This window comes from Lepidochelys kempii, chromosome 3 (assembly GCF_965140265.1).
Source record: "Lepidochelys kempii isolate rLepKem1 chromosome 3, rLepKem1.hap2, whole genome shotgun sequence".
NCBI lineage: Eukaryota > Metazoa > Chordata > Testudines > Cheloniidae > Lepidochelys > Lepidochelys kempii.
Window position 1 is genome coordinate 178919757 of NC_133258.1, and position 225686 is coordinate 179145442.

Sequence of the window (225686 nt, forward strand, 5' to 3'; positions counted from 1 at the left end):
GTAGAGAATAGCTACCAAGAGGGATTTTCTAGCTACTGACTGTCTGGGTGTCCATAAAAGGGAGCTCCCCCCACCCACTTCATTTATCACGCATGCTATAAGGGCAATTGGCCTACATGCATCAATTCTTGATCACAGCTTGCTTGGTTTCCTTACTGGAACAATCTCCACATGCTTCCAGCCCATTGGCATCTCACCTTTTCCCCCTATATGCTATTGTACAATATTAGTACCACCCTCAGCCTCCCTTTGGCTAGGAGTTAAAGCATTTCAAAGCTTTACACCTCACTTGCCGGGAGCAGAATTTTTGCTCTTTGTTATAGCTTTGTGAAGGTCCCTCATACCACAGTTTTCATTTAAAATAGTTTCCCCATCTTCCTCCCACCTCTCCAATATCTCAGTTTTCCTCACTGGATTTTCTTTTCCTCTCACGGATCTCTATACTCCGATTCTCATCATTATTAATTCTCAGACATTTCTGCCAGAGTTTCCACTTCTTACATTGAAGCATCTTTCTCCATGGCCTTCCACGATAAAGCTCTTACGCCATATGTCATTCGTTTTCCTAGTCACCTATACACCTCCAATCTACATTAATTCTTCCACAGTATTTTCTCTAGCTTTTTCTTTTTACCCTGTTTATAGTTCTTTGACCAACTGCCTTACTACTTTTATATTCCACTAAGTCCTCATTATTCATCATATTTTTTGCTTGCTTATATGTCTTATTCCTTTCTTTAGTTGCTATTTTACACACATATTCCATCATGGTACACATCTCCTATCTTTAGGATAAGTCAGTATCCTAGATATAGCTAGGCTTGCCACGTTTATAATTCACTTTGTAATATTACTACAGAACTCCTCAGTGCCCTCATTTACATATTCCAAACTTTTTGTTTGTAAAGAGTTCCCAAACAGCTTTTTTAGATCCCAGGTAGGGAGACAGTGTCTTCAATATTACCCTTTGCTTGACATATAATGAGCATTGGGAAGTGTCCTTTCCCATTCCCTCCTCTTTAGAGATTTCCCAGCTACATTTGCTTGCTATTCCCAGGTCTAGACAGGAGAAACTTCCATCAGCTGCATTAAACCTGGTAGGTGCTCCATCATTCAGAATTACTAAGTTATTTTTATCAAGGAATTGTTCTGGACATTTTCCATTATTATTAATTTTCCTACCACCCCACAATCCGTTATGGCTGTTTAGATCTCCACATATTATATGCCGGCTTGTGATACCTGCAATTATCTCTTTCAGTTCCTTGGACACTAGTTTTCTGCATGGATTGTACATGTTATATATACTTAGTTACATAGAATTATTTTGTATTGGCATCTCAGTAGTATTATACTCAATATTAAACCTTTTCATCTCTACTTCAAAATAATTTAAATTCTCCTTAATGAAAATACACCCCTTCCTACTTCTCTATCCAGCCTATATCCACCAGGGACTCTATAGTCTAGATTTCCTATCCGCCATGTCTCTTGAATGCATATGTCAGGATTAGTTTTCATAAACAATATTTTAATTTGATTCCTGCCCATGAGCTATCAGGCTGTGCGCATTCCAACCAAAAATTGTCACCACTATTCAATTAACCATCTTTGTTTCAATTAACTTTCTTTGTTTAAGAAAGCATGGAATCATTCTACTGCTAGGCTGGTAACATGTAAGTACTTTTCAGCTGCTGTAATCGTAATTTTCTTTTTTCTGTCTGAGATGTGCATTTTATTGCTTCAATCATAAATGCTATTAACCTCTTTCTCCATAAATGGTATGTCATCTCTGTTATCACCCATATCACTCATAACATCCTTTCCATTTTTCTGTTATTTCTTTTTGCGCTTCCTTTCTTCCTCCTTTTTAATTTGAGGTCCCCTAACAGCATCTGCATATGTTATTAGTGATTTTAGGGGTTCTTTTGTATTTCCCTAGCCTGCTTTGCTAAGGTACATTCCCCCATATGCTCAACTATGTTTCCCTCCCCTGTTGCTACACTTTAATGTTGCCTCTTCCACACAGTTGTCATAGGAATGCTGTCTGCCACACTTCCTGCACCTCATTTTCCCCTTTATATCTGTAGCATCTCAAAGTGGGATGAAGATAAAGTTTATCCAGCAAATGTGGTACTTTATTGTCATGCTGATTGGCACACACTCTCCTTTACATGTGACTCCAACTGATGTTGAGGGCTTTCTTTCACCTCCTCTCCAGCTGGCTAGCCACTTAGCATAAGTCACCTTATCACTATTTCTTGTTTTATTTCACCTTAGTCATTTCAGGCAGGACACTATAATCTACTCCTCTTGTTTCTGTCAGAAATTTGGGCAGCTGAGAGCTTACCTTCAGTTTTCCTAGAACTTTAGGTCATAAGTAGTTTCCCCATTTGTTCTTGGTTTGTACATTCAACTAATAAATTGCCACCTTGTAATTTCCTAGCTCTTTCTACATCACTAGCACATTTTCTGACCCACTCTGCTACTCCCCAGGGATTAATATCCCCCATCTTCATATCTTTTGCCAGTGATTTCACAATTATAAAGTTTTCTCCACTGCTCATTCCTGTCCTCCTACTTGCTGCTCCTTCTTCTGAGTCAAGCAGATCCACCATTTTCTTTTTCCTAACCTGTAACCAGTCTTTCTGCTATCCCTATCAACATTTTCTAAACTAGCTTCAGTATCATCCATTAAATCTGCCATCACTATTTCTCTTCCCTCCTAGTTCTGTAGACCAGCAGCCTCCTTCTGCATCTTCAGCCAGGTGCCTTCTTGTTCCCTGAAGACTCCTTTTATACAGGGAACACCTGATTCCTCTCAGGTGGGGCTCATCTTGTAATCAGGGTTGGCTTAGCCCCCTGGCTCTGCAGCCGACAGGGCAAGCTACCCTGTTACAATCAACTCCCAAACTTCCTTGTTTCTCCAGGGGCCCTAGAACAACAGCCCTGGGAGTCCAAAGTAGACCCTCTGTGCCTATTGGCAGAGGACCTCTAGGTCCAGGCAAGATAGGATCTTCTCCCATTATTTTAACACTTTGTTCAAAAAACCTGTTTCCTTAATGGATCCTACTGCCAGCCTCGCTCTCCAGAACAGACAGCTCATGCACTCCCTCTGGGGTGAGGCGAAAAGGAAGTGCAATGACCCTTCCCTCTCCTTGTGGAGGGGCGGAGCGTATATAAACCCCAGCACAGGCATGTTTCCCATATCACTGTGCTTTCAAACACAGGTACAGATAGGAATAACAGCCATTCCCTGAACATTTGGGTGATATAATCCCACATATGCGAATGTCTGCAGAGTCAGAATAAAAAGGGGCACAAATGTGCTCAGATTCAAACAGCTGTTTGAACAAACACTCACATACCAAATGTGCTTTATATGGAGTATTTGACCAAGTGCGAGCATTTGGTTTTTTGCTAATAAACAAAATGGAAACTTCTTTTATAGAAGCTGCAAAAAACCACTGGACCGGTTTGTCTATTGTGATCAACAGTTCTCCATAATTCTTTAAAATTATTATACAGGGTGCTTCAAACATGTACCTTTTTCTTTACTTTGGTGAACAGTGCATGAGCCAGGGATGTTGAAAGGAAAATAAAAAGTGAAGCTGCTTTATGTTCTGTAATAGGATTTACAATGTCATTCAGACTTAATTAACTGACTCGTTATTTTTCTTCATTACCAAGAAAGCATAATAGTGATCCAAGGACATCTGCTAAAACTCCTCAGTGCAAAGGAGGAATACAGCAGTATGTGTGTATGAAGCAAAACTGGCATTTCATGGGGATTTTTCTACACTGTTAATCATAGCAAAGGCCTGATCAAAACAGTGATTTACATTATACAGTCTCCAAAGCAATTCCACAACTGGCCCAAGTCTCCCATTTCTACCAACATCTTGATTAGACACAGTGATCCTTGATTGACTGGAGCAGTATGAACACCCCTTCATTCTTGCTGCCGTCTTTGCAAATCTCATAATCTATAATTGCATATGCTCCAGACTCATTCACGTCACTCGTAGTGCTGCACACTGATTGACCAATTAGTGACATAAGCTCTTTCTGTAACCTAGGAGATCAGAAGGCAGCATTTTTAGAAGATTCAGAGACATTTATTAACCCATTGGCTCTATTTAACAACTCTAAAATATCAGCAGATTTGCAGCATAACCAGTGAAAGCTAGGTATGTATCTTGCACAATCTTTCTATGTACTACTAATGTTGCCCGTTACCATAGTATCTGAGTGCCTTACAACCATGGATAAATTTATCCTCACAACAACGTGTGAGCGAGGGAAGTGTTATCCCTGTTTTGCAGATGGTTTGCTGAGGCACAGATAAATTAAATGACTGGCCCAAGGTCACACAGGAAGGCTGCTGCTCAGGGCCAGGTGTTAAAACCAAATTTTTTGAGTCCCAGTTGAGTGCGTTACCCAGAAGGCTATCCTTCCTCTCTGCAAAAAGGATTGGTTCAACCAGACTTTAGGTTAAATCAAAATTTCCACAAACTATTCCTCTCCAATGGTCAGAGAGGTCAATGAACCCAGGGTAACTTATTGTGGCCATGTCAGGGCATCCTGACTTCACTACATTAATATGTAATACTAATAAATCATGTAAGAAAAGACTATTGACAATTTCAGTTGTGTAAATTTGTACGCATATAGTGTATAACTGTGTGAAGCACTCAGAGGTTTCCAAACAGTATTATATAAATCCATTATAACAGTGAATGATTTAATCAATTAATTATATTTAGTTAATTAAAATTCCTGTTTATTTCTGTAATTCTGTATGGCTGGAGCTATGCTGACAATGGGTTAAAAAAAGCAAACACTACATCTGTAGTAAAAATGGTGATACGCTTGTTTCCTAATTAAAAACTTCAGCTGAGCAAAATGTTATACCGCACAGGGCCATTACTTGGATATTACTGTCCATACTCTTCTGTTTTCCTAGTTCACCACAAGCCTTTCTTAGATAAACATAGTGCTAGATTCCACACCCTGCCCTAGCAGGGTCTGCTATGTGCAGGGAGGGGAAGGAGAGGTTCAGCCAAGGGGACGCAAAGGGTTGCTGGGCTTACGCTGAAGGAAGCAGGTTTTGCCCATGCTGAGATGTTTATAGATAACTTGCCAGTGGAGGCAACATGCTGTATCTGCACATCCTCTGGCTATGCTACCTACTGGTCATTTGTCAGGCTTTGCTGGGCCCCCTGAAAGCTCCTGGTGGAGACTGCCTTGCACCAACAGAAGCTTCCTCCAGTGGCTTCTGCTGGTGGAAAGCCCAAAGTGAAGCAAGGTTGAATGCAGACAAGGATTTGTGAACCAGAGGCCAGGGTGCTAAGGGCTCCTGTTATCCTGAGAAGACAACAATACTATGGTGCTACAAGGTAGAGTTGTTCTGTGCAAGAGAAAAGAGAAGCCTTACTTTCTTGGATCTTTTTCTTCATTGTATTTGAAAATAGCTATTAAAATATGATGCTATTTTGATTGCAGTGTTCTTAGAAAACAGGCAAACCACCCTGTCCCACAGATTGTTTAACTGTAATTACTGCGTAGTGACTTCAGTGGATGGGAACTGATTTAGTAATTTATTATTATTCCCCACTTGTGGCCACAATGTGCGTCCAACAGTAGTGAAGGCATAGTCCCTGCCTGTAAAAGCTTCCTGAACTGTGGACTGCAATCTCCAAGGCCATCAGTCTGACATTTCGAGAGAGTGCACCATACACAGCATATTTAAAACACCAATGACTGGATACTTCAGAAGCTCACGGACTTTTGCTTAGAGCCCAAGACTTCCTTTCCACCCACAGTGACCTATAGCATCTGCAGTGAGTCACTTTAATCCCACCTGCATATTTCACTGGGCATGGTCAGGGAGCCTAGTGATCTTCACTCCAGGGAGGAAGGTCTCTCTATGGCAGAGTGGCAGCAGATTATACCTGAAGAGAGCCTTGAAGGATAAGATATGAATTTATAAATCTTTGAAGATAAGACTAGGGGCTTAAGTCTAGCTTCTCATTGAAGTAACACTGTCCTAGATTTCTATAGGAGCAGAGTGATTGAGTCCTTATTGTTAATCACTGAGTGGGGAAGAAACTCCAGTGGTAAGAAATCCTCATTGCTAGGAAGATGCTGTTTTGGGGGGTTTTTTTAAAGTCCTCTTCCTGAAGAATGGGGCTGATGTTTTGGAGAATGTCCTGTTCGGATCCAGGCAGAAGTGGAAACAATCTAAAATGTGTATGTTTCATATCTGAAATTAAATCATCCCATAAAGTGCTTGCCAATGAACTGGCTAGTGTGTGTGTGTGTGTCCCACTGCCCTCGATTGGATGGAATTAGAATGGCTCAACTATGTGCCCTAGGCCCTGTGAAGGTTCTCCTTCAGTCAAGAGGTTCTCCTTTTGGAGCCAGAGGACCTGCATATTATGATCACCCCTGCTGCAGTGAAGATCAACATGACCATGATATACAGAATAAAAAAATACCATGAAGTCTTATGTGGCCACAGATTTGTTCCTGTAGCCAAATTCTTAATGGTATTTCAAAGGCCAGGGAGTTTCACTTGCATCTTTAGTGAAAGTGAAGTCAAAATCATAGGCAATGATTGATGTTGACCTCAACTGGGTCTCCTGTTAAGCATTTACTCTTATAGCTCCGTGGGGAACAGCATCCAAGTGCCTGGAATTGATCATAAATCATTTCCATTTGATTGCCATGCAAAACCCTTGGCTAAATACCAAAGTAGGCAGATTCAAGTCTTTGGTGGGCCCATGCTCCTTTATTCTGCCATTTTGGGCACTCTGGGGGACATCTCACTTCCTCCTCCACGGACACAGAGGGGAGCTGAGCTGCAGAACCAGTGTGGTCCCATTGTTCAAGGGAGGGACTGGATGTGGGGTAGAGGAAGGGGAGAGGATAGGGGAATGTGCTGGATAAGGATGAACCAGGGGAGGGAGATCCACTGCCAAGCATATCTTCATGTTCACTGGAGAAGCCTCCCTGAAACAGGAGGTTGGGGAGTTCCATCTCATCCAGCACATGGCCCAGCTACTCAGGCTGGATGCTGGGCTTTTGCTTTCAGCCTCAGTGTTTATTTAACAAAATAGGCATGCCCTGCTGTTTATAAAATTCAAGGTGATGAATCAATTCCTCATGAGAATGTATATATACTCCTCCTTATAATAAGCCACGTCACGAACTCATGCTCATATTTTACTCTGACATACATAGGAGCTCTAGCCAAATGCTCCTATATTATACCCCTGTGGGGAAGTGGACAAATTATTTGTGTTTTCAGCTCAAGCACACAGGAATAGAAACGTCTAGGAAGTGTTGGGTTTTTGTTGGGTTTTCTTTAAGTAACCTCAGGGAAAAGATTGCAAATTTGGACCTTTATTTTTAGAGATTAGATTTTGTTCCATAAGGTATAATTTATTTCAATAACGCTAACAAACCCAGACAACACATGAATAAACTTTTGAAGGTGACTTATCTGTCTGCACAATAAAACTCCTGAATAGGATACAAAACAGGATCAAACAGAGTGACTTCACTCATAACAGACATGGTTATGTCAGCCAGTTAGTTAGACAGGACTAAACCATGTGTCTCAGGCCAAATTTATTCACCTCAGCTTAATATTCATTGTTGATCATGGCGAGAAGCTATGATCCTGAGAGACACTTTCTGGGCATTTATGCGCATTACTAGTACTCTGCAGAGGGAGAAATTAAGTTCTGAGGAGTTTTTGGCAGAGAAGGAAATGAAAAGAATAATGAGACACTTTTCTTATCCAGCAGTTATTCAGAGGTTCACTCACCCATGGGATACATATTGTTTGAATTGCCTGTGTTGTACCTTGCTAGTTAACTAATATTTTTATTGACTCTTATAGCTCTTTTGTATTGAGCAATCCTTCTAATGATTTCTAGTATTATTTATGCTTTGTATGAGGACAGTACCTAGCAGCTCCAGCTGAGATCAGGGCTTCATTGTATTAGACAAACCCATAATAATCTCTCCCTGCTGCAGAGCTCTTACAGATGGCCCAGACAAAGGGTGGGAAGGAAAAAGGAAGCACAGAGAGGTGAAGGTGAAGGTGAAGGTCAAACAGCAAGTCAGTACCAGTGCTAGGCATAGAGCCTAGCGCACTTGAGCTCTGGTCCAGTTCCCTGAACTCTAGACTGAACTGCCTCAAAGATTCTGAGATTAAAGTATATTTGCTTTATTTTTTTAGTAAATCAATAAAGATTAAAAATAATATGGCTTCTGCTTGTACTAGCCCCAGTCTTCAACAATGATGCAACAGGTTTCTGATTGAGGGGAAAATATCCTGGTACATTCTGCATTAGGGTAAATAAATGTGCTTTAACAGAAGCCAAATGTATTAAGCAGGATTTGGAGAGGATTTGGACTAAATGAAACTATTTTCTTGGATGGGGGTAGCTCTAATACATTAATTAACCCATTTAAATATATTTCCAGTACTCTACATTAGAAGGTCCCAAACTTTTTCCACAGTCAAGACCACAGCTTAATAGAGAGGATGTCTCATGGATTTTCCCCCTCCTATTCATGACGACACAAACCTCTTCCCTTCCTGTTCACAACAGCAGCAATTACAGACATTGGAAAGATATATTAGGAATCTCCATGGATCATTGTTTCAGGACCATCACTCCGCACCAAAAAACCATCCCTACAGGGCTATATTCTTAATTCAAAGATTGGAGTTTTAGCCTGACTGCCCCCTTACTATAAATGGAAACTACATCTCTGCGTTGACCTCAGACAACATTCCTCAGGGTTTTCCCTATACTCTAACCATTCACTACACAATGAAGCTAACGTGAGATCAGATGAAAACCACAATCCTGAGGCGTGATCAGAACATGTGATACTGTTATAGGACCTGGGCCAAGCCCCACTAAAGTAAATGGGAGCCTCTCCATGGACTTTAATGGGAATTGGAGCTAGCTCATAATTAAAGATCTACTGAAAAAGATTCATTACAGAATATTTTTACTTCTACTCCAAAGTGTCTTCTGTTCATACTAGTAACTGAGGTTTTATTAAAATTTTTTACCATCCATCACCCAATGCACACCGACAACACCACTCCATATGTTACGAAATAAAAGGGTACTGCAGCTTAAGTGAGCAAGTAAAATGACTACCAGATGTAACTCTTGGATACTGACATCACGGGCTGCTTCATAGCTCTTCGTAAGTGACCATGCCTAGGGAGAGAGGTAAAGCATTACATGCTCCATATGAGTAACGGCTGGTCTTGCTTGGCCCAAAGCAGTAGTTTTGCAAAACAAAGCCTGGGGCAGGGTACCATTCACATAGCTGCTGATTAGCTTGATCAACTTATCATTCTTGGTAATAAGCCATGAGTTTATGGATTTCACCTGTTTTGGCATTTGTTTTAGGGAAGGAGAGACATCTGCCATCACCGTGAATGACTTCTCAGTTGAGTTCAGAAGAATAGACTTTAAGCTGTTCAGTGATATTCTGGTCTATTGAGATTTGTAGTTTTGATTAAAATGGGAAATCTCTGAGATATAGTAGTTTAAGAAAATATGTTTAATCTCATACACTCTGTTAAACATTAGCAAGGCACTGAGATGGTTTGATATTTTTTTTATCTGGTGCAGGGATGAGCTTACAGCCTGAGGTGGTATTTCAGTTTCCATAGCTCATCCATTCCTCCACCTCCCTGCTGAAAATGCCAACAAGAGCAATGCTCTTAATGTGTGGATGCTCGTCCATCAGGAACTAGATGGACCCATTTACGTTTCACAGAGATGTAAACAGCTTTCAGATGGCAATACTCCTCTAGCTATCATCCTAAGCCACATCTGAACCAGAGACGTACAAGTGAAAGGCTCTATATCCCTGTATCATCCAGTCCCCCTCAACACTCTTCTAGAAACTGAACATTAAAAAAGCGTTCAACCCCTTCCCCCGCAAAATTCAAAACCTGGTTGATAACTGCCTCCTTTTATCTTCTGGGGGTGGAGGAGGAGGAAAGAAAGCAAGTGAGCCTACAGAACCATCACTGAGTTTTCCAGTGAATGTCCATGGCAGCCAGACACTTAAAAAAGCCATAGCCAAGTCCCCATCTCCCCATTTTGTGGCTGGACCATACTTACTGCAAGCTAAATTCTCTGCAGATTCATGCAGTCTTCCACCAACCAAACCAAGGCACAGGGCTCCGGCTGCTAGAACTCCGCCCTGGGAGAGGTTGGTGTCAGTGCACTGTCCTTTTAGCTGGGTCCTGCAGGCTGTAAGTGCAAACCTAACAGTGAGTGATGATATCAGGGATGGAAGTCTGACCAGTGACTAGGGGCTGTACTCATACAGAGCAGCAACACTGTAGCTCCACTAACAGGGCCACTGGACACATCACTTGCCTTCCCCCTAAGGGTTAATCTCTCCAGAGAACAGCAGACCCACCTGGCACTGGGAAGTGGAATTTGCACCTTTCTGCACCAGGAAGAGTGAATCCACCTGCATCCCCAGCGGTCTATTGAAGAAGCTTCTGCTGGGACTCAGGCAGGGAGAAGTGTGGAGGCAGTAACTGGACCTCAAAATAGTCATTGATTCTCTTATATCCAATATTTTTTAAAAATCTCCAGAGAATCCTAGCAGGTAACAACATCACACTTTACCTGACACAAGGAGATTTATTTAATTGCATAAACGAGCAGCACCTCGTGAGGTAATATCTTTTATTGGACCAACTTCTGTTGGTGAAAGAGACAAGCTTGTCTCTCGAATATCCTGGGACCAACACAGCTACAAGAACTCTGCAAACAGACCCTTAAGGCAACAGCAGAGACTTGGAAAACACAAAATTACAGACTAGTACAGTTAAAGTCGGAGTCATGAGCTGACACTTGCTCATTTGTTTTTTGTTCTCTCTTGCTAAAGCAGCATGAGTCAAGGCCAGACTCAGTCTAATGCTGCCTTTCTGTTTGAGCCATAGAAAGGTGGGGATGTAAATGCTGCCTGATTCCTCCCATGAGTCAATCCTGTCCCCCATCCCAGATGCAGCCTTTCCTGCTAATGTAAGGGGTAATTTGCACCCTCCACTACACCAGCATGGGTGATTCAATTAATTCAAGCTTGAGCTGTTGACCTGTGAGAACATTGTGGCTCCTTTTGTCTTCTTACTGCTAACTGGAAGAATTTTTAGTTCACAGATCAGTGACCCAGATAGATTGTAACAAGAGCTTCTATGGTAATTCCTCATGGTAGAGCTCCTTACAATGCCTCCAAAAGTCACTGCACATATTGGAGACTCAAGTGCAGATTCTGGGCGGCAGCACTAGGAACTTCTGTGGTTTAGTATTCATTGTGCGTATCTCCCAACATGTCAGTATGTACTATAAAGGATTCTCTTCATATTTTGGAGTCTTTGGCTCCTCATGAAGCATCTGATTGTTTTAAAAAAAATCTAACATCAAACCTTGCTTTGCATAGGCATTTATTAACTACATAACATGGGGCCAAATCACTTCCATATACACCCCATGCTGAAACTCCTGGGAGAGTGCTAAGGGGGCAGAAAGCTCCATGGGGATCCCTTGGAAGAGTTCCTTGTTGTATCATTATGGCCTGGGATTTCCCCACTCACCCACCTTGAATGAGTCAGGAGGCCTAGTCTCAAAACAGGAGGAATGAACAGATCACTACAAAATTGCAGAGAGCCTGGGACACTGGAGCCATGGCTGGTGCAGTGCAGCTATCCTAATAGGGATCCCTCCTAGCTGTGGTTAACCTGGGTCCCGCACTGCAAAGGGGGCTCCATGGAATAGCTATAAGGCTGTATTACTTTTTCTCATGAAGCTGCACAGATGGGGGTGGAGGGTAGGTTGCTAGTATGTCAGCAATATGAGATCAGTGAAAAAAGTAGCAACCTCATTGGTAAGCACCTGTTCAGAGGGGATTGACATCACAGACATGTCATAATGGCATTATGGCTTCCATTTTTATTATTTCTCCTTCTTAGCAGCACAGCCATCTCAAGAACATCACCCACCTGCTTCACTCTTACACTTGTTCCTCATTCAGTGCAGAGCCTGTTTCAGTTGGGAGCAAAGGAGGAAAAGAAAACCTATTAGAGGTAATGCTAAAGAAGATGACAATCAATAACATAGGAAGTGTTTCATGTACCGCATGCTGGTTAATACTATCAAAGGACTCCATGGTTGTAAAATCAAAAGGTTTCTAAATTAAGAGAACTATTTACAAAGCTACTGCAGTGACATTCCAGCCATTTGCACACAGACTGACTGCAAACTCTTCCTTCCTACAACCTGTGCTCCTACCTCCAAGTTTCATACAGGTTGCTACAGTAAAAGAACCAAGAAATGACAGCGTCAAAGTGAGCATCTGACAGTGTCAAAAGCAGACAGATTAATGAGAAGTATGAAACAGAGAGCCTTAGAGTTATGAAGGAAGGCAGCATTAGTGAGTTTGTGAGCGCAGTTTCAGTGGCAGAGATATGGTGGAATCCAGAGTGGAGTGGATCTAGGAAGGAGTTGAAGGAGAGGAAATCGGAGCCCTGAGCATAGCCAGCCCATTCAAAGAACTTGGAGATAAAGGGGAAAAATGTCATGGGACAATAAAGAAGGGAGGCACGGGGTCAAGTGAGGATTTCTTCAGGATACAGAAAACAGCCTACTTGGATTCAGAAGGGTGGGAACCAGAGAGAGTGACTGAATGAGATGGGGAGGGTGGAAGGGAGACTAGGAGCTGGAAGAGGATGAGAGAGTTGACAAGGTGAGATGCTTGTTGTGGGTACAAACATGGAGACCTCAATGTAGAACACAGGTTTAGATGAGGGATCAATCCAGAGAGAGAGAGAAAGAACTGTAACAAAAGAATGGCTCCCATCAGCAAATCTTAGAACACCTGTGAGTGAGTCTGACTTGCTTTTATGCCATGGAGACAAGGAAAAAAAATTCGATAGTTCACAAATCTTAGCCCATACACCAAAACTTTTGTGTTGATTGTTATGCAATCTTGTCTTACATCGTCCAACTGCTGTATCTTAAGTCTGATTCCCACCTTGGGGAGACATACATACACTAGCTCCACTCAAGCTAATGTGCTAAAAATAGAAGTATGACTGTGGTGGCCAGGGCAGCAGTTGAGGCTAGCCCCCCGAGTACGTACCCAAGGGATCGGATGGGATTGTACTTGGGTGGCTAGTCCAAGCTACCACCTATCAGTCATGACCATGGTGCAATTTTTAGCATGCTTGGTCAAGCAGAGCTAGCATGTCTGTTTACCCAGGCTGGGAATCACACCTCCCAGCTGTGTTGTAGATGTACTCTTGGATACTAACTTCTTGGGGCAGGGACTGTCTTTTTGTTCTGTGTTTGTTCGGTGCCTACCATGTGACTTGGACTTCTAGGTGATACATTTTTCAGAGTAACAGCCGTGTTAGTCTGTATTCGCAAAAAGAAAAGGAGTACTTGTGGCACCTTAGAGACTAACCAATTTATTTGAGCATGAGCTTTCGTGAGCTACAGCTCACTTCATCGGATGCATGCCGTGGAAACTGCAGCAGACTTTATATATACACAGAGAATATGAAAAAATACCTCCTCCCACCCCACTGTCCTGCTGGTAATAGCTTATCTAAAGTGATCATCAGGTGGGCCATTTCCAGCACAAATCCAGGTTTTCTCACCCTCCACCCCCCCACACACAAATTCACTCTCCTGCTGGTGATAGCCCATCCAAAGTGACAACTCTTTACACAATGTGCATGATAATAAAGTTGGGCCATTTCCTGCACAAATCCAGGTTCTCTCACCCCCCTCCCAAAAACCACACACACAAACTCACTATCCTGCTGGTAATAGCTCATCCAAAGTGACCATTCTCCCTACAATGTGCATAATTAAGGTGGGCCATTTCCAGCACAAATCCAGGTTTTCTCACATCCCCCCCACCCCCATACACACACAAACTCACTCTCCTGCTGGTAATAGCTCATCCAAACTGACCACTCTCCAAGTTTAAATCCAAGTTAAACCAGAACATCTGGGGCGGGGGGGGGTAGGAAAAACCAAAAGGAAATAGGCTACCTTGCATAATGACTTAGCCACTCCCAGTCTCTATTTAAGCCTAAATTAATAGTATCCAATTTGCAAATGAATTCCAATTCAGCAGTTTCTCGCTGGAGTCTGGATTTGAAGTTTTTTTGTTTTAAGATAGCGACCTTCATGTCTGTGATTGCGTGACCAGAGAGATTGAAGTGTTCTCCGACTGGTTTATGAATGTTATAATTCTTGACATCTGATTTGTGTCCATTTATTCTTTTACGTAGACTGTCCAGTTTGACCAATGTACATGGCAGAGGGGCATTGCTGGCACATGATGGCATATATCACATTGGTGGATGTGCAGGTATACGAGCCTCCGATAGTGTGGCTGATGTTATTAGGCCCTGTGATGGTGTCCCCTGAATAGATATGTGGGCACAATTGGCAACGGGCTTTGTTGCAAGGATAAGTTCCTGGGTTAGTGGTTCTCTTGTGTGGTATGTGGTTGTTGGTGAGTATTTGCTTCAGGTTGCGGGGCTGTCTGTAGGCAAGGACTGGCCTGTCTCCCAAGATTTGTGAGAGTGTTGGGTCATCCTTTAGGATAGGTTGTAGATCCTTAATAATGCGTTGGAGGGGTTTTAGTTGGGGGCTGAAGGTGACGGCTAGTGGCGTTCTGTTATTTTCTTTGTTAGGCCTGTCCTGTAGTAGGTAACTTCTGGGAACTCTTCTGGCTCTATCAATCTGTTTCTTTACTTCTGCAGGTGGGTACTGTAGTTGTAAGAAAGCTTGACAGAGATCTTGTAGGTGTTTGTCTCTGTCTGAGGGGTTGGAGCAAATGCGGTTGTATCGCAGAGCTTGGCTGTAGACGATGGATCGTGTGGTGTGGTCAGGGTGAAAGCTGGAGGCATGCAGGTAGGAATAGCGGTCAGTAGGTTTCCGGAGAGATCCACTTCCTGGACACTACAGTGCTAATAAACAATGGTCACATAAACACCACCCTATACCGGAAACCTACTGACCGCTATTCCTACCTGCATGACCCAACACTCTCACAAATTAAATTTTTTTAAATGTATGAAGAGGTGAGCTCTCCATATTGGCCCTGCAAGAGCTGGGTTGGGCAGGTAGGCCCATTCAGCTAATTAGGCTACGAACAGGAGAGCTTTAGGCTGGAGGCAGCTGGTTGGAGAGAGGTTCACCTGCGCAGAAACAGGCAGGACCTAGAAAGCCAGGTAGTGAGTGGACCTGCAGACTAGGCAGCTGGGAAGGGTAACAGAAAGGCAGACAGCAGTCTCTCTCTGGGAAGAGGGAGAAGGGTTTTGGAGCTGGTACACTCAGAGATAGAGAAGGGGAACCTGCATGGTTGGAATCAATCATAGAATCATAGAATATCAGAGTTGGAAGGGACCTCAGAAGGTCATCTAGTCCAAATCCCTGCTCAAAGCAGGGCCAATCCCCAATTTTTGCCCCAGATCCCTACCCAGTTCCGTGTGTCCCTGCAGCTCCTAGGGGGAGGGGTGGCTGGGGGGGCTCCTTGTGCTGCTCCCACCACAAGCGCCAGCTCCGCAGCTCCCATTGGCTGGGAACCGCAGCCAATGGGAGCTGCAGGGGAGGCACTTGTTGGGTGCAGGCAGCACATGGAGCCACCTGGCCCCTCCGCCTAGCAGCTGCAGGGACATGCCAGTGGGAGTTAGGGAGCCCCCCACCATGAAGTAAGTGCCGTGCTGCACCCCAATGCCCTGCCCCTTGCCCTGAGCCCCCTCCCACACCCAAACTGCTGCTCCCGCCCCAGGGGCTGGCAAGACAGCACCGGCCGCTGCAGAAGTCACTGAGGTCATGGAAAGTCCGAATCTGTGACTTTCTGTGATCTCCATAACAGACATGCAGCTTTATTTATGCTTACTGTGAGGCCCAAATCCTCCCATCCAGCACAGAGATCAAATTCAAGCTATCAGTGGCAGGTGAAAGGGAAGGAATACTCCCCAAATAGAGTGGCTGCCACTGCAATAGTGGCTCCTGTGGCCTGGCTCTAATGCACCCTATCTCAAGTAGGCTCCTCCTACCCTGCTCCTTCCCAGTGTGCTGGTATTCAGGAAGCTTCCAAAGAGCAGAGCTGCACACCATGCCGAGGCCATACACCCCCTATAGAGCCTCCATTAAATCCTGTCCCCCCCTCCGCCCCCTGATGCAAATGAACCAGAGGGAGTAGGATTTGCTCCTGTATAAAATGTCTCATGATAGCTAAAATAGTGTTTGACCAAAAACCCCTGACATTGGTGACCCAGCTGTGGTGAGACCAGATCTGCAACTAGGAAATTAATTTATAGGAACAATCAGTTTGTTGAAATTATATAAGTTTGAAAGTAACTGTATTACAAGCTAGCGAGCATATGAAACTGGATACTAGCTGAAACCTCCCTGCCACAGGACAGAAAAAACAAAATGTTAATAAGCACCTGCGACAAATCTTCCTCCTCTTCCTGCCTGTCCTCTCGCTTCTCTAATGTAGTCTCTTCTGTACATCCGTGAGCAGAGCTACTGGAATGACAACTTAAATTAAACATTCCCCCAAATTATTATTTGTATTACTGTATCACCTAGAAGAAAAGGAGGACTTGTGGCACCTTAGAGACTAACCAATTTATCTGAGCATGAGCTTTCGTGAGCTACAGCTCACTTCATCGGATGCATACTGTGGAAACTGCAGCAGACTTTATATATACACAGAGAATATGAAAAAATACCTCCTCCCACCCCACTGTCCTGCTGGTAATAGCTTATCTAAAGTGATCATCAGGTGGGCCATTTCCAGCACAAATCCAGGTTTTCTCACCCTCCACCCCCCCACACAAATTCACTCTCCTGCTGGTGATAGCCCATCCAAAGTGACAACTCTTTACACAATGTGCATGATAATAAAGTTGGGCCATTTCCTGCACAAATCCAGGTTCTCTCACCCCCTCACCCCTCTCCCAAAAACCACACACACAAACTCACTATCCTGCTGGTAATAGCTCATCCAAAGTGACCATTCTCCCTACAATGTGCATAATTAAGGTGGGCCATTTCCAGCACAAATCCAGGTTTTCTCACATCCCCCCCACCCCCATACACACACAAACTCACTCTCCTGCTGGTAATAGCTCATCCAAACTGACCACTCTCCAAGTTTAAATCCAAGTTAAACCAGAACATCTGGGGGGGGGGGGGTAGGAAAAACCAAAAGGAAATAGGCTACCTTGCATAATGACTTAGCCACTCCCAGTCTCTATTTAAGCCTAAATTAATAGTATCCAATTTGCAAATGAATTCCAATTCAGCAGTTTCTCGCTGGAGTCTGGATTTGAAGTTTTTTTGTTTTAAGATAGCGACCTTCATGTCTGTGATTGCGTGACCAGAGAGATTGAAGTGTTCTCCGACTGGTTTATGAATGTTATAATTCTTGACATCTGATTTGTGTCCATTTATTCTTTTACGTAGAGACTGTCCAGTTTGACCAATGTACATGGCAGGGGGCATTGCTGGCACATGATGGCATATATCACATTGGTGGATGTGCAGGTATACAAGCCTCCGATAGTGTGGCTGATGTTATTAGGCCCTGTGATGGTGTCCCCTGAATAGATATGTGGGCACAATTGGCAACGGGCTTTGTTGCAAGGATAAGTTCCTGGGTTAGTGGTTCTCTTGTGTGGTATGTGGTTGTTGGTGAGTATTTGCTTCAGGTTGCGGGGCTGTCTGTAGGCAAGGACTGGCCTGTCTCCCAAGATTTGTGAGAGTGTTGGGTCATCCTTTAATTTGAGAGATTTAAAAGACTGGGGCTATTCACTTGGAAAAGAGATGACTAAGGAGAGATGTGATAAAGACCTATAAAATCCTCCTCCCGGTTTCACCTCACATCTTTATCTCCCTCTTGGACTTCTTGGCCATTTTTCTGGGCTCCTTATGGGCTCCGACCTCTTCTTTTCTCTTGGCTCGGACCCTTGTGCTTTTCCTGGCTCTCTTTCATCATGCCCCCTTCCATGGTACAGTCCATCAGTAGTCCTAATAGTCTTCCCATTCACTGCCTCTGTTCTATGCCACATGCTTGGTAGCTGGTAGGGGAACCCGGACCAATCCTCTTCTGTGGGTTCCAATTCAGGGAACCTCAGCTCAGCAGCACTGAGCTGCCTCTCTGCCCCCACTGCTCGTTCCCTGGACTGCTTCCTACCACGCTGGTTCCCCTTCTCTCTTTGGGTGTACCAGCTCCAAAACACTTCTCTCTCTTCCTAGCCCTGGTCTACACTATGAGTTTAGGTCGAATTTAGCAGCGTTAGATCGATTTAACCCTGCACCGTCCACACAATGAAGCCATTTTTGTCGACTTAATGGGCTCTTAAAATCGATTTCTGTACTCCTCCCCGACGAGGGGATTAGTGCTGAAATCGACATTGCCAGGTCGAATTTGGGTTAGTGTGGACGCAATTTGACGGTATTGGCCTCCGGAAGCTATCCCACAGTGCTCCATTGTGACCGCTCTGGACAGCACTCTGAACTTGGATGCACTGGCCAGGTAGACAGGAAAAGCCCTGGGAACTTTTGAATTTCATTTCCTGTTTGGCCAGTGTCGCAAGCTGATCAGCACATGTGACCATGCAGAGCTCATCAGAAGAGGTGACCATGGAGTCCCAGAAATGCAAAGGAGCTCCAGCATGGACCGAACGGGAGGTACTGGATCTGACTGCTGTATGGGGAGACGAATCCGTGCTATCGGAACTCTGTTCCAAAAGACGAAATGCCAAAATATTTGAAAACATCTCCAAGGGCATGAAGGACAGAGACTATCACAGGGACCCGCAGCAGTGCCATGTGAAACTTAAGGAGCTTAGGCAAGCCTACCAAATAACCCAAGAAGCAAATGCCCGCTTGGGGTCAGAGCCCCAGACATGCCGTTTCTATGATGAGCTGCATGCAATTCTAGCGGGTGCCCCTACCACTGCCCCACCCCTGTATATGGACTCCTGCAAGGGGGAGTCTCACGCAACAGGGATGAGGATGATGATGAGGGGGAGGTTGAAGATCGCGCACACCAGGCAAGTGGAGAAACCGTTCTCCCCGAAAGCCAGGAACTGTTTATCACCCTGGATCAAATAACCTCCCAACCCAGGCTTCTGGACCTTGAAGGCGGAGAAGGCAGTTCTGGTGAGTATACCTTTGTAAATATAATACACGGTTTAAAAGCAAGCATGGTTAATGATTACTTTGCCCTAAAGACTTGGGATGCATTAGCAGCCAGTACAGCTACCGGAAAAGTCTGTTAACGTGTCTGGGGATGGGGCGGAAATCCTCCAGGAACATCTCAATGAAGGTGTCCTGGAGGTACTCCCAAAGCCTTTGCAAAAGGTTTCTGGGGAGGGCAGCCTTATTGTGTCCTCCATGGTAGACACTTTACCACGGCAGGCCAGTAGCATGTAGTCTGGAATCATTGCATAAGAAAGCATGGCAGCATGGGTCCTGGTGTTTGCTGGCATTCAAGCAACATCCATTCTTTATCTCTCTGTGTTATCCTCAGGATAGTGATATCATTCATCGTCACCTGGTTAAAATAGGGCAATTTTATTCAGGGGACATTCAGAGGTGGCCGTTCCTGCTGGGCTGTTTGCCTGTGGCTGAAAAGAAACCATTCCCACTGTTAGCCACATAGTGGGGGTAGGGGTGAAGTGATCATCCCAGAGAATTGGGTGTGGGGGGAGGTTTAGTTAGGTTTGTGCTGTATGTTAACCTGAAAACATCAGCCCCTCCTTTTAAATGGCCAATGTGTCTTTTTCAGTTTTAATCTCCCTTTTTTTCCTCCCACAGCTGCAAATGTTTCAAGGCTGCGACTAGCATCTCTGTCCCAGAGGCTAGCACAGATAAGAAGGAAAAAAAATGCACTTGTGATTAAATGTTCTCTGAGCTCACGCAGTCCACCCAACTGAAAGAGCCCAGCAAAATGAGTGGAGGCAAACAATGGCAGAGTCCAGGAAAGCACAAAATGAATGTGAGGACCGGAGGGATGTGCGAGAGGATAGCTGGCTGGAGCAACAGGAGAGGTGGCAGCAGCATGATGAGAGGAGGCAGGATGCAATGCTGAGGCTACTGGAGGATCATACTGATATGCTGCGGCGTACGGTTGTGGTGCAGGAAAGGCACAGACCGCCACTGCAGCCCCTGTGTAACCAACCACCCTCGTCACCAAGTTCCATAGCCTCCTCACCCAAACGCCCAAGAACGCCATGGGAGGGGGGGTGGGGGGGCGCTCCGGGCACCCAACCAGTCCACCCCAGAAGACTGCCCAAGCAACAGAAGGCTGGCATTCAATAACGCTTGAAGTGCAGTGTGGCCTTGTCCTTCCCTCCTCCCCCACCCAGGCTATCTTGGCAGTTATCCCCCTATTTTTGTGATGAATTAATAAAGAATGCATGAATTTGAAACAACAATGACTTTATTGCCTCTGCAAGCAGTGATCAAAGGGGGAGGGGAGGGCAGGGCAGTTGGCTTACAGGGAAGTAGAGTGAACCAAGGGGGCGGGTTTTCATCAAGGAGAAACAAAACAGGACTGTCACACCGGTAGCCTGGTCAGCCATGAAACTGGTTTTCAAAGCTTCTCTGATGTGCAGCGCTGTGCTCTTCTAATCGCCCTGGTGTCTCGCTGCGCATAATCAACGGCCAGGTGATTTGGCTCAACTTTCCACCCCGCCATAAACGTCTCCCCCATACTCTCACAGAGATTGTGGAGCGCACAGCAAGCAGTAATAACAATGGGAATATTGGTTTCGCTGAGGTCTAACTGAGACAGTAAACTGCGCCACCATGCTTTTAAATGTCCAAATGCACATTCTACCAACATTCTGCACTTCCTCAGCCTGTAGTTGAGCTGCTCCTGACTACTGTCCAGGCTGCCTGTGTACGGCTTCATGAGCCAGGGCAATAAGGGGTAGGCTGGGTCCCCAAGGATAACTATAGGCATTTCAACATCCTCAATGGTTATTTTCTGGTCTGGAAAGTAAGTCCCTTGCTGCAGCTGTTCATACAAACCAGAGTTTCTGAAAATGTAAGCATCATGTACCTTTCCTGGCAATCTCATGTTGATGTTGGTGAAATGTCCCTTGTGATCCACCAGTGCTTGCAGCACCACTGAAAAGTACCCCTTTTGGTTTATGTACTGGCTGCCTTGGTGGTCCGGTCTGAAGATAGGGATATGCATTCCGTCTGTCGCCCCACCACAGTTAGGGAACCCCACTGCAGTAAAGCCATCCACTATGATTTGCACATTTCCCAGAGTCACTACCCTTGATAGCAGAACATCAGTGATTGCGTTGGCTACTTGGATCACAGCAGCCCCCACAGTAGATTTGCCCACTCCAAACTGATTCCCAAATAACCAGTAGCTGTCTAGCATTGCAAGCTTCCAGAGGGCTATTGCCACTAGCTTGTGAACTGTGAGGGCTGCTCTCATCTTGGTATCCTTGCACTTCAGGGCAGGGGAAAGCAAGTCACAAAATTCCATGAAAGTGCCCTTACACATGCGAAAGTTTTGCAGTCACTGGGAATCATCCCAGACCTTCAACACTGTGCGGTCCTGCCAGGCTATGCTTGTTTCATGGATCCAGAATTGGCATTCCACGGCATGAGCCTACCCCATTGCCACCAGGATGGCCAAACTGCCAGGGCCCATGCTTTGAGAGAAGTCTGTGTCCATGTCCTCATCAGTCTCGTCACCGCACTGCCATTGCCTCCTCGCCTGCTTTTGCAGGTTCTGGTTCTGCATATACTGCTGGATAACACGCATGGTGTTTACAATGTTCATAACTGCCGCAGTGATCTGAGCAGGCTCCATGCTTGCCATGGTATGGGGTCTGCAGGAGAGCAGAGTGGCAGCAGAAGCAGTTGTTCAATGACGATGGTATGCAGACCTACTACACCGTCTGCTGCCAGGACACAACAGCTGAGTGGGCTGCACACTTACCGTGTTATGGCGAGACAAGAGCAGCTGAGCAGAGTTGCAGCAGAAGCAGCCCTGCGAGACCACCAGGAGAGCAGAGTGACAGCAGAAGCAGTGGCTGACAACCTGCGAGGTGGATTCATAAGAGCAGAAGAGCAGAGTTGCAGCGGAAGCGGGAGCCCATGAGAGACAACATGGAGAAATTTGCTATCGAGACAAGAGCAGGAGAGCAGAGTGGCAGCAGAAGTGGTGGTTCGATGATGACAGAAGTCCTACTGCACTGTCTGCTGAAAGTAGTATGGCGCCCGCATGGAAAAAAAGGGCAAAACGATTGTCTGTCGTTGCTTTCCCGGAGGGAGGGGCAACTGACGACATGTACCCAAAACCACACGCGACAATGTTTTTGCCCCATCAGGCATTGGGAGCTTAACCCAGAATTCCAATGGGCGGCGGAGACTGTGGGAACTGTGGGATAGCTACCCACAGTGCAATGCTCCGAAAGTCAATGCTAGCCTCAGAACTGTGGACGCACTCCGCCGACTTAATGCACTTAGTGGGAACACACACAATCAACTGTGTAAAATCGCTTTCTAAAAATCAACTTCTATAAATTCAACCTCATTTCGTAGTGTAGACATACCCCTAGAGTGACTGTTGTCTGCCTTCCTGTTACCCTTCCCAGCCGCCTAGTCTGTTGGTCCACTATCTGACTTTCTAGGTCCCGCCTGTTCCTGCGCAAGTGAGCCTTGTTCCAACGAGCTGCCTCCTCCCTAAATCTCTCTTATTTGCAGCCTAATTAGCTGAATGGGCTCACCCTGCCAACCCAACTCTTACAGAGCTAGTGTGAGGAACTCACGCCATCCCAGCCGCTTTCTACATTTTATACTAGTGTTGATAGTTAAGATTTAGCTTCCTATAGCCCAATGTGGCACCTTTTGAAGTCAATGGAAGTTTTGCCATTGGCTCAAATGGGAACAAGCTCAGTGCATTAAGTAAAATTGTCCCATATATCAGCTCTGGTATATTTCAGTGGGTAATTTAGGAAATAGGTGGTTCCCATCTTTTTCAGACCAACCTATTGTCCTGATGCCATGGACCCAGTTATTGCTCTTTTAAATTGGTGTTTATCTATTATTCTATCGTATGAATGGCAATGGGTAACTTTGATAGAAAGAAGAGATATTTTCAAAGTATTTATAAAATAAATTTAAAGACAATTTCCAGTTAAACAAAACAATATTCTTTTCCGTATGTATAATAGCTAGTAAAATGCTTTCACTAATGCTTGAGACAAACAAAAAGTATCATTAACGGAAAAGAAATTTGTTAAAGCAACAAGTGTTCAATGCACAGGTAATGAAGTGTGGGCAGATGGTAGAAGTCCCAAATTGCACAGCGGAATGTACATGGTCAAAGGAGCAAGATGGCTAGAGCAAATCCACAAAAGAAACTTAGAACAAGTTTAATATATTCAAAAGGTAGCTTTCAGATGGAAGAATTCATCAGAAAGAATATAAAATACAGGTACTCAGGTGTTAGTGAACTATATAGATACAAAATTATGTATTTCTAGCTCCACTGTTGTGTGTAAATTGAGTAGAACTATTAACTACTTCAGTTAATGATGGTCTTTCCTTTAACTATATCCTTTACCATTTTAGTATTATATATTTGGATAATTTAATATATCTATAAGGAGTACTGGTGGCACCTTAGAGACTAATCAATTTATTTGAGCTCAAATAAATTGGCTAATCTCTAAGGTGCCACCAGTACTCTTTTTCTTTTTGCAAATACAGACTAACTCAGCTGCTACTCTGAAACCTGTTAATATATCTATATACACAAACACACTATTTGTTCTGTGTATCAAGTTTGATGGTTTGTTTTGACACAAACAGTCCTGTTTTAATATAATGGAAACTGTTTTATAATATGATGTAAGAATATCTTTGCCTCTAATGATTATTTACCTAATTAAGGGTATATGGAATTAATTTACTCAGACTGCAATTGATGCAGGTTACAGAAACTTTGATTGATAGAAATAGATGCAGCTAGACTTTGGTTTTAAAATATCATTGATGTTTTGGATAGTATGTGGTTGTACGGCCAGACATTTTACAGTTTTTTATGGATAAGGTATTCAAACTTTTAAGTAGAGGGGCTTGTGAAGTGGCAAAATTAAGTTGGTTTGTGTACTGATCACTAAGTTTTCTGTTTAATGGTGTATCTGGATACTCACATATGCATGTGCGATTTCGAGGTTAGGCTAGCGCCAGAATTTATGTAATCTTTGTATGTTTTTCCATTATTTTTAATGTTTGTGTTTTGTTTCTTAATGGCTGTGTTTAATGGGACCTCTCAAATGGCCCTTAGTAAATTTAGCTGTAAAGTTTTTGTTTTGAAAATTCCTTTGTTTTACGGAAATAGCTAATTTAATATGATGCCAGACTTCTGTTGTTTCATGTGAAAAACTGTCCAGAAGAAGCTTGAGCATTGGTTAGAGCTGTGTCAGGTATGCAAAGTTTTTCCCTCCAGAATAATAAATAATAATTAAAAAAATACCAACTTACATACTGCTTTTTGTCAGTAGATCTCAAAGCACTTTACAAAGTAGCTAGGATTGTTTAACCAGCTACCTGCTGGCTCTAATCTGCTTTGCCTACTAGTGGCTTGAAGAAGTTGAAATAGCAGCCAAAGGTAATGCAGTGTAGGGGTATTCTGGCCATGCTTTTTTCCCCTCTAGCCCCATTCCCTATGCCAGTAACAAGAAGGGCAATGATTTAAGGAGTTTCTATGATGGCTGCACTCTATTTGAACATATGTTTTGTACTTGGGTGATCCTTCTGGTGCTGGGCATGCTTCCTTTATAGCCAAAAACCACTGGCAGTGTAGCCCAGAGCGGCTGTACTGCAGTCCAGCAGCTGATGCTTCTGTATTAGCATTTTTAGAAAATGTTTGAGTTTTACCCCATTTGTTCATTTCTAACTAATTTCCTACACCCACACTTTGCTTATATGATGAACTGTTCATTTGTAGTGAACTGACAATCAAAAGATGTAATGACTAGAATTAAGACAAACAAAATTATAATATAATTATATTATGATAGATATTTACCTATTGGTCACAACTGTATGTCCACTAATGTCAATATGTTATTAATGTATTAATGATGGTGGGTTCTGAATTACATGTAACTACTACAGCTAGCATGTACATTAAAGAGCCAGACTCTGCTTCCCATATTGTATACAGCTGCCACCAACATCAGTGGAAGTTGTGTATGCATATCTGAAGGCCAAATTTGGTCCCTGAAGTCTCAGCTCAAGCAAAAACAAGTAATCAGCACTATATATATTAAGTTCATTTTAACTTTTAGCTATAATATATGGGACCTGCCCAATCCTTGGTAAATATTGTTTCAAAATAAGTTCCAAAGAATATTTTCCCAGGTTTTTGCTATTATTCTTTGTGAAGAGAACATATAGAACATGTAACATTGTTATAATATCTTCTCAGAACAGAAAGTTGGAAATCAAACTTTTATTGCTCTCACTGAAGTAAAATGCATACATTAACCTCCCCGGTATATAAGAGTAGCTGTTTAAGAGCTACAGGTAATAACTTGCTTCACTGTTTGATGAATAACTGTAGGTTATAACTGAAGCCTAAACTTTCTGTGTTTCCCTAAAAAAATTAGGGAAATAGTCCAATCAGTAAAAATGTACCCATCAGTCTCTGGATTAATGATTTTTCTCTAGTATTGGGGAAAAGCATACAGTAATTAAGATCTCTTCTGCATTTTTGATGTGAAACACATTCGAACAAGAACAGCAGCACAAGTCTGGAAGAAAATGCCTGTCCTCCTTGCTCCCAAAAAGAAAGAAAGGGTTTACTTCAAAGCTGTCCTTGTTAGCTGTTCAGAGTGGCAACACACATTATTTTTGCATTCCTGTGGGCTACAGCAAATTGTCTCTCTTGACTGCCATTGTTTCCTATGGAAGCATAATGGTTTCCATTTATCAAAAGCTGACACCATATGGTGTGTGAAATCATACTCCACACTGCAGCATCCAAGGAGATAATGCATGTCACAACTATATATGTTAAAAAAACAGCAATCAGCAATAAAACCAAACACTATAACTGGTGTTTCTATTACTGAAAAAAAAGTACATACTCAAGAATCATAATCACTTCCAGACCCGAAAGTGTTAATTAACTCAAAGTCAGACTTAGTACAGAATATATATGATCAAGATGATTGTGTTCAGCCTAACAAGGAAATCAATTCCACCTTAAAAAAAAAACAAACCCACCCCATAATTCTTATAGGCATATAGTTTTCGACAAACATCAAAGTACAGTGCAGCTGTTGTTTTGTCAAAGGAGTACTGTGTTCTCGCTGACACCAGTGAATTGTTAGCTTGTGTTTAGTATTATTGATATTAGACCAAGCAAATGCATTAGCTTGCACAGTGATTCCAGGCTCTCTTCATTTTAGTGACTGATGGTGATCTCAGTGATTCATATGTTTTTATGTGTGGGAGGTAACCTATTGAGAGATTTATCCAGAGGACCTTTCATTGCTGGACATAAAGACTCTTCCTCAGCAGGACGGATAACATCCACCTCAGTTGCCTGAGAAATGTCTGAACTCTTCTGTCCTCTTACAGGGATTCTGGGATATGCCTTGGCTGCTTCTCTGACGTCTGGTTTTGATAAGTGAGTTTCACAGCCTAATGTCTCCTGGGAATTGTGCAGGCAGAGAGTGGGTGAGGTCATTTGGCTTTCCACTGAGTTTCCTTTCTCTGTTTTTGCCTGTTCCAGTGAGCATGACCCTCTAGCACTCAGGAATACTTCTGTTCCCTGAGGAACTATTGGCCCACTCACTGGTTTTATCTCTGTCCACACAAAAGCTCCATGTCGCTGGAAAGGGAAACAAGGTTGACATTAACCAGGGGAGCATAAGCAGTTAGTAAATGCAGCTGTGATCTGAGTTCATTTATTAGCTCAAGTGCTGGCAAAACATCCACTTGTTTCTTGGTCTCTCTACTGGCCATCAGCCTAGGTCCCCTCCCAATAGCTACAGGCAATGGAATACTGTCTGGCCTGTTAGCCTTTTTTATTCATGAAATGGGGCACAACAGGAAAACTTGGAGAGAAACAACAAATAAAAGAAAAAATGCATCTTATTTTCTCTGGTTCACAACCATTCTGTCACTCTGAGTGTGTGACTTGCATATGGCTCTCCTGTGTAAGTCTAATCATATCAGATTTTATTTCTTGCTACATGGGTTGCTATGGATACAATTCTAAACTGCTGCTTTTGTAGGCCAGGAGATTTATGACTGCAACCCAAACAACTTTGTCCATTAGGGTCACACAGAAAGGTTCTCTTTTTTATAAACAGAAGTGGGAACAAACAATATGTTTCCAAGAATGGAATTCTGTATTTTGGGCCTGATTCAAAGCCTACCGGAGTCAATGGAAGTCTTTCCACTGACTTCAATTGCTTTTGGATCAGGCCCCTACACAGTTAATTATTGATTTGTAAGAAACACACACAAAAAACTTGTAGGCAACAAAGACTGACAAAACTTTTGGATATTTACTTATGGAATGGCTTCAAAATACACATTGGGCCTGGTTTCGATCCCACATTATTTTTACTCCACTGACCTCAGATGTAAGTGAGAGCAGACATAGACCTACTGGAAATCCAAACTGTGTCATATATCATTAGGGCATTTATCTATTATTATAGGTGCTGGAAACCACGGTGTTATGATGCACATAAACACAGAATGAAATGTTTAAGTTATATTAAAAAGTGTCATTAATATTAAGTCCTGGCAATTCTAAAGCGTGTAACAGTATTTCTTACTTTTAAAACAGTTAGTCGGAAGTTCGTGAATAAACTTACTCCTCCAGCTTCCTGCACGCTATTAATCATACAGGATGCACATTGTCTTACCTTTCCTCGGATGGGTTCATTAGGAGATTTTCTGGCATTGTACTGATGAATAAAGGAGGTCCGCTCCTGTAAAATTGTTGGAAGACTTGTTGATGTTCTAGGAATTGCAAGTGGAACTGGGGAAAAAAACCCAATATTGTTGTAAAGTCAGGGCAAAGATGTATTGTGTGGCCTCATGTTGTACAGCACAGAATCACTGTTTAACAGCACTCACAAGTGTACTAGATGTTGCACAGAAACACAAAAGAAAAAAAAGACAGATGCCTGTCCTGAATTGCTTAAAAAATAAGCGATGGGCTTGACAGACAAGTGAAGATGTAACATATACCAGGAAAGGGAGGGGCAAAGAGGGACATGGATCAGCTACATGACTGTATGGACACTCAGTTTTACATGCATACATACATCATGTTGATTCAAAGGCTTTTTGGAGTGGAAACGAACTCATTCTTCATAGGCAATTCTGCATAAGTATTTTGGTTTTTAAATGAGTGATTTGGATGAGGAGACAACGGAAGCCAGACAAATAGAAATTGGAAGGGCATTCTGAGTATAAGAATTATTAAAATGAGATATTGAAAACGCCTGTTAGATCATCTAGTACATACAGGACTATTCCTGACAATACAGTTCCGAGCACTTAACTTCACTTGGGACTTTTTAACATTATATCCTTCTGTATCACAAGAACAATCTTGGGCACATTGCAACTGGCTTGCCTGTGGGTGGGTGTCAGGAGTGAATGCAAAGAAGCCTTCCTCCCCTTGTGAGTCCCCATAAGGGGGTGAAAAAATGGACCTGCCCCTCTTCACGCTGAAACACAGAGTGGGCCTGGCACATCCAGGAAGCAGGCAGCACTTTCTAAAGAAATGGTGCATGGTGTAAACTCGTCCTATGCACCAGAGTAGCAAGACCAGATCTCACACAGATCTCAGGGTAGCTGTTTAGACACTTGCCCATAATTTGATATATTGCCATTTAATTTTACTCTTTATTTAAAATCTTTTAGCCAGTTTTCAATCCAGACGACAGTTTTCTGTCCAAGCTAATTGGAATAAATTTTGCAGTTACTACTTCATGACACAGACTAAAATGCTATACTGAAATATGCTGCATATGTACAGTATAAATACATAATTTTAAAGCATAATTCAATTAAACACACCCTACATTTTCAAATAGGACTACTGATTTTGAGTGCCCAACTTGATATACTTTAAAGGGGCCTGATTTTCTGGGAACAAATGCTTCATGCTTTCTGCAAATCAGGCTCCTTAAAGGTATCCCAAACTGGGCACCCAAAATCACTAGTCACCTTTGAAAAATGTAGGCCACATGTGCTTTCATTTGCACAGTGTTAACAGATCTAAATTGTTGCAGCAGTTAGGACACACATTTTGAAAATAAACACTGAATATGGGATCAGAACTGAAATCTTATGTTTACAATAAAGACCTTTATCATGTGACTTGAACCATATGGGCAGATATGAACTTCACTACAGTATCAAGGCCTAAATTTGGTGGAAATTCAATTATTCTTAAAGGGTATAAGTTAAAAATGATTTTATTCTTTGTGTTAAGAAAAATTTAAAGACAACTGGTTAATTGGCCCTACCTATCGATAACTTAGTTCTTCTACAGTACTTTTTGCTTCATGATCTCAAATAGCTTTGCAAAGGAAGGTGTGGATCATTATCAACATTTTACAGATGAGGAAACTGAGGCAGAGTGGTGAGCTGACTAAGATCTTTGTTGCACATCAAGTCAGTGGAGAGCTGGGAACAGAACCCAATATTTTCCCATTGTGCCAAGATGTTTAAAGTTGCTAATGTTCCACCTATTTCATCCAGTTTTTACTTGGATATACTCATAAGAGAGCACAGCACATATGGAGGATATTTTAAAAATATTTTAAATTCGTAACTGTATGAAAAAACAGAATGATACAGAAGTTTCACAACAATAAGGGGCCTGATCAACTCCTTCTAACACCAATCGGAAGACTCCCATGGACTTTGGAGGGAGCTGGATTGGGCCTTTAATCATTAAAAGGAAAACAGTAAAGAGGGCAGGCAAGGAATAAAGGGGGCAATGGGGGCTGAACGATCCTCTCCGCCCTAGAGATGGTCCCTTCTCATCATTGCCCAAGCACACTAGCAGGGAAGTGTGAACAAGTTTATGCTTATGTTGCCCATGCTGTGTCTGTTCTGGGGATAAACGGAGAAATTGAGTCTCCAATGCTGTCAGCAGGGCACTGGTCATGAGCACTAAAACTCACATAAATACACTGAGGAAATTGTACCAAAAAATGTCAGTACACCAATGAATACATCAATACATTCACCCTAACTCAGAGTACATGAGCACAGTGTACAAACAGTGTTCATGGGCACCATACAGAGACAAAGGGCAAATCAGGCACAAAGATGATAACTTACTGTCTTTTGGTAGAATCATATTTGAGGAAACAAGATAAATCACTGAGTAGACATGGAAACAGAAGTCAATAATGTGTTCTGCAAGATCAGCATAAGGTGGATTTTGAGTCTATGTTTAAGTGCTTTGATGCCAGATACATCAAGTTTAGATGAATATGCAGATCACTTTGTAAAATTAATCTTCCAGTCTTTTTGCAAGTTGCAAACTCTTTCAACTGGTTTTTAGTTACCGGAGGGTTAGGATCCAGCTAGCATTTAGCAGTACATTGTTCTGGCACAAGCTAACAGTATTACATTTTGCTGATATGTTAAAAGTGGCAAGTTAGCACTCAAAAGATTCTGAAGAGGCATCAATTGCACTATTTGAGGGAGCAGTTTCCAGTGATTAAAACTCAGGACTGGGAGTCTTGCTTGGTTGCTGCTTTGCTATGTGACTTTGCGTAGGATAGGTAACCTATTGTGCCTCAGTTTCCCTATCCACAAAGGGGGAGTAATGATACCTACCTTCCCTACAGAAATGTTGTAAAGCTTTGTGAATTGTCGTGGTTGTAAGGTGCATAGAAGGTTTTGGGTGAAAAGAGCTATAGAAATATTACCATTATTTTTCTGATACATTTCACTTAAGAAGCCTGGAAACGTTACCTTAGGAAAATTGCAAAAATATGCATTGAATTGTCCGTAATATATTTGTGGGGCATGTAGTGGTGTTGCAGTCGTCTCTCCCCTTCTGGGTCAGAGGGAGGCCACACTGCCTCACTATACCGTCATGATTGCTGCCTAGTATCAGTGGAAATTGGCAGACCAGGGGCTGAACCAATCTAGTGGGGCTGAACCCCAAATAGTCTATAGGCTCTGGGCCCTTAGGCAGGGGCAGAGCAAACACCAGTCTATGGGCTCCAGCCCTCAAGCAGGGTAGAGCTAGCAAGTAGCCTGTCATCCTAGTTCTGGCAGATGGTAGGCTAACACCAGCCACCTGGCCTACAGTGGGGAAGCTGCCACCCCAAGGGGTTCCTCTGCAAGCAGGGCATCTCTGGGCTCAGCAGCAAAGTCAGCAGCCTGAAGCAAGCAGGATGCATCTATCTCCCTCACTGTTCCAGACCCAACTGAGTTAGAGGCTCCGCCTTTTATACTTCCTGTCCCGCCTATCCACTCCCAGTGGGAGGGATGAGGCAGGTCTGGCTCCACCCACCTGGGCACAGAGGGTGGTTCCTCCCCTTCTGGGTCAGAGAGAGCCCACAATGCCTCACTACAGGCACCACAGATACATTTGTAGCTATCCTCAGATCCCATAATTTTAAAATTGACTGGGGCACATTACAAGCTGTTATGCTATTTTCTGTGCAGTGCACCAGCAATCTGTTCAGTAAAGAATATGGGTATGAACTGCATATCTAGCTTCCACTTTCAGTGCTTCGTAACTGGATCTGGGAATTCTATGAATGAAGATTTTATGGTAAGACTGAAAAATAAACTTATATAAAGAATTACATTAGTTCATGAGTTTTTTACTAGAATATAAAATAGCAGAAGCATATTCATACCAAATGTGCTAGAAGCCGTGAATAACAACAACATTTTTAATTCTGTAGATTGTGTTGTTGTTACAACTGAGGAAAGGTTATATTAGTTCCCTGTAGAATTTCTTGCAAAGAAAAAAAAATATTCTCTCAATGTTTAATTTCTGGTCAATTAAATATGGATGGAATATTTTTCTTGGAACCCTGAAGAGTGGCATTTTCTAGTGATAAGGTAGAATTTGAATTGGCCAAATAATTATAATGAATATCTCCACTGATTTTTTTATTCTTGTCAATCCTCAAATAAATTGGTGAACATTTTTCTCAGTATTTGACCGCCTCTATAAGTGATCAATAATGTTTGTCAAATATTCACAAATTATTTCTGTAAATTGATGAATTATTCACAAATAATTTGGTTCAGCATAAGAAGTAAATAAATTCAAGACAGTAATATTAGTTCATGTGTTTTTTCATGGAATATTAGATAACAGAAGAACACTCATAATAAATTATATAATATTCCAGTAGAAAACTCAATATAATAAAAACAACAAGGAGTCCGGTGGCACCTTAAAGACTAACAGATTTATTTGAGCATAAGCTTTCGTGGGTAAAAACCTCACTTCTTCAGATGCAACTCTTTTTTTGTGGATACAGACCAGCACGGCTACCCCCTGATACTTCAATATAATAATAATCCCAATTTTTGTCTTCATGTGACAGAAGAGAAGAGAACCAAACTTAAGACTCGCTTGTAATTTAGCAGCATGTGACCTGATCCCACAAACACAGATATGCTTAACTTTAAGCAGGTAAGTAGTTCTTTTGCATGTTTGTAAGTGGGATAAGGGCCATGATGATGACTATAGTATTTCTGTAAGGTGGTCAGATACTGCCCTGGTAAAATGCCTCGACAAAGTTTTAGAATACTAAACCACTTACTTTTCTGGGTTTGTGAGCTATCCTAATATAACATGCCTGACAGTCATTTGATGGAGTCTTTGAGCCAGATCCCCAGCAAGTGTAAATAGGTGTACACAAAACTCACGAATAGGACAAATTAGCTCCAAAGTTATAAATTACAGCCAAAATCACTGTCGTCAACTACCTTAGCTGCTGAAATGGCTGTAGGGGGCGGTGTAAGAGGGAGGATCCTTACAAGTCTTGACAGGCAACAGTCAGTGCAATTATGTAGCACATAGGAATACACTAGCTTTTTTATTATTATTCTTTTAGGTGGCAAAACTGAGATACACATAAAAATCCCCCACTATTTTTTATCTCTGTAAAGTCAAACAGAAAGGAACCGTACATTACTTCCCAGAGAATATCTCAGCATTTATAACCTTTTAAGGAATTGAGCCATTTAAGACACCAATTCCAAGGTATAATCTTCCATCACTTACAGAAGCCTGAATGCCAAAAGACAACTGGCTCAACCTCAAAACGGCAAACATGCCAAAGCATGGAAACCATCACTTTCCTTATTAATGGAATGGCAGGAAGTGAAATGAGATGATCTGGGTTTGTGAGCAATATCTCCACAATCAATCATCCAAAATAAACTGCTTCATTATTTGTATTTCAATATACCGGAGGAGTATGCTGAAGGCAGAACTCTAGATCCACCTATGGGGAGAAGCAGAGGTACTGACACTCCCCAGGAAGGAGAGAGTTTTCTGCCAGCACTGGCTCTTCAGGCCACATTAAATGCCCTACCTCACCTGACCCTCTCTCTAGCAGAAGATTGCATTCCATGCACCAGCTCCGATGGTGCTCTGCTGTTTAATACAACCACCTCAGTAGTGACAGGTTTCAGAGTAGCAGCCGTGTTAGTCTGTAGCCGCAAAAAGAAAAGGAGGACTTGTGGCACCTTAGAGACGAACAAATTTATTTGAGCATAAGCTTTCATAAGCTACAGCTCACTGTATTTTCTACTGCATGCATCTGATGAAGTGAGTTGTAGCTCACGAAAGCTTATGCTTAAATAAATTTGTTCATCTCTAAGGTGCCACAATTACTCCTTTTCTTTTTTCAGTAGTGACAGTGGCTGAAGTGTTGGCTTCCCACCCTGCTCTTTGAGGGTTACACAGTGAGGCTCTGCCAGCTGCTTTTCAAAGTTGGGACTAAAGGGAGCCCCTACACATCAAGCACCTTGACAAGTGAAGGGGGTAGGAGAGAAAGTTCAATAATAAATATTGGGGCCAAGCCTCCACTCTGTGACACTGGTGCGATGGCAGTGTTACTCCATTGGCTTTAATGAATTTACACTGATATAAAACCTGTGTAATGGACTAGAGAATCAGCAAACCTTCTATTGTTAAAGCATTGCTAATACAGACATCCTTGTGTTTAGTCTGTATATAAAAGGGAGCAGAAGCTGCTAATGCAAGGACAAATCCTTGTGATAAAAAGACAGGGAAATCTGACTTTTTAAAATTGTTTAACTCAAACATGATGCTCAGCACTATAGTACAAGAAACAAAGGCAGCCTTTACCCCAAAAAGTTTACAGTGTAAAAGAGAAGACTTGTAGTGCCTGGTTCTGAACCCATTCACACCAGTAGTAACTCTGTTGCATTCAGTGGAGTTATTCTTGATCGACGGTGTGAGCTCAGAACTGGGCCCATGCAAGATAAGGGATGAAAGCCTGACTCTACTGAGGTCAAGGAGTGTTTTTCCATTGATTTCAATAGGGCCTCAATTTGACTCAGGAAGTACTGTGAAATCCAATTGTGGGGATGGCTCAGTATTTTGTTTTGTTTCAAATTCTAAATTCACTTCTTGTGAGCCTCACAGAAGTGAGTTTTTCATTTGACTGAAGACAAGGTAGAAGCATAGCCCAGCAGTAATGGCAGACAGAGCAGTATGGCAGACAGCGCAACAAACAGTCATGCAATAAAGGATGACTTTCCATGGGACTTAAGCTACCGAATGCCTAAGCCACTTTTGAAAGTGGGACTTTTGCTCTTCAGTCACTTTTAGGTGCTTCTGAAAAAGTTAATGTTACCCAAAATCTACTACCTCAAGACTTTGTACTATATTCACTCACTAAGGCCTTGTCTACACTAAAGTTTAATCGACAAAAGCTGCCTTTTGTTGACAAAACAGTGAAGGTGTACACCCTCCAATGTGACTTTGGTCAGCAAAAATACCCTGTTTTGGTGACAAAATACAACCATCCCAACAAGAGACATAAGTCTTTTTCCTCTAAATTTTTGTCAACAAAGTGCCAGTGTAGACACCATGCTTGATTTCATCGCTTTAATTCGCTTTCAGGAGGTGTCCCACAATATCCATCGTGACTGCTCTGGTCAGCAATTTGAACTCCGCTGCCCTGCAGCCAAGTAAACGACCATCCACCCCTCCCCCTTAGAAGCCCTGGGGATTTTTGAAATTCTATTTCCTGTTGGCTCGGCATGGAGAGGTCTTCCCAGGTGACCACGACAGATTATAGCAGCAAACGCTCTCCTGCTTGGACCACTACAGAGCTGTTGGATCCACTCAGTATATGGAGAGGAGGCTGGTCAGTCACAGCTGCGCTTGAGCCATAGGATTTGGGATACCTACGGGCACATTTCCCAAGGCTTGTGCGAGGGCTATGATCGGGACACGCTGCAGTACACAGCGAAGATAAAGGAGCTCAGGCAGGCGTACCATAAGGTAAGGGAGGCAAACCGTCACTTTGGTGCTGCAGCTAAGATCGACCAGTTCTATAAGGAGAAATGGCGATGGAGGTGGGGTCGCCACCTTATCCTTTGTGGCAACCCCACCTCCATCGCCAAGAGCCCCATGGATACTTCGGAAGGCCCGAAAGTGGTGGAAAGAGGACCTAACCCAGGGACGAAGTAACTGATGAAGAAGTGGAGTTAGAGGACGATGTGCAGCTCCCAGCGGGGTCACCTGGTGGGGCAGGCAGCCAGGAACTGTTCTCCACTCCAGAGGTGTCTAGCCAGTCTCAGAAGTTGCTCTCCGATGAGCAAGAAGCAGAAGATGAGACTCCTGGTAAGTGGATGTGGCTTGTGTAGTGCGGAGGTGGGTTCAGGACATAGAAATATGGGATGCTGGCTGTGTTTCTGTGAGCTGGATATTTCCCTGCGTAGCTAATTGGTACGGCAGAACAGGGTGTTGATGCACGCCGAGATCTCACAGGAATCCTCCAGAGAGATCTCCAGGAAAGTTTCCTGGAGGTACTCGGTAATCCTCTGCCGCAGGTTCCATGGCAGAGCAGTTTGTTCCTTCCCCCATTGTAGGAAACTTTCCTGTGCCATTCAGCAATCACTTCTACAGGGACCAAAGAGGCATACAGGAGTGCAGCATAGGGAGCAGAGCAGAAGCCACAAGCATGGAGTAAATGTACTCTGTTTTCCCTGCTTACCCTTAGCAGTGAGATATCTGCTAGAATGACCCCCACCTGGGGAAAAGTGTGGGAGAACTTTAGAATTTTTTCCTTGATCAGCTGTACCACAATCCTTGCAGAGTGCATGTTCTTTTCCCCATGTGGAGCTCCCTCACTCACCTACCAACACTCACCATGCTTTGGGTGTTTGCAGAGATGTGTGCTTGCCAAAGGTCAGTGAGAAAGTGATTATTATGTTGCAAAAGGTGTATTTAACTGAAATGTTTCAAAGCTGTGCGTGAATTTAACAATCCTGCTTCTGTGCATTGTCCCTTGTGCTTTGGCAGATGTGGCCTTCAGGACACTCCCCACACATTAGCCACGCATTTCTGCCAGATAAAAAGGTGCCCACAACGCAGCAAAGATGACATGTTCCGGGAGGTACTGCTCTGCTCCAATGCAGAGAAAAGGGAACACAGGGAGTGCTGGGAAACTGAACGGCAGGACAGAAAAGAGAATCAGGAGTTTGTTAAGGATGCTACGGAGCGGATGATTAAAGTAACAGAGGAGTAAATGCAGATGCTGAAGTCCTCCCCTGCAGCACATTCAGAACTCTTTTCCATGCCACCCTGACCCCACAAACTCTGTCTGCAAATTCCTTTCTACTTTCTGGGACTTCTTGGTTTCCCCTTCACTCCACTCAGACAACTTTCACAATGATAGCTGGATCTACATACAGCTCTGAAAGTCTGCCCTTCCCTGGTTCCTTCTTTCCCACCAAGCATCTTTGTGTGTGTGTGTGTGTGTGTGCGCACGCGCAGTTTTTTGTGCAATAAAAGCAAAGTTTTTGAATGGTAACTCATCTTTATTTGTTTTGTACAAATTGAGATAGCAGGCACTATCAATATATACTCAGGCAGTTTATTCATGTGCTTGCTGGAATGTAAGGCCCAAATGTCACCATTACTTCCTAGGAAAACTACATGTAATGTAACATTGCAGCACCAATCAGAGAGGTATATATTACTGCTTCTCATTTTCAAAGTGTTGCCTCAAAGCCTCCCTGATTTGAATTGTCCCCCTCTGGGCTCCTCTAGCTATCTAGTATCTGGCTGTTCAAAATCAGCAGCCAAGCAGTCTGCCTCAACACTCCACCCCTGAGCAAACCTTTCACCCTTAGCTTCACAGAGATTATACAACATACCACAGGTGGCTATGACACTGGGAATATTATCCTCATTAAAGTCTAACCTGCCATAAAGGCATCGCCAGCGCGGCTTTAATCTGCCAAAGGAACATTCAGCTGTCATCAGGCACCTACTCAGTCTGTTGCTGAACCACTCCTTACTGCTGTCCAGATTTCCCGTGTAAGGTTTCATAAACCACGAATGTAAAGGGTATACCAGGTCTCCCAGGATTACTAGGTGCATTTCAACATCCCCCACTAATCTTATGGTTTGGAGAAAAAGTCCCCGCTTATAGCTTTCTATACAGGCCAGTGTTCCCAAAGATGCATGCATCATGCATCTTCCCGGACCACCCCATGCTGATGTCAGTGAAACACGCATAGTGATCCACAAGTGCCTGCAACTCCATGGAGATGTACCCCTTCCTATAGATGTATTCCAACGCAAGGTGATCTGGTGCCAAAATTGGAATGTGTTTGCCATCTATCACCCCTCCACAGTTAGGAAAATCCATTTCTGCAAACTCGTTCACTATTTCATGCACATTTCCCAGAGTCAAAGTCCTTCGTAGCAGGATGTAATTTATTGCCCTGCACACTTGCATTAACACAGCCTCAACGGTCAACTTCCCGACTCCAGATTGATTCTCCACTGATCAGTAGCCATCTGGAGTTGCCAGCTTCCACACAGCGATTGCCACACACTTCTCTACTGATAGGATGGAGCTCTCATTATAACTTCCTTGCGCCACAGTGCTGGGGCGAGCTCTGCACACTGATCCAGGAAGGTGGCTTTCTGCATCTGAAAGTTCTGTAGCCATTGCTCATCATCCCACACCTGCATGACAATACGATCCCATCATTCAGTGCTCGTTTCCTGAGCCCAAAAGCAAAGGTCTACCCTATCCAGCTGTTCTCTGAATACCAAAAGCAATCTAAAGTTCTTCCTATCCATATCACGCAGCATGTCAGGCGACTGGGAGTCTTTTTAAAGTTAGGAACTTTATGATTAACCATCCACAATGTCTTCATGACAGTTAACGGAGCACAGGAGAGCAGTGTGGGATCCATCCTCTCTCACAAAGATGCCGGGGTGCACAGCAAAGAAGGGCAGTTGAAAAATGCCACAAAATGCTGGAAGCCCATGGAGTGCTGGGACAGAAAGCAGTGCATCATGGAACATTGAGTCCTGTCCCAAGATGTGCTGTAGGAAGGCGGAGCGGATCGCAACACCTAGCGACAGAAGGTGTCAAGCTGGACTGTGGGATAGGTACCCACAGTGAATTGCACACACTGTCAATGATAGTGCTCCAACTGTGGATGCCCTCTGCCAACAGAAGGAGTGTGAACATGACATTTCGATTTTTGAGTGTCGACATAATCTTTGTTGACAAAACTTGGTAGTGTAGACAAGGTCTAACACACAACTATTGAATTCATTTTTGCTCTTTCTAAAATTTTGAAAAGTAGAACATAATGAGGGGAGGAGGAGGGGGAACACTTAGCACCAACTGAAACAATGGCAAGAACTCCAACAAGGGTGGACTGGGATTCAGGAGACCTTGGCTCCATTCCCAGCTCTGCCACAGACTTTCTGTGAGATCATGGGCAAGTCACTTAGGTGCCTAAATACTTTTGTAAATCTGGTCCTAATGAAACAGATATGCACCTAGTGGAATTTAAAAAAAGGGTATCTGAGCAGGTTAGGTCCTTCATCCTATGTCTTTCAATGGGAGTTAGGCCCTACCCTGCTTAGGTGCTTCTGTAAATCCCACTAGGCATCTATATGGATCTTTATGTGCCTAAATACCATTGTAAATCTGTCCCTTCATCTCTTGTTTCAGTTCCCTATGCGTAAAATAGGGAAAACAGTACTTCCTTGGTCTTATCTATTTAGACTGCAAACTCTTTTAAGGCAGGGGCGGTTTCTGACTATTTGTCTGTACAGCACTTAGCACAACAGAGCCCAAATGTTAGTTGGGGTCTGTAGGCGCTACTGTAATCAAACTACAGAATCAAATTCTGCCCACTGTCACACATCCAACACTTTCATACAAGTAAATGGGAGTTGTGAGAGCACATCTAAGTGCAGGATTAAGCCCCCAGAACAGTAATAGGAAAGAATGTGCTGCATGACCAAAATAGGCAGAGTGCCCTGTCATGTCTGACAAATGCTTTGAATCTATTTTTTGGTAACTCTGTTAACACAGAAAAGTTTTTAATATGTATACTGCCTAAGCTGATGTCCAGCCATGGATGACTGTTTTCACAGTGGCAAAAAGGGGTCTTTACCTCAGTGGGATCCATACAGCTAATCTGTCCTATACTTCTTGGAGAATTAACCCCCCTGTGTTTTCCTCTACAGAAGTCACTGCTTAAAATAAACTTGCCAATAAACATTTACAGGCTAGATTCTGCAAACCTTATTCACGTTGGCCAGCACTTACTCATAAGACTACTACCATTGAAGTGAGCAAGAAATTCCTACCCAATGAGAGTAGGGGTTGCAAAATCAGGCACTTTGTTGGTAAAAACAGAGCATGATTATCTCAGTGTATTCCTTGGTTTGGTTGTAGAGGGCCAGCTCCAGAGACGATGTAAATTACTGCAGATCAATTAAAACCAACGGAGCCAGGCCCATTTATACCACATGAGATGTGGTTTGCAGATTTGACTCATCACTACCTCCAACTTACTGTACTATTTCATTTATGCTATTAAAATACATCATTTTCAATCTTACAAATCTACCTCTTTTAATAGAGAGATTATATTACCAAACAATGAGGAGTCTGGTGGCACTGTAAAGACTAACAGATTTATTTGGGCATAAGCTTTAGTGGGTAAAAAACCGCACTTCTTCAGATGCATGGAAGAAGCTTATGCCCAAATAAATCTGTTAGTCTTTACGGTGCCACCAGACTCCTCGTTGTTGTTGTTTTTGTGGATATAGACTAACCCGGCTACCTCTCTGATGTATTACCAAACCACATTCTAGCAAATGTGATTTCTCTGTGTATATGACGTGTGTGTCATGAGTCAAATGAAACCTGAAAGAGAGCTGAGAAGCCAACTTGCATTTGATATATCAAATGCTGACTGCACAGGATGAAAAGAATATGGCCTTTAACTCATCTTGGTTTAAAAAAAACAGAAGTGAATAATTGTTTTCCAGTAGACACAGCTCTGTTTCATGAGAAATATTTGTTGATTTTACGGGGATAGCAGCCAGACAGTTGTTGGGTGGCGTACTACACAAAGAACACTTTCATTTTTGGCAAGGCATAGCATAGCTGAAATACCAGAGTCCATGGCTAATTAAGTGGGTTGATGAACGAATGATTAGATGAAAAGATTTAATTGGAATGAACATTCTTATAGACTAGTTATTGTATCAGTCTTTCAGGGCCAGACCTTCAGTTGCAGATGAGCAATACTCAGTGCAACTGAAGGGACAGAGGGGGCACAATGGTGCCCTTTACACTCCTTTGATCCTGGGACTGTTATGCACCAAACTGGGCCCTTGGCAAAGCTTATTGTAGACTGAGGCTACTCTAACTTGTGCCAGCTACCAATAGCCCCAAGGAGCTGTTACAGCATCTGGGGATCACCAGCACACAGGGGAACCGCAATCACATTCCTGGGCTCCAATTATGCCCCCTCCCCACACTGGCAGCTGGGGATGAGAGAGTTACACAGGAGCTGCTGTAGCAGCTCTGCCCCACCCAATGACCTCAGAGGGGAGATTTTCCAAGGACCAGACCCACCAAGCTTAGGGCCACTTTGGAGAGACAAAAAGCAGATGAAGCAGGACCCACAATCAAACATTTAATCTAAGCTCTGTTGCCTTTAGTTGTTTTTCTTACACTTAAGAGTTGAGTATCTTAATAATAAAAAAACCCTTCATTTTTCATTTAATATTTGCATTTGGACAATACCACTTGGAACTGAACAAAGTATAAGTTGTTTTAGTGTTTTGCTAATGCAATGGGGCAGATTCTCTGTCCTGATCCGGTGCCTTTGCCCCACCTGGGAGCGGAAAATTCCCACAAGTTCCTGGCCTTGGGCTGGGAAGCTCAAGCAGTCTCCAGCTAGTCATGGGGAATCATAGTTGGGTGGTGCAAATCTGAGCAGCTCCCCTGGCTGCTTCTAACTTGTGCTGGGGAGAGCTCTAAATGGCTCCCCGACAGTCCTCAGCTCTCAGAAGAAGCTGTATGCAGCAGAGACTCTGTTCTCAGATATTCCATCACACAAGCTAAACTATACACTGTAACCTTTATGTTCTAATAAATTTGTTAGTCTCTAAGGTGCCACAAGTCCTCCGTTCTTTTTATAGGGAACTGGGACACCTTCTTCCCTCAGGTGCTGTTGCTACTACATGGGCTGCCAAAAAGATTGGGAGCACCAGATTCTGCCCAGCCAACTACCAGCTTCTACTGCTCTGACTTCAGATTCTCCTGCTGACTGAGTCCCCCTCACCAACCAAAGAGGAGAGCGAGCCCCAAGTGAGCAACACTGCCTCAAGCTAAACCAAAGAGAGGGAATTTTTCCTCTGCTTTTGAGAGAGAAGGCAAGCTGTGCTTGCCCCTGTTCCCATTTTTAATCCCAGGTAGAGAAGTGATGCCTATGCATATAATATCTACAATGCTTTGGAGTTTTTCAGCACTACATAAACCTAAGATTCTCCGGCCTGTTCTACTCCCTTTGTGCTGCTCAGGCTGCATAGAGAACAGGAACCAGTTAAACTCTCCAACTGGGTAGTCCCCTTGCCACATGTTAAAAATTGTCCATGTCCAGGCTCGCTGTTGGCGTGTGGGAACTCAGTACAGCAGAGCATCTGGGCCATATATTTTTATTTCAGTGATATCATTTCACTAACTGTACCAATGTTGGTAGAAGAAAAATGCTGGGTTGTTAAACAGAAAATGCTTTGTTTCATTCTGTCAGGTTTTCTGACATTTAAATAGTCACTAAAGTGATCAATCATTTTTTGGTGGAGAACCATGCAACTCATCAGTAGTACACGGACACTACTATTCTTCATGACTGCTGCTAAGTTCTTCTCATTGCAGTATTCTTGGATACCATAAAGTGGTAAGCAGCAATCCCTTCGATCCTGGCATATCCAACAAGGGTGTTGGTCTGAGGACCAGTTGCCCCCTTAGAAGAAATTTGTATGGAATCAGAAAATGCAGCTGCTATTGCATGAATTATCACAGTAAAAATAAGTGACTTTAATCACAGTAGCATGAAGGCATCTCTGCTTGCTGGTACCCAGTTCTACAGAGCATGCAGAGAGATCCAGGCATGCGAGTATTACTAATGCAGATATCATGGCCAGTTAGCTCGCTCCAGGCCCCTACCACATATATGCGTACTGCTGGTTGCCTCATGCCTCTCTTTGATTTTATGGAGGGTAAGAATCCTGAAGTTCCAGTCACTATTATAACACTGCATGATGGAAGTTCAGCTCCCACTTGGGCCGTTTTAACAAATTTGGTGAAGGCTTCCTTTTATTACTTTGTTCTACAACACAGCTGGAGGAAAGGTAAGGGAGTTACTTTACACCTGTTTTGGGGCACAACTCAAACAATTTTCAATCTTATTCACTCTTGACTTGACTGAACCTTTTTAACAAAAGAATATTCAATGAGTAGAAAGACCACCACTTAGGTGACCAACCACAAAACAAAGGGAGAATAGTCAGAGCAAACAGCTTCTTTCTGATCAAAGTATTCATCCAAAATATCTGGAGAACAATTATGAATACCAAATACATTTGCAACTGATGGGAATAGTTCAAGGACTGTTTGCAATTCAGTTCCCAGCTATATTTAAAAATTAGACATTTCCATAATTTGTATAATCTGAAAGAATTTGTTTGCAAACTGAAGAAGAGGGGGAGCCAATAGCAAGTATTTGTATGCATTATATACAGTGGTTGTTATTAAATGGACATTTACCAAGTGTTCAGACATCATAATGATAAGTGCAAGAAATATGGATGGATAGTTAGATAGAGACTCAGCTCTTAGTTGCATCGCTGTAAATCCAGACTAACTCAACAGACTTTAATGGAGTTACTCCAAATATACACTGGTGCAACGGAGATCAAAACTTGATCCAAAGTCAGACAGCAAAAGATCCCATACAAAAATACCTGAACTACCTGTATTTGTTTATTCTGAATATAGAGAAAAACTACACCTGACTTGGCCCGGGGGGGGGGGGGGGAAGGGAGGGAGGGGGGAGCTTCCCTAGAGGTTCTTACCTATTCCACAGGAAGGCTGTAGTTTACTGCTGTATTTAGTTGGAGAAGACAATGTACAGGTTGGCTTCTGGAAATCATTTCTTTGAGTGCTTTGTCTGTCGTAAGGTGGACTATAATGATATACACATGGTTCCCCACTTGGCCACCAATGATGCTTTAAAGTCAAAGGGAAGAAAAATGTATGTCTATCCAAACACTTAGGTAATAAAGCAAGTACCGATAGAATGCTTCTCTAAACTTCTTTCAGTCCTCCACAAGTTTTCAACTCCCCCACCTACTTCCACTATTGCTTAGCACATTCTGACTCTTAAATAGGAGAAAATCAGCCGAGTCTGAAGTTTGATTGATATGACCCCATTGACATCCAGCATCTTTCTCCCCCTTCTTCTTCTGTCCTGCACTGAAATTCTTCTCTTTCACCCCCCACTGTGTCAAGGAAAGGCTCCTGCAAGTGGGAAGCAACAGAGAAAGGCTCCGAGCATGGAGTCTCCCCCCGCCCCTGCCCCACCTCCTCCCCTGAGCATACAGCTCCCCACTCCTCCCCCCTCCCTCCTGGAAAGCGCTAAGCACCACCAAACAGCTGTTTGGTGGCGGGAAGCTCCTGGAGGTAGGCAGAGGAGCTGGGATGCGGCACGCTGTGGGCGGGGGTGAGGGGATCTTGGCGGCCACAGGAAATAACTCCAGGGGGGTGGGGATGGGGAGCTTGGCGGGCTGCAGCAAATAACTCTGCAGGCCACATGTGGCCCATGGGCCGCGTGTTTGAGACCCCTGCTCTAAGCCATGTCTCACTGTCTATACTGCTATTTATACCTGCGCTAGCTGGGCATGCAGTGTCTGCACTCTGCATGCCGCCACAAGTGTAGATGTAGCCACAGAAATGTGATATACAAACACCCTTTCTAAGAATCACTGTTCTCTTTTCATACTAGTACACAAAAAGAATCAAATTATATTACAAACTACAGTGTGCTAAAGTAAATCCAAGAATATGACTTAAACTTACAAAGCAAGTACAATCAGAGTTTAGCTAACTTGCCTCTTTGGGCCTGGCTAATACAAATATCCTCACACAGTGGATGATTTTACATGGCATATATGCTGCAAAACCTAGGCACAAAAGAGTAAGTTAAGCAGAGATTTTAAGGCGTAATACTCTATTTCCTTACTAGTGAGGGGTTCATTCAGATCCTTAGCATTAGTTAATGGAGTTCTTTTATACAACATACATGTACATATTATTTAGAATATGACCTTAATTTGAAAGATAATGCAAAATGGTCCTACCTTTTTAGCCATTGTGCCTTCTGTTTCCATATAGTATATTGGTTCATTTAAGAACCTTACGTTGGTGTTAATTAATTTTGCATAACGTGGTTGGGGATTATTGCGCCACTCTGGTAAATATGAGTGCTGGAAAGACTGTTTATTCTTTTTAGGTAGATATTCACCATTGACCTTTTCTATTTTCATGTTTACTTCTGGTATATCAATATTAAATATTCTATAAGTATTTGGGCTGAAAGACATAACATGACAAAGAGATGATTATTTCCATACACATATACCAATATTTTTTGATAGTATAATAGTTATATCACATAGAAGAGGATAATAAAATACCTGCTAAGAACTTAGTTGGCCTGATTCTGATTTCACTCACTACTTTCCAAATCCAGAATAAAACTGATTTCAGTGGAGTTACTCTTCATTCACATGGTCATAAAGGACAGCAGAGTTTAACCCTACATCCTGATTAGAATCTCTCTCGCTACTTTTGCACTAACATATCTACTCTCTTCACTGGTGTTACTCATGATAAATACCTGTGTAGGTGAAATCAGGATGAGGCTGTACAAATAGCTTCTGCTGACTGGGCTGTTACAATCTGAGTTGGCATCCCAGGACTCTGATCCCCTTTAAATAAACTTATATCAGACTTATGGATGTATCTTCCTTGACAATGAGAGCTCAAGACCATTTCACAATTTAAATTCTTGGGCTGGGCTGCAGTGTCTCAAATTCTTCCTCACAATGCCCAGCATTCTATTCCTGATCCTTCAAAATCCAGTTTTTGCCCTGGACATTCTACCAACACAATCCTCCCTAGAATTATTAATGACTTACTTGTAGCTAATTCCCAATATCTCACTTTTCTTCTTATCTTCTTTGACTTATTAGCTCCTTTTGACACTGTGGATCCCTCACATCTCCATCACCTTGGCACATATGTTTTTTCTGACTGGATCTCCAATGCGTTTCTTCCAACTTATCTAATAAATCTTTCACATCATACTAGGATAATAACCTTTTTTTCCTACATCCTCTCTCAGCTGGTGTCCCCAAGGGATCTGTTCTTAGTCTCCTACTCCTGTCTTTATACTCTGCCTTCGGGGACGTTATCTCTGATCACAGCTGACAATATCATTTGCACATTAATGACACTCAATAAAATTTCTCCTGCAATCTCTCATTCAGGCTTGTCTCCATTTCATAAAATGGAATAAGTAGTTAAATATTCAAAATTACAAAGAAAACAGCACCCCAATTAAAAAAAAACAGACCATCTCAGAAGTATTTCTATGTGAATAATGAATAAAGTGAATAAATACTTTATTAGAAAAATAAATAAATAGAACTGATAATTAACATAAAAGGTATAGCTAGTGTTTCCACAAAAAGGGCCTTCCTCAGAACCAAACTTATCCATAGACCATAGGAAGAAATTTCTTATTTATGCAATAGCGTCAAGTCATTAACAGGAAATAATCCACCACATAATACTAACAATGGATATCAATCACTTATCTCATACTAATAATTGCTGGATTCAGAGCAATTAACAAGTAAGGAGTCATTGAGGAGCCTTGTCTCTGACAAGATAACTTTATTATTAATGTTTGAATACAAAAGTATTAGCATGATGGTAATGCCTAGAGGCCTGATCAGGATGAGGACCCTATTGTAGGGAAGCTGTACAAACACATAGTAGAAAGACACAAATGACAATTTTCCATTGACTTCAGCTCTCTGAAGAGTTTACAATCTCATTTTATGTTCAACGTCATTTCTGTTCACTAATACAATAGTCTTTATTTCAAGATATTTTGTTGGACTGGAAAAGTTACCAAAGAAAAAGTGACTTTTACCTGTAGCAGCACTTGGCAGGATATCCCAGGATATTAGAGAGACAAGGTAGGTGAGGTAATATCTTTTATTGGACCAACTTCTGTTGGTGAGAGAGAGAGAAGATTTTGAGCTATACAGAGCTCTTCTTCTGGTCTGGGAAAGGTGAGCATCATAGCTAATACAAGGTGAAACAGATTGTTTAGCATAGGTAGACAGCATGTATTCTAAGGGACCATTCAAAGTGGAGTGGCCGAATAACTTCATCTTGAATGGTCCCTTGGAATATGTACTAACTACCGATGCTAAACAATCTGTTCCACCTTGTATTTAGCTGTGATGCTCAGGGCAAGTCTACACTACAAAAATAAACCAACCTAATTTACGCCAGCATACAGTTATTGCAGTAATTACATTACTTGTGCATATCTACACTTTGCTTCTTGTGTTGGCAGTGCGCGTCCTCAGGCGGAGCACTTCCACCGACTGAACTGTCGGTGTAGGGCACTGTGGGACAGCTTCTGAAAGCCAGCAACAGTTGATGTCAGTCTAACTCAGGGGTGGGCAAACTTTTTGGCCTGAGGGCCACATCTGGGTATGGAAATTGTATGGCAGGGCATGAATGCTCACAAAATTAGGGGTTGCAGTGCGGGCTCTGAGGTGGGGCCAGAAATGAGGTGTTCAGGGGCTGGGGATTGGGGTGTGGGTGGGGGAGGAGTCCAGCTGGGAGTGCGGGCTCTGGGGTGGGGCTGGGGATAAGGCGTTGGGGGTGCAGGAGGTTGCTCCAGGCTGGGACACAGGGGTTCAGAGGGTGGGAGGGGGATCAGGGCTGGGGCAAGGGGTTGGGGTTTGGGAGAGCGTTTGGGGCACAGGCTCCAGGCAGCGCTTACCTCAAGCAGCAGCATGTCCCCCCTCAGGCTCCTAGGTGGAGGTGCAGCCAGGTGGCTCTGCACACTGCCCTGTCCGCAGGTGCCACCCCTGCAGCTCCCTGTGGTTCCTATGGCCAATAAGAGCTGTGGGGACAGCACTTGGGGCAGGGGCAGTGTGCAGAGCCCCCTGGGTGCCCCTATGTGTAGGAGCCGGAGCAGGATCATGCCGCTGTTTCCGGGAGCCACGCGGTGCAGGGCCAACCTCTGATCCCATTCCCCAGCTAGAACACTGGAGCAGGGCACGCCCTGGACCCCACTCCCCGACGGAAGCTTGAGGGCCAGATTAAAACGTCAGGGGGGCCGGATGCACCATAGTTTCCCACTCCTGGTCTAACTACTTCAAAATTGACTGTACACCTCTTGTGGCAGTGACGTTATTAAATCAGTGTAGTGGGCAAGTTACGTCGGTGGGAGTGAAATTTTAGTGAAGACACTACACAGCTAAGTCAATGCAAGGCAGTTTACGTCGACCTAAGGGCTTGTCTACACTGGCAATTTACAGCGCTGCAACTTTCTCGCTTAGGGGTGTGAAAAAACACTCCCCTGAACGCAGCAAGTTTCAGCGCTGTAAAGTGCCGGTGTAGACAGTGCACCAGCGCTGGGAGCTGTGCTCCCAGCGCTGGTAGCTAAGGCCCTCTTGGAGGTGGGTTTTGTAGAGCACTGGGAGAGAGCTGCACCACAACCACACAAGCCACGTTAAAGCGGTGCTGTGGCAGTGCTTTAGCATTGCCAGCGTACACTCGCCCTAATTCTGTAGTGTACACCAGGGCCCAGAATATCTTTTGCAGACCTGAAGAAGATCTCAGTGTAGCTTCAAAGCTTGTCTTGTTCACCAACAGAATTTGGTCCAATAAAAGACATTACCTCACTTACCTTGTCTCTCCAATATCCTGGAACCAACACAGATACAACACTGCATACAACAATGGAAATTAAAAGGAACAGTCAGAAGAGTGAAATGCCTGCAAGCTGCATGGAAACTATTTAAAAATACCATAATAGTGGCTCAAATGAAAGGTATACCCCCCCAAATTAAAAAAAAAAAAAAAACATAACACAAAAAAAAGCCACCATGGCTAAGCAGCAGAATAAAAGAGGCGTTTAGAGGCAAAAAGACATCCTTTTAAAATTGTAGTAAAATCCTACTGAGGAAAATAAAAAGAAACATAAACCTTCGGACCATAAGACCTAAGAAAGTGTAAAAGCATAATTAGGTAAGCCAAAAAAGGACGAAGAGCAACTAGCAAAAGATAAAAATGTTTTTGCTGTTAGTTTTTGTAAGGACATCAGAAACAGGCAGCCTGCCAACAATCAGTGGGGCTATGAGACAGTCAAAGAGATAAAGGAGCACTCAAGGAAGACAAGCTGTTGCAGAGAAGCTAAAGGAATTCTTTGCATTTGTCTTCACTGCAGAGGATGTGAAGGAGACTCCCACTCCTGAGCCATTGTTTTCAGGTGACAAATCTGAGGAACTGAACCAGACAGAGGCATCAGTAGAAGAGGTTTTGGATAAATTAAACAGCAATAAGTCACCAGTACTAGATAGCATCGACCCAAGAGTTCTGAAGAAATTGCAGAACTACTAACTGTGGTATGTAACCTACCGCTTAAATCAGTCTCTGTACCATATGACTAGAGGATAGCTAATGTAACACTGATTTTTAAATAAGGCTCCAGAGGCAATCTTGGCAATTACAGGCTGGTAAGCCTAACTTCAGTACCAGGCAAATTAGTTGAATCTATAGTAAAGAATAGAATTATCAGACATAGATAAACGCATTAAGTTTGGGAAGAGTCAACATGAATTTGGTAAAGAGACATCATGCCTCACCAATCTATTAGAATTCTCTGAGGGTTTCAACATAGTAGAAAGACACAAATGACAATTTGTTGACAAGGTGATCCAGTGGATAGAGTGTACTTGGACTTTCAGAAAGCCTTTGATAAGATCCCACACCAAAGGCTCTTAAGCAAAGTAAGCCGTCATGAGGTCAGAGGGAAGGTCCTTTCATGGATCAGTCATTGGTTAAAAGATAGGAAACGAAGGGCAAGAATAAATTATCAGTTTTCACAACGGAAAGAGGTAAATAGCAGGGACCTGGAAGGATCTGTAATGGGACCGGTCCTATTCAACACATTCATAAATGATCTGGAAAAGGGGATATAAACAATGAGGTGGTAATGTTTGCAGATGATACTAAAGTACTCAAAATTCTTACATCCTAAGCCAGAGGTGGGAAAACTACGGCCCGCGGGCCACATCCGGTCCGGCCCCTGAGCTCCTGCCTAGGAGACTAGCCCCCTGGCCCCTCCCCTGCTATTCCCCCTCCCCCGCAGCCTCAGCTCACTGCTCCGCCGGCACAATGCTCTGGGTGGCGGGGCTGCGAACTCCTGGGGCAGCGCAGCTGCAGAGCCTGGCCTGACCCGGTGCTCTGTGCTGCACGGAGCGGCTGCCTGTCCTGGTGCTGCCGTGCCATCAGCCACCTGTGCTCCAGGCAGCATGATAAGAGGGCAGGGAGGTTGGATAGAGGACAGGGGAGTTCGGTGGGTTGTCAGGGGCCGGGGGTGTGGATAGGGATCAGGTTGGTCAGAGGGCGGAGAACAGGGGGGTTGACTGGGGGCAGGGGTCCTGGGGGGGCAGTCAGGAAGGAGTGGGGGTTGGATAAGGCGGCAGGGGTCAATTAGGGGTGGGGGGGTCTGGGGGCGGTCAGGGGACAGAGAGCAGGGGGGTGGATGGGGCAGGGGTCCCCAGGGGGGCTGTCAGGGAACAGGGGGCATTGGATGGGGCAGGAGATCCGGGGGGACCGTCAGGGGGCAAGAAGCGGGGGGGTTGGATAGGGGGCAGGGGCTGGACCATGCCTGGCTGTTTGGGGAGGCATAGCCTCCCCTCACCGGCCCTCCATACAATTTCAGAAACCCGATGCAGCCCTCAGGCCAAAAAGTTTGCCCGCCCCTGTCCTAAGCTGACTGTGAAGAGTTCCAAACAGATTTCACAGAACTGGGAGACCTGGCAACAAAATGGCAGATGAAATTCAATGTTGATAAATGCAAAGTAATGCACACTAGAAAACATAATCCCAACTATGCATATAAAATAATGGGTCTAAATTAGTTGTTACTACTGAAGAAAGATCTTGGAGTATCGTGGATTGTTCTCTGAAAACATCCGCTCAATGTGCAGCAGCAGTCAAAAAAGTGAACAGAATGCTAGGGACCATTAGAAGGGGGATAGATAATAAGACAGAAAGTATTGTAATGCCACAATATAAAACTAAACACCTTGAAAACTGTGTGCAGTTCTGGTTGCACCATCTTAAAAAGGATGTATTAGAATTGGAAAAAGTATAGAGGGGGGCAACAACAATGATTAGAGTTATGCAACAGCTTCCACATAAGGAGAGATTAAAAAGCCTGGAAGTGTTTGCTTGGAAAATAAATGACTACGGAGAGATATGATAAACAGCTATAAAATCATGAAGGGTGTGGAGAAAGTGAATAGGGAAGTGTTGTTTACCCTTTCACATAACACAAGAACCAGAGGTCACCCAATGAAGTTTTAAAACAAACATAAGAAACTAGTTCTTCACACACAATTAACCAGTGAAATTCATCGCCAGGGATTGTTGTGAAGGCCAAAAGCATAACTAGGTTCAAAAAAGAACTGGGTAAGTTCCTGAAGGATAGATCTATCAATGGCTGTTAGCCAAGATGGTCAGGGACACAACCCCATGCTATGGGTGTCTCTAAACCTGACTGCCAGAAGCTGGGACTGGATGACACAGGATACATCATGATCTCTTCATTTCCCTAAAGGATCCCGGGCTAGATGGACCATTAATCTGATCCAGTGTGGCATTATGTGTCTACAGCCTCCCAAGGTGCACACAATTGTAGGTACATAGCATAGGGTGTAGTGAGATAGAAAGATCAAGCAGTTCAGCTGAAGACTTAGATCCCATTCCTGCAAGTATTTACTTATTTGAGGAATACTTGGCTCCCAATCAGAAGACTGCTGGAATGGTGGCTCCTCGGGTAAGCGAAGGCTGGCTGCCTCAGGCCCTGGGGACAGACGGTTGTTAAGGGCTCAGTCCCCAGGGCCCTGAGCAGAGGGTGCTGAGCCCATGGCAGAACAACACCCAATAGCACAGGACCAGGTGCTAACTCCTCCAGCACCCACTCAGGGCCAGGTTTCTGCAGGGACTGTCCCTCAGGGCTGGCCCCCTGAGGTTGCAAGGGTTAGAGCCTGGGCCTTGCACAGCCAGAGAGCCCGCAGCAAAGGCAGCACTTACAGCGGGTGCGGGGGCGCCTTCTTCCTGCAGTGCATGCTGTCCCCTGGCGTCCGGCGCTGGGTGCCGTGGGGAAGAGGGGGTGCGGATAGGGAGGGGGAGGGGGTGCGCATAGGGAGGGGGCGGGGGGGGGTAAAGGGGATGCACGTGGGGGCAGGAGCGCGGGGCAGAGAGCAGACAGAGGGGGGAGGGTGGACGCACTTGAGAGCGTGGGGCAGAGGGGAAGGGGCGGGAGCGGGCAGCGGGCAGCAAGAGGCGTTGGCGGGGCGCGGCGCAGCAGGCAGGCGCGGGGACTACGCGGGGGGGCGGAGGCGGCGCGCAGGGGCAGCGGGCGCGCGGGCGACACTCCGAAGGCGGCAGCGCCGCTGCCCCAGCCCGCCTGTTCTGTTGCCGCGTGGTTGCCAGGAGACGCGGGGGGAGGGCGGCTCTTGAGTCTCCCCCGGGGGAGCCCCCGCCCCGCTGGCTCCTCTGGCAGGGGCCGGCCGAGCCCGTCTCGCCCGGGGTTGCTGGCGGCGTTCGAATCGGGCCTGCCCGCCTCCCCCGCCGCCAGGTGCTGCAGCCGGGTTTGCGCGCGGAGTCCCCCCGGCTCCCCAGTGCGTCCGGGGGGGATTGTTTTGCAGATTTCTCCAGTGTAGGCAAAGCCCCGGTCAGATCAGACCTGCCAAAAACAGAAAGCGCTGGGCTGGCCAGAGCATAAGTCGGTCCAGAAACTGAGCAGGTTCCCTGAGCTGGTATTGAAAGCTGTTTAAAAAACAGTATAAACAAAACGTTTTCCCGTTCCATCCCCGATAATAATCCTCGGTCAGTTTTATAAAGCCCCGCAAGAGCTGCGGTTGAGAAGGGCTCTCTTATTTCAACAGCTGTTCAAGGGAGCCCAGAGCTGAAAAGCATTTTCCAAAGCCCTTCAATTGCCTGTTACTGGTGGGTGATAACAACACAACACCTACTTTTTGAATTATCTGCCTTTTTTTTAAAATGAGGACGTTCAAGTTTGTCTGCCTTCCTCTCCGAAAATTAAAAATGTCAATTCTGGAAATTGTAAATCTGCACATTGTATGAATTCAGGAACTTGACTAATGGAGAAGAGACATTTATTTCAATTGTGGTTTTTAACCAGGAGTTAAAATTAAATTAAGAACTTTTTATGGTTGTTTTATGAAAGGTTTTGGATATTCTGGTTAGGCTGATACAGAGATTACTTCCTAAGGAGAAAGGATGATAGTAATGAGGTGGGACACCTGGTTTTCCAATTGTTTCCTATAAATCCTTTCAAGAACAATTGGATTTTAGGAGTTATCTAGAGAAGGATTTTTCATTCTTTTAAATTGAGAGATCTCCCTGAAACTAAAATTAGGTAACAGGTAACACTGCATTTAGTTACCACAAAGTGGGTTAAGAAAGGGATAACATTGATTTAAATTTAATCCAAGAAAAGTAGACTACAGATCTCCTAAATCAACCTGCCTATGTCCTTAAACCAGTTTAAATTGATTGGTCAATTCAAAAGCTTCATTTTTCCTTTCCATGTGTGTATAGGATTTTTTAAAAAAATGTTTATGTTAAATGTTTGTTTGTAGTGAGAGGAACTATTTGATTGATTAAATCATTATCTTCCTCTAGAAAAAAATCAAACAAACTTTTACACAAAGACTTCCGTACAGAAGTGAACTAGCTCTAGTCAGTAAACATTAGCTTCACTAGTTTCGAATAGCTGGAAAGGTTGACTCTTCCTTGTGTGCCATTGCAAACGGTGCTCACTCAACTCATCACTTGCAGACTTATTACCCAAAACTACTCCTTATATTTACATAATTATAGTTGTGGCACATGTGCTGCTGTAGTGATGGCCATATCATCACTTTCCCTATAAACTTGGTGTTTACCGGATTTATAATTTGTCCCTTACAATTTTCCCCTGGATGAAACTTGCTCCACAAGGTCTCAGCCTGGGAGAAGGAGGATGTGCGCCGTGCCACTGAATGTGGGAAGGAGCAGCACTGGTACAACTAGGGCTGTTATATCCCAGCATTTTCCTGGAGCCACCAGCTAAAGCTACAAAGACCAGTGTGGAAATAAAGACTGTTTTAAATATTCCTATGCAGGAAAGGACTTTAAAGTGAAGGGAGAGCAACACTTTAAGATCAGTGAAGTTAACCCTATCTCCACCTCCAACTTGCATTTTACAACACTTTTCTGCATGCCTGGTTAAGAGAATCCCCTATGGCCTTACACTGTCAGAGAACATACTTCACCTCCACTCCGAATACCCTCTGGATCAGTGGCAGTGGCCCATTGGGGGGTCCTAAGCAAGAATATTTCTCCCCCCCCCAACACATAATAAGTGAATAGGGGCCCCCTTTGAGCTACTAGGGACCCTAAGCAATTGCTTAGTCTGCTTAAGCCCAGCACTGGCTTTGCACTAGATTGTAGCAATAAAAGCAGGAACTCCATAGAGAAGCCCTGACTACATTATAGTGAGATGCCAAAGCCACCTACTGTTGCTGCCAGCTACAGCTGAGCAGCTAGAAGAGAGGAAGGAAGGGAAAAAAGCCAAAACAAACAACCAAAAAATGCACACACACCCCTCCGAAGCTGTGCCTGGAGCAGCATTATAAAAGAAGCTGTATCCTGATCAGCTGTGATGCTTGAAATAAAATTCAGAGGCAAGTCCCAGAAGGAAAGGAGAGAGCTGCAAGGGCTTCTGGGAGTTTGCAGACTGTAACATTCTAGCTGACCTCAGACTCAAGGGACTTGAGAGAAAGTTGATGGGAAGAGAAGTGCCTTGGCACAGGCAGTTGGGTTGTTAAACTTTAAGTGGGGAGGGGGAAGAAGTGCCAAAGAGCTGAAAGAAGCCTGAGAGTGCTGAATGTTCTGTCTTTTGGAATGATATGTTGTAGTTATCCACATTTCCATCATGTGTAATAAGCTACCAGGTCTGAGAACTCCCATCTGATTTCAGGGCTTTCTAATCCCCCACACCCAAACTCTATCTGTCACGCTCTGTGGTGTGGCTTACAGCCATGAGTGCCAACCTCATGGTAGAAAGTCAAAAAGCAGGGCAGAAACTCCAAACTGGTTGTGTGGTCTACAATTAGATTTCACCAAGCCAGTAACAGGTGTAAACTCTGAAAACGCTCTAAAAGTTTTATCAGGGAGTCACAGTCAGTCCCCTTGATCACACCAGTCTATCTTGCCAACCAGGCAAGCTGGGCTATATGATAGATAGGTACTTTAAACCAAAAATCAGAGAACAATATTCAGGTTACTCCCAGTCCCAAAGGACCAGTCATTTTTTGGAATGTTGAGTCAGACATATGTAAATTATACCAGTAGAAAGAAAAGTGAGTGTTGCAGAAGTACAACCTACCCCTCTATATAAGATGTGGTGTGGCCAGGTAAAATCCTGTCTCTGAGTCTGAATCCAAATCAAGTTTCTGGGTGGCAAGCTGTCACTTGCCTCTCTGTATGGTTTAGGTATTACTGGTCTTGGGCTCTGGGAGGGAGTTTGGGTGGACGAGGGGGCTCAGGGCTGGGGCAGAGGGTTTGGGGTGTGGGAGGGGGCTCAAAGCTGGGGAAGGGGGTAGGATGTGGGGTTTGGCATGCAGTAGGGGGGTTTGGGGTGCTGGCTCCGGGAGGGGGGCTCAGGGCTGGGGGTTGGGGTGTGGGAGGCAGTTCAGGGTGCAGTAGGGGGTTTGGGGTGGTGGCTACGGGGGGGGCTCAGGGGTGGGGCCGGGGGTTGGGAGGGGGTGAGAGGTGTGGGCTTCAACCAGGTGGTGCTTACCTTGGGCGCCTCCCAGGTGGTAGCGCAGCAGGGCTAAGGCAGGCTCCCTGCCTGGCCTGGCCCCATGCCACTCCCAGAAGCAGCTGAAATGTCCCTGCGGCCACTGGGAGAGAGCTGGGGTCTCCATGCACTGCCTGCAGGCACCGCCCCCACAGCTCCCATTGGTCACAGTTCCTGGCCAGTGGGAGCTGCAGAGTCGGCACTCGGGACGGGGGCAGCATGCAGAGCCCCTCTTGCCCCCCCTCCCAGAGGCTGCAGGGATGTGCCGGCTGCCTCTGGAAGCGGTGCAGAGCCAGAGCAGGTAGGAAGCCTGCCTTGGCTCCTCTGTGTTGCCGGACTTCTAGTGGCCTAAAATCTCCCAAGTTTGGCTTCTGTAGCCTCTGGGAGATAGAGCCTAATTCTGGGAGACTCCTGGTGAAACTGGGAGGATTGGCAACCCTAACAACAGCCACTAGTTAAGGCCAACCAGAGACGGAGAGAAAGGGTGACTGGCTGACTTTCCTTTGATGTCTCAATCTCACTGAGGAGGATGGGGATCCCAGAAGGAGAGAGAAGAGAAAGGAGTGAGATGGAGGGGCATCTACCTCAGTTCTCACCAACACACTTTTCATTGAGTTGCAGCAGAGGAAGGAGAAAGGGGGAAACCTCAGCAATCATATCTGCCCATAGATAGACTACCAGCTGGGGGAAAGGGTGAGAAGAGGAGGTGTGTGTGAGGAGGTGGGCAGGTGTCCAGTGTAATATGGAAACATAGGGACTGCAGTTCACATTAGATTTGTTTACCTATTTTTTCACTAGGCAGCGGTAAGATTGTTTCTGTCTTTGTTAATATTTGTTTGAGTTCTTGTAATTGGTTACTTCAGGCTATTTATTAGCAGGACTTTATCCCAAGTAACTTATCAGATAGCTGTAGGCCCTGGATCTGTTGTTATTTTCTTTATGTTTGCTGCCTTAATTAAGTCTTATGCTTTTGGACTGTCACTTATGCATTCTTTTTTGCTGAAATTCTCTGAGGCTATTTGCCCTTATATCTATCTAGCTGGATGTATCAGAGCTTTCAGAGTCTAAATATGCATACAATTGATTTTTTTTTTTTTGCTGTTTCAGTAATTTACTCTCAATTTACTTCCTAGTTTCCTGAAGTTATTTTGTCCTGCATCACAATTTATCATTTATATCTCTTATCAGCTTCACTGCCAGATCTTGCAATTTTTTCTTATTGAATTGATCAGAAATCCAGCTTTCTAGTTCATGTTTTCATGAAATTTTGCATTTCGGTATTGTCTCCATTCAGGGATCTCAATGAAATTTACAAACAAATTACGCCTCGGAGTACATGTATGATGTAAATAAAAAGTATCAACCCCTTTGGGCAGATAGTGAAACTGAAGCACAGAGATTAAGAATGGGATTTTCAGAAGCACGTAAGTGATTTAGGTATACAAGTTCCATTGAGAGTTTGGGGGGTTAAATGAGCCTAAGAGAGTTAAGCACCCAAATGTCATTAAGTTTCAATGATATGTAGGCACCTAACTCCCTTAGGCTCATTTAAAATTCCTAGTTTGTGCTGCTAATTCACATTTGGAAAAGCCCACCCGATGTTACTTCCCCCCAAATTCCATGGGCCCTTTCATGATATTGTTCTACTGCTCACTTGGGACCAATTTATTGGAACTCTTTTCTTATTACTATGAGAAAAAAAAACATGCTATGTGCTTTAAATATCAATAAGACATGTCCTGTAGGACATCTGTACAACTGATTCTTCCAGTTCTTTTGAATCTAGGCTTAAAATTCTCTTTTAATTACATTTAGACAGCATTGTTTTGTCTGATGGTTATTTTTCTGCTATGCTACTAATTTCTTTTGATGGCATTTATTTGTTACTAGACCTGTTTTGTGTTCCATCCTGATTTGTTACTTTGATGCCTGTGCCAGAAAACAATTAAACCCCAAGCGCTTTTTTTGCTGTGCAAGCAAGTTTTCAGTCAGACTAAAAAGTATGTTGTTGGTTTGCTGATGCTGGTTTCTTCAGGGCAGCTCTGGCAAGCAGTGCGGGAGTTTACACTCTGCCACAGGTATGTCTGTACATACAGTGGTGCAGCTGTACTGATACAGCTGCATCGCTGCAGCACATCTGGTGAAGACGGCCAAAGGGGGAGAGCTTGCCTGTTAGCATAAAGAAAACACCTCCGAAAGTGGCATATGCTACATCGGCAGGAGACGCTCTCCCACCAACATAGAGGTGTGCACATGAACACTTATGTTGGTGTAACTTGTCTCACTCAGGGGGGTGGATTATTCACACCCCCTGAGTGACATCAGTTTTGCCAACATAGGCTGTAGTATAGACCTAGCTTTAGTCTGTCTAATTAAAGTTTTTGAGGGAGACTTGCTCCCTGAGAACCAGATGTTGGTGTTTTGGCTGAGATTGCCAAAAGAGGGGATTGCCTGCAGGCTGCATCTAACCATCTCTGTTCAAGGACTGGTGTATGTAATGTAAACCAAACAAGCTGTGCTAAGAATATATTAAAAATCCATGTAAAAGATTTCTCCTCCAAGGGGAAGCTGACCTGCAAGGCCCTGACCTCTGTTACTGCTCAGCAGAGAGGCTGCAATATAAATGCAGAAGAGTCCCTGCCCTGAAGGCAATTCCTATGTTCCATTGAATTTAATTGGAGTTTTGCCATTTACTTCAGAGGGCAAAAGCACGTTCAGGGGCAGGGACTGTTCTGCATTTGTATTGCCTCAAGAACTGAGATGACTCCACAAAGCCGCAGCAGCGTTTTAACGTGGCTTGTGTAGTCATGGCACAGCACTGGGAGGGAGCTCCACGAGGGACGTAGCTACCGGCGCTGGGAGCATGGCTTCCAGAGCTGGTGCACTGTATATACTGGCATGTTACAGCGCTGAAAGCTTGCAGCACTCAGGAGGGTGTTTTTTCACACCCCTGAGCGAGAAAGTTGCAGCACTGTAAAGTGCCAGTGTAGACAAGCCCTAACATTTGTCATAGCACCAAGTTAACCACCAAAGCCCACCTGGCCTATCGTGCAACCCGTTGTAAACAAACTGGTGGACAGGCGCTATCTTCTATCTTAAAGTGTGCTCATCAACAAGTAGGTGCAGGTTATGGGGTTGTTTAGTTAAGCAGTGGGAACAGAGATCTGGGATTGTGTACCTAGAAAGTAGGCACTCCTAGGAAGGGTTCAGGGGGAGGAGGCAAAACAAAATGTTAGGTGAGGCACAGGTGGGGTGTATAGAGCAATAAGACAGGTGGGGCAGGATTTTCAGAAGTACTGAACACCCACAATGCTACCTGACATCAATGGGAGCTGCAGGTGATCAACACCATTCAAAATTAGGCCCTGGGTTGAAAGGGTGAGCAGCAGGAACAAAATATGGTAAGAGGGCTAGCTTGAGAAGAGGGTCTTAGTAAGACTGTCTTCAAGGCATTCTTGAGCTGGAGAAGATATTCCCAGGAGCAAAGCCACTGGAGATGTGGTTGCAGTAGGCAGGGAGGGATCAATATAGCATATACAATTAAAGAAAGAGAAACTAATAAGAGATACAGTCCTCTCAGTGTTCTGGGCATATCACACTCAGTGAACACTTAGGTCTTATTATATGGTCCTTGTAATGTGCTATCATTTATCACTGGTATTTTGTAATGGTTTTTTCCTCCAATTCAGACACAACTAGAGTCATAACATTCCCAGGGTTAAAATGGTGCTTAACTGTATAACTTATGCATGAATGGACAGTTTAACTACGTCAGTTATTCAGGAGGAAAATACAATGTGTTGATTATATGGCACATCTCTAGATTAAGAAGGTATTATAACTATAGCATCTTGCTTTTACCTATCAGAAATATCTCCATGTGCATTAGCTAGGAAATACGCAGATGAAAAATTCTGCAGATGCAGTTAAAACCCAATGATGAGCCAAAACCTGTGCCGTTATCTAAGTTTGCTGACGCTTTGAAAACAAAATGATGACTAAATGGCAATGTGTACTCAAAACAATGAGTGACATAGAAGATGAATAGGACTTTAGGCACTATTTAACACAGTAAAGCCATAGCCTGAATACCATAATGCTGATTACTTAAATGCATTATGCAGGCAGTATAATCTAGCAGTCAGTAATATGTCTGTGAGGAGGAAGACATTTATTCTATCATTTTAAACTGAGTTTCAGGCAGAGTGATTTACAAGATCACACTTTTTCTAATTCCCCAGATAGAATACCTACATTTGTTTGTAATTATATATTATTCATCTTGACTGAGGTTCATTAAACTGATTTTATTTGCCACTTGGTTAAAATGACAAAAGGCTCACCTTTTGGCCCAATTTCAACCTCCCCTCCTTCAACAGAGTAATGGCAATGTCATGATGTTGAATGAAATTCTCATGACCCGGAAATAAGTGTAGATTTCAGATACACAGATATCCTTCTGAGCATCCACTGCTTTCAGTTACAAATGTCACACCAAATCTGCCTTTCCTAGTGCTATGATGCTAATAATTAAGTGCTTTACACTTACATAGTATCTTTCATCTTAGAATCACAAAGTGGTGTCTGAGGGTGGATAAGCATTGTTATCCCTACTTTATACATGTGGAAGCCCAGGCAGAGAGGTAAAATGCCTCACCCGCAGTCACAGACTAGCCCTGCAAAGGGATCTATAAAACCATGCTGAGTTCTGCTGAAGTAGATGGGACTGTGCTCAGGCATAAGTGTCTACATGGTGGCTCCCTCTGCAGAATGTGAGCATAAGTCAGAGAGAGGACTGGTACAGAACTCAGGTGTCCCCATTCTTGTCCCTTGATTGAACCACTGTAGGTTTGGAAATAGTAGAAACAAGAAAGTCACCATGGAAACGTAAGGCATGAATAAATATAAGTCCAGTCTCCACAGCCTAGGTATGTGCAAGGCACACACTGTTTGCTTCCTTTCTAGCAACCCCAGCCTGGTCCTGGAGAGAGCATTTTTCTGTGGAGGTAGTAATAGTGCCATTTCCATGGTATTTATAATGCTTAGGCCTAAGACTCTCTTCATGTACACATGATGATTTTATGTAGAAGACATTCGATAGATAACTTTAGCGTAAACTTGCATGGGATCATGACAGGGGAAGAGGGGACTGCACCAGCAAGCTCCTTTGCTCTTTTCTTTTTACAAATTACAGTTGTTTTAGGAAAATGATGATTTTAGGAAAAGGAAGTCAGCCAGGAAAGAAAATAATTTAAATAAAAGAAATCAGAGCTTGCAAGTTTCTTAGCTAAGAGAACAAAGACACCTTTAAAACACACATCTTCTGATTAAAGGCATGTAAAGGGGAAGCCAAAACAAAACAATGTCCCCTTTAAGCAGGTCTCAGAGAAGGAGCAATATTAGCATTCATAAGGCCCTGACCTCAGAGCCCTGGTTCATAGCTCCTAAACTGAGAGTCAGCAAGCAAAAATCTCTGGGCTCACTCAGGCTAGTCCCATTGGAGAACACAAGCAGACCAGGCAACCTACATAGCCATTAACACCCTCTCTTAATCCACTTCCTTTTCCTGTTTAGATAGACACAGCTTAGGGTGGGAGAGGGGCTTCCTTGATTACACCCAGGCTGTTTTGGTAGTAGGCTCCAGCATGTCTCTTAAAGGGGTACTACACTTCTTCACAAGGCCAACCTTAATTCTTTAAATAATTTCTTTGAAATAATTTCAAGAGATCCACAGGTATAGAGCAACTTGTAGCATTGGAGCCTGAAAAGGGTTTGCTCTGTGGTTCTTAACCTATTTAGCATTGTGGGCCTCATATGTAGCTCTCTGTGTGTTATGTGGGCTGCATCCACACAATATATATCATTAGGGTTGCCAACTTTCTAATTACACAAAACTGAGCACCCCTGCCAGACCCCTTCCCTGAGGCCCCTCTCCTGCCCTGCCCCTTCTCCAAGGCCCCACCCCTACTCACTCCATCCCCCCTCCCTCTGTTGCTTGCTCTCCCTCACCCTCACTCACTTTCATTGGGCTGGAGCAGGGGCTTGGGGTACGGTAGGAGGTGAGGACTCTGGCTGGGGGTGTGGACTCTGGGGTGGGGCCAGGGATGCGGGGTTTGGGGTGCAGGAAGGGGCTCTGGGCTGAGGCAGGGAGTTGGGGTGCAGGAGGAGGTGTGGTGTACAGGAGGGGGCTCAGGGCTGGGAGTTGTGGTGTGGGAGGGGATGGGGTGTAGGAGGGAGGGAGGGATGTGGGCTCTGGGAGGGAGTTAGGGTGTGGGAGGGTGTTCAGGGTGCAGGCTCCGGCCAGGTGGCATGTCCCTGAAGTCCCTAGGCACAGGGGTGGCCAGTGGGCTCTGCACGCTGCCCATGCCTGCAGCTCCTATTGGCCATGCTTCCTGGCCAATGGGAGCTGTGGAGCCGGCACTTGGGGTGGAGGCAGCATGCAGAGCCCCCATGGTCACCCTTGTGCCTCAGAGTCGGACATGCTGGCTGCTCCCAGGAACCGTGCAGAGTCAGGGCAGGCAGGGAGCCTGCCTTAGCCCCGCTGCACCGCTGACCGGACTTTTAGCAGCCCGATCAGCAGTGCTGACTAAAGCCACCAGGGTCCCTTTTCGACTCTGCATTCCAGTTGAAAACCGGACGCCTGGCAACCCTATACATACTATTTGTACATCTGCCAAAAAAAAAAAAAAAAAGGCTTTGTTATATGACAGCACTACCATTCAAATCGAGATAGTACCTTTCATTTCAACACTGGCAAATGTCTACCAAGAGCATTTTAAATTAGCAAAATAAGTCAAAACTTTAACTGTTAAAATGAATTATTTTACTGTAAGAATGGCATGGCATGGTGTATTCCCACCCTCACTTCCGTGCCGCTGTTAGCAGCATAGCTCGGCAGAGCGCCCGGAGAGCGCGGCTACAGAACCTGCCTGCAAAGACGGGGAGCCCTGCCTGGTGCAGGGTAAACCCCCAGCCAGGGACTGTCCCCAGTTACCCCATGCACCTAGGCCCCCAGCCAAGGGCTGCCCCCCATGCACCCAGCCCCTCCCCAGACTGCCCCTGGCCAGGGAATACCTCCATCACACAACCCCCCTGGGATTGTCTTCCCAGTATTCAGACTCCCCAACACTGGGCTGGCACATGTGTCTGCCCTACATAGACAGGATGCCCTCTCCAGGACAGAACAGCCCCTGCAAGGAACTGCCCTTTCCAGCACCCAGCCCCCTACCTAGGGACTGCCCACCAGTTCAGCACCCAACCCGCGTAAAGACTTCCCTCATCCAGGGATTGTGCCGCAGTATGGAGCCCCCCCTCATGCAGGGACTGCCTCCAGCCACCAGTACCCCACCTAGAGTCTGTCTCCCATGCACCAGCTGCATCCTCATCCCCATGCCCCAGCCCCCTGCACCCTCCTCCCAGTGCCTGCTGGTCTCCTACCTTGGCTGCAGGTACTCAGCCATGCACCCTGCCCTGCGATATCAATGCTGGGGAGCCTGCTTCAGCCAAGGTCACCGCAAACCTGTTGGGGGTGGGGCGCTGAGCACCCTGGGAGGCTGACACTGATGGGCCTGATCCTGCTGGGGGCTGATGCTGGGCTTGATCCTGCACCACCCCATTTCCCCTCCCCCCCCCCAGCTGTGTGCCTAGGACAGGTGCCCCTCCTGCCCTGCCCTATTTATGGCCCTGTGGATATTACATGGGCCACAGTTGTGTGCTGATGGAGCTGCAGGTTGAGAACACTGACTTGGATTCTGTATTCTTTGTTGAGGCAAAACTCCCAGTGATTTTGCTCAACTAAGGACTGCAGGACAAGTCTGGTTCTGCTTTCTAATACTCTACTAGATGAACTAGACCAGTAAAGCGTTTAGTTTCACTGTGCTTTCTTTTGGCCAAGAAACTTAAAGTCATCAGAGCTCTATGAAGGTGCAGGGACTGCTTGCAAGACTGGCCACCCTGTGTAAAGGGAGGCCAGGAGCTTTGAACCTTTCAGATTGTACTAAAATATGAACTATTTCCATGCTTGACATAAAGGCCAATTAATTCTTGTTTTATTACAGCTGCACAAACAGTATTAGGTTAAATACAGTGGGGAAAATTCTGCTGTCATTTATATCTGTGCAACCCCATTGCCCTCAGTGCAGTAGGGCAGAATGTTGTCTTCTGCCTTCAGTTTCTAGCCGGTGGTGTGCTCTATTCCCTAAACCATTTACTCCTGTTGATTAGTAACACACATTTTATCCTCTTCACCGGGGTAACTGGAAAGAAAAGTCAGAAAGGGCGAACAGAAAGGTTAGTCAAGCCCTGTAGTAAGTCTGCTGCTTCCAGCCTTTCTAGCAGCTCCACTGCTCCACAACTGTTATAGTCGTGCTCTTCACTTACTGGTTGCCTTTATGCTCTATTTATATGACATTTGTGCAGTTGGCAGGGCAGTCAGGTTAAGTGTGCACCACTTGTGTGCACAGCTGGTCAGTAAAGCAAAGGAAAACACACAGGAGAAAAGACAAATTTTAAATGCTTCATTGCCTTTTTTTAACCCTAGTGTTTCTATGTATTTATTTTCATTTTCAAAATACTGCCTTGAGCATGTGCAGAGACTAATAGGCATAGTAATTGGAAATCGCTCTGATAAGGAACATAGTTTAATGTTGCGTAATACAAATTTGCCCCATAACAAATATTGGAATAAATGTAACTCCCCCTTTCATCCCACAGGTAAAATTCAGAATAAAAAGCTGGGCTTTGCACCATGCCCTGAAGGGTAACACACTCCCGCTCTGTTGGAGCAAAGAAGGAGCAGAGTCTAGCATTTGAGAGCCTTCAACTGAAAATGGCCCTGAAGTACTGAATCTTAGCAATGTTAGTAAGAGCAAATCAGCCAATGTCAGTGCCACTGTCACAGCTGTAAAAGCAGTTTCTTAGGGAGCTAACGCTTAATTCTGCCAGCTTGAATTACACCTGAAAGCCAATAGGAAAGTCTACTGAGCATTGGTGTAACGTACTCTCAACTCTACTAAGCATTCAGGCCACTACAAGCCAAAGCAGCTATAGCTTCTGAGTACAGCAGGTTGGAACATTTTGACTAAATATATTTTTATCAAAATATGCTGTTCTGGCAAAGCTGAAACTTTTTTTGAGACTTACTGATTCCAGCAGAATCTTCAACGGGAAGGTTTCTGAGGTGTAGGGTGGCATAGCTGATCGCCTCTGACAAGAGACAGAGAGGAATAAAAAACCTGATAATTTCCATCCAAAAATGGACAAGTTGACACAATTCTATTTCATGAAAATGTTCAAAAAGTTTTTTTTTCATTCCAGTGTGGAACAAAAAACATATGTAAGAAAATAAAAAGTAGTCACACAATGAAATTGTTGTTCTCTGGCCAGTTCTACTTCTGAGCAAGTACAAGAATCCAATCAAGTGTCAAGGAGACATCAGTAATTGTGGCACGGTACACATCCAAGAGAAATGACTGAATTCTTCTCACCAAACACAGATGGAAATGTCAACAAGGTCTCCATCCTTCAGAGAAAAATGAATCACGTACCATACAGTTTACGCATGGGAGTCTTTCAATTGATACCTGATGGTTTGCATAGTCATGGAAGATCCCATTTTGCTTTTTAAAGAGCAGGTATTAGCCCCAGTGTCCTTAGACAACATTTCCTATTCCCCTTCATAAATGTTGTCTAGTGTGAGGAGAATGGGAAATTGTGGCCAAGGACATTGGGGCAAATACCCACTCTTTAAAAAAGCACCATGGGATTTTCCATGGCCGACATACCAGATGGCTGCTATGCTCCATTCCAGAGGTGGCTGCATTTCAAAGCTGGTTTGTAGTTTATTGATTTGGAATACAAGGCACTATATATATAAATATAAAATATTGGTAGTAGAAGCAGTCTCTCTAATTGTGGAATCAGACTGTTAACATGTTCTCAAGTACCCAGGAATTCATTCTGACCAGACATGGATATTTATATAATTTTAAAAACTAGCAAGATCACATGGTCCAGAAAACCAGCTACTGCATCATCCTTTGAGAACAGCTATTTTAGCCAAAATAGCATTCTTCTACCGTGACCTTGCATGGTAAACCTTATTCAGTTATGTTTGCATCTGTGCAATATATTCTAATTCTGAGGTAGGAATAATAGAACCACTTCTGACCCCTACAGTAAATGGTAGGGTTAGGGTGTGGTGAGGATTAATTAGTTAATAATGTTTGTGTAGTGCTTTGAATATGCCCAGTGCTAAAGAAATGCTAAGTACAGTATTGCTATTCTGTACAGCATGCAATAGTTTTTGAATTATGGCCCCTTTAGATCTGTTTCCGCTTTTCTTTCAGTACATGCCAACGTCCCTCTCAAATCAGTATCCACAGTACTTTTCAGCTTGTAGTGCTGTGCAGCTATGTATTAATCAGTAAGCTGTTTTGACTGATCTGGTTCTCTCTGTCTAGTAAGAAGATTCTACCAGCAAACACGCATACAGTATTCTAAGAATAAAGAATGCTGGGAAAGGCAGCTCCAAAGGACATCAGGAAAATAACAAGTGACAGATTGGTGTCACGTAAGAGAAAGTATGCCTGTGAATACTATCATGCTTTTCTGTGTCACATAGCTGAAGACTGATTAGGTGTAACATAATATTCATATTACCTCTGATAATAGTACACAGTAAGGACTGACAATAAGCAGCATAATAGAAGATTAATCCATCTTCCATCTGCTAAAATGCTTTCTCATTTTGAGTCCACAGCTTAATGGTGTTTGTTATTCCCTAATCCTGTATATCAATATTATCTCTGTATTGGAAGTTTTAATAGTGCCATATGCACAACGATGGCTAACATGGCTGGTCAGCATTTCCATTTGCACCCTCTCTTTTCAAGTGTTTATACTTTAGTAATGAGAATATTCCCTGAGCTAAATTGTGCATACAAAAATCTCTCTGCACATACATATGTTTGTGTGTGTGTGTTGGCTATTTAGCAGGATGCTCCCATTTTCATTAACACAGGGCTCATAATTTATTTTTTACTTTAGTCCTTAGAGTTTCATGGTGCATATATTAACCCATTGTGAAAGAACACACATAGAACTAGAGACAGAATTATGTGAAGAAAATTAACACTTTGAAGAGAACTTTGCTGTAACTTATAAGTAGGGAGAACAGACTTTAAAACAGTTCTAACACCATTTAAATAGTACCAGTTTTCAGGGTATGGAGATTTTTTTAAGTTATATGTACTCAGCCAATATCTACTTTTTGGATTTTCAGAGCTGCTGAGAACCCATGGCCCGGTGATGGAGTTTTTGGGTGCTCCGAAGCTCTAAAACTCAAGCCTTATAATTTTTTTATACGAGTGAATGGAATAGCGAGGAAAACTGGGGTAGGCTCCTGAACTCTATATATCCAATCTAACCTAATCTAATCTAAAAAGAAAAGGAGGACTTGTGGCACCTTAGAGACTAACAAATTTGTTTGAGCGTAAGCTTTCGTGAGCTACAGCTCACTTCATCGGATGCATTCAGTGGAAAATACAGTGGGGAGCTTTATATACACAGAGAACATGAAACAAAGGGTGTTACCATACACACTGTAAGAAGAATGATCAGGTAAGGTGAGCTATTACCAGTAGGAGAGTGGGGAGGGGGGGAAAACCTTTTGTAGTAACAATCAAGGTGGGCCATTTCCAGCAGTTGACAAGAACGTCTGAGGAACAGCGGGGGAGGGGGGGGAAATAAACATGGGGCAATACCGCTATGCCTACCTACATGCCTCCAGCTTTCATCCAGACCACACCACATGATCCATTGTCTACAGCCAAGCTCTACGATACAACCACATTTGCTCCAACTCCTCAGACAGAGACAAACACCTACAAGATCTCTATCAAGCAGTCTTACAACTACAATACCCACCGGCTGAAGTGAAGAAAGAGATTGACAGAGCCAGAAGAGTACCCAGAAGTCACCTACTACAGGACAGGCCCAACAAAGAAAATAACAGAACGCCACTAGCCATCACCTTCAGTCCCCAACTAAAACCTCTCCAACACATCATCAAGGATCTACAACCTATCCTGAAGGACGACCCATCGCTCTAACAGATCTTGGGAGACAGGCCAGTCCTTGCCTACAGACAGCCCCCCAACCTGAAGCAAATACTCACCAGCAACCACACACCACACAACAGAACCACTAACCCAGGAACCTATCCTTGCAACAAAGCCCGTTGCTAACTGTGTCCACATATCTATTCAGGGGACACCATTGTAGGACCTAATCACATCAGCCACACTATCAGAGGCTCATTCACCTGCACATCTACCAATGTCATATATGCCATCATGTGCCAGCAATGCCCCTCTGCCATGTACATTGGCCAAACTGAACAGTTTCTATGTAAAAGGATAAATGGACACAAATCAGACGTCAAGAATTATAAAATTCAAAAACCAGTCGGCGAACACTTCAATCTCTTTGGTCACTTGATTACAGACCTAAAAGTTGCAATTCTTCAACAAAAAAACTTCAAAAACAGACTCCAACGAGAGACCGCTGAATTGGAATTAATTTGCAAACTGGACACAATTAACTTAGGCTTGAGTAAAGAGTGGGAGTGTATGGGTCATTACACAAAGTAAAACTATTTCCCCATGTTTATTCCCGCCCCCCCCGTCCCGTCCCGTCCCCCGCTGTTCCTCAGATGTACTTGTGAACTGCTGGAAATGGCCCACCTTGATTATCACTACAAAAGGCTTTTTCCCTCCGCTCTCCTGCTGGTAATAGCTCACCTTAAGTGATTACTCTCATTACAGTATGTATGGTAACACCCATTGTTTCATGTTCTCTGTGTATATAAATCTCCCCACTGTATTTTCCACCGAATGCATCCGATGAAGTGAGCTGTAGCTCACGAAAGCTTACGCTCAAATTAATTTGTTAGTCTCTAAGGTGCCACAAGTCTTCAAATCTTCAAGTCACCAGGGCCTAATGAAATGCATTCTAGAATACTCAAGGAGCTGACTGAAGAGATATCTGAGCCATTAGCGATTATCTTTGAAAAGTCATGGAAGACAGGAGAGATTCCAGAAGACTGGAAAAGAGTGAATATAGTGCCAATCTATAAAAAGGGAAATAAGGACAACCCAGGGAAATACAGACCAGTCAGCCTAACTTCTGTACCCAGAAAGATGATGGAGCAAATAACCAAGCAATCAATCTGAAAACATGTAGAAGATAATAAAGTGATGAGTAATAGTCAGCATGGATTTTTCAAGAACAAATCATGTCAAACCAACCTGATAGCTTTCTTTGACAGGGTAACAAACCTTGTGGATGGGGGGAAGTGGTAGATGTGGTATATCTTGACTTTAGTAAAGCTTTTGATATTGTCTTACATGACCTTCTCATAAACAAACTAGGGAAATGCAGCCTACATGGAGCTACTATAAGGTGGGTGCAAAACTGGTTGGAAAACCATTCCCAGAGAGTCGTTACTAGTGGTTCACAATCATGCTGGAAGGGCATAATGAGCGGGGTCCTGCAGGGATCAGTTCTGGGTCTGGTTCTGTTCAATATCTTTATCAATGATTTAGATAATGGCATAGAGAATACACTTACAAAGTTTGCGGACAATACCAACCTGGGAGGGGTAGCAAGTGCTTTGGAGGATAGGATTAACATTCAAAATGATCTGGAAAAACTGCAGAATTGGTCTGAAGTAAATAGGATGAAATTCAATAAGAACAAATGCAAAACTCCATTTAAGAAGGAACAAGCCGTTGCATACGTACAAACTGGGACATGACTGCCTAGGAAGGAGTACTGCGGAAATGGATCTGGGGGTCCTGGTGGATCACAAGCTAAATGAGTCAACAGGGTAACACTGTTCAAAAAAAGTGAACATCATTCTGGGATGTATTAGCAGGAATGCTGGAAACAAGACACAAGAAGTAATTCTTCTGCTCTACTCCACAGTGATTAGGCCTCAACTGGAGTATTGTGTCCAGTTCTGGGGACCACATTTCAGGAAAGATGTGGACAAATTGGAGAAAGTCTAGAGAAAAGCAACAAAAATGATTAAAGGTCTAGAAAACATGACCTATGAGGGAAGATTGGGTTTGTTTAGTCTGGAGAAGAGAAGACTGAGGGAACATAACAGTTTTCAAGTACATAAAAGGTTGTTACAAGGAGGAGGAAGAAAAATTATTCTTCTTAATCTCTGAGGCTAGGGCAAGAAGCAATGGGCATATATAGCAGCAAGGGAGGCTTAGGTTGGACATTAGGGAAAACTTCCTGTCATGGTGGTTAAGCACTAGAATAAATTGCTTAGGGAGGTTGTGGAATCTCCATCATTGGAGATTTTTAAGAGCAGATTAGACAAACACCTGTCAGGGATGGTCTAGATAATACTTAGTCCTGCCATGAGCACAGAGGACTGGACTAGATGACCTCTCGAGGTCCCTTCCAGTCTCATGATTCTATGATTCTGGAGTTCTCTTTGTATTTTGCTCTGATTGTCTGGTTTTTCAGCAGTATTAAGTGCTGTTTTCTTTTGTTACATTATTATTATTGCCACCATCTTAGACCCACATCCTGCAATTGGATCTATGTCTGTGGGCAGACTACTGAGCCACATGAAGCCGCACTGATTTTGATGGACCTCTATATGGATGGACTCTTGCCGTGGCTCTTTATGAGCACAGAGGTCTGCCCACATGGATGCTGTGATAAATGAAAGGGGGAAAGTAGCTCCCTTTTATGGACCCAGCCAGTTAGCTATAAAATCCCTCTTAGTAGCTGTTCTCTACTTGCTTTACCTGTAAAGGGTTAAAAGTCACTGCAATACATAGGTAAAAGGAAGTGAGTGGGCATGTGGCCAAAAGAGCAAATGGGAAGGCTAGAACTTTTTGAAATTGAAACAAGACTCCCCTTTTGTCTGTCTGTTGTTCTCGGAGGAGGCAGACTGTAAGGAGGCAGGGCTGCAACTATGCTGTAAGAAGTTTGGGGCTAGGTATGAAAAATAATCGGTATCATACCTAGAAACTATTCATTTGAAACCCCAGATATGTAAGGTTTCAGAGTAGCAGCCGTGTTAGTCTGTATTCGCAAAAAGAAAAGGAGTACTTGTGGCAAGAATAGGTTCCTGGATTAGTGGTTCTGTTGTGTGGTGTGTGGTTGCTGGTGAGTAAAAGAAACTACGCCATTTGCTCAAGAAACTCCCTGAAAAAGCACAAGAATAAATCTGCACAGACACACCCCTGAAACCCCGACCTGGGGTATTCTATCTGCTACCCAAGATCCATAAACCTGGAAATCCTGGACACCCCATCATCTCAGGCATTGGCACCCTGACAGCAGGATTGTCTGGCTATGTAGACTCCCTCCTCAGGCCCAACGCTACCAGCACTCCCAGCTATCTTCGAGACACCACTGACTTCCTGAGGAAACTACAATCCATCGGTGATCTTCCTGAAAACACCATCCTGGCCACTATGGATATAGAAGCCCTCTACACCAACATTCCACACAAAGATGGACTACAAGCCGTCAGGAACAGTATCCCCGATAATGTCACGGCAAACCTGGTTGCTGAACTTGGTGACTTTGTCCTCACCCATAACTTTTTCACATTTGGAGACAATGTATACCTTTAAATCAGCAGCACTGCTATGGGTATCCGTATGGCCCCACAGTATGCCAACATTTTTATGGCTGACTTAGAACAATGCTTCCTCAGCTCTCGTCCCCTAATACCCTTACTCTACTTGCGCTACATTGAGGACATCTTCATCATCTGGACCCATGAAAAGGAAGCCCTTGAGGAATTCCACCCTGATTTCAACAATTTCCATCCCACCATCAACCTCAGCCTAGACCAGTCCACACAAGAGATCCACTTCCTGGACACTATGGTGCTAATAAGTGATGGTCACATAAACACCACCCTATACCGGAAACCTGCTGACCGCTATACCTACCTACGTGCCTCCATCTTTCATCCAGACCACACCACACGATCCACTGTCTACAGCCAAGCTCTACGATACAACCACATTTGCTCCAACCCCTCAGACAGAGACAAACACCTACAAGATCTCTATCAAGCAGTCTTACAACTACAATACCCACCGGCTGAAGTGACGAAACAGATTGACAGAGCCAGAAGAGTACCCAGAAGTCACCTACTACAGGACAGGCCCAACAAAGAAAATAACAGAAAGCCACTAGCCATCACCTTCAGTCCCCAACTAAAACCTCTCCAACGCATCATCAAGGATCTACAACCTATCCTGAAGGATGACCCATCGCTCTCACAGATCTTGGGAGACAGGCCAGTCCTTGCTTACAGACAGCCCCCTAACCTGAAGCAAATACTCACCAGCAACCACACAACAGAACCACTAACCCAGGAATCTATCCTTGCAACAAAGCCCATTGCCAACTGTGTCCACATATCTATTCGGGGAGACACCATCATAGGACCTAATCACATCAGCCACACTATCAGAGGCTCATTCACCTGCAGATCTACCAATGTGATATATGCCATAATGTGCCAGCAATGCCCCTCTGCCATGTACATTGGTCAAACTGGACAGTCTCTACGTAAAAGAATAAATGGACACAAATCAAAAATCAAGAATTATAACATTCAAAAACCAGTCAGAGAACACGTCAATCTCTTTGGTCACTCGATAAAGTATTTTTATACTTTAGTAAGACCTAAAAGTTGCAATTCTTCAAAAAAACACTTCAAAAACAGACTCCAACGAGAGACTGCTGAATTGGAATTAATTTGCAAACTGGATACAATTAACTTAGGCTTGAATAAAGACTGGGAGTGGATGGGTCATTACACAAAGTAAAACTATTTCCCCATGTTTATTCCCCCACCCCTCATTGTTCCTCAGATGTTCTTGTGAACTGCTGGAAATGGCCCACCTTGATTATCACTACAAAAGGTACCTCCCCGTCCCGTCCCCCCCCCGCTGGTAATAACTCACCTTAAGTGATCACTCTCATTACAGTGTATGATAACACCCATTGTTTCATGTTCTTTATGTATATAAATCTCCTCACTGTATTTTCCACTGAATGCATCCGATGAAGTGAGCTGTAGCTCACGAAAGCTTATGCTCAAATAAATTTGTTAGTCTCTAAGGTGCCACAAGTACTCCTTTTCTTTTTCCCAGATATGTAAGTAGATCAGGAAATGTCTAGGAAGGTGTGATCAGGTTTATCCCCTTTTATTTTTTTATGGCTTGTGCACTTCTGTGTGCTAACCCCAGGTTCTTTTGTTTTGCTTGTTACCTTTAATCTGGACCTCAAGAAACTATTCTTGATGCTTAATTCTTGTATTTGCTTTTTTAAAATCTAGCAATAGCCTAAGTTTCCCTATTTTCTTTCTTTTGCTTTTTTAATAAAATTTACCATTTTTTAAGAACAGAATTGGATTTTTGTGTCCTAAGAGGTTTATACACATGTTGTTTAATTAGCTGGTGGCAACAGCTTATTTCCTTTGTTTTTCTTCTCACTCTTCCCCAGAGGCAGGGGTGTGAAAGGTCTTGAAGGTACCCCACAGGAAGGAATTCCTAAGTGTGCCTTCCTGGACTGTCAAAGGGGTTTTGTACTCGGGTGGTGTCAGCATCTACCAAGCCAAGGTCAGAGAAAAGCTGTAACCTTGGAAGTTTAATACAAGCCTGGAGTGGCCAGAATTAATTTTTAGAGTCCTTGCGGCCCCCCAACTTCTGCACTTGAAGTGCCAGAGCGGGGAATCAGCCTTGACAGATGCAATTGCAGGATCAGGACCTTAATTTCAACTATAGCTCATTTCCATGTGTATCTACTGTGCTTTCTGCTCTCTGCCTTTCTCTCCATAACTTTACTTAACACAATAATAAAGCAATCCAGCTGAAAATGCTTTGGCCTGTGTGGTGTATCAGTGTAATAGGTATTGTCATAGAAGTTGTGAATCTTTTAGGCCTGGGAAATGCAAGATATACTCATCAGACAGAGGATGTTTCAGCTATTGAACTGATATTACACTTGGTCTTTGCCATTTACAGTTTGAATTGAACAAGGATTATTCATTATGACTTCAACAAAGAGTGCTTGTGGATAATTACAAAAGCCATGTGTAGTTTGAACAATAATAATCTATAAATAACTCTTGTAATACGAGAACAAAATCTTCAGAGACTTATGTACAAAAGACCCAGTGAAAATAAATCTGGTTGTCAGCAGAAATACAAAGTTCTATATACATCTTGTGGTTCACGTGATAGCCAATCTCAAATATGCTGTGTTATGAAATTTAAAAAATGAATTTAATGCTTGAGGATGGTGGTGTATCAATGCCATCAGGACTGACTCTATATATCTCTAGAACATGTATGGATCAGCCAGTGGAGATGGCAGTGTAAGTTTCCACACAAAGCCTGCCAGTATGCTTTACTCCTGATTTGGAAGGACCATATCTAGGATTGAGGAAGTTCAGCCTCTGTAATGATGTATTTCTTGGCCTCTTTGCCTTAAATACCAAAAAAGACTTATCCAAGTGCTTAACTTTAAGCATTCACTTCAGTGGGACTACCGGTGCTCAATATGATGTACTTGGTTAAGTCTGTGCAGGATCAGGTCTTAAGTGATAACCCTAGTTAGTGGTGATTTTTGTGATGCAAATCCCTGGCCATTAGCTATGAGACTAAAGCCATCAACTCATATCATATAGGTCACCATGAAAAAATCAGATGGAAGTAACTTAGTCAATATTGATCCTGGCTGGGATTGGACAAAAGATCTATGAAAGACTATATATCTCTAAATCCCTTATCTTGAGCTACCCAGACATCATTATGGAAAGTTTTTAATCAGACTTGGCTGGGTACATTTTATAAAGCAAAATACATTTATTTTAGAACACTTGCTACAGCATTAACTAATTATTACAAATAATACAAGAGAAGTTTACAATTCATAGCATATAGGATATACTACTGAATGTTGCTGTGATCCTGTTTAAAGATTACTTAAAGTAGTTAAACATTTTTAATTATGCCACAGTGAAATGTAAGTTGTTTTTTAATTGTTTGTTTTTAATCTATATAAATCAAATATTTTATTGGGCAAAGACTAGGTTCTTTATGATCATGTCTTACAAATTTCACTGTGCACTAGAATTTTCTGATTTTGTATATATTTATTGATTTTTTTATACTTCCTTCTAAGTAAATTATATACAGATTGGCAATGTTGGTAAAGATTCACATTGTGAAATTTCTGATACAGTAACTGACAGCCCTACATTATGTAAAAGGGGTATTTTTATACTTTACTAAGAAGCAGACATAAAAAAAGTGCTGTCATGCTATTGCACGGAGGCACAGAAATTACTATGCAGCTGAAGCATTATAATTTTGTGCTTAAAGATTTCTTCCTCCATTAGTATCTCGTGCTAAATCCTGAGAAATCAAGCCTGGAGATCTCCTTCTCATTAAAAAAGTTGGTTCGGTCTATGCGAGAACTGGGACTTCCAACTTTACTCAGCCAGGCCTTCCTGAAAAACAAAATAAAAATAAAAGTATGTTAGAATAAAATGAACTGCACGAGTGGCATTTGCTCTTCTGTTGTGCTTTCTATTTAAAGGGCTTATGAAGTTCAGCTTTTCAATGCGGAAATTAGTCCTGATAAATGGTTTCCAAATATGTTGTTATCTCCCTCAGCTGTTTTTCCCCTTTTCTCTTTACAAGTAAGATAAAACTATTTAAATAGTAAATAAAATTGTGAGTGTTTCAAAATACATTGTAGAATATTACATACAATTAAATCTAGACTCTGAACAAAATTTCAGCTGAAGTAGGCTCCTTAAGGGTGTATTATTAAAATGACAGGTTTCGGAGAGCAGCCGTGTTAGTTTGTATCCGCAAAAAGAAAACGAGGACTTGTGGCACCTTAGAGACGAACAAATTTATTTGAGCATAAGCTGAAGTGAGCTCACTTCAGCTTATGCTCAAATAAATTTGTTCGTCTCTAAGGTGCCACAAGTACTCCTTTTCTTATTAAAATGAGTACTCAGTTTTACCTATTTTAATTATGTCATTCATTATAAAAGTATGTGTTTACAAAGTTAATAAAGTACTCATTGCAAGCACCCGAGGACTATATATCATAAAAAAAACAGTAACAAGAAAGGATTATAATACCCTGGAATGTTTGAGTGGGTCAGAGAAACCTTAAATCAAACAGCATATAAACTACATTAAGAGAACATTATTGAGTTGCAAAGTCAAGTATTAAAAAGTTAGGAAATGCCAGAATTTAGGCTGTCTGTGCAACATTAATTCTGCCCTTGCATGCATGTGTGTAATGAACAGTCTTTAATTACATAAACACATTGTTTTTCCTTCAAATGACACTGAAATTAATAGGACTACTCCTGGAGTAAGGTACTACTCAGCATGAGTAAGAGTGGCAGAATCTGGCCTTTAGTTAATTCTTTGTTCCAGATAAGAATGAGCAAACCTTTCCAAATTTCTGTTTTCACAATACACTGTACAAATATGGTGCAGAAAAGTTTTTCTAAATTATCATCCTTCTCAGCATCACTCACAGTAAATGGATCTGAAATGATTTATCAACACTTAAACTTCCTAAGGGTTTAATTTATCTTATTTATTTGAGAGAATAAAATTTGTTAAAGTATTTTTATTTGTTTGTTTGGTTGGTTTTTTTTACCTTGCCATGAGGTACCTTTGACACTGCATGCCATATTCTTCATAATGATATTCTTATAATATGATTATAGCATAATTATGATGCACTTTATGCAAAACAGATCACATGAGATGTCATTGGAAAAGTTATTATTCACTGAATATTTTTATCCTATTTGTATGCATGTATCATTTTTCTATCTGAAGTTATGAATATTGACTATGTATCTGTATTTCAAATGTAGTTACAGTTGGGTAATGCTTACTAGGCAAGATGTTTTCAGTCTAGCTAGCTGGTTGGGAAAGGCCTATTCAGGGTAATGAGCCATTAGGGAAAATGACAGGCCTTAGGAGAAGCTTATGCCCCACCTGGTAAGCCTTCCTGAGAGTACTCCAGACAGCCTGTAAGTAATGGCTGCTATGACTCCACAAGGTCATGTGACCAGGCCACATGACTCTGGACATTTTGGGGTGTCAGTATTTTTCTACAAACTGAGTTTGGGACAAAGGGTTCCTGCCATATGCTAAAGCTATATGAGGCAGGGAGTGACATCATCTGTTGCTCTTCACTCCCCCACAAGAAGACTCCTGGAAATACCTGAGGAATAAAGACTGAACTGGGGAAGTGTTGGACCCAGGCTGAAGGGATCTCTAGCTTGCATATGAAAAGCCTGACGATTCCAAGCTGTAAAGCAAGTACAGCTTGTTCCTTAAGAATCTGCAAGCCTGCTTGTACCCCAGCAGTCAGGGTGAGAAACTGCTAATTCATATCCAATCTATCTAGTATGTTAAGTTTAGTCTGCATTTTTTGTTTATTTGGTAGGCAATCTGCTTTGATCTGTTTGATATCACTTATAATCAATTAAAATCTATCTTTTTGGAATTAATAAACTTATTTTATGCTTTAATCTAAACCAGTAAATTTGGAGAGAAGTGCTTGGGAGTCTTAGCTTAGGGGCCTGTTGCATTTCATCTCCACATTGAGGGAGGGATGAACTCGATGAGCTCATGCTGTGCAGTTCCCTGTGCAGTGCAAGATGGTATAATTTTGGGGTTTATACTCCAGTGGGGGGCTGCGTACCTGGGTTATCTTGGCTGTAGCCTCTCTACTGTTGGTTCATGCAGTGTCTGGTCAGAGACCCTGCATGTAACTGCTGCTGGGTGTGTCCCTGCCTGTGTGAATGCTGGTGGAAGTGTAGGACCGGGAGTGGGTCTGCAGTTTGTCACAGCAGCACAGTGTGAGAGGGAGTCCAGGCTGGTGGGTCACAGGGCTCAGTGGTACCCCAGTTCCAGGTGGCACCCATCCAGGGGGGAACCCGTCACAGTACCAGTTACAGCAAACTCTTGTAAAGTGTAAGCTGGCTTTAGCCAGAGCTTCAGGCTACACATTGTATAGTATTGTGATTTTTGTCTAAAAATGAATACCTCTGCTCCACAAAATACAGTACATCCTGTGTGTGCACTAACAGGATATAAAGATAGGTGATTGACTATTTTTTAGGAACTTACAGATATGAAAATAATGCAAATAACTGATGTGAGATTTAATAATCATGTTGGGTTTTACTACTAGAATGGCTCTACAAAGATCAAATAATTTCTCAAGATTCTAGAACATAATACAATCTACTAAAGCAAATGCAATAACAAAGTAGAATTCATTTTCTGTGTACTGCATCTAAAGAGGAATGCATTTTACATACATTTTTATTCATGACTAAGACTGTCTTAATTAAGTAATTGTTCACTTAACAAAGCAGTTAAAATATAAGATTTTATTCAATTCAATATGAATTTGAAGAGCTAAAGCAATTAAATTGTTGATTAGTTTTACTGAAAGTTACACTCAGCATTACACAAATAAAATATTCTTGCACTGAGACCAGCGCCAGCTCCAGCCTTTTTGCTACCCCAAGCAGCGAAGGAAAAAAAACAAAACAAAACAAAAAGATACATTGAGCTGCTGCCGAAGTGCCACCGAAGAGGAAGAGAGGGACTGCAGGGCCCACCGCCGAATTGCCACTGAAGACGCAGACGTGCCGCCCCGATGACGGACGGAGTGCCGCCCCTTTCTATGGGCCTCCCTAGGCACCTGCTTCCTTCACTGGTGCCTGGAGCCGGCCCTGACTGAGACTTATCTTGATATCTCCACCACGAGAACCACAAATCCATGGAGGCTTTAGACCTTGAACCAGCGTATGAAATACACCTGGGACATAGGCCACGTTTTATTATAGCCCTATCAAGAACCTGGGAAAAGTGTTGATAGGAGATCTTTTTATGTTGAATTTCTGACAATTCAATGTAATATCTGAAAGTGCCTCAGAGACCTTTGCTGGCTGTATGGAACAAGAAAGGAGTTTTTTATTACTTGTATTACAGCTGCAGAAACAATTCAGTGTTGCCACTAAAATGGTTAAATAATAGCTTGTATTAATGGCCTGGCCCTGGACAACTAAACGTTATCCTTGCGGGCTAGTGTACAGATTCCTGGTTAGTGAGGAATCTCTAGTTCTAAAGGTTAGTTATGAAAGCAAATATGTGCCTAGAGCTCAAGTGTTTTGAGATATAACTTTAGGAGCTGTAAGAATGCACTTGGTGGGTTAGTGAAGCATGTATCCAAGATAGAAACGCCCTTATAGGAAGGCTCAAGCGAGGCTAAGTGGAAAGGGAAAGGTCCCTTACAAAATACCACACAGATCTAGGGAGGAGTATGTGTGTTCAGAAGGAACTGTCTGTGAGGACACAAGCCTTGATTTGGTCTATAACTGTTTATTGTAGATCAAATTAATATCCAATCTCTACTAAATGTTTACACAGATTTAGACCCAAAAGAGATTGTTCCCAAGGAGCTATGTGGGTTGTTAGTTGTGTGACTCCAGTGTGGTCACAACTTCTTCACACTGCCACCCTGCATAAACCTTGAAAAATTTACTTTGAACCAGTGCTTATAATGCATAGGTTTTGGTGTCCAGAGAAGGACTCTGTAGGACCTTCCTATCTGCTATGCTTCATTTAAAAATCCAGTGGTATTGTTAGTTATTTTTTTGAAAATAACCATTTGTTCTTTCAGCTCTTTGCCATGCCACCTAGCTTTAATTAAAATTCACAAAAATCTAGGGAACAGACCCTGGGAATCCATACAATTGTCAGACATATGAAGTGTACAGAATCTTTGATTTTATTTTTTTAAGACCTTCTTCAAACCCTTTATATGTAACTATAATACATAGTATAATATCATGTATTCATTTGTAAAACAGTTTTGACTAGTATCAAAGTGCTTTGTAGAAAGACACACAGTAATGCAAATGTGTAGCAAGAATAATAGAATAAGGTGTGTGTGTGGGGTGGGGGGAGGGGAATATTTTCAAAGGGACTTTAAAAATGGAAAGAGAATTGATAACATGTATAGTTTGGTGAATTGCTGGAGCTCATGGCCAGTCTGATTGGGCAAGAAGCAGCGCACATGGGTCTGGTTATTAATGCAGATAAAACTAAGTCCCTGGTTATTACTATCACCGTCTCCAACTACAGATTACAACCAGCTCAGTATTAACCTATCCAGATGGAATAGTGAGCAGATGGCAACTGTCAAATACTAGGGCAGCATCAAAGATGAGTGCTGGAGGATACCTGAAAAACGTGGACACTTGTGTAGCAGCAGCTGCTGCCATGCTTTAGCCCTTTCAGTGGCCTCTGTGGCAATTATAACATCAAACTTGCTATGAAGCTGCAGATCTATAGAGCCATGGTTACACCACCGTTATTGTATGGCAGTGAAAAAGGAAGGCTGAGGAGTGGCCACTTGGTGTTTACAATTCTCATAGTCTTTATCAGCTGCTCCATATTAAGTGACAGGACAAGATTCACAATGAGGTTGTTCATAGCTAAACCCACCAACCATCTCCATCATCACTGCTTTGGTTTTAGCAACTTTCTTGATATGGACATGTCACATTTAGTAGGATGGAAGACCAATGAATTAAAATGTGTTTACCAAGGAATACTGCTACATAGCCAGCGATTACGTGGTCACCAAAAGCTTCAGTGGATTCCAGTAAGATCACGAATTATGAACATTATGACCCCAAAACCTCTTTATGACCATTGCCAAGGGGGTTACAGGAAAATCCAGATTGTGTTATGTACTCTCTGGTTCACCAAAGAACGTCATATGAGTCCTCAAATGAAAGCTAGTGTCACGCTGGTTATTAGTATCATTGTGAAATTTATGTACAAATACCATGTATTATGTCCCAAATTGATGGCAATAGAAGAGGTTTTAGAACAAATTGATAAACTGAGCCGTAATAAGTCACAAGGACCTGATGGTATTCACCCAAGAATTCTGAAGGAACTCAAATATAAAATTGCAGAATTACTATTGGTAATATGACAGGTTTCAGAGTAACAGCCGTGTTAGTCTGTATTCGCAAAAAGAAAAGGAGTACTTGTGGCACCTTAGAGACTAACCAATTTATTTGAGCATGATGAGCTTTCGTGAGCTACAGCTCACTTCATCGGATGCATGCCGTGCAAACTGCAGCAGACTTTATTTATACACAGAGAATATGAAAAAATACCTCCTCCCACCCCACTGTCCTGCTGGTAATAGCTTATCTAAAGTGATCATCAGGTGGGCCATTGAGCTATTACCAGCAGGATAGTGAGTTTGTGTGTGTGGTTTTTGGGAGGGGGGTGAGGGGGTGAGAGAACCTGGATTTGTGCAGGAAATGGCCCAACTTTATTATCATGCACATTGTGTAAAGAGTTGTCACTTTGGATGGGCTATCACCAGCAGGAGAGTGAATTTGTGTGGGGGGGTGGAGGGTGAGAAAACCTGGATTTGTGCTGGAAATGGCCCACCTGATGATCACTTTAGATAAGCTATTACCAGCAGGACAGTGGGGTGGGAGGAGGTATTGTTTCATATTCTCTGTGTATAAATAAAGTCTGCTGCAGTTTCCACAGCATGCATCCGATGAAGTGAGCTGTAGCTCACGAAAGCTCATGCTCAAATAAATTGGTTAGTCTCTAAGGTGCCACAAGTACTCCTTTTCTTATTGGTAATATGTTTCAGAGTGATAGCCGTGTTAGTCTGTATCAGCAAAAAGAACGAGGAGTACTTGTGGCATCTTAGAGACTAACAAATTTATTTGGGTATAATCTTTCGTGGGCTAAAACCCACTTCATCGGATGCATGCAGTGCAAAATACAGTAGGAAGATATATATACACACAGAGAGAACATGAAAAAATGGGTGTTGCCATACCAACTATAACGAGACTAATCAATTAAGGTGGTATGATAATAGCCCACCTTAATTGATTAGTCTCGTTATAATTGGTATGGCAACACCCATTTTTTCATGTTCTGTGTGTGTGTATATATATCTTCCTACTGTATTTTCCACTTCATGCATCCGATGAAGTGGGTTTTAGCCCACGAAAGCTTATGCCCAAATAAATTTGTTAGTCTCTAAGGTGCCACAAGTACTCCTCGTTCTTATTGGTAATATGTAATCTATCACTGAAATCAGCATCTGTACCAGATGACTTTGGAAGGTAGTTAATGTAATGCCAATTTTTCAAAATGGCTCCAGAAGAGATCCTGGCAGTTACAAGCCAGTGAGCCTAACTTCAGTACTGGAGACATTGGTTGAAATTATAGTAAAGAACAGAAATACAGATAATCATGATTTGATGGGGGAAGACGCAACACAGTTTTTATAATGAGAAGTCATACCTCATTAATTTATTCAAATTTTTTGAGGCAGTCAGCAAGCATGTGGATAAGGGTGATCACTGTATTGACTGGTACTTGGATTTTCAGAAAGCCTTTGCCATCATCACAGACTCTTAAAGAAACTAAGTAGCCATGGGATAACAGGGAAGGTCCTCTCATGGATCAGTAAGTGGTTGAAACATAGGAAACAAAGATTAGCAATAAATGATCAGCTATCACAATGGAGACAGGGGAACGCTGGGGTTCTGTACTGGGGCCTGTGCTATTCAACATATTCATTAATGAACTGGAAAAGAAGATGGCAGTTAAATCCTAGTGAGGAAAATAGAAAGGAGCATAAACTCTGGCAAGTGAAGAGCAAAAATATGAGGAAGGCCAAAAAAGAATTTGAAGAAGACCAAAAATAATAGCAAATTTCTGTTTAAATACACCAGAAGCAGGAAGCCTGCTAAACAACCAGTGGGGCCTCTGGCTAATTGAGATGCTAAAGGAGCACTTATGGGCGGTGCGTGAATTGCCAGCTGGGGGAGGCTAGCCCTCAGCCCCACCCCTTCTGCCCTAGACTCTGCCCCTTCTGCGCCCCTGCCGGGCACAGCCTTCCCCAGCGTCTGATACCCACCGTTCATGGGAACACTAAGGATAATAAGGTCATTGCGGAGAAACTAAATGAATTCTTTGTATCAGTCTTAATGGCTGAGGATGTGAGAGAGATTCCCAAACTGGAGCCATTCTTTTTAGGTGACAAATCTGAGGAATTGTCCCAGATTGAGGTGTCATTAGAGGAGATTTTGGAACAAATTGATAAACTAAACAGTAATAAGTCACCGGGACCCAGATGCTATTCATCAAGAGTTCTGAAGGAACTCAAATGTGAAATTGCAGAACTAATAACTGTAATTTGTAACCTATGATTTAAATCCGCTTCTGTAGCAAATGACTGGAGGATAGCTAATGTGATGCCTATTTTTAAAAAGGGCTCCAGAGGTGACCCTGGCAATTACAGGCCAGTAAGCCTGACTTCAATACCGGGCAAACAGGTTGAAACTATAGTAAAGAACAAAATTGTCAGACCCATAGATGAATGTAATTTGTTGAGGAAGAGTCAACATGATTTTTGTAAAGGGAAATCGTGCCTCACCAATCTACTAGAATTCTTTGAGGGCATCAACAAGCATGTGGACAAGGGGGATCCATTGGATATAGTGTATTTAAGATTTTCAGAAAGTCTTTGAAAGGTCCCTCACCAAAGGCTCTTAAGGAAAGTAAGCTGTCCTGGGATAAGAGGGAAGGTCCTCTCATGGATTGGTAACTGGCTAAAAGATAGGAAACAAATGGTAGGAATAAATGGTCAGTTTTCAGAATGGAGAGAGGTAAATAGTAGTGTTTCACAAGGGTCTGTTCTGGGACCAGTCCTATTCAACATATTCATAAATGATCTGGAAAAAGGGGTAAACGGTGAGGTGGCAAAATTAGCACATGATACAAAATTACTCAAGATAGTTAAGTCCATGGTAGACTGCGAAGAGCTACAAAGGGATCTCACAAAACTGGGTGACTAGGCAACAAAATAGCAGATGAAATTCAATGTTGATAAATGCAAAGTAATGCACATTGGAAAACATAATCCCAACTATACATATAAAATGGTGGTGGGTTTTTTTTTTCTAAATTAGCTGTTACCACTCAAGAAAGAGATCTTGGAGTCATTGTAGATAGTAATCTGAAAACATCCACTCAGTGTGCAGCGGCAGTCAAAAAGCTAACAATGTTGGGAATCATTAAGAAAGGGATAGATAATAAGGCAGAAAATATCATATTGCCTCTATATAAATCAGTGGTACACCCACATCTTGAATACTGCATGCAAATGTGGTCGCCTCTTCTCAAAAAAGATACATTGGAATTGGAAAAGGTTCAGAAAAGGGCAACACAAATTATTAGGGGTATGGAAGAGCTTTCGTACATTTTCATAGATACTAAGGTCAGAAGGAACCATTATGATCATCTAGTCCGACCTCCTGCACAACGCAGGCCACAGAATCTCACCCACCCACGCCTGCGAAAAACCTCTCACCTATGTCTGAGCTATTGAAGTCCTCAAATTGTAGTTTAAAGACTTCAAGGAGTACAAGGAGAGATTAATAAGATTGGGAATTTTCATCTTGGAAAAGAAATGACTAAGGGGGGATATGATGGAGGTCTATAAAATCATGACGGGTTTGGAGAAAATAAATAAGGAAGTGTTATTTACCCTTTCCCAGAACACAAGAACTAGGGCATCACCAAATGAAATGAATAGGCAGCAGGTTTAAAATAAACAAAAGGAAGTATCTCTTCACACAACGCACCGTCAACATGTGGAACTCTTTGTCAGAGGATGTTGTGAAGGCCAAGATTATAACGGGGTTCAAAAAAGAACTAGATAAATTCATGGAGGATAGGTCCATCAATGGCTATTAGCCAGGATGGACAGGGATAGTGCCCCTAATCTCTGTTTGCCAGAAGCTGGGAATGGGCAACAGGGGATGGATCACTTGATGATTACCTGTTCTGTTCATTCCCTCTGGGGCACCTGATATTGGCCACTGTTGGAAAACAGGATAGTGGGCTAGATGGACCTTTGGTTTGACACAGTATGGCTGTTCTTATAGTGATACGATGAACAGTGAAGGCGCAAAGTTTGCAGACAATAGACAAATTTTCAAGATAGCAGTGGAGTGAAACTTTAGACATCTGTCCCTGGCATGTGGTTAATGTACAAAATCATGATTTGCAATAAGATAATGGAATTGATGTATGTTATTAGTGTGTTGTTAGAACTCAGTTTGTACTAGAACACTGATCCAAAGGCAATATCTCCAAGGTATGGCAATGGGTTATGTAGCCTTTTACATCTAAGTCTCTGGTTCAAGTCCAGGCTAGATCAGTAAGGGCTCATGGCTGATCCGTGGCCCATGTGAGAGGAGTTGGTGGTGTCCACATAACAAAAAAGAACACTACTGGCGGACTCAGAGGCATACAGTATGGAGGTCGAACTTCCCTCTTATGCCTTTAGGTGGTCTTCTGGAAATGGTTTGAAACATGCTTATGGAGTGGTTGGAGTTGTGATATTGGGGACTGCCTGCAAGCATGCTGCCCAGACACAGAGTCTGGGCATCATGCTATGCATAGGCACTGACTCCGTGGGGACAAATTAGCGGGTGCTCTGCACCTACCAGTAGCCAAGCTCCTCTCTCCTCACCTCCTTCCCCCAACAGCGCGCCACGTCCCTGCTCCTCTCCCTTCCTCCCAGCGCTTCCTGCCCCCACACCACCTAACAGCTGTTTGGAGGAGCTTAGGACTTTCCAGGAGGGAGGGGGAGGAGTGGGAACACAGCACGCTCAGGGGAGGAGATGGAGAAGAGGCAGGGCAGGGGCAGGGACTTGGAGGAAAGGCGTTGGAATGGGGGCAGGAAGGGGGCAGGGCTGGGGTGAGAAAAGACAGGGTGGGGTGGGGACTTTGGGGAAGGGGTGGAATGGGGGTGGGGTGAGGACGGTGTCGGGGTGGGGCAGGAGGCCGGGTAGGGGCGGGACCAGGGGGTGGGGTCAAGCACTCACAGGGCAGAGGGGAAGTCAGCGCCCATGATGCTATGAACCTCTTAGTGTCATGCACAGCCAATTGGAACCAGACATAGAATAAAGCAAAGCTCCTGCAAGCACTTTAAACACTGAGTGATCAATGAACACTGCAGGAGGGGGGAACATTTACATTTCAGCTGCATGTTTTGTACTTGCTCCAGGGACAAAGGGCTTCTCCAGGGCTTGCAGCCTAGCATCTTTCAGGAATCCTATGGTCACTTACAATTAAAAAGAAAATGAATCTATCAAATGTGAGAGAGGTTGTGGGCAGGTAAAATTTCAGATATATACATAGTGCATCTGTCCCATGATGAAACAAGCATGAAGGCATTTCCATACCCAGACTGATTTTTACAGTATTTAACCATATTTGTCTCTCCCCCTCCCCCACCATCAGTACTGGCGGTTCCTGTTGCTGGCTGGATCACGGCTCGCCAGGCACCCACCCACCAGCGGTGCGTGGGGGTGGTCCAGTGGCCGATGATGGGGGTGGGTGTGCAAGGCTGATGGTGGGGTGAAGTTGCAGCACGCAGGGCCTGCTGCTCCCCCTGCTGGTCCATGAGTGCAGCCCCTGCTGCATGCCAGCTCTCGGCCACCAGGGCCCCACCCCCCATCCCATTTCCGGCTGGCACCAGCTGCACACTGCAAGCTGTGGTGGCTGATGAGTGCAGGCAGGCGCCAGGTGGCAGCTGGCTACATGTCATCTCTGCTGCCCTTTATGTGCTTCTCCACTCGCTGTCCTCTCCCTGCTTTGCCCCTTCACCCTCCAGCCCCGCTGCTCCTCCATATCCCCCCCCCCGCCGGCAGGACGCATCCCACTCCCAGCACTGTGCAGAGAACCAGCTCCTGATTGAAGCGCTGAGCTCACCAGCAGCCCGGCTGGCAGGCTCCTCCCTTCCCCCACTGCCTCAGGCTGGGCTGGTGCCTCAGAAAGCCCAAGACACTCTGGCTCGGAGCGCTGGCCAGGAGGAGCCGAGCCCTGCATATGCCAAAGCCCCCCACAGCGCTAGCACGGGGAAGCCTCTCCACCCCTCAGCTAAGCTCTGGAGTGGTGGTGGGGAAGCAATTTCCAGCCTGTTTGCGCCCTTCACAGCAGCCCCCGAGGGAGGGACTTAGCACCCTCTTCACCCCATGCCCAACCCTGGGTCCTGCACCCAGGAAGCGTGGGGTTGCTCTGTCCTGTCCTCTAGGCACCCTCCCCTGCTGAGTCACCTCTCTGGCTGGGTTCACTGAAGCCCCTGCAGTCAGGTTCCCTGGGCCCTGGTGCACAATGCATCCTTAGGGCTTAACCCCTTCCTGCCTGCACTGTAGTTGGGGGACAGGAGGCGGCTGGATTATGTTGGTGGCCAGCAGCAGCCTGGAGGTGTTAGCTGCCTTTCAACACTGTGCGGACAAGAAGGAAAAAGCTGCTTCCAGCCAATGGGGGGGGAGGAGAAGAGATGAGCTCTGCAAAGACACGGGCCAGGTCATTCCCCCGCCCCTTTGGCTGGAAGCAGCTCCCATCCCTTCCCTCCCACACAGTGCCGAAAGGCTGCTGCTGGCCACATTCTGGTGTGAACCCTGAAGGAAATCTGGGGAGGGAGGGCATGTGACCCTGCATGGCCCCCCCTCACCACGTGTTGCCTCGGGAAGACACGGTGCTAGGTACCAGGAGAGGCAAGTCTGGACCCGTGGCCCAGCCAGGCATGAAGGGCTGAGAGCACCCGGCAGGGAGGGTCGGGTCAGTCGATCACCACTCCCCGTGTGAGAGAGGTGTATGGGAGTGTGTGTGTGTGTCCTCTCTCCATGTGAACCTTAAAGATAAGAAGGTAAATAAAAAGAATCCAACTACTCAGTATTTCTTTCTCAGTCAACCTGATGTTAATTTGAACGTTTTTTGAACGTTTTTTGAATGTTAATTTGAACGTTTTTACTGCATAGTTCTGATGGATTGCCATTGAATTCACTTGAATATGAGTAATTTTACCAGGTGTCCCATATTCAGAATGAAAATATGGTCACCCCAGTTAAATGAAATGGAACCAGGTTTCGAAGGTGATCTAAGCACAAAGGGTTGGGGACTCCAGGCTTTAGAAAGGGCTACCTAGGTGTGATTGCCTCTTTCATGTTAACATGGGTGGCGGGTGAACCCCCACCTTGGGTAGGCTAGCCAGCTGACCACGTCCCTTTTGCCCAAGGCCCTGCCCCCCACATGCCAGAGCCCCAAACCGTGCCCCCCCATAACAGGAAGACCCCTAAAGGCCCTCTGGCGACTGGAGGAGCCCTGACCTCCCTACTCCAGCCACGACAGGTGCCCCTCCCCTTGCCCCCAAGCACCAGTCCAGTCCCAGCCACACCGAGCCAAGCCACCACCACCACCACCACCCTGAGTTGCCGGCTCCCCTGAGACTGGCCGAACCGAGCCACCTCACGCCCCTGCCAGACTCTCCCATCCACTGCTGGCTCGCCGCGTTCCCTCCTCACTTCCCCGCCCCCCGGGGAGGAGGGACCCAGCGAGCAATGGCGGGCAGGCAATAGCAGCAGCCAGTTGGGGCCTCGGGGAAGGGGCAGGGCCACAGTAGCCCAGGTGTCTGGCGGTGGGTCCACGGCTTAGCCTTCCCTGGTCTATTGTACCTGCTGCCCATGCATGTTAACTACAGTGTTGTTTACTAGCACAACAGTGTAACAAGAGGTAGATATGCACTTTACATAGAATGAGAAATAGAATCTGAAAAAGGGAACACTGAGCTGTTAAACTTTACTGTTTTCAATTAGCAAGGATAGAATATTTGAGATTGCATTTTGAAGATTGTATTTTTAAGTGAGTGAGTAAACCAACATTTCAAACATTTAAGTACTCCTATAGTGTTGTCTTAATAGAAAACACTATTGCCAACCTCAAGCCTTCAAAATTCATGACTCAGACCCCCACGTCATGAGATTGGTTTTAAATAATGAGACACTACAAATAATAAATGTGGGGTTCTTTTTCTTTGCTTTCTGGTTTCCGAGTCTTTAGGATGCACTTGCTTCATGGTTGCAGGCTTTTCTCCACACTTATGAGGGCTAGAAACTTACTTTTATTTTAAATGAGAGTGGACATTCTCCTTTCATCAATAGTCTCCAGGAACTTGGGTTTAAAAGAAAAAAATTTGGGGGACTCTCACAATAAAACAGGGACAGTTAGCAACACTCTGATAAGCTTGCTTTTTTTTTAATAGGAACATTATGTGTGCATGTGCGCGCACCCACACAGAGAATAAGGCAGGACCAGAAGATGTTATGAGACCATCACATAAATTGAGTATTAACATTTACAAAAATATCTGCATAACAGCTTTTGGTAAAGTTAACATGCTAGAGATGTTAACCCCATCTATAGTACAATTCAAACTAGGTCAGAGAGGACCAGGTTTTTAAACACAATTCTTGCCTGCAAGCATGGGCAGTGGGTATAATAGGCCAGGAGAGGTTCTGCCTCCCCTGGCCCTTGCCGCCGGACACCCGGTTGCAGGTTTGGTGGGGGACGTTTTTGTTTTACTATGCTTCATGCAGGTTCTGGGGCAGCTGAGGAGGCAGTATGTGCTATTCAGCTTCCTGAGTTCATCAGTAATCAACCAGGACTCCAGAGAGACGGCTGATGAACCCAGGAAGCTGAGTAACACATACTGCCTGCTCAGCTGCCCCAGAACCTGCATGGGGCGCATCAAAAGCTCAGGTTCTTCTTCAGAGAGAGAGGCTGTCATGCTGCAGCTTTTCCTGAGCGGCTTGGGTTCTATGGAGGGGTGGAGAAGGGAGGCACGGCGTGGCTGCGTCTGGCCAAGGGCTCCTTCAGTCAGGTGGAGGGGGCGGGGGCACTCGGGGCTCCTCTTGCTGAGGGGGGAGTGCTTGGGGCTCTGGCCCGGGGAGATGCAGGCAGAAGGGGCAGATCTGGGGGCTCCACCTGCCTGAAGGGGGACTCCACCTGCCGCCCATGCCTGTGTAACCCTTCTGCCCGTCAGAGTTGGCAGCAACAAGGGCCGGGTTCAATATCTAGGGGTTCCATTCCAATAACACAATGCAAACCGGCTCGAGCCCCCACCCAGTGACCTGGGACAATTATATACCACCCCCGCTGGGCACCTCCAAGAGGCAATACTTCCCCTCTCGCAAGCACAGAGTCTGAGTGTAGCAAAAGCCTTTTAATAACAGAGAGAAACAATGTGGCATTATGTTGGGGAAACACCACCAACAGGATTCATAACACAACCCATGAGCAAAAATTGGGGCATGCCCTTTCCCTTTGGTTCTTGAGTCCAGCAACCCCAAATCACCTAAAGTCCCAAAAGTCCAGTGGCCCAAAAGTCTCTGTCCCTGGTCAGGGCAGCCCCAGAGTTCGAAAGTTTATCTGCAGAGCTTTACCTCCCAACCTGGGTGGAGATGGGGGAGGGGGGGAGAGAGAGAGAGGAAGGGGCACGTTACATGATCTGAAGCTGACCGCCCCACAGCTCCATAGGCCTTCGCTTCGCTCCGCCCCACTCCACCCCGCCAGCCGCCCCACGAACTGCTTCGCTCAGCTCGGCGGCCCACAAGCAGTTCCCGCCGTCCCACGAACTGCTCCACCAGCCGGTCTACAAACTGCTCCGCTCCACGTCCCACCAGCAGCTCCCGCCGTCCTATGAACTGCTCCACCAGCCTGTCCACAAGGCACTCCAGCACTCCTTGCAAACTGCTCCACAATATAGCTTCAGGCTCCCCCAATACTTAACACAACGCTCAGTGATTTCAGCTCTTAGGTGAATTCAGCTTGTAGTAGGGGAGCCTCAGTGCTGGTGCACTATTAGCCCAAAGTGAGCTCAGCAGCCTGTAATTAGACTCCTAAATGGAATCAAAATTAGCTCTGATATTCCACAGTGGAGAGAGGAGGAAGTGCAATTACCATGTGAGGCCCATGCCATCAAGTATTAATACTTACCCCCAGCCTCTCTCTATTCACAGAATTTTGGAACCCATGGAACCCTTGCCTAGCAAGTGCTGCTTAGTTGATGGCGAGTCCCTCCATCAAAACAAAAGGCCCAGTACAGTTCCAAGCACAGTTCCCATAGTCAGGGTAATAACAATTTATTCTTTCTGCCCCAATAACAGAGACACTGGGAATCCCACAGCAGCCAAAGGGACCTTTTGAGCAGCTATGGGCTCATGCTAGGCAGGGTGGGTGTGCCTATGCAAATGAGATCAGCCCCTGAAGTTCTTTTCCACAACTTGCCACATCTCACCACCAGATGTCAGGGTGGAGCTCATCCTGACTCTGCTTACACCTGCAAGGCACTAATTTAGATTTCCTGGCCAGAAGGGCAGTGCTTCTCATGGGCCTAGACATCTTCACATTTGAGTCAACACCTACACTGAATGCAGCAAGACTGCTGGAGTCTGAGCTGTTACTAGACCAAAGACGCTGCTAAACCAGCTGCCATGTATTATTTCCTCTGCCTCCTCCACAGATTCTTTAGGTTTTATATAAAGTAGAGCAGGGGAGGCAGGCGCAGTGAAAATCACACATACCAGCTGGGTCAGCAGTAGTGGTGGGTTAAGGATGGGAAATAACTTATAGGCCACACATAAACTGCCCCAAAAGCTATGCTTCAGAGCAATCCTCCGTCTCTCCCTTCCCCTGGCTCAGAGGCTTAGGATATTGAGTCTGCTAACAAAAGGGGAATCTGGGGACAAAGCTGAGAGGATCCAGTGTTGGTTTGAAGAAAGTAGCGGGAGGGAGCAAAGCAGTCAGGGACATCTCATGGGAAGTAAACTGGGGAACACAGGCTCTCAAATGCAAAGCATTAGAGAAATCTGGAATGGTTGAGAGGTCCCAAGAGAGAAGCTTGGGGAGAATTATTAATTGCTTGGAGGAGAAGGAGAGCATGCAGAACAGCGTTCAAGGATCTCCAAAATACACTGAGCCTAGCAACTTTATAAAGTGATTTACAAAACTGTGCTCTAAACTGTGTGGACCTGAAGCCTATTGAAGGAGAATGCATCTGTCTACAGAGCCTTTGAAACTAAAGTTCCCTCTACTGCTGCTGCCATGGAAACTGATGCATCCGATCAGTGAAAGTGGGTCAGGGTAATTTTAAATTACCATGCCTACTGTACTGTATTAAAAAAAAATTGTTAGCAACAGAAAATGCTAGGTTGGGATCAAAGGGCATTATGTAAGTGTGTATGTGTATATGGCTATCCAAACATATAGCACATTATACTGTATATATGGAGAAGGGAAGGGGAAGTGGCAGAGAGAGAGAAAGTGCATTACTCCCTGGAGGTGAAATACAATTTTGACACATTTTATCAGGATGACCACACCACTACAAAGCAGAGTCACAAGTCTGGGACTAGGTCACCTTAGTGAGTGAAAGGAAAACAAAAAATACAATCACAACTTGGACCAATTGACAGTCCAAGGAGAGAGGCCAAGAACTGGGTGGGCATGGAAACTGAAGTATGCTCTCATCGGGAGATGGGGTAGGGGGTTCAGTCAGATCTTGCTGCAGTTATGGTTGGCACTTCTCTATAGACTATCCAGTGAGGAATTTTTTGAGGAACAATTTGAAAGTAATGTCAACAACAAGGGCAAATGAGCAGAGTCTTTGACATGGAAAGGATATAAATTAGGTGTGACGTCCTGAGAGTACTGAATAAACAGCAAGATTATACATACCTATTTAGATGTCACATATCTATTTATAATGTTATGAGAAATACGACTTCTATGTGCTCATCACATACTGTATATGTTACGAATACTGAACCAAATTTTCTACTGGTGTCAATTAGCATAGCTTCGTTGGTTTCAATGGAGCTGCATCCATTCACATCAGGAGAGAATGTAGTCCATTACATACACATTCCTTAGAAACCTGCTTCATTAGACACATTTGACCCATATTGAAAGACCATATCTATTAATTCACAATCAAAAGGGAGCAATTTCTCAGCTAGAAGGAACTTTAAACCTGAGAACAACTTGCTCTGTTCTGATACCCACTGCAGAGCCTAAATGTTCTTTTTGTAAAGTTTGAACAAAATTGGTTGACCTATTCTTGATATGTGAGCAGAAAAAAAGCATTTTCCCCATATGTTCTCGTCAGAGATTTTGTTCCGCTTTTAACAGCTTCAGCAACAAACTTCAAATTTGGCTTGTTTCACAGACCTCACTGAGATCTTAAAAAGCAAACTACGTCTGCAGAATTAGGTAGTGTTAAAGTGATGTTTTTACACAACGCATAGTCAATCTGTGAAATTCATTACCACAAGAGTTCACTGAGAATGGTAGTGTTTTACACGCACATTGCACTAGTCTAAATGACTATATGAGGCATCGGGCAACCGAGAATCAGGCCCTAGGAGTGCTTCATGCGCTCCTGCTGCAAAAGTACACTGTTGGGGCTATCAGGAGAAAGAAACTTCCTGTCAGGGTTGTCAACTTTCTAGTCACACAAAACCGAACACCCTAGCCCTACCCCTTCCCCGTGCCCTCCCCCACTCATTACATTCTTCCTCCTTCAGTGGCTCGCTCTCCCCCACCCTCACTCACTTTCACTGGACTGGGGCAGGGGGTTGGGGTACAGGAGGGGATGAGGGCTCCAGATGGGAGTGAGGGATTCGGAGTGCAGGAGGGGGCTGTGGGTTGAGGCAGGGGGTTGGGGTATGGGAGGGGTTGAGGGCTCTGGGCTGGGGGTACTGGCTCTGGGCTGTGGCCAGGGATGAGGGGTTTGGGATGCAGGAGTGGGCTCCAGGCTGAGGGGTGGGGACAAGGGATTTTGAGTGTGGGAGGGGACTGTGAGTTGAGGCAGGGGGTTGGGGTGCAGGAGGGGCTGAGGGCTTTGGGCTGGGGATGAGGGGTTCAGGATGCTGTAATATATATACCGCTTACTGTATTTTTCACTCCATGCATCTGATGAAGTGGGTTTTAGCCCATGAAAACTTATGCCCAAATAAATTTGTTAGTCTCTAAGGTACCACAAGGACTCCTCGTTGTTTCACCTTGAATGGTTCCTTGAAATATGTGTTAACTACTTATGCTAAACAATCTGTTCCACCTTGTATTTAGCTGTGACACTCTCGACTCCATTTCCTAGACCTGAAGAGCACTGTGTAAACTCAAAAGCTTGTCTCTCTCACACAAACAGAAGTTGGTCCAATAAAAGATATTACCTCACCCATCCTGTCTGTCTAATAATAAAAACAAGCATTTAACTCTAGTGATCCCACAGTTACATACTGACTGTGAGCAGAAGGGACCCAGATCTAGCAGATGTGGGTGCCAGCTCTGCAGCATGCTCTCCCTATTGTCTGAGCCTATGGAAGTACAGAAATTGGACTGAGCCTGCTGGCAGGGGAAAGAAATTTTCTGTGTAAGAGACAATCTAGGTCCATGTTCTTTTTACACCTTAAAGAGTTAATATTTTATATGTTCACCACAATTTAGTATTTATTTCATATGGATATTATTTATAGCTCCACGTATGTAAGAGTGAGCATTCTTAAAAGACCTAATATCAAGGCTGCTTAACTCTGATGGTCTTACAGCTTCCACAAGGATATCAGTTCAATTGTCACAAGCAATTTTTGAATCTGAGCAAGTAAGAGATCACACACTATCTAGATAGGTGCTTAGTATTTGTAATATTTAAAGGCATCTTTCAAGTCATGACTGCAAACTACTCTGCTGGAGGATGTCTTAGTCATTTCAACTGAGAGCTCTAATAAAGAGCCATAGAGGTTTAATTCAGAACTATTCAGGTTGCTCACTAGCTTCCCCACTGACACACATCACTGAAATCTGATTTTTATCATCTCAAATAGTCCTGTTTCTCTAATTTCTATTATTAGTAGACACACGGGTAAAATGAGGCATTTGTGTGAGAAGCAATATTGCTGTGAGTTTCCCTATGGCAAAGTCTGCCATTGTTGCCTGTGAACCATCATTATGAAAAGAATTAACTATAAGTTGAACTTCAAACCTACAAGCTGTTTAAAGAGGTTATCAGAGCATAACAATGTATTTTAAGAATAATTTTGGCTGATATATTCTGATTTAATAGCTGCTGTGTATTTTTAAAAAGAAAAGGAGTACTTGTGGCACCTTAGAGACTAACCAATTTATTTGAGCATGAGCTTTCGTGAGCTACAGCTCACTTCATCAGATGTTTACCGTGGAAACTGCAGCAGACTTTATATACACACAGAAATCATGAAACAATACCTCCTCCCACCCCACTGTCCTGCTGGTAATAGCTTATCTAAAGTGATCAACAGGTGGGCCATTTCCAGCACAAATCCAGGTTTTCTCACCCTCCACCCCCCCACACAAATTCACTCTCCTGCTGGTGCTAGCCCATCCAAAGTGACAACTCTTTACATAATCAAGTCGGGCTATTTCCTGCATAGATCAAGGTTTTCTCACATCCCCCCCACCCCCATACACACACAAACTCACTCTCCTGCTGGTAATAGCTCATCTAAACTGACCATTCTCCAGGTTTAAATCCAAGTTAAACCAGAACATCTGGGGGGGGGGGGGGTAGGAAAAAACAAGAGGACACAGGCTACCTTGCATAATGACTTAGCCACTCCCAGTCTCTATTTAAGCCTAAATTAATAGTATCCAATTTGCAAATGAATTCCAATTCAGCAGTTTCTCGCTGGAGTCTGGATTTGAAGTTTTTTTGTTTTAAGATAGCGACCTTCATGTCTGTGATTGCGTGACCAGAGAGATTGAAGTGTTCTCCGACTGGTTTATGAATGTTATAATTCTTGACATCTGATTTGTGTCCATTTATTCTTTTACGTAGAGACTGTCCAGTTTGACCAATGTACATGGCAGAGGGGCATTGCTGGCACATGATGGCATAGATCACATTGGTGGATGTGCAGGTGAACGAGCCTCTGATAGTGTGGCTGATGTTATTAGGCCCTGTGATGGTGTCCCCTGAATAGATATGTGGGCACAATTGGCAACGGGCTTTGTTGCAAGGATAAGTTCCTGGGTTAGTGGTTCTGTTGTGTGGTATGTGGTTGTTGGTGAGTATTTGCTTCAGGTTGCGGGGCTGTCTGTAGGCAAGGACTGGCCTGTCTCCCAAGACTTGTGAGAGTGTTGGGTCATCCTTTAGGATAGGTTGTAGATCCTTAATAATGCGTTGGAGGGGTTTTAGTTGGGGGCTGAAGGTGACGGCTAGTGGCGTTCTGTTATTTTCTTTGTTAGGCCTGTCCTGTAGTAGGTAACTTCTGGGAACTCTTCTGGCTCTATCAATCTGTTTCTTTACTTCTGCAGGTGGGTATTGTAGTTGTAAGAAAGCTTGACAGAGATCTTTCTTACAACTTTCTTACAACTACAATACCCACCTGCAGAAGTAAAGAAACAGATTGATAGAGCCAGAAGAGTTCCCAGAAGTTACCTACTACAGGACAGGCCTAACAAAGAAAATAACAGAACGCCACTAGCCGTCACCTTCAGCCCCCAACTAAAACCCCTCCAACGCATTATTAAGGATCTACAACCTATCCTAAAGGATGACCCAACACTCTCACAAGTCTTGGGAGACAGGCCAGTCCTTGCCTACAGACAGCCCCGCAACCTGAAGCAAATACTCACCAACAACCACATACCACACAACAGAACCACTAACCCAGGAACTTATCCTTGCAACAAAGCCCGTTGCCAATTGTGCCCACATATCTATTCAGGGGACACCATCACAGGGCCTAATAACATCAGCCACACTATCAGAGGCTCGTTCACCTGCACATCCACCAATGTGATCTATGCCATCATGTGCCAGCAATGCCCCTCTGCCATGTACATTGGTCAAACTGGACAGTCTCTACGTAAAAGAATAAATGGACACAAATCAGATGTCAAGAATTATAACATTCATAAACCAGTCGGAGAACACTTCAATCTCTCTGGTCACGCAATCACAGACATGAAGGTCGCTATCTTAAAACAAAAAAACTTCAAATCCAGACTCCAGCGAGAAACTGCTGAATTGGAATTCATTTGCAAATTGGATACTATTAATTTAGGCTTAAATAGAGACTGGGAGTGGCTAAGTCATTATGCAAGGTAGCCTGTGTCCTCTTGTTTTTTCCTACCCCCCCCCCCCCCCCCAGATGTTCTGGTTTAACTTGGATTTAAACCTGGAGAATGGTCAGTTTAGATGAGCTATTACCAGCAGGAGAGTGAGTTTGTGTGTGTATGGGGGTGGGGGGGATGTGAGAAAACCTTGATCTATGCAGGAAATAGCCCGACTTGATTATGTAAAGAGTTGTCACTTTGGATGGGCTAGCACCAGCAGGAGAGTGAATTTGTGTGGGGGGGTGGAGGGTGAGAAAACCTGGATTTGTGCTGGAAATGGCCCACCTGTTGATCACTTTAGATAAGCTATTACCAGCAGGACAGTGGGGTGGGAGGAGGTATTGTTTCATGATTTCTGTGTGTATATAAAGTCTGCTGCAGTTTCCACGGTAAACATCTGATGAAGTGAGCTGTAGCTCACGAAAGCTCATGCTCAAATAAATTGGTTAGTCTCTAAGGTGCCACAAGTACTCCTTTTCTTTTTGCGAATACAGACTAACACGGCTGTTCCTCTGAAACCTGTGTATTTTTAAGGCTCTTTATGTTTGTTGAAATAAAGTCCAATACATTTCACTTGAGAGTCAATCTCTGTTTCCTTCAATCTTTAAAAATGAAATGGCAAAGCATTAACAGCAGGTGGGTGCTGTAATATAAATGTTTTATTATTACTCTGAGTCTGTCTCCTGGACCACTTGTCTACAGAAGAAGCTTTCTTCTTAGTCTGCAGCTGTGATATAAAAGGAATCAAAACTGGAAAAGAGCCAAGACTGAAAAGCCTGAGCTATCCTGTACTCAGACATATATGGGATTGCTATATATTACCTGAAATTAATAGGTGCAAAAACACCGGTTTACTAACTTTTTATAAGAATTTTATTGCTACTACATTGTGCTCATATCCCACCCTAATTCCACCCCTGCTTTTGTGCAATTTCATAGCTTCTCATTAGCTTTTGTCCTTCAGCAGTATGTTCTGTACTGAGAGGGAAATACCCCTTAAATAGTCTCAAAAACTACAGTCAAAACCAATTTAACTCCAGGTCAGATCCTGCTTCCACTGAAGTCAATAGCAAAACCTCCACTGAGAACAATGAGAGAGGATTGGGTCCCTATTTCCAAGTTCAAAGAAGATATAAAACTATTTTAACAAGTTACTGTAAAATACGGAAAGAAACACACCACAATGAACAACATAAAGTAAGTCAACAGCTGCTAGAAAGTCCTCAGTGGCCCACTACTGTTTTTTACATGATTTATATCTCATACTTATAGTATCACATATTTGTATTATTGACTCTATCATGTCTTGTACCAGTAGCATTTTAATCTCTTGCCTTCACACTTCATCTGACATAGCTCATCAGTGAGCCATGGTGGTCTGTGAGGTGATGTGGAGGAAGGGTGTTTAGGAGCCAGTACATTAATGTTTGCAGACGACAAGTGGTTGTAGTATTGAACCAATCCAATAACATGCTGGTCCCAGAACTTGGCACCATTCTCCTCTAGGCTATTCTGCAGGAGGTTTAGGGATGGACTAAAATGGCTGGTCCACTTTCCAAACAGGAAGCAACAAAAGCTCTGATTTCTGCTTGATACAGGCAGGCTTTACAGGTATTTTGAGTTTGGGTTTTGCTCAGAGAATCTAGACTGTGTTTGTTGGGACTGATGGGGTTAATATCCAGAAGTCATTGCTATATGAAATAAACTCTTTAAGTCAATGGAGAGACATGTACTACTTTGTATATGAGCAAGTAGTGATTCCCAAGGCAAACTGAAAAAAAAGGCCCCAACCATTCTGTATTCTCCAACTCCAGAGCAGGAAATCTCCCCCTTAATTCCCAGAAATTATAAATTTTTCAAGTTATGATTTATTTCTACAGCAGCCTCTGGGACTTTCATGATGGTAACTGTTCTTTTAAGAGTAGGGAAAACGCCTACTCTTGTACTTATACCAATACCCACACATTTTACACAAATGTTGGCCTTTTCTATTCCTCTTCCCTGAAGCTTCACTTGGCTGCCAAAAATCTCATTTGTTTTTCATAACTTATGCCATTTGTTTCCTTTTCCAAATTTCACTCATCATGGTCAGTAAAATCAGTTTCTAACCAGCTTCACACTGCTGCCGTGATTAAGTAGTTAATATTTGTACTGACTTTGAACTGAAAATGTGAAGCACTATGTAAGTGCCACGGACTTACAAACAATGCTAGGAATCATTTCATTTTTTTAAAAGCTGTTTTCAATGATTTTTAAAAAAAAGTTATGAATAAACATTTGTAATAAAATGTTTTATAAAACCTACATTTTGGACCTAATCTAGCAGTGCCACATTAATAACTACAAACATGGACCAGTATTGTTGCTCACTGTGTTAGTTCATGAACTCCTGAGGATTACAAGTTGTGGAGCAGAGCTCTTGGTTGGCTTGGAATTTTGAGATAAATTGTGAATCCTTTCAGAAAACTTGAGTAAATGGACCTTCACAAAGGCGTAAGTCGGGGGGAGCTGGAATCATTCCCCATCTCCCCAGGACATGTTATGGAGCACCAACAGAACCACTCTGCTGCAAGAACTGGGTTTCCTTCATTCTGTTTGGGATTTTTTGGAGGGGGGGGGGAAGAGGGGGGTTGTTGGCTAGCAAATTTGCATAGCCACAGAGCAACTGGTCAGGTCCCCAGAGCTGCACTCCACTACTTTTGTGCTGACATGAAGTAACAGCTCTGGCCTGTGAATGCCCCTTGTGCTGCGTGCCCTTCCTGCAGAGCTGAATCACAACAGCTATGCTGTATTTAGAGCCTTCCATGCATGCAATGTTGTTTTTGTGGGGGGTTGGGGAAGGAGGAATGTGGCTGTGTGCAGGATTTGGCTCTTTGTGGCTCATGTTTGCTATAATATTCCTGATTTTCAACTCTGCTGGCATTTATCTTGAGATGAAATTTGAGACAAATCCACAAAGTTACCAGTTTCTCAAGGAAGTAAAGGAATAAAACTGTTTGGAATAGCTAATTTCAAAATAAGTTTTCAGTTACTTAGTGCTGCCATCACCAAGAGTTCCATTGTTATTATTCTAAAAACCATGTATTTAAGATTGACGGGATTTTATGAAATAAAGCCTCTCAGGAGATGCACTGTAATATACCCTGGTAGAAAGATTTTGCTTGGCTGTTTTCTAGAGCATAAATACACAGAGAATACAAAATGTTTTTTTCTTTTTTGCAAAAAATAAAAATCAGGAGAATAACATAAAACCAATAATTTTGGGGAAAAATTATGACATCTCATAACTATCAGAGGAAATTGTTTTGGATGACAACAGTTCTTGACCAACTTGAAACACTAAGGGGTTAAAGTTAGGTCGAATTTATAGAAGTCGATTTTTAGGAATCAATTTTATACAGTCGATTGTGTGTGTCCCCCCACTAAGCGCATTAAGTCGGCGGAGTGCGTCCACAGTACCATGGCTAGTGTCGACTTTCGGAGCGTTGCACTGTGGGTAGCTATCCCACAGTTCCCACAGTCTTCGCTGCCCATTGGAATTCTGGGTTAAGCTCCCAATGCCTGATGGGGCAAAAACATTGTTACGGGTGGTTTGGTGTACATGTCGTCTGTCGCCCCTCCCTCCGTGAAAGCAACGGCAGACAATCATTTCGCGCCTTGTTTCTGGGCAGACGCCATACTGCTGTCAGCAGACGGTGCAGTAGGACTGCTAACAGTCCTAGCAGTAGGACTGCTTCTGCTGAAACTCTGCTCTCCTGGTGCCATGAATCCACCTCACAGGTCTTCTCGTCATTCTGTATAAATATCTACTCTCGTGGCATCCATCATCATCCACCGCTTCCGCTGCAACTCTGCTCTCCTGCAGATGACATACCACGGCAAGCATGGAGCCTGCTCAGCTCACCGCTGCTGTTGTGAGCATTGTAAACACATTCTGCATTATCCTGCAGTATGCGCAGAACCTGCAAAAGCAGGTGAGGAGGCGATGACAATGCCATCACGCTAGTGATGAGAACATAGACACAGACTGCTCTCAAAATACGGACCCTGGCAATGTGGGCATCATCGTGCTAATGGGGCAGGTTCCTGCCATGGAACGCCAATTCTGGGCCTGGGAAACAAGCACAGACTGATGGGACCGCATAGTGTTGCAGGTCTGGGATGATTCCCAGTGGCTGCAAAACTTTCGCATGCGTAAGGGCACTTTCATGGAACTTTGTGACTTGCTTTCCCCTGTCCTGAAGTGCAGGAATACCAAGATGAGAGCAGCCCTCACAGTTGAGAAGCAAGTGGCGATAGCCCACTGGAAGCTTGCAACACCAGACAGCTACCGGTCAGTCAAGAATCAATTTGGAGTGGGCAAATTTACTGTGGAGGCTGCTGTGATGCAAGTAGCCAATGCAATCACTGAGCTGCTGCTATCAAGGGTAGTGACTCTGGGAAATGTGCAGATCATAGTGGATGGCTTTGCTGCAGTGGGGTTCCCTAACTGGTGAGGCGATAGATGGAACGCATATCCCTATCTTGGGACCGGACCACCTTGGCAGACAGTACGTAAACCACAAGGGGTACTTTTCAATGGTGCTGCAAGCACTGGTGGATCACAAAGGACATTTCATCGACATCAATGTGGATGGCCGGAAAAGGTGCATGATGCTCGCGTCTTCAGGAACTCTGCTCTGTTTGAACAGCTGCAGGAAAGAACTTACTTCCCAGACCAGAAAATTACCGTTGGAGAAGTTGAAATGCCTATAGTAATCGTTGGGGACCCAGCCTACCCCTTAATGCCATGGCTCATGGAGCCATACACAGGCACCCTGGACAGTAGTAAGGAGCTGTTCAACTATAGGCTGAGCAAGTGCAGAATGGTGGTAGAATGTGCCTTTGGATGTTTAAAAGCATGCTGGCACAATTTACCCACTCGGTTAGACCTCAGTGCAACCTATATTCCCATTGTTATTTCTGCTTGCTGTGTGCTCCACAATATCTGTGAGAGTAAGGGGGAGACGTTTATGGTGGGGTGGGAGGTTGAGGCAAATCACCTGGCAGACGATTACATGCAGCCAGACACCAGGGCGATTAGAAGAGCACAGCTGGGCGCCCTGCGCATCAGAGAGGCTTTGAAAACCAGTTTCATGACTGGCCAGGCTACGTTGTGACAGTTCTGTTTGTTTCTCCTTAATGAAAACCCACCCCCTGGGTTGACTCTACTTCCCTGTAAGCCAACTGACCTCCCCACTTCGATCACCACTTTCAGATGCAATAAGTCATTATTGTTTCAAAATCGTGTATTCTTTATTAATTCATCACACAAATGGGGGAAAAACTCACAAGGTAGCCTGGGAGGGTTGGGTGAGGAGGGAAGCACCGGGTGGGGTGGTGGATGAGGAGAGGCGGGAAGGACAAGGCCACACTACAGTTCAAAACTTATTGGATGTCAGCCTTCTGTTGCTTGGGCAATCCTCTGGGGTGGAGTGGCTGGGTGTCCGTAGCCTCCCTCCCCCCCCCACATTGTTGGGCATCTGTGTGAGGAGGATATGGAACTTGGGGAGGAGGGCAGGCGATTATACAGGGGCTGCAGCGGTGGTCTGTGCTTCTGCTACTTTTCCTGCAGCTCCACCAGATGCCCGAGCATGTCACTTTGCTCCCCCATTAGCCTCAGCATTGCATCCTCCTTCCTCTCATCGCGCTCCTCCCTCCTCTCATCGATTTAATGCTTTCCTGGACTCTGCCATTGTTTGCCTCCATGCATTCTGCTGAGCTCTTTCAGTGCGGGAGGACTGCATGAGCTCTGAGAACATTTAATCAAAAGTGCGGGTTTTTTTGCCTTCTAATCTGCGCTAGCCTCTGGGACGGAGATGATGGGGGAGCGTAGAAACATTTGCACCTGCAAGGGGATAAAAAGGGAGAGTAGTATTTAAAAAGATACATTTTAGAGAACAAAGGAAAGACTATTTAACACTGAATCAAGCGATTCACATTACATAGCACATGTGCTTTTGGTACAAGGTCGCATTTTGCCTCTTAAATTGAGTGCCTGCAGGTTTGGTGTGAGACATCACACACACTCGGCTGGGCAACAGAATTTGGCTTGCAGGCAGCCATGGTAAGGCAAAGGGTTTCAGCTTCTTCAACCTTCATAACATGTGGGCCATTTAAAAGGAGGGGCTTCGGTTTTAGGGTGAATGTGCAGCACAACCCAATCCCCCCGCCCAATTCTCTGAGATGATCGCTTCACCCCTCCCCCTCCACCATGTGATTAGTATCAGGGAAGATTCCAGTCAGCCAATGGCAAACAGCCCAGCAGGAACAGGCACCTTTGAATGTCCCCTTAAACAAATTTCCCATATTTCAACCAGGTGACCATGAATGATATCACTCCCCTGAGGCTAACACAGAGAGTACCTCCAGAAGAGCTTCATGGAGATGTCCCTGGAGGATTTCCGTTCCATACCCAGACACATTAACAGACTTTTCCAATAGCTATACGGGCTGCGAATGCATCCCAAGTCTTCAGGGCAAATGAATCATTAAACACACTTGACACTTGCTTTTAAACCCTGTATTATATTTACAAAGGTACACTCACCAGAGGTGCCTTCTCCAGCTTCATGGTCCGGGAGCCCGCCTTGGGAGGGTTGGGAGGATATTGGCTCCAGGGTGATGAACATTTCCTGGCTGCCAGGGAGAAGGAATTCTCCTCTTGCCTGCATGTGCTAATCTCAACCTCCTCCTCATCTTCCTCATCCACAAAATCCTCATCCCTGTTGCGTGAGACTCCCCCCTTGCAGGTGTCCACGGACAGTGGTGGGGAATTGGTAGGGGCTCCCCCTAGAATTGCATGCAGCTCATCATAGAAGCGGCATGTATGGGGCTCTGACCCGGAGTAATTGTTTGCATCCTTTGTTTTTTGGTAGGCTTGCCTCAGCTCCTTAACTTTCACATGGCACTGCTGTGTGTCCCTGTTGTAGCCTCTGTCCATCATGCCCTTGGAGATTTTGCAAATATATTGGCATTTCATCTTTTGGAACGAGTTCTGCCTGCACAGATTCTTCTCCCCAAACAGCGATCAGATCCAGTACCTCCCGTTCAGTCTATGCTGGAGTTCTTTTGTGATTCCGGGACTCCATTGTCACCTGTGCTGATCTGCTCGCCACGCTAGCCAAACAGGAAATGAAATTCAAAAGTTCCTGGGGCTTTTCCTGTCTACCTGGCCGTGCATCTGAATTGAGAGTGCTGTCCAGAGAGGTCACAATGGAGCACTCTGGGATAGCTCCCAGAGGCCAATAAAGTTGAATTGAGTCCACACTACCCCAAATTTGACCCAGGGAGGTCGATTTTAGCGCTGCTTCCCTCGCCAGGGAGGAGTACAGAAATAAATTTTAAGAGCCCTTTAAGTCAACAAAACAGACTTGGTCGTGTAGACGGGTGCAGGGTTAAATCAACCTAACATTGCTAAATTTGACCTAAACTCATAGTGTAGACCAGGGCTTAGTCAAAGCGATTCTGTGCTATCACACATTGTATATAACTTAAAGTATGCTACAGCCTACGCATTTTCAATAAGTAAAAAATAAAATGTATGTATCCAGAAACAACATTTACATCAGCTCTGTCACTTAAATGTGAATTTTAAATTACAACAGCTGCAATGAAATTCAGGATCATACAGTATAATTTACAGCAAATAAAGAGTGTTCACCTCTCAGAAAAAAAGAGGAGTTAGGAAAAAAAGCAAACAGTATCAGAGCTCCATTGTTTTCTGTGACACCATCATGACTTCTAAGTTTTTAAGCAAAATATGATTTTGACCTTTTACTCTAGAAGAAGTCAAAGTCATAGTCAAGAGATTACACTGAGAGGAATATGAAATAATGATAAACACAACTCTTGAGTTAAAACAGGTCAGGAGCCAAATCCTGTACTTTTTTTTAACAAACTGCACCCAGCATAATCCCTTCTGCTGGCTGAGAAACAGTTTAACATAGGCACCGTCTCAATTTATATGTTCACATTACACACAGAAAACTATGTTAAAAGAGCATTTTTAAGGTTGTAAAGTCAAGTGTTCAAAAGTTAGGAAATATAGGAATTAAGGTTGCCTAAACTTTGAATGCTTGACTTTTCAACACTAAGAATATTGTTTTAATATACTTTTTTGTGCATAATTTCCTAGGTTTTTAAAAAAGAAAACAAAATTCCATCATGTGTCATCATATTGACACCACATGGTTCATCAGCAGGTTTGGAACCTTTAGATGCATCTTATAGACCTCTGCCACTTGAGCTAATGGAGTAACAGATAGCAGTAGTCAGTTGTCATCCTCTTATATGGACCAGCACTAGAGGGGGATGACACACATACTTTGCTAGTGAGTTTGTGATAAATGAACGGGGGTGGGGGTAGCTCCCTTTTATGGACACCCAGCCAGCCAGTTAGCTGTAAAATCCTGTTAGTAGCTGTTCTCTACTTGATTTACTTGTAAAGGGTTAAAAAGTCCATAGGTAAAAGAAAGGGAGTGGGCACCTGACCAAAAGAGCCAATGGGAAGGCTAGAACTTTTTAAAATTGGGAAAAAAATTTCCCTTTGTCTGTCGGTGGTGTTCTCCCAGAAAGCAGGGACAGGGCTGGAACTATGCTGTAAAAGCTTGTGCCAGGTATGAAAATCATCAGATCATACCGAGAAACTACTCATTTGAAACCCCAGATATGTAAGTAGATCAGGAAATGTCTAGGAAGACGTGATTAGGGTTATTTCTTTTATTTCTTATTCGCTTGTGGACTCCTCTGTACTAACCCCAGGTGCTTTTGTTTTGCTTGTAACCTTTAAGCTGGACCCCAAGAAGCTATTCTTGATGCTCAATCCCTGTAATTGTTTTTTTCTAAACCTAGCAAAAAGCCTAAGTTCCAGATGTATTTTCTTTCTTTTTGTTTTTAATAAAATGTACCCTTTTTAAAGAACAGGATTGGATTTTTGTGTCCCTAAGAGGTTTGTGCATTTGTTGTTTAATTAGCTGGTGGCAACAGCTGATTTCCTTTGTTTTCTTTCTCAGCTCTTCTCTGGAGTGGGGGGTGAAAGAGCTTGAGGGTACCCCACAGGAAAGAATTCCCAAGTGCGCCTTCCTGGGTTCTAAAAGGGATTTTTTGCACTTGAGTGGAGGCAGCATCTACCCATCCAAGGTCAGAGAAAAACGGTAACCTTGGGAGTTTAATACAAGCCTGGAGTGGCCAGTATTAATTTTTAAAATCCTTGCTGGCCCCCACCTTCTGCACTCAAAGTGCCAGAGTGGGGAATCTGCCTTGACATGGTTTCAAAAATATTTGCTGATAGCAGTGGAACGGTGAGACTCAAGGATCTTAGGTTCCATTCCAGGCTTTGGAGGGACATGTATTCTAGTGGACACAGACTCCTGTGGTTTACCCCCAAATTGACCCCTTCTGCTCCATCCCCTCCAACTTGTCCAAGTCCCATTCTCATTCTCCTTGCCTATCCAATCCCAGCCTCCTAATCTCATCCTAATCCCAGACTCTTTGGCCAGCCAGTCCTAGTCTTGCCCTCTGGGCTCACTGTCCAAGTCCTAGTCTCTTCCCATCCCAATCTATCCCCCTCCCTACACCCAGTCCCTCTCTCCTTGCCTAGCCAGTTCCACTTTCCCCCTCCTAGCTACTAGTCCGATCTCTCTCTCCCCTCCCTGCCAGCAGCACCCAGTCTCCCTCTCTATAGTCTACAACCAGTCTCAGTCTCCCATCTCATAATCCCCCTCTCCCCCACCTCCTTGGGTCTTTGTCCCAGTCTCTTTGCCCAGCCAGTCCCAGTTCTCCACCCACACCCCAATTCATTGTCATATCTGTCTTATCTTCCCACCACCACTGTTATCTCCCCACTGGTTTCTAGTTCTAGTCTCCTAGTCCAGCTAGTCCCACACCCACCAACCTCTTCATCTGTTTTCAGTCCTACCCTCAGTCAACTGGCTCCTACTCCTTCTGCCCCTTCCCACTATCTCCCTTGTACTAGTTTACTCTCTCCCATCTCCCAGGCCCAGTCTTCTTACCTGACCAGTTTCAGCTGTCCCTCCCCACCCTCTCCTTGCCCAAACAGCATGCTCAGATATTCTGTGGGGTTGGCACATGTGCGGAGTAGTCAGCACTAGGAGCTAGGAGAGGCTCAGGGATGCTCAGTGAGGATGGAATCTTCAAAGATTTTAGCTGCTAAAATCAAAGAAGCCTCTCCTGAAATGCAAAATGTGTTGTTGTTTTTTCCAAAGGTTTATAATTTGGCCAAATTTCAACAGATTTTCACTGGAATAGCAAAAGGCAAATCCCTGACACAATACTCACCCTACTGCAAAATTTCAAATCCTTGCTTCAAAGAGTGGGGCACTGGAGCATTTTGAAAAAAGGTTACCAGATTTATTTTAACAGGGGCAAAACAATGAATTTTTCCCTAGCCTTGTTGAACCATTTTTGCTGAAATTTTCTAAAATAATTCAGCATGAGATAGGCAACTGACATGGAAAACTTCAACCCAAACCATTTACATTTGCAAAATTATAAGCAATTGAACACAAGGTTTTATAAAGGGAAGTGTTGGGCAACCTTGCTGTGCTACCATCCTTGCCTATAATAAGTTTTTTCTAATGCAGTTATGTACCAGGCCAACTGATTTTCTTATACGTAACCAGCAGAGCAGATGATATAATGAACCCTGAAGTAGAAACCAGACCCCTCAAGTGGGAGCACATCAGGTAGTTGAATAGATATTTCTGAATAACTTTATGGTTAGGCATAAATGGGTTAGATTTTTGTCAGTAAATGTCAGTAAACATCGGTTTGACCATACACAGACAAACTGATGAAAAAATATTTCCATCGATAATAATCAAAATTCACAGATAGACAAAGTAAGAAAAATGCTGCTTAAGAACTACAGTTTGATTGAAGGCTATTTACATTGTCTATTTTAAAACGTGATATTAACCATTTGTATTTTAAGTTTTAAAGCTTTAACTTTTTGAATCGCTACATCTACTGTCATTAAATAATTGTCTGACCCTCCCATGGTCTGCAACTGTGAAAATTTAAATAAATAAAAATAAAAAAAGTTTAAAACCCATTATTTTGCACAACTGTGAAAATTTAAATAGATTGAAATATCTTAAAAATAAACCAATATTATCCACAGAAGGCATACAAAAATTCTAATTCTGCCAAACCTATGTTAGGATAGATGATATCTGTTCACCACAGTCTTTAGAAAGGATGATTACAGTAGATTTTCTACCTGATAATTCAATCTCAGTGATGGAACCAATGGGGGGGGAAGTAGACTTCCCCCCCATCAGACTTTAGGTGTACACATGGGGCCTTTTCAAGCCAATAGATATAACTGATGGTGGCACCATCAATGACCCATCACCCCTCACCACCACTGCTCAAAACCTGCTCTGCTACGGCTTTCATCCACACAACCAGTGATGTAGTCCTGAATTTGCAGGTACTGGAACGGTGTGACCCTGCCCCTGCCAGTGTGACCTCATACCACATGGAGGATGCCATTTTGTAGAGCAAAATGGCATCCTTTGCACAGCATGACCTCGCAAAAGTGCAGAACAGTGTTCTGGCATGTTCTAGATCCACTACACCACTGCACACAACTGTATCTCTGTCTCTGAAATCTGTCTATATATGTTAGGACAAAGTTGGTTTCACTGAGGTGAGACAGTAGGTTTGTCTGTGCAGTTTGGCAAAATGTGTTAGAGGGGCGTGATCATGGGTGCAGCTAGAATTTTCCTATGGAGGAGGCCTAAGCTCCACACACACCTTTTGTAGTGACCTCTGTTACTTGGCAGGTAACTCAAGCCAGGTAGCAGAGGTCACTACAAAAGATGTAGGGGGAGGTGAGGAGCCCTGGGGCAGCTGAGTACCAGCAGGGTCAGGGGAAAGCGGGAGCTGGGGTGTAATGGGGAGATTTGGGAGAAGGGTGACAGCCCACAGAGCCTGTCCCATGCCCACCTCCTCTACCTGTTCTCACCAGGCAGGGGGTCCATAGTGTCCAGCTGGTCTCACCCAGCTTTTAATATCACCCATCTCTGGCTCTTTCCTGGGCTCCTGACAGCAATGGCCCCTGTGCTACCCTGTCTTGTCTTAGCTGCAGTGTCCCCAGCTCCCTCCAAACAGACCTGCCATCTAGAGCCCCCAGCACAGGCTCGACACCGACCAACTCAGAGGACGCTCTGCATCTGGGAGGGAAAGGGCCACCTGGCCTGAAACTGGCTCCCCCCACCAAGCATAGGCACCCTGCAGCTGGGGCCCGTGGACCAGAGACCTGTTGCTGGTAGGGCAGGTTACCCTGGCCCTATCCCTCTATGGTCTAGTTTGCCCCACTCTGGGCTCTTGCCCCAGAAGTTGGGGTCGGGGGAAGAGGATACAACCCCAGCTGCAGGGAGAAGGGCACACACTGCACAGGGATATGCAGCATCTCTAGCCCGCCATTGCAACCCTGGGTACGATTAGGGAGAAAGTTGGTTTCATTGAGGTGGGATTGTAATAAGTAAGACACCCATCTCCTTGTTACCAGATGTGCCCCTTACTTTGGGGTATGCTCATTTAGTAGGGTTACTCTTCTGGGTTCTGTAATTCTATTTATGTACTGTTTGTGTCACTTGTGGTCTCATACGGAGCTCTACTTCTCCCTGCTGCAAGTTCCCTCCCAGTGGAGCTCTCCTGCAGGACCTAGATTCCCCAGGGCTGGGTTCCTCCAGCCCCAGAATCAGACGAACACACACACAGAGACATTAACAGAGCATGTCTGAGAGGACCAGATTAATCAACACTCCCAAGCTGACACCTTATATGTCCCTGGAGTCAGTGGACAGGGTCGAGCAGCACCTCCAAGCTGTCACCCTCACATGCTATGGGCACTGGGCTGGGTTGAGCAGCACTTTCAATCTGCCACCCTTATATGCCCTTGGACTCGGCAGGCTGGGTCGAACGGCACTTCCAAGCTGCCATGCTCATATGCTGCAGGTTCAGCATGTCTCTAACCCCATGTTCACGTTACAATTGTTCTGGTAGTAACCCACTTGATGAGCAAACCCCACAGGATTTTTGGGCACTGCAGGGATCTTTAGCTTAGGTACGAGGAGCATTGCTGCAGAGCAAATGGGGAAGCCAAAAAACACCCGTGGTAGGGAGGAGAGAGAGAGAGAGAAGCAACCAGCTTAACCATGAAAGTTATTTATTGCCAGGTAATAACCATACAAGAGGAGCCAAACAAACCAGTTATAATATTAAATCAAACTTAAACTTGATTATAAAAGTCAGGTTTAGAAAACTATAACTGAGCACACAAGTCAGGATCAGAAGGCTATACCTAAGAGAGAGAGAGAGACCTGGGTTCTCACCACTCCAAGAAGCTTGAATCAATTGGGGTTCCCAGAGGGTCTGGAGTGCTGGAGACAGGCAGAGCCCCCAGCACAATCGGTCAGGAGAAGATGAAGTCCCACTGGAACTGGTGCAGAGTTCCGTGTGGTTCTTGCCTTGGAGTCTCTGTTCTCCATTCTCTATGCTAATGGAGACGACTCCCTGTCCCACCTTCGATGCAAATGAGGCTAGGGGAGTTTCTTTAATCCTTTTACCCTTGTCCAGAGGGGTTTAGGTGTGTCTTCCACTGCCTTTTCATTGCTTTTTATAAGTCTTTCTTCTGGTTGGCTTTGGTTGAAGCAGAGGCTGGGTGGGGGAGGTCTTTTGTGAGTCAGGCAGGCTGGGTACTGCGCCCTGGTTCCCCAAGAATGCAGAGCTGATAAGTAACACCTTTCTCTCACTAAGTTCACAGAAACTCTCTGTGGTGCATTTTACCAATCTGTACAGAGGACTATGCTCCCTGGAGGATATACGTAATTCAGTATATACGTATTTTGTGTGTCACAAAATATCCTGTCTCAGTTCCTCATTCATGACAGAAGCAATTTTGTATGTTGAACTGAAGAACTAAAGAATAGATTTTCTCTCACTAAGTTCACAGAAACTCTCTGTGGTGCATTTTACCAATCTGTACAGAGGACTATGCTCCCTGGAGGATATATGTAATTCAGTATATACGTATTTTGTGTGTCACAAAATATCCTGTCTCAGTTCCTCATTCATGACAGAAGCAATTTTGTATGTTGAACTGAAGAACTAAAGAATAGATTTTTAATGACAATGAACAAAAGAATAAAGATTTTGTTTGTCAAAGAATTTCAAGTCCTTGTGTCATTCTGGCGACTCTTGGCTGTACTTTTGCTTAAAAAAAGATACAATTGACATGGTAAATAACCAGAACTATGCATAGTATTTTAAATGTGGGATTAGTCCCCACTAGAGCACAAGGTTAAGTCCCTCTGATTTATAGTCTTCTGTATATTCCAGATTTTTGATTGCCTGTTTGAAACTGCCCTTAATTACCTTGTGTGTGTATATAAGCAACTTTCCAGATACTAGATCAAACAGCGTTTTGGATAAATGGGTCAACAGTCAGCATCAGTCTAGTTGTGTATGAATGAATAAATGAAAATAAAACTTCTTTCTCCCAGGCAAATGTAGGAAATGAATCTTTTAAATGTTCACTGTTTTGCTTTCCCTTTCATAAGTGTCCTCACTCTGTCCCTCTAGTCACATAAACAGATAATGAGAGCAAACTCCTAAAGGGATACAGTTGCTAAAATTATGTTTGAGGTCAGTTGGTCAATAATACTGTGCTCTGCAAAAGGCAACACTAATATGCCTCACTAAAAGTCTAGAGAATATTGTAAAAGAGTAATATTCTCATTTTGATGCATGGGGAATTACACAAGCAAATATTTGCATGCTTAAAGGAAAATATACCCCAAAGATTTTATTTAAATGATTTTCTGTGGAAGGTGTAGAAATCCTGCATTAAAAATATTTTCCAATGTTTTTGAGTCAATCATATTTTTTTATTTAAGACAGAAATATTCTTAACAAAAGTAAGAACCAAAAGACAACACCAAGGAATTCCCTTTTAGTAGATATGTTCTTCTTGTCTCTGAATTACGTATTAAGAATCACCAAGTCAGAAAAAGAGCCATGCTGCTGCTGGCACTAGGCCCCCTCCTAGCCCCCCAGGCTGCCCTGGACCCCACATCCTCCTGAAGTGTGGGGCCCCACAAAGCGCAGGGCCTGGGGCGGTTGTCCTGGTCCATCCTATGGACGGGACGGCTCTGATTAAATATACATCCAAACATTGGTGGAGCCGGGCCCAAGTTCCTGAATATTGGTGGAGCACGGGCGCCATGGGCCCATATATCTCGCCACCTATGCATCCAAGTGCTTCAAAATGGATTCCTTGAGGATGATTTTTCCAGGGACAGAGGTGAGGCTGTAGTTCCCCGGATTCTCCTTCTTCCCTTTTTTAAAGATGAGCACTATATTTGCCTTTTTCCAATCGTCCTGATCACCACGAGTTTTCAAAGATAATGGCCAATGGCTCTGCAACCACATCAGACAACTCCCTCAGCACCCTTGGATGCATTTACTCCAGCCCCATGGACTTGTACATGTCCAGCTTTTCTAAATAGTCCTTAACCTCTTCTTTCACCACTGAGGGCTGCTCACCTCCTCCCTGTACTGTGTTGCCTAGTGAAACAGTCTGGGAGCTGACCTTGTCTGTGAAGACCAAGGCAAAAAAAGCATTGAGTACTTCAGCTTTTTCCACATCATCTGTCACTAGTTTACCTCCCGCCTCCCATTCAGTAAGGGTCCCATACTTTCCTGACCTTCTTCTTGTTGCTAACATACCTGTAGAAACCCTTCTTGTTACCCTTCACATCCCTTGCTAGCTGCAACTCCAATTGTGCTTTGGCCTTCCTGATTACACCCCTGCATGCTTGAGCAATATTTGTTTACTCCTCCCGAGTCAGCTCTCCAAGTTCCAAGTTGTAGCTAGCTGGTGCAACTTAGAACTGCCCTATGGTATTGGCAGCCCCAGAGCAGAGGAAGTGTGAAAGTGGCTTAAAGCTTCCTTTGCACCTTCCCCTCCTGAGCAGCAGAAGGGTCAGACATGAAGACTGTGATCTATTATTTGTATTGCAGTAGCATCTAGAAGCCCCAACTGAGATTAGACTCCATTGTGCAAAGCAATACATATGCATATAAGAAAACAGTCACTGCCCTGAAAATCTTACAAGACAAGACGGACACAGCACGGGAGAAAGGAAGGATTACTAAACCCAATTTACAGATGGGAAAATGAGGCACAGACATTAAGATACTTGCCTAAGGTCACAGAGAAGGTCTGTGATAGAGCCAACAAATGAACCCAGAGCTGGAGTCTCAGTCCATTACCTTAATCACGTGACCATCCTTTTTTTCTGACCCCCAGAGTACATACCCAAATATCTGAACTGTGTGGGCCCCACCACATGTAGCAGGAAAATTGGAAGCCCTGATAATCAGAAGTCAATAGGCAAGAGGAACCAGTCAAGAGGAACTTGTGCTGGCAGTTCATTAGATAATGGGGTTGAATAATGCTGATTCTGTTAATAGGTGTTATTCTATACCTACATAATGCTATAAACTATTTAGTGTATAACTGTACTCTATTCATAGATGTATATTTTCATAGAAATTCAGGGGATTTAGCTACACATCTTCCATTAAAATTAAAGTAAAATATATGACTAACTGCCCTGCACTACTGTAAAAAAATCTCAACCATGTATACTGTACAACAATCTTAAAATAATAAAGCTGAATTACAAACTAATAAAAGCAATGACATTCTAAACTGGTTGCCATGACATTCTTAATTCAGCCCTATTGTTTCCTTCTTTTGCAGAACAAACATAACATCTAAAGTAAGAGAATAATCTATACTATGCACAAGTTGCCTGAAAAATATAAATTTAAAAATTTCCATCCATTTTTGTTGTGTGGAATCATAACATTTCCCTCTATAGTTCAAAATGGCAAAAAGAATTCTCATTTATTTTGAAAAGGAAATCTTTTCTGTCTTAAAACCTAGTACAGGAAGTTATAATCCAGCAAAAATATTTTGTGGCTCAGTTACAAACCTCTAAAAGTAAGTTTATAATGCAAGTGCTTTATTATTGTGGTAAAAGTGTTCTGCTCCGATTACACCATTTTCCTTTGTATTCCTACTGGAAGAACAGCCTTTATTTATTTATGTAATGTTGCCTCTTCATGCAGATACTGTGTCATAAAAGAAATATAACCTGACTCTGTCCTGAGTCCATTACTGCTTAAATGCTCTTATTTTTTTTCTTTTTGCGAAGCAGAGCAGGAATGGTTTTTAGACATTTCCATTCCATCTTGAAGGTGTTTATTCCCATAATTTTTCTTTTGTTTTCATGGTTGTGACATAGAGGTCCATTTGTGGTTCACTACTCTGAGTCATTAAGCCTGACATACTCACTATACCTAGCACACTGTTGTCATAATCTGTATCTAAAAATGGGCATGTAAGATGATATTGGAAAACTAATAACTCACTGATCATTAATATTCTTGTATGATGTATGCACTGGGTGTTATGAATATGTAGCTAGCTGATGCAATTTACAGCTGCCCTGTTATGAATATGTGCTAGAATCATATTCTTAACATGTGCTTGGCAAGCAATGCATAAGCACAGTCTAAGGCAAACAGAGGAATGTGTATTTGCTTTTCTGACCACATTGCTCTTCAGGCAGAAACAATGAAAGTCCATTTACATAGAAGGTAAACAAAGCTATCAAGCTAATAAGTGGGGGAGGACAAACCATGGTGTCTACATCCCAGGAGAAGAGAGAAACTTTATCTGGGCTGTAAAGACAGGGGGTCTGAACCTCAAATGATAAGCAATGGAATCAACTGATTGTATACAATATTACTGTATTATAAAAGTGTATCAAATAAGGTCTTTTATGAAAGCTAATGACACACTGGTGATTCATATCACTGTGAAATGTATGTATTAACACTACATGAGGAAATATAGATATTTAATGATATTATGTTTTAAAGTCTGTGACCAAACACAGGGAGAAAGAGGTTCCCTCTCAGATCGGAGGGAAGAAGCTATCTACCTGTCTCTAATTAAATTAAGCAAGGTGTGACCAGAAACAATAAGAGCCCCAATTATATTAAAATCAGCAGAGGGATGAGAAGATCACAGGAAGGGAGGAACAGCACGAGGCCATCCTGCCTCTTGAAACAAGGTAATTGAACTTTGGAAGATGCTGTATAAGCAAGGAAAGAGAACTTGTAAGTTATCCATCACTAGACTGGCACAAGGGGCCAGAGCTCTTGCACGCTGAGAAAAATGAGTCCTTCAACAAAGGGACTGAAGTCTTTGGTAATGGAAGATTCATAAGGGAACTACCCTAAGCAAAGACTGTAGCTTGTTAAATTGGGTCTTAGCCATTAGAAAGCATATTTTTACTTTTGTTTGTTTGTAACCCTTTCTAACTTTATTCCTTCTACTTGGTATCACTTAGCATATGTCCTTTTGTGAATAAACTTGTTTTATTTTTACAATAAACCAATTCAGTGCTGTGCTTGCAGGGAAGGGTATATTTACCCCTGTTAAGTCAATAAACTGTAATTTGCTTTTGTCTCTTTAAAGTATCTGAGTGTTCCAAGAGAGAGCTGGACTCTTCAGGGCACACAGTTTCGGAAAAATTCAGGACTGGGAGTGTATTGGGGTCAATCTGAAAGTAGTAACCAAGCAGGTGGAAGCCAGGGTGGGGCTGGTATGCCGAAGGCAGACTGCTGGAGTTAGTGTTGCTAATCCAGGGATGTACTGTGCACATGTACTGCAGGCTCGTAGGCTGGCTGCTGGTGTCCAGGTTGTGAGCCATAGAAGCAGTGCATTCAAGGCATTCAGGATTACAGGGCAGGCGGACACAACCCCTCACTAGTCTAGACTGCACCCAGAATGTGACAATAGTATTATAATTTTATGCTTTTATTCATGATGTAAAATTCTTAAGCTTACGAGACAAAGCCAGAAATTAATAAATACTGCATCCATTTCCAGTCCAGTGATTACTGTTAACAGTGCATCATCTGTGAAATCTTTTAAGGATAAGTTCAAGTAACAGTTACAGAACATAGTTATGAAGGGTTAGAATCCACTTAACTAATGTCCTCTTCAGGTGTTAATTTACAGGACTTTATAATTCTAGAGCCTGATTCATTACAAAAGTATCTATGCTGCTGGTAGGATATTTATGGCATACTTGATTGACATAGTAAGTGCCTTAAGTAAGTAGATGTGCAAGGTTTGGATTTAGCTACTTAGACAAAGAAACCAAACATGGACATGAAGAGGAAACACCCTTTTTAATCTAGACAAGGCAAATTACATGATCACAGCTAGGCCTTGGCAGGGCCTAATTCAATTAAATATTAATAGCTACTACTTTCCATCAGCAGCAGTAAAACAATTTTTTTAATGACCAAAATGCAGCAGGAGCAGAGGGGAATCTAAAGATTCCCCCACTTATACACAAATTGTAAAACAGCCAATTTAGTCTTCAATTTATCATGTTGCTAATCCTTAGATCTGCTCTGTACAGGTTATGTTTGAGGAGCGGGAGGACAGCCCAAAATGCTAAGGCTGGTTCTGTCTGACTCCAATAGTAGCAAATATGTCCTATATGTACCAAAAGGTCAATTGTATTTGATAACTGAATATGGGAACCACAGGTTTTCTCTCCTCTCACAGAATTCAAAAGCACATACTTTTATCAGAAAAGGCATGTTGTGCATTTCTACCAAATAAAGTCGAATTATCGATGGCTGTGGTAGCACATGTATGTGCCAAACAGAAAACATATAGACAAAGCCAGGCAGCAGCAGGGTGCTTGGTGGAAGATAGCCAACTTCATTCTGTTTCTGAAACACATGCAGAAATTCTTTAGGGTTTCAGAAACAAGCATGGTGGAGAGATATAATTCAGGGGACAAGGGGAGTAGACCTCATACATACTAATATATAACTTGCCAACCCTAGTACTGGACGCTATGCACCACCTCAGCAAAAATTACTTCTGCTGTGAGCAAGAGAGATCTAAGAGGTGTGAATCGTTATGTTGCCTTACTATAAGCCATATACAGTGCACAAAGCCACTAGGTTTAAAGTGAAGAACCATGACTGTTCTCATAGGAGCTTGGTTGGGTAAACAGACGCACATACTCACCTATATCCTGAGCTGCACCCAAGAAGCATTTGGCACAGGTCAGAAGTAGGTGTACAAAAGTGGTATCTCACTGATTTGCTGTGTTGGCCCTAGTCTATATCACAACACAATTTAGAGCTGCATGAAGGCTGATCTAGTTTACGCTGACTGCCAGTGGAACCAAGGGGCAATTTTGGCAGTCAGGAATCACTGTATTGTAAAGATGCACCAGGCATACCTCTCTTTTTCCCAAGCTTGTCCACAGTTCTAGAGGCCAGAAGAGGGAGTAGATTCTGGGCAGAGAGAAGGAAGGGAACACAAGAGGAAGTGTTTTTAAACAGAATCAAATGTGGCAAAGAGCTGCCAAGGGTCAGAGAAATGAGAGTGAATAAGAAAGGACAAATAGGACTGATGAGCCTAGTAAGAGCAAAACTGAAGAAAGAGGGAACAAACTTACAGCGGCACCCTGACAGTCATCAGCATCTTCCCTCATCATCTCTTCCCTCTTCACTGTCTCTTAGAGAGATCATAATCTATATGAACAATGGTGGATATGAATCCCTTCAAAAGAGGACCTCTCCCTCAAACATTTGAGGTGGAGATCTAGGTGGCTTTACAGATAATCTTGCAACTGGGTGGTCCCTACATGGTTAAACATAAGATGACCATGTATAAAACCCATAAGAATAACAGACTTGCAGTGGAACCCCATAATGGTGGAACTGTAAGGCAAAACATCCCCAGGGTAATCTGGAGAATCTATAGCTGAAGTGTCAGGTGATGATGAATGAGCCCTTCTTTGGGAGTCGGACATAGGCTCAAGAGTGGACTCATGAATCTGAGAGCCTCCAGGATGAGACTCAGACCCAATCATAGATGGAACTGAGACCAGCAATGAAGATCTGCGGTAGAAAATGGCACATAGATTGCTGATTCTCCAAGCTCAAAGTCACAACAGAGAACACTTAGATCAGCACTGTGAGAGAGAAACAAACACTGTCTATAATGAATTACGTGGCATCTGCTGGGTCTGCTTGGGTCTGAGTAGAGTCATTCATGTAGCTGCAATAGTAATTGATTTCTAGATGGTTCCAAGTTCATGGCACCAAGTGAAATGCTCCAAAGGGTGCAGATCCACAGATTCAATTCTTGATGAAGAAATATCTGGCAGCACTGTGCTGGTTAAAGAGATATAAATACCTGGAGAGGTTCAAATAGTATATTAAACATTTTAAGCAATTAGTAAATTGAAGGATTCCAAGTGCAAAGAAATTACATGTTATTAACAGACATATCAGTGAATTTCAAAAGCACCGCTGTTTGCTTGCGAACACAAAACTCTTAACTCGTGACAGAAATCTTTTCAAGTAATGATGAAACTGCACTGTGCTGTCTGCTATGGGTTAAAACAATTTCAGTTTTTGAAAGTGGAAATGTAATTTGCATGAATAGCTTTATGAATATCTGCTACTTGGATTTTCTAATATTTGGTCTTTTTTGACAAATTTATTTTAGATGAATCATGTGTTCAAAAGAGATTTTTGTGGTAGGCATCCATGGAATGTGGCCAACATCATTTTTACACTCAAACTCTAGGCTAGAAGGAGCTGACAGAACAGCAGAGGCAGCACCACAGATCATTCAATAGTGTTCCCCTGTGGTTAGATGTTGATAGATGTCTGGCTGCATGTGCATGTTCCCTTTGTGTGCTGCCCCAGCCCTGCGCAGATAGTTGGCATGGCAGACCTCGAGGAAACCTCCCAATGACCACAAGATCCGTTAAGGATGAAGGCACCCAGCCAGGTTTATTGTTGACGAAGCATGGTACTAGTATCCCACAGACTCTACCAGGCCACTAATACATGTAAGCCTGTAACAATGGACCAGCTCAATGAATGGCAGGACTTTCCATTCCTCCCTAGGCCAGACAAAAATACTCCCTTTGAGATACATCTTTATACCCCGATATAAACAAGACAGTACTGCCCCTCTGACATAGTTAGTTACTGCCCTCTGACATGGCTAGTTATTATCCATCACCTTGTACATGTTGGTTTAATTAAAATATCTCTATTATGCACTGTTATCCTGACCTTATCTTTTAGGAGGGGTTAGTGTGTTCCTGTTATCCTTGGGGAATGTTTTTGTACCATTCTTGATATTGTAATGTTCTGGTACCGCTTAATATCGGGATGTGTTTGCAAGAGTACTTTGTGAGTAGCACTTCTTAGAAATGTGTATTTTTGCAATTTCAGCCCTATTCTTTCCAAATTCTGTGAGCAGTTCCTGCCTCATACCAGGCCTCTGATACAAGGGCTTATGTCTCAGGCTTTCTTCCTACTACATTCCCTTTGGTCAACCAAAAAGAAACCCTGGTGAGCCTGTATATTCCTTACCTGGAGGGGTAATCTGAAGGGGTCTGAAGTGCCTCAGAGAGTAACATTAATAACGAATGAGGCAGAGCTATGCAGCAGCAACTTCTACAGAACCAGCCATTGTAGGGGTGGCTATAGCCAAATAGTTACAGAAGTGGAATTTCTTTATAAAAAATGAAGAATTTCTACTTTGAGAGAACATTACAGGTACCATTCAGCACTCAAAAGTTAGAAAATGCCCAACAGTGCATATGCAACCTTACGTTTCCCCCCTGTTGCATCTGCATTATGATGCAGTCTTTAGACCAGATTCAAAGCCTACTGAAGTCAATGGAAAAACTCCCAAAAGATTTGGATCAAGCCCTTTAAGGATAACGTCACATATTATTTGTCACATAATACAATACATTATACAATACATTATCACTTCTTTTCTGAAATCTTACCAGGCATATCTTTGTAAGGCAGGCAGTGAATGAGAAAGGGCTCTGGAGGAGACTTTGCAGCATTCAGTGCATATCTAGTGTCTAAATCAATGGGATTACTGACATGCTTGAAGTTAGGCAAATGCTTCAGCACCTTGATGAATCGGGGCCTATGGGCCCAGTCCTCCAAATACTCATGCATGAGTTACTCATTGAGCTCAACAGGTCTAGTAACATTAATAAAGTGTTACTCACATATCTAAGTGTTTGTAGCATTGGGCCCAAACTTGCTAAAGTTTTTTAATGTATTTATTATATCACTTGAAAATGTTTGCATACAGTTTTTTTAGGAATCTCACAAACAAGGATCAAATGTAAATGTTTGATATGGAAACTATTTTAACTTTCACTGTCTCCTCCCCACACTTATTAATCAAATGGGTGAAACTCTGGGCACATTGAAGTCAATGGGAATTTTTGCAAGTGAATTCAGCAGTGGCAGGATTTTCTCCCCATTTCTTTATTTAAGTATTTTAACATAGGGATCTCTGCTCCAAGTCAAACCTTCTTATAACAGAAGAATACATAAACCCTCAACATACCATGAGCAGTTAAGTACACGGGAGGGTTTGTGCTAGGAGGTGAACAGAAGCATTTCCGAAATGTTCAAGTATCTCTGGCACTGTGGTAGTAATTCCAGAAACACTGATGAGTTGGCATTATGAGCGACTGAGTTCCTAAAAGATTCTCTTTCTCAAAAGGATATCTCAGTGCAATGGTTTCAATCTGCTTGTATTCTGATTAGTATTCGTGGGTACCAGGGATTACTGCTAAAACAAAACAAAAATCCACAACTACTGTGTTCTTTAGCCTTAAACTGTCAAGAGGAAAGTTTCATTTCTCTTTCCAGACATTTTCTATTCACAACTGGTTTCTTTTATATCTCTGTGAGGTTAGTTCAGGGCACCTATAACACTGCCAGAATGGTGCCTCAGGAGTATTTTAAGTATTCAGCTTTGTAGTTCAAACCTGTTAAGTAATCAGAAGGCATCACTTTGACAGAGTTATTGGTCCCTGAACTAGTCACACCAAGATATTATATAAAGATATTCCAAGAGACAGCTAGTGTAAGATAATAAATGCTACAGAGATAACATAGGTAGAAATTTAAACTCCACAGATAAAATAAAACACAACAAAAAATATGATTTAAATAAAAAAACTGCACAGCTTTGATATTCATCCAGCAATGCGGCATATCATATCTTAGAACTCTTTTTGTTGGTGTAATTTAGGGCACAATTCTGCAAAACTTACTACTGAGCATAATGGTTACTACTATGAGTATGAGGTCATGAAAGTCATGAAGTTATGGAACTTCTGCCAGGAAATGAACTTGTTAAAATTGTATATATATATATATGTATATAAATTAGACACCAAGGAGCATATATAAACCAACCAAGTCACTGCATGATTTTATTTATATAGCTCTGTCCTTCCTCATTCCCCCACATTTTTACTTGTTTTTTTCCTCTTTTCTTGTGCGATATGCGTATAGTCTAGGTTCTGTGCTCTTTGGAACAAGGATAATGTCTGACTTTTTGGCTTGTGAGGCACCTTCCAAAATTTTGGATGCTGTTCACATAATGAATAATAATAATACTCAAGGCACCAGTTGAAGCTCTATAGTTGAGTTTCACTTTATATTTAAAGTGGGAATTAAACCTCTGTTATGTATGAAAAATATAATATATCCTTTCCAAATTTACAGCACTTTCTCTCTGAGCATAGAATGAATTTTCTGAGAGTTTACAAGCAAATCCATTAATAAATTGATAAGTTAAAGTTATTTAAAATTAAATTCTTTAATATAGTATCCATATTGGTCTTTCTTTAATCTCAAATTATTTTAATAACTGACAGGTTTCAGAGTAACAGCCGTGTTAGTCTGTATTCGCAAAAAGAAAAGGAGTACTTGTGGCACCTTAGAGACTAACCAATTTATTTGAGCATGAGCTTTCGTGAGCTACAGCTCACTTCATCGGATGCATGCCGTGGAAACTGCAGCAGACTTTATATATACACAGAGAATATGAAAAAATACCTCCTCCCACCCCACTGTCCTGCTGGTAATAGCTTATCTAAAGTGATCATCAGGTGGGCCATTTCCAGCACAAATCCAGGTTTTCTCACCCTCCACCCCCCCACACAAATTCACTCTCCTGCTGGTGATAGCCCATCCAAAGTGACAACTCTTTACACAATGTGCATGATAATAAAGTTGGGCCATTTCCTGCACAAATCCAGGTTCTCTCACCCCCTCACCCCCCTCCCAAAAACCACACACACAAACTCACTATCCTGCTGGTAATAGCCCATCCAAAGTGACCATTCTCCCTACAATGTGCATAATTAAGGTGGGCCATTTCCAGCACAAATCCAGGTTTTCTCACATCCCCCCACCCCCATATACACACAAACTCACTCTCCTGCTGGTAATAGCTCATCCAAACTGACCACTCTCCAAGTTTAAATCCAAGTTATCTCTTATAGAGCCAGAAGAGTTCCCAGAAGTTACCTACTACAGGACAGGCCTAACAAAGAAAATAACAGAACGCCACTAGCCGTCACCTTCAGCCCCCAACTAAAACCCCTCCAACGCATTATTAAGGATCTACAACCTATCCTAAAGGATGACCCAACACTCTCACAAATCTTGGGAGACAGGCCAGTCCTTGCCTACAGACAGCCCCGCAACCTGAAGCAAATACTCACCAACAACCACATACCACACAACAGAACCACTAACCCAGGAACTTATCCTTGCAACAAAGCCCGTTGCCAATTGTGCCCACATATCTATTCAGGGGACACCATCACAGGGCCTAATAACATCAGCCACACTATCAGAGGCTCGTATACCTGCACATCCACCAATGTGATATATGCCATCATGTGCCAGCAATGCCCCTCTGCCATGTACATTGGTCAAACTGGACAGTCTCTACGTAAAAGAATAAATGGACACAAATCAGATGTCAAGAATTATAACATTCATAAACCAGTCGGAGAACACTTCAATCTCTCTGGTCACGCAATCACAGACATGAAGGTCGCTATCTTAAAACAAAAAAACTTCAAATCCAGACTCCAGCGAGAAACTGCTGAATTGGAATTCATTTGCAAATTGGATACTATTAATTTAGGCTTAAATAGAGACTGGGAGTGGATAAGTCATTATGCAAGGTAGCCTATTTCCTCTTGTTTTTTCCTACCCCCCCCCCCAGATGTTCTGGTTTAACTTGGATTTAAACTTGGAGAGTGGTCAGTTTGGATGAGCTATTACCAGCAGGAGAGTGAGTTTGTGTGTGTATGGGGGTGGGGGGATGTGAGAAAACCTGGATTTGTGCTGGAAATGGCCCACCTTAATTATGCACATTGTAGGGAGAATGGTCACTTTGGATGAGCTATTACCAGCAGGATAGTGAGTTTGTGTGTGTGGTTTTTGGGAGGGGGGTGAGGGGGTGAGAGAACCTGGATTTGTGCAGGAAATGGCCCAACTTTATTATCATGCACATTGTGTAAAGAGTTGTCACTTTGGATGGGCTATCACCAGCAGGAGAGTGAATTTGTGTGGGGGGGTGGAGGGTGAGAAAACCTGGATTTGTGCTGGAAATGGCCCACCTGATGATCACTTTAGATAAGCTATTCCAGCAGGACAGTGGGGTGGGAGGAGGTATTTTTTCATATTCTCTGTGTATAAATAAAGTCTGCTGCAGTTTCCACGGCATGCATCCGATGAAGTGAGCTGTAGCTCACGAAAGCTCATGCTCAAATAAATTGGTTAGTCTCTAAGGTGCCACAAGTACTCCTTTTCTTTTTAATAACTGAGTAACACAGACACTTCAAGCTTTCTGTAGAGTTATAATTCTTTGAAATCTTGTGCATGGGATATAGTTAAAGAATGTGGGTTATAATCAAGCTAAGTTATTACTGTTGTTGTATCTAAGTGTTATGATTATATAGGCTACACACAGAGTCAGATCAGCAGCTCAAGTAATTAGGGACACTGGTCCTAATCTCTGAGGTTACAATCACCAACTTTCTTCTACAGCTTATTTGCATCCAACTATCCCATTCACTGTAATGAACTAATGTTATGAGAGAGACTAGACACATTTGTCAAAAGTTCTTACCTGTAGAATATTTGGTTTATGTCATTGCACTTTAAATATTCTGTGTGTACATTAACTTGGGTGTCAGTGGCTGGAAGGACTCCAATGTCACTCTGCCTTTGCTCTGCTGTGCACTGAGGTGGTATTATCAAGGGAGCTGAGATGGGAACATAGTTAAGAGGAAGCCCTTAAAGTGCAGAAACATAAGCCTTTACATAGTGCCAATTTCTATTACACAACCCCCTAAACCAATGAGTATATTTGAAATTAAGAGTCATATTCACCAGTACACTCTGCTTGCTTTGAACTGCCCTGGTGTACTCGTAAATTTGCTTGTAACAAAATCTGTTTACCTGATTTAAGGTTTATACAACATATCTTCAAATCATTAGACATACATGACATTTTTAATAACTATTAAAAAGCCACGGAAATTCTTAGACAAAAAGCTATATTAAGATACAGATAAGGCTAAAGGTAAATATCAGCAATTTAAGAATAAGTATATTACAGGGATGTTGTAATTAACCCAAACCAATCATTATAAACCCAGGAAATTCAGAGTCAGGATTACATTTAAAAGAAATTCAAATATATTGAGGTATGGAAAGGCATAAAAAAAAGAACAAACTCTATTGTGTCTTCAAAATTAGTTTTGTCTATCCTGGAACAACAGCACTAAAATACTTTAATCATTACATGGTTATACTATGGCCTCACTACAGGGCAGAGTTAAGGTTGTTTGCGTACCTTAAGTGTACATAATTACAGTATAATTATAAGGTACTGAATTTTCATAGTGGGATTTGATGGAACTTTTATTGCTAATTTCATGATAAATACTATTTACAGGTGCGAGTAGAGACTGAATTTCAGATGCAAGCTGGAATAATTAACAGTTTTTAAAGTCCTGACACTGAAATGCAATTCTAAAATTTTTACTGTGAAGACACAGAAATAAGCAAACCTCGAAAGGCTTGGTGGTTCAAGTCAGACAGACAAGCAAATATTGTTATTTAGATTCTATCTGAATCTCCAAACTTGCACAAGAAATCTCATGGCAAGTGGCTTTTTTTTATTTTTTGGCGATTTCTTGTCTATCTGCTTCCAGTTGGGTGGAGACACTCCAGGGAAAGCATTTCTTGCACTATGGCCCTCTCCACACTAGGAACATTTTCTAAAAATGTCCTACTATTACTAATGCCGGGTTGTTGATGTTAGGAGCCCAAGGATATATCTATACTTCAAGCTGAGGGTGTAATTTCCAGCTTGAGTGGATATACTTGTGCTAGTTCTGATTAAGCTAGCGCACTAAAAATAGCAGTGTAGCTGCAGCAGCATAGGTGGCAGGAGGCCCTAGCTACCCAATTACATACGTAGCATTTCAGATGGACTTGTACGTGGGGTGGCTAGCCCCGCCTGTCCCTCATGACATCGCGGCTACACCTCTACACTGCAGCTTGATCAGAGCTAATGTAAGTTTGTCTCCTCGAGCTGGACAATCCAGCACAATCTTCAAACCAGGCGAAGATAGGCATTTCTCCACCTATCTTCCCTGTGAGGCTCAATCCAGTAGGCATGTTCAGAGCGTAACTCCACATAAGACAGCTGTGGGGAGGGAAGAAAAGCAAGAGTGAGAGAAGACAGCTGTTAGCCCAGTGGTTACAGTATGCACCTGGAATGTGGGAGACCACCCCCTGTACCACTCTGCCTCATATGAAGACAGGATTTGCAAATGGGTTTCCCATCTCTCAGGCAAGTGCCCTAACTACTGAGTAATGGATATTCTGATACAGGTCTCTTGTTGAAGTCATTCCAGTTTAATTAAATAACAACTGGATCAGAGACTGAGAATGTTTAGGGCCCTCAGTGTTGCAATGTGTACAGTAAGTCCTTTTGTGGGACCAGGCCATTAAACCAGATTAAAACAGTGCCAGATTTTCACGTGCTCAGCATGCACACAGGTGGAGCAAAATTTTCAAAAGCGCTCAGCTCCCATTTTAGCACCTAAATAAGGACCAGGAGTACTTTCACCCCTACATTGGCCTCTTTGCACTGGGTAAGAGGGCCAGGGTGGCATAAAGGGGCCCTAAAGTCCCCAATTACAGCAAGGGTAGAGTTCCCCGGCACAGGCACTACTGAAGACCGTTTTTCCTACACTGTGAGTTCTGCTGTGTATCTTAGTGACACAGCACAGAATCTCACCCCAGTTCTTGTGAAAAATCTCACTACAGTAAAAGCTGTGTTATCCAGCACTTTATCAACCAGAAATCTCTATTAAGTGGCATTTCTGATATCTCTCAATACAAATCTTCAATCTAGTAACCAGGACTAGTATTCTGCCCAGGAGGTTATGTATTGCACATTCTTCGCTCTACTTTTATGCAAAAGAGGCAGAAGACAAGTAAGCAAGCTGATATCAGGGATCTATTAAAAAAAGCACCTTTTAGGGTGTGTCAGAGGGTCATTACAGATTCAGCCCAATCTCCTACACCTAGGGTTGCCAACTTTCTATCTGTACAAAACTGAACACCCCTGCCCCTTCCCTCCTTTGAGGCCCCGCCCCTTCTCCAAGGCTCTGCCACCTGCTCAGTCCATCTCCCCTCCCTCTGTCACTCTCTCTCCCCACCCTCACTCACTTGCTCATTTTCACCGGGCTGGCTCAAGGGGCTGGGGTGTGAGAGGGGGTGAGGGCTGCGGATGCGGACTCCGGGGTGGGGCCAGAAATGAGGAGTTCAGGGTGCGGGAGGGGGCTCTGGGCTGAGGCAGTAGGTTGGGATGCAGGTGAGGGATCTGGCTGGGGGTGCGGGCTCTGGGGTGGGGCCATGGATGAGGGGTTTGGAGTTGTCATAAAAATAAAGGGAAGGGTAACCACCTTTCTGTATACAGTGCTATAAAATCCCTCCTGGCCAGAGGCAAAACCCTTTCACCTGTAAAGGGTTAAGAAGCTAGGATAACCTCGCAGGCACCTGACCCAAAATGACCAATGAGGAGACAAAATACTTTCATATCAGAAGTGGGGGGAAACAAAAGGTTTGGTCTGTCTGTGTGATACTTTTGCTGGGAACAGATCAGGAATGCAGTCTCAGAACTTCTGTTAGTTAGTAAGTAATCTAGCTAGAAATGCATTAGATTTTCTTTTGTTTAATGGCTGGTAAAATAAAGTGTGCTGGATGGAATACATATTCCTGTTTTTGTGTCTTTTTATAACTTAAGGTTTTGCATAGAGGGATTCTCTATGTTTTGAATCTGATTACCCTGTTAGGTATTTACCATCCTGATTTTACAGAGGTGATTCTTTTACCTTTTCTTTAATTAAAATTCTTCTTTTAAGAACCTCATTGATTTTTCATTGTTCTTAAGATCCAAGGGTTTGGGTCTGTGTTCACCTGTACAAATTGGTGAGGATTGTTATCAAGCGTTCCCTAGGAAAGGGGGTGTAGGGCTGGGGGGGGAATATTTTTGGGGAAGATGTCTCCAACTGGGCTCTTTCCCTGTTCTTTGTTTAACATGCTTGGTGGTGGCAGCATAGGGTTCAAGGACAAGGCAAAGTTTGTACCTTGGGGAAGTTTTTAACCTAAGCTGGTGAAAATAAGCTTAGGGGGTCTTTCATGCAGGTCCCCACATCTGTACCCTAGAGTTCAGAGTGGGAAAGGAACCTTGACAGGAGTGTAGGAGGGTGCTCCAGGCTGGGACCCAGGAGTTCAGAGGGAAGGAGGGGATCAGGGCTGAAGTAGGAGGTTGGGGCATTGGGCTGTGAGGGCTCCAGCTGGGGGTGCTCGGGGGTGGGGCTGCGGATGAGGGGTTTGGGGTGCAGGAAGGTGCTCTGGGCTGGGATCCAGGGGTTCAGAGGGCAGGAGGGGGCTCGGGTTGGGGCAGGGGGTTGGGGCATGGGAGGGGGTCAGGGGTGCAGGCTCCTGGTGGCGCTTACCTCTGGCAGCTCCTGGGAGCAGCAGCATGTCCCCACTTTGGCTCCTATGTGGAGGCGCAGCCAGGTGACTCTGCATGCTACCCTGTCCACAGGTGCCACCCCCGCAGCTCCCATTGGCCGAGAAAAGTGGCCAATGGGAGTTGCGGAGCTGGTGCTTGCGGAGCTGGTGCGGAGCTGGCTGCCCGTATGACTAGGATCCAGAGCGGGGACATGCCACCACTTCTGGGAGCCGCACGAAGCCACGGCAGGCAGGGATCTTGCCTTAGTCCTGCTGCGCCGCCAACTGGACTTTTAATGGCCTGGTCAGCAGTGCTGACCAGAGCCTCCAGGCTCCCTTTTCGGCCACGCATTCCGGTAGAAAACTGGACACCTGGCAACCCTACCTACACCTTCTACGTCTACAATGATAATTGATGTTGATAATGATGACCCTGAGACACTGAAAGATCCTGAAGTGCCTTCTGAATCATCAAACAAAGATTAAATTGTGTTCAGTATAGTTTAATGTTAGATATATTTTTAGTGATCTGGGTGTATGCCATGTGCTGCCCATAGTGATATGTAGTGTCATAAGATAACCTACTGTATAGAAAACTTTACTTCTACGCACCTAAGTGCTTCAAGAAACCAACCACTCTGCAGTGGAGTACTGCTACTGTATTGGTGAGTACCTGTATACTATTTTACACTTTATTCATTTTATTATATTCTAATTCTTTGAAAATTGATATTCCATTGGTAAGTATAACTCTTAGTTGACTGGAATTTTTTACTAACCAGCACCCCCCATTCTGTGCTTATTTTGGTGCCCAAATAGAGCTGAGTTCTTTTGAAAATCTGGCCTGTAACTGTTGTGCAGTACAACAATACTAGCTTACCAGGCCAGCTTGAGCCAACACCTTTTGTATATGATATTAACAATAGTTTCCTACCATGTTATATTTATTTGTATGAAAAGAATTAGGTAAACTATTAGCCCAATAAACTATATTTTTTTTGCAGTGCTTAAAAGTACTTCAGGTGCTATTCCAAACAAGCAGATGCCCAAGGGAGCTTGCAAACTAATTTTAGACATGACGCAATAAATGAGGGTACCAAACAAAAAGGAGGGAATGATGAGTGAGGCAGGACAAGGGTCACATTAATAAGATCACCATTATTAATTCTGGGCCAGAAACTGCAACTATAACTTGCACTGAGTAGTATGTTACTTCTTAAATAGTTCCATTGATTTCAAAGAAACTATTCACGGAGGGAATACAAAAGGTAAATTAAGAGTGGGAGAACTTGGCCTTTGATAGTTTGGTTACCTGTATATATTTATATCTACCTTTTATCTATATACGGCCCAATTAAACTAAAGTGACTTTGTACACTGACTCTGTGAAGAGGCCTTAAAGTGATTGCAAATGTAATTTGCAGTCAGTTTAAGGCCCCTTTGCACTGCCAGAGATCGGTAAAGGGGCCTTAGTGTAAATAAGAATCAGGCCCACAAACTTTGTGATGCTTAATCACTTTGAAGTGCCTAACTGAGAATTTTGTTGAAAATCACAATTTAATAATATTTACACTGAAAACTATGAAGCAGACATTGTGTCTGCATGTTTTAAATACTGTAAACTTCTTGGGAGAGGATCATTGCATAAGTTTGTACAGTGCCTAGCACAAGCGGCCTGGGTCCTCATTGGAGCTTCTGGATGTTATTGCACTATAAATATTAAATAATGACAACTTCCTTTTCCTTCATGTGTTGAGATCCTTGACAGCCTTTTGAAAGTTACTCTATTCATTCGCTTTGGCTATTGTGACATTTTGGGGGTCATCCAGAACAGTAAAGGGTTCTGTCACTGCCTGCCCTGCAGCCTTGGGGTACCTTAATGCTGTGTTGCTCTGGCTCAGATCCCTGACACCAGTAACCTGCCCACAAGCACATGCTCTCACCTTGGCTTATACCAGCTTACTTACTCCATGCAGGGTGGCACCAACAGCCCTTCCTCAGTCTCACCAAATCCATCCTCCCTGAGTTCTTAAATACCAGACACTCAGACCATTCCTCTCTGGTTCGTCATCCTCAGAGGTACGAAACCAGCCCCCTGGTTACCAACTCACTTTGGAACCCACACTCCACACAATTTGCACAACAGAGACTGCTTGGGGTAAAAATAAACAACAGGTTTATATAATAGAAAAACCACAGGTTCAAACATGAATTAGCAGGGAAAGCAAATATATACAAATTAGACAGAAAATAAAGACACGGCCTTTACTCTTCTACATTAGATAAAATCTCTTTTCTAATACAAGTTACCTATTGCCTTTGCACAGTTTCCCAGCATACCCCTAGCCATAGCAAGGATCCAGCACTCACCAAGTAACTGTCCCTCAGTTTCTGAATACAAATTTCAGTTTCAAGCCTCATTTTTAAAAGGGCTTTTTCCTTTTCTTCTTCATCTCGCCCCCCCATCCCCGCCTCCAACTGCTCCTGGCATGGTGACTCATGGTTATTCAGGGTGGGAAAATTCTAGCTAGCATGTCTCAGTGTCTTCCCATTAACTCTAATGGCTCATCATTTGTCTTTTCCTGGGTTGTACATCGCTAGGTGCTTGGAGCTAGGCAAGCTCATCTCTTTGGGGAGGCAACCCCACCCGGCCTGACTGTACCACAAATTATAAGCATTCTATATACATGAATACATAAATTCATAACCACAGTCTGTGTATGTATCTCATAAAGACCACTGAGTTCAGAATATTATGAACTTTAATAAAAGACCTTACTCAATATACTTTTATAGTATGATAATACAGTATTCAATCGGTTGCTTTAACGGTTATTTTTTGGGGTTCAAACTGGCTGTTCACCCCTTGGGGTGTCTGGACGCTGATTGTCACAGCTCTGGTAACAGCAATAAAGGTTTTGCATGCTAATCACTAGACAAACAATGCTGTTTCAAGACTTTAAATCCCTGATGTCCTTTTTGAAATACACAGGTTGGAGCTCATCTTATATTTTTGTTTTGGAGCTGGGGGAAGAAAGGGTGGACTTCAGCTCGCAATGGACCATGGCAATAGAAGATTGTGACATCAGCCAGCAAGTAGGCACTCTGATACACAGTGGAATATGCAAGATCTATTCAAAGAAAAATTTGAAAAATCATGAATTTTAAGGTAATTGAGCAAATGCTCCCACAGAAAATACTTAAAAAGAAAAGGAGTACTTGTGGCACCTTAGAGACTAACAAATTTATTTGAGCATAAGCTTTCGTGAGCTACAGCTCACTTCATCGGATGCGATGAATATAGATCTGTTGCAGTGGTTCTCAACCTGTGGCCCGTGGGCCACTTGTGGCCCAATCAGCACACAGCTGCAGCCCATGTGACATACTCAGGACTCTAACTAGTGCATGGCAGGAGGGGCACCTGTTCCAGGTGCAGAGCTGGTGGGGGGGTGCAAAAATGGGCGGCACAGGATTGGGGCCAGCATAAGCCCTGCCCTTCCCTGGCAGGATCAGGCCTAGCAGCATCGGGGGAGGCCAGGATGCTTAGCATCTCCCCCACCCCGCAGGATGGTGGGTTGGTCCAGTGACCCTGGCTGGAGCAGACTCCCCAGCATTGGGATCGCAGTGGCTGGCAGGCAGAGCAGGCTGCACGGCTGACCTACGTACAGTCAAGGTAGAAGACCAGCGGGCGTAGGGAGGGGGATACAGGGGACTGGGGCATGGAAACAGGGATGCAGCCAGTGCATGGGGAACAGTCCAGGGGGATTAGCTCATGGGGGGGCATTCCCTGGCTGGGGAGGCAGTCTGGGGAGGGGCTAGAAGCAGTCTCTGAGTGGGGGGCTGGGTGCAGCAGCGCAGAAGTGGGAATACACCATGCCATGCCATTCTTACAGTAAATTAATTAATGTTAACAGTTAATGTTTTGACTTGTTTTGCTAATTTAAAATGCTCTTGGTAGACATTTGCCAGTGTTGAAATGAAAGATACTATATCAGAGGTCCTCAAAGTGTGGGGCTCGACCCTTTAGGGGGGCATGGAGGAACGTCTGGGAGGTGCAATGGGGCTCAGGCCAGCCCCCATGGAGCAGAGAGGGAGCGCCACCTAGCCCCTCCCCGCCCCCCAGTGCTGCTCTGGTCCCGCCCCCAGCTGCGTCCCTGGCTCCCAGCCCCATGCCTGTCCCTGTCCCCAGTCTCAGTGCGGCTCCGCTCCTGGCCTCACGCCAGACCCCAGCTGCTGGCCATGGCTTCGTTCCTGGCCTGGGGCCAAGGCTGGGGCAAGGCGAGGAGTAGAGCTGCACCTGGCTGCGAGCCCAGCTGTGGCTCCACTCCCCACGCCCCGCCCCCAGCCTCGATCCCGCTCCCGGCCCCAGTCACACCCTCAGCTGCATCCCAGCCCCAGCTCCCTTAGCCCGTCGAACAGGCCGTTTGCCAATAGGGGCAGAACAGAGAGCTGGGGTAACATGTCTATCATCATAAAGATACCAACTAGCCAGGCTTTCATGCTGTTGAATCATCACCCAACATCTCAAAAAAGATATATTAGAATTGGAAAAAGTACAGAGATGGGTAACAACAATTATTAGGACTATGGAACAGCTTCCATCTGAGGAGAGATTAAAAAGACTGGGGTTGTTCTTCTTAGAAAAGAGATGACTAAGGGGGAGTATGCAAGATGTCTATAAAATCACAAATGGCATGGAGAAAGTGAATAAGGAAGTGCTATTTACCCCTTCACATAACACAAGAACCAGAAGTCACAAATGACATTAATAGGCAGCAGGTTTAAGGCAAACATAAGGAAGTACTTCTTTACACAATGCACAGTCAAACTGTGGAACTCATTGCCAGATTATGTTGTGAAAAATCAAAAGTATAACTGGGTTCAAAAAAGAATTAGATAAATTAATGGAGAATAAGTCCATCAATGGCATTAGCTAGGATGGTCAGGGATGCAACCCCACGTTCTGCATGTCCCTAAACCTCTGACTGCCAGAAGATGGGATTGAACAACAGGGGATGGATCACTCGATAATTGCCCATTCTGTTCATTCCCTATGAAGCAGCTGGCACTGGCCACTATTGGAAGATGGATACTGGGTTAGATGGACCATTGGTCTGACCCAGCATGGCCAATTTTACGTTCTTATGAGAATCCAGAATTTGTTCTTGAAAACCCAAGATTTTCTGAGGCCAACAGGACACTCTTAATAGAGATTTGTTCATTTTGTTCATCTTATCATTCTTTGTGTTCACATAGCAAGAAGAAGTTATCAGGAATAGATTTCAACATGAAATTGAAAATTACAGCTGGTCAGAAAATGGAAAAATAAGTTGTCATAAATGTAAAGGGAAGGATAAACCCCTTTAAAATCCCTCCTGGCCAGAGGAAAAATCCTCTCACCTGTAAAGGGTTAAGAAGCTAAAGGTAACCTCGCTGGCACCTGACCAAAATGACCAATGAGGAGACAAGATACTTTCAAAAGCTGGGAGGAGGGAGAGAAACAAAGGGTCTGTGTCTGTCGGTCTATATGCTGCTTTTGCTGGGGATAGAACAGGAATGGAGTCTTAGAACTTCTAGTAAGTAGTCTAGCTAGGTATGCGTTAGGTTATGATTTCTTTAAATGGCTGAGAAAACAATTGTGCTGAATAGAATGACTATTTCTGTCTGTGTGTCTTTTTTGTAACTTAAGGTTTTGCCTAGAGGGATTCTCTATGTTTTGAATCTAATTACCCTGTAAGGTACCTACCATCCTGATTTTACAGGGGTGATTCCTTTACTCCTATTTACTTCTATTTCTATTAAAAGTCTTCTTGTAAGAAAACTGAATGCTTTTTCATTGTTCTCAGATCCAAGGGTTTGGGTCTGTGGTCACCTATGCAAATTGGTGAGGATTTTTACCAAACCTTTCCCAGGAAGTTGGGTGCAAGGGTTGGGAGGATTTTGGGGGGAAAGACGTGTCCAAACTACGTTTCCTAGTAAACCCAGTTAGAGTTTGGTAGTGGCAGTGGTTATTCCAAGGACAAAGGATAAAATTAATTTGTACCTTGGGGAAGTTTTAACCTAAGCTGGTAAAAGTAAGCTTAGGAGGTTTTCATGCAGGTCCCCACATCTGTACCCTAGAGTTCAGAGTGGGGGAGGAACCTTGAAATAAGTTCACAACAAATTTTCAAAATTTAATTTCCGTTTCATGCTGAAATTTAATTTTCAATCAAAATTCTCCAACCAACTTTACTGAAAATACTTTAATTACATTTTGCAATTCTGAATCAACTACTGGTGACAGCTGTCTTGCTAAAAAGTGACATCATATTCAATATTAGCCAGCAAAGATGCATATTCGAAATTCTGATTCAGCCCTTGCTCTGCATAGTGATCTAAATCCCTTTCCAAATTAGGGGGGAAATAGCAGACAGTCCACTGAGTGAAAGAAAAATCTAGAATGCACACTACCTGCTACATATGCAAGTACATTGACATCTAGTGTGAAAACAGAGAACTACACGTTGTATACAGCAAACAAAGTAGGATGATTACATTAGTTTAAAAATTATAGCGCTTTAAAACATAAAGAGAGACATTTCCCCATGTTTCAACTCTATGGTGTTTTTAGAAATGATTACAAGGAAGCCTAAATCTTATGGCCAAGAAGATTCTTATTTAAGTTCCCATGCAGCAGAGATGATTCAGAGTCTTACATACCACATCATGTTACTTAAGCTGGGCAAATGGCTACCTTGCCGGTACACAAACTATTTAGTGTGATGTTCAGTTGAGATATCGAACAGATATTCAGGGAATCTGCAAGAAGCTGGTGAAAATATTAGTGACTGTATTTAATGACTGTAAAAATCAACATTACTCCAGCTGCACGGACCTGTTCACATGCTCACAGTTCCACCAAATTCATAACTATCCTAGCTGATTAATACATTATCATCAAGTAGTCCTCTCAGAACTTTTACTAGGTTTCTGTCATGCTATGCCTGATTCTGCCATATATAATTATATCATCCGTACATCTCATGTGCTGAAAATGTTTAAAAGAAACCTTTCTCATCTGTAAAATTAAGACAAGATTCAGGATACTAGATTTGATAATATGCAGTTTTAAGTCAACTGTATTGTGTGTTTCCTCCCCTTCCTTTTGGATTTTTTGTTTTTGTTTTTAAGTCTGGTATATTTTGCACAGAATATCCCTCTAACAAAGCGACAATAATGACTTACCACATAGCAACACACACAATATCGCTAGTCTTTTGTAACTCTCCTGGAGAGAACTCACTGTGTGAGACCTTGAAGTTTCTTAATTATGACCACATAGTCGCTTTATCACTTGTCAATGCACATTATATACATCTTGTGAATTTTCTTTACATCTGGTCGCAGTGGGGGCCAGGATTTATACTTGGAAATCTCTAAGATTACCAGTACCTAGAAAGCACTCTAAGAATTCATTTTAAATATCAGGTCTGCTTCTGTGAATTTTGATACAGTTTAGTGTGATTTGCTAATAATAGTCGCAGCTGTATATCCATGCTTCTCACAACTAGAGATTTACTTTTTGCCAGCTTCCATACTCATAAAACACCCTGAAAATGGTAATGGACATTGAGTGTTTCTTTGTTGTTGATATTCAAGGAAAATACAAAAAACGATGCAATGGGCATGACATTTAAATACAACAATCATTGTTACTTACATCAAGACCAAGGAATGGAAACATACAACTCCATTGCTTAACACTTTTAGGCACCCCTGCTGGAGCCCCACATAGGGTTGCCAGGCATCTGGTTTTCAACTGGAATGTCCAGTCAAAAAGGGACCCTGGCGGCTCTGGTCAGCATTGATGACTGGGCCGCTAAAAGTCCAGTTGGTGGCACAGGGGGCTAAGGCAGGCTCCCTGTCTGCCCTGGTTCCATGTGGCTCCCAGAAGTTGCTAGTATGTTTGGCTCCTAGGTGCGCAGGTGACCATGGAGCCTGTGTGCACTGCCCCCACCCTGAGCACTGGCTGTGTAGCTCCCATTGGCTGAGAGCCACGGCCAATGGGAGCTGTGGGGGTGGCACCTGCAGGCACGGGCAGTGCCCATGGCCCCCTGGGCCCTCTGCCTAGGAGCTGAACATGCCAGCTGCTTCTGGGAGCCGCCTAAGGTAAGTGTCGCCCAGAGCCCACACCCTCACCCCCTGCCCTAACCCTGAGCCCCTTCCCACACTCTGAACCCCTTGGCCCCAGCCCAGAGCCCCCTCCTGCACCCTAAATCCCTCATCCCAACCCCACCCCAGAGCCTGCTCCCTCAGCTGGAGCCCTCAACGCCTCCTGCACCCCAACCCCGTCCCAGCCCAGTGAAAGTGAGGGTGGGGGAGAGCGAGCAGCAGAGGAAGGTGGGAGTGAGTGGGAGCAGGGCCTTGGAGAAGGGGCAGGGCAGGGGCAGAGCCTCAGAGCAGGGAGGGGCAGGGCAAGGGTGTTCGGTTTTCTGCAATTAGAAAGTTGGCAACCCTAGCCCCATAGAGTATGCTTGGTGCTCATCTCTGCTGGGGCCCCATAAACTGTGCTAGGGCTGCAGCTTGGCCTGACTGCAGGCCAGAGCCCAGACTGTTTGCTGCCCCGCCCTACTTGAAGGATGGGCACATAAACTGCTACAGTTCTGCTGGACTGCAGGCCAGAGCCCAGACTGTTTGCAGCAGCACCCTGCTTGAAGACCGAGGCCTACTGAGTACCCCTAATTCCCTCTTTCTTTGTTTTTGAGAGAACTCTAGCAGACCAGACTGTGAGAAGGCATGGTTGCAAAGGGACAGTCACACACGCTTACAGTTATATTCTCTAACAAAATTCTAAATTGTATATGTGTGTAGCATTGCCTCTGTTGTACAGGCCTCCGTTTCAGTTGTGGGTTATAACAATTTAGCATAACAGCAGCACAGCAATAATAATATATTGTATTTGTATTGTTTTATGCTGACAGATGAGACGGATTTAGACAGAAAACTCCTTTTTGAACTGAGCCCTAAGTTGAGATATTAAGCACAACCCTGTAGTTGGTAAAGGGCAGCTATGCCCCAGTATACGAGTACCATCGGCCCTGCTTTGGAGAGGCACTCTGCATCCAAGAGCTCCAGAAGAAGGTGCAGTGTACACTCCCCTCCACATTCATCTATTTCATAGCCAATGGAGAAGGGAAGAGCCTGGCCATAGCTCTCCTCCTTGCCACCCATTTTACAGAGACAAGTGCTAACCAGAGAGCTAAATCTGCAGAACCCTCATATGTGGCAAAAACTCCCTGTGTACCAAGCAAGTGTACAGGGGATACAAAGGGAGAAGAGGATACTGTGCCCTCTTTTCCCCATATGCACTGTGACATTGCACTCTATATGATTTTATGAAAATATGCTAATGAGTGTGAATATAATATAACTGGGATATGCTTCATGCAAAAGGTCTCTTGTAAGGTATCATTACAAAGCTTATAATCTACTGAGTGTGGTCCTCCTATTTGTATAAATGTATCACTCTTGTATCTGAAATTAGAAATATGAAATATAACTCTGAGGTCCTACTGTAGTTATGCAAAGTGTGGGCCATTAATGGTGGTTTGGAATCTTGATGGCTCCCATCAACCAGGACAACTGACTGTGGATGGCTCTGTTTGCTTGCAGGCCTTCCTGTGAGTCAGGCTGGGAGGAATGAGGGCTTGGAGTCTTACAGTGACATGTGACCATGTCACCTGAACTGGAATCCATCTTTAACCTGGTGCTTTTCCATTTAGAAGGAGAGGTGAGAACCCAGAGAGGGACAAAGGATTCCCGCCTCATGCAAAAGATATATAAGGGAGTGGCACAGAACAAAGGGGGCTGCAATCATGAGAAATCCCCTACCTACCACCTGAACTGGAATAAGGGCTGTATCAGGGGAAAGGATTGTGCCCAGACTAGGAAGGTGTCCAGTCTGTGATAGAAGCTTATTGAAACATCTGAGGGTGAGATTTTATCTGTATTCAGTTTCTTAAATGTATTAGGGCTAGACTTGCATGTTTTATTTTATTTTGCTTGGTAATTCACTTTGTTCTGTCTGTTATTACTTGGAACCACTTAAATCCCACTTTCTGTATTTAATAAAATCACTTTTTATGTATGTATTAATACGGGGTGGGGGAGGAACAGCTATGCATATCTCTTTATCAGTGTTATAGAGGGCGAACAATTTATGAGTTTACCCTGTATAAGCTTTATACAGGGTAAAACGGATTTATTTGGGGTTTGGACCCCATTGGGAGCTGTGCTGGGCATCTGAGTGTTGGAGACAGGAACACTTCTTAAACTGTTTTCAGTTAAGCTTGCAACTTTTAGGGGACATGGTTCAGACCTGGGTCTGTGTTTGCAGCAGGCTAGCGTGTCTGGCTCAAACAGGCAAGGTTCTGGAGTCACAAGCTGGCAGGAAAAACGGGTTAGAAGTACTCTCAGCACATCAGTTGGCAGTCCCAAAGGGGTTCTCTGTGATCTAACCTGTCACATGCACCCATACAGGAACCAGGCAAAATCTGTGTCAGGGAAGGGATCATGTTTTTATTTGTGGCTTCTACAGTGCCAAGTATACTGTTGGCACTTCCATTATAATTAATAATTGGTAACCTGTTACTAACAACTTTTCACTATACTGACACTTCTGTGCCACTTGCAGGATTCCTCTCAGAACAGCGAGTCTCTATTGTTCCAAATTCAGCAGTATCCATTTCTTATCAGAATTATTTACCAATACTAAGAATCTTGAGTTCATTTGGTTTATATGTGGGAAAGGGATCTGAGGAGAGGCTGTAAGAGATCCCTACACACGGCTCATATGTTCCTTAGCACACATAACCCCATGATTGAAGGAGGCAATCTATGCTAGGATAAGTGAACACAAGGTTTACTTTCACTGTCATTTAGTGCGTATGTTGTAACTGCTATTTTCCTCTGAGTGTTCCTCTGACTAACCGAGGAGTTTGTATATATTTTGTTAACTTGCACTTTTAACCCATTCTGGATCACATCTGTAACATTGGGGTTTTTTCCTATTTAAAGGGGGTTTTGTAATTTTGTAATTAGAAGTTTACCTGTGGAGACAAGCTAGTCTCTTGGAAGAGTGCTGGATTTTTTTTTGGTTGGTGGGATGATTAGAGGTCTCTTATTATAGATCCAAAGCTCCATATAGCTGTCCCTCTGAGTAATTAGTCCTTGATTTTTTAAAATCCAATCCCTGTATTACTACAATCTACACAGCTGTTGTATGTTTTCTCTTTTATATCAGTCTGTAGGTTTTTCCTCCTGTTAGTATCTTGGAAACTTCCATGACAAAATTTTGTCTCTCTCAGTATTTTTCATTGTACAGATTTAATCATTCCTATTTTTTTGCTTTTGTAAACTAACAGTAAAACAGATGTGTAATCTTGACATCATTATTTTATAACTTCAGTTTGACACATGCTTTAAGTTTGAGAAGTTTTATTCCATGACTGCAATGTCCTTCAATAATAAGTTGACAATTTCTCACCCATTATGTCAATACTACTTTCCATTTTTTCCAGCACAGTGTCCAACACCATTGTCAATCTGGCAGAGATTTTCCTGGCCATTTTATTTAATCTTGAATCTGATTTTCCCATCTCGGTATGTGCAAGTTTGAACTGGTTTCCTTTTTTTCCCCCTCTCCCTCCTTCCCTCTGATTTTATCCTGAATTTTCCATTTGTTTTCAGGCATGTCAGCAAGAAGTATTTTTCCTTGTCAAACACTGATACATTTGATTTGCATGCATTTTACTACATTTAGGATATAAGTGGTAAAAAGGACAGAGAAGCAGCATGCTCAGCAGGTCTGTTTATTCCTTCAGTGGCATCAGGTAAAAAACTCACTTTATAGTCCCATACAGATAAGGGACAAATGTCCAAAAATGTGCTCAACAGATGTACCCACTAAATCCCACATACGTGCACCCAAAATAAACAACTGAACGTGCAAATGGGCACTTAAACATGAAGCTATTTGTTTTGCAGAAAGGTTTTGACAAGCACAGCAGGAATGATTGTTGTTTGGAACTAGTAGTTATACAGCTACCAAGGGCCATAAAACAATTCTGAGGTATTTTTGACAGTTATGTTCCCCCATTAAATCAATGAGCTTATAAACTGAGCTTTTAAAACCTCAAGTTTGGATTCAGGAATACTAGATCTGCGGGTTTGGAAAGAAGGAGTATGCCTGTGTGCATAACTCTCTGACCTTCACACAAAAAAATAGCAGTAGTGTTTTTTGCTGAGAGAGGAGGAGAAAATGATCCATGTTTTGGGCCTAAACTGTCAAAACACATGAAAGATGATTTGTGATTAGTATTGACTATTGTGATCTGAAGAATTACTAACCTTGATTTAAGGCCTAGTAATGAGTTTTTGGTTGTTTTACTCTATTTTGTGATGATGGATTAAAGCAGATGAAACAAAAGGGTAATACGTTAATGACTAACTATTTTTGTTATTTTTAGCAATTTAAAGACAGCTTAATTATACTTATTTTTCCCATTGTTTCTTTTTATTGATAGTAGCATACTATTTAGTAACTATATTTCAGATCTCATGACAGCTCATGACAGATCTTTGACCACACCTTAGCAACAACCTGGACAAAAGAGTAAAATTCTATGAATGGCCTTTCTTCAAGAGAGATTAAACGGATTTATACACCTTAGAATGAATGAGGCTGTTAAGAACATTGTCGAAACAGTATCAAATGTCTGCCAAATAATTTAATAAACCTCAGGGTGAGGAGTTCTCAGTAACTGGCAGAATAAAACTGCAAATATAACCAGAAAACTGGCAAAACCTTCCAGAAGTTTTACTCTTAGAACTTTCAATTCCCTCAAGGACTGTGGATTTTCTATTAGTTTCATCTTTGTTTTATCTGTACTAAATATTAAAAACTATGATTTGGAGGGGGTTTTTCAGCATAATTACAGTTTCTTTTAATATACTTGGGATGAAGGATTTTACTATATAAATGCAAAGTTGGCCCAAACCTTGAAAGGTTCTGAACACTTACTACTCCCATTTAGCACTTTATATGTAGTCTGGGACTTTTTAAACTGCAAGCTGAGGAATAATTATATTATAAAGAATTCCTGTCTATTTGGAAGTTAACTCAAGCATACTGAGAGGAGATTCAATTAGATGTGAGTAATTTTCACAGGAAATAATTCCCAACGTCTTAGGATTTCTTTTAAAGGCTAATTGACCGAAGTGCAGTCATATTACAACTCTCAACCTGCTTATGATTCATGTGATGTCTCTTTAACTGTTTTAATACTAAGATTTGGCCCTGTAGCCGTTGCATTTTCTCCTAAAGCCAGTTTGGATTAAGTATACTGAATTTCTGAAAGGACAGCTGACTACCCCTTTATTTGAGTCCCCACTCATGTTTGAGAGTCTTGTTTGGCTGGTATTTTCTGCAGTGTGACCGAACACTATGTAAACACAATTAGAATGTTTAAATACACTATGGCTCAAATTCGGTGTAAAAATCGGAAAGCAGATGCTTTTCACCAAATTAAAGGCTGATAGTACATGCCTAAAAAACCCACAAACAATCCACAAAACCAGTAATGGGGACACAGTTAATAAAATGCCTACTTTGTAGCCACAATTTTTTAAAAAAGCATCCTAATAAATAATACAGAGATGACTTGAATGCCTATAGAAAGCGATGAAAATTATTTTTATTTTTATGCATGAAAAAATATTTTCTGAGTCCAAAAAATCTTAACATAAAAAATATAAGACCTGCCATGTTGGGTCAGACCATGGTCCATCCTGCCCAGTATCCTGTCTCCAACAGCGGCTCATACCAGAGCTTCAGGCAAAGTGTAGGGAACAAAGCAATTATGGAGGGATACTCTGCTGTCTTCCACTTCAAGCTTCCAGTAGTCAGAGGTTTAGGGTCACTTCAACCATGGGGTTGCATCCCTGACCAACTTGGCTAATGGTCATTGATGGACCCCCCCCCCCCCCCACTCCATGAATTTAACCAGGTCTTTTTTTAACCCAATTATACTTTTGGCCATCACGACATCCACTGGAAATGTATTCCGCAGGTTATATGTGCAACGTATTACAAAGGACTTCCTCTTTGTATTAAACCTGCTGCCTATTAATTTCATCGGGTGACCACATCATTTATAATTTTATAGCCCTTTCCACATCATTTATAATTTTATAGCCCTCTGTCATATCCCCCTTAGTCATCTCTCTTCTGAGCTGAACTGCCCTAATCTTTTTAGTCTCTCCTCTTATGGAAGCCATTTCATACCCTGGATCATCTTAGTTGACCTTCTCTGAAACTTTTCTCATTCTACTATATCCTTTTTTAGATGGGGTGAACAGAACTGGCCACAGAATAGATTAATATAGTGGAATTATATTTTCTTTCCGATTTTCTATCACTTTTCTAATAGCCCCTTACATACTGTTAGCCTTTTGGACTTCTGCTGCATGTTGGGTGGAAGTTTTAGGATTTGACTTCCAAATTTTAAAGGATGCCTTTTTGCCTCTAACAGCCTCCATCACTCTGCTGTTTACTTATGGTGGCATTCTTCTGGTCCTCTTTGTCTTTTTTGATTTGGGGTATAGAGCCTATATTATGGTGTTTTTAAGAAATCTCCATGCTACTTGTAGACATTTTACCCTTGTGACTGCTCTTTTTAATTTCCATCTAATTAATGTCCTTATTCTTGTGTAGTTCCTTATTTTAAAAATTAAATGTTATTGTGATTTTTGGTATTTTCCCCTCTACAAGGATGCTAAGGATCTTGTTTCACAACTAGCTGAAAGTTGAAAAGAATGAACATGGTCAAGCAAATTACAAACTATGGACTTGGATTTAAGCTTTATTTTTATTTTTAGTAATGACGGGCAAAAAACTTTAAATTAATATTCTAAGGACCCACATGAGAAATAGTCTGACTTCACTAGTAGTTTTGCTTGGGTAAGGATTACAGGAACTAGTTGTGAAGTTTTAAAAGGCTATTTATTTCTTATGCCACCCACAGAAAGTCCACACTGAAATGAGAAATTGACTAGTAGTAATGTGAGACAACATGGGTGAGGTAATATCTTTTATGGGTCTTCTTCAGAGCTCTGTGAAGCTTGAAAGTTTGTCCCTCCCACTAACCGAAGCTGGCCCAATAAAATATATTACCTCCCCCACCTTGTCTCTCTGATATGCTGGGACCAACATGGCTACAACACTGCATATAGTAGTTGAAACAGGAGCCCAGTGGGTGGGCTGACATGGAAACCAGGACCCCTGTGAGAAATATTTTATGGGATTTAAACAGATTTAATTTTTACTACAAGTTTGCTTTCTATCTGGCAGACCTTTAGTTGCAAATATTAGTTTACATCTAAAATGAAAACCCTATATGATGCATTATTTTTTGCTTGTCTTACCAGCATATATAAATGCATTCAGATAGATTTAAATGGGTAGGTGAAACAGTACAATCCTGTTAAGTCAAATATACCATGTGCATTATTATTCACTATATCCAGTGATGAGCTGCCAGAAGCTGAAGAACCGGTTCCTTCAGTCGCTCCGGGTCTTTGGTGGCACTTTGGTGGCACGTCCTTCAGTCGCTCCAGGTCTTCGGCGGCACTGAAGGACCTGCTGCTGAAGTGCCGCTGAAGGCCCGGAGCGAGTGAGGGACCCGCCGCTGAAGTGCTGCCGAAGGCCCGGAGTGCTGCTGGGTGAGTAAAAATTTTCAGGGGAGCTTCCCCAGCTGAGAGCTCAGGTGGGATGGAAAGGACGGTCCCGCCGGCTGCATGTGGTCTGCAGGCCACAGTTTGCCCACCCCTCTAACAACCGGTTCTAAACCGGCTTCAAAATTTAACAACTCTGGGGTTCGCGCGAATGGGTGCGAACTGGCTCCAGCTCACCACTGACTATACCCTCATTCACTAAGGGCCAGATTCCAATACACTTACTTGTACTATGTAGCCCCTTATTCTATCCACTGAGTTAAAAAAAAGTACTATTCAACACAAGTAAAGACATAAGCATCTGGCCTTCTAATCTAAGCTCAATATTTTATACTTTCATTGTTGTTTTACCTTTCATAGAAATACCTAGTATAAAGACAAGCTCTTCTTAAAAAAATCAAACAAATAAAAATAATATAAAATATTTTATGTTTTGGGTGTTTTTTGGAAAAATATACATGCTGTTATTTTCTGAAATTGCTATTCAATAATGTTCATTCTTTTCTTTTTGGGTAATCCCTTTAAGAGTTAGACTGAGGACTAACCATCAGGAAGCCGGTTAAGCCAACTCAGTTAAGGTTTTTTTTAAAACCTCTAAGAGCAAATTGGCTGTTTAAACAAATATATTAATGGATCATTTCTCTTTTTCTTTGAGGTTTTCAATCAGCTGGTTGCACTGTTGCATGCGCACACACACCCCACACACAAACACAAAAACTACCCCCAACACTTTAAATTATTATCCCTTGACTCTGGAACTCGCTCCTCCTGCTGGTCTGCAAGAAACCAAAATTGTTAGTTCTTTCGTTATTCCCTGATGCCCTAGATATTTAATTATGCTTTTTGCCTGAATGAGTGATGTGGGGGGGGGGTTAGATTTCTTATTTTTAGGGCAAATGATTTTGATTTCTTTGTTTGACACTGACTCAATTTTTCAACCATTAAACTGACAGCTTAATTAATGTGTTTCTAATATTGTATATGCAATCAAATCCTTATGTTTTTACTCAGGAAAACACTTGATGACTCTATAGTATGGGAGTTTTGGTTGATGAGTAAAAAGTGTATAATGACTACAGTATTTGACCTAGAAATCATAAGCGCATTTAGTAAATCAAATAAACAGTGCCATTTTTCAAAGGGTACAGAGCAGAAAACTGAGCCCACATGCTAAAAGATGTAAAACTTTTCTGACATTAACTATATTTACACACTGCAAGTCTACCAGAAAATAGTCTCTTGGCTATTTAATTTAAATCCTACAACATTTTAAAGAAAAATTTAAAAAGAGATTACTCAACAGCAAAAACTTTGCCAACTCCAGATATACCCAATTTTGTTCCCCTAGGAACCTGGGATCCGTGCAAGGGAGCACAAACTGAGAAAAAAACATGACTTTTGTAAACCTTTTCCTCTACTAATGCTACAACAATATGAAACTAACTGGATAAATGTCAGTTAACACGAATCAGATAATAAACCCTTGCTCTCCATCCAGGATAACTACTTTGGAAACAAGAGAAATGGTGAAAAATTACACACGTATGCAAACCCAACATTAATCTTGGTTCTTGTAGTAAGAAGAGAGCCTGGGACATAAGCCCTTGTATCAGAGGCCTGGTATGAGGCCTGAGCTACTCACAGAATCTGGCAAGAACAGGGCTGATACTGCAGAAATGCATATTCCTAAGAAGTGCTCGTCACAGAGTACTCATGCAAACACATCCTGATATCAAGTGGTACCAGAACATCCCGATATCAAGGATGGTACAAAAACATTCCCCAAGGATAACAGGAACACACTGACTCCTCCTAAAAGATAAGGTCAGGATGACAGTACATAATAGAGATGTTTTGATTGAACCAACATGTACAAAATGATGGGTGATAATAGCGACAGAGGGCAGTAACTAACTATGTCAAAAGGGCAGTCCTAACTTTTTGTATCAGGGTATAAAGATGTATCTCAGAGGGCATATCTTTGTCTGGCCTTAGGGAGGAATGGAAAGTCCTGCCGTTCACTGAGCTGGTCCATTGTTATGGGCATACATGTATTAGTGGTCCGGTAGAGTCTTCAGGATACTAGTACCATGTTTTGTCGACAATAAACCTGGCTGAGTGCCTTCGTCCCTTAGCGGGTCTTGTGGTCATTGGGTGGTTCACTCATTGGGTCTGCACAGGGCTGGGGCGGCACACAGAGGGAACACACACACACACACAGACAGCCAAACATCTATCAACATCTAACCACTGTTCTCTTGTGTATTTGCCAGATCTTGGGAGCAAATTCCCTATATGTATAGAATGAGAACTGACTCCAGCTAAGAAGCCTTGCACACTCAGAAAGCTACATAGAGTTGATGAAGTGACCTAAACAGCTGCAAAAGTAATGTCTTATAAATAGGGCTGTCATGTGATTAAAAAAATTGATTGCACATTGCAAGATATTTACATGCCAGATGCCCTAAAGATTCATCTGTCCCTTCATGATTTAACCACCATTCCAGAGGACATGCATCCTTACTGATGATGGGTTTTGCTTGATAACAATTCAAAGCAGTGCAAACAAACACATAATCATTTTCATTATCTGAGTCAGATGCCATGAACAGAAGGTTGATTTTCTTTTTTGGTGATTTGGGTTCTATAGTTTCCGCATCGGAGTGTTGCTCTTTTAAGACTTCTGAAAGCATGCTCGACACCTCATCCTGATCAGATTTTAGAAAACAGTTTAGATTCTTAAATCTTGGGTTGAGTGATGTAGCTATTTTTTAGAAAACTCACATTGGTACCTTCTTTGAGTTTTGTCAAATCTGTAGTGAAAGTTTTCTTAAAACGAACAACATGCTGGGTCATCATCCGAGACTGCTATAACATGAAATATATGGCAGAATGTGGGTAAAACACAGAGCAGGAGATATACAATTCTCCCCCAAAGAGTTCAGTTCAAAATTTAATTAACGCTTTTTTTTTAACGAGCATCATCAGCATGGAAGCATATCTTCTGGAATGGTGGCTAAAGCATGAAGGGACATACAAATGGTTAGCATATCTGGCACATAAATACCTTGCAATGCCAGCTACAAAAGTGCCATGCTAACATCTGTTTTCACTTTCAAGGTGACATTGTAAATAAGAAGTGGGCAGCATTATCTCCCGCGAATGTAAACAAACTGGTTTGTGTGAGTGATTGGCTGAACAAGAAATAGGACTGAGTGGACAGGTAGGCTCTAAAGTTTTACATTGTTTTATTTTTGAATGCAGTTATTTTTTGTACTTAATTCTACATTTGTAAGTTCAACTTTTGTGGTAAAGAGACTGCACTACAGTACTTATATTAAGTGAATTGAAAAATACTATCTTTTATTTTTACAGTGCTAATATTTGTAATAAGAATAATATAGTGAGTACTGTACACTTTGTAGTCTGTATTGTAATTGAAATCAATATATTTGAAAATGTAGAAAAACATCCAAAATATTTAATAAATTTCAAATGGTATTCTATTGTTTAAGTGTGATTAAAACTGCAATTAATCATGATTAATTTTTTTTAAACACGATTAATTTTGTTGAGTTAATCATGTGAGTTAACTGCGATTAATCAACAGCCCTACTTATAAAGTTAATTTTTTGAACCAGATCAGTATGGCTCTGACTGATTTTCTCTGATTCTCCATGTACAGTAGCTCCCATGCTCACAGATCTCCACTAACATCAGGATGCTGTATATACACAGATAACCATTTATGATTTGCCTTTTAAAGAAAGGTCCAGAAATTAAGCATGGAAAACCAAAGCAGATTTTGTATGTAACAACTATAGGCTGAAAACAACCCCGAATGCCATAAATAAAATTATTTCCAGACAGCCTGGGAGAAAGGTGCTGCAGGGTGCCATTTTGATGCCAAAGATTTCTACAGTGCAAAATAATGTTAGTGTGGGGAAGGAAGGAGGATAATATTTTTCCCATTTATTAGAATTAAAAAGAATAAAGGTTATCTGCTTTTAAAGTCCTGGCTTTAGTTTCTATATCTGGTTGGGTCTACATGAGAAAAAAACACATAACTATAATTAACTGTTCAATCAGACGATCACACGATAATTTCAATAATCACAATCTCACCTAATTTAAGGGATATCATTTAACTCTTTTAAAATATTTTTATTTTAAATATATTCAGCTGGATTTTATTAATAAAGGAATAATTTTACCCATAAGCACTTCCTCGGGTAAGCAGTAACCAGGAAATTAAGGTGATCTGAACTCTATTGCAAAGCCATTCCTTTGAGCCCTCTCCCCACCTCCATGATTTTTTGTGCAATCTTCTTCTACCTACAATACTTCAGAACCATGCCAGGTGCTGTGTACATGTGTAAAGGTTGTAGTTAAATCCCACTGGGTAGATGAGGCAAAAATGTGTCCAGAAGTGGTGCATGTATTTTTCCCTCTGAGGACTTATCTACCTAGAGCTCAAATCATGAATCAGCATATATTCCACACCATACTATACCGGTGCATGAGCAGTAAACATTACACTATCAGTTCATCCTGCCTCCTCCCTGCAACTTCAGGTTTGGCAGCACTTGCTGAACTGGCCTCCTTACATCCCAGAAGAACAATTCAAAATTCAGTCAAAACTACTTTAAAAAAACAACCCTCATAAATCTAAACATTAACTCAAGAATTACACAGGGTCTAATTTAAAACAAAAAAAACATGAATCAGGATTGTTATTCCCTAAACATAATTTTAGATGACTTAATACTGAACACATATTATCTCCTTTACTCACTGTCGACCCTTTTATTTACTCGCCCTAAAAAGCTGTCAAAAGATGTTAGGAACAACAGAGTTCTGATCATCTTGCTATGGCTCTGGACAGAAATGGCACAGAACAAGAAAACATTCTAAGTTGCTGGAACCCATTCACAGTAAGTATAAATGTTCCTCTTTCAGTAAACAGTACCGCCAATTCCAAGAGTTCAAATCATGAGTCTAGTGCCAAAAAATCATGAGATTGGCTAAAAAAAAAACAACAACCCATGAGATTTAAACAAAATAAGGTTGGGGTTCTTTTTATTTATTTTCTGAAGCTTTGGTGTTCATGTTTTCAGCTTTTCTTTGCAATCAGAAGGGCTAGAAACTAAATGAAAGCCAAGACCCTAGTATAACGTCATTCCAAGAACTGGGGCTTTTAAGAAAATCATGAGATATTACAAGAGTCATGAAAAAATTGTGAGAGTTGGTAACACTCTCAAAAAGGGCCTGATCATTGAACGCTTACTCAGGCAAAGCTGCCATTGATTTAAATGGTACAAAAATGTCTGAAGAGTGGTCATTGAGGATCCTCATGACACTAGCAGATTTTTTAAATCAATTACATCCTTATAATTACTCACCTAAAAATAAATTTCCTTTTGTTGCAAAGTGCAGGGAGTTAACAGGTAAGCCTGCACTCTGATCACTCTTTAGTTCCCCCACAGAAAGCTGACTGAGGTAATTACAGGTAATTAGCTAACCAGGATGGTGGGCTGGATGAGCCAATTAGCCCATCAGCTCAAGGCTGATACAGCAGCTCGGGAAGCAAATACCACAGGATAGAGGAACAGGGTTGGCTGAACCCAGTCTCGCAGAGCCTACAGGGAATGGAAATCTCTGGACCTCTCAGGTCCTCAGGGGAGGGCCAGAAGTACAGAGGATGTTGTAAATAGTTCTATTGCATGGGACTGTAAGGCTGTTAGTGGAAAAAATTCAAATAAATGGCACAATGGATCCATAGACAATGCAGTCTAGGACAGTTTCTGTGGTGCTAGAAGGCAGGATCAGACCACATCCTGGTACCATCTTTCTATTTACTTTCTAGCTTTCCCCAGCTATAAAGCTTCATAAAAAGGTTACCTACTTTTTCATAACTGTTCTACGAAATGTGTTGCTCAAACCCATTCCATTCTAGGTGTGTGCACGCCCATGTGCAAAGTTGTCAGAATTTTAGTGGTATCCATAGGGCTGGCTGTGGCACCCTCTGGAGTGCTGCGCTCATGCGCCGGTATATTAGGGGCCGCGGGCGCTACGCCCTCTCAGTTCCTTCTTGCCAGCAACTCCAACAGAGGGGTAGGAAGGTGGGTAATGGAATGGACATGAGCAACACATCTCGAAGAACAACAGTTACGAAAAGGTAGGTAACCGTTTTTGCCTCTTTGAGTGCTTGCTCATGTGGATTCCATTCTAGGTGACTCACAAGTAGTATCCCTGGAGGTGGGTTCTCAGTTCACATTCATGGGGCTTGCAATATTACTCTGTCTCTTTCTTTTCTCCTAAGAAGCCTTGCCGAGAGGAGCCGGGGGCAGGCAGAACTGTTTCCTCGCTGTCTGCAACATCTGAAGGCTCAGCAAGCAAAGTGTGGCTCGAGAATCCTTGAGTCCATGCAGCCTCGCATCCGTCTGTTCCAAAAAAGAGCCCATTATCCTCGAACAGAAGGTCCTGGATGGAGGACTGCATTTCCTGGAACAGACCCAAGGACTGGAGCCAGGAACGGTGGCAAAGGTGACGACCCTAGCCACAGAATCGGCTGCATCCCAGGCCATCTGGAGAGAGTCCCTGGCTCCAGTGGTGCCCTCCTCCAAGATGGTAGTGAGCTCCTGGCCATGTCCGGAGGCAAGGAGTCTTTCAACTTTTTAAGGGAGTTCCACAAATTAAAATTATATCTCCCCAAGAAGGCTATTTTTTTCAATACTTGAAACTGAAGGCTGGCTGTCGAATAAACTTTACATCCAAAAAGATCCAGCTTCCTAGCATCTTTGTTCTTTGGTGTGGAACTTACTTGCCCTTGCCTGCCCCTCTGATTGGCCATTGATATGACTAGCAACCCTGGGGGTAGATGGGTATACAAATATCCAAACCCTTTAGCTGAGAGGAAATATTTGTTTTCGGCCCATCTGGAGGCAGGAGGAATAGAGGAAGGAGTTTGCCACAAGGCTTTGGCTATTTTTAGTACCCCCTCAGGGACAGGCAGCACCACACGTGATGGGGTTGCCGCAGTTAGGACATCAAACTGGTTGTCCAACTGTTCTGCCAGTTCCTCCACCTCCAAGCTCAAGTTAGATGCCACCTTTGTAAGCAGGGCTTGGTGTTCCTTAAAGTCATCAGGCAGCCTGGCATGTGAGGGTACCGCTACCATCTCCTCAGGTGACGAAAATGAGGACTGTACCACGAGGGGGGGGGGGCAGGAGGCACTGTCCCCTGTCACAGGGGAAGGCTCCCTTGGAGTGGGTACACGCACCTCTACCCCAGTGTCAGAGTCCATGTTGTGCACCGCGTCCAGAGCCGACAGTGTGGGTGGCTGCTTCTCCAAAGCAGCCTGGGAGAAATGGTGCGAGAAGGGCAGTGGCATCATTGGCATGCTCCATGCATTCCAACAGGGTCTTTGGGCTGGCCACTGGCTCTGCTGCCATGCCGCCACCGCAGGAGCTGAGCCAGTCTCCGGTGCCCATGATGGTTGCTGCTGCCGTGACAAGGGGCTAAAGTCCCGCTCCAACCCTGATGAGTCCCTTTCCAGTGACCAAAGTGGAGCCATGGGCCATCTGGAGGATGACCCTAGGTGCCGGGGACTGGGTGCCTTGAGTGTGGAGATTGATGCCCCTTCGTAGATTGGTGCCAGGGATGTGGGGATCGGTACTGCGATGGAGAGCAGACCTGCACCGGCGGGGATCTATGTACTGATGGAAACCTGCATCTGGGAATTGGCTGGCAAGAGGAGTATCGGTGCCAAGTGTACAGAGACCGACGCCTCACTGCGAGCGACCTGCACCATGTCAGTGGAGACCACGAGCACGGTGCCGGCGACCTGGGCTGTCTAGCCGGAGACCGGGGTTGCTGAGTCAGGGATCTTGGTTGTGGAGTCGGGGAACAATGTCTCTGCTACGGGCACCAATGGCATTTCACTGTTATCTGAGGTGGTCCCCTGGCTACCTTGCTTTTGGACTGGGGTGCCTTAGTCGTAACAAGCGCTGTACATGGTGGTGATGGTACCGGAAGGGCTCTTGGGTCCCTAGCTGCCTGCAGGGGCTTGGGCGTCAAAGGCACAACTAGATGCCGTGGTCCCCTGCCGCTCCCAGGAATCGTAGTCGGATCCTTGGGAGAGCTGTGGTGACCAGCCAAAGAGATACCACCTTGAGTCTCCGGGGTAGACGGGTGGCCAGAACTGGGTCTTTTGCCCAACACCCCTTGTCCCTCCTCGCTCGGTGCCGGAGAACCTCGCTTTTTCAGGTGCTTCTTAGGCACTGGTGAAGGGGAACTGTGCCAGGCAGAACTTGGGGCTGTCAGTGTGTTCCTCACTGACACTGAAGTGCTAGGCATAGAATCGGAGTGGGAAGGCTTAAACGAATGTCATGCTCCTTTTGAGTCCTGGGCCAAAAGTTTTTACAAATTTGACATTTATCTTTTAAGTGTGACTCTTTCAAGCACTTTAGACAGCTGCTATGGGGGGCGCTGACAGGCAGAGGCCTGTTGCAAGCTGGGTTTCAAGCCTTGGTCAGCTTGCAACCCTGGGGCAAAGTCTCTGCTGGGACTCTAGAGTGCTAAACTAACACTAACAACTCAGCAGCTAATTACTAATTAACTACTATCAGCAACTATGTACAAAGAGAAGGCAAGAGGTGCTGGAAAAACCGCTATCCACTTGTAAGGCAAGGGGAAGGCTCTCTGACCCACCATTAAGGGCAGTAAGGAGGAACTGAGAGGGCATAGGGCTGGCAGCGCCTAATATACCAGCGCATGAGCGCAGCACTCCAGAGGACGACATAGCCGGTCCTATGGATACAACTAAGGCAAAAAATACTGACAACTGTGCACGTGGACACGCACACACCTAGAATGGAATCAATATTAGCAAGCACTCAAAGAAGAACTAAACAATCTGGCTCCAATATACTCTTACACTTATTATGTCTTCAATTATGCCAGTCTCATTCCAGAGATAAACGTACTTCTCTATTTCCTTCTGATCCCATGCTCACCCTCATTCCCCCTCTCCCACACACGCCCCCCTTGAGAATAACAGGGGAATAATTGAGGTCATTTGTCTCCTAAAACTATCTCTGTGTTTTTTTCCAGACTGCCTCCTAACTCCTGGAACACACTCCCAATGATGGTCTACCAAGCTACTACCCTCTGTTTATCCAAGTCCTTTCTTTGCATTCACATCTTCTGCAATGGCCCCAAATGAGTCAATAATTATGATATAAATTATACATATATATACACTATATATATATAGAGAGAGAGAGAGAGAGAGTACACAAAGATATGCACATACCTATTGTTACCCATGACATTCTTCTCCCCTCCCTATTGTTATTACCTTCACGCATCAACTCACATCTATAGTGTTAGCTCTTCTGGTCAGAGACCAGTCTTTCTATTTTAACTGTAAGGAGCCCTATGTGCTGCAAAATAATAAATAATAAATGGAACAGTTTACTAATCAAATTACAAATGTTTGTATTTTGCTTCTTATTATGCAGACATTTAGTGTAACAATTTTGCTGCATTTATTGCTATTAATCGTATTTGATATTTCTTTCGCCACTTTCAACTCACTGAAACCCAAGGCACTTTAAAATAGTCCTGATATTTAAAATGTCACCAGCACACTTTAGAGTAAACATCCCAATTAGATTACATGGGGGTAGAGGAGTACATGCCTCTCAGAGTTACTGTTTCATGCTCTCTGCAGACTTATGAAGACAGCACTGCCTTGGTTCATATTTGGATGGTGATTTTTGCAACCATGAAGGCTGGAAACTTGCTTTTTTTAAAAATGAAAGGTTAGATTCTGCTCTTATATGTATCACACACACTGGCAGGCACTCAGAATACTGGAACACAACTTATTCTACAACATTGTGGGGGGGACAAAACAAGAACCGATACAAATTGCTTTTTTATGTCCCTCTCTGTCTTTTCTTAAAAGAATAAATACTCTTACTGAGATTATGCTGATTGGAAAACTATTAATTTGATATAATTATTTTAAAAGATACAATACATACCTAAATCGTTTGAATTCATACAGCGTGATTTCCTAGTGGCCTCTGGTCACCTGGTCCCATTCTGGTGGCACAAAGCAGCCATAACCCTGGCCTCATTTGTCATGGGAGGATTTCCTCTGCGTAGAAGAATCTTTTGGGTGACGATGAATTGCTGATATTGACACCATTACTTTGCCTCAGGTGCCGAGGGCATGGCTGGGGCATCCTTATATTTTGGTAATCCTTGTATGCTGTAATGGCCTCAGGGTGCCATTTGCCAACTAGAGTGAGATACAGCAGCCTTCAGGCTGCTCTACCTAGCACTGAGGAGTAGGCTGAATCAGGGAGCTGCAAAACTGGCATTTTTGTCTCTCACACCCAATTTGCACCTGTGCTGAGCCCAACCTGACTGGTCCAGAGAATCTGGGCAACAATCTCTTCCTTTATGTGCAACATCACCATCAAGTACCAGTCAAATTACATATATTATAAACATGATGAATGTTCATTTAATATTGTTCAAACTGTGGACTCAAATCATTGCTTTAAATTACTCCTGGGGGAATTCTGAGCCACTGTGCATGCACAGAATTTATGTCCCCCACAGATTTCTTTGCTTCCCTGCAGAAAAATGACTTTCTGATGGGGAAGCAAAGAGAAGCCACAAGAGCGGTCATATGACCCTCCCCAGAAATATGTTTTGGATGCCCAGGGCAGCCAGCAGAGAGGTAACTCACTGTGGGGCAGAGCGCGGGACTGGGAAAGACTCCCCTGGTGCCTCCTACCCTGCGCTGGGCTCAGCTGCTAGTCGCAGCTGGGCTGGGGAGGACGGGACTTCCTCTTCCCCTGCACAGCATCTGGGACTGTGTCAGACCCACCCCCAGATACCTCCCCCGGCTGTAGGAAGCTCTGCAAACTGACCCTCCCCCCGCGCTTCCTGCACCCATCGCTCCGCAGGTGCAGGGGGAGGGATCACTGTACAGGTAGATGCTCCCCCATCCACCCAACCCCTGTGCATCCAGACCCCCTCATAACCAGACCCTCCTGCTGAGCCTCACCCCCCCTGCACCCAGAACTGCCCCGATAAACCCCACTGCCCCTGCACCACCCCAATGAGCCACCCGCACCCCCACCCTACCGAGCCCCTATCAGCTGTACCTGGATCCCTACCCTACTGAGCCCCACTCCCCCAGCATCTGAACCCCACCCCCACTGAGCTCCCCACACCCAGACCCCCTGCCGAGCTCTATCTCCCCACACACCGAGACACCCCCTCACTGAGCCCCAACCACATTCACTTGGACCTCCCTGAAGAGTCCCATTACCATTGCACCCAGAACCCCCCAACAAGCCCTTGTGCATCCAGATCCTCCCCACTCAGATCCCCCACTGAATCACCTACACCCAGATTGTCCCACACAGAACCCTCTCAACCTACACCTAGGTCCCCCTACACTAAGCCCCTTCCCACTTGGATCGTGCCTTGCTGAGCCTGCCTGCCCACACCTGGTGCAGCTGGCACGGAGGGGCAGGGCCCTGGGGTGTTTCTGGGGCAGGCCCGGTCTTTGCACTGTGTCAAGGTTGGGTGCAGCCTCACCGCTGAATCTATGTCCCAAGGAGGAGGGAGCTGCACAGTGATCTCCCACCTCTGTACAGCCAGTGGCCTGTGCTCCCAAATGCCATGCTGGAGCCTCCACATTTATATGACAAATAAAATTTACAGAATTTTGCAGAATTTTAAAATACTTTGTGCAGAATTTTTAATTTTTTTGGTGCAGAATGCCCTCAGGAGTATTAAATGTATGCATTTTAAACCCAGGTAAGAGCCCCAGATTACCTTGCCAGGCATATCTCTTGGCTCTCTTTAAATATGTGGCAAGAGCAACACGTTGTTATTGGTCCTACAACTAAGGGTGTTAAAACTGAAACATTATTCCATAAACTTGAACCATGGAACACAGTGCCTCCCCTGATAGCTGGGAATAGATGGTGGACAGCCCTGCCATTTTGGAGTCCTGCATTTAGATGTGACCTTGAAAGTGGTTCCAAAAGCCACTGATATTTACTGTTGATTCACTCTGAGAGAAAGGGAATGGTTGAGAGACGGGGTAAGGGGTACTGTCTACTATGCTTTAAATGACCAGCATTAACCTGAACTTGGAAAGGACTGTGTGTTCCACCCCCAGGCTAGGCTCTGTCACCTCTGTTCGTGTTTATTTCACTGTTCCTAAGTTTCACTTGAGAATTTGCCTAAACTAATCTTGTGACCTGCTGAACATGACTATTCTGGATTGCATTTTAGGAGCTGCAGATGAGAGAACTTATTACCACCTAAAGGCAGCTGTTTAAAATTAACACTTGCTTCCTATCAGATATGGCTAAACTATTTTATTGACATCAGTGCATTATTGAAAGCACTATAAATTCTCTGTCCTTCCTGACTCTGTCCTTTGAGCCTATTCCTGGGGCCAATAACAACTGGCTGCCTATTAGGGGAAACTGCTGCTGCAAACAAATAATACTCTGTGCAACTGCTCGCAGCATTTGAAACACTAGCTTACTTTAATCACAGTGAGTTGGTATTTCTTGTCTTCCGTGTTCTGAGAATTCTGTTTCATTTTTTTTTAATTGGGTCAGATGGTCTATCACACAGAATGACCAGAAAGAATGGGAAAGTTTGTCCTAGGTACAATATCCCACACCGCACATCTCACCATTCCTATGGCACTGGGTTTGAACAGCAAGCATGAACGGATTAAGGCAAATACCTTTAGTTTCTATTTACACAGTTTTACAATGGTTCATGAAAACAAATGCCCTGATCCTGCAATGGGTATCAGCATGGATGGGGTCCTTATGCCTGTGCAGAATCTCACTAAAGTCAACTCGATTTCACACTGGTGTAAGGATCCACCCATGAAGATCCCACTGCAGGCTCAGGTTCACAGAATGCAGTATCCATATTAGCCAGGAAACCATATTTAAACCATTGCAGAAAGATCTGTAGCACTGCCCCTGTTCCCCGGTTTTCTGCAGGGAGTAGATGCTCTTCATGGAGTGCTCCCCTTGGGACCAGACACATTTCCATGCAGGACTTGACTCTAAAATCACTAACTCCTCCACACCTTCTACCCCGTATGGAATGGGGGTTTAGAAGCATGGAGAGGCAGAGGAGGAAAACCAATAGCAGTATGATTACCATAGGAGGAGTATGCTCTGCTTCATGATGTCAAGCTGGGTCCAGCAGGCATGGTATTCATCCCTGACAGCTGGAAAATTTTTAAGTGATAGATAATGTGTAACTTTATTTACATACACCACAGCACACCCCCAAAGGAAGAGGCAAAGCCTGTGACTTACTTTCAGCTTTTCAAAACTTGTATGATTCATCATTTAGGGCCTGATCCTTCTCTTGGGGTCTACTTGACTTGGGGCCAATAGCTAAACTCCATCTGAAAACGCACTTGAATATTATTTTAACAGACTTTTCATTATGATGAAAAGCTGCCCCTAAATGCAGGCACAAGGATAACTGATAGAGTATTAGGCATCATTCAAAATGCCAGGAAAGGATGAGAATTTTGTTTTTTCAAATGTTGGTAACTTATATAGAGGTTTCCAATGGTGAGAAATCTGCTGTACAGACAACTGCACGGCAGAGATAAATCCTGACTGCTGTTTGGGTTCTACACCAAGGCCCTTTAAAAAGGCTAATTAAGACAGTATCACATTTCATAAGAGATCTCCTGAATGTCTGCTGAGCTGACCCCGTTTACAAGTACTCACTGAAATGATTAACTGCTCATATGTGCCATTCTAAACTGCTGTGGTTCCGAATTTACTCCCAATTCTGTCCACATCACTATCAGACAAATGAAATTTATGCTATTATCAGATTTGTTATTATGATTTGTTAGTGTTTGATAACAAGGAAAATGAAAAATTTGCCATCTGGTATACGTAAAAAATAACCCCTTTATACAGTTCATAACTGAATTATATCTGTTACTTACTGTACATGTAAGACCATTAAAAAGGCATTCAGTTTCTTCAGGATAGATATTCAAATACAGATAAATGCTTATATTTTCTAATATAATTGAGGATAGGTGCAAAGAAAGGAAGGATGATCTGGGATTCAGGCGATATGGATTGAATTCACATGCATGCAACAGACTTGCTATGTGACCTTGGCCAACTAATTTCATCTCTCTGTGCTTCAGTTCCCCCTCTGTAAAATGAGACTTATACCTCCCACTCCTTGTCCATCTTGTCTATTTAGATTATAATCTCTTTGAGGCAGGGGCTGTCTCTTATGAATTTGTACAGTGCCTAGCACTATGATACCCTGATTTTGGTTGGGCCTTTAAGCACTAAATGCAATACAAATTAATAAGACATATCACGAGGACTATGAAAAACCAATAGTTTTAGGGCATTCTGGTATATTTGAACTAGAGCACACTCTTATGTCTATTTCCCCCACTTTCACATGAAAATAGTATTTTTCTAAACAGTTTTCTTACTTGTACCAAATGTACCAAAACACCAAACTTATCATTACTCAAAACAACCCAGATAATACACTGCTAATATAATAATGCAAAGATAATTTAATTTGATACAGATAAACCTATGTACTACTGAAAGCTTCAGATGAATAAACATGTTGTTACATCGTGTAACTTAAGTCAATATATTTTTAATAGTAGTAATAATATTTAGGATTTCTAGAGAATTTTTTTAATCTTCCAAGTGTATTACCAACATTAGCTAACTAATCCTCACAATCCTATAAAGTAGCTAAGGAAGGAGTTGTGGTTTAGTGATTAGAGCATGGGATTGGAAGTCGAGAGTTTCTTGTTCTATTCCTAATTCTGCCACAAATCTGCTGTGTGATACTAGCAATTCAAATAATGAATCTCTCTGTGTCTCAGTTTCTCCATCTAGAAAATGGTAATAACACATATTTAGCTACTTCACAGGGTCGTTACGAGCTTTATTTAATGTTTGTAATAGGGATTTAAATATCAGATATTTACAAAAATATTCCTTAGCAATCTGTTTCAAAGAAAATATAAATATACAAAATATTTCTGTGGTTCTAAGAATCAAACCCAGCACCATTAAAATTTTAAATAAAAAAAGCAAACATAAATTATATTTGTGCTCTAATAAGTACAGTAAATAAATAGAGTAAAAAATACTCTTTCTGTGTTTACAGATGTGGGCCCGGATATTGATCTTTGCAGGCAGCCACCTAAGCCTGTTGAGAGCCCCACTGGAGTTATATGCCTGGCTAAGAGATCACATGCATGGGTCAGCAAGCAGAACCTGGATCATAAAATATAATTCATCATGTTCTTATTAATGATTTTCCATTAATACTGCTAGTTTATTTAAGGAAAGTTTGGATACAGCATTTAAATTCTGAAATTATTGGAAAACAGCCCTATCCTGAAAGAAAAGGAGTACTTGTGGCACCATAGAGACTAACCAATTTATTTGAGCATAAGCTTTCGTGAGCTACAGCTCACTTCATCGGATGCATACTGTGGAAACGGCAGAAGACATTATATACACAGAGACCATAATTATAATGTCTTCTGCAGTTTCCACAGTATGCATCCGATGAAGTGAGCTGTAGCTCACGAAAGCTTATGCTCAAATAAATTGGTTAGTCTCTAAGGTGCCACAAGTACTCCTTTTCTTTTTGCGAATACAGACTAACACGGCTGTTACTCTGAGCCCTATCCTGGAAACTCCCACCCACAGAAGAAGGGTTTGCAAGTTTCCAGATTAGATTCCAGTCAGTAATAGTTTAAACCAGCAGTCAGCATACACCAGAGGAGCTATCCTTATAGGGTCACTCACTTGATATAGATACAAGAGCCACTTATACCAGTTAATCAAATTCCTCTAAAGGAATTTGAAAAAAAAACATTTTATCACTCAACTTACTCAGAAAGGCATCTCTCTCCTACACTCTTTGAGCAGGGACTTAGATTTAAGCCCACTGTGTTTTTAGTAATAATTTTTAATTTTGTGCTATCATTTTTCCCTTTTAAATTCTCTTCCTCTTTCCTCTACTGATTCCTCTAAAGCTTTTATTAATTATGTGACCTAAAGGGCAGGAAACACAGACAATTAATTTAATTATTAATCTGCTAGAGACCATTACGTAATGATGGGACTGCACTCTGTTCTTCCACAAATCCAAAACAGCTACATCAGACAGCTTAATCAAGCTAGAAGAACTACAGACTTACAACTGTACTTCAACCTCTGTTTCCTTCATGTCTCTTGCTATTAAATCCTTCAGAAAAACCATATGGAAGGCAAGTGAACTTTAAAAAAATATAGGAAAATATTTCAAGAGGCTATTGACAAGGTGGAATTTGAGTCTTTTTTATATTCCCTGATTCATTTGAGCCTCTGTCTTTATAACCAGCCAAGTGAATCTGTGTTTATTATTTAGTAGGAATATGTATTATTCTTTTAAAATATACACTTTTCTAGCCTTAAAGGGAAGGATCCAGACTTCCACTCTGTGACCTTCTACTAATGATCACGAAGGCACTTTAAGCAAGGAAAATGTGCTGGGGTAGTAGGTAGACTAATGTATAAGCGAATTAGATTCTCTACTTCAGAGGACCTTGATTCATGACTTGACACTCTTAGCATGCTAACTACTCTGCTCTTAATATTGAGCAGCGAGTTTCCTCATTTCATTCATGCCAATATTCAGTATTTTTCCTAGGTGAGAGGGAGAAACAGTTCATTAAAGCTACTGGAAACAACTACTGGAATAATAATGACTGAGTTAGCAGAGTTCATCACTAGGACTACTCCATTTGATCAGCTTTGCTCCCACTAGTAGGTCTCAGACAACATGTTGTGAGGATTACTACTGAGATTTTCTGAGGGCATTGGGATAATATGACAAGTCATACTATAAGAGAGAGATCTGGAAAAGCAGACAAATGTAATGCAGTTTGTTGCACAGGCTCACTGGAACCCTATTTGCATACAGCTCTTTAAAAAACTGAGCATATTTAGCGTAGACAACGGGTTTTATGATAAACGGACTTTAACACATGAATGCCTGTCTGGGACAAACAACAGAAAACAGCGAGCATGTGTTTTGCTATCTCTGAAGTTTAACACCATTGCTCAGGAGCAATCCCTCTGGCTGATTAAGGAGTGGCATGGATGGTATGCGTAGGGTGACAGAGGAAGTGGGGATGGATGATGTTGATAAAGCAGCATAAAGAGTTTAATTTCCAGAGAGAAAGTGAATTTGATGACAACCTTCACAGGCCAAGCAGCTGCCAATTTACCCCAATTTCAGAAAAGTGCTGTCATCCATCACATTCCTTTCATTAGTGCCTCCTTAAGACAATCCAGCTTTTGCTCTTGCATATTACAGCTGTTTATACATCCCAGCAAACAACAGTCCTTTCTGTTGGATATGAAAGGAGTATTATGAGCCCCATAAAAATGGAGTTTTCCATCTGGAAGAACTGTATTTCTCTGATGGAGGATAGAATTTAGATAATCAAAGCTTTCTTCAGTTAATATATATGAAAAGAATGGTGTCCTAATATTAAGAGATTAAGGCACCAGGATTTAGAAAGCACTTCCCTCTGAGAAATGCTAACTGGGTGGTAAATGGTTTCAGAGTGGTAGCTGTGTTAGTCTGTATCATCAAAAAAACGGAGGAGTGCTTGTGGCACCTTAGAGACTAACAAATTTATTTCGGCATAAGCTTTCGTGCGCTAAAACCCACTTCATTGGATGCATGCAGTAGGAAGATATATATATACACAGAGAACATGAAAAAATGGGTGTTGCCATACCAACTGTAACAAGACTAATCAATTAAGGTGGTATATTACCAACTCTGTCCACATATCTATTCAAGGGACTCCATTATAGGACCTAATCACATCAGCCACACCATCAGAGGCTCGTTCACCTGCACATCTACCAATGTGACATATGCCATCATGTGCCAGCAATGCCCCTCTTCCATGTACATTGGCCAAACCGGACAATCTCTACACAAAAGAATAAATGGACACAAATCAGATGTCAAGAATTATAACATTCAAAAACCAGTCAGAGAACACTTCAACTTCCCTGGTCACTCAATTTCAGACCTAAAAGTTGCAATTTTCCAACAAAAAAACCTTCAAAAACAGACTCCAACGAGAAACTGCAGAATTGGAATTAATTTGCTAACTGGACACCATTAAATTAGGCTTGAATAGAGACTGGGAGTGGATGGGTCATTACACAAAGTAAAAACTATTTCCCCATGCTAATTTTTCCCCTACTGTTACTCACACCTTCTTGTCAACTGTTTGAAATGGGCCATCCTGATTATCACTACAAAAGTTTTTTTTCTTCTGCTGATAATAGCCCACCTTAATTGATTAGTCTCGTTATAATTGGTATGGCAACACCCATTTTTTCATGTTCTCTGTGTGTGTATATATACCTTCCTACTGTATTTTCTACTGCATGCATCCAGTGAAGTGGGTTTTAGCCCACGAAAGCTTATGCCCAAAAATTTGTTAGTCTCTAAGGTGCCACAAGTACTCCTCGGTTTTTTTGTGGGTGGTAAATGGTAATCAGGAATGAATCCTAGTAATATGTCACAAGATTAAGTATTAAGGGTCCATCTCTGTGAAGGACCCTTAGCTCCCAATGGCTCAGCACAGTACCTTGCAGGATTGGGCCCAAACTGAAGAGAATTGAGAAATATGTTAAAGAGAGAAGGAGAAACTTTCACACAAATTTAACTTTTGTATTTAAAAAAAAAAGCTGTACACAACTAAACATTACATGAAAATGCTTTCTTTCAATGAAAACAATTGTTAAGATTTAGAAACACAGAAATTGCCATATCAGCTAAGAATAGAGTTTCCTCTAGTCCAGTATCCTCTCTCCGGCAGTGGCCAGGCCTTGATACTAGAGAAAATCACCACAGACCAACCACAGACGTTTCTTCCTAACACCAGACAGACAGTCATTTGCTAATGACCTAAAGCATAAATAGTTGTAATTCTTGCACATTTTTATCCTATCTTATGTAACTGTTATGTTCTTATTATCCACATAAATGTCTAATCCTTGTTTTGAATCCTGTTAAACTCTTGGCTTCAAAAATATCTGGTGGCCCTTATTTCCACACATTAATTAAACATTGTGTGAAAAAGTATTTCCTTCTATCACTTAATTTGTTGCCTTTCAATCCGATTGACTATTCCCACATTCCTGTATTATGAGAAAGAGTAAACTGAGAACACGTGATTTATTTTCCCTGTACCATTCATTATTTTATATACCTCTATCATAACCGTGTTTATTCATTTCCTCTTTAAATTAAACAGTCCTATGTTTTGTTTCTATGTCATGATTAAGATATTCACCTGCAGCACAGTGCTAATGCATGAAAATAAAGTAGAAAGTGAAACCAAGAAAAATAAGTGAAAATGGCTGCCCTGTTTCTATTGTTCAAGTTGAATTAAATATAAAAAGCAAACAAACATCATAAACGTGGAACAGCAAGTAAGATTTTTACCATCCTTCAGGTTTAATATTCTTAAGATGGTATTTGTAGCACAGGTAAGAATATATTTTTAAATAATATATATGATTTCCAGCCTGACAGTGTTAACAATGTAGTAATTGTGCACTGGTGATATGGTGACCAGATGTCCTGATTTTATAGGGACAGTCCTGATTTTTGGGTCTTTTTCTTATATAGGCTCCTATTACCACCCACCCCCTGTCCTGATTTTTCACACTTGCTGTCTGGTCTCCCTAGCTGGTGAAAAAGGTAAAGAATTCAGATTCCTTGGTCTATTCTGCTCCCTTTGTTTCACTTGGATGTGAACGAGTATAACTGGCTCCTCTGCCACATTTTCCTCTGCTTTCAAACCCAGTTAGGGACTGTATCAGAGACAGACAGAGAGCATGGCAGGAATGTGCCGTGCTCTAGCAATCCCTAGCTGACAGACAGTCCCTTGGAAACTATTATCAGCTGATGGAGGTTTACAGCAGGCCCACAGGGCCCAATCCAAAGCCTGTTGAAAACAACAAGTGTCTTTCCAGTGACTTCAGTGGGCTTTGGATTAGACTCAGAGTGCTTTAATTAAAGATAGCTCTTTAGCAGAGAGGAGTTGCAGATATTGGTCCCCATCTTCATTAAATCCTTGCAGTGAAATGAGATTTCTTTGAGTGAACTGGTGTTTTATTTGTTTGCTTGTTTGTTGTTTAAGGGGTTTTGGGAGGGTGACATTTCCATTATGTCTATGGAAACATATTTCCGGAAGAGTAAAAATCCATAAAGTTGTATAAGGCAAATCTTTCAATAAATATGGGATTGACTATAGGAGTTTGATTCTCATGCTGCTTACCTTGACCAGCACATGTAGGCAATCGTTGCCTTTTTTGCTTTTTAAATGAAAATTAAATATTGACTACTTAGATATTTTTAACATACTGTAACTCTTTGGAATGGAAACATACTTTACCACTTTATAGTCACGTTGTTTAAAAAGCATCCTATGATTTGGCAACATACAATAAGTTCTATACAAAATATATAACCAAAACCAGCTCTGTGATCCTGGAAAAGATGCCACTAATATAATTTAAAAAAACAAAGCTTGTTTTTGGAGGCAAATTCTCTTAAATTAAGAACAATGCTTTTCACTCAGGTAAAAATATCTACAAACACTAAGAATCATTGTACCATATGCTACTCTTCATGAGTGGGTAATGCCAACTAGCAATCCAATAAACATTCTTAAGAGCAGATGAAATATGTTACATCTTGCAGCTATTAGAAAACTACAGATCTCTGTAGAAATCATGAAAGAAATGTTTATAATTTTCTTATATTTCTCCATAAGTATTAATCAATCAAAAGGCTATGTGTATAAAAGGTTAAGGAATCCCATGCTATTCTTCTGGCAAATAATAATGCCCTTGACTTTGTGATTTTGCTTGACTTCTTTACACTAGAAAATACATTTTTACATTTTTAAATATCAAGCTTTATTTATTTTTTAAAAGTAAATGTGGAATATACTGTTCTGAATTATATTTGTTTTATCCTTTAAGCCTTACAAATAATTTTTATCAGCAGGCTTTCCTATGACAACACAGCTGCCAAGACTTTAAAGATTTCAGTTTGTCCTCTGCAACAAAAAGCTGTTTGGAGTCACACACTTTTTTTTTTGGCTCCTTCCCACTCTTCTAGACAAATCTTCTAATCTCATGAGAAATCCACTTCTCAATACAACCAAAATGTGGAAACTTATAAGGCTTGTGGACTGGCACTTCTGTCTGAACAAAAGCTCCACACTGGGATAGTAATTTAATATTTACTTTTTTTCATTTATTGATGTTTTCTCAGACACATAATATAAAATTCTTGCATATGTACCTAAGTCTTGATGGACTGATTCAGAGGACTTTTTTCCCCTTTACAATGGACTGTGTGTATTAAAGCATTAATATTTCCATCTTTAGTGTTCCAGGATCACTGAACTTTATGCAACTGCAAGTGAGAATTCTTGATCTGACTGGAGTTATGGGGGAAATATAAAAATAACCAAATCTGTCCAGAGTCAGATAATCAAAAATCACCCAGTAAAAGTGAATGTCTTAGCATTAAACACAGATTGTATCAGAAAAAAATTGACAGTTGTTAGCCCTAGGAGGTGCTGTAACTCTACCACAGAGAAGGGATTAATGCCCCCTCTGCTGGAGCTAATGCCTCAGATCTGTAAAAAGTCGAAGAGTTAAATGACTAAATACATCCATATAAAGAGGAACAAATACAACAAGGTCTTATGTTAAGTGATATACCTTCCTCCCTCTCGCCCTTTGTCTGTATGTTGCGTATTTAAATTGTAAGATCTCTATCTTTCTATGAAGACAAATGCATATCTATGTCACTATATCCATAATAAATATAACAACAACTTTGAATGATAGGAGTTTCCACCTGGTCTCATACAAGGTACATGGACTCCAGTACCAATTATACCAATTTAACCTTAACTCTGAATTTCCTGGGTTCATAATGCTTGTTTTTGGAATAATGATAACATTATTGTGATTTTTCCCCTTAAACTCAACTTTAACTCCACCTTAATATTGCTTTTCTGCTGGGAATTTAAAAATACGTCTCTAGCTAAGGATAATCTCCTCTAATCCTTTAGAATTCAGAAGTGGACATCAGAGGCTTGTTCCCTCCCTATTTAATGACTGGTCCTCAGAAATATAAAACAACAGATACCAAGAAAGGGGACACAAACACCAAAAAAAAATAAAAAAATCAGGTTTATTATTCATGAGCTATGTGCAAGAAACATGGGAGGATTATAAAACAAGAGCAGAACACAGTCAAACAATAACATAATATAGGTTTCAGAGTAACAGCCGTGTTAGTCTGTATTTGCAAAAAGAAAAGGAGTACTTGTGGCACCTTAGAGACTAACCAATTTATTTGAGCATAAGCTTTCGTGAGCATCCGATGAAGTGAGCTGTAGCTCACGAAAGCTTATGCTCAAATAAATTGGTTAGTCTCTAAGGTGCCACAAGTACTCCTTTTCTTTTAACATAATATAGTATACACAAGAGTGTACAACCTAACAACTTAAAGTTACCAGTACCACTTAGTATCAGAGGGGTAGCCATGTTAGTCCGGATCTGAAAAAGCGGCAAAGAATCCTGTGGCACCTTATAGACTAACAGATGTACTGGAGCATAAGCTTTTGTGGGTGAATACCCACTTGCGTCTGACGAAGTGGGTATTCACCCACAAAAGCTTATGCTCCAATATGTCTGTTAGTCTATAAGGTGCCACAGGACTCTTTGCCGCTTTTACAGTACTACTTAGGTACACCTACATCTAAATAGACATTTTACCATCAAATTCTCATCTGGACATGGTTGCCTCAGGAAACTGACACTGGTTTTCTCTCTAGCATGTTGGAGTATTTGCTAATTCTCATCTCTTATGCCCTTCAGAGACAAGGATTGGCTAGAAACTCCAACCTGAATGTGGGATTCCTTGTTTGCTTTCTTTTCTGTATCATGTATCACTGTCATTGAGTCAGAGACCCCAAACTCTCCTTCTGAGGTGTCTTCCAGGCTGAACTCCAAATAGTGAATTAGCATCGCTACCACAATCTTCCTATGTTTCCAACTCTATACTAACTTTAAGCAGTTACGGTAAAATCAAAGAATCCCTATATCAGCATTTTTGGGGAGAAACCCTACAGACTTCAGAAAGAAAACATTAAGCTTATACCAGAAAAGCAACATGGAAAGTACCGTAGGTATATTTCTGAAACACTGTAAGAGCAGCACAACTTAATTGCTTTTTATTGTTATGTTTTTTAAACTTTGCAAATTGATACATGCAGGCTGTGGACAGGGTTTCCATATATTTGGTTCTGATATATATAGTGAGTGCTTATCCTTATTCATTCCTATGTCTCGATCAATGTAACAGGTTTCTCAGCAAGTAACTCTGTGATCTAGACAACTAACTAATGCACATTTGATCAGACAAACATATTTAGAATGTTCACATTAATAAAAGCTACTTGTTTTATGTGGTACTTTAGATGCCCATGCAGGTTTGTCAAAGATAGGTTCTATAGCGTGTCCCAAGGAGGCAACATACAGTTCTCAGGTCTACTCTTTTTCCAACGGTAGAACTAACCTAACTACCGTCCGAATCCAACTATTGTGGTAGAAATTTGATTAAGAATCAGTCCTTTATAAACAACATTTTAAACTGAACTGTTGCTCACTACTATTTAGGCAAAGGGTGTATTTGTTGCACAAAATATTTCAGAGACAATCTTTGTCCTGAAAGCAGCAGCAGTAAGGGCCTTGAACTGATCTACATCCTACTGTATGAGTGCTAACAAAACATCTTCAAACTGGTTCCAGAATGTTTTGAAAACATGACCCAGAAGCATTACATTGGGTCCCAGCAATGTATCAACTGTAAAGAAGATTTTTCAGAGGCACAAATGGCTTTCAGTAGAAGTTAGGAGCCTGACTGACGTTTGTGCCTTGTAAATCTGCCACTCGAAAGTTCAGCAAAAGCTTTATATAAATATTTTATATAAATAAATTCTCAAAACTTAAGGGAGTTCTCAACTTTAAACTAGTTAATGGGGTTTAGAGATTTATTAACTGTTGAAATTAGTATCTTAAGATGTTCAGTGTGGGTTAAAAAAAAAACATTTACCCCTTCTAATTAGCTGAGAAATTTTCTAAATCCAGTTTCCAGATGAACAGCTGCGTTATCCATTGTTTACAGAACAGTCTGATTCAGCCTTATAGTACAAATTGCTTTTAACTCTGAAATAGAAATGGGGTGATCTAAATGTTATTTGCTCAGCTGGTGACTACTACTAAAAAATAATAGTTCACAATTCTGCAACATTTTTCAGCTGAGGACCACTTTACAAAATTAATTAATTAACTCTTGCAACATCCCTATAAGGTAAGCATTATCTCCATTTTAACTGGGGAAACTGAAGCACAAAGGCTAAATGACTTGCCCAAGACCACAGAACCAAAGTCTTGCAGAGCTTGGAACAGAACCCAGATTTAGACTGTTTGTTGTAAAATGCTTTGTGATCCTCAGCTGAAAAATGCTGGTCCTTATGTGGGGTGTGAAAGCAGAGGCGGATTAAGATTTATTGGTGCCCTGGGCACAAAGAACATTTGGGCCCTCCACACCCTGGGATCCCGGGGGGGCCAGAACCACTGGGGGCCAGAGAGGGTCATGCCCACCCACTTTTTTAACATGGGCACAGTAGCCTTGGGCAGCCGCAGAACAGCAGCAGCATGGGTGTAGTTTGGGTGTTGTATGGCATTGCCCCTCACAACTGCAAGCCTCGAGACAAAGGCAACAGGAGAAACAGTGCCTCACATGGTTGCTGCCTTGGGGACAAAGCCCAGCCAGCAGGGGGGGCAGCCTGGCAATAGTGAGACCCAGCAGGGCAGCCTGGTAGCGGGAGCCGGACATGGCCACTGAGCGAGCCCAGGTGGAATGAAGCAGCCACTGAGGCCACGCCAGTAAGCAGCGGGAGCTATGCCTGAAGAGTCCTTCCTTCTTGGCTCCTCGCTGCCTGAAACCTTCCCGGGGCTCCTCAATTCCTCCCAGGCTGGGGCAGGACCTCCTCTCCCTGCAGAGCGTTTCCCCAGGCCCCAGGAGAGGACAGGATGCCGAACCAGAGCCTTCACCCCTAGGGCTCACTGGCAGTGGCATGCCCTGGGGGATGGGGACACGGACTGGGAGCTGCTCTTGGGCATGCTAACCTCCATCCAGGGCAGGTGGAGGGTCTGGGGTTCCCCACAGCAGCCCAGTCTCCCTGGTCAGCTCTTACCACTGCCCGGCTCTGGCTTTTGGCATGGCCAGGGGGCAGGGCCCCAGGAGAAAGAGGAGGAGCATGGCCACAGTTCTGGTGCCGGTGGACCCCCCACTGCTAACCAGGTTCCAGCACTCATGTGGGGGCCCCCAAATTTCCTGCGTGAAAGGGGTGTGTGGGCCAAAATGAAGAACGCTTAAAGTCCATGTATTCAACCTCCACCTTCCTTTTCCTTCAAAAACATCACTTCATTCATCCCATATAATTTCCAAGTTATTCTGGAACAAGATCTATTGTATGCTAGTGTACAATGTTGACTCCTTATCAAGCCATATATAGTTGAAATGTAATATGAAATAATAGTTCAGTGCACTAAAAGCTGGTAAATAAACTATCATAACATTATGGAAAATGTGTGTATAGGAAATATTCATTACCCCGTAAAATCTGTAAAAACTAGATGAGTTTTCAGTATCAATGGTAAATACAATGAACACATTCCCTATGCTTCATGTGATAAACAGCAGGCATGAATATGGAATTATTTTAACTGAAAACCAAGTATAACTTGCAACTTCTCTTTCAAGTCTGTATGCTTCTGCACTCAACTACAGATTGTCTCTTATTTTCATCTCAGTCCATCCCTTTCTGACTTGGGTATAAAATACAGCAAAAAGATGCTCACTTGTTTGCAGGTTCACGGGGTACAGTAAACAGCAAACATGTTCAATAAATCATTTGTGGTGTATTTTTCCAATTTTTAAAGTATAATTTTAATAAATGATACACACACCTGTAAACTCTAAGGCTATTTTAAGACAATTGCATACAGTTTTGCAAAATTATAAGATTGCTTCTCACAATCTGCTTGAAAATGTCCTTTAAAAGTACTTATACAGGACGATATAATCTTTTCCTTGCCAAATGCTCTTTGCTACATTTGACACTGTAGATCATCCTTTCCTTTTTGGCATGCTATCCTCACTGAGCTTATAAGATATCTCCTCTCCCGATTCGCCTGTCTCTCCAACTATTCCTTTAACGTCTCTTTTTGTGGCACCTCCTCCTCCTCCATCTATCACCGCCACTCCCCCTTTTTCTATCATCTCTATTAATGCCATTGATGTCTTCCCTGTCATTCAAGCTCGCAACTGGGAAATTATTTTTACTCCCTCCCTCTCCTTTGCCCACACAGCCAGGCTATTTCCAGACCCTGATTCTCTTCCTCAACATCTTCAAAATCCACCCTTTACTTTCCATCCTCAGAACCAAATCTATCATTCTGTTCCTTTCTATATCACACCTTGACTATTGAAATATCCTCCTTTCTGACCTCCTAGACAAACACATTTGCCCCCCCCCCTTCAGTCCACATAAACTATAGCCACTAAAGTCTTCTTCCCTGCCTGTTGTTTTGATTGTGTCACTCACTCCCCTTTTTGAATCCAGTAGTTTCCCATCCTTTATCACATTACCCTGTTTATCCTCCCTGGTCAAGCTCAAATTGCTTTGTCTCCCCTCCCTCGCCACCAACCCCTCTTTCTCCCTTTACTCTATTTACATTCCCACCCTCATTCACTCATTTGTCAGCTTCTCAACAATCACCTCTGAGCCTCCGTCCATGTGCTCCCCTATGTAAAATACAATCTTCCTATACTCATTTCAGCCCCTCCCCTGTCCACACAATTTCCATTTAAAGTCCCATTTCTGCCTTCAGGCCTTTAGCAAACTTAACTGCTGTGTATAAAATACCTTAGTACTGGTCCTCTTCCCATAATCTGTCTATCTGTTGTTAGAGTGAGCTCAAGATAAAAATAGCCCTTCTAAAACTAAGAAAAAATGTCTAAATGCCTCAAAATATACATTGGAATTTCCATTCACTTCATTTTACACCTCCAACTAAAACAAATGAGGAATATGAGTCTGAATTAATACCGGAGATGTTGCCTTATTTAGGAAAATTAATATTACGTAAATTTGGAGATTAGATTTAAACTATTTACTCAATATTTTGCACACGGTGATGGAACTCATTCATGGTTTAAGTATGGCACTTCATAAAAACGATAACCAGTGGCTTTCAACCAACACTCAGATCTATTTCAGGTATTACTTCTTAGGAGCATGTCAATTCTTTTAACCTACTTTAACAAGGCGTCATAGAATTTATTAAAAATTAAGTTTAGCCATCCACATATGTTAATCTTTACTCCTTTTTTGTAAATTAATAATTGCAAATGAGTAATGTTAGAATTCAAACTTGAAAAAATCCACATAGAAAAAGAATAACTATTCTGTCACTGTAAGTTGCTATGGCAACAACTACAATGTCTATAAAGACTTTAGCTTCATTTTAGGAATAAAGGAGAAGGATCACAAGATACTGAAAGGAAAAATATTGTATTTATACAGTTCTCTTTTATGCAAAGGGAACAATAGATGTTTTTATTTCATTTTCATTTTTTAAATAACGTATTTTGGACTGGTAGGAAATCCTTCAATCTATTTTAAAACTGCATAACATTGTGTCTCAGTTATGCACTGCTATAGGTCTAACTTGGCTTTGAAAGTGACCTTACTATTCTTGATTCACAGGCTCAATGACAGGTGAAAACTCTGTGAAATGAAGCTTTTCGTGATGAAGGGTAATGGTATGCTGTCCACGTGGACATGTAATAACACGGGGGAACAGGACTATAAAATACAGTGGGGGAAAAAGCCCCTAACTAACAGAAGAGATTCTACAGAATAGTCTAAAAATACCTTACAGTATTTCAAAGGAAGCATGAACAGGTGAAAAGTATAAATATCTACAAAACAAAAAAGCTCCACCTAGAGTTTAAAAAGTAGGCATTATTCAATAAAAGAACCAACGTACAATTAGCAGGGTCTTAGGTACAAGACTTCTATAAACCTGCCAATGCACCTATAACTACAATAAATGCTAGTGTTAAACAAAGATGCCTTTTATATCATACAAAATGCTGTTATCTAATAATAAACATAAATAAAAATATTTATTTTCAAGGATACTTTGCACAAATATTTAACCCAATGATATAACTTTTTGGTATATTACCCTCTAGAAATGGTTTGTAAGGTTTTCCACGTAAATTAAAATATATTTGTAAAATACATACATTTTTAAACACTACCCTGAAAATATAGAAATTACTTAATCCTTTTCTTCTGAGAATTTTTTAAAATGTAATTCTCAGAAAATAAAGCAGATGATCCAACTACAATAATGTATGAAGGGCAAAATCCTGCCCTCATTCACACCCTGCTAATCCCACAGATTTCAGCGAAGATATGCAGGGCAAAATCCTGGGAATTTCACCACTGATTTTAATAAGGCCAGGATTTCACCCACAGGGTGTAAAACAGGGAGGAATTTAGCCCTAAAGCCCTAATCCTGCCAAGATTTGCACACATATTAAACTTTAAGCAAATGAATAGTCCAACTGAATACCCTGGGTCTTCTCACATGTTTAAAATTAAGCACATGCACAAGAGTTTGTAGTAATGGGGACCTGAAAAAACAGTTGTTTATTTTCACTTAGTTCTGTAAAATGACCTGATCCTGCAAGCAGTTACACCCATTGTGCCATTGTGCAGGAGCAACCATTTGTCACATTGGTCTCAAAGTTTGTTTCTTTATATGAACTTTCCTGTTCTGTATGTCATCATTTTAAAATTTAATAAGAAATTAGGGAAAAAAGTAAAGAGAAACTCCTTTACACTGGTACTGCAAAGACTTTTTTCATAACTAATTTTAATGGACTTTCCATATCTGCATCATACAAATGGCAAAAAATGCCATGGAGAAAATCCTGACATTTCAGTGGGAGAATTTAAATTTTAAATGTATAAAAATAAATGTCCTAAGCAACCAGAGAGTGTTTTTCAGAAACACAAAGGGTGAGAAATGTTGTCGTCTCCCTCGAACCCTCACTGGACCTGTCCTTTCAGTTGGAGCAATGTGTACACATCCAAGAGCAGCGTTTTTGTGTGCTCATTTTAAAAAGTAGGAAAACTCAAAAGTCATTCTAGAGACTTTTGGTAACATACCTTTAGGGAAATGGTATTATCTCCATGCCATTAGGAGCAAATCCAGACCTTAATGCACAGCCCAAAAAGCAATGCCAGGCTCTGGGGAGATGTACAAAGAAGGCAGTATCCTCCTCCCAAGCCAGAGTGGCTGAACAGCCAATACCCACAAAGGTGAGTACGTGCATCCAAACAGGACTGGATCCCCAGCATCAACAGCTCTCCCCACATTCAGACCCCATCCGTTTACACAGTGAAACCAGGTTGGGTTGATTACACAGGGCTCTTTGAAGCTATAGAAAAGATGGCTGTATTTGTCCCACTTTTGTTGTACGCATGGGCGGAGGGTGAACCCCCTGGCCCCACTCCTTCCACCTGAGGCCCCAACCTCTGCCTGCCGGAGCCCCGAGGCCTTCCCACCTCTTCCCCAGCTGTGCCGGCTAGCCTGATCCCCCACCATGGGCCACTGGCTCAGCCTGAGCCCGAGCTCCAGGCCACTGGCTGGAGCTGAGCCTCCACCAGCTTCAGGGGAGAGGTGTAGTGAGAGCGGGGCCTCGGGGCAGAGTGTGGGCAGGGTCACAGCCTGGGTTAGGGGCGGCTTAGCATCCCATGGCCTTCGATACCTGCCGTCCATGGCTGTACAATAAAAAACCCTATGGGAACATTTTATGGTTGCCATATTTCCATTCAGCTAAAAACAAATCTAGATATGCCCTTGTATCTTCTGCCTACCTATCTATAGCTTTAAAGACAAGCACATTTCTTGCACATACTAGTAGACATATCTACTTGGAGCTACCAAAGTTTAGCCTTGAAACTGGACAAAGGTTTCTAACCTTCAGAGAAGTGAAGTTCTGGAACAGCCTTCCAAGTGGGGGCAAAAAACTTAACTGGCTTCAAGACTGAGCTTGATAAGTTTATGGAAGGCATGGTATGATGGGACTGCCTACAATAGCATGTAACTGATCTGCGACTACTAGCAGCAAATATCTCCAGTGGCCGGTGATAGGACACTAGATGGGGATGGCTCTGAGTTGCTATGGAGAATTCTTTCCCAGGTGTCTCGCTGGTGGGTCTTGCCCACATGCTCAGGGTCTAACTGAATGCCATATCTGTAGTTGGGAAGGAATCTTCCCCCACGTCAGACTGGTAGAGACCTTGGGGGGTTTTCACCATGCACTGTATCATGGGGCACAGGGTCACTTGTAGGTTTAAACTAGTGTAAATGGCAGATTCTCTGTAACTTTAAGTCTTTAAATCATGATTTGAGGACTTTGGTAACTCAGCCAGAGGTAAAGGGTCTATTACAGTAGCTGGTGGGTGAGGTTCTGTGGCCTACAATATGCAGATGGTCAGACTAGATGATCATAGTAGTCCGTTGTGACCTTAAAGTCTATGAGTCTAACATGCTTTTTGGTCAGTTTCTTTAATAACTTGTTTTTATACCACCTGCAGCACATGCTTCATTTCCTCAGGACAGTGTGTCTCCATGAATTCCCCTCATGCTTCTTTTTTTAATGCAGTGTTTCTCAGAGGCACACCAAATAAAACTATTGTACCCCTTGTACACCTTCACTTTTAAGCAACTTATTGGATAACATTAAATATGAAATGTATTTACACTCATGTTTACAAACATGGACAAGGAACAAAGACATACAAATAAGAAACAGACTCCAATATCCAATACACATTCAGCCCCTAAATACAAAAGAAAAACTCTCTTCAATACCTACAGATAGGTGTTTTTAGCCACCCAGACCTTCCAGCAATTATTTAGTCCTCAGGCATTCAAACCAGATCTTCTCCAAGTTGCTTTCACCCCACTCAGACTCTGAAAGTTAAGGGATATTCAGTTCTCCTTAGTTTAGAACTTCCTTCCCAACACTATACTGGCTCTGGTCAACATCTAGCTAAACTAAGAATTTATCCTCCTTGTGCACTTCCCTATTCTAGAATCTCAGCATCCAACAGTATACAGAAATTCAACCCTAGGGTTACAATGTCACTGCCTCTGCGTAGTCTTAGGACTGCAAATATTTGTTTTGTTACACAAACCATATGTCTACCAAGGTGGAATGAAGAACTGTGCTTTGGCACTTAGTTTCAAGTTCTCAGCTTGCCTGGTTGAACTCCCTCACCTCTGCCCCTTTTTGCTTTTTTCCCTCTGTTTATCCTCTCTCACTTGGTCTCTTGTCTGAGCTGTCATCCCATTCTCTTATCTTTTCTCTCATTTCATCTTGCTTTCTCTATCTTCTTTCTCTTGTGCCACATTTTCCTCCTGCCTCCTTCCTCTTCTCATTTCTTTCTGCCTTTTGCTGTCTGACCATCAATCATTTCCTCACCACACTGTGTTCCTACTATTCTCCCTTCCTTTTCTGCTTAGTCTTCATCCACATAAACAGATTTCTCTGAGGTGCCTTCCCTTCATTTTCCTTTCTCTCTGTTATCACAATTCCAGCCTCTGCACTATGGGTTAGGAACATTGCTTACACTACTCTCACACTGCAGAATCTACTAGCTTAGTTCCTCTAACTGGTTCTCTTACCTTGCTCATATGCTTCAAAGAGAGCAGAGCACTTAAAGGAAGTGAACTAACACCCCAAAATACAGATTATTGTTTCAGAGATTAGGATTTAGAAGAGATGGATCATAATTTATATAAAAATATTACATAATTTAAATGGATTTGGTAGAAATCTAACCCTTTTACCAAAAAATTGTGTTTCTGATCAGTCTTGCACGACAGCAATTATACTTTGTTTGATTTATTGTACTTCATTTCCCAAAGGAATGTTACTCAGCATTCTGTCTACTTCCTTCGCAGCACCAGACTGGAATAAAGATTCTAACACTTATGACAACTCCCAAACCTCCTTCTTGTGCCATATGCTATCATACCTTTCTACTTGCTGATGTTTGCATTTAAATTTTTTTCTTAGATGTATTCATCTCTGCTGAACTACAATCAACTTTAATTAAGACTGAGAGAGGACGTGCATAAAGAAAGATTTATTCTTTTTATGACCAGATCCTCTGGGGGCCTCTAGAGTTCTAAAACACTTAATCATTTTTTCCAGGTTGGGAAGCTGAGTGGAATATTCAGTGACACAACCTAAAGTTCACCAGAGAAAGCTAAAGAGAACTGCAAGATGCTCCATCCCCACAAGGACTGAGCACAAAGCCTGCAGAGCACTCCTATCTCATTCTCCTGAGGAAATCAGAAACCAGAGCTACTTATAAAATTTAATAAAGCTTCATCAGTCAATAGCAATTTCCTTCACTTCCTGTCCTAGATCGACATATGAATTCAATGGAAGATAGCATATTGGAGAACAGAGTTCCAAAAATATTAATTTCATATTCAGAGAGGAATCACAAAAAACTCATTCTACTAAGACTCAATAGATGGTACAATCTATTCATTGTAATACACTTGAGTCTCTATGGGAAAATAGTGAACAGTATAACAAAATAAAACGAGGAAAAAATAAGTCTACTTATATTAGGCACAATGAAGTATACAGAAGGTCATTATCTATAAAAGTGACTGTAAGTAATTACATTCATCCTCCTGTATTACTGTATGGTGGAATTCAAGATTTTGGGCCTGATCCAAAGCCCACTGAAGTCAATTGGAATATTTTCTTTGACCTCCATGGGCTTTGGATCATGACCTTAAACTATATCTAATAAAAAAATTATAGGAGTCATAAAAGACACTTATTTAAAGAGTTAACTCCACTGGATCAACAAGGGTTAATACTGAAGGATAACCATTTGGCTAAAGATTCTTCTTCGAGTGATATTCTTTTGGGTGCTCCACTTCAGGTGATTGTAGAGCAGTGCCCCAGGTTGGATGGAATGGGCTTCGGAGTTGCCTGAGTAAGTGATGATATCACTGTTATACCTAACAGTGCATCCGATCTTGAGCTCTGGTCATTTGCATAGTTTCATAAATGTGTGTGCAGAGGCCCAAGTGGCTGCTCTACATATGTCCATGATCAGTATGCTGTTGAGAAAGGCTACTGAAGTTGAAAGGGATCGGGTAAAGTGAGTTCTGATCCCCAGTGGGGGTTTTAGGTTCTTTTGTTGATAGCAGAGGTGAATGCACCCAGAGACTATTTTGATAGTCTTTGTGTAGAGATAGTGGAGCCTTTAGAATGTTCTGTAGTGGAAATGAAAAGCCTGAGAAAGGTAAAATGCTAGTACGCACTGACGTCAAGAGTGCGTAGTACTGAATCTTGTGTACTCTTGTGTGGTTTGGGGAAGAATGAGGGGAGATGGACTGGCTGATTTATGTGGAAAGAAGAGATATTTAAGGTAGGAATTTTGGATGAAGTCTTAGGTGACCTTGTCCTTGAAAATGTTGGTTTAGGGTATATATGCCCCTAGCTCACCCACATGACAAGCTGATGTGATAGCCACTAAGAATGCTACCTTTATTGATAGGTGTGTCAGAGAACGTCACTAAGGGTTCAAACAGAGGCCCAGTGAGGCAGCATAATACTAGGTTCAAGTCCCAGGGTGGCATGGGTGTGCGTACTTTGGGGTAAACGTTCTTGGTAATTGGGTGTGCAAAACGTTTGGTAATTGGGTGTGCAAATAGCGATGCCCCATCAATCTTGTGGGGGAAGGCGGCAATAGCCGTGAGATGTACTTTGACTGAACTAATGGAAAGCCCAGATTTTTTCAGTTCCAAGATATAATCCAATATCATGGGCAAAGGAGCAGAAACTGCATTACTTTGTTTGTTTTGGCGCCATATGTAGAACCTTTTCCATTTCTGAAGGTAAGCATTGCATGTGGTTGGTTTTCTACTGTTTAGTAATACATGTTTAACCTGTTCAAAACAGGTTAGTTCATTATGATGGAACCATGAAGGAGCCAAGCCTTTAGGGGAAGTCCCTCCAGGTTCGGATGGTCAGCCCACTTGAAGAAGAAGTATGCATTTCTTTCTTTCCTTTTCTTTTACAATACTTGTCAAAAACCTTAATTTGTAAAACACGTAACCTGTAAAGGCCCAGGAGAATGTGACTTTGGGGCCTGAAAAAAAAAGTGCTGAAAATTCTGGAAAAAAAGCCAACAATGCATTACTTTAATGTTTTCTTTTTACATTAATGTGCAGTTATGATCAGAAAAGGGACTATTTAAAAATGGCTGTTCCTTATTTCACAGATCTCTTTCCCATGCACATTCCAAGTCATATCTGATTACTTTCGTGACAAAAGCAAGTTTACTACTTTTTATATTTTTAATACAGCAGAGCCAATGCAGCTATGGGAGTAAGGTGAATTCTTTTTTGGTTCATGCATCACTCACAGAATTGATAACAGAGGTCCAATTTAATATTCTTTACCTCAAGTTTTATAGCTCATATTGTATTTTACTACAATACACTTAAGTTATGATGATACACAATCCAGAAAGAACACAGCTTGATTTCCAGATTGGAGTTGTAGGGCTGACGGCTAGAAAACCAACTTTTCACCTGTAAAATGAGTATATTTGCTCTGAAAATCACAGATAACACAATAAACATGAAAGCCCACAATGCTTTCTTTTTACTGTCACAGTTCGGATTTATTGTCACTATTCAGAATTGAATGACACCTCAATGGATTTCTTTTTCCACTGGAGTCTTCTGTAAATCTGTCAGAGCTTTCAGGACCAGACTTATTTTCCCCACCTTTAAATCTTCCAGGGTTGATGTCCCATACTAAATACACAATATTTCTGACCTAGAAGTGGATGAGGATGCCATCAAATTCTATCAATACTACCCACTTACTAACTAGAAGAAAATCACTATTAGGTGTCATGCTGTATGATTGAAACATGACTGTTTATATCACTGATACAGCCACTGTTAGACAATTGCAACAAATCTTGAACAAAGCATGTCGTGTAAGGTGTCAATGGAAAAGTTATGATTGGCTGAGTATGATGATCCTGTTTATATGCATGTATTATTTTTGTACCTGAAGTTATGAATATTGGCTATATAGAATCATAGGACTGGAAGGACCTCAAGAAGTCATCTAGTCCAGTCCCCTGAACGCATGGCAGGACTAAGTATTATCTAGACCATCCCTGACAGCTGTTTGTCTAACCTGCTCTTTAAAATCTCCAATGATGGAGATTCCACAACCTCCCTAGGCAATTTATTCCAGTGCTTAACCACCCTGACAGTTAGGAATTTTTTCCTAATGTCCAACCTAAACCTCCATTGATTCAATTTAAGCCCATTGCTTCTTGTCCAGTCCTCAGAGGTTAAGAAGAACAATCCTTCTCCCTCCTCCTTGTAACAACCTTTTATGTACTTGAAAACTGTTATCATGTCCCCCCTCAGTCTTCTCTTCTCCAGAGTAAACAAAGCCAATTTTTTCAATCTTCCCTCACAGGTCCTGTTTTCTATATCTTTAATCATTTTTGTTGCTCTTCTCTGAACTTTCTCCAATTTGTCCTCATCTTTCCTGAAATGTGGCACCCAGAACTGGACACTATACTCCAGTTGATGCCTAATCAGCGCAGAGTAGAACGGAAGAATTACTTCTTGTGTCTTGCTTACAACACTCCTGCTAATACATCCCAAAACGATGTATGCTTTCTTTGCAACCGTGTTACACTGTTGACTCATATTTAGCTTGTGGTCCACTATGACCCCCAGATCCCTTTCCACAGTACTCCTTCCTAGGCAGTCATTTCACACTTTGTATGTGTGCAAATGATGTCCTTCCTAAATGGAGTACTTTGCATTTGTCCTTATTGAATTCCATCCTATTTACTTCAGACCATTTCTCCAGTTTCTCCAGATCATCTGAATTTTAATCCTATCCTCCAAGCCACTTGCAACCCCGCCCAGTTTGGTATCATCCGCAAACTTTATAAGTGTACTCTTTAAGCCATTATCTAAATCTCTGATGAAGATATTGAACAGAACCAGACCCAGAACTGATCCCTGTGGGACCCCACTTGTTATGTCCTTCCAGCATGATTGTGAACCACAGATAAACACTCTCTGGGAACAGTTTTCCAACTAGTTTTGCACCCACCATATAGTAGCTCCATCTAGGTTGCATTTCCCTAGTTTGTTTATGAGAAGGTCATGCGAGATGTTATCAAAAGCTTTACTAAAGTCAAGATATACCACGTTTACCAGAGACGGGCTCCACTTAACAAAGAGAGGGAAGAGCATCTTTGCAAGCAGGCTGGCTAACCTAGTAAGGAGGGCTTTAAACTAGGTTCACCGGGGGAAGGAGACCAAAGCCCTGAGGTAAGTGGGGAAGCGGGATACCGGGAGGAAGCACGAGCAGGAGCGTGTGAGAGGGGAGGGCTCCTGCCTCATACTGAGAACAAGGGGCGATCAGCGGGTTATCTCAAGTGCCTATATACAAATGCACAAAGCCTGGGAAACAAGCAGGGAGAACTGGAGGTCCTGGCAAAGTCAAGGAATTATGATGTGATTGGAATAATGGAGACTTGGTGGGATAATTCGCATGACTGGAATACTGTCATGGATGGGTATAAACTGTTCAGGAAGGACAGGGAGGCCAGAAAAGGTGGGGGAGTTGCACTGTATGTAAGGGAGCAGTATGACTGCTCAGAGCTCAAGTATGAAACTGCAGAAAAACCTGAGAGTCTCTGGATTAAGTTTAGAAGCCTGAGCAACAAGGGTGATGTGGTGGGAGTCTGCTATAGACCACCGGACCAGGGGGATGAGGTGGACGAGGCTTTCTTCCGGCAAGTCGCAGAAGCTACTAGATCACACGCCCTGGTTCTCATGGGCGACTTCAATCATCCTGATATCTGCTGGGAGAGCAATACAGCGGTGCACAGACAATCCAGGAAGTTTTTGGAAACTGTAGGGGACAATTTCCTGGCGCAAGTGCTGGAGGAACCAACTAGGGGTGGAGCTCTTCTTGACCTGCTGCTCACAAACCGGGAAGAATTAGTAGGGGAAGCAAAAGTGGATGGGAACCTGGGAGGCAGTGACCATGAGATGGTCGAGTTCAGGATCCTGACACAAGGAAGAAAGGAAAGCAGTAGAATACGGACCCTGGACTTCAGAAAAGCAGACTTTGACTCCCTCAGGGAACTGATGGGCAAGATCCCCTGAGAGAATAACATGAGGGGGAAAGGAGTCCAGGAGGGCTGGCTATATTTTAAAGAATCCTTATTGAGGTTACAGGGACAACCCATCCCGAAGTGTAGAAAGAATAGTAAATATGGCAGGCGACCAGCTTGGCTTAACACTGAAATCCTTGCTGATCTTAAACACAAAAAAGAGGCTTACAAGAAGTGGAAGATTGGACGAATGACCAGGGATGAGTATATAAATATTGCTCGGGCATGTAGGAATGAAATCAGGAAGGCTAAATCACACCTGGAGTTGTAGCTAGCGAGTGATGTTAAGAGTAACAAGAAGGGTTTCTTCAGGTATGCTGGCAATAAGAAGAAAGCCAAGGAAAGTGTGGGCCCCTTACTAAATGAGGGAGGCAACCTAGTGATAGAGGATGTGGAAAAAGCTAACATACTCAATGCTTTTTTTGCCTCTGTCTTCATGAACAAGGTCAGCTCCCAGACTACTGCACTGGGCAGCACAGCATGGGGAGGAGGTGGCCAGCCCTCTGTGAAGGAAGAAGTGGTTCGAGACTATTTAGAAAAACTGGACGTGCACAAGTCCATGGGGCCGGATGCGTTGCATCCGAGAGTGCTAAAGAAATTGGCAGATGTGATTGCAGAGCCATTGGCCATTATCTCTGAAAACTCATGGCGATCGGGGGAAGTTCTGGAAGATTGGAAAAAGGCTAATGTAGTGCCCATCTTTAAAAAAGGGAAGAAGGATGATCCTGGGAACTACAGGCCGGTCAGCCTCACCTCAGTCCCTGGAAAAATCATGGAGCATGTCCTCAAGGAATCAATTCTGAAGCACTTAGAGGAGAGGAAAGTGATCAGGAACAGTCAGCATGGATTCACCAAGGGAAAGTCATGCCTGACTAATCTAATTGCCTTCTATGATGAGATAACTGGTTCTGTGGATGAAGGGAAAGCAGTGGACGTGTTATTCCTCGACTTTAGCAAAGCTTTTGACACGGTCTCCCACAGTATTCTTGTCAGCTAGTTAAAGAAGTATGGGCTGGATGGATGCACTACAAGGTGGGTAGAAAGTTGGCTAGATTGTCGGGCTCAATGGGTAGTGATCAATGGCTCTATGTCTAGTTGGCAGCTGGTATCTAGCGGAGTGCCCCAAGGGTCGGTCCTGGGGCCGGTTTTGTTCAATATCTTCATTAATGATCTGGAGGATGGTGTGGATTGCACCCTCAGCAAGTTTGCGGATGACACTAAACTAGGAGGAGTGGTAGATACGCTGGAGGGTAGGGATAGGATACAGAGGGACCTAGACAAATTGGAGGATTGGGCCAAAAGAAATCTGATGAGGTTCAACAAGGACAAGTGCAGAGTCCTGCACTTAGGATGGAAGAATCCCATGCACTGCTACAGACTAGGGACCGAATGGCTAGGCAGCAGTTCTGCAGAGAAGGACCTAGGGGTTACAGTGGACGAGAAGCTGGATATGAGTCAACAGTGTGCCCTTGTTGCCAAGAAGGCCAATGGCATTTTGGGGTGTATAAGTAGGGGCATTGCCAGCAGATCGAGGGACGTGATCGTTCCCCTCTATTCAACATTGGTGAGGCCTCATCTGGAGTACTGTGTCCAGTTTTGGGCCCCACGCTACAAGAAGGATGTGGAGAAATTGGAGAGAGTCCAGCGAAGGGCAGCAAAAATTATTAGGGGACTGGAACACATGAGTTATGAGGAGAGGCTGAGGAAACTGGGATTGTTTAGTCTATGGAAGAGAAGAATGAGGGGGGATTTGATAGCTGCTTTTAACTACCTGAAAGGTGGATCCAAAGAGGATGCATCTAGACTATTCTCCATGATAGCAGATGACAGAACAAGGAGTAATGGTCTCAAGTTGCAGTGCGGGAGGTTTAGGTTGGATATTAGGAATAACTTTTTCACTAGGAGGGTGGTGAAACACTGGAATGCGTTACCTAGGGAGGTGGTGGAATCCCCTTCCTTAGAAGTTTTTAAGGTCAGGCTTGACAAAGCCCTGGCTGGGATGATTTAGTTGAGATTGGTCCTGCTCTGGGCAGGGCGTTGGACTAGATGGCCTCCTGAGGTCCCTTCCAACTCTGTTATTCTATGATACCACTTCCCCCCATCCACAAGGCTTGTTACCCTTTCAAAGAAAGCTGTCAGGTTGGTTTGACAAGATTTGTTTTTGACAAATCCATACTGACTGTTACTTATCACCTTATTATCTTCTAGATGTTTGCAAATTGATTGCTTAATTATTTGCTCCGTTATCTTTCCAGCTACAGAAGTTAAGTTGACTAGTCTGTAGTTCCTTGAGTTGTCCTTATTTCCCTTTTTAAAGATTGGCACTATATTTGCCCTTTTCCACTCCTCTCAAATCTCTCCCATCTTCCATGACTTTTCAAATCGCTAATGGCTCAGATATCTCCTCAATCAGCTCCTTGAGTATTCTAGGATGCATTTTATCAGGGTCTGGTGACTTGAAGAAATCTAACTTGCCAAAGTAACTTTTAACTTGTTCTTTCCCTATTTTAGCCTCTGATCCTACCTCATTTTCACTGGCACTCACTGTGTTAGACATCCAATCACCACCAACCTTCTTGGTGAAAACTGAAACAAAAGTCATGAAGCACCTCTGCCATTATCACATTTTCTGTTATTATTATCCCCCCGTCATTGAGTAACCCTTTCCTTGGTCTTCCTCTTGCTTCTAATGTATTTGTAGAATGTTTTCTTGTTACCCTTTATGTCTCTAGCTAGTTTGATCTTGTTTTGTGCCTTGGCTTTTCTAATTTTGTCCCTATATACTTGTATTTGTTTATATTCATCTTTTGTAATTTGACCTAGTTTCCACTTTTTGTAGGAGTCTTTTCTGACCTCCTGGTTAAGCAAAGGTGGTCTCTTGCCATACTTCCTATCTTTCCTATGAAGTGGGATAGTTTGCTCTTGTGCCCTTAATAATGTCTCTTTGAAAAACTGCCAACTGTCTTCAATTGTTTTCCTCCTTAGACTTGCTTCCCATGGGATCTTACCTATCAACTCCCCCAGTTTGCTAAAATCCGCCTTCTTGAAATCCATTGTCTTTATTTTGCTCTTCTTCCTCCTACCATTCCTTAGAATCATGAACTCTACCATTTCATGATCACTTTCACCCAAGCTGCCTTCCACTTTCAAATTCTCAACTAGTTCCTCCCTATTTGTCAAAATCAAATCTAGAACAGCCTCTCCCCTAGTAGCTTTATCCATCAGAAGCCTGCATCCCAAGAAAGGGGAAAAAACTCATAGGCAGGAGTTGTAGACCAAGCTGGATGAGCAAGCATCTCAGAGAGGTGATTAAGAAAAAGCAGAAAGCCTACAAGGAGTGAAAGATGGGAGGGATTAGCAAGGAAAGCTACCTTATTGAGGTCAGAACATGTAGGGATAAAGTGAGAAAGGCCAAAAGCCATGTAGAGTTGCACCTTGCAAAGGGAATTAAAAGTAACAGTAAAAGGTTCTATAGCCATATAAATAAGAAGAAAACAAAAAACGAAGTGGGACCGCTAAACACTGAGGATGGAGCGGAGGTTAAGGATAATTTAGGTATCGCCCAATATCGAAACAAATACTTTGCCTCAGTCTTTAATGAGGCTAATGAGGAGCTTAGGGATAGGATGGTAGGATGATAAATGGGAATGAGGATATGGAGGTAGATATTACCACATCCAAGGTAGAAACCAAACTTGAACAGCTTAATGGGACTAAATCAGGGGGCCCGGATAATCTTCATCTAAGAATATTAAAGGAACTGACACATGGAATTGCAAGCCCATTAGCAAGAATTTTTAATGAATCTGTAAACTCAGGGGTTGTACCGTATGACTGGAGAATTGCTAACATAGTATTTTTAAGAAAGGAAAAAAAAGTGATCCGGGTAACTACGGGCCTTTTAGTTTAACATCTGTAGTATGCAAGGTCTTGGAAAAAATTTTGAAGGAGAAAGTAGTTAAGGACATTGAGGTCAATGGTAATTGGGACAAAATATAACATGGTTTTACAAAAGGTAGATCGTGCCAAACCAACCTGATCTCCTTCTTTGAGAAAGTAACAAGATTTTTTAGACAAAGGAAATGCAGTGATCTAATTTACCTTGATTTCAGTAAGGCATTTGATACGGTTCCACATGGGGAATTATTAGCTAAATTGGAAAAGATGGGGATCAATATGAAAATTGAAAGGTGGATACGGAACTGGTTAAAGGGGAGATTACAACCAGTCATACTGAAAGGTGAACTGTCAGGCTGGAAGGAGGTTACTAGTGGAGTTCCTCAGTAATTAGTTTGGGGACCAATCTTATTTAATCTTTTTATTACTGATCTTGGCACAAAAAGTGGGAATGTGCTAATAAAGTTTGCGGATGTCACAAAGCTGGGAGGTATTGCCAATACAGAGAAGGACTGGGATATCATACAGGAAGATCTGGATGACTTTGTAAACTGGAGTAATAGTAATAGGATGAAATTTAATGGTGAAAAGTGCAAGGTCATGCATTTAGGGATTAATAACAAGAATTTTTGTTATAAACTGGGGGATGCATCACTTGGAAGTAACAGAGGAGGAGAAGGACCTCGGAGCACTGGTCGATCACAGGATGATTATGAGCTGCCAATGTGATATGAAAAAAGCTAATGCGGTCTTGGGATGCATCAGTCGAGGTATTTCCAGTAGAGATAAGGAGGTACTGGTGTCATTGTACAAGGCACTGGTGAGACCTCATCTGGAATATTGTGTGGAGTTCTGGTCTCCCATGTTTAAGAAGGATGAATTCAAACTGGAAGAGGTACAGAGAAGGGCTACTAGGATGATCCGAGAAATGGAAAGCCTGTCATATGAAAGGAGACAAACAGCTTGGCTTGTTTAGCCTAACCAAAAGAAGGCTGAGGGGAGATATGATTTGCCCTCTATAAATATATCAGAGGAATAAATACCAGGGAGGGAGAGGAATTATTTAAGCTCAGTATCAATGTGGACACAAGAACAAATGGATATAAACTGGCCATCAGGAAGTTTAGACTTGAAATTAGATGAAGGTTTCTAACCATCAGAGGAGTGAAGTTCTGGAATAGCCTTCCAACGGGAGCAGTGGAGGCAAAAGACATATCTGGCTTCAAGACTAAGCTTGATAGGTTTATGGAGGGGATGGTATGATGGGATAGCCTAATTTTGGCAATTAATTGATCTTTGACTATTAGCGGTAACTATGCCCAATGGCCTGTGATGGGACACTAGATAGGGTGGGATCGAGTTACAACAAAGAATTCTGTCCTGGGTGTCTGGCTGGTAAGTCTTGCCCACATGCTCAGGGTTTAGCTGATAGCCATATTTGGGGTTGGGAAGGAATTTTCCTCCAGGGCAGATTGGCAGAGGCCCTGGGGGTTTTTCACCTTCCTTTGCAGCATGGGGCACGGGTCACTTGCTGGAGGATTCTCTGTACCTTGAAGTCTTTAAACCACGAGTTTAAAGACATAGGTCAGGGCTTTGTTACAGGAGTGGGTGGGTGAGATTCTGTGGCCTGCGTTGTGCAGGAGGTCAGACTAGACGATCATAATGGTCCCTTCTGACCTTAAAGTCTATGAGTCTTATTTTCTGGAATAAAAGATTGTCTCCAATACATTCCAAGAAGTTGTTGGAAAATCTGTGCCCTGCTCTGTTATTTTCCCAACAGATGTCTGAGTAGTTGAAGTCCCCCATCACCACCAAGTCCTGTGCTTTGCATGATTTTGTTAGTTGTTTAAAAAAGCCTCATCCACCTCTTCTTCCTGGTTAGGTGGTCTTAGTAGACCCCTACCCTGACATCACCCTTGTTTTTTACCTCTATTATCTTTACCCAGAGACTTTCAACAAGTCTGTCTCAACCTCAGTCCAAGTGTATACATTTTTAATATATAAGGCAACACCTCCACCCTTTTTTCCCTGCCTGTCCTTCCTGAGTAAGCTGTACCCTTCTATACCAATATTCCAGTTATGCGTACTATCCCACCATGTTCTGTGATGCCAACTATGTCATAGTTCTGTTTATTTACTAGCATTTCTAGCTTTTCCTGTTTATTCCCCATACTTCTCGCATTAGTATACAGACATCTAAGATACTGATTCGATTTCCCCCCTGCCCCAGTTCTGTCTTGTCTTTCCTTTATCCTTGCTATAACAGCCCATGCTCCCCGCAAATTCCGACCCTTCTCCTAGGTCTCCATATTTTTTACTTACCTGTGGGCTTTGGTCACCTGCCCCCTTCAAACCTAGTTTAAATCCCTCCTCACTAAGTTAGCCAGTCTGGATCCAAATATATCCTTCCCCTTCCTCAATGGGTGGATCCCATCTCTGCTTAACAGTCCTTTTTCCTGGAATAGCATCCCTTGGTCAAGGAAGCTGAAGCCCTCCTGATGACACCATTTTCGCAGCCAGGGATTCAGCTCCAGAAGGCATCTGTCTCTGCCTGGGCCCCGACCCTTGACCAGAAGGATCAAAGAGAACACCACCTCCACTCCCAACTCCTTCACCCTTACTCCCAGAACCCTGTAGTCACTTCTGATCTGCTGAGGGTCATACCTTGCCATATCAATAGTGCCCACATGGATGAGTAGCATGGGGTAGTAGTCAGAGGGCTGGGTGATCCTCAACAATCCCTCTGTAATGTCTCAGATACTGGCTCATGACAGACAGCATACCACCTGGGATGTCATGTCAGGGCAACCGATGGGTGCCTCCGTCCCCCTCAGAAAAGAGTCACCAACCACCACTACCCTACGCTTCCTCCTGGGAGTGGTGGCTGAGATCCTCCCAGTCTTGGGGGTACATGGCTTCTCCTACTCCACCTTTGAAGGTGATTCCTCATCACTTGTTGCCAGGGCAGCATATCGGTTTTCCATCACCATGGTGGGTTAGTTGGGAGTAGGGGTTGAGCACTGCCTGCTGTCAGAAGTAACCAGCGGCCAGTGTCCTCCCTGTGACAGAGCCATATCCTCTTCCCCCGGTGGTGTGACAGCAGTCCTCTGTAGCTAGATAGCTTCCTCAGCCTTGGATGCCTCCATTTGAATACTCTCAAGGAGTTCCTCATGGGCACGGATGCTGCTCAGCCTAGCCACCTTCTCCTGTAGCTCTCCCACCTGCTTCCTGAGAGATTCCACCAGCAGGCACCTTTCACACTGGAAGGTCCCCCCAGCCTGGCTTTCTGTGAGTAGGAAATGGTGGCAACAGTCTCTGCAAGTCCACACCAGGATCTGGGTAGAGGCATCCAGGGTTGGGTTGTCTGTCTGGATACAGGTGCAGGTGGAGAAGACAGGAGCAGCGCTGGCGATGTGGCCCTTCCCAATCATAGTGATTATATTACGTCTCCCTCCCACAAACTCCCCTGTTTGCAGTCCCCTGTTCACTAGCTCATATAGATTTATGTTTCAAACGTGTTTGCTCCTGGGGTAACACCCACCAGGTAATTTACATCTAGTCTGGCAAGCACATTGTGAATGAGCTATTCAAGATTATGGTCCATTAAAAAACACTTAGCTCTCACGAGTCATAGAAGAAGCTTGTCACCACCCACTGAGACCTTGCTCATTTGACCCTGGACTCCATCTTGTGCCCGCAATTTTCCACAAACCAAGACTGAGAGCAATCCCTCCATATGAGAGAAGGTATAAAGGACCCTGGAACCATCTCCATTTTGCCTCTTTTCTGCTCTGATCTCTGGACTTACACTAAAAAGAGCATACTGACTATGGACTGAGGAGCTGCCAATTTTTTGGAAGTTACCAGAGACTTTACAAGCCAGCAGTCTTTAACATCAGTCCTACAAACCTGATCCAAGAACTTTGCAATGATTGTATGTACATGACTTCCTTAAAAATTTTAACTCTCCTCTTTCTTTTCTCTTATAAATAAACCTTTAGATATTAGATACTAAAGAATTGGCAACAGCATGATTATTGGGTAAAATCTGAATTATATATTGACCTGGCTATGTGGCTGATCTCTTGGGATTAGAGGACCCTATATGTGATGAAACTGGTTTTCAATAACCACTCATCACAGAGTCCAGTGTCTGGGTGATGAAGCAAGGGCGAGGATGACTGCATTTTTAACTTCTTGTTAACCAGTGTGGTGAGACAGAGGTTTACTTTTGTTACTGGCTTCATATATCTGATGGTAGAATAACCACCAGTTCGGGGGTGAGTCTGCCCTATTTCTCAGCAGTTTGTCCTGAATCTGGTATTCTCAGCTGTGACCCCCTGAGGCACGGTGACATCAGGTGACACAGAGCATTCCCTCTCCCAATTGCATTCTGAGGACCACGAGCAGCTGAGAGGATAGAAGATAATCGGGGCCAAATTATGCTTACAGTTACACTTGTGTGTAAATTTTAGAGTATTTCTACTGACTTCAGTGGAGATACTCCAAATTTACACCAGTTTATGTGAAAAGAGAATCTGCCTCTCTGAATAGAAAATGAAACCCAGGCCTCTTGCATAGTAGTGCAAAGCACTGTGAGTTAGCTACACAATCACCCCTTAAATATTACATTTGAATTATAACAACATTTAATCTAACAAAACTATTCATGAAAATAAGTGCAAAGTTCGTCTGTTAAACAAATTGCTAATATAGATGTGGACAATCTCTGCAACCCAAAAAAATGTATCTTGTAACCCAAAAAAATCAACTTGACATTAAATCCCCAGGACAAAAACCATAGTTACTGTGCATAATGCAGTCATATTAGTTAATCACACCTAAATCCCTAAAGATGCAACTTTTAAATGGTTTATCAGAAAATGTAACATTCTTTTTCCGTTTTCTTTTACTTTGCAAAAAGTAGATTTAACTTTAATAATAGTTTTTAAACTATTCATATAAAAGAAAATGTTGTCAGAAGCTGCATCTCAAATTGGCTAGACGTAATGCAATTTGCAAAAGAAAGCTTTCACCGTCCATCATCCTTATTACAAGAATGAGGCAATGAAGGAGAAAAAGAAAACACAACACACATACAAAATGTCCCTGAAAGCTGGCCTGGGAACAACACAGATGGACTGCTGTGCTTCCAGGCAGCGCTCCTAATGATGACAGCCACTGCTGTTTTCCAGATTTCCATAACCTTAAGAAAAGCCACACCCATGTTTTTAAAGACATTGCAGCATTTGAAGTTTTCATTTCCTCATGGTAGAGACTGCAGGCCTTTTTTGAAATCCAGATTTATATGTTTTGATTTCTTATCATACATATTGTATGAAAACCATTTTAAAAAAATATGAGTTCAACAAGCATCCTAGAAAGTTCCTCAGCCTATTTCTTCACAGAACTATTTCACAAGAATTAAAAAATACATTTACAACAGATAACGGTTTGCCAATGTTCCATTTTTTAAAAATCATGATTCTTCAAGGACATATAAAAAATTAACACATTGCTTTAGGCTAAAAATTAATATAGGCTGAGCCTATATGCTATTTTTTAAAAGTTTAGGAAAAGTACAAAGGTTTTACATTATAGGACGTGAACACACCTCTACAACTACCAGCTTACCAAATGAAAAGTGTTTTTATCTTTGTACCTCAAAAATGTCCAAAATAAAACAAGAAATGTGACCTTGTTATTCCATAACATCGACTAGTGATTTGGATATTTAATCAAAGGAAAATAAGGTAAAGATAAAGAGGTTTAAAAAGCAACTAAAGGGCAAAGACCCTTTTATACATATGTGAGTTAAACACAAAATCCAATATGGCTATGTAAAATTTTAGTATATATCTCTATAATTTACTTACACTACATACTCCTAATTTAAATAATTTAATTAAAATATAAGTACCAGATAGAACTACAACTGCATATATACAGTATAGTTACTTTTTTACAAATTACCTAAGAAGTAATGTGACAGGGTCAGGCCAGATGGCTACAGGAGAGTGATAGAAAGCAGATATATTAGCCCCAGGTTAAGTAGGTCCCTTTTCCCTGGGTAAGGTAACAGGGAAGGTTCCAGAACAATCAGGAACTTTCTGGAAACAATTAAGGGAGACAGGCTGATTAGAACACCTGCAGCCAATCAAGAAGCCGCCAGAATCAATTAAGACAGGGAGGCTAACAGGGCACCTGGGTTTCAAATCGGAGCTCACTTCAGTTTGTGGTGTGCGTGTGATAGGAGCTTGGAGCAAGAGGTACTAGGAGCTGAGAGTGAGAAGGCATACTGCTGGAAGACTGAGAAGTACAAGCATTATCAGACATCAGGAGGAAGGTCCTGTGGTAAGAATAAAGAAGGTGTTGGGAGGAGGCCATGGGGAAGTAGCCCAGGGAGTTGTAGCTGTCACGCAGCTGTTACAGGAGCCACTGTAGACAGCTGCAATCCACAGGGCCCTAGGCTGGAATCCGGAGTAGAGGGCGGGCCCGGGTTCCGCCCATTCCCGCAACTCCCTACTTGATACTGGAGGAGTTGAACTGGACTGTAGGTTCCACCAGAGGGGAAGGTCTCTGGCCTGTTCCCCGACCCACTAGGTGGATCAGCAGAGACTGTGGGGACTGTTCTTCTTCCTTTTCCCCATGCTGGCCAGTGATGAGGCTAACTGAATGAACGGCAGATTTGAGCTACGAAAGTGGTCAAACTGAGGGCTGCTGTGAACCTCTGAGGCGAGCAAATCCGCCAATAAGCGCTGGACCCACCAAGGCAGAGGAGGAACTTTGTCACAGTAACATTACACTATAATGCACCCAACCCACAGTACACTTTGTTATACAAATCTTTACACAAATCTTTCCAATGAAACAATGGTTGTTATATGCTACGGTGTCATAAAACCATGCAAAATATTTCCTAAAGAACACAATCAAAATCTACTAAAATGGTTCCACAACAGCCCATGATTTATAGAAGTATCTACTTTTTTGGATTTGATACTCCTGACATTTAAAATACTAATAACAATGAAATGCACATAAAATCAAAATTTGAAATGTCTGTGCTTCTATAGGATTATGTTTGAAGCTATCGCCAAGCCTACACAGTTTTTCTACCATATAACTATTTTGGTTGGGGGTGTGTGGGATTTTTTTACTGAAATTATACCAGTAAAACCTCTAGTGTGGATGCAGTTTTAACAACATAAAGGTAACTTACCCTGGTATAGCTTATTCCCCCTCTATGTGGTACAACTTTTGTGTGTAGGCAAGCTCTAGGTCTTCAACTTTACCTATTGTGATTTGGTGCTACAGCAAATAAAGTATGTACAATCATATACTGCTTTCGTAATGCCTCATAACTAAAACAAGCTACAGTTACTGTAATAAGCTTTACCTCGGAAACTCATAATACCATCAGAGCTGCATTATATCATTTGTTAAGTGTATTATAGCAGTTTCCACACAAAATTTCAGCTCCACTGGCATGACACTGTCTTGCATAAAGGGACAGATATCAAAATGTAGATGTTGACTATGTGTGTTAGGAAAGCCTCGGAAAGTGGAATAAATTAAGTAATAACTATGACAAATAATTTGGCTTAATCTTTAAGAACTTCACATTTCTGGAATGAGCAAAATAGGTAGTTTTCTTTTTACATGTTTCACAATAGCAAATATGAGTTAAAACATTGGAAAGGCCTATCCAAAATATGCGATGGATGAGCAATATTTTGTGGCATATTGTCACACACTCTGGAAAATAAGAAGCTTGCCACCCATCTGATTGTTTCCTATGAAACACATCTACAGTAGGTAGTACTCTGCAATAAGCTAGCAAACACTTTTTGGAGTCACTTTGTCCACTTTCCTTATCTTCCAATTTGAGAGTTATCACCTGCTTCTCTTTGGGGACGGTAATCTTGTTTGAGAAGCAAGGGTGTTTCTGAATTAAAGGGCACATGTGACAGAAGTGACAGGTTTTTTTGCCACAGAAACTATCTTTCTTTTTAAAAACCTTTTCCTTTAGGTCTTGCCTAAACCTGGGGTTGAGAGCAACAGAGACAGCCATTTCTGTTGAGCTGCAGCAAACAAGTGTTCTCAGTTGAGTTTTAAATGCCAGAACATCCTGAGAAAATTCTGAACATCAATAATGAACAAGTTCCTGAAAGGTTTCAGAGTAACAGCCGTGCAGACTTTTTTCTCCCATTCATGACTCTGCCTTTTCTTAAATCATTGTCCTTGCCTAATACAACTTCCTTTTTTCTTTATACCAAGCAACTGCCATCTCTCTCACACACACACACACACCTGACTTCTTTTGGTTTGTCTTCCATCACTAAACTCAACACTAGTATCATCTGTCACGTCTCACACATTTGACAAGTATATAAAAGTAAAAACACTCCAAAAACCCATAAAACTGTAGCAATGTTAGTGTGGCCCAGGGGATAGGGTGTTGGACTCAGAAAATCTGGATTTTGTCACTTATCTGCTATATGACCTTAAGCAAGTTACGTCATCTCTCTGTCTTACTTTGATTGTAAACTCTTCTGGATATGGAATCTCTCTATGTTTTTGTAGAGTGCCTATCACAATAGGAACCCAATCGCAGTAGAGGGCAGTAAGCACTACTGTAATACCAAAATATAATAGTGTCACTTAACTGTGTGAGGTAAGCAAATTACATTATATGCAACTGTAACTCATCCACCCCCAATCCATCATCATCAGGGACCTTCAGCACAGTCGGCACCCACTACAGTGAAAGGAGTAACTCCAGTAACTGGCAGCGGGAGTAGGCTGTAATCATTTGTGGACCATCTATTAGGAAATGCACAACATACTGAAACAATGATTACATATGCATGAGTAGCCTCATTTTACCTACAGCATAATCAGATACATAGATTTGGGAGGTTCTTAAAAAGAGGCAGTGTGGCTAATGAAATAAGACTTTTGTCTGCCGTATTCTATTTTCAGCTTCTGTTGCTTCTCAGGGTGGTATGAGGCCTTGCTCAATGACAAGTATTGTGAAAGGAACTGAATTACCAACAGCAGTTAGAAAACATGAGTGTAAGGTCTCCTTGATCCTAGCCTGGTGCAAATGTCCCTAGCCCAATGTGTATTTTGATAGGGCAAGTAGGACAAAGAAGAGGATCTATTTTGTCTGATTCCCATCTGGAGATACAGCTATATGTGCCATGCTAAAAAGAGATACTGGGAAGCATGCCTCGTACATGTGGTATCTTGAAAAGTTTTAGCAGAGAGCCTTCAGCAACCTCTGCTGGGCATAATACAGATTGCAAATGGCAATTTTGACATTTTATAATTCAACCAGATATGAATGGATTTCCATGTGGACAACAAAGGGCAAGTCTCTGATATGAGGACTATCCTTTTGCAAAATTGTGAAGTTCTGCTACAACTTACGGAGGAACTAGAATCCTTGAAAAACAGGTCAGAAAAGTTTGTATACTGAGGTTAGGCAACCTCCATATAAGGGTATCTACTACTCTGTTCATAGTAATTTGTTATTTAAGAATCAGAGAAAAAGTAAGTCTATTTTATTCATCCAAGCAGTATGAAAGCTAACAGGATTAGCACTTGTCACCAAGAACATACAGTTTTAATTTTTTTTAAAAGTTTTAAATTTAAAATAGTATCTCAGAGCTTAGTGCTGGAGGTAGACATCTTGGTAAAAATGGTATCATTTAGGGCACTCGCTCACAGAAGACCCATGGAAAATACTATTACATTGCAGTGATTCCAAGTCTTTTTTGTTGTTGTTGGAGGGGACGGCCCTATTTACAGTGGACAGGTAGGCAGACACATTCCTTCCCATCAACACCACCATTTTCCCTCATCCTATGTCCTGGCACAATTGGTGGACTTTTCCTGATATTGTCCATTTCCTTCTTTCTGATCCTATTAATTTGTCTATTCTGTTTTCCTCCTTCTAATTTTTTGTTTTTCCCCCTTCATAGTCTCTTTTTTGTTTTTCTATTTTTTAATATTCCTCTTTGCTCCTCTTCCCAGTTCTCCCATACACCAGAAGGCTAACTATTGCTCAGAAGTCAAGATGGCATGTTTCTAACAACCTTGATTTGTTATTGTTATAGTAAGTCACTGATACTTAAATCTAATTTTACATTCTCTTCAGAATCATTTTAACAAATTTGACAGGTTAATGAGGCTAACACACATTGACACAGAAGTACTTACATCGCATTTACTTTATCTTCTGGGCCCTGAACTTGGCCAGTAACAGTCCCTTGTCTGGTATTTTTAACCCAGCCAACTACTCCCATTTTCCTAGCTTCATCTTCTGTGTACTGATTTGGAAAATAAAACAAAAAAATACACATAGTATATTCAGCACCAGCAGTTATGACACACACACATTGTGCATGAGTAGTCTTAAAGCCCCAGTTTCATTTCCACAACTTTCTTAAAGACAACTCTTCCTAAAAAGTATCTGTAGATATTAATGCACCTACCCAAACATCAGGATTTTCCTGCCGGTTCTGGACTTGCAGCAGAAGCAGACAATTTTTCAACAAAAAAGTGAGACTTATCCCCCTTGTGCTTATCAGTGTTTATCATAACATCATCCCTTGACGCCACTTCCAAGTTACACCGCAGGCAATAAGGCAAGGCAATAAGGCAATACTGCTGTATAGCTTCTTTGGGATAGTTTTCTCATGCTATGTCAGAATCTATTGATGGTTCCATTTGGGGGAGAAGACAAAAAATCTACACTCTCCATTTTAAGAATTTTCAACATATGTTATCATCTTGTGCAGAGGTCAAGGGTCTTCCACATCACCCTATAGCTGCCATTTTGAAGAAATAACACTGGCAACAAAAAACAAAAGCCTGTAAGAACTTCATCTTTTGTTAAAGCACTTCTGAATTTGTTAGACTTCCTTAAGGAGCTATGACATCCCATCTTCAAGCAAACTGTCAAAATAATTAGCAACTTGCCTTGAGAAGTAAATGAAGAACAAAACACTTGAAGAAGAGGGAACTGTGGTAGCAATAAAAATTGAAGTCCAGTTAATTGTTCAGGTTGTTAATATGACTCTTTTTGCAATACATTATTATTGTGAATTTATGCTGACTGTTTGTCACTTATTCACTTCCTGAGCTGGCTTCAGCCACTTCAGTTTATCTCCACTATTTTTTAAGTTTTGCCATTCTGTATTATCTGTCTCTCTCAAACTTAAGTAACATATATGTATCTTTAAATATACATGTTTTAAAACCACAAAACTGCACAGAATAGGAAGTCCACTTCTCTGAAATCCAGCTAAGAATTACTCTTTCTTCTTTGGGTGGAATAAGTCAATCAATATTCACCAACACATGTTCTTCTACTTCTCAGACACCAGTTGTATAAATATAGATATCACAGGTATTTTAACTATCTACATCTTTTCTAAATCAATCGAGGAGAAACAATCTGTGTGCAAGCATGCATTTCATGTTTACATGCTGCACTGCAGAGTATAGTCAGACTCACCACAATTGTAAACTTTAATGCAGTTTTCAAAGATATAGCTGAAAATTTTCCACTCTGTTTTACATGTGGCTCAATAATACACTAATATACCAGAGTAGGCATAGAGGCTCTCTCTTTATATATCTTTATCCAGTTGCATATACTGCACTCAGATTTGGCTATTAGCCTCTGGGGACTACATTTTAGTATACTTCATATACACTTAACTGGGCTGGCCTAGGCTGCTATGAATGTACAGTCATTATTGATTAGTTCACTGGAGAACTGTTCCTGTTTAGACACTATCAGCACAATTTCAGTGTTCTACTGTCTTCAGTCGCATCTGTTAAACTGTAACAAAGAGAATTTTTAAATTGTCTATTTGGTTATATTTGGCCTGCAGATAAAGCATCAAAATATAAGAGAGGCATAGACTCGTCATTTCCTCACACAAAACACTCAATACTCACTTCTCTCCACTTAAATATAAAGCAGGCAAGGGAGGATGTCATGACTTTCAATCACACACAGACATAGATTCGCACTTCCAAGTTAACAATAACTTAGCACAAAGCAATGGACCATATATCTGATGGAGTGGCAACTCAGCACAGGAGCCCAGAGTACCTGGGATAGACCAGAGCTGACTGGGTAGAATGAATGATGTCACTAAATTCAAGACATATGTTATACTCTAAGTCCTTCAGCCATTTCATCTTTCAGCTGTTTTACAAGTATAACCATATACTGAAAAAGCTTAATGTTTAATATTAAACATAGGTCAATATTTTCAGAAAATACAGTATTCTAGCTATTTCCACTCTGTGAAACGTGTCCTCTTGTTTTCTGAGTTTCTGCCTTTCTTTTGAATTGTAATGCTCCTGCTGCAGGTTCAGAACTGGTGGAGAAGCTTGGGTGGGATCTGAGCTGCAGAGACCAAACTTCCACATCATGTGATTATTAGACATCATCTGTCAGAAAAAAAATCATAAGCACTGTAGATTCATTTCTTTAATTCTCTGAAGAATTAACACTGCACTTTTATTTTCATGAAGAAAAAGAAAAAGAGAATACACGTTGCTTCAGTAGCTCAAAACTAACGTTTTCCATTCAACACATTGTCAGGCCTTTATGATGTTTAAAGTCAGTGACTGAAGCCTCTAGATTGGGATCTCAAACACGCAGCCCACGGGGTGATTTTCTGTGGCCTGCCAGCTCCCCGTGCCCCCTGTCCCCCCCAGGGCTTACCTAGAGCGGCTCTGGCCCGGTGTGCACCAGGGGCAGGGCTGGCTCCCTGCCTGCCTGCCTGCCCTGCCCTGCCCCCGCGCCGCTCCGGGAAGCAGCCGGAACCTGGAGAAGGGGGGGCATAAGGGTCTATGTGTTGCCCTTGCTTCCAGGCACCGCCCCCCGCAACTCCCATTGGCCTGCAACGGGGAACCACGGCCAATGGGAGCTCCGGGGGAAGTACCTGGAGGAGCGGCCAGGGCAACACACAGAGCCCTCTGACCCCACTCCCCCAGGTTCCAGCCGCTTCCCGGAGTGGCACCGGGTCAGGGCAGGCAGGCAGGCAGGGAGCTTGCCCTGCTCCCGGTGCGTGCCGGGCTGGAGCCCTCCCCCCCAAACCCCTCCTGCACCCCAACCCCCTGCCCCGAGCCCCCTGCCTCACCCTGCACACCTCCTGCACTCCCTGCTGCACCCTGACCCCCTGCCGCACCCCTCACCCCTCCTGCAGCCCACACCCCAACTCCCTGCCCTGAGCCCCCTGCCGCACTCTGCACACCTCCTGCACTTCAACTTCCTGCCCTGAGCCCCCGCCACACCCCGCACCCTTCCTGCACCCCCTGGGGGCAGGGAGGGGGCGGAGCTGGAGTGGGGATTTCGGGGAAGGGGTTGGAATGGGGGCAGAGAAGGGGTGGGAAGAGCCAGGGTAGGGGCGGGGCCTCATGGAAGGGGTGGAGGCTAGGGGCAGCAAGGGTGGGGTGTCAGTGATGCGGCCCTCAGGCCAATGTACTAGTCCTCATGTGGCCCTCGTGGTCATTTGAGTTTGAGACCCCTGCTCTAGATATTACTATGATACAAACAAATTCAATAACATCAATATGAATAAACTTTTCTTAAAAGAATTCTACTTTAATAGTAGGATTATTCTATACCATGTATCTACTATAAAAAGAACCTATGATTTAAAAAAACAACAACAAAACCACACAATACTTAACTGTCCAGCTAAGGACTGAAAACGCCAGCTGGATTCCTTTGTACTCTACTATAGGCCTCCTACGATATTTTTAGCATTGGAGATATTACACTGTTGTAATGTAAAATTGGCACACTGCACGCTGCCTTACCATTCTGAAACAAACACCTAGAAAAAAATGAAAAGAAAAGAGATTAATTTGACAGAATTAATGCCACTGCTAACAACTTTACCTAATTTGAGTGTCTGTAAACTAAACTGAGTACTAGAGGTTTGTTCTAGTCATTTTCTATGCAACTTTAAAGAATGGTTATACCTATTTATCACACTTCTAAAAAACAGATAGAGACTTAGGAGTTAGGTTTATACATACATACATGTTTTGACCTTATTATTAGGGCCCTACCAAAATCACGGTCCATTTTAGTCAATTTCATGGTCATCAGATTTTAAAAATTGTAAATTTCATGATTTCAGCTATTTAAAGTTGAAATTTCACGGTGTTGTAATTGTAGAGGTCCTGACCCAAAAAGGAGTTGGGGGAGGGAGGGTGTCACAAGGTTATTGTAGAGGCGGGTTGAGGTACTGCTACCCTTACGTCTGCACTGCTGCTGGTGACATGCTGCCTTCAAAGCTGGGCTGCTGGAGAGGAGCAGCTGCTGGCCGGGAGACCAGCGCTGAAGGCAGAGCCTCCACCAGCAGCAGCGCAGAAGTAAGGATGGCCTGGTCTGGTATTGCCCCCCTTACTTCTGTGCTGCTCCTGCTGGCGGGGTGCCGCCTTCAGAGCTGGGCTCTCGGCCAACAGCCACCGCTCAACGGCCACCCAGCTCTGAAGGCAGCACAGAAGAAAGGGTGGTAATACCATGATCCCCCTAAAATAACCTTGCAACCCCCCTGCGACTCCCTTTTGGGTCTGGACCCCCAATTTGAGAAACATTGGTCTCCCCCATGAAATCTGTAGAGTACAGAGTTAAAGCACACAAAAGACCAGATTTCACAGTCTATGACGTGTTTTTCATGGCCATTAATTTGGTACAGCCCTACTTATTATGGTCTTCCTTAGGACAAATAATGACAGAGAAAATGTCTTACTTGTAATCCTGCTTCTCTGAATATATCAATTTGAAGGATTCTCTATCCCTAACCTTAACTTCTTAGCAATATAGCGGAAGAACACTCCTAGAGCTTCAGGTTTTAATCCTTGAGGACAACCGTAGGAACGTAGAAGATAAGCCAGGTCTCCTTGATTCTTTCATCATGTACTTAATTTTTCTGCAGGAAAATCTCATCTCAGGAGCCCCCCCCCCCTTTTTTATTTTTTAAACACCTCATGGTGAACATCCAGAATTGGCATTTTCTTTCTGTGAACTTTGCCTACCATTGAAGAAACTGAGTGGAATGTTCAGAAGGCTCACAAGGACAAGTAGAGTGCAACCCATATCTCCTATCCCACTACTGCTGCCCTCAAGACTCACAAACTAGAAGAGTTCCATCATCTTCTGCTAAGGAGGTAAGATCTGTAGTCAAAATCCTGCATGGATAGTATCTTTAGAGAACGCAGAATGTCAACAGTCTCCAAGTATGAAATAAATGCTATATTATAAAAACGTATTTCCAAGCTTTTAGCTACCCAACTGGTGGCCTACTCCCTCAACAAAATTAAGGTTGCTAAACTTATGTATGAGAACATATATAAGTAGAATATATATAACCTTTTATGCATTTATTTTTAGAAAACTACAGAACACTATCTGAACAGAGTCAGTTTATACCTTCATGGACAAAGTACTGAGTCCTTAGTTATGCAGGATAGATAAAAGTTATATCATGCATTAAACAAACAAACAAGAACTCTATTTTTATGTGCTTGCATTACAGCAGTATTTAGTGGCCCCTACCAATATCAGCCCCCATTGAGCTAGACATTGTACAAACCAGTAGCAGTAACATGGATCTTTCTAATTCAGTTTATGATGTTTGTATTTTTATTCCTGTTTACAACTATATAATCCATAGACTTCCTTCACACTATCTACTCAAGCATGATCAAAAAGATATCAGGCGAACTTTATCACTGGTATAGGTAGATACAACTCCATCAAAGTAAGTGGTGTTATATCCATTTTTACCATGGTAAATTTGATCCATCAGCTGCCAGGTAATATGGTTTGTGATTTTTATAAAAAATTTTAACGCAGAACTAAATAATGTTTTGCTGATCCTCTATTGCTGATTTATCTGTGGTGCATATTCTGACAATCTGAGCAAGTTGTCAATACTTTCAGCTAACAATAATGTATTTTAAATAGAGTTACAATATAACAGAACCAAACAGGAGACCTGCACTTGCCAGATAACTTACAAAGATAGTCATGTTTGCAGTGTTGCTATAGCTATGTTTGTCCCAAGGTATTAGAGAGACAAGGTGGATGAGGTAATATCTTTTATTGGACCAACTGAACTGTGGTACTCTGAGTACCTTTCCCAGACCTGAAGAAGAGATCTGTGTAAGCTTGAAAGCTTATCTTGTTCACCAGCAGAAGTTGGTCCAGTAAAATATATTACCTCACCCACCTTCTCTGTCTAAAGATATTCATGTAATTTAAGCAATGCCCTCGTAGTTTGTCTTGTACTATTGCCAACATCCCCTCTCTAGTCAAACTGTCTTAGTTAAATTATGCAGAAAAAACAGTTACCTTTCGTAACTGTTGTTCTTCAAGATGTGTTGCTCATGTCCATTCCATAATAGGTATAGGCATGCCCACATGCAGAGTTGTCGGAGACTTTTGCCTTCGCTGTATCTGTAGGGTTGGCTGTGGCACCCCCTTGAGTGCCACGCTCATGCATCGGTATATTAGGCGCCGCCGACTCTACGCCCTCTCAGTTCCTTCTTGCTTGAAATTCCGACTGAGGGGTAGGAGGGCGGATAATGGAATGGACATGAACAACATCTCGAAGAACAACAGTTACGAAAGGTAACCGTTTTTTAATTCTTCAAGTGCTTGCTCATGTTGATTCCATTCTAGATGACTCAGAAACAGTATCTACAGAGGTAGGCTCAGAGTTCACTGTTTCGCAGCTTGCAGTACTGCCCTACCAAAGCTAGCATCGTCCCGGGCCTGCTGGGTCAGTGCATAGTGGGACGTAAACATATGAATGGATGACCAGGTGGTCACCCTGCAGATGTCCTGGATAGGCACCTGGGCCAGAAAAGCTGCCAAAGAGGCCTGTGCCCTGGTTGAGTGGGTGGTGACAATCGCCGGGGGCAGCACCTTCACTTGATGATAGCAGAAGTGAATGCAGGCGGTGATCCAAGAGGCAATTCTTTGGGAGGATATAGGGTGCCCTTCATCCTGTCAGCCACTGCGATGAACAATTGCATAGACTTAGGGAATGGCTTGGTCCTGTCAATGTAGAAGACTAGAGCCCTTCTAACGTCCAAGGCATACAGCCTACTCTCCTCCTCTGACTTATGCAACTTCTAAAAAAAGACCGGTAAGTAAATGTCCTGGCTTGAATGAAAGTGAGAGACCACCTTGGGCAGAAAGCCAGGTGTAATCTCAGCTGTACTTTGTCCTTGTAGAAAACTATATAACACGGTTCCAAGGTGAGCGCCTAAATTTCCGAGACCTGACAGGCTGAAATCACCATGACCAGGAACGAAACCTTCCAGGACAAGAGAAGGAGAGAACAGGAAGCCAAAGGCTCAAAAGGGGGACCCGTGAGCCACGACAGCACCAGCTTCAAGTCCCACAGAGGAACAGGATCCTTGACATGTGGGTAGAGGTGCTAAAGGCCCTTGAGGAATGTCCTGGGCAAAGACCTGCCCTCAAGCAGCAGATGGAATGCTGAGATGGCTGACAGGTGACCTTGACCTTGATCAATGAAAGGTACAAACCCTGGAGCTTGAGATGCAGAAGGTATTCTAGAATGAATGCAACGAGGTCTGCTCGGGCTAGATGCCTCTCTCCGAGGTCCAACATGTGAACCACTTCCACTTGGCCAGGTAGGTTGCCCTGGTAGAGGGCTTTCTACTTCCCAACAGGATCTGCTGAACATCTGCCAAGAACTGCTGCTCCTGCTCGTTCAACCATGCAGCAGCCAAACCATCAGGTGCAGCGCCGTCAGATTTGGGTGCAGAAGACTGCTGTGGTTTTGGGATAGCAAGTCCGGCCTGAGAGGCAGCTGGAATGTAATCGCCACCGAAAGGTCCAGCAGCACGCTGTACCAGGGCTGGTGTGGCCAGAGGATCACTCTTGCTCTGTCCTGCCTGATCTTTGAGAGGACCCTGGGGAGCAACAGCACCGGAGGAAAGGCGTACAACAGAGCCCCCGACCACAGGAGTAGAAAAGTATCTGACAGGGCCTCCCGCCCCATCCAAGCCTCTCATTGAGCAAAAGACATGGCATTTCCTGTTCTGCCTGGACGCAAACAGGTCCAACCAGGGAATTCCCCACTTGTGGAAGATGAAACTGACCACCTCTGGATGGAGGGCCGCTCGTGGTGAGACAAGAAGGTCCTGCTGAGGCGATCTGCCAAGGCGTTCTTGGCCCCTAAAAAGTGCACTGCAATGAGATGTATACCGTACTGCAGACAGAGGTCCCAGAGCCTGAGGGCTTGACAGAGGGCTGTCGACTTGGCTCTGCCTTGCTTGTTGATATAGAACACAGCTGCTGTGTTGTCTGTAAGTACCTGAACCACTTTTCCCTGCATATGAGGTAGGAAGGCTTGGCAAGCCAGGCAAACCGCCCTGAGTTCCCTGGCGTTGATATGCAAGGAGCAATCACAACTGAACCAATCACCTTGCATACTGAAATCGCCGAGGTGGGCTCCCCGCCCCAGGTCCGTAGCATCGGAGACGAGGGTCATCAGTGCGGCCAGAGCCACAAAGGGGACTCCTTCCAATAGCAGCGTGGAATCTTGCCCCCAGGTGAGAGATAACAGTACACTGTCTGGAATTCTGACCACCCGATCCAGGTTGTGCTGGTTGGGAACATAAGCCATAAGCTTGTAGCAGCCTGAGGTGGAGCCGTGCGTGCCGGACCACGTATGTGCAGGCTGCCATGTGTCCCAACAGTTTCAAGCATGTGTGGGTTGTGATGAACAGATGGGTTTGTATACACAAGATGAGATCCACCTTGGCTTGGAACCAAGTCTCGGGGAGGAAGGCCCTGGCCTGAATGGAGTTGAGAACCACTTCAATAAATTCTATGCATTGCACTGGGGTTTTAGACTTTTTGCTCGTTTATTATCAGCCCCAGGTCGCGACAGGTGGAACAGAACAGCTCGAGATGCCTCCACACCTAGTCTCGGGACCGGCCCCTTATTAGACAGTTGTCGAGGTATGGATAAATTTGGACTCCCTGATGTTGCAGGTAAGCAGCCACCGGCACTATGCACTTTGAGAACACCCTTGGGGCTGACCAGAGACCAAAGGACATCACCATGAATTGGAAATGGCACTGTCTCAGCATGAAATGGAGGAAGCACCAGTGCCCCCAGAAAAATGGAAATATGGAAGTAAGCATCCTTTAAATCGAGGGTGGCGTACCAGTCTCCCAGATCCAGGGAGGGGATGATAGAGGCCAGGGAGAACATGTGAAACTTCAACTTCTTGAGAGACTTGTTGAGGCAGGTCCAGAATGGGTCTGAGGCCCCCTTTTGCCTTCAGAATTAGGAAGTAACAGGAGTAGAACCCTTTTCCTTCCATGTTCCAAGGGACCTCCTCCACTGCCCCCAGACAGAGGAGGCTGTCGACCTCCTGAACGAGGAGCTGCTTGTGAGAAGAGTCCCTGAAGAGTGATGGGGAAGAGGGGTGGGAGGGATGGTTGGTAATAAACTGCAGGGTATAGCCCGACAAAACTGTATTGAGCACCCAACAGTCCAAGGTGATACAGGACCAGGCCGACCAGAAAGGGCGGCGGCAGTTGAGGAAGGGGAGGGATGGATCCATGAGATTGGCTCAGGAGCACCCTCAAAACTACTGTTTTTAGCCTCCCTGGCCTCAGGGATGGTCAGGTTGTGCAGCCAAGCAGGAAGCTGACAAGTATCGCTTCTTATGCCCCTTGTCTTTATCCTTTCTCCTGTAGGAGCCTGCTCTTGGAGTTCCTCAGGACCTGGACTGCTGATGGAGAGGAGGCAGAGGACAGAAAGGCTTCCTAGACTGTTGCCGGGTACGAAGGCCCAGGGAATGGAGGGGCTCAGGAGTCTTCAAGGCCATGGAGCCTTGAGTCTGTGAGCTTGGAGAAGACCCCGGTACCCTCGAAAGGGAGGTCTTGGATCATGGCCTGCATCTCTTGGGACAGCCCAGGAGACTGCTGCATCTCGTGGCCACTGCAAATGTGACCACCCTGGCTGTCGAGTCCGTAGTGTCCCAGGCCATTTGCAGGACCTCCCCTCCCCCGGCGACCAACGTGCCTTTGTCCACCAACGCAGCAAACTCCTGGGCATGATCTTTAGATATTATAGATATTTAGGTCAGAAGGGACCATTATGATCATCTAGTCTGACCTCCTGCACAATGCAGGCCACAGAACTTCACCCACCACTCCTAAAAAAGACCTCACACCTATATCTGTGCTATTGAAGTCCTCAAATTGTAGTTTGAAGACCTCAAGGAGCAGAGAATCCTCCAGCAAGTGACCCATGCCCCATGCTACAGAGGAAGGCGAAAAACCTCCAGGGCCTTCCAATCTGCCCTGGAGGAAAATTCCTTCCCGACCCCAAATATGGCGATCAGCTAAACCCTGAGCATATGGGCAAGATTCATCAGCCAGATACTACAGAAAATTCTTTCCTGGGTAACTTGGATCTTACCCCATCTAAAAACCCATCACAGGCCATTGGGCCTATTTACCATGAATATTTAATTACCAAAACCATGTTATCCCATCATACCATCTCCTCCATAAACTTATCGAGTTTAATCTTAAAGCAAGATAGATCTTTTGCCCCCACTACTTCCCTCGGAAGGCTATTCCAAAACTTCACTCCTCTGATGGTTAGAAACCTTCGTCTAATTTCTAATCTAAATTTCCTAGTGGCCAGTTTATATCCATTTGTTCTTGTGTCCACATTGGTACTGAGTTTAAATAATTCCTCTCCCTCTCTGGTATTTATCCCTCTGATATATTTATAGAGAGCAATCATATCTCCCCTCAACCTTCTTTTAGTTAGGCTAAACAAGCCAAGCTCCCTGAGTCTCCTTTCATAAGACAAGTTTTCCATTCCTCGGATCATCCTAGTAGCCCTTCTCTGTACCTGTTCCAGTTTGAATTCATCCTTCTTAAACATGGGAGACCAGAACTGCACACAGTATTCCAGGTGAGGTCTCACCAGTGCCTTATATAACGGTACTAAAACCTCCTTATCCCTACTGGAAATACCTCTCCTGATGCATCCCAAGACGACATTAGCTTTTTTCACAGCCATATCACATTGGCAGCTCATAGTCAACCTATGATCAACCAATACTCCAAGGTCCTTTTCCTCCTCCGTTACTTCTAGTTGATGCGTCCCTAGCTTATAACTAAAATTCTTGTTATTAATCCCTAAATGCATGACCTTACACTTCTCACTATTAAATTTCATCCTATTCCTATTACTCCAGTTTACAAGGTCATCCAGATCCTCCTGTAGGGTATCCCTGTCCTTCTCTAAATTAGCAATACCTCCCAGCTTTGTATCATCTGCAAACTTTATTAGCACACTCCCACTTTTTGTGCCCAGGTCAGTAATAAAAAGATTAAATAAGATTGGTCCCAAAACTGATCCTTGAGGAACTCCACTGGTAACCTCCCTCCAACTTGACAGTTCACCTTTCAGTAGGACCCGTTGTAGTCTCCCCTTTAACCAATTCCCTATCCACCTTTCAATTTTCCTATTGATGCCCATCTTATCCAATTTAACTAATAATTCCCCATGTGGCACAGTATCAAACGCCTTACTAAAATCTAAATAAATTAGATCCACTGCGTTTCCTTTATCTAAAAAATCTGTTACTCTCTCAAAGAAGGAAATCAGGTTGGTTTGGCACGATCTACCTTTTGTAAAACCATGTTGTATTTTGTCCCATTTACCATTGACTTCAATGTCCTTAACTACCTTCTCCTTCAAAATTTTTTCCAAGACCTTGCATACTACAGATGTCAAACTAACAGGCCTATAATTACTTGGATCACTTTTTTTCCCTTTCTTAAAAATAGGAACTATGTTAGCAATTCTCCAATCATATGGTACAACCCCTGAATTTACAGATTCATTAAAAATTCTTGCTAATGGGCTTGCAATTTCTTGTGCCAATTCTTTTAATATTCTTGGATGAAGATTATCTGGGCCCCCCGATTTAGCCCCTTGTGGGAGGGCCTCTTTGAATTTATTCAGGAAGTCCCACAGATTGAAATTATAGCGTCCCAGCAGGGCCTGGTGATTAGAGACCCTGAATTGTAGGCGAGCCATCGAATAAACTTTTCTGCCAAACAAATCAAGTCTTTTGGCCTCTTTGTTCTTCGGTGTGCGGCTAACTTGACCCTGTTTGTGCCTTTCGTTCACTGCAGACACAACAAGTGATGCTGCAGGGGATGTGTATAGAGACATTCAAATCCCCTTGCAAGACATAGTATTTCTTTTCCACCTTATTAGAGGTCGCAGAATAGAAGAGGGGGTTTGCCACAGTGACTTGGCAATTTTAAGGACCCCCCAGTTGGAGGGGCAATGCGATCCGAGCAGGAGTGGTGGCCAAAATGACATTGAAGAGGTCGTCGGCTTCCTCCTTGACCTCCTTGACCTTGAGCTTTAAGTTTTCAGCCATCCGTTAAGGAGGGCCTAATGCTCCTTAAAGTCATCCAGGGGACCACTGGAGTGGGAAGGCCCAGCCACCGCCTCATCAGGGGATGATGATGAGGACTGTCCTGCTTGAGGAAGAGCATGTTCCCCCTCCTTGTCCGGGGAAGGCTCCTTTGGTGCTGGGGTCTGGTGCGCTGGTGCCGCATCTGGCTCGGTACCATGTTCTGACTGTGGCGCCAGCGGTGCCATGGCTGGCTTATCCGAGGCAGCCAGGGAGGGCTGGGAATACGTGACCGGCGTAACTGGCACTCCCCATGGGTTCCAGTATGGCCACTGGGTAGGCCACTGCCCCTGCTGCGATGGCACTGTGGTCGGTGCTGCAATGGTCTCCCACGTCAAGAAGAAATCCCTTATTGGGGTAAAGGCTAAATTCTTGGTCCGACCCACACCACTGTCCCTCCAGCGATCACGGTGGAGCCGTCGAGGCCTAGGTTTGCCTGCTGACTTCGGACAGTGATCTACGAGGCGAAGGCAAGTAGTGACATCTGCTGGAGGAGCAGTACCAGGGCAACTGGGACCAGCGCTATGATTCTGAGCGGCCATTCCAGGACGGTGACCCACGTCTAGGAGACTGCCTGGGGGAGGGTGACCAGGGCCTAGGCAACCTGTGGCCGGAAGTTCGCCAGTACCTGCCGTACGGGGAACAGAATTGCGGCTCCGGCATCCCGCGCCTAGTAGGCGGGAGCGCATTAGGGACCTGGGTCGTCTAGCTGGAGAGCCACGTTATGGTGCTAGTGTCCGAGGTCGCAGAGATGGGAATGTGTACCTGAGGTCTGGTGATCAGGGGTGCTCCGCCCTCCTGTGAGGCTGCACTCCCATAGGCTTCCCCTTCGGTGCTGGGGTCATAGCCAAGACAATCACCTGGTGTGGCATCTGCTAAGCCGGCTGGCTTTGCTCTTTGGCCACCGGGACTGCTTCGGGCCCTGATGGCCTTGGCAGAGGCCAGCAACCTTTGCTGCTTCCCGGGGTCAGGGGTGGATCCCTGACCAGGCTGGGGGGTCTGAATTCAGCAGTACCCCTGTGAAACCCCACAGTGGGCATATGGCCTAACAAAGGTCCTTTGCCCACAGCCCCCTTGTCCTTCAGTGCCGAGGGGCTCATCTTCTTCTGGGGGTTCTTCGGCACCAGCAAGGGGGAATAGTGCCAGGTGGAGCCTGGTGCCGGCAGTGTGCTTCACACTGAAGCCTCACTCCTTTTCTGTACGAGGACGGAAGCTCTTACAAATGCGACACTTGTCCTTTCTATCAGCTTCCCCCAAACACTTCAGGCAGCTGTTGTGGGAGGGTCACTGATGGACACTGGCCTGCTGCATGACGCACACAGTTTGGAGCCAGGAGAGTGGGGCATGCCCCGCTTGGGGACAAAGTCCCAGCCGGGACTCTAAGTACTCTAACTTAACACTACTATTAACTATGTACAGATTAGGTAGAACAAAGGACTAGAAGAACCACTAACACTCTTGCTGAAGGCAAGACGAGGCACTCCAACCAACTGCCACGGGCAGTAAGAAGGAACTAAGAGGGTGTAGGGTCAGCGGCGCCTAATATACCAACGCATGAATGTGGCACTCAAGGGGGCACCACAGCCAACCCTACAGATAACGCTAAGACAAAAGTTTCCAACAACTGTGCAAATGGGCACGCACACACCTGGAATGGAATCGACATGAGCACACACTTGAAGAAGAACTGAAACTTCCATTCTAGGTTTATCTGCTTCAAGATATCAACCTGCGGATTGGTCCTGCTTTGAGCAGGGGGTTGGACTAGATGACCTCTTGAGGTCCCTTCCAACCCTGATATTCTATGATTCTATGAACCTCTTATTTAACTTTCACACACACTGAATGAAAATAAAAATAATTTAGACTACACTTGACCATATAGTATTTTAAGTACATTTTGTACTTATTTCCATACTTCATTTATTACTTCCTTATTTCTTACAATAAGCTAGGTCTGCCCCACAGAACTATATCATGAGCTTCCTGAAATCACTTCAAAGCAGTGCGCTTCTAATTATCAATTTTTAACATCTTTAAACTTTTCTGTTTATTATGCCGGTTCACCTAATTACTAATGCTGTGGACCTCTTTTAGGATAAAGCCTTTCCCTCCCCAAACAACTTTACTCCATTGGTGGAGCTACAATTTGCAAAAGGTGCTTCGATCAATAGGATGCTTTCAAGGTGCATCATTGCTCATGAAATTTCATTGCCTCCTAGTTCATCGTAAAGGTGCACTATTGCACATCTCTGGGAAAGCTTCTTTGTTCTTCATAGACAATCCAGCCTCCTCATTCGGCAGCGTATGGCTGTGAAACTCGAGCACTCAAATTTCAAACTCGGAGAGAGTTTGAAGCTTCTATACAATCATAGAACTGGAAGGGAGCTTGAGAGGTCACCTAGTCCAGTCCCCTGCACTCACAGCAGGACTAAGTATCATCTAGACCAATCCTGACAGGTGTTTGTCTAACCTGTTCTTAAAAATCTCCAATGATGGAGATTCCCTAGGCAATTTATTCCAGTGCTTAACCACTCTGACAACTAGGAAGTTTTTCCTAATGTCCAACCTAAACCTCCCTTGATGCAATTTAAGCCCATTGTTTCTTCTCCTATCCTCAGAGGTTAAGAAAAAAAAATTTTCTTCCTCCTCCTTGTAACAACCTTTTACATACTTGAAAACTATGATCATGTCCCCTCTCAGTCTTCTCTTCTCCAGACTAAACAAACCCATTTTTTTCAATTTTCCCTCAAAGGTCATGTTTTCTAGACGTTTAATTGTTTTTGTTGCTCTTCTCTGGCCTTTCTCCAATATGTCCACATCTTTCCTGAAATGTGGTACCCAGAACTGGACACAATACTCCAGCTGAGACCTAATCAGTACAGAGTAGAGCGGCAGAATTACTTCTCATGTCTTGCTTACAACACTCCTGCTAATACATCCAGGGCTATCCCTAGCAATTCCGCGGCCCTACTCAGCCATCCATGGGGGTGGGGCAGGCCTCCATGGGGGAGGAGCGGGGGGGCTGGCCCCAGGCCTCTGTGGGTGGGGAGGCGGGCCCCAGGCCTCCGCAGGGGGAGCAGGGTTGGCTTGGGGGGCACCACCCCCCAGCACTCACCGGTGGCACGGGCTGGGGCCGGGTCGCTGCACTCCCACTGCAGGTGAGTGCAGGCCCAGCCCGGCTGCAGAGCTCAGGGGAGTGGGGGCTGGGCTGGGTCAGGGAAGGCATGGGGCAGAGCAGGGCAGGGGCCCTGGGGAAGAGCGGGAGCAGGGGCTGGAGCAACATGCAGCTGTGCAGGGCATCAGGAAATGTGGTGCCTCAAATTTCCTGGTGCCCTATGCAGCTGCGTACTTTGCGTATGGGTAAGGACGGCCCTGAATACATCCCAGAATGATGTTTGCTGTTTTTGCAACAGTGTTATACTCCTGACTCATATTTAGCTTGGGATCCACTACGACCCCCCCAGATCCCTTTCCACCGTACTCCTTCCCAGAGTCACCTCCCATTTATGCAACCCTCTGGAAAAATTATATGGATGGGAGGGGCAAGATTACTGCCTAGACGCACCAAGCGATAATGCACGTTTAACGAGCACAAACAGGAGCTTTACGAGCCCTTTGTTTTACACACTGACCTCAGTCAGACCTCAGACGCATGCTGAACTTTAACACGTTTGCCCAGCTGCGGCCACTCCTGCCCGTCACTAGGAAAAGACTAGGGGCCGAACCCCCCGCTCCCTCTCGCTCTCATGGGGGAGGGTGGGAAGAGCGGGGCCCCCCACCCAGCCCCTGCTCCCCGGCTGCAGGGCCTGAGGCCCCAGCCAACGAAAGGCATTGGCGCAGTGACCGGCCCGGGAGCTTCGCGCATGCGCACCCAGCCGCATCGTGCACTCCGCCCGCCCCCCGCACTTACCCTGCACCCGGCCAAACACTTCATAGTCCACCGACTTGAGGGCGCCGGAGGCCTTGGCGAGGGCGGACATGGCAGGGTGCAGGCGCGGAAGCCGGCCTGCTCCGACCCGCTGCGGGAGTGCCCGGGACCGACGGAGCCGGGGCGCGCCGCCCTCACCTCCTGGGCTCGGCTGGCGGGGCCCGGACGGCAGCGCGCGCGGCTCAAGCTTCTTGGAAAAGCGGCCGCGTGCCAGGCTGAGTCTGCGCCGGGCCCGAAGCTCCCTGCCCAGGCCCGGTGGGAGGAGCTGGGAGAACGCGCCGCGCCCCGCCCCAGCGCTGGGGCATAGCCCGCGCGGAGAGACCCCCCGGGAGGGCGGCTGTTCAGCCCCTGACCGGGGTGGGGGAGGCCCCTAACTCCTGAGGCACCCCTCGTCCGTCCCCGCCCCCCCCCCGCCGGCAGGGGAAGAGATCTCCAAATATTGAGCCCTCCCCCAAACCAGCCTGGGGGACTCTCCCCCAACCGTTGACCCCAGAGACAACCCCCTAAGGAGCGGGAGAGCCCCGCTCCCCCCCCCCCCCGGACATCCAGGAGAGGGAGAGACCCACTGGCCCTCCCAGGAAGTCCTCTCCCCCAACACGACTTCGTGTTCACCCTGAACTCTCTCCCCCGCCTGGAAAAAGTGAGGAGTGTCAGGGCAGGCCCTGTGCGGAGATTTGGGATGGGGCAGGGATCTCAAACTCAAATCACCAGGAAGGCCACATCAGGACTAGTACATTGGCCCGAGGGCTGCATCACTGACACCTTTTTATGTAAAGACACAAAAGCCACCCCCTCCGCTCCCACCCCCACTCCACCCTGAGGGGTGCATGGGGGGTGCACGGGGAGCTTGGCAGGCCACAGCAAATAACTGTGTGTGAGACCCCTGGGATAGGGCATGTATGGGGGAGTCTCCCCCTTCCCTGGCCTCTCCAGGAAGCAAGGGGGCTTGGGGCAAAGACCCTTTCAACTTCTCCAGTGAATAAGGAGACTCGGGGCAGGCTCTTCAATTGTTTTTCATTGGGTGGACCACACCTTTATAGAGTTCCATGTCCTTTTCCATTTGTGATCAGGTAACATATCTGTGTCAATTGCTAACATTGAAAATAACTTTAGGAAAGTATTTAAGGTACAGCAGAACCTTAGGGAAAGTTATGAACACCAGAGTTACAACTGACCAGTAGGGCTGTCAAGCAATTAGAAGTCATGATTAAAAAAGTTAATTGCGATTAATCGCACTGTTGAACAACAATAGAATCCATTTATTTTAAATATTTTGGATGTTAACTACATTTTCAAATATATTAATTTCAATTGCAACACAGAATACAAAGTGTAAAGTGCTCACTTTATATTTATTTTTTATTACAAATATTTGCACTGTAAAAAACAAAAAAAAATTAAAATTTTCAATTCACCTCATTCAAGTACTGTAGTGCAATCTCTTTATAATGAAAGTTGAACTTACAAATACGGAATTATGTACCAAAATAATTGCATTAAAAAATAAAACAATGTAAAACTTTAGAACCTACAAGTCCCCTCAGTCCTACTTCTTGGTCAGCCAATCACTCAGACAAACAAGGTTGGTTACAATTTACAGGAGATAATGCTGCCTGCTTCTTGCTTACAATGTCACCTAAAAATGAGAAGAGGCATTCATGGCACTGTTGTAGCTGGCGTTGCAAGATATTTACATGCCAGATGCTCTAAAGATTCATATGTCCCTTCATGCTTCAACAGCTATTCCAGGGGACATGCTTCCATGCTGATGATGGGCTCTGCTTGATAACAATCCAAAGCAGTGGGGACTGACGCATATTCATTTTCATCATCTGAGTCAGATGCCACCAGTAGAAGGTTGATTTTCTTTTTTGGTGGTTTGGGTTCTGTAGTTTCCACATCAGAGTGTTGCTCTTTTAAGACTTTTAAAAGCATGCTCCATACCTCGTCCCTCTCAGATTTTGGACGGCACTTCAGATTCTTAAACCTTGGGTCAAGTGCTGTAGTATTTTTAGAAATCTTACATTAGTACCTTCTTTGCATTTTGTCAAATCTGCCGTGAAAGTGTTCTTAAAATGAACATGTGCAGGGTCATCATCCAAGACTGTTATAACATGAAATATATGCAGAATGCGGGTGTAACAGAGCAGGAGACATACCTTTCTCTCCTCTCCCCTCCCCCGCCCCACAAAGAATACAGTCACAAATGGTAATTGACACATTGTTATTTTAACGGGCATCATCAGCATGGAAACATGTCCTCTGGAATGGTAGCCAAAGCATGGAAGGGGCATATGGGTGTTTAGCGTATCTGGCATGTAAATACCTTGCAACGCTGGCTACAAAAGTGCCATGCAAACGCCTCTTCTCACTTTTAGGTGACATTGTAAATAAGAAGCAGACAGCAGTTATCTCCAGTCAATGTAAACAAACTTGTTTGTCTTAGTGATTGGCAGAATAAGAAGCAGGACTGAGTGGACTTGTAGGCTCTAAAGTTTTACATTGTTTTGTTTTTGAGTGTAGTTATGTAACCAAAAAAAAAAAATCTGCATTTGTAAGTTACACTTTCACAATAAAGAGATTGCAATTCAGTACTTGTATGAGGTGAATTGAAAAATACTATTTCTTTTGTTTATCATTTTTACAGTGCATATATTTGTAATCAAAAATAATAATATAAAGTGAGCTCTTTGCACTTTGTATTCTGTGTTGTAATTGAAATCAATATTTAATATGTAGAAAAACATCCAAAAATATTTAATACATTTAAATTGGTATTCTATTGTTATAAGTGCGATTAATTGTGATAAATTTTTTGAGTTAATCGTGTGAGTTAACTACGATTAATTGACAGCCCTACTGACCAGTCAACTACACACCTCATTTGGAATGGGAAGTATGCAATCAGGCAGCAGCAGAGACCAAAAAAAGAAAGAGGCAAATACAGTACAGTACTGTGTTAAATGTACACAACTAAAAAAAGTTTTTAAAAAATTTGACAAGGTAAGGAAACTTTCTGTGCTTGTTTAATTTAAATTAAGATGGTTAAAAGCAGCATTTTTCTTCTGCATAGTAAAGTTTCAAAGCTGTATTAAGTCAATGTTCAGTTGTAAACTTTTGAAAGAACAACCATAACATTTTTTTCAGAATTAGGAACATTTCAGAGTTACGAACAACCTCCATTCTCAAGGTGTTCGTAACTCTGACATTCTACTGTATTTATATCTATCTGCAATGCAGTTTGTATGCAGTGTTGACGTAGTTGTGTCGGTCCCAGGATATTAGAGAGACAAGGTGGGTGAGGTAATATCTTTTATTGGACCAACTTCTGCCAGTGAGTGAGACAAACTTTTGAGCTTACACAGAAAGCTTGTCTCATTCACCAACAGAAGTTAGTACAATAACAGATGTTACCTCACCCACCTTGTCTCTTTAATGCAATTTAGCAGGTAGAAACAAGAGCTAGCACCTTATGAATAGCCATCTCTCTACAGAATCCCAGAGATCCACAGGCCACAGTATTGTTGCATCTCTACGAAGCAGTAGTAGATGTCAGGGCCTTGTGGGAGAAGAAATCAGGGATGTGCTGTCTAGGCATATTCTTAGTACAGCTTGCTTATTTTAAACTATATACAGCAGCCCTTGAACAGAGTTAGTCACAAACTGCTTGCATACACTCCCCTCTTTCATGGAGCTCCGTTCAAACACAACCGGCTGGTTTCTCTCCCTCAAGAAGTGACTCTAGTTAGAGCAGTGGTGGCAACCTGCTGCTCACAGACCGCATGTGGCCCATCAGGGTAATCTGATTGCAGGCCGCAAGACATTTTGCTGACATTGACCGTCTGCAGGCACGTCCCTCCGCAGCTCCCAGTGGCTGCAGTTCGCTATTCCCAGCCAATGGGAGTTGCAGGAAGTGGTAGGCCGTAGGGATGTGCTGGCTACCACTTCCCACAGCTCCCATTGGCTGGGAACAGTGAACCGCAGCCACTGGGAGCTGCGGCGGGCCATGCCTGCAGACGGTCAACAGCAGCAAAATGTCTTGCGGCCCACAATCAGATTATCTTGATGGGCTGCCTGTGGGCCGCAAGTTGCCCACCAGTGAGTTAGAGAGATTAAAGCAGAGAGCAAATTCCCTTGCTATTTGCCATAGCTTCCTCAAAAAGACACTATATCACAAAACTAATAACAATACAAGAACTTCTTTAAAGACAGTATGCTGATTGCATGATAAAAAATATATTCTTAAGACTGCATATAATAGTACCAGATGGTGAATCCCACCTTAATAGAATGAGGTTTGATTACTTTCTGCCAATCATGCTAATTTAGATACCCAGGCAATCAATTTGCCTACGTTTTTATTTGTGCCTTATATACCATTGTGTTATAGTAAAATTTATTGTTTTCCCTGACTGTGCAACAATTTTTGTAATGTAACATGATTGTGAATGAGACTCAGTGTTCAATATGTGAAATACATCCTATAGGTAAGATTCTCCTATGTTCCAATCATTTAGTATCACTCTGGTAGCAGGAAGTGGTTGGAAAGCAGCCAAATCTGGTCCTCTGAGAATTCCACTAGTGTTGGAGAGTTATCAGCTGATGGAGAGCTGGTGTAGCTGTTCCTAAACCACCAGAATTTCCACAAATCCAGCCCTAGTCAAGGGGTTTGTTGGGAAGAGTCAGAGTGGCTACTTAAACTTCTTGAAGAATAAAACACATTTAAAGAGTTGTATTTCATATTTGAAACCTATCCATTTACAAATTTCAGATCTCTTGCTAATGCAAAGGTAGCACCATTTTGTTTTGAGAACCAAAGATTCTGCAGTCATGTAAAAGGAGAACCTGATATAGCACAGGTTTCAGAGTTGCAGCCGTCCTTAGTCTGTATCCGCAAAAAGAAAAGGAGGACTTGTGGCACCTTAGAGACTAACAAATTTATTTGAGCATAAGCTTTTGTGAGCTATAGCTCACTTCATCGGATGCATTCAGTGGAAAATACAGTGGGGAGATTTATGTACACGGAGAACATGAATCAATGGGTGTTACCATACACACTGTAACGAGAGTGATCAGATAAGGTGAGCTATTACCAGCAGGAGAGCGGGGGTTAGGGGGGGAAGAAAAACCTTTTGTAGTGATAATCAAGGTGGGCCATTTCCAGCAGTTGACAAGAACGTCTGAGGAACAGCGGGGCGGGACGGGGGGCAGGAATAAACATGGGGAAATAGTTTTACTTTGTGTAATGACCCATCCACTCCCAGTCTTTATTTAAAGCCTAAATTAATTGTATCCAGTTTGCAAATTAATTCCAATTCAGCAGTCTCTCGTTGGAGTCTGTTTTTGAAGTTTTTTTGTTGAAGAATTGCCACTTTTAGGTCTATAATCGAGTGACCAAAGAGATTGAAGTGTTCTCCGACTGGTTTTTGAATGTTATAATTCTTGACATCTGATTTGTGTTTATTCTTTTACGTAGAGACTGTCCAGTTTGGCCAATGTACATGGGAGAGGGGCATTGCTGGCACATGATGGCATATATCACATTGGTAGATGTGCAGGTGAACGAGCCTCTGATAGTATGGCTGATGTGATTAGGCCCTATGATGGTGTCCCCTGAATAGATATGTGGACACAGTTGGCAACGGGCTTTGTTCAAAAATCTGTCATTTGCTGCCATCTACCAGCAATTGAGTGCAAGACAGGATAGAGATAGTTTTAGTTTTACTGTATGAATATATTAAATAGAAGCTGAAGTGCTGTGTCCCAGGCTTTGGTACCAAATCACCTCCTGACAAAAGTTAGACCTCAGAGGCCAAGGACCCTGGTACTAGCTGTGACAGTCTTGTTCTTTTCAGGGATGGATCTTGATGCCTGTGTAGAGTTTTCTTGGTAACCTGACTCAGTAAGGCCGCCTTCTCCTCCTCTTTTAACTAGTTCTTCCCCTGAACCAGCATCTATTCCATTCATGCATTGTCTCTAAGATCCTCCTGATTCATGGAGACTTTGTGGACTACTGTCCTCCTACCTACTGCTATCACCTTGGCTTCCCCACTGCTATCGTCTCTATCAGAGAATGTGTGTGATCTGGTTGATTAGCTGGAAACACGTGTTCCATTCTCATCTTCTCCAGATTCAAAATCTTTTAGGCTGATGGCTTTGCTTCTGATTTGCTGGGAACACAAGAGCAAGCATTATGTTGAAGTCAAAGATCCTATTAGAAAGCAGAAAGCCTTCAACCAGATAAATGTTCAATGAAGTGGGAGGTATTTTCCAGGTGGGAAGCTCGAAAGGGAGTAGACGGTCATTCTTCGCTTTTATCTAGAGTTATCTCCTACACTTCGGTCAAAATGTCTTTGACTTCTATTAAGGTCCATTGGCCTTATCAGCTTTCCACCATGCGATGCATGGATTGACACTCTTCACTTAGTCTACTATGGGAAGTTTACGAAAGGTGTGTTCCATGTGTTTCTTCTGGTGCCTGAACATCTCCATCATGAGCTGTTAATCTTGTTCTCACAAAAATTTACAGCACCTCTCTTCAAACCATTGTCAGGTCATTCTCTGAACCATCTGTCTTATGAAGACAGCATTCCTTATAGCAGTAACTTTAGGCAATTTGGAGGGTGTTTTGAAATGACTGCATGCTCTTATTTTTTTTTTTTAAAACAATGTGTTCCTGATTTTTTACTGTTTCAGCAAGCAAGAGCTGAGGAACAGCTGCCAGGGTATCAGTCTCCTGGTACACCACCTATGTGTCTGATTTATGGAGAATTTAAAGGAGCCCAAGACTAACTTCAGTTTGAGAGAGAAGATTACCCTATACTAATTTTACAAATCTGAAGTATCTCAGCATAAGTGAAATTTACAAATCACTTGGTCATGCCCACTTATTCAGGCCATGCCCCTTTCGGTGCAAGACAAGGACAATTGTGCTCCTCCTGTGGTAACTGTTTTGAGCTACCTTTACATTAGGGCCTTACTACAGTAAGGGCATGTCTACACTTACTGGGGATTGACGCTACGGCGATCAATCCACTGGGGGTAAATTTAGTGGGTCTAGTGAAGACCTGCTAAATCAGTGATTCTCAAACTTTTGTACTGGTGACCCCTTTCACATAGAAAGCCTCTGAGTGCGACCCCCCTCATAAATATACAAAAAAGTGTTTTTTTAATTTAATACCATTATAAATGCTGAAGGCAAAGCAGGGTTTGGGGTGGAAGCTGACAGCTCGTGACCATGGGCCATTATCTTGGAAAATTCGTAGCGATAGGGAGAGGTCCCGGACAATTGGGAAAAGGCTAATATAGTGCCCATATTTTAAAAAGGGAAGAAAGAGAACCCGGGGATCTACAGCCTCACTTTAGTCCCCAGCAAAACCATGGAGCAGGTCCTTGAGGAATCCATTTTGAAGCACTTGGAGGAGAGGAAGATGATCAGGAACATTCAACATGGATTCACCAAGGGCAAGTCATACCTGACCAACTTGATTGCTTTCTATGATGAGATAACAGGCTTTGTGGATATGGGGAAAGCGGTGGATGTGATATATCTTGACTTTAGCAAAGCTTTTGTTACGGTCTCCCACAGTATTGCCAGCAAATTAAAGAAGTATGGATTGGATGAGTGGACTATAAGGTGGATAGAAGCCTGTCTAGATTGTCGAGCTCAACGGGTAGTGAACAACGGCTTGATGTCTAGTTGGCAGCCGGTATCAAGTGGAGTGCCCCAGAGGTCGGTCCTGGGGCCGGTTTTGTTCAACATCTTCACTAATGATCTGGATGATGGGATGAATTGCACCCTCAGCAAGTTCACAGATAACACTAAGCTGGGGGAAGAGGTAGATACGCTGGAGGGTAGGGATAGGGTCCAGAGTGACCAAGACAAATTGGAGGATTGGGCCAAAAGTAATCTGATGATGTTCAACAAGGACAAGTGCAGAGTCCTGCACTTAGGAAGGAAGAATCCCATGCACCGCTACAGGCTGGAGACTGACTGGCTAAGCAGCTGTTCTGCAGAAAAGGACCTGGGGATTACAGTGGGCGAGAAACTGGATATGAGTCAGCAGTGTGCCCTTGTTGCCAAGAAGGCCAACAGCATATTGAGCTGTATTAGTAGGAGCATTGCCAGCGGATTGAGGGAAGTGATTATTTCCCTCTATTCAGCACTGGTGAGGCCACACCTGGAGTACTGCATGCAGTTTTGGTCCCCCCCCCCACTACAGAAGGGATGTGGACTTCTGGAGAGATTGGAGAGAGTCCAGCGAAGGGCAACAAAAATGATTAGGGGACTGGAACACATGAGTTATGAGGAGAGGCTGAGGGAGCTGGGATTGTTTAGCCTGCAGAAGAGAAGAATGAGGGGGGATTTGATAGCTGCTTTCAACTACCTGAAAGGGGGTTCCAAAGAGGATGGCTCTAGACTGTTCTCAATGGTAGCAGATGACAGAACGAGGAGTAATGGTCTCAAGTTGCAGTGGGGGAGGTTTAGATTGGATATTAGGAAAAACTTTTTCACTAAGAGGGTGGTGAAACACTGGAATGCGTTACCTAGGGAGGTGGTAGAATCTCCTTCCTTAGAGGTTTTTAAGGTCAGGCTTGACAAAGCCCTGGCTGGGATGATTTAACTGGGAATTGGTCCTGCTTTGAGCAGGGGGTTGGACTAGATGACCTTCTGGGGTCCCTTCCAACCCTGATATTCTATGATTCTATGATTCTAACCCCGTAGTGTAGACCTGCCCTTAGTCTTTTTACACTATTTGTCTATCACAGAGGGAAGCACTATTATAGAGAAAGCTCAGGTGTTTTTACCACTGTCACCTATTCCTGCTCTGAGCAGTACACAGCTATGGACTTCTCTTAGCTCTCACTCCAAGTGCAGGGCAGAACCTCACCCATTATTTATTTATTAATCTTACTGTCCTGGAAGATTTTTTTTTTTAGGAATTTTAATGCCATCATTGAAATCTTAATGGCTACGTTCTTGTTTTTCTCAAGAAAATGTTGCAATAGCTAAGTAACTCAATTAAATACTGTGAAGATAAAAATCAGACATTTATACACAAAAAGAATCTTTTACCTGTGTGACTGTCACCCTAGATGATTAAAAGAGGAATTTTTAAAAATGTAATTGCTTTTCACCATTATGTTGTTGGTCTATTTCCTGCTACTCATACATCAAAGATGTTGAAACATTGGATTCTGCCCTCTCTGTCACTCATGTACCACAAGCCAAAGCTTCTAGCAAGAAAAAGTGTACCCGTGGCATAGATCTCCTCCTGTCACAATGCTGATTCCAACCATTCCCTTTCTCTGTTTCACTCCTTTTTCTTTGAATCCACTCCATCAGACTCCTCTCAGCTTTCTCCATGTTGCTGTCATTTACTACTACCCTCAACTCTGTCCCCTCCTAGTTATTCTTTAATTTGAACACCTTGCTACCTTTCTTCCTCTCTTCTCAGTCCCCCACCCTCAACCTCATTGATTTCAGTTTCACGCTGTTTCCTATCAGACACATTAACCTCCAACTTGTCACCATTACTTTCCCTTTCTACATGCAACTTTGGATTTATTCTCGCACCCACAATCACAGCCACTTCCTTGCATTCATCTTTATTCAACATTGCTTCTTCACAGACCTTTCCATCACTGAATTTCTACTGTCTCATATCTTTCACTCCATATTGCTCCTCAGCTCTCCTACCATGACCTCTAAACCAGGGGTTCTCAAACTGGGGGTTGTGACTCCACAGGGGGTCACAAACTGTCATCCTCCACCCCAAACCCTACTTCACCTCCAGCATTTAAAATAGTGTTCAATATAAAAAAAAGTGTTTTAATTTATAAGGGGGGGGGTCGCACTCAGAGGCTTGCTGTGTGAAAGGGATCACCAATACAAAGGTTTGAGAACTACTGCTCTAAACTATCAGTATTCCTGACTTCTCTTCCTTTGACTGACCTCTCCTCCCTTCCCTCTCCACCTTTGACTATACCTTTTCCTTAATTCTTAATATCTATGCTTCTCTATTCCATCACACTATGTGCCCAAAACAAAAGCCCCAGTCTGCACCCCATTGAAGTCAATGTGTATGTTCCCACTTACTACCAGAGGCTCTGGATTGGGCCCTTATTGCTTCTGCTTCTCCTGTGTTGCTAAACACTTGTGGAGGGAAACCACAGACTTGGCACCTAACTCCCATTGAAGGCACTTTTGAAATTTTTACCCCAAATCTCAAGGAAATATTTTAATTTAAATATTTCTTTTAAAATATCATGAAAACATTAATATAAGCTTTTGTAAAATCTCATAGTAACATATCTTAAATTCTGGCTCTAAACTTCTTGACAGGGCCTCTTTAAAATTCATGCCACCTTTTCTCGGTAACCTGTCCTTTCAATAACAGGAGGTATGAAGTCAGACTGGTAACTGAGGAAGGACAAGGTCAAGGAAAGATATGAATAGAGAGAGAGAGGAGAAATAAGCAAAGATGGCCCTTCAAACGAAAGCAGTAATTATGTCTGTGGGAAATTAGCAAGACAGCAATGTATTACCTAAGGACTAATCTAAACTTAAAAAGCTGCAGCGCTTCAGTGAAGAAGCTACTTACACTGACGGGATGGGTTCTCCCACTGGTATAGGAAGGTAGTCCACCTCCCGAGAGGCAGTAGCTAGGTCGACAGGAGAATTCTCCCATTGACCAAGCACTCTCTACGCTGGGGGTTAGGTCAGTTAAAACAGCATCGCTCAGGTGTGTGGATTTTTCATACCCCTGGGTGACATAGTTATACCGACCTAATTTCTTAGATCAGGCCTGCTTTGGAGGAGGAGATGGATGTGGCACTACACTAAACTGGGAGGATTAGTACATACGCTGGAGGGTAGGGATAGGATACAGAGAGACCTAGACAAATTAGAGGATTGGTCCAAAAGAAATCTGATGAGGTTCAACAAGGACAAGTGCAGAGCCTTGCACTTAGGACAGAAGAATCCCACGCATGGCTACAGACTAAGGACTGAGTGGCGGGGCAGCAGTTCTGCAGAAAAGGACCTAGGGGTTACAGTGGACGAGAAGCTGGATATGAGTCAACAGTGTGCCCTTGTTGCCAAGAAGGCTAACAGTATTTTGGGCTGTATAAGTAGGAACATTGCTAGCAGATCGAGGGACATGATCTTTCCCCTCTATTCAGCATTGGTGAGGTTTCATCTGGAGTACTGTTTCCAGTTTTGGGCCCCACACTACAAGAAGGATGTGGAAAAATTGGAAAGAGTCCAGCGGAGGGCAACAAAAATGATTAGGGGGCTGGAGCACATGACTTATGAGGAGAGGCTGAGGGAACTGGGTTTATTTAGTCTTCAGAAGAAAAGAATGAGGAGAGATTTGATAGCTGCTTTCAACTACCTGAAAGGGAATTCCAAAGAGGATGGAGCCTGGCTGTTCTCAGTGGTAGCAGATGATAGAACAAGGAGTAATGGTCTCAAGTTGCAGTGGGGGAGATTTAGGTTGGATATTAGGAAAAACTTTTTCACTAGGAGGTTGGTGAAGCACTGGAATGGGTTACCTAGAGAGGTGGTGGAATCTCCTTCCTGAGAGGCTTTTAAGGTCAAGCTTAACAAAGCCCTGGCTGGGGTGATTTAATTGGGGATTGGTCCTGCTTTGAGCAGGGGGTTGGACTAGATGGCCTCCTGAGGTCCCTTCCAAGCCTGAGAATCTATGATACACCCCCATATTCTTCATAGAGATATAGTTATGATATGATTATGGCATAACTAAGATGTATTTTATGCAAGATGGGTCATGTGAGAGATCATTGGAAAGTTTATGATTTACTGAATATGATTGTCCTATTTATATGCATGTATCATTTTTGTATCTGAAGTTAGGAATGTTGTCTATGCATCTATTACAAATGTGTTTACACCTGGGGAACGCCCACTAGACAGAATGCAATCAGTTTGGATGGCCGACAGGGAAGGGCCATTAGGGAAAACAATAGGTCTTTGAAGATGCTAATCTCCCACCGGGAAGTCTTTCTGGGGATGCTACAAACAGCCTCTGAGTTATGGTTGCAGTGTCATGTGACCAAGTTACCTGTTACTGGACTCCATGATAATACTAGTATTTTTCCACAAACTGGAGGTGGGAATCACACTTGGGGACAAAGGATTCCCACCATGTGCAAAAACTATTTAAGGCAGGGGAGTGACAGAGATTCTCCCCTAGTTCAGTCTTTTAGTTCTCTGAACTAGGGGAGAAAGACTGAGCCCAGGCTAGAAGGTTGTGTAGCCTGTGAATGGAATATCTGAAGTTTCAAGTTGCAAGCAAGGGCAGCTTGCCTTCAAGAATCTCTGCAATCTGCCTAAAACATTTAGGGTGAGAATTTGCTACTTATAACCAGTTTCTTGAGTATATTAAGCTTAGATTGCCTGTTTGTTTTATTTGCTAGATAATTTGCTTTGATCTGTTTGCTATCCCTTATAATTAAGGCTATGTTTTAGTCACGGATATTTTTAGTAGAAAGTCATGGACAGGTCATAGGCAGTAAACAAAAATTCACGGCCTGTGACCTGTCCATAACTTACTATAGACTCCTAACTAAAACTTGGGTGGGGGGCCGTGGGTGCTCTTGGGGTGGTGGTTGGGGGTGCCACAGGTGCTGGGGGAGGTGGCCCGGTGCTGGGGGGAGGGGCGGTCCAGGCCATGGTGCAAGGCCCGGGACCCCTGCTAGTGCTGGGGAGGGGGAGGGTTGGTGGGCCCGGCAGGGGCTCCCTACCCAGCTCCACATCCCTGCAGCTCCTAGGCAGCGGAGGGGCGAGGGGGCTCATCCATGTGTTGCTCCCATCCCACCTCAAGTGCTGGCTGCACAGCTCCCATTGGCCAGGAACTGCAGCCAATGGGAGTTGCGGTAGCAGGCCTCCGCCCCGGCTTCTCTGCGGCCTAGGAGCTGCAAAGCCATGCCAGGGGGAGCTCCCCACCCTGAGGTAAGCACCCCCACACACCCTCCAGTCCGCTGCCCCTAGTCCCTTCCCACACATCCAAACTCCTGCTGCTGGCTCAGGGGCTGCCTGGCTTGGGCAGCCTCTGAGCCAGCACCAGCCATTGCAGAAGTCACAGAGGTCATGGAAAGTCAAGGAATCCATGACTTCCATGACAGACTTGCAGCCTTACTTATAATAACTTAAAATATTTTGCAAAAAGAAGAGGAGGACTTGTGGCACCTTAGAGACTAACAAATTTATTTGAGCTGTAGCTCATGAAAGCTTATGCTCAAATAAATTTGTTAGTCTCTAAAGTGCCACAAGTCCTCCTTTTCTTTTTGCGAATACAGACTAACACGGCTGCTACTCTGAAACTTAAAATCTTTCGTTTGTAGTTAATAAACTTGTTTTCTTTTGTCTAAAACCAGTCTGTGAGGAAATAACTTGGGGCAGAAAGATGGCAAATTTCATGCGTTTACGCTGTACAGTTCTCTGTACAGTGCAACACAGTGCAATTTGGGGCTTACTCTCTAGAGGGGGTGTGCACTTGAGTACTGGGCAATTCCTTAGCTGAATCATCCCATGCAGAGCTGATCTCAGCGTGCGTGAGTATAGCTGCAGCTGGGTGTGTCCCTACCTGTATGTGTGCTGGTAAAGTTCAATCTGAAGCCTGAGGGAGGGCTTGGCTGGCTTGCGTCAGCAATACAGTGTAAAGGGAGCCCAGGCTGGTACCTCAGGTGGGTTCAGTGGTAGCCCAGTTCCAAGTGGC

General features: G+C 43.2%; 2 protein-coding genes across 3 annotated transcripts; both read right to left on the bottom strand.

The window, feature by feature from the left end:
• Window positions 1-25179: 25179 nt before the first annotated feature.
• On the bottom strand, window positions 25180-65060 carry CIMIP6 (ciliary microtubule inner protein 6). Of its 2 annotated transcripts, none has more exons than XM_073339162.1 (5): window positions 65043-65060; window positions 45067-45298; window positions 43783-43936; window positions 28028-28143; window positions 25180-26979 (listed from the first exon to the last, which is right to left on the bottom strand). In XM_073339162.1, exons 2-5 carry the CDS (start codon window positions 45250-45252, stop codon window positions 26578-26580), a joined length of 858 nt encoding a protein of 285 aa, XP_073195263.1. In that variant the 5' UTR covers window positions 45253-45298; window positions 65043-65060; the 3' UTR covers window positions 25180-26577. The 2 variants fall into 2 exon arrangements, with proteins under 2 accessions (XP_073195263.1, XP_073195262.1); XM_073339161.1 differs by lacking the exon at window positions 65043-65060 and adding an exon at window positions 52124-52236.
• A 9719-nt stretch (window positions 65061-74779) lies between these two features.
• ACYP2 (acylphosphatase 2) lies at window positions 74780-212210 on the bottom strand. The gene is made up of 4 exons (XM_073339164.1): window positions 211927-212210; window positions 199320-199336; window positions 195693-195802; window positions 74780-75468 (listed from the first exon to the last, which is right to left on the bottom strand). The coding sequence occupies exons 1-4, from the start codon at window positions 211994-211996 to the stop codon at window positions 75354-75356; spliced, it is 312 nt and encodes a 103-aa protein (XP_073195265.1). The 5' UTR covers window positions 211997-212210; the 3' UTR covers window positions 74780-75353.
• Between the last annotated feature and the right edge of the window lie 13476 nt (window positions 212211-225686).

What these genes read in the sequence shown, in the direction of transcription:
- CIMIP6 (XM_073339161.1), bottom strand. Translation starts at nt 52,233, where the DNA reads ATGCGCACCCCCTCCCCCTCCCTATCCGCACCCCCTCTTCCCCACGGC. An exon ending in AAGGCACAATGGCTAAAAAG is followed by an intron (nt 43,937 to 45,066) that starts GTAGGACCATTT and finishes TTGACTTTAAAG; the next exon opens with CATCATTGGTGGCCAAGTGG. An exon ending in ATGAACCCATCCGAGGAAAG is followed by an intron (nt 26,980 to 28,027) that starts GTAAGACAATGT and finishes TTCCCTTTCCAG; the next exon opens with CGACATGGAGCTTTTGTGTG.
- ACYP2 (XM_073339164.1), bottom strand. Translation starts at nt 211,996, where the DNA reads ATGTCCGCCCTCGCCAAGGCCTCCGGCGCCCTCAAGTCGGTGGACTAT. An exon ending in GAAGATAAAGTAAATGCGAT is followed by an intron (nt 75,469 to 195,692) that starts GTAAGTACTTCT and finishes TTTGTTTTTCAG; the next exon opens with GAAGGCCTGGCTGAGTAAAG.